Source organism: Acinonyx jubatus, chromosome B1 (assembly GCF_027475565.1).
Source record: "Acinonyx jubatus isolate Ajub_Pintada_27869175 chromosome B1, VMU_Ajub_asm_v1.0, whole genome shotgun sequence".
NCBI lineage: Eukaryota > Metazoa > Chordata > Mammalia > Carnivora > Felidae > Acinonyx > Acinonyx jubatus.
In genome coordinates, this window is record NC_069382.1 from 99688255 (window position 1) to 99976612 (window position 288358).

At 35.3% G+C, this 288358-nt stretch overlaps 1 protein-coding gene across 9 annotated transcripts; it reads right to left on the bottom strand.

Annotated features, from left to right (window-relative positions):
• Positions 1 to 10374: 10374 nt before the first annotated feature.
• Positions 10375 to 220560, bottom strand: BLTP1 (bridge-like lipid transfer protein family member 1). 9 transcript variants are annotated; one of them, XM_053216994.1, is made up of 89 exons: positions 220292 to 220560; positions 218756 to 218840; positions 218383 to 218441; positions 206184 to 206305; positions 203161 to 203277; positions 202058 to 202136; positions 200386 to 200450; positions 185932 to 186118; positions 182831 to 182912; positions 182264 to 182457; positions 180013 to 180092; positions 177998 to 178148; positions 173867 to 174023; positions 173383 to 173461; positions 171262 to 171353; positions 169819 to 169936; positions 162394 to 162549; positions 162048 to 162145; positions 159225 to 159403; positions 158972 to 159078; positions 156782 to 156990; positions 149899 to 150126; positions 148964 to 149101; positions 141339 to 141518; positions 139060 to 139188; positions 131832 to 131951; positions 130862 to 131142; positions 124430 to 124680; positions 121117 to 121375; positions 119243 to 120080; positions 116974 to 117044; positions 115177 to 115350; positions 114578 to 114698; positions 112603 to 112749; positions 112131 to 112258; positions 111602 to 111801; positions 108657 to 108854; positions 107765 to 107976; positions 105069 to 105220; positions 104473 to 104623; positions 104145 to 104297; positions 102257 to 102497; positions 98367 to 98509; positions 95701 to 95920; positions 95072 to 95230; positions 93091 to 93266; positions 89612 to 89787; positions 86765 to 87471; positions 86110 to 86355; positions 85178 to 85271; positions 83172 to 83222; positions 79650 to 79856; positions 77718 to 77956; positions 73056 to 73300; positions 70569 to 70674; positions 62771 to 62868; positions 61834 to 62019; positions 61066 to 61234; positions 59310 to 59521; positions 58027 to 58225; positions 54576 to 54635; positions 52567 to 52793; positions 51624 to 51824; positions 51299 to 51429; positions 49863 to 49986; positions 47394 to 47503; positions 46639 to 46729; positions 45985 to 46047; positions 42486 to 42739; positions 41705 to 41920; positions 40071 to 40251; positions 39254 to 39455; positions 37364 to 37525; positions 36721 to 36860; positions 34960 to 35161; positions 30936 to 31136; positions 29556 to 29735; positions 27220 to 27357; positions 26207 to 26464; positions 24924 to 25074; positions 24390 to 24547; positions 24097 to 24289; positions 23646 to 23863; positions 20118 to 20369; positions 19222 to 19425; positions 17281 to 17475; positions 16735 to 16869; positions 13432 to 13597; positions 10375 to 11113 (listed from the first exon to the last, which is right to left on the bottom strand). In XM_053216994.1, exons 4-89 carry the CDS (start codon positions 206278 to 206280, stop codon positions 10897 to 10899), a joined length of 15282 nt encoding a protein of 5093 aa, XP_053072969.1. In that variant the 5' UTR covers positions 206281 to 206305; positions 218383 to 218441; positions 218756 to 218840; positions 220292 to 220560; the 3' UTR covers positions 10375 to 10896. The 9 variants fall into 9 exon arrangements, with proteins under 9 accessions (XP_053072969.1, XP_026919668.1, XP_053072972.1 ...); XM_027063867.2 differs by lacking the exon at positions 218383 to 218441 and having other exon boundaries at positions 141339 to 141515; XM_053216997.1 differs by lacking the exon at positions 218383 to 218441 and having other exon boundaries at positions 39359 to 39455.
• Positions 220561 to 288358: the final 67798 nt, after the last annotated feature.

The following is a 288358-nucleotide window of genomic DNA, read 5'->3' on the forward strand; positions in this document are numbered from 1 at the left end:
AGTGCAACAGTGACTTCAGTAGATTCCTTAATGTCCCTTACCCAATTAGCCCATCCACCCTCCTACAACCCCTCCAGCAACCCCTCTGTTTGTTATCCATATTTAAGAGTCTCTTATGTTTTTGTCCACTTCCCTGTTTTTTATTATTTTTGCTTCCCTTATGTTCATCTGTTTTGTATCTTAAAGTCCTCCTATGAGTGAATCATATGAATTTGTCTTTCTCTGACTAATTTTGCTTAGCATAATACCCTCTGGTTCCATCCATGTAGTTGCGAATGACAAGGTTTCATTCTTTTTGATTGCCGGGTAATACTCCGTTGTGTGTGTGTGTGTGTGTGTGTGTGTGTGTGTGTGTGTGTGTATATGTATGTGTGTATGTATATATATGTATGTGTGTATGTATATATATATATACATATATGCATATATATGTATATATATGTATGTATGTATATATGTATATATACATATATACACACACACACACACACACACACACACACATATATATATATACACACATACACACATACATATATATATACCACATCTTCTTTATCCATTAATCCATCAGTGGACATTTGGGCTCTTTCCATACTTTGACTATTGTTGATAGTGCTATGAACATAGGGGTGCATGTGTCCCTTCGAAACAGTATACCTGTATCCCTTGGATAAATACCTAGTAGTGCAATTGTTGGGTTTTAGGGTAGTTCTATTTTTAATTTTTTGAGGAACCTCCATACAGTTTTCCAGAGTGGCTGCACCAGCTTGCATTCCCAGCAGCAATGCAAAAGAGATCCTCTTTCTCTGCATCCTAGCCAACATCTGTTTTTGCCTAAGTTGTTAATTTTAGCCATTCTGACAGGCATGAGGTGGTATCTCATCGTGGTTTTGATTTGTATTTCCCTGATGATGAGTGATGTGGAGCATTTTTTTATGTGTCAGTTGGCCATCTGGATGTCTTCTTTGGAGAAGTGTCTATTCATGTCTTTTCCCATTTATTCACTGGATTATTTGTTTTTTGGGTGTTGAGTTTGGTAAGTTCTTTATAGATTTTGGATACTAACCCTTTATCTGATATGTCATTTGAAGTATCTTCTCCCATTCCATTGGTTGCCTTTTAATTTTGCTGATTGTTTGCTTTGCTGTGCAGAAGCTTTTTATTTTGATGAGGTCCCAGTAGTTCATTTTGCTTTTGTTTCCCTTGCCTTCAGAGACGTGTTGAGTGAGAAGTTGCTTTGGCCAAGGTCAAAGAGGTTTTTGCCTGCTTTCTCCTCTAGGATTTTTATGGATTCCTGTCTTACATTTAGGTCTTTCATCCAGTTTGAGTTTATTTTTGTGTATCTTGTAAGAAAGTGGTCCAGGTTCATTTTTCTGCATGTTGCTGCCCAGTTTTCCCAGCACCACTTGCTGAAGAGACTGTCTTTAGTCCATTGGATATTCTTTCCTGCTTTGTCAGAGATTAGCTGGCCATGCATTTGTGGGTTCATTTCTGGGTTCTCTGTTCTGTTCCATTGATCTATGTGTCTGTTTTTGTGCCAGTACCATACTGTCTTGATGATTACAGCTTTGTAATTCAGCTTGAAGTCCGGAATTGTGATGCCTCCAGCTTTGGTTTTCTTTTTCAAGATTGCTTTGGCTATCCGGGGTTTCTTATGGTTCCATACAAATTTTAGGTTTGTTTCTTCTAGCTCTGTGAAGAATGCTGGTGTTATTTTGATAGGTATTGCATTGAATATGTAGATTGCTTTGGGTAGTATTGACATTTTAACAATATTTGTTCTTCCTATCCAGGAGCATGGAATATTTTTTCCATTTTTTGGTGTCTTCTTCAATTTCTTTCATAAGCTTTCTATAGTTTTTAGTGTATAGATTTTTCACCTCTTTGGTTAGATTTATTCCTAGGTATTTTATGGTTTTTTGTGCCATTGTAAATGGGATTGATTCCTTGATTTCTCTTTCTGTGGCTTCATTATTGACGTATAAGAATGCAATCGATTTCTGTGCATCGTTTTGTATCCTGCGACTTTGCTGAATTCATGGGTCAGTTCTAGCAGTTTTTTGGTGGAATCTTTTGGGTTTTCCATATAGAGTATCATGTCATTTGTGAAGAGTGAAAGTTTGACCTCCTCCTGGCCTATTTGGCAATCTGTCTGATTGTTGAAGCTAAGACTTCCAATACTATGTTGAATAACAGTGGTGAGAGTGGACATCCCTGTCTTGTTCCTGACATTAGAGGGAAAGCTCTCAGTTTTTCCCCATTGAGGATGATATTAGCATTGGGTATTTCATATATGGCTTTTATGATCTAGAGATATGATCCTCCATCCTTACTTTCTTGCGTTTTTTAAATCAAGAAAGTATGCTATATTTTGCCAAATGCTTTCTCTGCATCTATTGAGAGGATCATGTGGTTCTCGTCCTTTCTTTTATTGATGTGATGTATCACATTGTTTTATGGATATTGAACCAACCCTGAATCCTAGGTATAAATCACACTTGGTAGTGGTGCATAATTTTTTTAACGTATTGTTGGTTCCAGATGGCTAATATCTTATTGAGGATTTTCGCATCTATGTACATAAGAGAAATTGGTCTATAGTTCTCCTTTTAGTTCTTTGTCTGGTTTTGGAATCAAGGTAATGCTGACTTCATAGAAAGAGTTTGGAAGTTTTCCTCCCATTTCTATTTTTTGGAACAGCTTCAAGAGAATAGGTGTTAACTCTTCTTTAAATGTTTGGTAGAATTCCCTTGGAAAGCCATCTGGCCCTGGACTCTTGTTTTTTGGGAGATTTTTGATTACTAATTCACTTTCTTCAATTTCTTTATGGGTCTGTTCAAATTTTCTAATTCTTCCTGTCTCAGTTTTGTTAGTTTGTGTTTCTAGGAATTTGTCCATTTCTTCCAGATTGCCCATTTTTATGGCATATAATTGCTCATAATATTCTCTTATTATTGTTTGTATCTCTGTAGTATTGTTTGTGATATCTCCTCTTTCATTCTTGATTTTATTTGGGTCCTTTCCTTTTTCTTTTCGATCAAACTGGCTAGTGGTTTATCAATGTTGTTAAATCTTTCAAAGAGCCAGCATCTGGTTTCATTGATCTGTTCTGTTTTCTTGCTTTTGATAGCATTGATTTCTACTCCAATCTTTATTATTTCCTGTCTTCTGCTGTTTTGGGTTTTATTTACTGTTCTTTTTCCAGTTCTTTAAGGTGTAAGGTTAGGTTGTGTATCTGAGACCTTTCTTCTTTCTTTAGAAAGGCCTGGATTGCTATATACTTCCCTCTTATGACCGCCTTTGCTGCATCCCAGGGTTTTTGAACTGTGGTGTTATCATTTTCATTGGCTTCCATGTACTTTTAAATTTCCTTTTTAACTTCTTGCTTAGCTCATTCATTCTTTAGTAGGATGTTCTTTAGTCTCCAAGTATTTGTTACCTTTCCAAATTTTTTTCTTCTGGTTGATTTCAAGTTTCATAACATTGTGGTCTGAAAACATGCACAATATGATCTTGATCATTTTGTACTAGTTCAGGGCTGATTTGTGTCCCAGTATATGGTCTATTCTGGAGAACATTCCATGTTCACTGGAGAAGAATGTATATTCTGCTGCTTTAGGATGAAATGTTCTGAATATATCTATTAAGTCCATCTGGCCCAGTGTGTCATTCAAAGCCATTGTTTCCTTGCTGAGTTTTTGATTAGATGATCTGTCCATTGCTGTGAGTGGGGTGTTGAAGGCTCCTACTATTATGGTATTACTATCGATGAGTTTCTTTTTGTTTGTGATTGATTTATGTATTTGAGTGCTCCACATTTGGAGCATAAATGTTTACAGTTGTTAGGTATTCTTGGTGGATAGACCCCTTAATTATGATGTAATGCCATTCTTCATCTCTTGTTACAGTCTTTATTTTAAAGTCTAGATTGTCTGATATAAGTATGGTTACTGTGGCTTTCTTTTGTCGACCATTAGCATGATAGATGGTTCTCCATCTCCTTACTTTGAATCTGAAGGTGTCTTTAGGTCTAAAGTGGGTCTCTTGTAAACAGCATATAGATGGAACTTGTTTTCTTTGTCCATTCTGTTACCTATGTCTTTTGATTGGAGCATTTAGTCCATTGACGTTTAGAGTGAGTACTGAAAGATATGAACTTATTGCCATTGTGTTACCTGTAGAGTTGGAGTTTCTGTTGGTGTTCTCTGGTCCTTTCTTGGCTTCGTTGTTTGGTCTTTTTTTCTTTTTTTCATCTTTTTTCCCCTCAGAGAGTCCCCCTTAAAATTTCTAGCAGGGCTGGTTTAGTGATCACTAACTCCTTTGGTTTTTGTTTGTCTGGGAAACTTTTAATCTCTCCTTCCATTTTGAATGACAGCCTTGCTGGATAAAGAATTCTTCTTGGCTGCCTATTTTCCTGATTCAGCACATTGAATATATCTTGCCACTCCATTCTGACCTGCCACATTTCTGTGGATAGGTCTGCTGCAAACCGGATCTTTCCTTATAGGTTAAGGACTGTTTTTCCCTTGGTGCTTTCATGATTCTTTCCTTGCCTGAGTATTTTGTGAATTTGACTGTGATATGCCTGTTGACGGTCGGTTTTTATTGAATCTAATGGGAGTTCTCTGTGCTTCCTGGACTTTGATGTCTGTGTCTTTCCCCAGGTGAGGAAAGTTTTCGGCTATGATTTTCTCATATAACCCTTCTATCCCTTTTTCTCTCTGTTCATCTTATTCCCATAAGATGAATCCCCTATGATTCTGATGCTGTTCCTTTTTAATAAGTCACTGATTTCTCTAATTCTTAAATCATGCTCTTTGGCTTTAGCCTCCCTCTTTTTTTCTGCTTTGTTATTCTCCTAAAGTTTGTCCTCTATATGGCTGATTCGCTGCTCTGCATCATCCATCCTTGCCGCTGTGGCATCTATTCAAGATGCAGCTCAGTTATAGAATTTTTTATTTCATCTTGACTAGCTTTTACTTCTTTTATCTCCGCAGAAAGGGACTCTAATCTCTTTTTGACCCCAACTAGTATTCTTATTATCATGATTCTAAATTCTGGTTCAGACATCTTGCTTATATTTGTGTTAAGTCCCTGGCTGTCATTTCTTCCTGCTCTTTCTTTTGGGGTGAATTCCTTTGTGTTGTAATTTTGCAGTAAGAAAAGGAATTAATGAGGCAAAAAAAATTAAAATTAAAAAATTAAAACAATACACACATGCAAAAAGAAACAAATGATGCTATATCCTCAGTGTGTTTTGGTCTGGTTGTTGAAAGGAGCTTTATAGATTAGAGATAAAAGGGAAAGTTAAGAAAAGAATAAGAAGAAAAAGAAAAGAAAAAAAAGTAAATGTTTGAAAATTTGGAAAAATGAATACCCTGAAATAGAATAAAGTGATGATTGAAGTAAAATGGAAATTGAAAAATTCACAAAAAAGTAAGAAATATAGTAGAAAATTAAAGAGAAATATTAATAAAAATTGAAAATAAAAATAAATTTCTTCTCTTTCTGTATTCAAGAATAAGAAAAGAAAAAAAAATTGGATAGACCAGCAAACAGCCTGAAATATTGAAATTACATCGGTGTCCCCTAGAAGTCAAACTATGAAGCACTTAACAGTTTGTAAACCAAGCAGGCAGCGAAACTATTCCTGAAGAGCAAGGTTGGTGCAGTTGGGCAGGGCTTAGTGTAACGGCTCTGTTCTCCACTAGATGGCACTGCTTAGCTTACTGGGTTGGATTGTAGTGGTGTTGTGTTACCTATAGTTGTGTATGTGCATGCATGGGAGGGGTGAAAATGGTGTCACCCAGCTACCCAGTCTCTAGTATCAGAACTCTGTTCTCTTCAACCAGCTTTTGCACACCCCTCCTTTGTCCCCGGCTTCCGTCCACTTCCTGCTTTTACACTGTCCAAAACCAAGCCATCACGTTGCTAGGTGGCACCGCTCTCCTGAGTTTTATCTCAGATGCAGCTGTACTTTCCAACCCCTCACTTCTGTGGGACTGCAGCTTTGACTCACTCAGACCTCCTGGGGAGGGTCTCAGCAAGCAATGGCTGGGTGCCCGCACACCCCCAGGAATGTTCACAGGACCGTGCTACTACTGCTGATGCCCAGAGACTGCAGCTGGGTGCCAGCCCACCCCAGAAGAAGTTCACGTGGTTATGTAGCAGCAGCGTTTCGGGGATTATAGAAAATCACAACACACATCTGGTGCCAGGCTTCCCCCTTAAATATTTTGTTCCAGCACCAGCGAATGTGGTTGTTCTCTAAAGTTCACTGGGACCTTTGCCTGTGGAGTGGCCACATAGCCTCGACAAATGTCTCCCCAGCAGGGGAACCGCTCCTCCCCATTTGGCCTGAAGACCCCTTGGATCTCTCTGCTCCTGGGCTTTGCCCTTCCCACCAGAGCACCACCAGGTATCAAGCTGCGTTGTTTCAGACTGTGCTCCCCGTTTATCTTAATGGAATTTAAACCCTCTCCTTTCTCCATTCTCCCTTTTTTTTGTTCAGTCCCTGCAGCTGTTTCCACTTTTCCACTTTCTCTTCAGCTACTTTGGAGCACAGTGTGCTTTTCCCCTACTCTCCCCCTGTCTCTGCCCTCTCTTTGTAAAGAAAAAAACAGCTCCCTGCCCTCTGCAGCTTCTCTCTCTCCCAATTTACCTCTCTGTGCCATGTACCTGCTGAGTTCTGTGGTTCAGGTTGTTCAGATTGTTGTGTTAATCCTCGAATCAGTTTTCTAGGTGTGTAGGATGGTTTAGTGTTGATCTGGCTGCATTTCAGTGATGAGAGATGCAAAAAAGGCCTTTCCTGGCCTTGAGTTGCTTGACTCTGGTCTGCACAGGTAAAGCAGACAAAATTCACAAAACTTGAATTTGTTAGTTTTTTTCAATTGAGGACTATCTAGCCATCTAACACTTTTGGGTAAGAATACTATGTTCTTGAGGTCTGAATTGAAAAACAAAAGAGATTCTCAACAGACTTTAGAACATGTTCAAGTGACATGAGATGAATATCTAGCTCTCACTGTGCAGAGGGCACAAGCATTCTGGCAGTATCATTTGTCATAGAAAATGACCAGAATACTCAGGTAACCAGGTTTACTCCAGTTAACTTCAGAAGACACCATTCCATAACAAAGATGGAGAAATTTGTAAGGCAGTTCTATTTAGTATGGCCCGGGGACTGAGGCCACTCCATGAATTGTCAATGTTCTATTTCTGTTATTTTGAAATTCTTTAGGGATGAGTAGAACTCAACACTTCGGTGTAATAATAAAATTGATTCTAGTAATTAAAAATTTGAGCTTGTATTTTATATGTCCTTGAGCATTTTTTTAATTTTTTTTATTTTGAATAATTGATTCATACTGTATTTTATAAGTATTATGTTGGTAGTTTAGATTGGTACTTCATAGATTTGGTGTTTCACATGGTAATTTTAAAAAATTATTTTTTACTATAGCTTGTAATCACAGCTGTGAAGGTTTTGTTAAATGTTATTGGAATTTTACAGAAATGTAAAATTCCATGTATCATGTGATTGTATCATGTGATTTCCTGGAATAGAAGAAGATAATTTTGATAGACTGGAAACTTTGTAATCTACGTAGCTTGATGCATCTTGCTTCATTTAATATTAGACAAACATCATCCTTACTATTTTTTTTTTTACAGTTGCATATTCCACCAAAAGGGCCTGCCATATTTTATTTAACCTGTCTTTTGTTGAATGGATATTTGAATTGTTTTCAACGACTTATTACAAATAATGCAAAAAATATTCTTACATAGTTCACACACATGAAGGTACATCCTGCAGTGAGAAGGCAAAGATTATATGCCTTTGTAATTTTCATAGCTCTTGTCTAATTTTTCTCCATGGGGGTTGTTCCAATTTACATTCCTACCAGTAATACACAAATAGAGTTTTTTTTTATAGCTTTGTCCAGTGGAGCCACAGAAATTTTGAAGTTACAGATTTAAATTGCCCTCTTCTTTTTAAAAATTTTTTTTTAAATATTTGATTTAAATTCCAGTTATCATACAGTGTAATATTAGTTTCAGGTGTGCAATGTAGTGATTCAGCACATGCATACAACACCTGGTGCTCATCACAAGTGCACTCCTTAATCCCCATCACCTATTTCACCCACCCCCCACCCACCTCCCCTCTGGTCACCATGTTTGTTCTCTTTAGTTAAGAGTCATTCTCTTGGGGTGCTTAAGTAGCTCATTCAGTTAAGGCTCAGGTCATAGCTCACAATTCATGAGATCTAGCCCCACATCTGTTTCTATAATTGGACTAATAATTTATGGCTGTTTCCATAATTTGGCTCTTGTAGATAATATAAATATCAGGGTGCATGTATCCCTTTGAATTAGTATTTTTATATTCTTTGGATTAATACCTAGTAGTGAGATTGCTGGATCATAGGGTAGTTCTTTAACTTTTTGAGGAAACTCCATGCTGTTTTCTAGAGTGGCTGCACCAGTATGCATTCCACCAACAGTGCAAGAGGGTTCCCTTGTTTCCACATTCTCACCAACACCTGTTTTTTCTTGTGTTGATTTTAGCTGACAGGTGTGAGGTGATGTCTCATTGTAGTTTTATATTTCCCTGATGATGAGTGATGCTGAGCATCTTTTCGTGTGTGTGTTGGCCATCTGTGTATCTTCTCTGGAAAAATGTCTGTCTACCTATTTTTAATTGGATTGTTTTTTGGGTGTTGAGTTGTAGAAATTCCTTTATAGATTTTGGGTACTAACCCTTTATCAGATATGTCATTTGCAAATATCTTCTCCCATGTCCTAGGTTACCTTTTAATTTTGTTTCGCTGTGAAGAAACTTTTTATTGTAATGAAGTTTCAGTAGTTGTTTCCCTGGCCTTAAGAGGCATATCTAGAAAGAAGTTGCTACAGCCAATGTCAAATAGGTTACTGCCTGTGTTCTCCTCAAGAATTCTTATGGTTTCATGTTTTTATCACAGTAAAACATTATCACAGTGCTAGAAATCAAGTAAGTTTATACTTCATTTTTTTTTGTTAGCTCATACGTCAATAATATATAAAGCCATGGGAAATTTTTAACATTTATAACTAGCATACTGTTTCTTTAAAGCAGAGAATACATACCTGGAGTAGGACTCAAGGAACTAATTTAATTTTTAGTTGGTTTGTTTTATGAAGTAACTTTCTGGTAGTTTATCTTAGACACTAGATCCATAGTAGACATAGAATTTGCTTCTCTGGTAAACCTGACCAGTAGAAATTATGTACATGTAGCCCACAACTGTAATGGTGATGCAGAGAACTGGCAGATGATAGAAAAGATGGTCTAGCAGAAAGAATATAAAATTATGACTCTAGATACTAGGCTTTTAGTTGTTACTAAATTGCTGCGTGATAGTAGTTAATTCCCCTACCAACACTTATGTGTGTGTGTGTGTGCGCGTGCGCATATGCAAGAGGCTCTTCTGTAATTATTATTATTTTTAATCTGTCAGACACTTTGTTGTCTACCTAATGCAAGAGTCTGCATCATGGGCTTTTTTGAGGCATTTTCTAGCTCTAGGATTTTTCAGTTCTACTTTTTACCCAACCTTTAAACTGACTGTACAGCCTTGGCTAGATTTCAAACCTGAGTTGTGGGGGCGTGGGGGGAGGAATATAGTTGATTATAAGTACTTTTGAATATTTCTTTAGAGTTTGCTAGTCTTTTTAAAATCTTATTATCCTTCTGCATGTATACTATATATACATTTATATATATAAAGTTTTTAAAAAGGATACACATAAATTTACATACACAGTATAAGAACATACAGCTGTGTACTCACCACTAGTTTAAGAAATAGAGAAGTGCCTGGGTGGCTCAGTTAGTTAAGCATCCAACTCTTGATTTCAGTTCAGGTCATGATCTCAGGGGTTTGTGGGATTGAGCCCCAGGTCAGGCTCTGTGCTGACAGCATGGAGCATGCTTGGGATTCTCTCTCTCCCTCCCTCTGTCTCTTAAATAAACTTAAAAAAAAAAAAAAAAGAATAATGGCATGCCTGGGTTGCTCAGCTTGTTGAGCCTCTGACTCTTGATTTCAGTTCAGGTCAGGATCTCACAGTTTGTGGGATTGAGCCCCAAGTCAGGCTCTGTGCTGACACCATGGAGCATGTTTGGGATTCTCTCTCTGCCCCTCCCCTGCTCTCACATGTGTGCCTTGCTGTCTAAATAAATATATATATAGAACAATATCTAATATTTAAGCCTCTGCTGTGCCTCTTCCTGATTGCATCCTCCTTGAGCTAATCTTTAAAGGATTTCATTTTTGCAAGAATTATAAAAATAAGCTATCAAAAGAAGAAAAGACCCCAAAACTAGAGTGAAACGAATTATTGTGACTTTATTACAATAGTTACAAACAATATTTTAGTGGTATTCAATCATATCACAATTACTCAAACTATATACAAATAGGTATTTATACAAGGCTACCTTTTAAAAAAAGAAAAAACAATTAATGACCAAAAAAAATCACATTATCAGCAAGATTTTTCCTAAAAGTTATGGCCAATATCAAAGGAAATTCACAGTTACTCTGAAAATATTTTAAAGATGGAGGAATCATATTGCACATAATACAATTATAAACCCTACCAAGCAGATTTTTATATTTTAATCTAGTTTTTCACAAAATTTACATTACCATGCAATACTTTACTGTATACAGAATGGTGGAACTAGAATAAACAGATTAACTTACAAACTCTTAATGTAATGACCACAAAATTAGAATTATTTTAAGTTATATTGGAAATAAGTTTACTATACAAAAAGAAAAAACACTCCAGTGTAATAAAACTTAACGGACACAATCACAGTTTGTTCACAGATGAGTTACTTTTTTAGTGTTCTTCTTTGTCTTTTCCTTTCTTTTCCTTTTCATCCTGTAGTGCAGTACCAAGTTTTTTGATAAGAACTGAGAGAACCTTATCAAGTGGGTCCATGACTCCTCTTTGAAGCCATTTAGGAATTGTAGTCCTGGCATGATGGAAGCCCAATTTTTGAAGAATATAATCAACACCTACTGGATCAATTTTTCTTCCAGTCCAAGAAATTAATCTGTAAGTATAAAAGTTATTTGGGAGTACAGTGCCCTAACACAGTCCTAAAGGTAGATTCAAGAACATCACTAAACCTCCATAATATGCTTAGGACAAAATATTCTCAGTAGGTGCATTTGAGTAATCTAAGCTACAATTCCTGGGTTCACTATAATAGCATTCACTATTATAAGCATCCTTGACAGCAGTGGACTAAATGAATCTCATTTTGATTTAGGCTTAAGTTACAGGGTCATCTTAATATTTAAAGAACATCTGGTTCATTCTAAAAGACGTTAACTTGATGGGAGGAATCCTTTTACAAGGTTTACAGATATAAAATTTATGACCCTGTACACTTAAAATACCTTACGTGTTTTGTCAGTTTTATCTCAATAAAACTGAGAGTTCAACATATGTGGCATAATGGTGGGGGGAAAAAGGCTAAAATGTATTGTTTGCTATGGGCTAAACGTGTCTGAAGGACACAGTTTTTTCCCTATTCCTGGCATTTCCTTCCTTAGAGAGGAATAGCCATTTGTGAAACACTACTGACCTTTCTCTGCTCCCTTATTGATGATTTATCTGTTTGACAAGTTAACAGAGGAACCATATAGTGTAGTTTAGTGCCCTCTTCCCTACCTTCTCTTAAGAGCCACTCATTTTGATCCATCCCTTTATGCAATAGGTTTCTCAAGGACAGACTCCTAAATAGGTTAACCCAAGACTGTTCATGGCCGCCTGTAGCTAGGTGAGTTCACAGAGCTGTCAACTGCACAATTCTGGTGTACACCCGCCTCCACCCTGAGTTCTCCATCATGAAGGCCCTGTAGGTAAGTCCAAACTTGGACTTGGTAGTAGAAAGCCATTGTTTCCAGACATAGAAATCACATTCTCTGTTATGAGCCTTATCAGTATTAAAACTGCCATTTTGATTTGCAGCTGCCTCTCTCCCACTGTCTTAATTGCTTCTGAACTTGGGAAGGGAAAAAGAGGGTATTAAGCATTGATCTGCTAAAACTCTAATAGTTATAAGCATTTTGCATTAACTCATTTAACCATTGTAACAACCCTACGAGGTAGGTAATATTGTTTACCAATTGTTCATATAAAGCAACTGAGGCAGAACTAGGTTAGATCCTCTGGCCAAGATAATTTAGTTACCATGCTATCTATAAACCTGGACTTAGAGCCAGAGCTCTTCAACATGCTCTCCACCACTTTTTAACTTTTTAAGTTCAAATTAAAAGGTATTTAATTTCATCATAGATTTACAAATACAAAACAAATTTTCTAAGTAGTTTTCTGCATTAGAACTTCTGCAATATTTAATTCTGTTCCTGAGCACTGTTAATACTTTTCATGAGTATATGTACTATTAATTCATACCAAATTTTATTGAATACAAATTAACACAAAGTCACTACTTTGTTTTTACAAGAGTCTACTGTATAATGGATATTTTGTTAGTTTGGAATTATTTTGTGGCATAAATATGTCTCAATAACCTTATCTAAATGAAATCTGTATCATTATGCAGAAATATGCTAGAATTTTCTTATGATGACCTTTTTTTGATACCATTATTCCATGATTCAGACAGTTAAAATTTCATTAGCAAAGCAGATGAAAGGAAAGGGAAAAATGATAGGAAGGTCCTAAGTGGTAATCATAAACAAGGACACACACTGCAAGTATCACTAGTTATAGCAGCCATTATAAATGTAATTAAAACTAGAAAATACTACTGACATTTTAATATGAAAGTAAGTTGATGTAATTGGCATCATGATTGTATTAGAATATGACTCGGTAAATGAACCTGAATCTGACAGCATTAAAGTCAACATTTCAGGGATGGTTCTGTATTGCTTAGCATGCAGACGAACTGTGACATTGCAGGTTCTATTACATTGTCATGACATATGTGAGAAATTGTAATAATTCCTTAATGTGTGGCTGCTACTGTATCTACCCAAACTTAGTAACAAAAAAGTTAACTGTAGGTACTTCAAACACCTGAAATTAATATCCTGGTAAAAACATAGCAGCAATGGTGGAAGTAGAGTTACTCTCATATTTTAGTGATTAACTGGAAGAATGTTACACAGTGGAGGATGCTGAGCTATTTGCAGTGTTTGTGCTTCTTTTGCCCTGACTAGAAGAACTTAAAAAAGCAGAAAGGAGCAGAAAGCATAGCCAGAAGTTAGAGATGTTATAAGTAGCTAACTTCTAAAAAGTTTTTGGTAAATCATATTTAACTTACTACATCATTTATAACCTTTTTCTCATAGTAATCCTGTAGGATATAGGTAAATATATATACCTTCTACTTACCTAAGAGTGGGTTCTAGATGCCATGTGTTGCACATAAAATCTCTCCAGTCCACAGTAGTGTAAGTGATGCTGTCTTCTCTGTCTTTGTCAGAGGAATTGTCATCATGTATAATAATTGGACTTTTTTGTCCTGGTCGAGTAGATAAAATCCGAGGTGGAAAAATGGCTATGATGAATGAAAATCATAGATTAATATTGCAAGTATATAATAAATTTATCTTAAATCACCATATGAATAGTGTAATTAGTTCCATTTATCATTTTACTTATGAACTGGCCAAAGCCTCATTTAATGATATTTCTGAAAAACTAGTATTTAAAAATAAGCCATAAACAAGTGCCAGTTATTGGTATTTCTTAAAGAAAGACAGTATTAAAGTTAACATATTTTTGAGGAATAGCATATATTTTATATATATTTCTGTGCTTAACACTAATAGTAAAGAATGACAAGATTTGACAACAGGCATGGGGCACTAAAATTGACAGTTAAAAGTTTCCTAAAGAATGACTATAGGTGGACATTTTAAATAGCTTTAAATGAGTGAACTGTATTATATGTGAATTGTGCCTCAATAAAGTGTATTACTCAGTAGTTTTAGGATGTAAATGTCTATATATATTTGAACACTGGTTCTAAGCTTTTTACATAAGCAGCCTTTCATTCTTATAAGTGCATACTCAAATGTTTTATGAAAGACAAGTTCTTTTTAAATTGGTGATCATAATATATATAAAATCAAAATCAAATCTGAAATATAGTTTTCATGTAATGTACTTTTAATAAATTTGTGTAGCCTGTTTTTAACTTTATTGTAGATTAGCAGCAGGGTAACAAATGGACTGGGAATGAGCTTAGGAATAAAACTGTACTTATTGTCACACTATCACACCACATAAGAATATAGGCAGTTACTGCCTGCTCAGTTGCTCTGCTTTTATTATTGGTAATGGTTATGGTGTTATAATTGATCTGATGTTCTAGAAATATGTTGATTTGGTCTAGTCTTACATGCTGTTAATAATATTCTCTGGCATGTTTATACTTATTTTGGTCAAAACTAATTTCTTTTAGTTTTTAATAACAAAATATAACCGTTAAAATATTTTTATTTATAACTGAAATCCACATAGATAATAACACTTGGTTACTGTAAGTCTGATAATCAAATGCCCATTTCCTCTTTCCCATGAAATGATATTAAACAAGTTTGTGTTTTTACTCTTAATTGAAAAATAATTTACATATATATTAGGTTCGGGTATACAACATAGTGATTCAGCAATTATACACATTTTGAAATGCTCACCACAAGCAGTGTATTAAAATTTTATTGATTATATTCCCTATGCTTTACTTTTCATACCCATGACTTATTTTATAACTGGAAGTGTGTAGCTCTTAATCCTCTTCATCTGTTCCCCCTATCTTCCCATTCCTCTCCCCTTTGGGAGCCACCAGTTTGTTCTCAATGAGTCTGTTTCTCTTATGTGTGTGTGTGTGTGTGCAACAGTTTGTATTTAAAGATTTTTTAAAAAAATATGCACAGTTCATAGACCAAGACCAACACAGTATTTCGTGAAGTGACAAAGGTTTCTCACATAACTGTGAGAAAGAAATCTGGCAGGCTTTTATATACAGGTATACTAGAAAAGAATTCTGAACTTCACAGATTTACTTGGAATATTTTTTTTCCACATTAAGTTCAAATATTAAGGCAGAGAGAAAAACAGGAGGATTACAATAGTGCCTGTTATATGTTGGTGCTATAAGTGAAGACTAGATCTACTTATATAAAGTATTTCCTATTAAATGATTTCAGTCATTTAAGTTTCAATTCCTGTCTCATAGATTTCTTTCAGTCATCGTTACTGATTTTACTCTCACTGAATTGTTGACACATCTAGATTTAATAGTAATGGAACAGCAATTCAATCTGTGCTATGCTGCTTTTGCATTTTTTTTTTAATAATCTGTTTTGTTCACCCAAACATTTATCATGAGGCTATTTTGAAATACTGCTAGAAAAATTTTATATTTATTCATGAAGAAAATGAAGTATTACAGGGTGATCTAAACAAATAGCATGTTTTCTAAGCAATTAAAAAAAAAAAATCACATCCTGGGGCACCTGGGTGGCTCAGTCGGTTAAGCATCCCACTTTGGTTTAGTCATGATCTCATGGTTCATGAGTTTGAGCCTCACATCGGACTCTGTGCTCACAGCTTGGAGCCTGGAGCCTGCTTCAGATTTGTGTCTCCCTCTCCCCTGCTCACGTTCTGTCTTGCTCTCTCAAAAATAAACAAACATTAAAAAAAAATTCTTTTTAAGAAAATCATGTCTATTGTTTTACCACTATATATTCATAGGTTTGTGCAATAAATACTTACTGGGTGAATAAAGACTATATATTTGGAAGGCATTCCATATCATTACATTTCAGACTACCTCATTCTTTTCAACAGCTACAAAGGATGGAATGGATTCTATTGTATCCATTCTATTTGGATATTAGGGTCACCACATGTTCCTTTAAACTTAAAAAGAATTTTTTGTAATGTTTATTTTTCAGAGAGAGAGAGAGAGAGAGAGAGAGAGAGAGAGAGAGAGAAAGCGAGAGAGAGAGAGAGAGGCTCCAGGCTCTGAGCTATCAGCACAGAGCCCAACGCGGGACTCGAAATCATGAATTGTGAGATAATGACCTGAGCCAAAGTCGGATGCCTAACCGACTGAGCCATCCAGGCGCCCCGCCATATGTTTCTTAATGGACAAACATGTAAGTTTCCAGTGAGTAAACCAATGTTAGCTAGCTCATAAAAACAAAACCCCACCAATGAGGTCTAAATAATTTATTTCTAAAAAGATAATGTTCTCTGCATTCTAAACAGACTTATCTACTTGAGTTTTCCCAATTATGTTTATAACTCATGCTACTTTATTATGTAGTTGTTTCTTTAGCCATTTCACTTTGACTAGCAGTGTTTCCTCAAAGAAATGTTCTTTCTCTTCTTTCTTTCTTTGATTCTCCTACAAGTCCTGATAATGTACATAGCTTATATGGAAACATTTGGTAAAGTAATAAAACACCATTCAGTGTGAGCTATATTTTGACTGTCATGTACATAGTAGATAGTCTGTCACACAGTTTTACCAATATATTTCATTGATACATACAACTCATAAAGGACGGAGACACATTCCAGTCATTTTATCATTAGACCATAAAAATCCATATAAATGGCACTGACAACTGCCTTTCCCGAAGCTCAATTGAAAGAAAGAAAAAAGAATATGCTACCCACCTTTTTCTTTTTCTTTAAGGTAAGCTGACACTAAATCATGAAGGAACATGATGAGCTCAGCATCCATAGTCACACAAATATGATCAGTGAACTCTGTCACCACACTGCATTCTACCTTCGGCTTCAGGTTGGCATCTGCAATGGCAAAGTTCTATAGTAAAAGACTTAACGAAAGAAGTCCCTTTCTCTTAATAAGCGATTTTACATGGGTGCATATAAATGAATCCATTTAAATGCAACTACAGAGAAATGAGTAGTTTCTGTATGTGATTTACAAATGATGATAATTTACTAAGCACTTTCCAAATATGTACCATTTATTCCTCATAAAAACCGTATGAATGAGGTCCTGTTATTACTCATTTTCCCAAAGAGAAAGAGGTACAAATAGATTAAATCATTTGCCAGAAGTCATATAGCTGATAAGAAAATTTGACTAAGCAATTTCATTACACTATATTAATATTACACAACCTGTGTGAACACAGTAATCTGAAGTTCCTTTAGAATTTTCTTAGTAACTTTAGAAACTATTTTTCCACATACCCTGTAATGAAGGTTCTTGTGGCTCTTGAACATGAATGGATTTAAATTCAAGCTGCATCCTTGGTAAAGCAAAGATAGTCTCTGTTTCATGATTGTAGCTAGAACCTCCTCTGAATCCACTCAACAAACTAGAATTTTTCACTGTAGTACTATTCTCAGTATTATTAGCATCAACATTACGAAGCAAGTTTAGCTCTATGTGGATAATAAAGACAAAAGGAATCAAATTAAACCAGTAAACATTGATAAGCATATAATTTTCACAGAATTTTTATCATTTTAGAAGCTGGAAAATAATGATTCACATTTTTAAAAATAGAGCCATATAAAGCTTTGGTCTATTTAAATATATCTATTTAAGTATATTTATTATCTATTTGTTTATATTTACAAATATAGTAATATGTTTATATATGTACAGTTTTATTTATATATGTATATATATATACACATACACATATATATATAGTATATATATACTACATATATATATAGTGATTCTATCACTGTTCTCATGACTAAAGCTTTATAACATGACTTTGGATAAATCTAATATATTTTGTTTTTATTTCTCAAACTTAAAATGAATATTATTTTTAACTAAATTCATGTTTAAATTTAAGAGTTTAATTAAGCTCAGAATTCTCCATAGATTGAATACCTTACTCTTTTTTTTAAGAGTACATTATTTATTTAAATTCAAGTTAGTTAACATACAGTGTAGTACCGGTTTCAGGAGTAGAACCCAGTGATTCATCACTTACATAAAACACCCAGTGTGCATCCCAACAAGCGCCCTCCTTAATGCCCATCACCCACCCACCTCCCCTTCAGCAACACTCAGTTTGTTCTCTGTATTTAAGAATCTCTTATGGTTTGCCCCCCCCCCCCCGTTTTTCATCTTATTTTTCCTTCCCTTTCCCTATGTTCTTATGTTTTGTTTCTTAAATTCCAAACATGAGTTTCATTCATATTGTGAATACTTTACTCTTAAGAGAATTTGCAATTAAATATGTTCCTGACTTTGAAATCAGGTAGAAGTCCTGATTTTCTCCAGCATATGTGTTATGGTTTTCTTATAAAAGTTAATAATTTTTTAGGTATATAGGTAGCAGTGAAGTTTGCTAATAGCCCCAACATGGTATACCAGCCAAAAAGAACTCCCTTCTCCAAAAATTCTATTGGAAGATAGAATAGTCAATACAGAATAGTCAATGCATACATAATCTTCTAATTTACTTCCTTATCCTTTTCTTCTCAGATTATTTTCAACAGTCTCTAACCCCTGGGATGACCTATTCCATAGTAACTTTTTCAATGGGACTTAAGTCATCTTTACAGTTTTGAAAGATGGTTATTTCTGTACAACATTCAAGTCTTCACGGGTCTGAATCTAGTCACCTTTCCAGGACAGATGACATGATTGGTAAAAGCCAGTACTATAAACTTGAACACAAAAACAACCACAAAATAAGAATTTTCCTGACCACATTATCACAAGATTGGTGATTCTAATCAAATGGAAAAATTCACCAAACGTGCTCTTTTTAAACTTATTTCATAGGAATATTATTATTTAGCTTAATTTTATACCAACCATCCCAAACCTTAAGTTTGTGGCATTGTATTACTTAGTTGTGTAATAACTTTACCAAACCTCTGATATTTAGCATCACTACAAAAATATTTTAACTATAATAAAATTCATTTATTTAAACCAACTTTATTTTTGAATGTTTTCTTACATCTAAAATAGTGTCTAGTTTTTGAGATGTTGCACAACCAGGGTGGTGAATCATGTACATTAGTACTTATGTCATCAGGAATAAAATGAAACTGATTTAAAATAAATGCAAATTCTCCCTCTAATTAAATTCTAAACACAGGTTAACAGGGCTCCAAATAGAGAAAACAAATCTCTTAAAGAAATAAACTTTTAACCTTCATTTCTTGTGGCTGTAACATAATTGAACCATTCTTTCACACTTGCTACTCCATGGGGTGGATTCTCATGGCGACGCCTTGTTATCTTAGTTATTGTTGCCATAGGACTTTCCAAAGCACCACATGGTTTGGTAACCATGGTGTTATGGCCCAGATGAAAATCCAGCGTTTGTACAATATATGTAGAATGATCACTAGACCCTAGAAGAAAAACAAAGGTTTCTTAATGTTAACAAGCTATATTTAGATGCAAGAAAATAGTTGTGGCTTTAGAGCAATAGACTTAGCTAACTCATACATAAGTAAGAAAGAGTGTAAAACTGAAGAGTAAGTGAGAAAAAAAATCACAAATAGGTTTTCTTTCTTTTAGTTATAACTTGATTTGTCCCCAGTAAGATGATGAGCATCAACCATTTTTTCTTTATTATTAAGAAACCACAGATTAAGAAATTAAAGCTAAAAGGAAGGAGGTTTATCACTGTAAATAGAGGTAAAAGCATAGCCTTACCCATAAAAGTTTTGTAATAGTTTTGACTGACAGTTTCCTTAAACTACCACCATGTGTCTTTTATCATGTTTTTATAAGAAAAATTTACAATAACTTATTATGACTGTGGCCAGACACAGCGCAGAAACTTTAATTGCTTAAGAAACAGAATAAGATGGCAAGTTCAGAAGTAAGTGCTTAAGCATGTCCCAGACTATATTGACACATTGGCAATGAACTCCTTGACATGTCAAGTACATGAGAACAAACAGGGCTGGACTTCAGTAATATAAGAAAAACATACAAAAGATACAAGAAAGCAAAATTATTCTGTCGTTTATATTCATATCAGAAAGGTAAAAGTTAATCATAAGAAAAGGTAAAAGTTACAAATGTGTCCATTTACCATCTTCCCAGATTTTCTGAGCTTCAGTCCAAAAAGCAATATTTGGTTCTTCTAAGTGAAAAAGGGCCCAGGATTTTGAACGGAAATTTGGACCATGAAAACAAGCTAGTGTCATATGATTTCCATGTAAGCTCATTGATCCTCCAAACTGCATTCCATTTTCTGGTAATGGAATCTGAAATAAGGATATGTGGCATCCCGATACCACCTTCAATACTCCAGGCCAATGTCGATGATGAGCTGCATCAAGCACTGCAAGAAAACCAAAAACCACTTATCCTCAAGTGCCTCTCAAACATCCTGAATGGCAGGTGGAAAGGCAGCAGGTGGCTATTTTCTACAGCTGAAGTGATGCAGGTAAGGGATGAAAACAATCCAACACCTGGCTAACATTAAGCAGAAGCTGATAAAAATATAGTCTGGGAAAAGATGCTCATAAGGATGGATAGAATTAAGAAAAGTAGTAACTTGCTAATAATAATTACAACTAACATTTCTATAATGATTCATGATTTACAAAGTACTTGCATGAAATTTTATACAATTCTCACAATAATTCTGTAAATTAGGTATTTCATCTATATTCTTTTTTTTTTTTTTTAACGTTTTATTTATTTTTGAGACAGAGAGAGACAGAGCATGAACGGGGGAGGGGCAGAGAGAGAGGGAGACACAGAATCGGAAACAGGCTCCAGGCTCTGAGCCGTCCGCCCAGAGCCCAACGCGGGGCTCGAACTCACGGACCGTGAGATCGTGACCTGAGCCGAAGTCGGACGCTTAACCGACTGAGCCACCCAGGCGCCCCTCATCTATATTCTTTTCAATGAAGAAGAGAGGTTTAGTGAACCAGTGACTAGAAGACCTAGAAATCAAATGCAGATCTCCTGATTTTTTAAAATTCTCTTATACCCTTGCTACTCAAAAGTGGTCTCAGGACCAGCAGCATCAGCATCATGTGGCAGCTTATTAGAAACAGACTTTTTTTTTTTTTATTTAAAAAAAATTTTTTTTTACCGTTTATTTATTTTTGAGACAGAGAAAGACAGAGCATGAACGGGGGGAGGGTCAGAGAAAGAGGGAGACACAGAATCTGAAACAAGCTCCAGGCTCTGAGCTGTTAGCACAGAGCCCGAACTCACGGACCGCGAGATCATGACCTGAGCCTAAGTTGGACGCTTAACCGACTGAACCACCCAGGCGCCCCCTAGAAATGGAGACTCTTAAGTCCACCTTGTTCCTAATGTATCAGAATCTTCATTTTCATGAGATCTCCATGTATTTCAGATGCACATTAAAGTTTGAGAAGCACTAGTTATATTTCTGACTTATCCCAATAATGTCCTTTTTGATTGTTTTCCACAACTCTCATTCCAGATCCAACCAAGGATCATACATTGTATTTAGTTTTATGTGTCTTTAGTTTCCTTTAAAACAATTCCCTATGCCTGGGTTGTTTTCCATGACAAGGACTTTTTTGAAGAATCCAGGCCAGGCATTTTGGGGAACATCTCTCTAATTTGTAATGTGCCTGACACCAATTCTAGTTTAAAGGAAATACAGAAACGAGAGGAACAAGATAAATGAAACCACAAGGAAACAACTGAAAAAAAAATCTATAAGGATATTCTGTAGGAAAATTGGCCAAGTCTCTTCAACAAGTCAGGTCATAAAAAAAAGGACTATGCTGATTTAAAAGAGAGTAAAGGAACATAACCAGATTTAAATTGGGATCTTTAATTTTATATATATGTGTATGTATATATATACATACATACATACATACACACACACACACCGATATTACAACTGGTTTGTCCAAACCAGTATACATATATAGCCCTCAGAAGGCTAGAGAAGATAATTAGCAAAATGAAAACTGGATATTGTTCACTAGAAAAGGTTACGAAACAGTATGAACAATATTTTGGTAAAAAGCACATGTGTATATAGGTTCATAGAAAATTATCTGAAAGCATATAAACTGTTCAGAGTGTTGATTTCTGGATGGAATGTGAGGTTTCTATTTTTTGCTTGTATTTATTTTCTAGGCTTTTCCAGTGCATATGTACTGCTTCTGTGATTATAAAAAATTATATTTTAAGTTTATTTTGAGAGAGAGAAAAAGTGCACATGCTTGAGTGGGGGATAGGGAGAGAGAGAATCCCAAGCAGTTTCCATGCTCTCAGTGCAGAGCCTTACATAGGGTTTAATTTCACAAACGGTAAGATCATGCTCTGAGCCAAAACCAAGAGTCAGATGCTCAACCAAGTGAGCCACCCAGGCGCCCCTAAAATATTATTTAAAATTATCCTGATTCTGACTACTTTTCACCACTTTTACCTCTCTCCAATTAAAGCCACCATCATTTGTTGCCTGAACTCTTCCAATGGTCTCCTTACTGTTACTATGTGTCCAATAATGGTAATGGTAATTACTGCGATGGTCTCTACTTCCACTCTTAACCACCTATAGTCTATTCTCTACACAGCAGCCAGAATGATTCTCTAAAAAGGAGTATTTTAAGGGGTTAGTTGAGCATCCAACTCTTGGTTTCACCTTAGGTCATGATCTCACAGTTTGTGAGATCGAGCCCTTTATCGACAGCCCAGAGCCTACCTGGGAATCTCATTTTCTCACTCTTTCAAATAAATAAAATTATCCTTTTAAAAAAAGTTTAAGAAAAAGTAAATCAAATATCAAATCTGTTCAGAACTTTCCAATGGAGCTATCCATCATATTAAAAATCTTATGAATGTGGCCATTCATGTCCAACATTTTCCTGCTTGCTCACTTTGTTCCAACAAAGTAGCCACCTTAATCATCCTCAAATAAGCCAACTTTCTTCTGTAGGAGCTTTGCACTCTTCAGTAGGCCCCTATGCGTACAACTCTCTTTCCCAGAAGAGATCTTTCTAGTCTAGGTCTTTCACTTCAGAAAAGGCTTCTCTGAACCCCCTTTTTACACTAGCTAGCCTCACACACTAGAATTCTTTATCTCTTTTCCCTGCTTTTTCAGCACGTCTTTCTACCTGAAATTACCTAGTTAGTAAATTAACTATGGTCTATCTCTCCCATTAGAACAAAGTTTTATGTGGGTAGGAACTTTGTCTACTAGTAGATCTCCTATGCCTAAAACCATGCTTAAGAACATAGCTGATTTGCTGATTGAATTACTGAGTGAATATCTGCCTAATATGACACATCTAATAAATCCAAACTTAGACATTCTGATTACACAGCCCAACCAGAACATAGTATTGTCATAGTTAGTATTCAGGAGCATGGAGTGGGTATGGTTATGGGTGAGTTTGGCAGGGGGGAGGAGATAATAAATGATGGCTTCCCAAATGATGGCCTTTAATTCCATTGATGGGCAGGAAATCAGGTACTTTGCTGAGTGAATAGAATAAAAAGCATATGAACCACTTTGTAAGTATGATATATAGGTAGTATATATATTAAATTAAAATTGTGACACAACTTTTAGTGAAAGATAAAGCATATATAAAGGCTGAGTTCTAATTCTTACATTGTTCTTGTGAACTTTTCTCTAAGTTATTTGTCATTGTCTTAGGTGGAAGATATGGAACAGGTCCCCAGGTAGACAGAGCTCGTTTGCTGGTGTCAAACTGTTGTGTGAAAAATTCCTGGAGCTTCATTCCTATTTTTATCAGGTCCGGTGTAGTTGATCTTGATATCATTACTTGGAAAATATCCCACTTCAGATCTCCATGGACAAATATTTCACTAAAGCATAAAACAGAGTATCATATATCTTATACAAAACAGCTAAAAAAAACCAAACAAAACAAAAACCAAACTCCCTTCTTCACCCACCCAGCTTTTTCATTCATATTGTTGCATAATAGAAAATCATTTTACAAGAAAAGTGAATATGTTTGTGTTTTCTAACTGGATGAGAGAAAACATGTTAGGAGCAGTCCTATAAAGTGTTCAAAAAGTAACATTTTACTAAATACCTCTTATCAGTCATGCTTGAATCCAGTGTATTATACAGATTTACTTTCCATTCATCCTGAAGCTTGAGATCAGCATTACTGAAGATACCCATGAGGATACTTGAGCCCATGTAATCAACACGAGCTTCTGTAGAACCCATAGTAATCTGAATTTTGTGACTGGGTTGCTGATTTGGATGTTCAGAAATATGAGCTAAAATAGAAACAATAATTACTTTTCACAGAAATGCCTACTGGGAAACACCAAAATCAATTTTAAAAAACTTGTTTTCAGTTGTAAAATTTCAACATACCAACCATCTCCAAAGCATTGACATCTATGGTCCCTCCCACTACTCCTCCTTTAGAATCTAACTGTGATCTTCCCAGGCCAACAGACATGCTTATCTCTCGATCTCGATTACTTCCTACTGACAGACGGCCCTGACTCTTCAAACCACTAGTTGTCCACCTGAAAAAAAAGAAAAAGGGTTATTAAGCTTTCAGTGTCATGAATTAAAACAGGAGTTAGAGGATTTTAAAAAGTTTGACAAAACATTTCTTATAAAAATTGTGGTAAATGTCTGAATATTAATATTGATGATAAAGCTTTTTTACCTAGCAAATTACACTATTTATAATTTTCTCTTTTTAGAATACATACTCCATGTTGTTTTAGATTACGTATCTTTGATAAGGCCACTTTCAGGATAAAGCAATTTACATCTTTTTTCTACTGTCTTTACTGTCTCAAACATTTCAGTATTAAAAAGGTTTTAAATTGCTTTACTACAATATAAGAAAAATTACAACTAATGATTAATTTTCCTTTTATCTGAATAGCTTACGTTGTATTTCCCATTACATTACTCATATTCATTTGAACATTTAATTGCTTCAAGTTGATGGCAAACACGACCAATGTTTCCCATGGGGTCCCTTGTTGGCTTGCTGCTTTGTTTGATTTGTTAAAAGGAGTTGATGTTTTTGAAAGTGAATCTAAAAATAGAAAAATCAAAAGCATATTCATTCACATAGATGCATGGACAATTAAAAATTATCACTCTTATCACTATAATCCCCAAAATAAAAATATGGTATTCTGAATTAAAACCTAACATTTAATATCTGTCACATTGCCTCTAAACTACTAGCTACCATTTACTGAATGAGTGTTCAGTAAGGGCTGATAGTCTTACTTCTTGAAAGCTCATAAAGTTCCGTATGATTTCCATTTTCTATGAGGAAATTCTGATGTGCGTGGGATACAGCAACACAGATCATCACCCTCAGATTTGCTTAACAAAGGAGAAAATCAGAAGGTGCTGCTGCCAAATAGAGGACCTGAAGGCAGGGACTATTCTGAAATGCAGACACCTGCTGAGGCACCTGTCTTCTGGGTTCCTGTGGGCTCAGTGTGTATCTTGAATCCTTCATTTACTCATCATACTCTAAGCTTGTGACATGAACTACATCACTTTTATATGTTAAGACATAAACAGTGCTGAACATATAAAAGAGTTCAAGAAACAGTGGCTGAATCAAAAGAATGACTGAATGAATAAATACCAAAGATTAACATTTTCAATATCAGACATCTTTAACAACACTGTAGGTTGGTATTACTTTTTTTTTTTTTTTTTTTTTTTTTTTTAGTTTACTTATTTATTTAGAGAGAGAGTGTGCACATCCAAGTAGAGGAGGGGCAGAGAGAGAGGAAGAGTGAGAGTCTTAAGCAGGATCTGCGCTGTCAGTGCAGGGATCGAATTCACAAACTGCAAGATCAAGACTTGAGCCAAAGTTGGATGCTTAACAGACTGAGCCACCCAGGTGCTCCAGTTGGTTTTACTTCTAAGAATAAGGGTACGATGTGGAGCAAACTAACAATATGCTCATTCCTCTCTCAAAACTACTAGCCATCCACCTACCTCTTTTGCTGGCAAATACTTTGAAGTGTTTGTTGTTTTGTTTGGGTATTCCACCCCCCACCCCCCAACCATAATCATCTTCCATAAAAGTCTGCAAGAGTATATTTTTCTACAGTTGAGGCAAAAATCTGAGAGTAATGAATTACGATTTTTATATTGGGGGCATTGGGTGGGGATACTGACAACAAAGAGAGCAGTGTTACCTCTTCGGGGAACTGAAGAATCAGACACGCTCCTTGATCTTATGGAAGCTGGGGACTTTAGGCTCTGTGCTGCTGTCCCTGGTGACATGGTGCTGTTTGTCATATGTTCATTGAATACGTTAGGTGACTGAGGCATGTGGGTGAAGGAGGCTGACTGACTAGGCTGCTCCCAGGTCCTGCAGTAAGCTTTTCTTGATGATTCTGGAGAAAGATGTTGGCTTACCCCTTCAATGGAATCAGGTGTCCCTGGGCCAGATGCTATTAGGAAAGTGGAAAACAGAAACAGAATTAACCAGGGTAGAGTCTCCATCTTATAAAATAATAAATTTCACCACTCCACCATTTATAATTATATATGCCTTCTAGTTCTTTATTTGGTAACTGTACAGTAATTTATGGTTTGCAAAATACCTTCCAGCAAGTTATTATTTAATTCTTACAGAAACTCATGAAAAGGGCAAGACAGGTCCATTTTATAGATGAGGGAATAGACTCAGACCTGGATTTCTAATATTTTCTACTGTATCATGCCAACTCTTTCACTTACACACTATACTAGTACAACAATATGTAAGTCCTAGAGAAAAAATGCAGGCAATATGGTAACATGTCCCCAACATTTTGTTTTTCATGCTTAACTAACCAGATTAACTTGCCAACATTTTGTTTTTCATGCTTAACTAACCAGATTAACTTGGATGGTTAAATGTATTTCTGCATTTCAGATTTTACAAAGATTACAGAATAATTACAGAATATAAGTCAGCTGAATGTAATCTCTGAAAGGGCAAGCTTTTTGTGATCTCCAGTACTAATGTATCCCCAATGGTTAGTTAGCACATTAGAGGCACTCAATAGACATTTATTCAGTGGGTGAATGAATTGCATGGTGCAACTTAACAAGTTGTTGCACAACTTAACAAAACTTGTGTTATCAATCCGAGGTTCTTGTTATTATTGTAATCGTAATTAAAAGCAACCTAAGTATAATTACAGTTACATAACAAGCTTACTTGGCAAATTTATAGTTTGGTCTCCAAGGAATAAGCGTCTTGCAATACTTCTCCTATACCAGGCTCTTGGAAATGCCAGAATTTCACTGAGTCGACGCATATCATATTTAAAGGAGGCAGATCCTATATCGCAGACAGCTGATGAAGAAATAAATAAAATCTGTTAGAACAGATTTCCAAAACTTTAAATGTCTTTTCACATGGTAAGCATAACATGACATGTTACACAACTAATTAATGAAATATCAAAATAAGTTACATGGTATGATTAGTAAGTGATATTTGTTCTTGCACAAATGATTAAAATAGCACATTCTTACATTATTCCATTTCCTTTTTTGAGGTGAGGGCAACTTGAAATTCTTTCATCACTTTATCGTGAAATTCTGAGAGGTTCTAAAGATCAGACTTATTGACAGCTTTCAACTTTAACATAGAGCTCTTCTCAAATATGGAAATTGAATAATCAGGATGGGCAGGGGATACAAATTTCCTCAAAATTAGTTGCAAACTAAACAGTGTGTGGCAAGAACTACTATTTTCCTTTTAGACTTGTCAGTCTGAAAGCATTCTTCTGATGGCCACCTCTTGGGGTTCTGTTCTGAGCATTCTGTTGCTCCTGCTTTACGTGCTCTTCTGTTCCTCTGCATAGCTTCTGTAGGATTTACACACCAGTGTCTCCCAAATCTAACATTTCTGTCTCAGCCCAAGTCTGTATCCACACAGCCAATCAGCCAGTTGTCTACCAGACTCTCCCACCTAAATGTCCTATTAGGCACTTCTTTACTTTCTAAGTTGATGATGGTCCATTGCCCCTTCTGTCACCTAAGCTAAAAGCTTGAGGCATCCCTGTCTTCTCTATCGCTCCTTACACAGTTTGTCCTCAAGCTTGTAGATTCTCTTATAGTTCTCTTAAAATCATTCCCTCTTCTTTTTTTACTGTCACGGCTCAGAGCTTTATCCCCTATTGCTTGGTCTATTTCAACAGTCTTTGCAAGCATCTTTCCATTTTTCATGCTACTGTCAACTCTCTTTTTAAAACACCAATCTGAAGCATCTTCCCACTTTTTTTTTTTTAATGAAAACATGTTTATTTTATAATCCACATACAATTTTTTTGTGTAGTAAGAACACTTAAAATGAGATCTGTCTTCACAGATTTTTAAATGTATAATACAGTACTGTCATCTTTAAACACAATGCTGTCAACCTTTTTCTTAAAAACCTCTAATGGCTTCTCACTGCCCAAAGGATCAGAACCTTGTTCTTTTAGCCTGGCATCTGAGCCCCCTACAATCTAGTCCTGGTCTATTTTGCCAGCTTTACCTCTAGCCGATTCCTCTCTCCTCCTGGACATTCAACCATACAAACAGTTAAATGTTCAGTTACGCCTGTGTTTTGCTTCGGTGAACCAAAGTATGATCCAAAAGCATACTTTCTGATGCTTTTGTACCATTATATAACATGTTATTATAGCCAAGAATTTTCCTACATAATTTTGAAAATCTGGCCCAAATATCATTTCTTTTGTGAAGCATTGTCTGATCTCTTAAGTAAAACTATTTTTTCCTCCTTTTTATATAAACCTCCATTACAGCATTAATCCCATGACAGTGTCATTTATTTTTCTACTTATAAGACCTTGCCTATTCATGCCTGTACCGTGAATCATTGAGCAGAGTGCCTTGCACAAGTTCACTGTTAAATATAGGCTCAATGTATGTTTGTTGAATGAATATTGGGTTAAAGTATACTCACTATATTTCTGCAGTTAACTTTAAACATTTTCATTAATGTACTGCTCCAAATTCTTCAAAATATTCCATACGCATTTAATTTTAAATACTCAAATCACAATATAAAGAAAACGTGCAAGTGATTTGCCCACAGGTATATAGCTAGTGACAAAGCTAGCAATATACATGCATACAACTTAAGATCTTATGAAACCAAGTAAAAATTATTTACCCCTCATCCTTCATTAGTGTTTTAAGGATTTACAATCAGAAAATTAATTTAAACTAATAAGTCAGAAATTTTACCAATTCATGTTAGAGAAGCGAAGAAAAGAAGTGATTTTCAGTGATTTAATTAGGCATATATTGGCCTTTGGGTGGTATTTCTATGCATTTATCTAGAAAGCATATTCCTAACATTGATTACTTAGACTGAGATAGTACATTAGGCTGGACTGTTATTCCTCTTCTTTAAATCCTATATCACTAAAAGCTTAATATTATTAAATATATTTAATATTTAAACATTGTAAAAAAAAGGAGGCCCTTACTTAATTCTGAAAAACAGTATTTTAATTAAAAAACTATAAAGTTAGGTACCAGATATATTGATTAGTGTAGTGTCCATTTTGCTTGCAGACTTGCTTACAGACTGACTTTCAAAAAACGAGGCACCTCCTGAACGCCTTATCCGAGACAAACTCACTTTTACAAATTCAAGGTTTATACTGAGTGAGTCTTTTCGACCAGTGACTGAAGTGGGTTCTTCATCCACATTCCCTTTAAAAAATAAAAAAAACACAGCACACACACACAAATATACATGTACATATACATACATACATACAACTATCTAGTTATATGAAATTATCTAATATACTGGAATATACCGTCAATTGAAATCATTTGAAGTGAGGCAAAAGTTTAAGAATGATCTAATGAGCATTCTTGACAGTTGTTTAATAGTTTCAAGCCCATGAAAAATAGTGATGATTTTCACAATAAAAGCAAGACTTGACATGGAGAATATGTTTTTGTTATCTAAGTAAATCAAGAGAAATTCACTAATATCAATGTCTCTTACATTTTTAGTGATAAACCTTCATTTTAATTAAACAATTTTTTAAAATGTTTATTTATCTTAGAGACAGAGTGCGAGCAGGAGAGAGGCAGACAGAGATGGAGACAGAATGAGCTGTCACAGCACAGCACAGAGCCTGATGCAGGGCTTGAACCCATCAACTGTGAGATTATGACCTGAGGAAGTCAGAAGCTTAACCGACTGAGTCATCCAGGCATGCCAAATCTGCACTTTAAAATGACAGTGAAATTTAAGTTGGTTAAATAATGACCAGGAGGAGGAGGAGGAGGAGGAGGAGGAAGGGGAGGAGGAGAAGGGTTTCAGTTTAAATTGACAAATGTGATGCACACACTTAAAAAATTTACTATTTGTATAATACAATTTCTTATACGAATAATGATTTGGCAAAACACTTAACATAAATATCCTTTTAAATAAAAAGATTATTGTGCTGCATATAGCACTTATGAAATACTCAGAGTTTTAAAATTCTTGTATAATCATCTAAACTATTTATTTTATATTCTACTTATTATGTAGAGACAGAATAGATAGCAACAAGAAAAATAAACTTTCTGATCTTGTTTTATATGCATTATTAAAGGTGTTATGATTTCTGAAAAGATCCAAGCTTGAAAAGGTGCTATAGGTGCAGCTGGGTAGCTCAGTCTGTTGAGCGTCTGACTTCGGCTCAGGTCATGATCTTGTGGTTTGTGGGTTCGAGCCCAGTGTCAGGCTCTGTGCTGGCAGCTCAGAGCCTAGAGCCTGCTTCAGATTCTGTGTCTCCCTCTCTCTCTGCCCCTCCCCCACTCACTGTCTATCACTCTCTCAAAAATAAATAAACATTAAAAAAAAAAAGTTGCTTTAAATTAAAAAAGATGCAAACACTCTAAGTATACCTAGTCCTCCTGATCCAGGAGTCAGCCCAGAAACAGCAGTTTTTTGTTTCCCTGCTCCATATGGATGAAATACATAAAGGGAAAAATCAGACATGCATGCAGTGAAGCTCAAACCAGATGAACTACTGCTGGAACTGGTTAGATCTGACTGACTACTACTGTGTCGACTTCTGCCAAGAGGGCTGCCTAGTCCTGATGAACCTGTAGTGAACACAAGAAATGCAAAAATTACAAGCCACAGAAAAATTTAAAAGCCTGTCACTTAATACATTCTTATGAACCAAACAAGACTTGAAATTAAAATGGAAATACTCGGGGCGCCTGGGTGGCGCAGTCGGTTAAGCGTCCGACTTCAGCTCAGGTCACGATCTCGCGGTCCGTGAGTTCGAGCCCCGCGTCGGGCTCTGGGCTGATGGCTCAGAGCCTGGAGCCTGCTTCCGATTCTGTGTCTCCCTCTCTCTCTGCCCCTCCCCCATTCATGCTCTGTCTCTCTCTGTCTCAAAAATAAATAAAACGTTAAAAAAATTTTTTTTAAATGGAAATACTCAAACATTATTAACTGATCAATATATTTAAATCCTTGAAATGAAAATAAAGACTTAGATGTACTTTGCAATCAATTTATTCTATAAACCACGGTTGAATAGTCTGTTCATCTTTGAAACATTTATACATATGTTTTGGCCAACTCCATGGTTTCCTGTTACTTTTCTCCTTTGTTCCACTGGAAGCAGGCAGTGGAAGAGGTACAAAACAGTTGAGGCTAAACAAAGGGGGAGGAGAACTGTAAAAAGTCCAAATCATATAACTAGAGTCCACATTTCAGTAGCAAGCAGTGGAAATAGAGGAAGGTACACAAATGCAGAAAGTTAAAGGTCTCTTTTCCCTGAGAAAGCCTCACTGGCAACACTTACCATGGGTGGATACGCTAATTCAAAATACGCTTTAAATGTACAAAATATGAGTAAAGCATCTGAATAGAACATTATATGAGTTTGCTGATAATTCTGAAATGTGTTTCTCCAAAATATATAGACCTCCTTTGAATTCATATTGCAACTGGTTACTTGACATCCTACTAGAATGTGTCACAGGCATTTAAATCTTATCATGTCCGAAACTGAACTCTTGATCTTTATCTCCAATCTGTTTTTCTTCCAGGGTCTCCCATCTCCAGTAAGTGACATTTCCAAGCAAACAGCTCAACCAGAAACCTGGGGGTTATTTGTCATCCTTCCCACTTCTAACTCCCCCTCATGCAATTTATCACCATATCATTACTATGTCTGAGGGCATTTATCAAGACTGTCCATCTCCCTTATTTCACTATTACTCTAGGCTAAGCAATAATCAGTTCTGGACTGCTGAAATGGCCAACTGTTCTCCCTGCTTCCTTCTACTCTTGTTCTCCTCCAATCAGCTCTCACACTGTAGCCACTCTAGTGTTCTAAAGGGATAAATCAGAATCACATGTACTTTTCTGCTTAACTCTTCAATGGCTTCCCCACAAGATCTGGCTGTATCTTATCTCTTTAAAATCTTTTTCAAAAGCCAGTCCACCTTTTGTTTGCCACACTCTACTTACACTTGTATTTCTGTTTTCATTTTTTAAACTTGCCAAATTCTTTCTTGCCTCATGGATTTTGTATTCTCTACCTAAAGCGTTCATAACCCCAACTCTCTGCTTAGCTAATTGATACTCGCCGACTTCCCATTTCCACTTAAAATATGCTTGTCTGCTTATTAATCTGTTTCTCCAAATTCAAATTATGTTCCACATTAGCAGGGACATACCTGCTAGTGAGGTTCACTACCATATATCCAACCTAGCACTTAGCCAGACCCCAGTAAAGTTCAACAAAGACCCTCTGAAAGAATGGATACTGTCATAACCTATACTTCTCATACATTTATTCTCATCATCATTCCTTCCTGCATGTTTTATGATGATAAAATGAGGGATGCTACTTCATTTTTCTTTACTTTCTCAAGAATCAAAATGTGGGCATAACAAATAGTCACTCATTTCATATTCTTTTCACTACATATACCTAGCACAGCACATATATACTGTTATAATAATTTAAGTATCAATACTTTGTGACATTTTGTCATTATGAAAAAATGTGAATATCCCAACAGAGAAATGGACATAGGCATATTTATCCCCCTCCCTCATTAGCCAATAAAGTAATAAGACATAATAAAATCCCATTTTTAGTCCATCACATTAACCAGTGATTAAAAATAAATGTAAAGCATAATGTTGGGAAGAATACAGTGAACTTGGTGTCTACACACACTGTGGTGAGGATGCATAAATCTTATATTTAAGATATATTTAAATCTTTTATATTGAAGATATATTTAAATCTTATGTTTAAAATATAAATCTTGGGGCGCCTGGGTGGTTCAGTCAGTTAAGCGTCCGACTTCAGCTCAGGTCATGATCTCACGGTTTGTGAGTTTCAGCCCTGCATTGGGCTTGGTGCTGACAGCTCGGAGCCTGAAGCCTGCTTCCGATTCTGTGTCTCCCTCTCTCTGTTCCTCCCCCGCTCGCACTCTATCTCTCTCTCTCAAAAATAAAGATTAAAAAAAATTTTTTTTAATAAAATAAAATATAAATCTTTATATTTAAGAAGAGGAAAACATACCAAACGCTTTAAAAATGTCTACTCTCTCTGACTCAGGAGTTACACTTTTAAGAGTTTATCCTAAGGATGTTAATTTATATACAAAGATATTCATCTCAATATTACTTATAAAATAGAAAACAAAAAGCCCAGGGAGTCTCAAATATGTGATCAAAATGATGGAATATCATGCAATCATTAAAGTTATTTACATATGAATATTTAATAATTTGGGAAAATCTGTATTTTAAGTTTTTAAAAGATACATAGAAGAGTTCATATTTAAATTTTGCCTAGGAAGAAGACTATCTATAAAAATGCTGGAAAGTAAGTAGGAAGTGATAATACTGGTTATTTATTATAAAAGGATATTATTATTTTCATTTTTAGCACTCTTCTGTTTTCTGTATTCTTATAATGAACGAGTTAATTTTATAATCAAAAAATAGGTTTACAAAAATGGACACTACCAATCCAATATTTTGTTGACTGCAACACAATTCTAGCAGCAATATTTTGGAGCTAAGTATGACAGTGGGCAACCACATTAGCAAAAGTTATTTCTAAAATATTAACTTTTGTTTTCCTATTTTATGGTGAAACTTTCAAAGATTCACAAAGCAACCAAATGCTTTGCCATTTCTCCAGTGTCTTTTGACATTGTCAAATATCCTCTGGGGGCAAAATCACCCCTGGTTATGAACCATTGTTTTAATGATAGTTCTCTTATTCATAAGTATCCATTTCATCCATTGTAGTCTCTTAAGAATAAAATCTTTGTGATTTGCATATGTGATGTATGATTTTTAGGGCAGAAATGACAGCTTTAATATATTAGTGAACAGTAACTGTCTCACCAGGAAATCATAGGTTCTGTCTTAAAAACAAAACCTTTCATAAAGTGGACATTTGAGTCAGGCAACAAAATTTACCATTAAATGTGTGTGTGTGTGTGTGTGTGTGTGTACACACTACCTCATACAATTTTATTTCACTGTGATAAATTCTTGCAAGATAACTACATCTCTTACTTTCCATTTGCAACACTGATTACTCTTAAATGTAAAAACAGAGCATAACATAAAACATTCAGAAGTACTTAGATGTATAATAACATGACAGTTATTTCATAGTGCTTGTAGTGTATACCTCCAAGCCAATCAAAAATGTTACTCAATTGTCATTCACTTGTACCAAAATATACTAAATATATTAGTACAAAATAGACTAAAAAACTTTGATCTCTGTTATTTTTTCCGTATATACTCTAATTCTCAAATATTCCCCTTTTCCAAATTTATTTTTTAGAAATACATACTAATTAGTAGTAAAATGTTTGTTTAAAAAGTAGAATTTGCTTTACGCCAGTGTAATAAAGAGTGTTTCTATACCTGGTATTCCAGTTTTGCTTGAAGAGGTCTTTGTTCCACTCTGGGTAGTATTACCTCCAGGGGATAAAGTCTCTGTGGGATATGTGGTCCCTAAAGTCTCTAGTTCTCCTCGGTTGGAAGAAAACACCAAGTCCAGGGATGGCAGCTTCAGCATGCATTCTACTCTTGATACTGGTAAACAGCTAAACTTGATCTGTGAGGGCTAAAAAGCACAGAAAACCAAAAAAGTTTCTAGGTACTAGAAAAGTTAAAACATTTCATACTGGATTCCAAATTTATATTTAATTTCCATTTCATTCCACATATACCAAACACAAAAGGATTTTGTGTTTAATGTCCTAGCCTTTATCAAACAGATACATGATATATTAACCAAAATGTATTAATAAAATGGTATTTAAAAAAATCTAAATATTTGAGGAGGTACCTCTGAGTTAATACATATTTAGACATCTAGGTAATTCAAAACATTTAAAGGTGTCTGTGTTCATATTATACTTGTTCATAATTAAGTTTTTTAAAGGAAATAATTCCTCTTATACTAAAATTTTTAAAAAGCTGTTGTAGTAACAGAAGTTGTATAGGGGCGCCTGGGTGGCGCAGTCGGTTGGGCGTCCGACTTCAGCCAGGTCACGATCTCACGGTCCGTGAGTTCGAGCCCCGCGTCAGGCTCTGGGCTGATGGCTCAGAGCCTGGAGCCTGCTTCCGATTCTGTGTCTCCCTCTCTCTCTGCCCCTCCCCTGTTCATGCTCTGTCTCTCTCTGTCCCAAAAATAAATAAACGTTGGGAAAAAAAAAAAAAAAAGAAGTTGTATAAACTTTCTAGCTGTCACCCGTTACATGTTTTCATCATATTTTCAAAAGACTAATGCAAAACTCCAGAAGATCAGACTGAAGCCCGTTTGGCCAAATTGCTGTTGTAGAAAATAGTTTGAACAGATGACCATCAGTTTCTTTTATTCTTGAGATTATCAGGTTTTAATTGAAGGTTAACTAAATCCTGAAGTTTGGGGGTGCCTGGGTGAGTCAGTCGATTAAGCGTCCGTCTCTTTGTTTCGGCTCAGGTTGGGATCTCATGGGTTTGTGGGTTTGAGCCCCACACTGGACTCTGCACAGACAGTGCAGAATGTGCTTGGGATTCTCTCTCTCCTTCTCTCTGCCCCTCTCCCCATTTGCTTGCCCTCTCTCTCTCAAAATAAATAAACTAAAAAAAAAAAATCCTGAGGTTTGGTTACAAGTGGTTATCAAGTCCTCTTTAATAAATGGACTCAATCAGATACTAATATATACTCCCAAAGGCCTACTGATAAGACTGTATTTTATAATAAAATACTAAATAAAAATTTCATAACTTAGCAAAAATCTAACAAAGGTACTATTATGTGACTTATATCTCAATTACACTTTATATTTGCCCAAAAAGGACCATAATGGCAAGAAATACAGGTGTCCTAACAAAAAAAGGAATAAAATGCTGTAAAAAAGGAGGTTTAATGTAAACATTTTTATTTTTGCCATAACAGTGTGAAATCTAAGATTTGATAGCCCAAAGATCTATGCATCTCCCCAGCAGATAAGTTAATACACATATAAAATTGTATATAAACTTCCCATATGTCAATCTCTAGGCCCTGATAGATATACTAAAGGTCCATGAACCAAGATTAAGGAAACTTTAAGGAAAATAATATTGGAAATATTCAAATAAACTTAAGAAAAACATTTTTCTTTAAAACAAAAAGGAATAAATGAAGTATATCACCTGAACTCGTACATAAACCACAACATCTACAGGGAAGGAAGAGTAAGCAGATGTTGAAGATGATACTAATGATGTTGTTGATTCTTCCATAGGATCAGGTATTTCAAAATGTCCCATATCTTCATCTTGTGAACTGACAGCTGTTAAAATATTTAGTTTTATTATTAGGGCAAGGGCAAACTATTTACTAAAACATCTTTTCTCTTATGCTAGTACTGAGATAAGGGATATGAACACACAGAAACTTGCTTCTGTGGCCCATCATTCTACAAATCTTTCCCTATTCAAACCTCTTGCTTTTTTCTCCAAATTCCAGTTCCTGTTATAACACTGTACAGAGAAAATTAAGTATTTGCCCTCAAGAAGTTTCCAGTCCAAGAGAGAATCTAATGTAGGAATTAAGGATGTTAATTTTGTCATTAACTAGCTGTGGCCATGGGAAAATCATATAACCTCACCAAGACCTAATTTCTTTATTCGTAAATGAGGACTAGATGATTTCTCAAGTTCTTTTTCAGTTGTGTAATTCATGATCACTGAATATAGTATATAATAATATATAATAGCACTAAAAATTCTTCTAAGTAATAGAATTTTTAAAATATAAGTGACTGAGAAGTAAATGTATAAGGAGAATACTTACTTGTATAATTCCTTTCAATTGGTGTGATTGGGATAGTTTCTAGAGCTTTTTCCAGAAAATCTAATAGGCAGGGACTAATAACCATTTCTTCTGGCAATGACTGAAGTGCTACCCAAGCATACAATTTGGCTGTTTTGACTCCTCCACTTCCTTTTCCTTTGGCTAGAACATTTACAAATGTGAGGTGAATTTAATAGTCCCCATAAAACATACAATAATTCTATGAGAAATTAGAACTACAGGACAGTTTCATCAGGTGAAGCACCTTATACATAAACCATACAAGAATGCAATAAAAATAGCAGATTGATAGAAATGATATATTAATATTAGGATATAAAGATAATTAATGATGCACATAATACCACAGTTACTCCTGCTTGCTCTAGGTCACAAATTTTGGTTCAATTTTTCAAGTTTATGCTTTGCTTAGTATTTCATTTAGCATTATTTTGTCCACTTAAGAAGATATAGAGAGAGTTGATTAACAATATTTTGTGGTAAGTGAGGAAAAATGTTGTTTTCAGGCTTTCCTATGTTCTTCTGTTTTTAGCTTATAGATACTTATAATGCTCCCCTACATGGACTGCCATCTCTTTCCTCCTACATAACAAATATTCTGTGTCAGTAGATGAGTATAATAGCTAACTAAGACTTAGTTAACTTTGGCTTAGGTTTCTACCCCCAACATACATCAATTTTGTAAACCTAGCAAAGCAGTTCAACTTCTGTGAACCTGAGCTTTCCTCATTTATAAAACTGGAATAATATTATCTGTCCTGCACTTAAATGGGCATAGATGTTCCCTGTCAATTGAAAAGGGATATAAAAAATATGATTATCATGACTACTGGCTATTTTAAAGGATTTATGTATCAAGTTCCGTCTCTCAAACGAAACATCTTCAAATAATTCTTGTCTGATATTCCTTTTTTTTTATTTTTTAATTTTAATTTTTGTTTTGGAAATTCTAATGTATATTTGAGGTATTCATGTGGTGTGATAGCCAGATTCCAAAATAGCTGCCGGTGGTTCTTGCCTCCTGGCATTCATGCCCTTGTGTAGTTCTCTCCCACAGTGAATAGGGCTGACCTGTATGATCAACAAGATATTGTGGAAGTGATGGTTTGTGACTTCTGAGGCTAGGCCATAAAAGGTATTGCATCTTCAGTCACATTCTCTTCGAGATCACTCCTTTTGAAGGAAGTCGGCTCCCTTGTTATGAGAACACTGAAGCAGCCAAGTGGACAGGCCCAAGTGGGGAGGTACTAAAGCACCAGCTTGCCTGCCATGTGAATAGGAAGTGATGGAAGCAGATTTTCCAGACCTAGTCAAGCATTCTGACGACTGCAGACTTAGCCACACCTTGACTGCAATGTCACAAATGACTTTACCGGCCAAACTGCTGCTGAATTTCTGATCCACACAAACTGTGTTGGAGGTTAAAAGCCACCAGATTTGGGATCATTTATTATGCAAAAATAGATAATAAATGTGGTTAAGACCAATGTACTTTGTCTTAAATGTGTAAGTTTAATGTTTCCATCTAAATCATAAGCTCCCACATATTAACTGCAGAAAATTTTTTCTAAATACATTTGTGTGTGTGTGTGTGTGTGTATGTGTGTGCGTGTATAAAAGTTAAACTATTTAGTGTATTAAATTTTTTTTAACACTGATATTCTAAGGTAGTATCAATTTGAAAAATATCCAAAAGTAGTTGGGCCACATTTCCACATATGAATTTTATACAGTCGTTATTGGCAAATCTATGTCCTTTTTTCTTAAACATGTAAACTTGAAAGAAATTCTCAATAGAGCAAAGAGGTGATGACCAAAAAGTTACAAAAAAAAAAAAAACTAAAAATAAGGTATATTTTCCTGAAATACCTGAGGGAATAGGTGGGGGTTGGGGAGGAAGTAAGGTGTTAGTCTTGCTCTGGACAGTGCAGGGTAAAGGAGGAGAAGGAGGAGATGATGCACTATCTTTCATACCATACAGCTTGGACTCTTTAGAGAGCGTTCTTGGCAAGGAAGATCCTCTGGAGGCATTAGGTGAGTCAGTCTTTAGTGTCTTGGAATTGTAATGCAACTGTATGAAGACAGATAAACTTTCAAAATTAAAATAATCCAGATGAAGAAAACCAACAAATGTAGAAAAATGAGGAAGAACACCAATCCAGCAGTCAGAAGACCCATTTTACAAGTAAATGTTGTGATGCTAGTAAGATTCTTAACTTTTTTTCATTTAAAATTTAAAAAGTCATCCCAGATAATAAATTCTTTTCTAGCTTAATGTTACAGCATTCTATAATTCTAGAATCTAAAAAATAGATGTTTAATTAAGTTGGACTCGGAAAGGTTCAGCAAAGGTTTATACAATATTCATTGTATAAAAAAGTAACTTTTTACTGCCAAAATTTAATGGAAAAGCTATATAAAAGAAGTGGCAACCTATAATTTAGATGTTCTTATGTTCAGAATATAGCTGCATCAGAGAAAAATGAAAAGTTTCATGTTAATATACTCAGTAAAGGAAGAATGTGTATGATAGAAAATGAACACCACTAAGAATAAGCTAACCCTAGACGGATAGAAATTACATATTAATATTAATATAATTAACATTAATAAATGATATATTAATATTAGAATATAAAGATAATTAATGATGCATATAATACAACCTAGACTTTTAGGTTTTTACCTTTACATCAACTCCAGGAATGTAAAATACTGTTGTTTCTAAGTCACTAGGTTTTGTCTGTAGAGATGATGGCACTTTCTTGCCAGTCATTAAATGGGTAGTAGAAGCATAATTAGTTTGAAACTTCTTCTTTTTTGAAGGAGAATCTTGATCTAAGCTCCTGGAACTTCTATCATAACTCCTATAAACAGAAAAATGTTTTATCTTTTTTAAAAAGGACATTTATCTCCTTTTGTTTAAAATCAAACTTTTATTTATACAGTAAGTGGAATGTAATCCTTCATTAATAAAGTTGAAAAAGTAAAGCTTATTAGCGTCTCTAGCTAAACTGGTTAATGCCTTGCATGGATGATGTTTATGTTGTATTTTCCATAACTACATAGGGGAGTTATCTTTATTCTTTCCTGAGGCCGCAATTGTTTCACATGAACATAGCAGGCTGAGGCAAATGAAATTGCCCTTTACATAGGTAAAAACAGCTGAATATTGGCAATTTATTATAACAAATTAACATTCTTATCATTACTACTACATTTGTAGGAATTCAATTGTATAAGTGCCTTTTCATCTTCTCATTTTATTCATTTTATAAAACCCTCCTTAGACAAATAGACCATTAAAAAAAAATTTTTTTTTAACGTAATCTCTACACCCAATGTGGGGCTCAAATTCACAATGCCAAGATCAAGAGTTGCATGCCCTAATGACTGAGCCAGCCGGGTGCCCCTAAAAATCTTTTATTATGAAAAATTCAAAAAGTAAACAGAATGGTACAGTGAACCCCTAAGGCTCCAGCTTCAACAACTGTCAGCATTCTGCCCTTTTTTAAAAATCTACATTTCTACCTCCTCCCCATCCCTTCAATTGTTATTTTCTTCAGCTTTTATTTATTTATTTTTTAAGAAAGAGAGAGAGTGAGAGAGAGTACAAGCAGGGGAGAGGGGCAGAGGGCGAGAAAGAGAGAATGTTAAGCAGGCTCCATGTTCAGTGCAGAGCCCGACATGGGGCTTGATTTCACGACTCTTGAGATCATGACCTGAGCCAAAGTCAAGAGCTGGATGTTCAACTGACTGAGCCAGCCAGGTGCGTGCCTCTTTAGCTCTTTTTTAGATTAGGTCAAAGAAAAGCAAAGGAAAAAATTCAAGAGAAAATAATCTTATCTTAAGCCTATTTATACCACCATTTTTTTAATGATGGAAACAAATGGTAAAGCTGCAGTTATATCCTAAACGACAGTCCAGTATACTGAGGCCTCTGTGCCACTGTTTCCCAATCTTTATCTCTATTTGAATTCATCAAAATTCTGAATAACCAAGATATCTCAGTGTACTGCACTTGTCTTTATAATAGAAATGTGCACGATACAAGGAGAATTCCAAAGATACAATTCTTCTAGTTAAATTGCTAGGATCTAAATCTGACATCCATTTCCAGTTGCCAGAAAATTTTATACACTTCTTTAAAGAAATAGTATATTATACAAATAACCACTCAAACTTTGCAGGTGTGATTAAATCCACTCTTTAAATCTACATTTTGGGACATGGGTGGAAAGTTTGTTGTAATTCAGTGATATAGAAATAGTATTTCTAACAAATGAAATTACATGTACCCTTTTCTGACCAATTTCTTACCTTCTCAAACTTATATCGTCATGTTCTTGTAGAAGGGTAGTTGGGTGTAGCACACATTTTCCACTATCAATTTCAACACGTATATCAAGTTCAAAGTCAATATTTCTCTCTGTAGCTGTGCCACTAAGACTTCGGTTGACTGGAGCCGTGGGCCAGCGTTCTGTAAATAGTTGATGAACAGCAGCGAAACCTGTTGCTTTTTTACGAGATGTATGTCTAGAGAAAGAAAACTGATCATTACACTGTATTAAATCGAAAAAATTTTCAACAAACTATTTTCCAATATCTTACGTGAGCAACAGTCTGTAAATAAATTTTACTATTTTATAAATTCATACATACAACTCAACTAGTTCATACTATTGAAGATTTTCCTAAGTTTGATGGAGTCACATTTTATTCAGCAACCACGCACTCAGTAACTATCATGTGCTGAGCAACATGCTAGGTGCTGATGACACAGACAGCATCACTGCTATTAAGGTGTCTAAATATTGGTGTATGAAATATAGTCTACATTTTCAAGGAGATTTCGTATTTGCAAATTGTAAAATGTTACTTTCCTGATTTTATTAAAAGACTGAAGAATAGGGAAAGAAAAAATAATGCCATATGGAGCTAAATTACATTAGTAAGCCACAAATATGTCTCTTAGTCTCACTCTGGCTAGGCAAATTAAGATTTTTTTCTATAAAAGTTAATAGTTACACATAATGCTTTAAAGATCAGTTCTAAACTCTGAAATACTGCCTAAGCATCTCAAAACAAAAAGGCTACTTACGAGGGTTTCCTGTAAATATAAAACCTTTCCCTCTCATGATCTTCATCCTTTTCATCCTTCTCAGAATCTTCACTAGTGGAAGACAAACTGTCATCCCGTCGGCCCTCTTCAGGTTGGAAAGGAATGCCTGTTGAAAAGCCTCCTGGAGTTTTGGAAGAGCTGAACACAGAATATGATCCTTCACTGTTTGATGAGTAATGGGAGGGACCTTCAATGGTTACTGACAAAAGGTCCAGTTCTGTCTCCTCTGGAAACTGATTGTAAAAAGAGAAAACATGAAATCAGGTTCATTTTATATATCTTTTCTTAATTAAAAAAAGAGAAAGAGAAAGAACATGTTTAAACATTTAAAATTCCCTCAGACTTGAATTTCCTCACTCTGAACTGAAAGAAAGGTCAGATTTATGAACATGAAATAGCACACCAAGGAGGGAAGCAGGAAAGTCACATGACTGAAAGAGTGAAATTTACTTTACAGAAGCCTCTATCATCCTGTTAATTAGTACATGTTGTGTAATTGTTTAAGTTAAACATGCTATGGGGACAAAGCAAATAATGTGACCAACTGTAAATCAGAAGGGCAAGAGAGCAATTAGTGACAGAAGAGCATGCAGTGTCAGTACAGAAAGTACCTCATGCTTCTAAATGCTTTTTGTAGATATATACTTTTTTGCATTAAAGCAATTTTTGTTTTTTACTTTTTATTTTATTATTATTTTTATTCTCAAGTTAGTTAATATACAGTGTAATCTTGGCTTCAGGAGTAGAACCCCATGACTCATCTCTTGTATATGACACCCAGTGCTCATCCCAAAGAGTGCCCTTCCTTAATGCTCATCACCCATTTAACCCACCCCCATCAACCCTCAGTTTGTTCTTTGTATTTAAGAGTCTCTTACGTGGATATATTTTTTTAACGTTTATTTATTTTTGAGAGAGAGAGAAAAAGTGTGAGTTGGGGAGGGGCAGAAAGACAGGGGCACAGAGGATCTGAAGTGGGCTCTTTGGTGACAGCAGAGAGCCCAATGCAGGGCTTGAACCCATGAACCATGAGATCATGACCTGAGCTGAAGTTGGACACTTAACCAACTGAGCCACCCATGTGCCCCCGCTTTTTGTAGGTGTATTTTATTTATTTTTATTTACTTATTTTTTAATTTTTTTTTTTTTTTTTTTGAGAGATACAGAGACAGAGTGTGAGCAGGGAAGGGGCAGAGAGAGGGGGAGACACAGAATCCAAAGCAGGCTCCGGGCTCCAAGTTGTCAGCACAGAGCCAGATGTGGGGCTCGAACCCACAAACTTGTGAGATCATGACCTGAGCTGAAGAAACAAGTTCCTAATTGATTAAAGACAGATGTGCAAATAGTTATGTAATTAAAGATATCAAACTCAAGAATATTATTTTTTAAGATGAATAGTTTATTATAAACACTGTGTCACTGAGGATTGCACCAGGAGGCCACTGTCTTTAAGGTCAAAAAAAATAAAAACAAAAAAACAACAACAAAAAAACTTCCTATGATCTAATTTGTATTCCCTGTTTTGAGAGTTGCTTAAATATCCCTTGAAAATGTGAAAAGCCTTTGTAATGTGTAACGTGCAAAGGAATGAAATCTATTGATTCTACTATTAGATACAAAATTAGATACATAAAAATAGACTATTATAATCAAAATTTCATAAATGCAGAGTCCAGCTTTTCCTCACTTTTTATAATATACATGTTATTTAGTAAATATGTAAGACAGGTTTTATTTATCAGAACATATTCAATTTTTAAAAGTGTAGTATGAGTTTGTGTAAATATCCCTTTGTCTTTATTTTATATTTAGCCGTGCCTTAATCTATTTTGTAATTTATGATTTTTATATACTACTTTTTACAAATAGCATACATTACTATTTAAAAATAGGATTTGAACCAATTCAAATATTAATGCCCTTAAGAACCACTTAATCATTTCACAATATAAACATGTATCAAATCATTAGTTGTATGTCTGATACTAATGTTACATGTCAATTATATTTCAACTAAAAAAAGAAAGTTAGATGGGGAAAAATCAATTAGTAGAATCACTCAGTTCAATTCTTTAAATAACTTACTTCCAAGTTCATTTGTAGAAAAAAAATGTTTATCAAGCTCACTATAATCTAATAGTTCTAAAACAAAATTCAGTTTGACTAAATCAGTGTAACTATAGGATATATACTGAGACTATAGCTTAAAAGGGTGGGGAAAGGGAAACAAAATACATGTCAAATTAAGGTAACTTGACAGAAAATTCTTAGACAAGGATTTATATACCTAGTATACAGCTATATTTTTATAAATTATTTTTTTAATATTTATTATTTTTGAGAGAGAGAGCAGAAGCAGAGAAGGGGCAGAGAGAAGGGGGAACAGAGGATCTGAACTGGGCTCTGTGCTGACAGCAGAGAACCTGATGTGGGGCTTGAACCCATGAACTGTCAGATCACGACCTGAGCTGAAGTTGGACACTCAACTGAGTGAGCCACCCAGGCACCCCTACAGATATATTTTTAAAATTCAGTTTACTTTCATGACTTATATTTAGGGAAAATATATGGTTCATAAAAATGTTAATTCAACTTATGAATTATTGTGTAGCACATTTTCCACAGTTTTGTACATGAGACTAATTTTTATTTGTATTTTTAAATGTTTATTTTGAGAGAGAAGAGTGTGGAGGGGAGAGAGGGAGATGGAGAGGGAGAGAGGGAGAGAAGGAAAGAGGGGCAGAAGGACAGAGGAAAAGAAGGAGAGAGGGAGAGAGGGAGCGGGGGGGGGGGGGGAGAGAGAGAGAGAGAGAGAGACAGACAGACAGACAGACAGACAGACAGAAAGAGAATCCCAAGCAGGCTCCATGCTGTCAGTGTAGAGCCTGACACAGGGCTTGATCTCACAAGCCATGAGATCATGACCTGAGCCGAAATCAAGAGTTGGATGCTTAACCAATTGAGCCACCCAGGTGCCCCAAACATGAGAGTATTTTTTAAATGGATTGCTTTTATACATGTATGCTTTTTTATACCAGTGACTCCAAAGAAATAACATTCAAGGATTAATTTGTTGTTCTGAGAGAAGTTTAATTCTAGTTTCAATTAGTTAACAAAATTTCTTTAAAGAAAAAATTCATTTTGTAGTTGAATGCAGGGAAAAGAGATGCACTTAGGGATTAGCAAATAACTAATAAATAGCAGTTTTTGATTTATGATTTGGTCAATTTGGTAAGCTGATTTACTCTTTAATTTTGGAGATTTCAATAATACTGTATAAAGTATAGAAATAAAATGTATTTGTGCAAGAGCTTGTAAGACATACATGGTGAAAAAGAATTCAAACAATCTTAAAGCTTTATGTAAAGTATTTTTGAGGCCTGAGTTTAGTACAAAATGAGAGAAACACAATGTGAAAGCAGATTTGAGGGTGGTTAATTAGTTTTAAAGCAAAATTTATGTTGTTCTTAATAAGTACCTGAAAATACCCTTCCCCAGGAGAGCTGGATTGTGGTGTACTTCCCCATATTGTTTTTTTCAACTTAATTAAAATAATAAGAACATATATAAAAACTCGTGAAAAATAAACAATGGTTTAATAGTAAACAAATCTTCAAAAACAAACATAAAGTTAACATAAAGTTTAACATACATAAAATTAAATGTAACTTTTAAGCTGACCTTTTCTGACTTCTGGTTTCTGCCATTATCACTATATATTCTGAACCAAAATACATAATAAAATACATAAATACATAAAGTATAAACATTCTGCATTTACACTTGTGTAAAAGACCTAATGCGGATTCATACTTGAAAGGAAAATTACTCAACAAAATCTTTCTACCTAAGAACAAGCAGTAGAGTCTTTATTCTTGGTGCAAAATGCTAGTCTTGCACTAGGACATACAACTAATGATGTCAGACACACAACACTTGCAGCATGGCTCTCAAATGATGGCACAGAGGCAGTGTCCTGCTGTTTGGTAATTTTTAGATACTTCAATCATCACAATCCACACTTTCATTGTAGATAGGAATTAGTATTTTGAAATTGTGTAACTACTATAATTTTGTAATTAATAAAAATTATTTTGCACTGTGTATCTTGAACCAATAGTATCTCTCTTACTGTATCTTGGATATTGAAAGTTACTCTGGGTCCAGGAGATGCTGCATCTACACGGATTTCAGGGAGCTCCTCAGTTTCTCCTATTCGAGAACTGTAAGGAAAATATAAAGTTACAAAACATTAGTATTGTTTTAAAAAAGCCCCTGGGCTTTACAGAAGTCTCACAAATGACATTAACATTCTAAAGATTTCTAAATAATTACCTTATCCAAGGGTTAAATTTTTGGTATTTCATTTCTTAACATGTAGCATACTATTAAAAAAGCACTGAAGGTTTTGATTAACATGAGATTTTCTGAAACTAAACCATGTAAAAATTTATACTTCTTACTTCAAGTGCTCATTTATTAGTAAGACAGTATTTTTCTTTAATATGTAAAATTTCCATTTCTTCTTATGCTAAATGTGTATGTAATCACACCGTATCTAAAAGTGACAAACTTATAGCAGCAGCTAATAATATGCAAATACTCATTTCTTTGAGTAGTCTATAAGTTTACATATAAACTTGTCTACATAGCAATGTACTTCTTTACTGAAAAGCACACAATGATTGTGGTATAAATATGATAGAGGAATTCTTCAAACTGTTTAGTTTGACAGTATCCATTATTACCAGTATTTGACTAATGAGGTTTATTTCTGCTCCCTTAATTATGTAATTTCCCCAATTAGAACACAATAAATAAGTAGTGGACATTTGTAAAGGAGTCAGAAATTTTATTATTTGTTTCAATGGTTGAAATATATATTACCTTGCCCTTTCCATTCGTTTAAGAGGTGGTCTTCCAGAAGCAGAAATGCTTTTTGAACGGCTGTAACTTGGTTTGTAACCCAAACCCCATTTATCCTTTAGGGAAGCAGCCTAATGAAATGGGAGAAGAGTGACTTTAAACAATTGATGGTGTTGTAATATCTGACTACAGATAAAATATTATTCTATTCAACAAATTAGTCTGTTTTTCCCCCAGGTCAATAACATGTCACTTTATTTTTATTTTTTATTAGAGAGTGAGAGAGAGGTAGAGAGAGTACACATGCACATGAGCAGGGGAGGGGCCTAGGGAGAGGGAGAATCTTAAGCAGGGTCCGGATCCAGCACAGCCCATGTGAGGCTGGATGTGGGGTTTGATCTCCCAACAGTGAGATCATGACCTGGAGTCGGATGCTCAACCAACTTGAGCCACTGAGGCGCCCTGATAACGTGTTACTTTAAATTTGACTTTAAATGTCACTTAACAGTATAGGTGGATCAAAGTAGAGCAGGACCTAATGTCATTTAGAAGGAGTGTACAATGAAAATATGAGTCACCAGCTGGCCTGCAAGAGAAAAGAGAAAGATTGGGAGCAGGGGTGAGGGGTACAGAAATAAGGTGAGAAGAAAGGAAACGATTAAAAAGTAAAGAACAGCAAAAGAAAATGAGAATTAAAAAGACAGATTCTGGGAGAAAGCTAGGTTGGGGGTGGAAGAGAAAGAGAGATTAAGGGAAAGCAGGAGGGAGAGAGGGAGAGGCTGGGTTTGAGGGCCATCAATCATCTCAAGTACTACCCAAAGGCACTCCTGTGACAGAACTCCATTATAGGATAGGATAGGAAAGGAAAGGGGAGAAGGGAGAAGGGAGGGAGAAGGGAGGAAGAAGGGAAAGGGAAAGGGAAAGGGGAAAGGAAAGGGGAAGGGGAAAGGAAAGGGGAAGGGGAAGGGGAAGGGAGAGGGAGAGGGAGAGGGAGAGGGAGAGGGAGAGGGAAAGGGAAAGGGAAAGGGAAAGGGAAAGGGAAAGGAAAGGGAAAGGGAAGGGAAGGAAAAAGGAAAGGAAAGGGTGACTTCAACACTCTACTGGTTTCCAAATCCCTCTTCTCCAAATCTGTATCTAGTTGGGAACTAGATATTGAAAAGACTCAAATACAATGGAAATGTGGAATGCAAGAGGACTGAAGGGGAATTGAGGGGGAAATGACAAATGAGGTAAATGTTAAGAATGCTGATACAATTTTGGTAATTTCCCTAATCCTCTCTACCTAGTTTTATCAACAGTCAATTACCAAGTATAAACTACCTCATAAACAGTATGAAAACAATATTTTAATTCTATTATATGATTGTTAAGTATATGGTAGGAAAAATTTTAAACACAGATTTATGCATTAGAAGTCATAACTATCCATTTATTATTATCAGAAGCCAGTGATGAATAACTCAGATTGGATTTTATTTTCAGTTTAAATAAATAATTTATAACAGTATTCAAACTAGGGTGTCTGGGAGTTTGGGATGATCAAGGAAATAAAGTTCAAGTCAATGAACCCTGGATCTCTACAACCTTTCTCCACTTCCTCTGGCCCTAGCAACTCTGACTTAATGTTTTTTATGTACTGGGGTGTGACCCAAAAACCTTATGCTGGTAAAAAAAAAAAAAAAAAAAAAAAATAGAGGGTTCTGCTGATTATTAAAAAAAGAAAGGTTAAGAATCTATTTTTTTTTAAGTACTTTTTCCACTAACAAGACCACCTTAACCCAAAGCAACTTACCTCTATTTGAATACATTTTAGAATTATTTTCTACGTATGTTTATAGTATATCTATCTACATATTTATTTTACTTGTTCAGCAACTGGACTAAATCCCAAAAAATGTGGTGGGAAGTGGGGTCAAAGGTAAATAACTTGTTCTTTAAGAGACTCGGATTCTAGTACGGACAACTAAATGAACGAAGGGAAAAGAATGAAGTGCCGCGAGTATAGTGGCTTAGAGATAAAGTCAGCTGCAGAAAATGGGACAGGAATAAAATGGACATCTCAAAAGACTAACATTTGAGTTGAAGACTAAAAAGAAAGTATGATTTCATGAAAGGTGGACAAAACGTGGTGGCTAAGGACACAGAATGTAGAGTCCCACTATTTGGGTTTAAATCTTGGCTCCACTGAGATTAATGGCCGTATAACCTTGGTCAAATTACCTGACCTCTGTCTGTTTCCTCATTTTTAAAATGAGGAAAATAATACAGGCTACCTCATACAGCTGTTGTACAGATTTAGTGGGTTGTTAAATATAAAGTGCTTTAAATAGCGTCTAGTACATAGTAGATATGAGACATACAAATCAAATGGTATTATCACTAGCAATGGAGGAAGAAAGAGAACATAAGTATCCTCACAAAGTTTCATAAACTAAAAAATAAAAGAATGGTCTACTTTAATAATAAAATTCTTCTTAAATGTTTACTCACTCGCATACTAGACCTCCGTAATTTTTTACGAACGTCTCTTCGAATATCATTCACAGCAACAGATTCTAATTGTTGATAACGCTGAATTTCCTGGTTAATGGTTCCTTCACTTGCACCTAATTTTCTGGATGCAAAACAAATACTGCAATTAGTGTAAAGTAGTAACAAAGTAAGATTGATTTTTACTTGCTCCTTTTTAATTCTTTCACTTCTCAGAATATCGAAGATTATATATGGACAGACCAAAACCCTCCATAAAGTTAATAAAAAAAACTCTAACATTTTAGGAAATGGCTCTTTCCGACTTCTGCATTAAGAGAATCTTTGATAATCTCATGAAAGCTATGGACCCACTCTACAGAAGAATGTATGTAAAATTCTACATGTATTTAAGCCTCAAGTAAGATTTTAGGGAAGTATACTTTCCTTCAAGTCATTTTTAACCCCTAAGAGCAAAACTCAAACTGTAATGTAAGTCAACAGGAAAATGTGAATCATTATATCATAATTAATTCAATGAATAGTTTTTAGGTAATACCTAAACAATATGAGACAAATATATGCATTTTGTCTGATGCATTTATTTGTCTAAATGCATATATTTGTTTAAAGTCCTCAAATGCAAAAAACACAGGCATAGGTGTATGAAGATTAGAAAAGATAAAGCGTGAATATCACCTCCTGGGAAAACAAAAATGTCAGTTTGATAGGCAGGATATTTAGTCTTCTAGAGCAAGTTATTTACTCAGTACTATGTATCAGGCAACTAATAAAGAAAAAAAATTACCACCACCTACTCCTCTCTCTCTATTCACTCTATATCCACCCTAGTTCTAGAGAACCGCCAGTACAGGCAGGCAGGCAGGCAAAAAAAAAAAAAAAAAAAAAGCATGAACTTTGAATTCAGATACACCCAAGTTCAAATTTCAATTCTTTAAACTCTCTGAGCCAGTTTTCTCACCTATAAAGTTTGGTAATGCCATCTAGCCACACAGAAATCCTGTGAGGATTACATTGAAATAACATGTCAGATTCACAATAGGTACTTAATAAATGCTAAATTTGTTTCCTCCCTTAAAAATTTATATTCCAGAAATACCAACGTTAGCAAAAGACTAGTGCATATGTTAATATGCACATGTGAAAATATGTATAAGTGTGTATACACATGTAGAGATACATATATGGAATATAAAGTCAGTCATAAACTGCCCAGAAATGGGGAGTTGTGATGAGCGCCAGACTAGGACTTCACGCTTAACTTCATCACTAATGAATGTATGGTCTCATGCAAGTTACCAAACTCTTCTGGACCTTGGTGATCTCATTTATAAATTAAAGGGGTTGTACTGCCCCAAGTCCAGTTTTTTCCACACTGAAAATTCTATGATTCTACTATTAAAAATATTCTGTTACATTAAAAATCATACACATACTTAAGATCATCTATTACTTTGGCCTGTTCATTCAGTTCTCTGATATCCACTATACGCTTCATGATTTTTCTTCCTCTAAGTTCTCCTGGCTGGCTGCATGATGCTCCTGGTCTTCGATAATCTACAGCTTCCTGAAAAATCAAAAGCATGTCTGTCAATACCACCCTCAGGTCACATAGCTAATCTACAGTATCACAAAAATGACACCTTAAATCAAAGGAAGCATGCAAGAATCAAAGCCATCTATATCAAGTACGATGATTAGAATTCTCCAGTGATTCAAATCCCTTCATTTTCACAAGGAATCTATTTAGTAGCTACCTACGTTTCCCCATGAGTGAGCTCTGCATGCTTTCAAATGGGACTGGCTAGACTGAGGGGAGCCCCACATCTCTGGGTCACACAGATACTCTGCAGGAACAGAATAGCGCTGATTTGGGGGCGTCAGGCCTAGCAGGTGATTTACAAGTCGCTGCCCAAAGGTGAGCTTGTGGCCATCTCCACTTACTGAACTTCCATCTGAACTCTAAATGATAAACAGTAACATTAATTTTTAAAAAATTTCTTCCCAAGAACAAGACTATTTCAGGAAACAAGAGTTAAAGGATATTTTGTTTTAAAAAGTTTTAAGTCAGTACCAGAATGAAAGTAGTGAGTAACTTGATTTTTAACTACCAAATAATTTATACTATAAAATGTATAGACGGAAATACATCTTTTTAAATGTATAGTTCATTTTGTGTGCATGCACTTTGCTTTGAGATCCATTTTTTAGCATCTTTCTTGAGATATAATCCACATGCCATAAAATTTACCCACTTAAAATGTACAATTCAGTGGTTTTTAGTATATTCACAAAGTTGTACAACCATCATCATAATCTATTTAGAACATTTTCACTATCTCCCAAATGAAACCTCAAAAGTAACAGCAGTCTCTCTCCCCATCTAAACCTCCCCAACTCTCCCAGCCCTCAGCAGCCACTAATCTACTTTCTGTCTCTACAGGTTTGCTTGCACTTTGCTTTTAATGTTAGTACATTACCTTTAAGTTAAGGCACAAGTTTGTTGACAGTCATTATGAAAACTATCAATTAAAAGACAATATTATAAAAGCAAAAACCAGCATTACAAAATGCAGACACATGGAACCACCATTCTCTTCCTTTACACTTAGCAACTACAATATAATAAATAACATTGAGTTAATCAAATCCCTATTTCAGGATAAAGGCCAGTCTAGAAAAGTCTAACAGTAAGTTTACTTACAGTATGGATAGTGGGAGACATAGTATCAACTTCATCCTCATCGGACAGGTCAGCTATGTTCACTGAATTGAGATCAGCAATATCATCTATGTCCTCCTCTCCTGTCAGTGTCGTAAGGGTATTGCCCAGAGCATTAAGCCTTTTGCCAATGTTAGGATCCATGTGGACATCAATCCCACACATTTTCCATAATACATTGAGCGTCCATGTTCCAGCACTACTACTTTCTGTTTAAATGAAGAAGTGGCATTTTGTTAAGTCTTGAGTATAAACATTTAATAATCCTATATTTAAGGAATAAAATGGATGATAGCCTTGTGTAACAACTAACATCTCTCACAGCTAGGTCTCTCAGAAACATCAGACTGTGAGATTGACTTCCCTTTGCAAAGTGTGCATCTCTTGTTTCCTCTGTGCAGCACCCTTCTTTTTCCTGTGAACTATGGATTCCTTCTTCTCCCCACAATCCTCACTCATTAGCCAGAATTAGATAATTAGGCCAAGTAAGAGCCAAAGCTGGAAAACTAAAATCCCTTCCCTAGACTTCAAAACTAGTGGTCCCTTTCTAGTGATTGAGGTTGGAGAGATGAGGCTCATGAGCTGTTGGCAGCCGTGTTTCCTGCCATGTGTAAGGAGGAGGTCAGCAGTACGAAGAAAATGAAGCAGCCAGGGAGGAGCAAAGAAGAGTCCTAGTGGGAGTTGAAATCTTGGTTCCTGTAGTTCCTGAGGGCTCCTTGAATTGAGCTGGTTCCTTACCTTCACTGAGATAGCCATTCCTAAGTTTAATTGTGATCCGTATATATCCTTTTAATAAATCCCTTTTGGTTAAGCTAGTTTGAATGGGTTGCTGTCACTTATAAACCTGAGTTTTGAAAAAGACTTTTATGTGACCTTTCTCCAAATAAGTATGTTTACCTCAGTCATCACCCTTTCCTTCTAACATTACTCCTGGAAATTTCTTAACTTTTTCAGTTCTCTGTCAGTGGGACTAGTGGCCTTACTACTTTCTGAGACAATTTACTTAGGATGAGTACCAACGCTAGGCTTGGGGGAAGATAAGGGGAATAGTAAGGAGAGAAAGGAAATCTGCTAACTTTAATCAGCTTCTACTCCCACTGACATTTTAAGAGCCCTTAAATAAATATCTCCCTTTAGCTTACCGTAACTTAGTTATAAGTAAAATAAATAAAAATTTACGTTGTGAAATCATCTTAGTCAAGACAGGTTATAACTTTAGAGTTATCTCCTAACTTATTTCCTAAGATACTTTTTCTCTCTAATCCTTTAAAGGTTCTGCTTTCTTGCTCAAGGGAAAAAAAAAAATTCAATGGCTCTCCCTTTGTCCACCAAATTAAGTCCAGACTCCTTTAATTTTTTTCCAATATTATTTTTCATATAATTCTGTTCCACCCAGTTTGGACAATTCTAACTAGACACTGTTTTCACAGCATGACTAATATTCTGTCTGCCTGAATTTTCTAATCCATGCCTTCCAGTTATTGCTTAAGAAATAATTTTTATCTGTTAAGTCCCTTTTCATGTTTGTTAAAATGTTAAAAGAAGCTTTTTCTGATTCCAGTATCCTTACAAATTTGAAATTTTTCTCTCTTCAACAAATTTCAGTAGCAATTGGAATTTTATATTTTATTGAACTTATCACTTATCATGGCTTAATTATGCTGCAGAGCCTTAACTATATCAGAATTTATACAGAGTAGAAAGTATATCTTATCCATCTTTGTCTTTCCCAAAACTTTTTGCCATATATTTTATACACAGCAAGTGTCTAATAAATAATTGTTAAATAAATAAAAATATGCTAATATTACAAAAATAGTTTTAAAAAATCAGGGAACATCAGAATTAGTTTAGTTAAAAAATTCTTACTGTTAAACATAAAGGCTATAAATATACATATACAGATATGTATATATATGTATAAAAACGCAGAATTCTATCTCATATATGTAAGAAGAAAAAAGAAAAAGTTATACCAATTGTGAACCTACCAGCAGCTGCTTGTCCTGTAGTCCTAGAACATACTTCATAGGTGCCATCTGGAACTACACCTGCACAAAAAACCACCCCCCAAAATAGTTTTCAATAAAATTATGCTTGTGATTAAATATTATACTGCAGTGTTTTGCCCAAAGATTAATACCTAAATATAATAGAATAGAATCACTAGCCTCTTTAGCCTTCAGTTTCTTCGTTTTGTTATTTAAAAAAAAATTTTTTTAACATTTTTCATTTTTTGAGAGACAGTACCAGAGGGAGACACAATTCGAAGCAGGTTCCAGGCTCTGAGCTGTCAGCACTGTCAGCACAGAGCCCGATGCAAGGCTCTAACTCACAAACATTGAGATCATGACCTGAGTCGAAGTCAGGATGCTTAACCAACTGAGCTACCCAGGGGCCCCTTTAGGCTTCAGTTTCTAATCTGCAGAATGAAACGACTACCTTAGATGACTCATAATATTTCATAATTCAACATTTTTTATTTTATGCTTATGAGAACTTAACTGCAACTTTATCTTTACACTCTGCATGTGACAGTACCAGACTGACCCTGAAATTCTAATTTCTAGAGGCTTTGACAATTTGTGCCATCATTGGAATGGTACTTTGAGAGCTACTCAAATCTGAGTTGCAGAAATACTACAACATATTTGGGAGAAAGAGTTTATTAAGCGAAAATTTCTATTATGTGTTTTTTTTTTTTAACATAATGCCAATAACTAAAATCTATAGTTTGAGACGTATGTTACCTGTACCTCACATACAAATTATAGAATATGAGAGAACTAGATCTTGTCCTAGGGTAAAATATTGCCCAATTCACCTTTATAGTCATGGTTATAAAACAGAGCAAAAGAAACTTAGTAACTCTTTCAAATCTAAGAATGCTGGAATGAAAAGAAAACCCTCTGAAATTTGAGTAACATAATTTAGGCCAAATGAAAGCTAGTAAATAAAAAAAAGGATAGAAAACTTTTAGGATTTTTAATCCTAAGAAGTATCAGAGAATTTTTTTTTAATTCAGTTTTAAAAATTATATAAAATCATATATTACGAGCCATGATGAATTAAAAAGGAATATTAAGATTTTTAGGAGAAGATCCAAATGCTGAAAGTGAGGAGAAGGGAATCAACTAAATCACTCTAATCAAAGAGCTTGAAGTCTTTCAAACTTTTTTTTTCCATGCTACATTTTCAACTTCTAATGGTTTTTATAATTTCTATAAATACATGTTACTGAACAGAGTCTTATCTTTTCTATCTACTTACATGGTCCTTTGAACTCTTCCTATAGATTGTCCTTTCTAATTTTTACTGCAATTCCTAGAAAACATTATCACCCTACAGAGGCAATTCCACTGTGCCATCTTTTTTCTAGGGCCTGATTTTAAAATGATCTGTAAAAAAAAAAAAATCCTAAGGCATAACTCTACCTTTCCTTGTTTCTCTACCCTAATTCAACGCTTTTTTTGTCAAAAATATTAAACGTCGTTTATATTCTATTTATTATTACTAACAAAAACTAATCTGCCCCTTTTATAATTTAGAATTCTTAAATCAATGAAGCAACCACTCAACTCGTCTGCTTCCTTCCCAAGACACCAAACCAAAAACATGTTATAAACAAGTCATTTAATATCCTACAAAACCTAAAATAAACCATGATTATTATCACAATTATCAGCATGTTTGTATTCTACTTGGTATATATACGCTGAGGTGCTGAGTTATTATTTATGCATTTTTAATATATTTTTGATTTTGATTCAGAGGCACATTTCTCATGCATTTTCCTTTTATAATAAACTGTTTAAGAAAGGTGTTCTTCCTTTGCTTCCAAAATATTCTATCCATTTTAATGATTATAATAATGGCAGGGGCGCCTGGGTGGCTCAGTTGATTAAGCGTCTGACTTCAGCTCAGGTCACGATTTCACGGCTTGTGGGTTCGAGCCCTGAATCAGGCTCTGTACTGACAGCTCAGTCAGAGCCTGGAGCCTGCTTCAGATTCTGTGTCTCCCTCTCTCTCTGCCCCTCCCCGGCTCATGTTTGGTCTCTTTCTCTCTCTCAAAAATAAACATTAAAAAAAATTTTTTTTAAATAAAAAAAATAATAATGGCAAAGATGTCATCTTAATACAAACCAGTAGATTTAAATTTATTTTAAGAAAAAAATAGACAAGAATTATAGTGATTTTTAAAAGTTTTTAATATTTTTATTTTGAGAGAAAGAGGAACAGGGAGAGAATCCCAAGCAGGGTCCAGGCTGTCAGCTCAGAGCCCAACATGGGGCTCGATCTCATAAACTGTGAAATCATGATCAGAACCTAAATCAAGAGTCAGATACTCAGCTGACTGAGCCACCCAGGCGTCTGGAGTTACAGTGATTTTTAAAAATAAATATAACAACTGTGTAAAATATTATTTGTAAAGATTTCTGATCCAGGCTATTTTTGGTCTTTTGAATATTGGGCATAAGTACTTTGATATCAAGGCTTCTTAGTAACCTGAAGTATTTCAGAGAAATCGCAGTATTTTATATGAATTACCTAAATGAGAAGCATACAATACCGAGAATTTCACCTATAGTTTTATCTAAGTTTTAATCAACATGGAATGTCAAAACTTCAATTTTTGATATAAAAATAATGAAGAATATTCTTGTTCTTTAGAGAATACCCAGAACTGGAAAGATTTTCTTCCAGTGGAGAGGGCAAAAGAACTGCATAAACAACCACATGCTACCTTTGGTAGAGTAAGTATTAATTTTGGCTTAGAGACTGGCTGAGGAATTTTAGTTCACAACCTTTAATTCCTCAAATGCAGTTTTTTCTTTATTATAATATTAATGGTGATTTGTTAACTCTGCTATAATATTTAATATATTAAAATAAAAATAAACCCATATACTTTCAAAATTGTATATAAACACAGCTTTAGTTACTCCCAACCTCCAGTATTATGGAATTGGAAGAATTCACACAAGTTATACTCTGTAGCTTACAAATTTAGACACGTGGATTTATTAACGTCAATATTTTGTGGCTGGAGTTCCTGTTCCTGGTTATCTACAACCTGTTCTATGTTATATGATGAACTAGTTCTTACACATTTATCACTTTCTTTCAAGATCCCCACGGAACAAAGATGCTTTATCTGGTCATTCATGAATCAACTACAGGAAAAAATCAGGTAGTAAACAAATCTTCAACTGTTATACTATTAAGCAGAATGCCTAACTGGTTTACTTACCCAAACTACTGAAACCTGACATTTTTCACAAATATGAACATTTAACTAGAAATAGCTCTTATTTCACAAAGTCCAATAACATTCCTATAGCTGAGCATCCTTTGGTCTTACAAATAAAGACACTATTTGTTTTTTTTTTTTTTTTCAATTTAAACAAATTCTAAACATCATACAGAAAATAAGTCACTCACAGGCATTCATCACTAGATCGCCACGAATTTCTGGTTTCCAGTCATCCCACGACGTCTCAAAGCCATCAGCAAAACGAATACAAAAGTTTTTGAAATGCCCTTTACTAACCAGAGATTCTGAAGAACAAGCAGTGATGAGAGTACTTTCAATGGTCAATACTAAAGCAGAACCAATGTCAAGGTCTCCAGTGTGATTAGACTGCAAAATATATTGAAGAAAAAATAAGACAAAATACAACACTTTTTTAAATTTGGAAATTCTCACAGAATTCCTAGGAACAAAAGTCTGGAAAATGTCAAGCCTAGAAAGCTTAATTAGAAAGTACTGTAAAAAGATGCTTTTAAAAATTACTGAAGTGAAATACATTTGCCATGTGCATCTTTTTCTTTTTTAACTCGCAAAAGGTTAATTATCTAGTTTTCTATCTCAAGCTTCTGATTTAGTTGTGGGGAACATTCTCATTATGACAACCACCTTCGGTGTGTATGGCTTTCCTGAGTTCTGTCCATCATGCCATTAAAAAATACCATTTTTCAACTCCTGAGGCATAAATATATGTTGCCAATCCTCAACCCAGGACTTTTCTTCACAGTGTGTTGCCAAACAAAATACTAAAAGATAAATCCATTTGACAACAGGTTACAGGTTATTTACAGTAAATTTTAACAGTAAAATAGACCTCTGTATTTGTTCTAATTTTAACTTCTTAAGCCTGATAGGGGTTTATAGCCCTTTTTTGTCTCATACACATGTCCACGCAAATATGTACTCCTAAGAATTAGTCCTAAATTATGAAAACTCTTGCTTTATCCAACACACATACTTTGGAAGTTTCATTACCAACTATTTCAGCTTAAAAGCATTTTGAAATCCCCTACTCTAATTTAGATGAGGTTACTAAACCCTATTACACAGTATTCTTAAATGTTCTTTTACTTCTATTTTATTAACAAGTGCATGCCAAAGACTTACTTGCTAAAAAACAAAACAAAAAGATTCTGAACACTAAGCTGTTTATTTCCAATGTAAAAATTAAGGCTTATTAGATGGGTATCAATCTCATCATAATTCTGATGAAGAGCGCTTCAGAGCAAAGTCTCATGAGATACATATTTAATACACTATGGATGAATAATGGCTGAAGGAATTCAATTTTACTTGCTATTTACTAAACCCAAGTTATAAATTGTTAACCTGAAAAAATTGTTATACTCTATATACATAGAAATGGTTAGTAGAATGTTTCACTCTTAATCTTAGACTATGATTTGATTTTCTGTACCTGCGCAGTATTTGTGATGGGCAGACATATTCCCAGATCATTCACAGTAAGCTGGAGGAAGAGAGTCCCAAAGGCCTGGGCTGATGTTTGCTGGATACCTGGTAGCATATCTACTACTTCCTTTGTAGCCATATGGATATCTTTATGTAAAGCCATTCGTTGTTCATTCCAGTTGTCATAGGCAGCCTTATAATTCAGCCAAAACAGCACAGCTTTTTATAATTAAGGCAGGGAGGAAAGAAAATTTAAATGAAAGCTGTAAAGCTGTAAGGCAAGTAAACCTCAATAGCTACAAAATCTGGCTTATTACTAAAAATTATTCCCACCAAAAAATACAGCGTTAGAATTAGAAAGGATCTAAGATGATACAGTCAATTTGACAGAGGAAAAAAAAAAAAAAAGCAGAAAGTAGGCAAATGCATAATGGCAGAAAAAAGAAAATAATCCAGGTCCATTTGTTCATGTAATAAATTATTTGTGAAATGCCAATTAGATGCTATGCAACAGGATGCAATAACAAATGAAAACAAAACATGGTCCCCAACTTTGTAGACTTTACTGTTACAACTGTTAAAAATTCCTGAAGGAGAGGTACATAACAGTAGGAGTATACATTAAAAAGATGTGACCTACAAAAGTCAAGACATGTGAGTCTGAAATAAGAATGAAGCCTTAAGGAAAACCTCCATTTAATGCTGTGTATAGAGGGAGAAGCCTAAAGAGGAGGTAAACATGAAGGAGCCAGAGAAGTAGAAAGAAAAGCAAGTATCCTGGACACAAAGAATGCAAAGTACTTTAAGGAATTGTTGAAAGCTGATGAAAGGTAAGATGTGAAATGAAAAGTAAGTGCACAGAATTTAACAAAATAAAATGTTATCCGTAACACTGCCAAAAGAACAGTTTTCTAACAGACTTATCACCAGCCAATGCCTACACCAATTTAAATCTTAAATGGCATCATAAATGGTTCTTCATTACTTCTAAATTACAATTCCAACATATTTGCCCAATATACAGTAATGAGATTGTATCTATCTGTTCAGCCTTATTTCCTATTATTTTCTTTTATGAAAACTGCTATAGTTTTTAGACCTCTGTGTTCATATATATTCATTCATATTCTCTCTCATTTGGTAAACATTTATGTAGTTCTTACTATAAGCCAGGGACTGTTCTAAAACTTCAGATACAAAGATAAATAAGACAAGCTGTCATTTCGTTGTCTTCCTAGTGAACTCCTAACTCCAAGTCGAATCTGAAGAATTAGTTTCCCCTCTAAGAAGAACAGGCAAAGTTAGAGGCTCACTCAGATACTAGAACATGTATCTCTCTAACTCCTCTCTGTAGTGTACTTTGCTCTTTCCCACTGGACTGAGAGTTCCTTGAGGGCAAAGATCCTGTTTTCCTTATTTGTATTCCATGCCCAGACAGGAAATGTTTACAGACAGAATAAGTGAATAGACAGTGTCAAAACAAATGGGTACATTAGTTTTTGAAAGGAAACTTTATTAGCATTACAATCAGAATCCTGAGTCAGACATCCTATATATCCCATGTAGAAGGCAAATAACTTTAAAAAATAAAATAACTTTAAAAGCTGATATAAACAACAAACTTTTCTTGGATGCTCACATTTCAAATTTAGGAGACATTTAGCTGTCAAGTATTTACACCGGTAAACTACAAATGATTCTTATCCAACATTTCCAAAACGTTTCTAACTCCAACAAGACAGTGTTGATGGACTTTATCTTACCTCTGTCAAAGGCCACAGGCTGTGCATAAACAATTGGTCTATTCAAGGTAATAAGCACAGCTTCTCTATCTGAAGAACCACTGATTTCTTCTCGGAGGGCATTTCTTAATCCAATTCTGGTTTTAAAATACGCAACTTGATGAAAATCAGAACCGGCTTCCTCATAAACCTAAAATAAAATTAAAGGCTCAATAAAATCAAGTAGTGGAAAATGTTCCGACAAAAAAACCTAAACATTTTAATAATTTCTAGCAAAATAAAACAACAGTAACAAAAAAGCCCCCCATGAGCTGTGAAAGTTAAATTTTTATAAAATAAAATCTGATTTATTGCTGTGTGTGCACATATATTTAACTTTTTATTTTTAACATTATGGCAAGAAAAACTTACCAATATTAAATAGTAAGAAACTTAGTAACATTTTAAGAGTTGGCCAATGTTAGTACCGAGTGCTGAAATAAAAAAATAATGCTTAACAAAATAAAAAGAAATTATAAACAAATATTTATAAAGATGCTGAATTAAGCTTCACATGATTGCATTTGCACTAAACTATAAACTAATAATATAACACCCAAATACTAAGTAAAATGCCAAACTAAAACTGTAAAGGCCTTCTTAAATGAGGCTTCTTCACTCCAATTTACAATTAAAAATTTTAGGAACATTAAAAACATTTTTTTTAAAGTATAGTAATATTTAAAATAGTTCAAATTGATATACAAAATTAAAAGCCAAAATTCTAATGTCAGCAAATTCTGTACTCACCTGATGTTTGACAATTTGTCCTAATGCCAGATTTAAATCCACTTGGCATTTACCAAACAGTTTCAGATAGCTGCTACTTCCTGGTGAGGCTTTGGTTTGAAGTCGGTTTGAAAGTTCCAGCTCTATCAATCCAGTTTCAAATCTCACAGCTCTCATTGATGGAGTTGTGGCTGTTACTTGGATGCCCTAGGAGATTATGTTAGGAGGGAAAAAAAGAATCTTAAATCAACAATATACACTCACTTAAATGACACCTTTCAATATATGATAAAATAGCCATGTTTAAAATACATATGGGTTGTCTAAAGAGCTGATAAAGCTGTCAACATTCCTTAATTTCTCATATTAGTAGTGGATTTTTTAGCTATTCAATTTCATTTTAGTATTTTGTATTTAACATTTGAACTGTTCATGGGTTAAAAACAATTATAATTAAAGAACTATTTGGTAATAATGATATTTTTAACAATGCTGATATCTTAAATATTTGAAATATTAAGGTTTCTATTAAGGTATTATTGTTAATTGAACAAATGTACAAAATATATCTTACAGAGTAACTTATAGCTGTAATAATTAGAAAAAAATTAAAATATTTACCAGTAGGGAACAGTTAAATAAACTGTTACAACTATATAATAAATAGTAGAGCTGTTGAGGAAGATAAAGTTGATCTATATGTTCTGACATGGAAAGGTATCCAAAGTTTTTAAAATGCATAAATAATATGCATATGTAAAAATACAAGTAGAAAAAAGTATTTAAGAATATTCACTTGTTAAAGCATTTTCTCTTGAGTGGATGGGGTTATACTTCATTTTTATTTTCTACTTGGCACATTTATGTATAATATGAGTTTTCTATAGCTAAAAAGTTAGAAATTTAGAATTAAAAAATTAGGGAAATACTTTGAAAAGTATAATTATTTGTATGTTACCTTAAACTGCAAATTCAGGGAATAGAGTAGAATTTTAGGCTTATCTCCATCTGCCGTCCCATCATGTTCATTCCAAAGAGGAATAGGCTGCTCCCCACCTAAGTAAATGTGGGTGTGAGGAAATCACTTTAAAAGGAAAATGATGATTATTTTGTTCATTTAAAAAAATAAAGAACAGTTATTTTCTGTTTTCTGATTATTAATCCAATTGTTATTAGGGAACCTTAGCCATGTTACATTTCCTGCCATAGATATAAGATAGGGATAATACTGCACATGTAGGCATTTATTAAGAACATTTTATAAGGGCAAAATTAAAACATTATGTATATAATTAAACAAATGTAATTATATGTCTCATTTTTCCATTTATGGGAAAAAAGTAAATTGGATTAGTTTCTTCAATCAAAAATGCTATTTACATTTAGATGTGCTGCAAACAAAATAAAAAAAAATAAAGGTGGAGAAATTTTAAACATAAGCTAATATGTGCTAATAATAGAGTATGTCAACAAAGGTTGGTCCTATAAATTTAAAAAAAACATGGGGTAGGAGACCCTGGGATACAGTTCCTATTAATATCATTTGCTGTCCATCAATATGACATCCACAAAATAATGTTCTGATGTTTTAATGTATAACTTTTGTTTCCACTTTTCTTCCTCTTGATGAAAAAATTTTTCTGCATATATAATCTTTAAATTCTCCATCTTAAAGTGATTAATCTTTTTGTATGTATGCTGAGTTTAGCATCATCCCAGGGAGCATATTATACATATGGGATGAGAAGTTTTCTCCACTAGGAAATCAAATTAATGCAATCTATCACATCAATAGGCTAAAGAAGAAAAATCACATGGTCATATCAAGAGATGCAGAAAAAGGGGTGCCTGGCTGGCTCATTTGGAAGACTGTGCAACTCTTGATTTGGGATCATGAATTAGAGTCCCCGTTGGGTATAGAGATTATTTAAATGAAAAAAATAAATTTAAATAAAAGAGAGAGATGCAGAAAAAGCATTTCACAAAATCCAACACCCATTCATAATAAAAACTCTCAATAAAAAGGAATAGAGGAAATTTCCTCAATTAGATAATATCTATAAAAATCTAGAGTTAAGATCATGCTTAATGGTCAAAAGCTTGAAACTTTCCTACTTAGATAAGGTACAAGCAAGGATGACTCCTCTTACCAATCTTGTTCAACATTATACAAGAAGTCCTACCTAATGCAATAATACAAGAAAAGGAAATAAAAGGTATACAAATTGGGAAAGAGAAAATAAAATTGTCTTTGTTCACAAATGACAGGATTATATATATTATTTGTGTGGAAAATCTGCAAGAACTGGCAAAAAAACTCCTGGAACCAATAAGCAATTACTGCAAGGTTGCATACAAGGTTAATAATGCACAAAGCCCAATCACTTTCCAACAATGAACAGTGGAATTTAAAATGAAAAACACAATGCTAGGCTCAGTCGGTTAGGTGTCTGACTTCAGCTCAGGTCATGATCTCACAGTCTGTGAATTCAAGACCCACAACTGGCTATGTGCTGACAGCACGGAGCCTGCTTTGGATCCTCTGTCTCCCTCTCTCTCTGCTCTTTCCCCACACATGCGTGTGTGTGTGCATACTCTCTCTCTCTCAAAAAGAAAAACAAAAACCACAATGCCATTTACATTAGCACCACAAAAAATTAAATACTTAGGTATAAATTAATATACGTACAAGGTCTACATGAGGAAAACTACAAAATTCTGCGGAAAGATATCAAACAAGAGTATGGAATGAATGAATGAATGAATGAACAAATGAATGAATAAATAAAATAAATAAATGGAAAGATATTTCATGTCCATGGATAGGAAGACTGAATACTGTCAAGATGTCAGTTCTTCCCAATTTGATCTATAAATTCAATGCAATTCCAATCAAAATCATAGCAAGTTATTTTGTGGGAATCAACAAACTGATTCTAAGGTGTGTATAGACAAAAGACCCAGGATAGCCAATTAGGGAGAAGAAAAAAGCTAGAGGACTGACACTACCTGACTTCAAGACTACAAACTACAGTAATCACGGCAGTGTGGGACTGGTGAAAGATGAGACAATGTCACTGGAACAGAACAAAGAGCCCAGAAAGAGATCCATATAGTGAACTGATCTTTGACAAAGAAGCAAAGGCAATATAATGAAGCAAAGATAGTCTTTTTAATAGATGGTGCTGGAATAACTGGATATCCACATGCAAAAAAAAAATGAATCTAGACATAAGCTTTACAGGTTTCACAAAAATTAACTCAAAATGGATCACAGATCTAAATGTAAAACACAAAACTATAAAAGTTTTATAAAACGTCGTCAGAAAAAAACCTAAATAAACCTTCAGTACGGCGATGAGTTTTTAGATATAATACCAAAGTCATAATCCATGAAAGAAAGAACTGATAAACTGTACTCCACTAAAATTAAAAAATTTTTCTTTGCAAAAGACAGTGTCAAGAGAATGAGAAGACAAGCCAAAACTAGGAAAAAATATTTCTAAAAAGTATAATTGATAAAGGACTGTTTCTAATACATGCAAAAAGCTCTTAAAACTCAATAAGAAAACAAAAAACCTGATTAAAAAATGGGCCAAAGACTTTAACAGACATCTCACCAAAGAAGATACACAGGTGGCAAATACGCACAAGGGAAGATGCTTTATACATATCATCATATCATCAGGGAAATGCAAATCAAAACAATCTTAAGATACCACTACAAACCCATTAGAATAGCCAAAATTTGGAACCCTGACACCACCAAACGCTGTTAAGGATGTGTAGCAACAAGATCTCTCATGCATTCCTGGTGGGAATGCAAAACGGTATGGCCACTTGGGAAAGCAGTTTGATAGTTTCTCATAAAACTAAACACACTCTTACCATATGATCCAACAATCACGCTCCTTGGTTATTTCCCAAAGGAGCTAAAAACTTATGTCCACACAAAACCCTACACACAGATATTTATAGCTTTATTCATAATTGCCAAAATATGGAAGCAACCAAGGGAGGGATAAATAGGTGGAGCACCAAGGATTTTTAGGGCAGTGAAACTACCCTGTAGGACACTATAATGGCAAATAAATGTCAATATACATTTTTCTAAATCCACAGAGTGTACAACACCAAGAGTGAACCCTAATGTAAACTATGGACTTTGGGTGATAATGGTGTGCCAATGCAGATTCATCATTTGTAACAAATGTGCCACTCTGGTGGGGGATGCTGATAATGGGGGAGGCTATACATGACTGGAGACAAGGGGATATTTGGGAAATCTCAGTAACCTTCCCTCAGTTTGCTATGGACCTAAACATTCTCTAATAAGTAAAGTCCATTTTTTTAAAAGCCTATTTTTTTGTTGATCTATCACAGCCTTGAATATCTTTTAGTAGTTTCAGAAAAATTTACTTTTCTTAAAATGTAAAAGCAAGAGCTCCATCTCTTACAAATGTATTACACAATAATTTTAGCTTATAGAAATATCAGATATTGTTAGTCACATTAACTTCATTTTTTTTTACCTTATTATGAATTAAATATATGAAAGGCCCAATTCTCAGAAGGGAACCTCCTTATATGTTTCTAAGATGACTGTACATATTCAAAAATAAATCTTTTATGTTTACTAGGTCAGTGATTATCCATGTCTTTCTAAAATCAAGGGAGTCCGTGAGAGTAAGATTACAAGAATTGATTCCTCAAAAAAGAATTTCCTAACAAACTTAATGACTGATGTAAATGAGTATTCCTAGAGCTAAATGTAATATTGAGAAAATGTCCTAGAGCTAAATGTAATATTAAGGAAAAGCATGAGAAAAAGGTATAAGAAAAAAAGAAATAAGGACAAAAACTATGAAGATTTGGTAGATGAGGGAAGCAATACCGAGATTAGAATACTAAGAAACTTGGTTATAAGGGTTCAAAGCATTCCCTCTCAGTAAAGAGTAACTTCTCTGGTTTTGATAAGATCTCCACTCTATGAGGTTCTGGTGATAGCTAGATGATACACAACTTACTTTCAGCTATTTTCCTAGAATTCATGGCTGTCTCCAGTCAGGAATGACTCAAGGATCAGACCTAGCCATTAAATGACTTTAGAATCAGAATCTTATTTCTGAATTCTCCATAGTGATTGGTAAGTCTTCATGGTTAGAATATTAATTTTTAGTCTTCTTTTCCAGTTCATTCTTCATAAACTTAGGAATATACTTTAACTCCTCATTGATTGCAGTTCAAAGGTTAAGAAAAGCCTTTCTCGGTTGCTGGGTGGCTCAGGTCATGATCTCAAAGATCCTGAGTTTGAGGAGTAGTGGAGCCCTATTTCGATCCTCTGTCCTCCTCTCTGTCTCTCCCCGCTTGTGCATGCTCACTCACTCTCTCTCCCAAAAATAAATAAACATTAAAAGAAAAAGATTTTGGAGGAGCCAAGATGGTGGAATAGCATGGAAGTTTTGTTTTGTTTTTGTTTTTTGCGTCTCGCATCCATGAAATACAGCCAGATCAACACTAAACCATCCTGCACACCTAGAAAACTGATTTGAGGATTAACACAATAATCTGCACAACCTGAACCACAGAACTCAGCGGGAATTCACCTCAAAAGAAAGAGCAGGAAGAATGACAGTCAGGGACTTAACACAGATACAAGCAAGATGTCTGAACCAGAATTTAGGATCATGATAATAAGATACTAGCTGGGGTCGAAAATAGATTAGAGTCCCTTTCTGCAGAGATAAAAGTAAAAGCTAGTCAGGATGAAATAAAAAATGCTATAACTAAGCTGCAATCTTGAATGGTTGATGTGGTGGCAAGGATGCAGGAGGCAGAGCAGCAAATCAGCAATACAGAGGACAAACTTAAGGAGAATAATGAAGCAGAAAAAAAGAGGGAGACTAAGGCAAAAGAGCACAATTTAAGAATGAGAGATATCAGTGACTCATTAAAAAGGAACAACATCAGAATCATAGGGGTCCCAGAAGATGAAGAGAGAAAGGGGTAGAAGGGTTATGTGAGCAAATCATAGCAAAAACTTTCCAAACCTGGGGAAAGACACAGACATCAAAATCCAGAAAGCAGAGAGGACCCCCATTAGATTCAACAAAAACCGACCATCAACAAGGCATATCATAGTCAAATTCACAAAATACTCAGGCAAGGAGAGAATCATGAAAGCAGCAAGGGAAAAAAAAGTCCCTAACCTACAAGGGAAGACAGATCAGGTTTGCAGCAGACCTATCCACAGAAATTTGGCAGGCCAGAAAGGAGTGGTGGGATATATTCAATGTGCTGAATCAGAAAAATATGCAGCCAAGAATTCTTTATCCAGCGAGGCTATAAAAAAACTAAAGGAGTTCGTGACCACTAAACCAGCCCTGCTAGAAATTTTAAGGGGGACCCTCTCAGGGGAGAAAAGATGGGGGGGGGGGCGGGAAAGACCAAATGCAATGAAGACTAGAAAGGACCGGAGAACACCACCAGAAACTCCAACTCTACAAGAAACATAATGGCAATAAACTCGTATCTTTCAGCACTCACTCTAAACGTCAATGGACTAAATGCTCCAAACAAAAGACATATGGTAACAGAATGGATAAGAAAACAAGATCCATCTATATGCTGTTTACAAGAGACCCACTTTAGACTTAAAAACACCTTCAGATTCAAAGTAAGGAGATGGAGAACCATCTATCATGCTAATGGTCAATAAAAAAAAGCTGGAGTAGCCATACTTATATCAGACAATCTAGACTTTAAAAATAAAGACTGTAACAAGAGATGACGAATGGCATTACATCATAATTAAGGGGTCTATCCACCAAGAAGACCTAACAACTGTAAACATTTATGCTCCAAATGTGGAACACTCAAATATATAAACCAATCACAAACATAAAGAAACTCATTGATAATAATACCATAATAGTAGGGGACTTCAACACCCCACTTACAGCAATGGACAGATCGTGTAAACAGAAAATCAACAAGGAAACAATGGCTTTGAATGCCACACTGGACCAGGTGGACTTAATAGATACATTCAGAACATTTCATCCTAAAGCAGCAGAATATATATTCTTCTCCAGTGCACATGGAACATTCTCCAGAATAGATCACATACTGGGACACAAATCAGCCCTCAACTAGTACAAAATGATCAAGATCATACCGTGCATGTTTTCAGACCACAATTCTATGAAACTCGAAATCAACCACAAGAAAAAATTTGGAAAGGTAACAAATACTTGGAGACTAAAGAACATCCTACTAAAGAATGAATGGGCTAAGCAAGAAGTTAAAAAGGAAATTTAAAAGTATATGGAAACCAGTGAAAATGATAATACCACAGCCCCAAATCTCTGGGATGCAGCAAAGGTGGTCCTAAGAGGGAAATATATAGCAATCCAGGCCTTCCTAAAGAAGGAAGAAAGTCTCAGATACATAACCTAATCTTATACCTTAAAGAGCTGGAAAAAGAATAGCAAATAAAACCCCAAACCAGGAGAAGACAGGAAATAATAAAGATTAGAGCAGAAATCAATGCTTTTGAAACAAAAAACAAAAAACAAAACAAAAAAAAACCCCAGAACAGATCAATGAAACCAGAACCTGGTTCTATGAAAGATTTAACAACATTGATAAACAACTAGCCAGTTTGATCAAAAAGAAAAAGGAAAGGACCCAAATAAATAAAATCAAGAATGAAAGAGGAGAGATCACAACCAACACAGTAGAAATACAAACAATAATAAGAGAATATTATGAGCAATTATACGCCAATAAAATGGGCAATCTGGAAGAAATGGACAAATTCCTAGAAACCTATAAACTACGAAAACTGAAACAGGAAGAAATAGAAAATTAGAACAGACCCAAAACCAGTAAAGAAACTGAATGAATAATCAAAAATCTCCCCCAAAACCAGAGTCCAGGGCCAGATGGCTTTCCAGGGGAATTCTATCAAACATTTATTATTTAAAAAAAAAAATTTTTTTTTAACGTTTATTTATTTTTGAGACAGAGAGAGACAGAGCATGAACGGGGGAGGGTCAAAGAAAGGGAGACACAGAATCTGAAACAGACTCCAGGCTCTGAGCTGTCAGCACAGAGCCCGACGCGGGGCTCAAACTCACAGACCACGAGATCATGACCTGAGCCGAAATCAGACGCTCAACCGACTGAGCCACCCAGGCGCCCCTGGTTTCACTATTACTTTAACGTGATTATATCCATATTGGAAATATTTAGTCTCAAGGATGCTTACATAGTCAACTTATTTTCCATCCTAATACTTAATACCTCATCTTGTGAATTAAAGATCAGTTAAACATTTTTAAAATCAAACATACACTTCCTATAAAGACGTAAAACTATAATTAAGAAGCCCATTTGTAATCTACTCTTAAGGCATAACAAAAATATCATAAGGGTTGCTATAGAGCATGCAGAGTCACCATATGGTATAAAGTCAAAATCTTAATATTGATCTAAATCTTGTTTCCCAAATGCGTAAGATTAGTTTGGTTAATAGACATACACTACTCGCTCTTTTTGTGGTGGCAGGCAGAGAAAGTATAAAGGAGTTTTGTGAAGTTTATAAATCATAAATGTATGTATTACACATGACAAAAGTAAGTAATAAGCAAAAGAATCTGTAGGTGGAAAAGCCAGAAAAGGAATGCAGAGTTTAAATATATCTAAATGACAGGATGAACGCTCATACCATGGAAGGTATGAGATTATCTTACCAGAAACTTTCTGTATTACTTCATTAACTTCCTTCATGAACACTTTCTGCACAAATACCAAGTGGTTTAGCAGATCGGTTGTGAGATTATGTTCAAAAGAGCCAACCTGCCAAAACAAAATCAGAATACTAGATTAACACTACTGACTATATTTGTTTTAAATACATCTTTTGCTCACATAAGTCATCCAAACTCTGAAGAAAAACAATGAATTATCTACATACTATTTGAGAAAGGTTATAAAATATTCACATTGCCCAATACTTTACTGGTCTGACATTATTATAGGCCATTCCTTAAATGTATTTTTTAAATAACAGTGGCCAATAAGGTTTTTTGTTTTCTATCTTTTGAAAAAGAATGAAATTTATACTTTATGTTACCTGCTAATATCAAAATTGGAATTTTGTCCAGGGTAGTGTCTTTTTTCAATGACTACTGTTGTAGTGTTTAGAACCATGGACAAGTATCATTACATGTGAAAGTAAATTTATTTACTCATTCAAATATTTATTGACCATCTACTTTGTGTACCTCATTAGATGCTAAGGTGAATAAAAACAATAAAATTATGGCTCTCTCTCTCATGAGGCTTACATTTGCATGATTTAAGTAATCAGATATACTCAATCAGCTTTAATATATGCCCTATGATTAGTATAAGGCATAAAATTTCTGAGGAAAATAAACAGATTGAACAGAAAGCAGGTCCTAACTGAAGTTGAGTATTATAGTAAAGATAGTTTGAAACACCCTTATGAATAAAGGAAATGCTTCAAATTTGCTACTTTGACAGCATTCATATTTTTACCAAAAATTAAGAGTGCAAAATAGGTTCAGTAGTCTTTAATTAAATGAGAAGTCACATAAAGTATAAGTTGCCCTGGACACTTTATTTTTTATAGAATAGTCCAAAATGGGCTAAGGTGATTTTCATGTGTGTTTATTTCAGGCCATAGTAAACCAGGCAACTCTCTGAGGAATGCAATTTTAGATTCCTTCAAGTGTTTATAATTAACTGCATTCTTAGCAAATCTGGGATTGTGTTCTGCCTCAATTACAAACTTTATCCCTTTCTAATATTAGTAAGGAATTATGCAACATACTGCATTAGATTTATTTTCTGTCAAATGAAACATTTATAATAGTATTGCTAAACTAGAATTTGGAGTGCTTATTTTTCAGAATAGAAAGCACAAATGCAATATGCTTTATAATCTACCCATTAATTTACTTATTTAAGTTTTATTTATTTACTTTAGGGAAAGCAAGCTAGTGGGGGAGGGGAGGGCAAGAAAGAGAGAGAGGGAGACAGAGAGGGAGAGAGAGAATATATTAATCAGGCTCCATGCTCAGCGCAGAGTCCGACATGGGGCTTGATCCCATGACCCTGGGGTCATGACCTGAGCTGAAATCAAGGGTCAGACACTTAACCAACTGAGCCAATCAGGCACCTCTATAATCTACCTTTTAAATAAATATCTGACTTCTACAATCTTGTACACATTTTTTTTGTACATTTTCACACAAAGAAATCCCAACTATTAGAGAGATGCTAGGGTAAGCAGGGTCTAACGAAGGCAAACCAGACTTAAATATCTCCCATAGCTGTAATATTTCTAGCAAAGAGCTCAAGAGCATTCTCATAAATGCTTCACATTCTAAAGAATAAAACTCAGAAAACAAATAGTTATAAAATTGCCCTTTGATAAAGTTGAAATTGTTTCTGACAAACTGACAAAGGAAGCTGAGACAGCACTGTGCATGAATCCTACATCTCTCACTTGATAATGGGGAGATTTAGGGACAGTTATTTAATTTCTCTCAGCTTCAAATTTCTACTGTATCAAATTAGTATAATAACAGATGACCTACTGAACACAAATCAAACAAAAAATATATAGCCAAATGTTTTCTAAACTTGTGACAGTTGTGCCAATATAAAGTGAAAAAATGATAAAATCAGGTATGCTGGCTTTCAACTTCCCTTAGTAAAGAAATTAGTCTGTGAATCTGACTGTAATTATTTTATCTGTCTGTATCACCTTTATATTGTTAATAATTATGTATACCTGATGAATAGTGTAACCTCCTGAAGGCTCAGTTTCTTCACTTACAAAATGAGAATATACCTACCTCTTAAGATCGATTTAAGTATTGTACAAGTCAATGCATATAAATATTAGCTTTTTTATAATCAAATGAGCCATAAAAATATTACAGAGATGGATGTGAAATCTAATATAAGAAATATAAATTCAAAGATGACTAATACAAAAAAGAAATGTTTAAATGAAACTATAGAGAAAGAGGCAGATATATACACACATGTGCACATACACACACACCAGATTCAGTTCAGAATTCTATAAGAATAAACGATTTAATGATCCGTCTTAAAAGTTTGGATCACTACATATTTTGGTATGCCTAAACCTTAAAGACTCCTAAATGATAGAGTGTAAGAAAATTAAAAAGTAAACTTACTTCTGCCACACAACGTAGGTAATTTCCCTGTAAATAGTACCCTTGTTTAGAAGGTAGTTCATCTATACTCCACACCTGATCTGAATAACTATCATGCTCTTCCATTATATATTTTCCTGACATAGTAACAGGAGGAAGGTTGAGACTGGCAGAAGGAGGAATGGTTGACATATCCGTGGCAGAAACTTTTGAAGTAAAACGTAATCTGTGATTTGGCAGCTCAAATGTAAATCTGGTCTGTGCACCTGTAAAAAATAAGAAAAGTTATTGTTTGTTTGTTCAGGTGCTCATTCACTCCTTTGTTCAAAACATGGTTTCTAAAAAAATGTATACATATCCCAAATGAAATAAATCTTTAAATATATGTGTGGGTACTATAAAGAGTCAGTCAGTATTATTAAGCCAGCAAATATTTACTAAGCCTACCAGGTGCCAAGCACTGCGTTAGGTGTTAGAGAGACCCTTACAAATATTCTTTATTTCGTAGAAGGTAGAACAGAAAGAAACTGCCCTTACCACAGAAGAGTTTTAACGTGAGAAATTAAGTATTAAAAAATTCCAATCCACATTCACATTCATATTGCTTTATTAACAGAGAAGTTAGCAGTTAACAATTTGCCTCCTGATCCTGATTCAGTATGGAAGGAAATAGTGAAAATTGTCAAGTCATTAAATTGTACTCAGGTATAAAATTACAATACAAATTCATCAGGCATAAAATTATATAATCCCATGTAGTTGTGACCTTAACAATAATTATTAATGGTCCCGTATGCCAAATAAGGATACGGTATGAGTTTTAGTTTACTAAAACTACTTAAATCAACAATCTAGCATGCAGTTGTTCAATTATAATATGCAACCTACACTGTTATTCAAGCCATATCTCTCCAACTACTTCTGGAGGCATTAAAAAGTAGAAGAAGCCTTGTTAAAATCAAGATCTATTATTGCCCATTGCATACACTGTACTAGTATAGTACTGTATACTAATGTATACACGCGTGTGCCTTTCCAACAACAAAATCTTATATTGTTCTATACGTTACCAATTCTCTACACTCAAACATCACTATTTTGCCTACATACATATTAAAATGTAATAAAAATTCCTAGTGTTCTCAATTGTGCCAGAAATAAATCTTTTTCAAAATACTAGTAGGAGGTCACCTCCTTCCTATATGTTACATTCACTATATTCACTCACTATACAATAATATGAGTTAGCCATAAATAGAAAAATGCTCTTTCATCAACTGGTGCAATTGTGGATAGCCAGATAGGTCAAGACTGCTCTGATCTTCTCTTACTAACTCCAACAAGGCAGCCTCAGTGCCCATAACTTGCCAGCTGCAAAAGGTGAGGGCTATTTACCACAGTAACTACCACTTCCATTACTACCACCAGAATTATCAAATAAAAACATCAAGATTGAAGTAATCCTAGGCCTCAGGTCATCTCTTATCACTAGTACAGTCATTCTTTTACTACTTCTGTCCCGTTCCTTCATTTCAAGAGAATTATATGTTCTTATCAGTCTGGATATTTGATAATACACTTACTTTGCACCTAAATATCTTCCTAGTTCCAAACTGCCTATTGGCTTTTGACTTACTGCCCTCTGTCAACTCTCCTATTTCTTGGATGCCCTGAATAAATGGCCAAGGTGAGTTTACCCTGTTGTCAGGCCAATATCTGAAGGCCTGATCTTCTGACTCTGCTAATTCTGGAAACTCACTTCACAGTGTTTCTTTCTTCTAGTTAACAAAAGGATCTAGATGTTCAGAAAAATCCCTCTCAATAAAAAAAAATAAAACAAAACAAAACAAAAAAACCTAAAGTGTTTGGAGTTGGAATAAAAATATACACATATATATAAATAAATATGTGATGTATTTATATATGTGTATGTATGCAAAATTTTAAACTACTAATACAACATGTTAATGGCATAAAGGAGAAAAAAACATTTTAATTTCAACAGCTGTAGCAAAAAGCATCTGATAATATTCACCTACTTTTCTTCATAGAGACACTTAGCAAACTAGGAATAGCAGTAAATTTTTTTAACCTGATAAAGGGAACCTTGCAAAACCTTACAGCAAACATCATATTCATTGACGAAATATTGATTTCCCTTAAAAGAATGAGAGATTAGGATGCCCATAATACCCCCTTTTTCTCAACATTATAGCAGAAGCACAGTAAGAAAAAGAAAAATTCTTAAAGACTAGAAAGGAAGAAACAAAAGCCTCATTTGCACATGGTACAAGTATCTACTTAGGAAACTCCAAACTATCTTATTACCAATAAGAAAATAGTTTAATATGGTTGAGTATAAAACTGACATAAATTGATCAAGCACATTTGTACATACTACCACCAGTTTAGAAAATGCCATTTTACAAAATATCCCCTTTGTAGTAACTAAACAACAACAATAACACAAGGTAGGGGGTATCTACACAAATAAATATATCTTGTAACAGAGGCACAAAAACCTTAAGTTCAAAATTTTTAAACTTTGTAGAAAAGCATTGAAGAAAACCTAAAGAGACAAAGAAATACATATTCAAGAATAGAAGGGTAAATATTGCATCAATTCTTGGTATCAATCAATACTGTCAATCGTCTCCAAGTAAATCTACGGATTTAATTAGATTCCTATAAAAATGCAAATAGGTTTTTTCAGAGAATTTGACAAACTGATTATAAAATTTATGTGAAGGAACAAGTAACCAAAAATAACCAAGATAACTCCTAAAACAGGAAATGTCAGGTAGCAATATGATACTGAAAATAGCTGGTGCAAAGAGGTCACCAGTAATAGTGCAAATAGGCCAATGAAGCATAATAAATAACTCTGAAACAGACCCCACACATGTGGGGTCATTACATCAACATGTAATAGATGACCAAAATGGACTATGTTATCACCGAAAAAAAGAAAAGTCAATAAATGATGCTGAAATAATTGATTAAACTAATCTGCACCAAATTAAAAAAAAATCTATTCCATATAGATGAAGAACTTAAAAGGAAAAATTTAAAAACATTTAATAGAAAATATAATAAAATATCTTCATGATCCTGGGAAGAGAAGGATTTAAGATATAAAATTACACATCATATAAGAAAATACTGGTAAATTCAATTATTTGAAAATTAAGAATATCTACTGATAAAAGACAACAAAGTGAAATAAGTTTCTAATGGGGTGACAATATATGTTAAATTTATAACATCAAAAGCTTAACATACAAAACATAATTTCTGTGAACCAAAACAAAATACAAATGACTCAATGGTAAAACAGACAAACACACACACACACACACACACACACACACACACACACACACACACAGAACCATTAATAGGCACTTCATATAAAAAACATACAAAGATATCTTAATAACATAAAACAGTTCAGCTTCATTAATTATAGAAATAGAAATTAAGACCACAGTGAGATACAATTCCCCATTTACCAGACAAAGCAAAAATTTAAAAGCCAGATAATATTAAGTGTTAACAAGTATATGGTATAATGGGAACTCTCATCTAATACTGGCAGGGCAGTAAATACTGGTGAACACAAGTACTTTGGAAAACAGTTTTGTACTTCCTAATAAAACTCAAGATGCATTTACCCTACAGTCTAGGTGTATAATTCCTAAAGTAAATACCCTTGAGAAACTTGTGCACATGTGTACCAAGTGACATGCATGAGAATAATTATAATAGCAAAAAAGTAAAATGAGTCAAAGGTCCATCAATAGCAGAGTGGATAAACTGTAATATAATCACTTAACAGACTATTTCAGTGAAAAATGAATGAACTGTACACACATGAATGAACAGATGAATCTCAAACAAAATGTACAGAAAAAAAAATTCCCTTTAAAAAATACATTAGTGGGAGTCCATACAAATAAAGTTCAAAACATAAGCCATTTATGAGTATATACATATGTGGTAAAATTATAAAGAAAAGCAAAGGAATGGGTAACACAAAATTCATGTTAACAGTTATTCCATGAGCAGTCATTAAGAAAAGCTGGTAAGGATAATATTCATTGATGGAGCCTTCACAGCACTGGCAATATTTTCATTTAGTTTGTATAATGGGTTGGTAAGGTCACATTTTTTTTTTTATTATTCTTGAAACTGTGTGTATATAATTTACATACTTTTGTATATATGATAAACTTCAGAATAAAAATACAACAGCAAAGAATTTTGAAGAGTATATAAGGATCACAAAACCTTATAGAAGTAGCTATTTTGAAGAAACCAAATAACCTGTGATTTAAGCTAAATGCACCAAATTTGAAAATAAACCAAGTTATTCCAGCTATAAAGAAACTAATGGATATAGTAATTTATTCAACTTCTAAATTAGAAATGGCCTCAATAACTGAATAGCTTTGAAGACTTCAAATAAAAGCAGTGTCCCTGTTGGTCACTCAGGGAAGATGTAACTGATATTTTTCACTTGACTGAGGAACATCATTAATGAAATTTAAAAGTGTTCTGATTAAAATTATTTACATTTTCATATAATATCTACAAAACCAAATGTAACTTTTCATCAAAATATTACTAATTTTTCAAACCAATCTTAAATTTTAAGAGACTGAATTTAAAATTCAATGTTACCTGTCATTCCATGACTCCTCATTCTTCCCATTTTATATTCTGCTTTTAGAGATGGTAAAAGTGCTGCTCCTATGGCTATACCATCTAACATGGCACTGAACTTAAGAACAATAGGCTTCTTTTCTAAGCCTTCCGGTAGCTGAGGAAATTCATTCGTTTCAATAGGAGTTTGATTAACACTAGTTGGGGTTTTTTCAGAAGGTAGAGGCGTTGCAATATCTTCTTTCACAGGCTGTGGGCTATAAAGCAAAAAATAAATAAATGAATAAAAATAACCTCAAAAAGACACAATTAGGGGAGTCTGGGTGGCTCAGTCGGTTAAGCTTCCAATTCTTGGCTCGGGTCATGTTCTCACAGTTCATGAGCTCGAGTCCCACATCACGATGGCTCCACACTATCAGTTCTTGGGATTCTCTCTCTCCCCTGGCTCTCTCTGTCCCTCCCCTGCTTGTGTTCTCTCTCTCCTCTCTCTCAAAAATGAATAAACTTTAAAAATAAATAAATAAAAATAAAAAAGACAGAATTAGAAAATTTACCATTTTATTGTATAAAATTATTGGAATTCTCAATGAAAAATAGCAAGAAATAACTGTAAACAGATATGTTCTTTCTACCACCAGATCATATGAAGACTTCCTTAAAAAAGCCACTGAAAAATGATGATCTAGAAAAGTAAACAAGAATAGCAACACAAACCTGAATATTACTTGAATATTACACATTCATATCATTAATGTGAAACTAGAGTTAAAACTCATGTTTGTCTGATTCTAAATTCTATGACTTAGTGTTGATTGTAATATTACTATTATTGCCGCTACTATTACTACCACTATTAATAACAACAACCCCAACAATAACTATTTGAGTGCTTCTATGAGCCAGGTAATATTCTTAATGCTTTGTGTGTTTCATATCATTTATTCATTTATCTCTCAAAGACCTTGTGTAGATACTCTTATCTGCTTTCCAAAGAGGAAGTATAGCTAGAAAGTGGCAAAACCAGGATTTAAACTCAACTGTGACAAGAGACTTTTTTTTTTTTTTAACTACTATGCTCTACTGCCAGTACAGTATAATAAGGACAGATTCCTTAGTATATTTTTAACCTAAGGCTTGTGTACACATTTTGGATTCCATATTCCACTGACAGGAGAAACACATTTAAATTATTACTACTTTGTCAACCAGACATGAATATTAAATCAGAATTAAAGATCTAGATAGTACAACTAGAAATATCACTGTTTTAGGATTCTGTAAAAAGACACAGTGTTTTTTTTTAACTTATAGGTTAGGAAAAGGGAACTATAAGAAGACAATTTTTTTAACTTTTGCTTACCATATTCTTATTAATTATTCATTAGTTATATTGCTTTGAGGACTAGGAATAAAGCTTAGCAATGCAGACCCATGAATGAGGGCTACAGACACAGGCAATAGAAGTCAATGTACAAAGGTCCAGTTTTCTCTCCTTTAAAATACTTTTGTAGCATGATCACATCCTGCCTTGAACTATGTACAACAATTTCATATAGAGGACAACACAAAACCATTATGGGACATAAATGGCCACTGCAATTTTTAAACCTATGCAGTCATAAATTTTAGGGAGTTTAAAGTAAATAAGGATTGATACAGTCCTAGATTTTGTCAATATGCTTTTGTGGTGACTCTTATGTTGTCCACAATCTCCAGGATCTCTTAAGCTTTACTGGTGCAAGAGAGAACATTGACAATTACATCTGTGACCAAGTACCTTATACCCAATATGATTCTCCCACACACATTTGGCTACTTTCCACCTGCACCATAGTTCATAATGGTCAATACATAGATGAAACCCTCTGTCTTCCTTTAAACTATTATTAACACAGCAAAAACTGACTTAACACATTACACGGAACCATAGAACTTGAAGAAATAACTTACGCTGTAGAAGGCTGTCTGATGAGATCTGAGATCTGCTTAGACAGTTGGTGTGAACTTCGAACCATCATGCTATGTAAGGTGGCAGGGTGCTGGGGAATGTTGATGCTGATAGCCCCTACTTTGAACACAGCAGCATTGTTAGTCTTCAAACCTCTCTGGGCACTGTAGAGGGCTTGTGACTTGGCAATACTACACTTCACCACAGTTCTATTAATAAAGAAAGAAGACCATTAAAATATAGCCCAATAAAGAGAAATGTTGAAAAAGTATTTTAAAAGCAAGACAATACTTTTAAATCATTCAATGAACTAAATGACTTAAGATTTTTCATACATTTAAATAGTATATTGAGGAAATGTTTTCTAACAACACTGAAATACATTTATTTTATATTGTTTGCACTGAATATCATTATATATCTTTAACAGCATTTACTGAAGAAAATATGTATGTGTTCAAAGGTAAAAGAATGAATACTGACATATTACATGTTTACAACATACAAAATCCCATTTTTATTTTTCCTCCATTCAGAACTCCTCTCTTTGCCCCAATTTATTTTAGGGATATGTACAACCACTAAGGAAGCATAGATGCTGAATATATAATAAAATACTATACTTCTTAGAATCTAATCAAAGGAATTCATCCATTATCTAATATGTTGAAAAAAATTAATAGGAAGGAAGAAACTTAACTTGCATTTTCCATTTTTCAAATTTTCAATAAGTGGCAAAGAAATGATAGAATTCCAATTCATAATAAGTAACTACTACTTAGTTAAAAATTAATAAGCCTTACTGATACAGACATAAAGCAGAGATATTATCTTTCTTGATTTCTGGTTCTCCCTTCCAATGCCTACAACAGTGCCTTCAACATGGTATGCACTCACTGAATTTTGTAAAATGAAGGGGCAGAAAGAAGTACAGCACAGGAATGTCTAACATTATAGCTGTGGAATTCCACAGATAACATGTGTTAAGTCATGTATGTAGAAGCCATTATGAAGCAGTCTGATGTACACAATGGAAAGGCTCATGAACTGCACCATTAAAGGCCCAGTTAGTAAAATTATAGCTTTATATATAATTATATTTATAATATAAATATTATCTTTCACATGGGCAAAGGATTCTTGACAATAATTTAATAATTATTAAGTTATTTTTGATATTAAGTAATTACTTTAATTATAACCAATTATAAATAAATAATACATTAAATTATAAAATTATTGAATAACTTAATTTTTAATTTAGCGAAACAACACATAAAACAAATTTCATATTAACCACAGTTTAGTTCACATTCATTTATCTCTACTTAGGCTGTAGAGGATAAACTGAGAATTTATTTATAGTCTCAAGGATCTAACAAATCAATTAATCACATTTAACTTCTATTAAAATAAACCTCGAGAAGTATAACAATGGCTCTATCAGAGGTGTTGATTATTTACAGACAGTGAAATCCAAGTATTATATAAAATTCAAGAATGATTACTGGAGAACTATATTGCTTTCTTCTACAAAGGCAACTATTTCTCAGATACTCTCACTGACTAGAAAAAAAAAGTTATCTATAAAATTGGTCTAGCCAGCATGAGAGTAAACTCTGGGAAACTGACTAGTTACTGAATGGAATATTTTCTTAAATATTATAATAAATAAAGCTACTTTTATCATCAATGAGATTTTATTTTAAATTTAATTTCAACATAAGCCAGAACACTCAGATGGTGCTAAAATGCAAATGGCTTTCTACTTGTGAACAGCAACCATCTACTGAATTAAACTAAACATACAAAAAAATGTGTCTTGTTATCATGATAGTAAAATTCTACACCTATCTTACTTTCAATTATATAAGTACATATAACCATATATAAGCACATTTAGAACACTGGAATTTCACTTGTGCAGCAAAAGTAAGAGTGGAAACTTAATGGAGCTGAATGCTCTCCTATTGTGGATCCTACTATGATATTTCCAGTGAAAGTTCTGATGTTAAGGACTTCAGGTGTTCTGTGTTGTTCAATGCCAGAGGGCCCCGTTTACAATGTAGTCTATGTAAATGATGCCCCCCATTTACAGTGTGAGTGGTATTCTTCTAAGCTGGACAACATGATAGACCTATCCTGATCAAACTGAGCCAAAAAACTGTAGAGGATGTCTGATTAACTCCAGTCAAACTGCATGTTAAAGACATAAGGAGACCCAGAATGAAGACCTGAAATGAGCTGTCTATTCATAATTTTAATTCTTGAAGAGGGGTGTCACTTAAGCTAGGTCATATTATATAAAACTTTTAAACAAGAAAGAAGTGGTCAAAATCTCTCTAAAGAGAAGACTATAAAAACTTGTAGCACGCGAGGCATGCCTCATATACATAAAAAATTCATGGCAAGTGACCAAGGAATCTTGTTAAAGAATTCATTGGAAAAAAAAAAAAAGAATTAATTGACAATGGCAGTCTACCTTTACAAGGTTCTGATAGATCCACTGTGACAGCTACAACGACCACAGTGCCTAATGAGGCAAGGGCTTTTTTCCTCATCTTCCATTATTTCCTGAGTCCAGGCTATTGGGTCTTAAATACAGGCCCCATCCTTGTATTTCCAACAGGCTGAGTGAATAATTTGAGGATTTACTTTGGGGCTTCATTATCTCTACTCTATCTCCACCCCTATGTAAGACTCATGTAATAATTACTTAAAGCACCCAGGGGGCGCCTGGCTGGCTCAGTCGGTTAAGTATCTGACTTAGGTTCAGGTCACAAACTCACTTTCTAGAGTTTGAGCCCTGCTTCGTGCTCTGTGCTGACAGCTCAGAGCCTGGAGCCTGCTTCGGATTCTGCGTCTCCCTCTCTCTCTCTCTCTCTGTCCCTCCCCTGCTCACACTCTGTCTGTATCTCTCTCAAAAATAAAGATAAATAAATAAATAAATTAATTAATTAATTAAAAACACCAACTAGATATCAGATATACATGGGTCAAATCAAGCCACTCAAAATACAAAAGTACCTATACTGAAAACCATACATAAAATCTGTCAACAGAGTAGTAAATTCTCTTCACCTTAAAAGCAAAATTATAAAGTTGAGATGTGTAGATGTTTTCATACATTAATGTTTTAATAATTATTTTTGCAATTAGTGAAAACTCTTTTGCAAGTGAAATTTTTTAGTTTCTATTATCACATCAAACCTTAAAGATTTATGATAATATAAATTTTAACAATGAGGCATCTTAAAAAAGCACAATCAACACATAACTACAGTGTTAAAATCTTTCGCCAACAAAATAATGTGTGAATTACCAAAAGGTAGCTCTTACCTCTTTGTGTTTGTTCCTTGAATGTCAGTAAGCTTTAATCTATAAAAGGATCTACATTAAAGCTACAAAATAAAAACTAACTACATACATTCACAGCCATGCAGATAATCTAAGTATTTCTTTTAAACTATTCAATACTATGTTAATCAGAAAGCCCATGGGGGAGAAAAAATAATAGGACATACAGAAACTCTTGTTTGGCTGTGCTTGTAGGAGATGTAGGAAAATCCTCCAGTCTACAGATGAAGATTCAAGAGAAAGCAGGAAAACAAAAAGGAAGCAAATAAACATTCATACATAAATTAGTTACAGTATGACCAATCATCTGGACTTTACTTATTTCCCGCATTAAAATTTTTCCCTCACAGAAACTTTTCAACTTTTTAAGTTTCATTTCCCTTTAATTGAAATCAGAAATGAACAACGAAGAATAAATCGAGAAAGTCTTAAAACTACTATAGTTTGGCAGTGAACAGTAACATTTATTTTTCAAAAAAAAAAAAAAGTTGAGGCATCTTGCCTTTTTTTTCCTAAAGGCAAGAAATATAGCTATATAATAATTCTTTTAAAAATCTCTTTTATAAATACTATGTACTAGTAAAAATACTAAATACTTTTGTAAGTCTAGAGGCTATTTGAAGCCCTTAAGAGATAACAGAGATAAAAGGTTCAGGAAGCTAGAGTAAATAAAACACCTGAGACAACTGAAGAAATTTGTTTTATTTGCTGCACTGGTTAAAGTAAACCATGGTACTTTAAATTTAGAGCCAGCAAAGGAATCCTGGAACTGAAGGTCTGTAATGACATTTAGCAGCAGCACAGGTTCAGACAACTCTTCTTACGGACTATAGGATTTTAAGCATTTTAGGCAAACACTTTTATCTCTCTGAATCTCAATTTATTGTTCTGTAAACTGGGATAAAACCACCCGAGTTGACAGGACTGTGGCTAGGATTAAATAAAATAATCTATGTGAGGCTCCTGGTTCACAGTAGCTACTTGTTAAGATTGCAATTAGTACATCATAAGACCCCTTCTCCCACACTGAATGATCAGAAAAGATCTTGTCTGTCATAACTACTTGAATTTCCTGGTCTTTCTAGACTGCTTAGGAAATGCAATCTGGACCACTTAGGCAGCTATAATATAGAAATATACTCTTTGGTTCTTGATTTACAGATCCAAACTACTCCAGCAAGCCTTGTACATCCATTTCAAGGAAATGTTCTCCAAGACCGTTATCACATTACCCGTATGTAAAATATGAATAGAACTGTAACTCATCAATATATGATTAATATTTAATTTTCATAAAGCTGAACGAAATCCTCTACTTAGTCAGTATTTAGCACAACAGATTTACTATAAAATGATAGAACATTAAGTAGTTATAATATTTAGAAAGAACAAATTCTCAAAATCTGACTTAAATTATCAAAGCATATTTTGTTGTTACAGCATAAAGCTGCTCCACTGAGAAGTTAAGAATTAAGGTATACTCCCAAGTGTATGAACAAAGTCAACACTTAAATATACTGATAATAGATTAATGATCTGAATATATTGTATATAAAGGTAATCATTATCAGAAGAATTCTGAACAGACCCAAAAGCAGAACTTATAAAGAAAAAGGTTAAGAGCAAAGAATCAAAAGAAAAGTGATATGGTATGGTATACCCACTATGAAAAGTTTACCTATATTATTACAAGAGTCTCATAGGCTTTCTAGTGTTAAATTCTTTAAGTGAAAAAATGGCAAGACAGTTTTGAAACCCAGCACGAATTTGAGTGATAATTACTTAACATAAAATCAAGAGACAGTTTATATTCTTTGACTAAAATTTTGTTTTAACTATTTGAATCATGTGAGTTTTTGCAGGTTGTATGTCTAACTGAAATTTGTGTTGTAATCATTTTTTCTTGTTAGACATTCTTACAACGTACGAGGAGTCAGTTTTTTGGAGGGGTGGGGGCGAGGAGTAGCACACCAATTGTAAAATGGGAAAAAAGTATTTTTTTGAAAACATTTCATGCGGTGATATCCTTAATGACAAAATCACAGTATCTGGGAACATAATGCATATAAATCTCAAAACTCAGCAGGTATGGAATTCATCCAGTGAATTTTAAGTTTCCTATACTATAAAACTAAACAAGTTTAAGAAAAGAATGAAAAAATGACACACTTACTGTATATTTGGTGTAATCCCTTCAAGCAGCACAATATTAACCCCACCAATATGAGCAGTGGCACATGTCTCAGTCATCTTTTGATGTAAAACATCTTAAATGTAAGAAAAAAGAATTATATGATTTCTGGAAATAATTGTACTTTGTATTAAAATTGCATTTTATTCATAATATGCTCAATGATGAAAGATAATTTAAAAGTTTTATGTATAATAAAATTTAAATTACTTCAGAACTACTTTTAAAAACCTTTTAGTGAAGGTTTTTTATTTTTTTCCTTTGAGAGCAAGAGAGCGTGAGCAGGGGAGGGGCAGAGGGAGAGGGACAGAGATGATCTTAAACAGCCTCCATGCCCAGTGTGGAGCATGACATGGGGCTCAGTCTCATGACCATGAGATAATAATCTAGGCCGAAATGCTTAACTGACTGAGCCACCCAGGCACCTCAAAGTTTTTATTTCTATGTACTCATACATACATATTATATGTCAAAACTAGAAATAATGCTAAATACACAGTTCAATATGCCATTCGTGTATTAAAGAGCCTAATGGCTATTTATTTATTTATTTATAGATTTATTTTTTAAGCAGGCTCCAAGCCCAATGTGGGGCTTGAACTCACAATCCTGGGATCAAGAGTTGGATGCTCTATGGACTGAGCCAGCCAGGCGCCCCTAGCCTTATGACATTTTAAGTCTCAGAAGTAATACTTAGTGCAGAAAACTTGGAAAATTAAAAAAGAATAGGAACAGAAACTATATAAACTGGCACTCTTGATCCATATAAATGGGAAAGTTATTTTCTGAAAAAAAAAAAAAGAAAAAAAAAGAAAGAAAAGAAAAAAAAGAAAAGTTGCCAACTGGAAATTTCGGAGACATGGCATTGGCTTTTTTCAGAAGAGCAGGACTACAGTGTTAGGACATCGTCATACCTTTCATTTTTTCCTTAAGTGTAAAGCTGCCATGAATCCTCTTCAGCTCTGATTCCATTGTTAGCCCACCAATGTCTGCCTCCAGGTGTGTGCGGTTCACCATGCCAATCCCAAACACGATTAGAGTAACATGCTGAGGTTCAGAAGTTACCAAGCTACGTTTCCTCTGTGTCTTAGTCAAACTGTTATTGTCTTGTTCATTCTCAAACACAACTTTACATGTTGGCTCTGTAGGGCTCCGAACTCCTTTATAAATAAACAAAAACATACAGATTTAGCTATGAAAACTGTGACATGGAAGGACACTCCAAACATCATCTTACCTTTCTTCACATGCCAAACCAGCCCTCTTCTTCACCAAAATGATTTTTTAACGTTTTCAACAATTTCCAATCATCACATTGAAAATAAATAATAGAGTCAGATATTGGAAAGTAGGTATATCTGAATCTTTAAGACCATATTGTATCAGGGTAGAAAGGACGGGAAATGGGAAGGCAAATTATCTGACTGCCATTACTATTTTTTTTCCATGGGTGATTGTCAGGTCTTTGGCATTTCAATGATCTACTTATAACATTGAGAAAGCACCTATCTGTTTAAGTATTATTGCTACTCTAAAAAGAAATATTTTTAATATTAAAATATTCATTACCTGCTGGTCCAAATGTTTCTGAAGATTTTTCCAATATTCCTGTTGGATCAGAGATAAGTGAATAGAAGTTAAGTAATTTATACATATTCTGCCAGCACTCAGCCGAAGGCTCACTTTGTTCTGACACTGTGATTGAATCGGAGTCATCCATATGAATAGTCATATGGTCCACCACATCTTTTGAACCTTTCCTGGACACTTTTGAAGTTCTTCTTTCAGATCTTCCTAACGAATTTTTGTTTCGAGATTCCTTTTTGTTATTTTCATTGTTGGTCCGTTTGTTCTTTGCATTGTTTACTCTATTGCCACCATTCAGACTTCCTCTAGAACTGCGGCTGAAGTCAGATGAGCGAAAATCCCGATGTTTTCTGGTTTTGAAGGTGGGTGTTGGGGAAGCTGATCCAGCTGTGTATCTGCTAAGTTTAATGTCAGTCTGAGTCGCTTTGATGTCATCTATCATGGTGCTAAATTGATGAATAAGACGAACCAAAGCCATATCTACATGCTGGCTTATTGACTGACAAGAAATTGTAAAGTTACAGTGAAAGGTATTATAATAACGCTTGTTGAGATCATGAAAAGAAAGAGCACTGGTAGAGTTCTGAGGGGTGCAAACAGACTTTTCCATTACAACAGCACTGATGCTAAAGGTTTCCAACATTAATGCTGGTTTGAATTCAAGTGGAGGAAGATTCACATGACCTTGCCTAAAAATGGAGAAAAAAAGAAAAAAATGGCAAGGTTTTATTTCCTTTTTTCCAGAGCTGCACAATCTTTATTTATTAGCAAAAAATCTCCAAGGTAAAACACGTTATAAGCCATTTAGATAATTTTAAGCAAGAGCTCAAGTTATTATTCACTAGGCCAATTTTTTATAAGTTGGAAAATTCGTCTTCTCCCTTGATCTTATTCCACAACTGACTAGTTAAAATCAAATTTATGTTAATTATTTCAGTGAAGTAATAAAACATTTTTTCTTACCAATGTGATAATGCACCCCAATGGTATTGGAATTTAAAGTTAATTATAGGTCGATTAGGGTACCTCCCTTAGCCAACCTCTCCCCACCTCTGTCAAATATATTGTTTACATATTTAATCTCATTTCATTTAATTTTTTTTTTAATCTTTATTTTTGAGAGAGAGAGAGACAGAGCATGAGCAGGGGAGGGGCAGAGAGAGAGGGAGACACAGAATCAGAAGCAGGCTCCAGGCTATAAGCTGTCAGCACAGAGCCCGACGCAGGGCTCAAACCCACAGACCGTGAGATCATGACCAGAGCTGAAGTCAGACACTTAACCGACTGAGCCACTCAGGTGTCCCTCCCCACTAATCTTAATAATCATTAAGGTCACTTTGTGGTGCTTCAGCTTGCACAGTCATTGTTATGGTACCACTCTACTGTGAAAAGCAAGGACTGTCCTATATTTAATAGAAAAGACAATGCAATTTCCATATTCCTGTGTCATTAGAAAATCCTCAGATATCTAGACCTGAAACAAAACATAAGAAAGCTATATTTTTCTATTAATAAATTTCCATAGGGGTACCTGGGTGGCTCAGTTGGTTAAGCGTCCCACTTCAGCTCAGGTCATAATCTAGTGGTTTGTGAGTTCGAGCCCTGCATCAGGTTCAGTGCTGACAGCTTAGAGCCTGGAGCCTGCTTCAGATTCTGTGTCTCCGTCTCTCTCTGCCCTTCCCCCACTCACGCTTTCTCTTTCTCTCTCAAAAATAAACACTAAAAAAAAAATCTAAAAAAAAATTTCATAAAAATGTTTAAACTGATTTTGTCAAATTATTTAAAATTTTAAATAGAATATTTCATATGGAAAACATTTTTCATTTAGCCATATGTTGGATACATGGGCATTTTGCTTTTTTTAGTGCATTTTACTTTTAATTTACCACCCTGCAAAAACACAAATTGGATCAAACCAAGAATGTTGCAAAACTTGTCACAAATGCCATGTATGTCCATATTCTATGATTCCTATATCCATTAGTGAGACCTACTCAAAGTAAAATTCCAAGTTCACAAAAGATTAGTCAAATCTTATTAGTGAGCATAATATTTCCTATTCAAGCAGTAAAGAAATTGAAGAACTATCTCTGATAATATAAAGAATGAAAGTAAAAGGTAGTTCTTAACTTTCACCATGTTACATTCAGCATTCTTATGTATTTGTTTCCGATGGCTATACTTTAAATATAACTTCTACTCTGTATCTAATAGAAAATACTAAAAGTCTATGCAAAGTTAGTAATAATTGTAAGTAAGATATATAAAATTACAATGTATAAGACCATAAAAATCAACTACTGCAATAGTAAACACATTCTGAGTATATATACAGCAAATGTACTTTGGCTAACCCACATACATGTGCTAACATGGTACAAAACTACACCTAAAAATAGGCCTCCTGATCTATAAAATCAACAGGTTATTAAAATAAGTCTGTTTTTGGGGTGCCTGGGTGGCGCAGTCGGTTAAGCGTCCGACTTCAGCCAGGTCACGATCTCGCGGTCCGGGAGTTCGAGCCCCGCGTCAGGCTCTGGGCTGATGGCTCAGAGCCTGGAGCCTGTTTCCGATTCTGTGTCTCCCTCTCTCTCTGCCCCTCCCCCGTTCATGCTCTGTCTCTCTCTGTCCCAAAAATAAATAAACGTTGAAAAAAAAAAAAATTAAAAAAAAAAATAAAATAAGTCTGTTTTTGACAAGTGGAAATTACCTTCTCATTAAGATATTAAAAATAGTTTCTCATTAGCATAGAGGAAAACGAAATTAAAAAAAAAGGTATTATAACCTATATACAAAATTTTACACAAAAAGATCAATAACACAAGACACCTTCTTGCTCTTTTGCCTTTTCTCTCTTTGGCTGTGTCTGAATCCACAATATCTGCTCTAAGGCAGTCCAAAGTCCCTGAAAATGAAAGGTGTTCTCCAAAGTACATTCGGTAGCAGAGTGGCATCGCATCCTGTGACTGAATCCCTGTATGACTCAGAAGAGGTTTAAAAACAACCTGGAAGACATAACACATTCATTAATTAGCTTAATTTATAATCCATCATTTACTGTGGCTTTTTTCTTATCCTATCTGAATACATATATTATTACCACAGTGTGAAGCAAAAAAAGGCAGGGGGCGGGGAGGGGGGGGGGACTTGTACAAAAAATGTTAAGCTCTAATTTTACTTAAAACTTAACAGTATTTTTGAGCACCTCTTGTGTGCCACTCATTTTCAAGTTAATCACAAGGAAGAAGATTCCTCCAACCTGCCTGAGTGTCTGAAAGTACAAGGAAAATAAAATTGTGAACTAGTTTTTTGTTGTTTTTTTTTTTTAATTTTTTTTAACGTTTATTTATTTTTGAGACAGAGAGAGACAGAGCATGAACAAGGGAGGGGCAGAGAGAGAGGGAGACACAGAATCTGAAACAGGCTCCAGGCTCTGAGCTGTCAGCACAGAGCCCGACGCAGGGCTCGAACTCACGGACCGTGAGATCATGGCCTGAGCCGAAGTCGGACGCTTAACCGACTGAGCCACCCAGGCGCCCCTGAACTAGTTTAAATCATTCTACTTCCTGTTTTTAAAAAAGGCATGTATACTGTGTTTCCATAAAAATGTGGTATTAGAATAGCTTATCAACATCTTATGTTAATATAAAAATGTTTCATATGTTATGAATATCTGACCTATTTTTAAATGGTATCACTTGGTTATAACAGTCATTTAATATTTATTTCCTGACAAAAAACTTCCTTTATATTTTAAGTACTACACATGCTTATAGAAATACATCACTCTGATTAAATGTCTTGTTAACTGATGTTGTAGTCATGAAGAGCTAACTCAAACAGAAGCAACTAATTTGTTTAGTAGTTGATTACTATAATCAATTTACTTATTCTCTGGTGCATGGTTCCTTTCCCTCCTTCCACATCTAAAATATAGGTGCTATCTATGGGGCGCCTGGGTGGCTCAGTTGGTTAAGCATCTGACTTCAACTCATGGGTTCAAGCCCCATGAGTCCCTGAAAATGGGACTCAGTTCATGGTTTCAAGCCCCACATCGGGCTGATTGCTGACAGCTCAGAGCCTGGAGCTGGCTTCAGATTGTGACTCCCTTTCTTTCTGCCCCTCCCCCACCTCCGTTCATGTGTGCTCTCTCTCTCTCAAAAATAAACATTAATTTTTTTTTTAAGTATAATAAAATATAGGTGCTACCCAGTGCTTTCCATTGCCCTCCCCTAACCCTTTCAACTGTACATTCTCCTTTAGTGATCTTTTCCTGAAAGTTAAATATTATCATTAAAATGGACAAGTGCAATTTATGTATTAAGACTCAAGTCTACATGTTCAATTACCTCTAGGACATCTCATTTGTTTGTGCTTGGGAAGAAAGGCTACTCTTCTAAGGACTAAAGAACTAGAACAGAGAATTCAAACAGTTCTACTGTAGATTGGAACTTTGGGGATAAATTTCTTCTCCCTTTTATACTTGCTTGGGATATTCTTTCTTGCCTTTACTCTTGGATTTGCTCGTTCATTCTAATGGAAAAACTCTACCCTCTTTAAGGTTCAAACCACCCTCTTTCCTAATCTTTGTCATTTATTTATGGCTCCATACCTATCAGAAACTTTGATTCCAGAAACTTTGATTATTTTCTGTTTCTTTTCAATCCCAATTTATAATCCTGAATGACTTCTTTGACCATGAAGATAACCAACACTTCAGTCCAAAGTTATAGGACTTCCTTTTCCCCTATAATCTTGCTTAATTTCATTTCACCAACTTCCTAGATTGTTTATTATATCTTATCACCACATTTTTCTTGCTATATCTGCTTTGGATCAATCATCTTCTACTCCTATAGCTGAGCTGCTAGGAACAATTAGAGGAGATGATATAATTGCATTCATTGCTACCCTAACACTAACCTAAACTCTTAACCAGGCCCTCAGCACTATCTGACAATCTTTTTAGGGTGTCTGTTTGGTAAGCTCTCTTCCATATTCACTCCAACGTTTACACATATCTAAATTACCTTACAGAGTTTTTTACCGTATTATTTAATATTCATGTTTCTAGTAGATTTTAGAGTCTTTAAAACAATATAGTTATCTCTAAAAATATGCATTGAATACTAATAAATACAATTAATGTATTCTATAGGCCAAAACAATAACAAAATTATTTATTTTCCCACTCTCCATTAAAAAAGAAAATGAAGACCCTAAAAACTACTCTAATATACTGGAGAAGTAAATCTCAGGAAAATTTTAAAGTGCCTGACACATTTTTTAACATAAATTACCTTCTACTGTAAGAGAAAATTGAAGCTACCAATTTGCAAACTTACCTGTATAGCTGTGAACTGTCCTTACTGCCTTCTCAGTTTCCCAGAGGAAATTCTCAGAGGAAAAAAGTATTTTTTTATGTCTAAAACATCTCTCTCTATAAATGACTGTAAATTCCAACACTCCTCATCCCTCTCTGAATCTTGCTCTATCAGTTTACCCTTCTTTTTTCTTCTTCTGATCAGGACCTTCCTAATTCCTCCTAAGTATCTAACTATGCTTGAGTCTCTCTCATCCTGAAAAAATAACACCTCTTAGTAGCCACTCATCTAAGTGGCTGAGTAGATGAGTCCCACTCATCTACTTGCCTTGTGATCATTCAAACCAAAATAGTCAAAGGATTTTGCTGTCCACTCCTACCTTTAATCAATTAAATAAAGACCTCCAGAATATTTTACCATCACTTTATCAAAGTCACAACCATCTATGTTAAAAGCCTCATTTACCACTGCATGAACTATTTCAATAACTCATTTTTTTCACCTATAGTTCTCTACTTCAATCCATTAACACATTGCTACCATATAATATTTCTTCTAGATGTACAGTTCTAGTCACTTTATTCCTTGCTTTAAAATCTTCAGCGCCTCCCAACTGCTCACTCAATAAAGTCTTAACATAGCACTTAATATAGCCTTCTATATGACATGGTTAAATTTAGCTTTCTAGTCATGTGTTTTGGTCAATTTGTATCTCCAAATAACAAAGATGTTACTGTATGAGACTAATAACTATATACCACTCTTCTGTTTAATGAACATCTACAAGTGCTAAATTTGCATTTATAATTAACCCATGTACTTTTAAAAGGTTCCTCCTTTTTTTGCATGAAGGCTTTAGGCAAAGAAGCACAGAAAAAAAGATATGCCCTAGAATTTCCAAGGTGCACATGACTTGGTGGTTCCAGCTGCTAAGTACCACCTAATGAGGGATTACTATAATTATGGAAAAAGAGACTGGCTCACCTGTGCATCAGCAAGCTGCACAGCAGGAAACCCTTGGTTGGCTTCTTCTACACCTGCCACATCATCCTGACTAGTGCTATGCTGAGAATGCGTTCCATCCAAAGTATTCTGGTCGCTAGATAAGACAGTGTTGAAATCTGAGGCTGAGGGTATCGTAGGAAGATTGGGTGCAACACCTAACAGAGTAAATGTTCAAAAATAAAACTTAAGTTGTGAGGAAATAAAAACAACTTAAAGGGCACAGCAAAGTAAACTTATGAACTCTGTATTATAGTAGTATTACCAGACCATCTTAATTGAATGAAGAAAAAAAAAACAGCACTTTTAGGTTATTTTAGAGGCATGATTTACTAATAAAAATGAAATTAAACTATAATTTCAGAAAATATTAGTCTTCCTCATACATGAAGTCTGTATTAGAACCAGTCCAAAGTACAGAATTTTATGGCTAGAATATCTTTGAAAAGCATTTGATATTCCCTCAGCTTTGCACTGAGGAGCAGTCATAGATAGCAGTAGGATAAAAGCAATGGATGTCACAGAGTCCCACATATAAATTTCTTCCCAACTATGCTTTCCTGAGGCAAAAGAAAAATAAAATGACACTATTTCTTTTCCTATGTACTCCCTTTACCCTTTAGCTCCCCAGGCAAAAGACCCACGCATGATAAAGAGGAAATGTTCTTTTCTGGTTTTCTTAAAATTTAAACTGCACAGCAGTGAGACTAGTTTTAGAAAAGTACTGAGAGCTGGTGGAAGCATCATCCTTCTCTCTTCTTCAACCAAGAGCCAATGCTAAGAACTGGAATGTAGTCATAATTAGAATCAGTTCCAGGTTCAAAAGTACGCCACACACCAGCAAAAAAACAAAAAAAACAAAAAAAAAAACCCCAAAAAACTAAATAGTCATGTTTCAACCACATTTCATAATTTCCTATTTTCTATCTGAACAGAATTTGTTAGCAATGCAAATTGCTGTTACATGGATTAACTTCACCTGCCCTCAGTAACAAGGACCAAAGCCTATTTCACAGTCTTTAAAAAAATTTTTTTACAAGAAAATAATACATGCATCTAATAAATTTGGGAAAACACCCCCAAAAAAGAAAAAAAGTAGAAAACGAAGGGTGGCACCTCTTCTGTTTCTGGAGATAGCCACCAATATTTCTTTGTGAATTCCCTGCCAGTCTTCTTCCTATTTACACACACCCTTTTAAAATTAACAAACTGCCAGGGTGTCTGGGTGGCTCACTTAAGCATCTGACTTTTGATCTTGGTTCAGGTCATGATCTCATGGTTGACAGCATGGAGCCTGCTTGGGATTCTCTCTCTCTGCCTCTCTTCCTGCCCCCCCTCCCCAACTCATGCACATGCACACATGCTCTCTCTCTCTCACTCTCAGAATAAATAAAATTTAAAAATAAATAAATAAAAATAAAATAAAATAACATAACATAACATAAAATAAAATAAAATAAATTGCCCTCGTTTCCTCCTCAAGGGCAAGAATCTTATTTTAATTCCTCTTAGTACTTGTTTAGATTTTAATTAAATATTTTAATTAAATACTTAATTACTAAAAAGAGTAAAAGAATGCTAGTTATTATTTATCTGAGGAATGTGGAAAAACTAAAAATATTTTTCTGTATTGTAGGTACATTATGCCATATACTTTGCATGTTTTCATTTACCGCCTTTTGGTATTTAGAAAATTAAACCAGCCACATTAACTGGACATTTTAAACTCTTTAAATTATATACAATCTCACATTTGACATATTTGTCTTTCCACAAGAACACCAAGTGACTGCTTACTATTCTCTCAACTTGATATTAACAAAGATATTTCATAAATGGGAAAATTTAAACTAAACACTATTAAACATTTCAGATTTTTTGACTATTCCCTGAAAAACAGGATTTTGTTAAAATTTATGTATGCATCTTAGACAGTTAAGCAAAATAACACGTAGCTTAATACCTGTTGGAAGGCTGTTATGTGCAGACTTTGTAACAGGAGATTCCTGTACCACACTTCCACGATTACCAACAGCATTTGACATCCAATTATAGAAACTCACAGAAGATGGCTCAGATAGCAAGGGATGTTCGGATAACATATCAGTGGCCATTGTATTTCCTGAAAAAAAAGTTTTATTGTTTATTATTTATGTATTACTTACATACTAAGGAAGCATAAAATATGATTTATGTAATTAATTTTTAAAAGTCAGGTTAAATTGTCTTTTGCAGATGTTTTCAAACTCACTTCATGATGCTGGTATTTAGATATTAAGGCATTAATAAATAACTTATTTTTAATATAACAAGAAGAAATGCACTGCTAGCTGGTTTTGACACCATCCCATACCATGGCTAGGTTGACAGTAATGTCAAATGCTGCAATTTAGAAATACAAATTAAAGGCATGAAGACACCAAAAGTTACAAAGAGAAGAGTTTCCCAAAATATTTTTTCAAAGATTTCTATGTGTAATACATAGATAGATTAGTTATGCAACCAAAGTATAAATCAAAATAAACTTAAGTCTTGTTTGTTTTTAATTCTTGCATAGAAGTAAACTTATAATTGTCTAAACTAAGGATGTACCTGTTCTTGTTAAGGAGCTGCTTTTTACAGCTGCACTACTTCTTTGAGGGGTCCCTTCCAGGAGGTTGTGCAGGCTTGGGAAGCTTCCAGTCAGGTAGCTGAGTAGGCTCTCCTTCCTTGGACTCTCCTTAACTGGCATCCCAGCACGTCCAACATGTACCGGAGAATCTGTGGCAGTGTCTCCACTGGTATAGCTCAAAGAATGATATGGGTGAATGCCCTGCAAAAGGAACAACACAGGGCTCTTTCTTTCTTATGTATATAACAATGACTGCTAATAACTGCAACTACTACTACTGTTGCTATTACTGCTAGTTACTATTCACGTTAATACCAACACAGATTGTGCCTACTAGGACTACGGTGAATCTCAAGTGTATGTAAAAATGTTTTAAAACGTTATAGTACAATGCAAAGAACAGCCTTTATTATCACTCACTTATTTTAACAATTAATTATTAACTCCCTTTGAAATCTGAAGCGTGTGTCTTGTGGCAAGATTTCTATCCCGAAATTCTTAATACTGTAGTACTTTTCTTGGTACCCTGATAATGAAAATCTGTGAGAGATTCTCTGTAGAGTTCTAATATGTCAAAAACAATTTTCAGAAATTCTCTGAGGAAAATAAAAAGTTACAGAATTGCCCATCCCTATTTGCTCTGTCACATCTAAGATTAGAATTTCAGATCAGTACAAAATAGTACAAGAAAAGCCTATAAAAGAAGAGGTCTGAAACAAAGCACTGCAATTCAATTCTCTGGGGGATTTTTATGATCCATAAACAAAGGAACGTTTGTGGAGAAAGGAAAAATCATCAACCAAAAAAAAACCTGAAACTGACTAAGGAGTTGAGAGTTTAAAAGTATCCTCCTTCTAACTATGCTGTAGAAATAGAGTAAGCCTAATAGTCCAAACTTAACAAATGTATACCAATCATTGAATTGTTTAATTAAAAGAGCAATATGTACACAGAATGAAGACTTTAAAAGCACAAAAAGATTGTTCAATAAAAAGTATCCCCTCACTCCAGTCTACTATATCCCTTCCTCAAAAGGTACTGATCTTATCCTTCTTTAAATAATTTATGACTATACAAGCACATACACATATTTATCCTTTTTTTTTTTTTAACACACAGATACATATTATCCCATATTTTGTGTTTACTTTAATCCAGCACTCTGGTGACCATTCCATATCCACTTAGAGATCTCCTTTATCTTTTAAACACAATTTTTTAAGTCTTCATAGTCTACATCTGTATCAGGGTACACTAGTTTATTAGTCCTCTAATGATTAGTTATTTATGTTTCTTCTATTATTTTCCTATCATAAACAGTGTTGTAAAAACATTATTGGATGTGTCTTTGAATAATTAGAACATCCATTTCTTTAGAATGAATTCCTGGACATGAACATACTGGGTAAGAGAAGATCACATTTTAAGTTTTGATACAAATTGTCATATTATTCTTCCAAGAGGTTGTGCCAGTTTACACTCCCACCAGTAGTGTAGGAGAGTGTCTGTTTTCTCATCTTCACCAACAATATACACTATTCAAATGTTTTACTGTTTTCAGTCTGACAGGTGGAAATGGAAATCTCATTTTAATTTACATTTCTTGGGGCGCCTGGGTGGCGCAGTCGGTTAAGCGTCCGACTTCAGCCAGGTCACGATCTCGCGGTCCGTGAGTTCGAGCCCCGCGTCAGGCTCTGGGCTGATGGCTCAGAGCCTGGAGGCTGTTTCCGATTCTGTGTCTCCCTCTCTCTCTGCCCCTCCCCCGTTCATGCTCTGTCTCTCTCTGTCCCAAAAATAAATAAACGTTGAAAAAAAAAATTAAAAAAAAATAATTTACATTTCTTTATTTGTAAGAGGGTACATATTCACATATGTATATATATTTCTATGTGAACTGTCCATATACCATTTTTCCATTTGGTTTTGCTCTTTTTTCCTAATGATTAGAAAAAGATCTTTATATATATGAGGAAATTAGCCCTTTGTCATATGTCTATTTTGTTTATGATACATTATTTTTTTCTGTGTAGAAACTTTATATTTTAATATAAGCAAAATTATCACCTTTTACCTTATGGGTTCTGGGTATTAATATAAGTCTATACCCAGATTTTCAAAGAAAGTTAATATATTAACTGTTGTTTTCGTTGCTCAGAAAAGGAAACTAACAAAAAATACATAACCCATGACAACAACAAATAACTTACATTCTTACTATGTGCCAGGTATTATTCTAAGCATTCTCCATCTATTACAGCTATTTCTTACATTGACTTTCTGGAAAAAGTTATTACTGTAATCTCCATCAGACAGATAAGGAAACAGACACACAGTACAGGTAACTTGTTCAGTCACAAAGCAACTGAGTGGCAGAGGCAGAATTGAAACCAAGGCTGTCTGGCTCCCAAGGTGGTCCAGCTCAACAGTGTAAATAAATTCATAAAATAGCCTAACTCTAACTGTATATTAAATTACTAATCATGTTAATTTCACCATAAGGATATTTATTATTGAATTATTAATTACTGAATATAGAAATACTATTTGAAGATTTAAATTTAAATACCTAGTATTTGAATTTGAGATATCAAAAATTTAGATATTCTCTGGAAGACTACTCTAACTAAAAATAGTAATAATAATGTACCTTTATTTTTAATGCAGAGTCACTATGAGTATGAGTCTTAGAAAGTTTCCTCATTATTTCAGCTCCAGTTACAGGTCCAGAACTACCAGGTGGAGGCCGGTTGGCTGTTCCTTCTAGCAGCATTGTGTGTTCACTGACTGTGGCTGAAATAGTTCAAAAGAATACGTAGGCTATAGGTGATTAGACATTTTCTTGAAACAGCAACACCAGTGTTCCTAGTGGTGTAACTACACTCAACTTTACATATGCCTTGAATAAATAAATAAATTAAATTTCTTTGAAATTAATTGTGGAATAAACTATAATATTAATTCACATTTTTCTTTTATTCTCCCAACCCCAATCTTCTCATTTATCTTAAAAAAGGAACAAATAACTTCTATTCAGTGCCTCCACAGGCCACCCAAATGGTATAGAGATAAAAAAACAATTCAACTAAGCTGCAAATACATAATTTTCAGATTAACCTAGTCATTTGAAGATAACTAATTAGAAGAGATGTTTATTATAGTATTCTTCCAATTTTCAGGTAGACTTGAAATCCAGCCTATTATTCAGAGCATATTCACTTTTAAGTATAAAGTTTTTTTAAAAACAACAACAACAACAAAAAACCTGGGTAAAGATTTTTTTCCAAATTTTTATTTAAATTTTAGTTAACATACAGTGTACTATTGGTTTCAGGAGCATAATTTAGTGATTCATCACTTACATATAACATCCAGTGCTCATTGTAAAAAGTACCCTCCTTAATGCCCATCACCCATTTAGCCCATTCTCCCCACCCATTTCACTCCATTCACCCTCAGTTTGTTTACTATAGTTAAGAGTCTCTTAGGGTTTACTTCCCTCTTTATTTTTTCTTCCTCTATGTTCATCTGCTTTGTTTCTTAAATTCCACATATGAGTGAAATCATATGGTATTTGTCTTTCTCTGACTGGCTTATTTTGCTTAGCATAATAAACTCTACTTCCATACATGTTGTTGTAAATGGCAAGATTTCATTCTTCATGATGGTTGAGTAAAATTCCATTGTATATATATACCACATCTTTATCCATTCATCAGCTGATGGACATTCGGACTCTTTCAATAGTTTGGCTATTGTTGATAATGCTGCTATAAACATCAGGGCACATGTACCCCTTCGAATCTGTAGTGCTATTGCTTGGGTTGTAGGGTAGTTCTGTTTTTAACTTTTTGAGGAACCTCCATACTGTCTTCCACAGTGGTTGCACCAGTTTGCATTCCCACCAATAGTGCAAGAGGGTTTCCCTTTCTCCACATCCTCACCAACATCTGTTGTTTCTTCTGTTGTTAATTTTAGCCATTCTAACAGGTGAGAAGTGGTATGTCATCATGGTTTTGATTTGTATTTCCCTGATGATGAGTGATGTTGAGCAACTTTTCATGTGTCTGTTAGCCATCTGGATGTCTTCTTTGAAAAAATGTCTATTATCTGTTTTTTCAGTGTGAAGTTTGATCAGTTCTGTATAGATTTTGGATACTAACCTTTTATCAGATATGTCATTTGCAAATGTCTTCTCCCATTCTATAAGCTACCTTTTCATTTTGGTGATTGTTTCCTTTGTTGTGTAAAAGCTTTTCATTTTGATGAGATCCCAATAGTTCATTTTTGCTTTTGTTTCCCTTGTCTCTAGTGACATCTCTAGTAAGAAGTTGCTCCAGCCAACGTCAAAAAGATTGCTGCCTGTTCTCTTCTCTAGGATTTTGATGGTTTCCTGTCTCACCTTTAGGTCTTTCATGCATTTTGAATTTATTTTTGTGTATGGTGTAAGAAAGTGGTCCAGGTTCATTCTGCATGTTGCTGTCCAGGTTTCCTCACACCATTTGTTAAAGAGACTGTCTTTTCCCCATTGGATATTCTTTCCTGCTTTGTTGAAGATTAGTTGACCATATAGTTGTGGGTCCCTTTCTTGGTTTTCTATTCTGTTCCATTGATCTAAGTGTCTGCTTTTGTGCCAGTACCATACTGTCTTGATGATTATAGCTTTTTAATATAGCTTTAAGTCTGGAATTGTGATGCTTCCAGCTCTCCTTTTCTTTTTCAGGATTGCTTTGGCTGTTCAGGGTCTTTTGTGTTTCCATACAAATTTTAGGATTATTTATTCTAGTATTTTATTCTAGATGCTGGTGGTATTTTGATAGGGATTGCATTAAATGCACAGATTGCTTTGGGTAGTATTGCCATTTTAACAATACTTATTCTTCCAATTCATGAGCATGGGATGCTTTTCCATTTCTTTGTGTCCTCTTCAATTTCTTTCATATGTGTTCTACAGTTCTCAGAGTACAGATCTCTTGACTCTTTAGTTAGGTTTATTCATAGGTATCATACGGTTTCTGGAGCAACTTTGGAGACTGATCCCTTGATTTCTTTTTCTGCTGTGTTATTATTGGTGTATAGAAATGCAACCGATTTCTGTATATAAATTTTGTGTCCTGAACTTTGCTGAATTCATGTGTTCTAGCAATTTTTTTGGTGGAGTCTTTCAGATTTTCTACATAGCATATCAAGTTATCTGCAAATAGTGAAAGTTTGACTTCTTCATGGCTGATTTGGACGCTTTTTATTTCCTTTGGTTGTCTGATTGCTGAGGCTAAGATTTCCAGTACTATGTTAAATAGTAATGGTGAGAGTGGACACCTCTGTTTTGTTCCTGACCTTAGAGGAAAAGCTCTCAGTTTTCCTCATTAAGGATGGCATTAGTTGTGGGTCTTTGTATATGCCCTTTATGATGTTGAGGTATGTTCCATCTATACCTACTTTATTGAGGGTTTTTATCAGGAACAGATGCTATATTTTGTCAAATGCTTTTTCTGAATCCATTGAAAGGGTCATGGTTCTTACCCTTTCTTTTATTAATGTGGTGTATCACATTGATTGATTTGCAAATATTGAACCACCCCTGCAGCCTAGGATTAAATCCCACTTGATAATGGTAAATAATTCCTTTAATGTACTGCTGGATTTGATTTGCTAGCATCTTGTTGAGAATTTTTGCATCTGGGTTCATTAGGGATATGGACCTGTAATTCTCCTTTTTAGCGGGATCCTTGTCTGGTTTTGGATCAAGGTAATGCTTGGCCTGGCAGAATGAGTTTGGAAGTTTTCCTTCCATTCATATTTTCTGGAATAGTTTGAGAAGACTAGGTATTAAATCTTGTTTAAATGTCTGGTAGAATTTGAAAAGCCATCTGGCCCTGGACTTTTGTTTGTTGGGAGATTTTTGATATATCAATGTTCTGAAAGCTCTAATTTTAAGGCTACTGTCCTTTTCCATGGTACTTGTAATATTTTTTTCAAAATATTATATGATAATTCAGTATAATTCAAAATGACATGTCTTGATAACAAAAGAAAACCTCTGAAAAAGCATTAAAGTGTGCACATAGAATTTTGAAAAGCATATCTATTGTCTGTGTTCTGGCACAGTCATTATGCTGATAAAATTACAGGCTGAAAGCATGACTCTAAACATTACATAAATATATAATCAACCAGGCACCAGGTAAAATTCAAAGGCTTCTTTAAAAGACTATGTCATAGACAAGACAATGAACAAATACAAATGTGAATTTTAAAAGAAAGTTAATGTGCTTCACGCAAAACATTCTAGCTATGCAAAGATGTCTGTTATTATACTGGATAGATTAGGAGAAGTCTATCGTATTTTATGAAATTAAATATAAAACTCAAAAGTCAGTATAAAGATTCCAATATTATCATCATTTATTTGGACTAATACAAACCATACTTATGTAATTAAGCCATGACAATTTCAAATTTTGGCACACAAATGAATAAAATTATCACATATACCATGTTACCAAGGTGTAATATCTAACTAAAATATTTACAGATTACCTGCATCAAATTCAAATTCTGCTCCATCAGCACTAGTGTCACTTTGAAGACCACCTCCATTGTCCAGCCCAAGTCCATCTTCATGTTCATGATCCACAGCTGATTGAGGTTTGAGGGGCTGAGCTGGTCGATGTAAGCTAACTCCTTTAAAGGCTGGTGTCACCACAATAAACTTCATCCACTGCCTTGCCAGTGCAACTAAACCTTTCTTTAAAGTTACCAACGCAGGAAGTCCATCACTCTGTAACAATAATGATTTAATAGTAAGTTACTATTTAAGTGCTTTGCATACATTTATTCATTTAAACCCCATAACTCCCATTTAGAGATGAAGAAGCTAGAATTTGTGTGTTATAATTTGTTCAAGGTTACAAAAGAGATCATTTCAAGCTGACTATAGAACTCATTCTCTAAATATAACATTGCATCTTTCTGTCATAACACATTACCAGGTGAATAAGAAGCTAAATATGAGGCGCAAAATTGGGATTCTCGTTAAGAACCATTCAGTCCACTGTACCTTTTTTACTCAATTGAGGAAATCAAATGTATTCTGAGCTACCTGGAATATTCATTAAACAAACAGAATGAAATTATTCCCTTCAAAGATTAGGTAACCACCACTATTTTAACATTAAAAATAAATAAATTACTATGGTTAAATGCTGAACACAGTTGAATTTGTAACTGCTTTCAAAGTTAAAGGTATTATCATTAACAATTACATAATTTAGAATATACTTTATTCCACATGGTGATGATTTTAAGAAAGAAAATTTGGCTAATTCCTAATTTCCTAAGAGGAAAACATCCAACTCCTCTCCATCCCCTTTCTTGTAATTCCTTGTGTTGGGAGAAATGCTCTGCTTGAAGACAGACATTTATTAGACAGCAGAAATCACCTTACTTGCTTTCTGAGGAACATCAGATCTCTTAGCCTGTCCTTTAATTCTTAGACTCAAGTAAGGAGAGCCATCTTCTGCTTCTTCCTCTTACATATAAAGCATATCTTGGCAAAGCATCCATACATGAGAAATGCCTGGTGGCATTTCAGTTCCAGTGTCTCTGCCTATGAGTAGATGAGCAAGCTAGCCTTGCACTGTGGACCTCCAGCCTTCAATTTCCAGGGTAGGAGTAGAAAGCACTATACTAGTCTCAGGTCTAAGTACCTTTTTCAAATCCATCATTTACTAGAGATTCTCTCATTGGAGGTTATCATTAATAAATACTGATAGAATGATCCCTAATTTGGCTAAACTTCTCATGCATTTTCTATTGACCTAAAGCTTGGAGAGAAGAGAGATCCTCAAGTTCTAAACCTCTAATGATGACATGTTATCTTCTGTAGTGCTTTTCTAGAGGCAGACATATATTGTATTTATTTTGTATTATTATACATTCTCCCCTTAACCATTAATTAGCCCCTATTTTATTAAACATTTCTGTGAAATCTGATGCTGGTGATTACTTTTTGCTTGAAATTCTTTAAACCTTTGGCTTCTAAGGCATTTATTCCTCATTCTCCTACCTGTTACTTTCCCTCCTCAGCATTCTGTGTAGCTCTATCCACCCTCTCGCCACCCCACTTTAATTTTGGTATTCTTCAGGGATCCATTCTGGACCAGTTTCTCCCTCAACACGCCATCATCCCTAGAAGTTTCATCCATCTAGAAGTTTTCATCTACAGCTTCTAACACTTTCATGTTGGCAACTCCCAAATCATTCATCTGAGCCCACTGTTGTCTATAAGCCAGTATTTCTAATTGTATTTCTCCTCTAGACTTCTCATCCACATCTCAAACCCCATGGATCAATGAATGGCTCCTCTAAAGAATAGAGGCTTCTTTAAAACTAATCTATGGTTTCACATATGGTTTCCATAACTCACCATTGTAGCATCATCAATGATGGAGTAATTTGCCTGGTGCAGGTAGTGATGTAGTATATTGCACAGCAAACATGAAGGATTTTCTTGGAGAAAACGTGCAACTTTTGTAAGTCTGTTGTATTTACTTCTCAGCGGAAAATGTACACTTTTATTCTGAAACAAAGCAAAAACAACAGATTTAGAGTTATATAAATCAAAGACAGTGCAAATAGAAGATATCTAGTAATCAAGAACTTGCAGGTCTGATGTTTTCCAACAATGATGAACAATAAGGGATCATGTTCAATAATAAATTCTGTATGATACCTTGTATTGTTGAAAGACATACCTCTAATGCTTCTGTCATTATGCATCCCATAACAGCACAAATTCTCAAGGTGCCCTCAGTTTCTAATTTGTTTAAGGATGATTTGAGTTGATCAATGGGAACAAGCCATGCACCAACAGCTGGAGTTGCAGTGCTTAAAAGGTTCAGCTGCCTTTGAATATTAAAAAAAAAAATTACAAAAACAAGTGTCAAGATTTGTATTTCAAACAATAATCCATACTTACTATACTTAGTGGCTATTTTACTTAGGCAAAATTTCTTTTCCTTTTGGTTACCAGATACATTATGAACATATAAGTAGAAATGCCAAGAACAGATAATAGGAAAAAAAGAAAATTATTAAAACCTATTAGAGGTGAAAGTAAGAAGTTCATGGTGAGATGACATATAAAACTAAAGCCCTAGAAAAGAAAAAGAGTCAAACAAGAGAATAATAAGGTCTATAGAAAGCATGAAAGTAGGAAATATGGTAAGAAAGTGGCAACCCTAATGCTAGGTATATCAGAAAAATAATTTAAAAAACATTAGACAGAATTTTATGTTATTTAAAATAAAGTAACATCAAGGAATAGTACTACATTTTAAAAACTTTTTACCTAGAAAATGAATGTGTAGGAGATCTCACATTGGTGGGAGCTGCAAAACTAAACCATATTTCCTTGATGGTCAACTTCATGCTACATGAATCTGGAGGTGGAGGCATCAGAGGTAGATCTTTTTTCAAATCATCAGATTCAACTCCTTCATCCTACATAAATTCAAAAACCAAAAACTTAGCTCCTTAAAATCACTAGTGCAAAGGTTAATGTTTTAAGCACAAAATCTTCCCAACAAAGCAAGTTCTACAGATAACACCTTTATATAAAACAGGTAACATAAACCCTGCTCAGCCTGATTCTGAGAAATATCTAGAGACCCTTGAAGCTCCAAGGAGCATAGTCTGAGAAGCCACTGCACTGTAACAACAAACCATAAATCAAGAAATCTTGGAACTGAAGGGTTTCTCATGATCACTTCATTCAATCACATTTGTTTAGAGATGTTTAACTGTTATTTTTTCCACGTGAAGAAAGTGAGAGAAAGAGGTTTGGTGATTTGCCAAAAGGTCATACAATATTAAGTAGGAGAATGAGTGATAGAATTAAGGTCTTCTGCTTCCCACCACAATCTATTTTCCATTCCAGTTTAACAAAATACTTTAAACTTCCAAATAAAGTGCCATAAAAATACTAGTGTAGTCCATGTTCAAATAAACAACACTCTACAATCAAAAATTCTGAGTTATCTTATATGCTAGCAGTCTGAATCAGTATTAAGAAATAGAGGAGTATTTTTTAAATGTATAATCACCACTCTTTAGAATGCAAGGAGGTAAGAATAATATTAAGGAAACAAAAAAGTCTACGGCCTGTAATGTCTACTTATAGCTCTCTGATTCACTTGTGATCAAGATGAAGAAAAGACTGACATTTTCTTGTGGGATGATTAAGGAATCTAGAGTATCCACAAAATAGTTTGAATCCTAAGTGCTAAAAAACCAACTTGAACCATAGGCAACAGTAATTTTAAAGTTAGAAGGCACTAAATATAAGTCGACATTCCTTATCTGCAATTCTAAAATTACAATGTTCTGAAAAATCTAAATATTTCTGTGTAAATGTGGCAACAAAATTTGATCTGAACTGGTGACGGGCTATTTATCCCATTTGGCATTTTTATTAATGTTGTGCTACATAAGTATTTAAATACTTCAAGACACAGTGCTATCTCAGATTCCACTAGGTGTTTATGTAACATATAAACCACACACAGTTATTACCTTTCTCTTAAAGGAAAAAAAGTCTGAATTCTCAAATACACCTGACCTGTGGGTTTCAGACAAGGCTGTGAGAAGAAAGTCTTCAAGAACTCAAATTTTAAAAAGGGAAGGGAGCTTGTAGGTAATAAGCAACTAATTATAATAAAATGTGAAGCAAAGCAGTAATACACTTAGATTTAGGTTGACCGAATTTTGGGCACCTATGGTATGTGTAAATGATGACAGCTAAAGGCCAATGCATGTAATTCGGGGGGCTCAGGTGAAGGGTTAGTGCTAAAAGCATAACCAATGGGCAAGAGTAGTGTCACCAAATTATGGAGCAGGACTAGGAAATGAAATAAACCAGGGAGTGGACAAATAGCAAAAAAAGCAAGGTAGCCAAAAAGAGAACGTGGGGTGAACACCCACATTTAAGGACAAAGAACTGAATAAGGACATGGACCAGCAAAAGTCAGAGAAGCCAAAGTAAGCAATGTTACAAAATTTAGAGATACTCAGCAAGGAGGGTAGGATCAGAGAGATCAAGGAAGACACCTGAGTTTCTGTCAAGTATATTAGCAGGATAGAAGGACAGAGAGCACAGCTGGTTTTTCCCAGTTCTTTTGTCCAGTGAGAACCTATTGGATTTTTTAATTTCCTTAATTAAAGTGCTAATTCCCAACCACCATTCAAATACTTCCAAAGACCTCACAAGAAAACTGTGATTAAACTCTTGAACTATGCCTCAAATCAAAATAAATGTTTCAAAACTAAATTCCTAGAAACCTAGGGTTCAGAGCTCATTATGCCAATGGATACTGGATATCCATGACATTTCTTAAAAGGTGGTTTCTTTCCTCTTCAACTGGTCTAATTTTCAAATGATTAGAAGTATATGTATATATATGTTTAAAAACAACATCTATCAAGTTCTTACTATGCGCCAGACACTGAGTTAGACCTTTCATATGTATTATCTCCTTTAATCTTAACAAATTAGAAGGTCAATATCATTATAATACTATACAGATGAAGAAACTTCGGAGATGAAATAACTTGCCCCAATCACTGGTACAACTCTTCTATAATCTAGAATTTTGAATATTTTCATTATTGCTATTATTCATCATGACATTCTACCATTATAAAAACAATAAATGAATTGCATATAAAATCCTTGAAACAACATAAAAACAATGACTACTTTTCTGATATTCTATTAATTTAATAATTCAACAAATATTAAGTGCCTAATATGAGCAAGCTATAAAGCAAAGCACTACAGCAGATACAAATAGATCTATGGTATGGTACCTACATTTCAGAACTTACACTCTAGTAGTAGTATATAATCACCAAAATACTTTGATTACTATTTAAGCAAAATCTAAAATATGGAAAGACAAGCAAATATACTCCAGAAATTAACTGTGAATTGGGTGTGCAGTTTTCTGTTATTTTTCAAAGCGCTATTACTATTAAAAATTCACCAACTTGTTCATCTGAAACAGAATTTCCATTTAAGTCTGAAGAAGGACTTATTCGATCACAAGGAAGATTATCATCAGAAACATCAGTATTATAGCCACTGCCAGTTGGAGAATCAGAAGAATTATTGGATGTCAGCACTCCACCTCTTTCTGTGACACTAGCTTTACCCATAATTCCAAACGTATTATATAAAACAGCACCAGATTGTCTTCCTCCTTTAAAAATGAAAGAATATATTTATTAAAAATGGTAGGTGTATAAATGCTGTACTCTACAGTATCCATAAAGATAAAAACAAAAAATAAAAATTCATGAAGATATTCTTTCTCATCAAAACTTGTCCTTATCCATAAAAGTCACATAAGATTAGATTATCAGATAAAGAATTGTAGGCATATAAAATTACTATCATACATGACTAAACCTAAAGTCTTATATACAACTCAGCCTTCCCTTTTTTTGTATATTATTCAGTAATATAAAAGAAAACAAATGTAACTGTAAGTCAGTGTGTCTCACTGAATAAAGGATTTACTGTATTTTCATCCTGCAAATCTCTACTAATCAAAAATCCAGTTTCCAAAGACACAAACTTTCAAAAGCTGGGTGGCTTTATATTTTATTCAAAAATTTTTTCTGAACCACAGATTTTTCTGTTCAACCACTGATGCTTTGTATGTCTACATGCTCTGTTAGTTTTGAATCACACAACGAAGGGAAAGTTCCACTTATGCAATTGGGATGGAGCACCCACCCTGGTAAATAGTCCCACATACCACACTTTCTGCTTAAATATGCTGATTCAGGTTATTAAAAATCACAATCATTCAAAACATTTCAGCAACATGGGGTCAATTTGTCCCTCATTTAAGCAGAATTTTTTAAGAATGCTTACCTTTTATGGTTAAATTTTCAAGTCCACATTCAAACATTATCCAACCCCATTTTTCTTGGCTGGGACCTATGCGAGTCACATCTGGAACAGCTTGCTGATCAGTTTCATCCACAAAAGTAAACTCATCCAACTCTTCAAGAGTAAATAAAACTTTGGATTTCTCAAAAGGAATAGCAGTGATGGCACAGGTACCAATATCTATTATCAAAAGAGAACAAGATGACCATTTTCAAAGACAGAGAGGTTTGTATTTAAAAAAAAAAAAAAAAAAAGAAACATTTGGCATATCTTAAAAAGATATCTTAATACCCTGTCAAAAATAAAAATAAATGAACCAACCAACTTCTAAAATAATGCCTAATATCTTACTACTTAAAAAGTGCCAGAATCTCACTGAAGTAAAAGGGAGGAAAAGGGATTCCACAGTTAACAAATAATTGCTCAGAGGCAGAATGAATTCATTTCTGAAAGATTATAGGACACTCTAAAAATCTAAAGTTAAATAGCTCCTGAATAATTCAGTTTCATGGTAAACTATTTTTACATCATCATGTTACAAAAAAAAAATTATTTTAATTATGTTCTCATGTCACAAAAAGAATTTCTCATTGTGTTACAAAAAAAATTATTTTAATTAATTACCCAGCTTTAGGAAAAACATTAGAAAATAGGAAAATTACAGCTTTTACTAAAAGATTACTTTATGGTAACACATTTTATGTAATTACAATTCATAACAGACATTGCCATAATAATTCCACTGCTTACAATATGCAATATGGAAACTAACATCCTGCATGCCTGGCAAAGGCTTTTAGTTTACTTTTTTCATTTCTTTCTATGATTACAGCTAAGAGAGAAAAGGAAAAAAAAAAAAAGGTTTAAAAAAAAAACATGTAAATTTAGCACTCAGAGATAAACTTGTTTACATTTGAATTAAATTTCTTTCTAGCATTTTAGAGATTATTTTACAAACAAACCAGCTTTGGTTCCCACATTTCAAGTTAACAGCAAACCATGATAACTTCCTGAGGGCATTAAAAATTCTTCAAAGATACTATTTTAATTGTTACATAACATCCCATCATACGAAAACACTGTATTTTGCACTTATGATTAAAAAGTCTTCCCTTGTCAGAGACTAAATGTTCACTTACGTTTTTCTATGTTTTTCCATTATTTATTTTTTTCATACTTGCCTTTAATTCCATGAACTTATTCTGATGTATGATATAAGATGAGAATTTAACTTAAATTTTACTGAAATTTTTGGATTAGATAATTACTTGCATAAATCAAAGATCCAAAATGTGTGAAAGGGTATGCAATGAAAAGCTCCAATACCACACTCGGACATCCACCTCCCCTCCCTTTAGGTAACAAATGTCATTAGATTATTGAGAATCCTTTCACAGATATCTTATGCACATATAAAGACAATTACATTTTTTTTAACATTATGTTTTTTACATACGCTTTTTTACACTATGTTTTGTCTTTAATGACTTTTTTCAACATAGTGTGCCTTTTAAAATTCTATTTAATTACTTCTTACAGTCTCTACAACACCCAAGCGCAAACTGGTTACCAGTGCAAACTAAGCCTTTTTATATTTAAGCCACTATATTTTGTACCAGCTCTAGGACAATAGATTTCAGGCAGCCATGAAGTCTTTTTATTTGGAATCCTCAAAATGCTTTGCCCTCAAACACAAGGATGGTGAAATAAGCTTTGAGAAAGCCACAGCAGTTACACAGACCCAGGATATATACAAGAATCATGGAAACTTCAGAGCTCACAGAATACAATGAGCAAACTCAAGGTAGTCATTTGTTCATTCAGGATTGGTCACCTGTCCTATATATAGATTTTAACATAGCAATCATCTCAAGTAAGAGTGACACATTCCATTTTTTTCTAGATTGAATCTCTGACAATCTGAGATCACTGAAGCCTTTAAAATGAGCTATGTAGGGGCGCCTGGGTGGCTCAGTCGGTTAAGCGTCTGACTTCAGCTCAGGTCATGATCTCGCGGTCCCTGAGTTTGAGCCCCGCGTCGGGCTCTGTGCTGACCGCTCAGAGCCTGGAGCCTGTTTCGGATTCTGTGTCTCCCTCTCTCGCTGACCCTCCCCCATTCATGCTCTGTCTCTCTCTGTCTCAAAAATAAATAAACGTTAAAAAAAATTTAAAAAAATAAAATAAAATGAGCTATGCACTAAATTACATCAAAAATATTAAAAGGATATGTAACATCTCTAGCTTTTCACCTCAAGAGGGACTTTAAGAGACACAGCTATTGTTCTTATTGTTACTATATTTTATAGATTTGACTAACAGCTTTTTATATTGCAATTAATTCTTTTTTATATAGAAGATAATAATCTTTTACATTTACTTATTTACTTTTGAGAGAGAGACAGAGAGAAGTGAGCAGGGGAGGGGCAGAGAGAGAGGGAGATAGAGAATCCCAACAGGCTCTGCACTGTCAGCAAAGAGCCTGACGGGCTTAAACTCACAAACTGCAAGATCATGACCTGAGCCGAAATCAAGAATGGGACGCTTAACCAACTGAGCCACGAAGGTGCCCCTTGCAATTAATTCTTTTTAATGAAGTTGTGCCAACAGAATGATTAAAAAGTAAGAAAGATGATAAAGATCATACTCTCTGTTTTATAATGAGCCAGCAGATACTATGAAGAAAAAAGAGAGGAGACAGAAGCAGTTCCTAATTTGGGCCATACCACTCACTTTCCTACCACAGTTTACCTTCCACTGTCATAGAACACGAGTAACTAAACAAATACCATGTGTTCAATATATGCAGAAATACCTTTCTCTTATAAAATACTCAAATTGTAGCAATATTTTTAAAAATCATGTTTCCTTTTGCAAATTCTTCTTACATTTATACATGTCAAGGAAAAATATCTGTTGTAGAATCCTACCTGTTGTATCAAGACCCCTAAGTTGCCCATGAACTCGATGAATATTTAACTTGGCTGCAATTTCTTTGCCTTTTTCTGCTCCAGCATTTGATCTGAGAGATCCAGATGACTGAGGCTGCATCTTAGTGGCATGGACATACCTATCAAAATTTGATGTTCTACCAGGTTCTGCATTGTTTGAAGTCTCTTCAACCACACCTCTTTATGGAAAAAGAAAAAAAAAAAGAAGTATGACAGTTAACATGTAAACAATATAGTTCAGTAAAAACATTTAATAAATTTTTTTTAATTCCACTGTTTTAATTAAACCAATATTCATAACAAGTTTTTCAGTGTTTACTGAAAAATAGTATGTGTAAAAACAGTATGAACTTTTAAAAACCTACTTTGCATATCTATAAAGTGATATTTGAAATTCCAATACAAATTTTGAGTATTAGCACCAGTTTTCAGAAATATATTAAAATGATGACTGTTTCTTGCTTTTACATCCAACAAGAAAATTATGGCTCAAATTAATAAATCTTACCTGTTCATACGAACTTGTGTAGCAATTCTGTCAAAACACAATGCTACTAGAGAAACATGAGTCACGCTTTTATTAGCAGCTGTACTTGGAGATTCTTCCACGGAGGCTTGTAACAAACATAAGTTTACCTAACACAAAATGTCATAAATTTCAGAGTTAAAAACTTAAAAATTATCAGTTAAACATAAAATATACAAGAAACTGAAAAACTACTGTTAAGAATCATGTATGTATGTGTCTGATAGATTCTCATAATCATAATTCAATTCTTATTGGATGGATGTGGAATATTTTATAAATATTACCCCATATTCCAATTAAGTAAACTATATTAATTTTTCCATTAGATCATCAAAAAATAAAATATATATTTTTGATATAATCTATTCTACCACCATTCAGCTTAGTAAATACAAAGGATAAAACCCACCAAAATGTTTTCCTCTTTCTGGAAAATTTTTTAAATTGTTACCTTTGGTATGCTAACATTAGCCTGAAGACCTTTAATTGTTACATTATCTTGCTTCATTATAAGATTTGTCTGTGCTTGTCCTTGGTTAGTAGTTCCTATGGTAGTATGTTCAGTTTTTGTTCCTCTAACATCTTGTTTGGAAGATAGCTAGAGATTAAAGTAGAATTATTATTTCAGAGAACTTTCATAATTTCCACATCATCCACAATTGCAACTTGTTTATCCAATGTGCTCCTTTATGCCCATCTATATGCCAGCTGCCATCCACTTTAGCACCCACGCTCTTAAAGTCCAAACCTTAGAAAAGCTAGCAACACTACTAGCAGCTTCAGGGCTGAAGAGAAGTGATATAAAATAAAGTGAAAACACCCTACAGAGAAACACAAAAAAAAAAAATGGCAATAGGTGTTATTTTAGAATCAGTAAAATGTATTAATTTAAGAACAGATTTGGTTTTTGATAATTGGCTCCTTACTGGCTGAGGATATTTTCAAATTTCTTTTGATGTATTCATACCCTAACTACCTGTCACAGGAAATGCCAATATGTTTTGAATAACTGGATCATTAAAAATAACCAACCTCACTTTATCTTGCCTCTAGTCTCTAACCCAAATATGACCCAGATAAATTTGAAAGTCAAATGGAGAATCACCATGATATGACTGCTAAGAAACTGGCTCAGTGGCTAGAACTACAAGATAAGTAGAACATCACACACCAGGAGATGATGACTTAATTCACTGAAGTGAACAAAAATAATCTTGGGGCACCTGGATGGCTCAATCCATTAAGTGACCGACTCGTGATTTCAGCTCGGGTCATGATTTCATAGGTTTGTAAAATCAAGGCCCGTATTGGGCTCTGCACCAACAGTGCAGAAACTACTTGGGATTCTCTCTCTCCCTCTCTTTCCTTCTCCTGCTCATGCTCTCTCTTAAAATAAATAAAATTTACAGGAGCCTGGGTGGCTCAGTCGGTTAAGCGGCCGACTTAGGCTCAGGTCATGATCTCACAGTCCGTGAGTTTGAGCCCCGCATCAGGCTCTGTGCTGACAGCTCAGAGCCTGGAGCCTGTTTCAGATTCTGTGTCTCCCTCTCTCTGACCCTCCCCCGTTCATGCTCTGTCTCTCTCTGTCTCAAAAATAATAAATAAATAAATAAATAAATAAATAAATAAATAAATAAATAAATAAAATAATAAATAAAAATAATGATTTTTTTAAAAATAAATAAATAAATAAACTTTAAAGTATTTTTTAAAAAAAGATTCTCTCTTTCCCTCTGCCCCTCCCCCACTTGTGCATGTGTGCCCATGTATGCACGCTTTCTCGCTCTCTAAAAAAATAAAATAAAAATAATCTCAAAAATATTTAGACACAAGTTATCTAATCACAGAGAAGTCAATATGCAGCTTTGCATTCTTAGAAAATCAATGTACCAGCCTGACAATTGATTGCTCATTCACTTAGGACCAAAGTTCTTTAGGAAAGGCTTAGAATTAAGTTACTTCTGATATAAAAGAAAAAATAAAGCTAAACACTTTAATAAATATTTAATTGCTATTTATTCACAGTACAGTTATATATGGTATCTCCTAAGGAGCCAATAACATACAAAGACTATTCAGAAATGTCTATGGATTTGGAGTGCCTGGGTGGCTCAGTCGGTTGAGCTTCCAACTCTTGATTGCAGCTCGGGTCATGATCTCACAGTTCATGAGATTGAGCCCCGTGGCAGGCTCTGAACTGAAAGTACAGAACCTGCTTGAGATTTTCTCTCTCCCTCTCTGTCTGGGCCCCTCCCTCATGCTCTCTCTCTCAAAATAAATAAATGAACATTTAAAAAAAAATGTCTATGTATTCCAATTTAAAGGGCTAATAAAATTTTAATACATGTTTTTTTTTCAAGTTTAAATATCATGTACACATGAAGAGTATTCAATTGGCTACACTCACTGAATAAAAATGTTCTTACATTTTCTGAGAAGGTAGTCTTGCTATTTTGGACAGCTTCCCTGAGGACTTTGGCATGGAGATCATCTACAATTGCAGCTGGATGGCGGGTACTAGCACAATGAACCATTGCTTCAATATATCTGAGGGAAAAAAAAACAGTATATGAAAAACTTAAATATCACTTAATACTACAGTCTAGTTTAGCTAAATAGGCCCATTATGTTCCATTCTAGATTTTATTCGTGTTAGTTTTGTCTCCTTTGCTGGGCTATAAGCTCCTTGCAGGACACAGAAATCTATTATTTCCCCTTTTTCCTTTCATTAAGTAGATACTAGTAAGAATATCAAACATACTAATTAGTTCCTGGGTGTTACATTTTATGCTCATCATCCCAAAGTAAAAAAGAGAAAATATAATGTAATAAAATAATTACAATATTGCAATGTAATTATTTATGCTGAAAAAGTAACAAATGATAAACCTTTCTAAACATATTTTCATCTTTGTTCAATCAAAATAGCCATCATCAACAATCTTCGTTATTAACACATACACTAATCATATCACATACACTTATAATTTTATGAAATAGTTATATTTGTAAACAAAAGTAATACCTGTCCAAAGCTTCAGCCACCAGGGGAGTCAGAACAATATCAACAGTCCCTTTTACTTCAACTATGGCTGTGGTCCTGGTCTGAGAGACTGGTTGATCCAGGGTCCACTCTTCTGTTAATGTTTCATCATCTGTGTTATCAACAGTTTTCTTTTCCAGAGGAGTATATGGTGTACTATACAATTTAACAAGCAAAATACAGGTTTAAAAGATCACGAGAAAGAATAGAATTAAAGTTTCCTTATGATGAATGACCACTCAAATGTACGTTTATTTCAACTAAAAATTTCATGGAATTAAACTAGATATTTTATGTCCCAAATGTTTTCAGAGACAGGACAGGTGAGGTACAAAAATGAAAACTGATCAAAGCTGGTTAATACATCAAGTAAGAAAAAAAAATGTTGACATAGTTATTTGATGGGGCTTTCCCAAAATATGAAAACTACAATACTGAATTCTTGTTAGTTCCCAATTTTGATATGCCAAGTTATGGTATGTCTAACATAGTATGTCTAACAGAAATGCTACAGGCTGCTTATAAATGTTGGCAAAGCCATGACAGACAACAGAGTTGAATTATTTGTGCTAATTAATTCACAAATAAAATTTTTTAAAAAAAGTTCCAGAATTAATCTTCTTTTTCTTTCATTTTCCCAAGGCTTTGGACAATTCCTGAGACATGATGGCCAATGAAATATTATTTGTGAGAATGAATAAATCAGCTGGAAAAACAAATAATAAAGTAAGATGCAAGGCCAATTATTTTATTACTTACAAGAAATGCAACTGAAGTATAAATACTATAGACATGTGGAAGGTAAAAATAATAAGAATAATGGAAAAAGATACTCCATGAATATATTTGTATCACGGAAGCATAAGAAAGCTGAGGTGGCTGGATTAATATCAAAGTGGACTTAAAAAAAAGAATTACTACATGAGCCAAAGAGGATATTCTGTAATGATAAATCAATGTGAGCAGACAGAACAATGTGTAAAATCTACTAAGAGTTTCAAAAAAGTTAGAGAGGGAGAGAGCCAAACCATAAAAGACTCTTAAAAACTGAGAATAAACTGAGGGTTGATGGGGCGTGGGAGGGAGGGGAGAGTGGGTGATGGGTATTGAGGAGGGCACCTGTTGGGATGAGCACTGGGTGTTGTATGGAAACCAATTTGACAATAAATTTAATATTAAAAAAATAAAAGTAAATAAAAAAAAATAAAATCAGAAACAAAAAAAAATACATTTAAAAAACTGACAGAATTGAAGGAAGAAATAGATAAATTGACAACTTTAGTTAAGATTATACTACTTTCCCAGCAACTGATAGAAATGGTGAACAACAAACCAGTAAGCTTAGAGAAGATCAGACAACACCATCCACCAACTCTGCCATGTGCACAATATGACTCCATCCAACAACTGCAGAAAACACTTTCTTTTCCACTGCTTGTGGAACACTCACCAACACGGAATACTAGCTAGGGTACAAAACAAGTCTCAACAAATATAAAGACCAAAATAATAAGGAATATATTATGTGATTACAAAGGAAATTAGAAATTAAAAGCAAAATGCTATCTTTAAAATTCTCAAATATGTGGAAATCAAGCACTGCATTTCTGAACAAGCCAATGGGTCAAAGAATTAAATTATGAAGGAAAATTTTAAAATAAATAAATAAAAGATAAAGTTTACAGTCAAGTAAGTAAAGAATGGTTATTCCTCAGAATAAACTCCACATATCATTAAATTACATACTTTAAACTTCAAAAGTATGTAATTTCTACTTACTTCGAAGTTGTTCCTGAAAGTTGCATTCCTCTGTCTAGTAAAGAATTAGCGGTGAGCCCCTGTTTGATAACCTAAAATAATATAAAACATTATAGTCTAGAATTTTAATATTAATTGTTCTCTAATTTTATGTTATCAACTGGTATTTGTCAATATCCAGATTACCTTGTTAATATGCTTTTCATATGTACAATAAAAATATTTAACAAATTGAGAAAGTCATATAAAATATGGAATTGTCACTCATTTTCTGATTATTCAGACAAATGAGAGGGCAGGGCTGTGAGGATTCAATAATGATAGTAAAAGACTACACAACTAAAGCTTAAAAATAAGTGCTTCAAATGTCTTTACTCCAAAGTTCCTTTTCTGAGCTTTTCTTAAACTAATTTTAGAACCTTCTCCTAACACAATCAACTTTTAAGTGAGAAAGAATCCCAGAGAAACATTAAGTTATACGAAAAACTAGATTGTAGATAACAGATAACCATTAAAATTAATAATGCACTTGGTTACTCAAACCAAACTGAACTCTTTTAAATGCTAGCCAGTTATTCAGATTTAATAGAGAAAAATGACTTTCTTATTGCCTATATTCTATTTTGAAATTATCTAAAGATATGAATTACTTCCTTTACTCCAGAGAGTTGATTGCCTAACCAAACTAGAAAGATTTATGCAATTACTAAAATAATTCTAACCTCTCAGTTACTCTTCTGAATTGGAAGTACCATATGTTTTTTATACTGGAAAATTCATATACCAACATATTTTCACATGGAATAAAGAAAACATTTTGAAATCTTAACATGGGTCATTCATCTTGGGCAAGAAATGGCACAACCTTAAAACCAAAACTTTGTAATGGTCACTAATGCTTCTTCTTCCTTCAACAAATATTGCTCAAATGCATACATGTATTCCAACTCCATTTATCACATTTCCAGCATTATTTAAGTCCAGCCCTGTCACCTCTTGCACCGATTGCTGCAACAGCTTCCTAAGTGATTACCCCACTTGTTCTCCTGCTTAATGTCAATTCAATTCTACTTAGTAAAGTACGTAAGATCACATTTCCTTAAAGTTCTCGCAAGTTTCCTAATGAAATTTTAACTACTGAAACTGTGGTTTTTAAGTCCTTAATGATCTGTCTTTTGTTTAGGTCTCTAGCCTCAAAATGAGCAATCTCCCTGCTAACTGTTCAGTGTGCACTGACTTCTTTCCCACATTAGAATTTTAGCAAGGCTCATGCCTGTGCTAGGTCTTCCCATCATCAATTTCTTCTCATACTTTAAGTTTCAGTGCAAATATTACCTCCTCCAGTAATCTTTAATGTGAATGCAATATAGGTAGCCCCATCCCCCATTATTCTCTTTTTGATTATCTTCATAAGACTCTTCTCAATTTGTAATCATATACCTATCTGTTTTTCTATTAACTGTCTGGGTCCCACACCTCAACTATAAGTCCTATGTCTGTTTTCCTCATCACTGTACATCAAATGCCTGGCACACAGTAGTATATAATATCTGAATTAAGAATGAATAAATTAACATTTAGACACTTTAAATAAGTGTGTATGTTTATGTAAGTAAACATCACATAAAATTCCTAAACACTGTTAATCAGTTTCATAAGACTTTACATGCTTAATTTTGGTATTTAAAATCATTTTTTAAAAATCTCTTATAAATGTATAATTTTATAAAAGTTTTCATATTGGCTATTATCACTAAATTTATTTTGATGCATTTTTAGTGTTCCTTTAAAAAGCTATTTACAGAATACATTACAGAAATGGACAATAACCAATTCCTGCTAAATTAGAAGGTCTCAAATGTCAAGCACATGGAATTGGATTGGCATAGAAGCAACTAGAGTTTTTTTTTTTTTTTTTTTAGAAGCAGTTACAGATTGAGTAGAAAGAACACCAGTTATTAAAAACAATTACAAAATTTTATTTTCAAGACATGTGAAAATTTGAATCACAGAGACTTGATCTTAATCTTAGAGCATAATGTGTATAGAGACCATATATTAATTAACACTGTGACAATCAAGTCTGAAACTGTTCCTTAATTTGATATGCTTAAACTTATAATACTCATCGATAACCCTAAGATTTATTGTTACACATGAAGCCATGATTTCAGAAATTCTACCTTTCCGAGAGGTAGTTAAAATGACTGAGAGAGTAATTTTGGAAACATCTTAAAAACTGATTTATCTAACTAAATGTATCAGTAGAAACTAATGGCTTGGTTTATACCTTAAAAGTTGGAACAGAAAGCTGTTCAAATGATGATGAACTTTCTTCACTGGTTGGAGTGTCCAGATCGAGGGGACGATGCAATGAGGATTTTGAGGTTCTTTTGTTAGTAGGGTGCTTCACTGACCAATTAATTACCTGAAACTGAGTAAGGTAAGTCTGATAACAATTCATCACAGGTTGTTGAGAAGTAATCTGTTCACTCTCTACTGTTTTCTCAACTTCTACAACATACGGATGTTCTATAACATCATCTTCTCCACCTAACGCAGAAACAAATGAAGCCTGGGAAGGATGAGTTTTGAACGGCAGAGTTCGGGGATCCTGAATGCTTTCTCCATGGCCAGTAAGTGGCCCTTCCACACTGTGATATATGGAACCCCTACTGTAGTCAATCTGCTGTGTTTGCTTTTTCTTCTTTTTTCTACCTGGATAAGTTCCCGGGCCTTCATCACTGCTAATGGGCTCAAATTCTTCAGCTGCAGAAAAGTAGGCTTCACTATCAGCCATTGACATACTGGAATCCATTGATCGATATTGATGAAATGAATTGGAGTCTGCTGATGGTGTGTATGGAAATGAACCAAAACTCCTTCTCTGCTTTGGTGAGTCTAGCACGTTCTCATCACTTCGGGAGACATCACTACTAAACTGGACTCCAACTGTAACAGGCTGCTTGTCCCCATAAAAAGCAGCAGTAAGGCTCTTGGTACTTCCAAGTCGAGTGGAACACACAGAGGCTTGTCGTTTCAAGGGAGATCTCAGAGGAGACTGACCTACTGACTTTTCCTGAGTATTAGGAGACACGGGGCTATTTCCTGATATCTCTGTAGGAATACTAAAGCAGAAAGCAAAGCTATTACCATTTACTATACATCATATAAGTACAAAGAGAAGCACTTAGAAACTCTTTTAGTAATTTTAATCATTTCTTTTATGAATAAAGGAAAATCTAAAATTTTACAATAAAAAATACAAAGTAGCAAAACAGCACAATATGTGTTCATACCCCATGTGGTTCTGAAAAAATTGAGGCAGCTTACAGCAAAATACAAACTTGAAGAAACCCAAAGTATAATCTTCAATCCATATTTTGTGGACACTAATGCATTTATAACTTTTTTTTACATCCTTTAAAAGTCTGTCCAACAAAATATACCAAAGCCTTTGATTAAATGAGAGGCACTGAAGGAAAGGAAGAAGTTACAGATAACCCCGATATCACCAACTTCAGCAACTGATGCTAGTGCCATTTACTGAGGCAGAGCAAGTTGAGCATGAGAGGTACTAGTTCATTTTTTATAGGTTGAGTCTGAGGTCTCCATGAAACATCCAAGTAAAAATATATAAAAAAAAAAAGTAGCTGGGCCTATAGAAACAAAAGTTTTGGCTGGAGTTTCAGATTTAAAAGATCTTAATTAAAGCCAAACCATTATTGAGACCATCTAGGGAAACAGTACAGAGTGAGTAGAGATAAAGGTACAGAACAGAGTCCTGAGGGATAACATCCAACCAATGGCAGGTTGTAAGAGGAAGAGAAAGAAGAGATGAAGGGTGAAAAATGGAGGATATGGAAATAGGGAATAAGAAGGAATAGCCAAGGAGAGTGGAGGAAAATCTGAAATGTTCATATCTGTGAGATGACAAGAAATATTTATTTTCATTATACTTTTCTGTATTTTCCTATTTCTGCAGTGAATATGTATTAATTTTGTAACCAGACAACAGCAAACTAACATTTAAAAATATGTTCAGGAGCAGAAAATTTTCTATAGTAGATGAGTTGAGAGGAAAAAAAGATTTTCTTGCCAAATTTTTGGTAATAACTATCTTATTAGGATCAGGTTTCTAAATCTAATTGAATACTGACTGACCTTACTTGGCCATCATCTCTTTTCGCACTATGCAAGAATTCTTTTTGAACCAAATGGTCATCAGCAACAGAAGAGGGACTTTCTTTTTCTCCAGCCAATAAAGGCTGTGCAGCACTAGAACTACTATTTTCTTCTGAGGAAGAAGATGAGCTATGAGATCGTAACGGTACTTGAAGACTGAGGTGCTGAGTTTTTCTTTCTACTTCTATTCCCACTGATTTGTTTTCCCATTCTTTCCTCTTCATGCCATTCACATTACCTGAACAAACAAAAAAGTAGGTTATATGAACATAATTTCAAAAGCAATTTGTGAAAAATGTGAACACTTAATCCAATTTCTTATTTTTATAAACATAATCATTTTTTACAGCAAAAGTATTCAGTTTCACATAACAATATGCTAAACACTATAGAAAGATATCTACATTAGGTATGGATCCAGAGTCCATAGTCATTGAAATTTTTCTTCCTCTTTTTTTTAACCTTTATTTGAAAATGTTCCAACTTACAGAAAACTTTAAAGAATAACACAAAGCCACCATAAATTTTTTACTTGGAAGTACCTATTTTAAACATTTTGCCCCATTTTCTCTATTATGTATAATATATACATAGTGCTTTTTGAACTGAAAGTCATTTGCAGACATTGTAGCCTTTTACCCTAAATAAATGTTTATTTCCTAAGAATAAATAACCACTGATAATTGTCAATTTGATGAATTTAGTATTTATACAATACTGTTATCTAATCTTCCATGTGCTTCCCATTTTTTTCAATTGACCCAATAATGTCCTTTAAAGCACCTCTGCCCCTTCAATCTAAGATCATATATTACTGCATTCAGTTGTCATGTATTCTTTAATGTGGAACATTTCCTCAGCCTTTTATAAGAGCCCTGTGATGTGTTATGTAAATGGAGGAGGAGAGTTCTACAGCTGCTTAGATCCAAAAAATAAGTCTGGCCCAGTTTCTATTCTCCTCCAACCATCCCTGTGTTATCCAAGAAAGAGGAATCTGCTAGTAGGAGAAAACTTCTCTCCAAGAAGAATGCAGTCCTAGATGGAATTTAAGGAGTAAGAAGACTTAAGAATTTACAACGTAAGTAATATTATTTGCTTCTCTTACCACAAATGGAAAAATCAAAGCAGTAAAAGTCAAAATGGAGTTTCATTCACTTGTAAGTGGTAGGAAACTAGTGTTCACTGACCTTCCAAGGAAATCCTGAGTTCTACCATGTGCCCTCCTTGATTCTATCCTAACACTGCACATCTATACTTGGCTCCTGGAAACCACAACAATCAGAAAGTCACATACTTACATAGTGGTTAAATCCATAGCAAATTTATAGCAATTTGTGAATTATAGGTCACTCCTGAATCAACAGGAGATACAGAAAATCCTTATTATTATACATTATAAGAGTTATAATGAGCTTTGCTTTGTTCAGTTGGAGAATTTGTTCTCTTCCCTCTTTTCTACTATGTGTAAATTCCCTGTAGATTTTCTGTCTTCCATTTGTGATGGTTAAATTTTCATCCAGATTAGAAAATCAAGCAGTGCTGAAATTAGTGCCAGCTGTAGTACAGCAGAAATAACACTGAAGTGGCTTTGATGGCCCTGATTCTAGTTTCTGCTTAGCCATCTACTTGGCTATATGATTTCATGCAACTCAGTCTCAGTGATGAGCCTCACTTTCCTTACTGTAAACAAGGAAAATATAGAACTCACATGGTAGCTTGAAGATTAAATGAGAAAATGCCTGTGAAAACTTTTAAAAACAAACATTATTCAAATGTAAGAAAGTAATAAGAAAAATGATATATTTTATTTAGCATCTTTCCTATCTTTTAAATGTCAGGATGTTTTAATGTTTGCAGATTTTCTACAATAATGTACTGTTATTGGGGCGCCTAGGTGGCTCAGTGGGCTAAGCGCCTGACTTCAGCTCAGGTCTTGATCTCATGGTTTGTGAGTTTGAGCCCCACGTCAGGCTCTGTGCCGACAGCTCAGAGCCTGGGTCCTGCTCCGGATTCTATGTCTCCCTCTCTCTCTGCCCCTCCTAGCTTGTGCTCTGTGTGTCTCTCTCTCAAAAATAAACAAACATTTTAAAAAAATAATAATAATGTACTGTTATTCTAGCCAAAACTACAGAAGTCAACTTTAAATAAGATGTACATACTTATGTATTAATATTTAGTGAAATATCATTAAAACGAGAGTTTGACATATGTAGCTCAGCTCTTTCCTCTAAGAGCTCCTTATACATAGGAAATCAATACACTTTCTTCCCTCCCTTTGGGTCTACAGACAAAAGGCAGTGCTGTCAATGCTTCTGAATAGATCGAGAGGAAAAGGCTAATATTAGTAAAATACCAAGACTTCTCTAAATTTCACTTTTTTTTTTTTAATTTTTTTTTCAACGTTTTTATTTATTTTTGGGACAGAGAGAGACAGAGCATGAACGGGGGAGGGGCAGAGAGAGAGGGAGACACAGAATCGGAAACAGGCTCCAGGCTCTGAGCCATCAGCCCAGAGCCTGACGCGGGGCTCGAACTCACGGACCGCGAGATCGTGACCTGGCTGAAGTCGGACGCTTAACCGACTGAGCCACCCAGGCGCCCCTCTAAATTTCACTTCTTGACAGCATGGCAACTTAGGCAGTAAACACTGCACTTAATTGTAGGAACACACAATTAAAAAAAAAATCCAAAGGAAAATCCATTTCTGAAGTCTTTAGAGAAAAGATACTAGATAAATCTAAGTCTAATATACTTAAAACCACCATTTACTGCTTATACCAACCTTGTATATTTACAAAGTTATCCTACTGGATCTAAGGAAAGGTCACATTTCTCTTCTTGATATGTTCAATTTTTAGTGATAAGAGTATATTGCAAAAGTAGTTGGTAACATGAAGCCCAATAGTATAGATACTACTCTTGACAAGTTTTCCTATAAAAGTAACCTTGATAAAACAACTGTTACCTTGGAACACAGCTATTCTTAAGTGCACCTCTGGAAGCTGACTTCTAGGAAATGATATGTAATACTCAGAATACAGTTGGCTAGGAAGATCACCAATACCAACAATGGGAGATCCAAAGAGTAGGCCTACTTTTGCCTTGTATAACTATAAAAAACTCATTAGTCTTATCTGGCTTTAGTTAAATCATCTGCAAAACAAAGGCAGATTATAATGAATTCTACCTATAAGACTGCTCAAAAAATTGAGTTGAACAAAGTAACACAGCTCTCTCAGAAGGATGTAAAGATAAAGAAAATAAAAGATTAGCACAAGTGACAACACATTACCATCTACAACTTTGGGAATTTCTTTAGTAATAATCCATTCTCCAGGCTGTAGCAGAGACTGTCCATAATACATATCAGACTCTGCACTCGTGCTTGAAAACGCAGAACTACTGGAAGGTGTCAACTCTTCAAGTTTGAAGAAATCTAGGCCAGTTACTGTGCCACCAAAGAATCTGCAGCCACCAAGACAACCACATTTGTTCTTACACCTCTTATTCTTCAGGGTATCGTCTGGCCACAAAAACCACAACCTAAACAGAACCCAAAACAGAAACAAACAAAAACAACAACATAACAAAAACTGATTAAGAAATAAAAAACTTTTTGGCAAATAATTAAAAATAAGTTAATTGTTAATATTTTTAAAAGACAAGGTAAACACAAACATAAAAGTTTATTTTTATTGTGGAATGTCTTTTTAACCATTTTGTCTTTCTTAAAAAAAAAAAAAACAAAAAAAAACAGTCTGGGAGGCACCTGGGTAGCACAGTCAGTTAAGCATCTGACTTGATTTCAGCTAGGTCATGATCTCACAGTTCTTGAGATTGAGTCCCAATACCTGCTTCATATTCTCTCTTCTCTCTCTGCCCCTCCCCCCTCTGCTTTCTCTCTAAATAAACAAATAAACATTTAAAACAAAAACCCAATATCACCATGGTGAGATGAAAGTAAGCAGGAACAGGAAGAGAGATGTAGCATATGCTACAAACATATATATATATGCTAAGTATATATATATATGTTAAAAAAAGCAAATATTAAAGATCAGACATTTAAATCCAATTTTAAAATAGCAGTTTTAAATATTTTTATTTAAATTTTATTCGAGAATATTTAAATATTCTCAAAAGGACTAAAAATTTTAAACATTAATGTAAAAAGTGGACAAAACCATGGGTACAGATTATACTTAATAATTTATCACCGTTAGCAATTCACAGCCTATTTCACATGGTAAATACACCAAAATACTATAAATGTGGGACAAGTGGGAAATTATTTCTCAATAAGGCCAAAATGATGTATAAGGCCAAAATGATGCATTCTATCTTTTAGAGAAAAAAACTGTAATAATTTTGTAATAAGGACTTCAAATGAAGTATTAAGAATTAAGACAATGGGAGAAAATGTATGTAAAAGTCTTCAAGCTCTGAGTGGTCCATACATAAGCCTGTCAGTATATTAACTATCCTCTTTCTTAAAAAAATATAATACAAATATAGGAGATATATCTTTATTCCTCTTTTTTAAACTTTAAATGATAAAACCATCTCATATTAAGTCTGTTTTGCTAAACACATTTACACGCATTATCTCACTGTCTCCTCAGGGCCCTCAAGGGAAGACAGAATAGGTATTATTATTTTCATTTTACATTCCCTCATTTATATTTCTTGAACATATCTATATGTGCCTAGTATTGTGCTAGGTGAAAATGACAGTCTTATCCATGTGAAGTTTAGAGTACAGAGGCACAGACAAGCCATAAACAAAAATATCTAATCATAAATTATACTGAGTGCTATGAGGTAATTAAAAAAAAAGGGTATTGTGATAAGGAAAAAGAAGGAATCTTTCAAAAAGTAATATTTGATATGTGAAAGATGAGATGAAATATATCAAGTTAGAAGTGGAACATCAGTCTAGAGAAGACAGAAGGAAAAATACATGAGAAAGCCTTAGGATTAATGAAAATTTGAGGTATTACTGCAATTAAATGTTATCAAATGCAAATCACTTCTCCATTATAAAGTACTAAGATTCAGTCACTAAGCAAACTATTTTAAGCACTATCAAAATAAAAGATCTTACATATTCCACACACAGTTTTTACCTCATTTGTGTAGCAAAAAGCTTAGCAAAATGCATGGATTTGCAGTCATCTAGACATGGGTTCTAATTCCAGTGGTGCCACTTAATAACTCTAGGATCTTGGACATGTTAGTTAACAATTTCTGAGCCTCAGTTTCCTCAACTGTAAAATTATAGTCTGATTTACCTAATAAGACTGTTTTGAAGATTAAATGGTATAACATATGTAAAGCTCCTGATATAAACCCTGGAATACAGAAGTTGCATAACAAATGTAAGCTCCCTTTCCTTACCTTTATTATAGTTCAGTGCACTAGTTCTTAACCTTTAGCTTGCATTTGAATCACCTAAAGGACTTATCACAATATGGGGAGCAGGGCACCACCCCCAGAGTTTCTGAATGAAGTCTGGTAAGGTCTTATTATATAAATTTCTAACAAGTTCCAAGGACACACTGGTGGTGGTGGTTTAGGAAGTATACTTTTCAAAAACACTGACCTAAAGAAACTAATGACCTTTGTGTCCAGCAACTTCTCCAATTATATGAAAAAATAATATATCTAGGCCCCAAAACTCCTGGGAATCAAATATACACAAAGGCAGCCAGCCAAAGCTGAAGATCAGTGAGTTACCTCTGATACCTACATGCTAGGAGAGGCAATTACCAATATGCCTAAACATACCTACCTGTTCTTGCTGGGTATGCCAAGAATGTGAAGCTCTGACCAGGGCACTTCTCAGGGATGTACTAGCAGTAAACTACCTTAAAAGACGAGGTAATGTCTCATCCTGAAATAGAGCACGCTTGCTTCCACTTACTACAAAAGTGGTAAAGGGCCGCCTGGGTGAGCCAGTCAGTTAAGCGCTAGACTCTTGATTTCAGCTCAGTACGTGATCCCACGGTTGTGAGATTGAGCCCGCATCAGGCACAGAGCCTACTTGGGATTCTCTCTCTCCCTCTCTCTCTGCCCCTCCCCCACTCACACACACGCATGCGTGTGCGTGCTCTCTCTCTCAAAATAAATAAATAAACGTAAATAAGTTTTCCTTATGCAATGTATGGGGCAATATGACACACTGAGAAGTTATTTGTTGTTTATCATTTATCTGAAATTCAATTTAAAAAAAAATTTTTTTAACGTTTTTATTTATTTTGGGGACAGAGAGACAGAGCATGAACGGGGGAGGGTCAGAGAGAGAGGGAGACACAGAATCTGAAACAGGCTCCAGGCTCTGAGCTGTCAGCACAGAGCCCGACACGGGGCTCAAACTCACAGACCACAAGATCATGACCTTAGCTGAAGTCGGACGCTTAACCAACTGAGCCACCCAGGCGCCCCTGAAATTCAAATTTAACTAGGCTTCCTGTATTTCATCTGGAAACCCTACTTTGAGGGCACAGAGAACCAATGCAAGCACATAGGACTCTGGCTAGTGCTTTTGCTGTAAGTAATAAAGTCCTTTGTCTCTGGCCAGAGGTCTTGTGTTTTCTGCCAGCACCCATGAAACTGTGGTAGGCTAACTTGTTAGCTTGCAAGTAGAATAAAATCCCAGACTCTTCACAATTATTAACCAATCAGAGCACTGAAACCAATCTAAATGGTTGGATTTACTGGAACACCTGGAACCTGAATCACATGATGCCACCTCCTTAGCTTCATCAACACCTTGTTCTACCATCTCAGCTAATTAGACACAAGCACTTTGTTCACATTAACTGGCTTCCTGAGAAATAATTATCAAAGAAATCAAAGTTTTTAAAACAATATTCTCCACACATGAGCTTCCATACTCACTTTTATAAAACATCAGGATCTTAAAGTAACTTAAAAGATAAATGTAACCTCAATAAAAACCTCAAAAAGATTTTTTAACTAAAAAAAACAGTTCTTTGGGAAAATTAATAGATAAAAATACCTAAACATTGTGATGAAATGGAAAAATAAATGTGTATTAGGTATGAATTTTTCTGTATTTGAGAAGATATTTGCAGAAAAATCCAGATAGAGTTAAAAAAAAAGATGAGAAAAAAATAAGAAAATACAGGTGCCAAGGGATTACTAGCAAAAGAAATACTTCCTCAAATTAGTAAAAGAATTACAAAGGGGAAAACTGACATATTTTAATATACAAAAATTAAAATCTGTAAGATTAAAAAAATTAAAAATGAAACAAATTGCAAAATATTAGCAACAGGAACTATTAAAAGGATGGTAATCTATAAAGAGCTCTTAAAAATTTTTAAGAAATACAATATGCCAATAAATAAATAGACATAGAATAATAACGGGCAATTTACAAATGAGGAAATAAAAACAGCCAATAAATACATGAAAAAAAGTGTAAATCTCAGAAATAAAGAAATGCAAAATAAAACAAAGAGATACCACGTTTTAATTCTCATCAAACACTTAAAGGGCAGCAAAGATGCAGCGAGACAGAGATGCTCCTAAAAGCCACTGGGAATATAAACTGAAATAATCTTTCTGGGAAGTAATTTGGGAAGGCATATCAAAAGGCACCGTCACATCTCTTTCTAAAGAAACTATTTAAAGGGAATTTAGGGGTGCCTGGGTGGCTCTTGATCTGGGTTCAGGTCATGATCTCACAGTTTGTGAGATCGAGCCCCACATCATCTTAGCGCAGCTGTCAGCCCAGCGTTGGGATTCTGTCTCCCTTTCTCTCCGCCCATCCCCTGTGCACTCAGGCTGTCTCTCTCTAAAATAAACAAACATTAAAAAGATAGTTAAAAAAATAAAAGGAATTTAAAGACCACGTGAGAAAAGATTTTATGTGCAAAACGTTCCTCTATTAATTAAAATGATAAATTTAGAAACACTATCTACATATTTAATATAACAAGGGCAATGGCTAAATAAAGTACAATTTATCTTTCTAATTGTGTATTATCATTTATTTGAAAGGAACTTTATAAAATTTTCTATTATTTGGGCAGATTTGGGTGTAAGTTTAATACAACATGCTGAATTTTAAAATATAAATACAAGATGATCTCAAGTGTAAGAAAGATACACTAAAATTACGGGTAAGAAATATGACAAATTCAGTGTGATAAGGTTATGGAAATTATTTCCCTCTATTTCGGAATAGTTTCCCCTATTTTAAAAACAAGCTCGGGGTGCCTGGGTGGCTCAGTTAGGTAAGCGTCTGACTTCAGCTCAGGTCACGATCACACAGTTCGTGGACTGCAGCCCCACATTGGGCTCTGTGCTGACAGCACCAAGCCTGCTTGGATCCTGTGTCTCTCTCTCTCTCTTTGTTCCTCCCCTGCTTGCTCCCTCTCTCTCTCTCAAAAATAAACATTTTTAAAAAATTTTTAATAAAATAAAAATAAATAAAATAAAATAAGCTCGTATTAACTTTATAATGGCAGAGATAGGGATGGAAAAAGTTAACCTGGTATTTTATTTTTTATTTTTTTTAAATTTAATTTTATTTTTTTAAATTTACATCCAAATTAGTTAGCATATAGTGCAACAATGATTTCAGGACTAGATTCCTTAGTGCCCCTTACCCATTTAGCCCATTCCCCCTCCCACAACCCCTCCAGTAACCCTCAGTTTGTTCTCCACATTTGTGAGTCTCTTCTGTTTTGTCCCCCTCCCTGTTTTTATATTATTTTTGTTTCCCTTCCCTTATGTTCATCTGTTTTGTATCTTAAAGTCCTCATAGTGGTGAAGTCATATGATTTTTGTCTTTCTCTGACTAATTTCACTTAGCATAATACCCTCCAGTTCCATCCACCTAGTTGCAAATGGCAAGATTTCACTCTTTTTGATTGCCAAGTAATACTCCATTGTATATATATACCACATCATCTTTATCCATTCATCCATCGATGGACATTTGGGCTCTTTCCATACTTTGGCTATTGTTGATAGTGCTGCTATAAACATGGGGGTGCATGTGTCCCTTCAAAACAGCACACCTGTATCCCTTGGATAAATACTTAGTAGTGCAATTGCTGGGTTGTAGGGTAGTTCTATTTTTAATTTTTGAGGAACCTCCATACTGTTTTCCAGAGTGGCTGCACCAGCTTGCATTCCCATGTCCTGGTATTTTAAATGGACATTAGTCAGTAAGAGGCTCTGGCAACTTTTTGAATGGCAGATAAAATTATTTCTTAACAACCATTCCTTAGGAATTAGGTCCCATATTTTTTTTAGTCTCCCCTGCAGTCATGAGGGCCCATAAAAGGAATTTTGTAGAGTATACAGTGATAGCAATGATGTTTTCTAGAAATGATGAATTGGAAGTGGATGGCTGTCATGGGAAAGAAAGGAGGATAGTGCTCTATAAAATGTTATTTGGGAACCAATAGTTTAAACTCATTTCACTGCTAATACACATAGTATGAGCTTAGAAATACATTAAAAAACAATGTTATTTCCAGCAACCACACAATTACCACAGATGAGATATATAATGTATTTATTTAAGTATCAAATTCTTATATATTCACTGAGGTGTACCCGGCACAATCTTTTTGTCTTCATATAAAATATTCTTATTCCATTCCTAACAGTAGAATTTGCTCTATAATTATAGGCTAATTTTCATCTGAGCTTGGGACTATTACCATCCTTAAATTTAACTTACCTCTTAGTTCTGGCATCATGAGTTTCTAAGAAATGTCTTTGGGCCTCATGTTTAGAATGATGATCTGCAGCTAATGCAATATCAACAGTAATGAGTCCTAAATTGGCTGACCCAGCTTCAAGCCAATAGGCCCTCCGTAGCACTGCAGGCTGAAGTCCAACTCTGGAATTATTTAACTGTTCAATGTACTGTCTCACTTGAAAATCCTGAATTGCAGCACTTATTCCTTCCCCAACCGACTGATTGTGGAGATTACAGTTCGCAACTCGAATTGCACCCATCTAAATTGAATGAAGAGAATGAAATAAAACTGTGGTCTCCATATTCTTAATCAACTTAGAATAAACTATAGAATAGGCAATTATTTCAAACTGCATGAAAGACAGAAGAAGAAAAAGAAGGGAAACAGAAAAGATACATGCAACAGAATGAAAATAGACATTCAATTAAAAACAAAAAAGAGGATAAGAGGAAAAGAACATAAGTCCAAAGGAAAACAAAAGAGAGAAGGAGGAAAGAAAAGTTATAAGGGTAGGAAGTAATAAAAATTACAGACTCTTAATAAGGCTTAATTTTAAGCAGTAACCCATAAAGCAGAGGTGGCAAATAGATGTTTGCAAGAGCCAGGCAGGATATAAATATATAATACCTAAAGGCACTTAAAATCAAATCTTTTAAAAACACTGCCAATTTAATCTCTGCCATAAAAGCAAGCTACACGTTTACATCTCTGCCATAAAGCAAGGTCATGATAATTCAGTTAGAGTGAAATAGTAGTGAAAGAAAGTGCCTTAAGAAACACACCAGAAGAGAACACGGACAGGCAAAACACCAAGAGCTATCTCCTGGGATTCTGTAGTGTTTTGTGAGATGGCAAATTATAAATGTGTGTTCTATTTCAAGAAATGGAGGTATGGTTTGGTAAAAAGGAAAAAGAACTACACTAGCCAAGAAATAGACAAATGTGTACCTTTAGATTTGTAGCACAGCCATGCTCCACAATATAAATATCTGCTCCATCTACTGCTAAACGAGTCATAGTATATTTCAAATCATCTGAAGTTGGACAAGGCCCAGGAATACAGCTCAACTAAAATGGAAATGAAATGAGTATTAATTTTTCACCATTGATTCACCATTTAGATACTTATTAAATAAAATTCTGGCTACACATGTATTTTTAAAAAGTAGTCAATTAAATTTCATTTTTTATAATGATAAATGAAATCATCAGTGATTAAAGTCTTGCCAATTAGAAACTAATCATAAGTAAGCATGTACCATTTCCATTCAAATGGGCCAGTAGCTGGTCTAAATTGACAGAATACATATATAACTTATTATTGAAACTCACATAGCCAAAGTAAACTGATAAGTAATAAGTGTCACTGGATTATAAGAACTGTACAGCAGTTTAAAATTGTAAGATTTTCTTATGAGTACTCTATATTATACACACACACACACAATCTTCTTTTTAGAAATATGTCAACTGTAAATGTTATTATGACGTCTAGAATAATCCACAGAAATTTAACATTGCTTTACTCCTTTTTTATTTTTAATTTTTTTTTAATGTTTATTTATTTTTGAGACAGAGAGAGACAGAGCATGAACGGGGGAGGGTCAGAGAGAGAGGGAGACACAGAATCTGAAGCAGGCTCCAGGCTCTGAGCTGTCAGCACAGAGCCGGACATGGGGCTCGAACTCACGGACTGTGAGATCATGAACTGAGCCGAAGTCGGACGCTTAACCGACTGAGCCACCCAGGAGCCCCAACACTGCTTTACTCCTAAAACAGATTTGGTCATGGTTAGGTTGGAAGAAATCATACATATCACCTACTTCAATGAACTTCTTGAGGGAAATGGCAGCACTGAGTAAATTATTGGCTCAATAACATGCAATTGCTCATTAGAGGCAGTGCTAGGACTAGAACACAGGTGTCTTGTCTTATAATCAGTTTTCTATAATAATAAGGCATACCTTAGAGATATTGCGGGTTGGGATCCAGACCACCGCAATAAAGCAAATATCGCAATAAAGCAAGTCAAATAAATTTTTTGTGGCTAAAATCAAAAACACAAGAAACAGCAAGTATTGGCCAAGATGTGGAGAAAAAACACTGTTGGCAGGAATGCAAACTGGTACAGCCACTATGGAAGACAGTATAGAGGTTGCTGAAAAAATGAAAAATAGAGCTATCCTATGATCCAGTAATTGACTACTGGGTATTTACTCAAAGAATATGAAAACACTAATTCGAAAGGATATATGCACCACTATGTTTATTGCACCATTATTTATAATAGCCAAATTATGGAAGCAGCCTGAGTATCTACTAACAGATGAATGGATAAAGATGTAGTGTGTATACACACACACACACACACACACACACACACACACACACACACGTGTGTGTGTGTGTGTGTGTGTATACAATGGAATATTAGCATAAAAATAGAATGAAATCTTGCCATTTGCAACAACATGGATGGATCTAGAGAGTAAAATGCTAAGCAAAATAAGCCAGTTAGAGAAAGACAAATACTATATGATTTCACTTATATGTGGAATTTAAGAAACAAATGAACAAAAGGAAAAAGAGAGAAAACAAAAAAAGACTCAACTATAGAGAATAAAGAGATGGTTTCTAGAGAAGCAGTGGGGGGGGGGGGGCTGCTGAATAGGCAGAGGGGATTAAGGGTACTTGTGATAAGTATTGAGTAATATATGGAATTGCTGAATCACTACACTGTACACCTGAAATTAATATAATACTACATGTTTTTATAGTGGAATTAAAATAAAAATTAAAAATATTATTAAAGATAAAAAATAATTTTTTTGGTTTCCTAGTGCACATAAAAATTACATTTACACTATTTACTATAGTCTAAATGTGCCACAGCATATGAATAGGAAATACGTACATGACTTTATTGCTAAAAAATGCTAATCATCATCTGAGCTTTCAGCAAGTCATAATTACTGATCATAGATCACTATAACAAATATAGTAATGACAAAGTCTGAAATATTGCAAGAATTACCCAAATGTGACACAGATGGAATACACATTCTTCTTGAGTGCACATGGAACATTCTCCAGAATAGATCACATACTGGGACACAAATCAGCCCTCAACAAGTACAAAAAGATCGAGAGCATTCCATGCATATTTTCAGACCACACCGTGATGAAACTCGAAATGAACCATAAGAAAAAATCTGGAAAGACAACAAATAATTGGAGACTAAAGAACATCCTACTAAAGAATGAATGTGTTAACCAAGAAATTAAAGAGGAAATTAAAAAGTATATAGAAGCCAAAGAAAATAATAATACTAGAGCACAAAACCTCTGGGAAGCAGCAAAGGCAGTCATAAGAGGGAAGTATATAGCAATCCAGGCCTTCTTAGAGAAGGAAGAAAGGTCTCAGATACACAACCGAACCTTACACCTTAAAGAGCTGGAAAAAGAACAGCAAATAAAACCCATAACCAGCAGAAGATGGGAAATAATAAAGATTAGAGCAAAAATCAAAGCTATTGAAATAAAAAAAACAAAAACAAAAAAACAGTAGAACAAATAAATGAAACCACGAGCTGGTTCTTTAAAACAATTAACAAAACTAATAAGCCCCTAGCCAGTTTGATCAGAAAGAAGGAGGAGAGATCACAACCAAAACTGCAGAAATACAAACAATAATAAGAGAATACTATGAGCAATCATATGCCAATAAACTGAGTAATCTGGAAGAAATGGACTAATTCCTAGAAACATACAAACTACCAAAACTGAAACAGGAAGAAATGGAATATTTGAACAGACCCATAACCAGTAAAAACACTGGATTAGTAATCAAAAATCTCCCAAAAAAACAAGAGCCCAGGGCGCATGGCTTTCCTGGGGAATTCTACCAAATCTTTAAAGAAGCATTAACTCCTATTCTTTTGAAGCTGTTTCAAAAAATAGAAATGGAAGGAAAACTTCCAAACTCATTCTATGAGGTCAGCATTACATTCATTCCAAAACCAAAGACCCCGCTAAAAAGAAGAACTACAAACCAATTTCCCTGATGAACATGAATGCAAAAATTATCCACAAAATACTAGCAACCAGATCCAACAATCTACTGAAGGAATTATTCACCACAATCAAATGGGATTTATACCTGGGAAGCAGGGCTGGTTCAATATCCACAAACAATCAATGTGATACATCACATCATTAAAAGAAGGACGAGAACCACATGATCCTCTCAATAGATGCAGAGAAAGCATTTGACAAAATACAGCATCCTTTCTTGATAAAAACCCTCAAGAAAGTATGGATAAAAAGGTCATACCTCAAAATCATAAAAGCCATATATGAAAGACCCAACACTAATATCATCCTCAAAGGGGAAACACTGAGAGCTTTCCCCCTAAGGTCAGGAACATCACAGGGATGTCCACTCTCACCACTGTAATTCAACACAGTATTGGAAGTCCTAGCTTCAGCAATCAGACAACACAAAGGAAGAAATTAAAAGGCATCCAAATAGGCAAAGAGGAAGTCAAACTTTCACTCTTCATAGAGGACATGATACTCTATATGGGAAACCCAAAAGATTCCACCAAAAAACTGCTAGAACTGATCCGTGAATTCAGCAAAGTCACAGGATATAAAACAATGCACAGAAATTGGTTGCATTTCTATACACCAATAATGAAGCAACGGGAGAGAAATAAAAAATCGATCCCATTTACAATTGCATCAAAAACCATAAAATACCTGGGAATAAACCTAACAAAAGAGGTAAGAAACCTATACACTGAAAACTATAGAAAGCTTATGAAAGAAATTGAGGAAGACACAAAAAACAAAATGGAAAAATACTCCGTGCTCATGGATTGGAAGAACAAATATTGTGGAAATGTCATACTACCCAAAGCCATCTACACATTCAACACAATACCTACCAAAATAACACCAGCATTCTTCACAGAGCTAGAACAAACAATCCTAAAATTTGTATGGAACCAGAAAAGACCCCGAATAGCCAAAGCAATCCTGAAAAAGATAACCAAAGCTGGAGGCATCACAATCCTGGATTTCAAGATGTATTGCAAAGCTGTAATCATCAAGACAGTATGGTACTGTCACAAGAATAGACACTCAGATCAATGGAATAGAACAGAGAACCCAGAAGTGGACCCACAAATGTATGGCCAACTAATCTTTGACAATGCAGGAAAGAATATCCAATGGAATAAAGACAATCTCTCCAGCAAACGGTGTTCGGAAAATTGGACAGTGACATGCAGAAAAATGAACCTGGACCACTTTCTTACACCATACACAAAAATAAACTCAAAATGGATGAAAGGCCTAAATGTAAGACAGGAAGCCATCAAAATACTAGAGGAGAAAGCAGGCAAAAACCTCTCTGACCTTGGCTGAAGCAACTTCTTAATATGTCTCTGGAGCCAAGGGAAACAAAAGCAAAAATGAACTACTGGGACCTCAACAAAATAAAGAGCTTCTGCACAGCGAAGGAAACAATCAGAAAAACTAAAAGGCAACTGACAGAATGGGAGAAGACATTTGCAAACGACATATCAGATAAAGGGTTAGCAACCAGAATCTATGAAGAACTTATCAAACTCAACACCCAAAAAACAAATAACCCCGTGAAGAAATGGGCAAAAGACATGAATAAACACTTCTCCAAAGAAGACATCCAGATGGCCAACCGACACATGAAAAAATGTTCAACATCACTCATCATCAGGGAAATACAAAGCAAAACCACAATGAGATACCACCTTACACCTGTCAGAATGGCTAACATTAACAACGCAGGCAACAACAGATGTTGGTGAGGATGCAGAGAGAGGATCTCTTTTGTACTGCTGGTGGGAATGCAAACTGGTGCAGCTACTCTGGAAAACAGTATGGAGGTTCCTCAAAGAATTAAACACAGAACTATGTTCTATGTTCTATGACCCAGCAACTGCAGTACTAGGTATTTATCCAAGGGATACAGGTGTGCTGTTTCAAAGGGGCACATGCAATGCTTATAGCAGCACTATCAACAATAGCCAAAGTATGGAAAGAGCCCAAATGTCTATTGACAGATTAATGGATAAAGAAGATGTGGTGTGTGTGTGTGTGTGTGTGTGTGTGTGTGTGTGTGTATAGTGGTATACACACACACACACACACACAATGGAGTATTACTTGGCAATCAAAAAGAATGAAATCTTGCCATTTGCAACAACATGGATGGAACTAGAGGGTATTATGCTAAGTGAAATTAGTTAAGTCAGAGAAAGACAAATATCACAGGATTTCACTCATATGTGGAATTTAATTTTTTTTTCAATGTTTATTTATTTTTGGGACAGAGAGAGACAGAGCATGAACGGGGGAGGGGCAGAGAGAGGGAGACACAGAATCGGAAACAGGCTCCAGGCTCTGAGCCATCAGCCCAGAGCCTGACGCGGGGCTCGAACTCACGGACCGCGAGATTGTGACCTGGCTGAAGTCGGACGCTTAACCGACTGCGCCACCCAGGCGCCCCCATATGTGGAATTTAAGATACAGAACAGATGAACATAAGGGAAGGAAAGCAAGAGTAACACTAAAACAGGGACAGGGACAGGGACAAAACATAAGAGACTTAAATACAGAGAACTGAGGGTTGCTGGAGGGGTTGTGGGTGGAGCGATTGGCTAAATGGGTAAGGGGCATTAAGGAAGATACTTGTTGGGAGAAGCACTGGATGTTATACATAGGGAATAAATCACTGGATTCTACTCCTGAAATCATTATTGCACTATATGCTAACTAACTTGGATATAATTTTAAAAATTAAAAATACACTGCAAAATAAAATTTGTAACATTAAAAAGGAAAAAAAAATGTGACACAGAGACACAAAGTAAGCAAATGCTGCTGGAAAAATGGCATTGATAGATGTGCCTGACACAGGATTGTCACAAACCTTCAATGTGTAAAAACAAAACAAAACAAAACAAAAAACCCCATAGTATTCATGAAATGCAATAAAAGGTGTGTAAACACAAAACAGACCTAAAAATACCTGATCTGAAATGACAGAAAGCACACCGATGGTTGCATGGAATAATGAATAGCTGATGGCAAAGGGACCCAAAGTAATTTTCTAAGGTGATACAAATGTTCTAGGTCTTCACTGATGGTAATGGTTATACCCTTATAGATAAAATATGTATCAAAATTCCAACTGTACAACTAAAAAAGGGTTAATTTATTGTATGTAAATTATGCCTCATTAAAATTGATTCTTAAAGATTTTAATGCAGCATAAAAGCTCTGAGTCTTTAAAAAAACAAAAAACAAAAAAAAGGGAGGAGGAGAAGCCTGCAAGATGTGTGAATTATCCATAAGGTACTAATTTGTTGACACATAACTGAAGACTCCCTGAATCCTGGCAATGTGTTTTACAGCAAGAAAAAAATAATTTTATCGCCAGTTACAATGGTTTCCTTTATTGTTGGGAGTAAGCATAGGTTATAGATTTTTTGGAGGATGAATAAAAGCAGGATGAATTGTTTTCAATTCACACTAATGTAATGGCAAACAGTGTGTATAACAAAAGAAAAAAAAAGGAAAAAATACACAGAAGAAACTAGAAACAAAAACTAAACTGTTAACGACAGTTAGCTCTGTTATAAGATTAGGGTAAATTTTTTTTTTTTTTTAAACTGCCATGTTTTCTTGGCAAATGCCAGCACTGCTAGCCACCTTATAGAGGAACAGGTATAACAGGTATATTAACAGTCATATAAACAAGGTCATGCAAGGAATTTAACCTTCCTCTTGCTTCAGTTTCTTAATCTTCTACATAAATATATGGCCATAACTGAAAGAGTGTAATAATGCAAGAAAACAGGAGTTTATCGTAAAAATTTAAGAGGTTAGATATAATTTTTATATCACCATTTATTTGTGAATTTGTTTTAATAATTACCTCATATGTTAGATGCTTACAACTAAATAACAACTGGCTACAAATCTGCAAAATAATTTCATTAATTGAGAAAACTGAACTATGATGTTTACTTTATGGCCATGTGCACTTGATTTAAAGCTGATACGTCAATCTTTCATTTAAAAAAATCCATAAATGTTTACAATACTGCTAACATATTTGTTAACATACCTTGGATTCACAGAACCGACGGTCAATTCCATGCTGACATATTATTACTGATTTGGGTCTTTCCAGCTCATACTCCCGACATACCACATGAAAAACAAATGTCTGTCCCCACTCCAAGAGACAAGCCAGCTACAAAATAAGCAGTGACAGGTTGACAGCAGTGTTAGCAATCTAAACAAGTGTTCACAGTTCTAAAGCTTATCAAGAATAATCCAGCTTGAAAGAACCCAAATGCTATTTTATACTTGCTGCTACATAATCTATTTATTAGCCAGAATCATGATTTTTCTACCTTGACATCATTGTAAGTTTATGTGACTTTTCATTTGTGAATGACAGAATGCGTGAGAATGAAAAATTCAACTTGAACAACTCACAAAGTATGTACTTTTCTTCAAGGTTATATCTTCCTTCTTAAATGACTAGTATCCTCTGCACAGAAAAACAACTAAAATTTCTATCTAATAATAAACCTTTGATCTGAAATTTGAATCTAACTATCGTAGGGAGCTACAATTTCGTAAAATCAGGTATTTTGAAGATTAAGGCACTTTTGTTTATGTAAATAGAAACTGAAGAATATATCAATTCTTCATCAAATCTTCAGTTTACAAAAATACCTTCATTTTATAATTGATTTAAAGGTGTTAATAATAAACACACTGAAACATGGGTAGACAGATATTATTCCATAAAAAAAGTACGAATTTCTACTATTGGAAAACATGAATTTTACTTTTAAAATATACAAAGAATGGAATAAACATTAAAAGCACCTATGGATTCATGAAACACTCACTGAAACAGTGATGCCAAAATTCTAATGCAGAAGACAAATGTTTTGTGTTGTAATAAGAACAACTTATAAACATATGAGATTTTAACAATTGTTAGATTAAAGGAATTGTGCCCAGTTTAGCAGGATAAGCATGGTTTTATTCCATGTTTGTTAAAGAACAAGCTATTTTTATACATGTTTCGGTTTTACTTGTACATTAGAGAAAAGAGATAGCAGACAATAATAAAGGAAGACAGTCGTCATGGCAGTCAGCACTGAATATTTCTTTTCATCCGCTTTTATACATTGTTATATATTTTCTTTATCCACTTTTATATAAAATATCCCTTTCAATTCCATTTTCTTATTTCTAGAATCTTAATGTGTGCTGTCTTCCAAAAACTGGTTACAAATATACAAGGCACCTAGAGTCTTCATCCACCTTCTTGTTGCTACTACCTACCTCTAAATGATTCATACACATTCTGTTAGCTTTTATTAAAATTGAGTATGTACATTTAACACATTCAAGACCACATTCCAATCTTTTGAAATGCCACAAAAAGCATGCATATTATAAATATGTGGCTCATGGGCGCCTGGGTGGCTCGGTTGGCTAAGCATATGACTTTTGATTTTGGCTCAAGTCATGATCTCACGTTTCATGAGTTCAAGCCCCGCATTGGGCTCTGTGCTGGAAACACGGAGCCTACTTGGGATTCTCCCTCTCCCTCACTCTCTCTCTGCCCCTCCCCTGTGTGTGCTCTCTCTCTCAAAATAAATAAACATTTAAAAAAATAATTTAAAAAAATATGTGGCTCAACAGGTGAAATGTTACAGTAATATGGCTATTTGGCTATATTTCAGTGGTCCATTTCTAGAACTAAATAATCCTTATGACCTCTGAGTCATAAAGAATAAGGCGAACAATGAAGAGGAGGGGGATTTTATCCAGAAGGATCACAACCTACACTCTAGATCGGTTTACTAACTAGTAAATTTGTTTTTATTTTTTTAAAATCAATATCCACGTCATTAATAGCAGAAAACCAAGCTACCTAATCCTTAACACCATAAATAATATTTTCAAATCCTACTTAAGAAATAAACAAGAAAGAAAAATTCTTAACAAATTATTCCATATACTGGGAAAAGAAAATTTTAACAGTGAGCAAACTAATGTAATTTTAAAAATACATAAAATTTCCAGAACAGTCCTCATACTGAGATTTTCCCAAAGTCTCGATCTTGAAAGCATTATGAAGAACTATAAAACATTACACCCTTCAATATTATGTGACTCAAAAAGTGAAACTTGTCTCTGACTCATCCATTGCTAAGACAATTCTGAATGGCAAGAATGACTCCAATCCAAAAGGCAAAGAGTTGTCTGGCCATCAGAATGCCAATAGTGAAAATGCAATGAACGTTTAAACAGGTATACAACTTACTCTTGGTGAAGTGGGTGAGCAAAGGAAGAAAAGTAGTCAGAGAATCATACCTGTGGTGCTGTGACCTTAGCTGTAAGGCTTCCAGCCTGCACATCAATTAACCATGCGTATTCTAAAGAATCACTTCCCAAAGGAAGACCTTCTGCTGAGAACATAGCATGTGCTCTCAGCTGGAGACCCGACAAATTGATGTGACCTTCCCGGAGTACTTCATCCACAGGGGGTCGCTGCTGAAAACAATAGTAAGACTGTAAGAAGTACAAGAAAATCAGCATTATAATTTCTAGTTGTTTTTTTATTTATTTTTTTTTTCCCTCCAGAGTCCAAGTAAAATCATGCTATCCGGAAAATATGACTTAAGGATCCATAAGGAGTCTCATTTAAGCTCCTTCAGTGACAGTATCCATAAGAGCCCAACAGCAAAGCAAGATAGTAAAGTCCTAAAAAGAATGAGACCTCTCTGATAACTGCCTCAATGAATAAAAAGGAACTAGTACTCTGACGGACGGGGCATATAAGAGACCAGTCTTTGGTGGGAAGGCTGGAATAATAAGATTAAAATACGTATTAAAAAGAGAGGCACCTGGGTGGCTCAGTCAGTTGAGCATGCAACTCTTGATTTTGGCTCAGGTCATAATCCCAGCATCGTGGAATCAAGCCCTATGTTGGGCTCCGCACCAGGTGTGGAGCCTACTTGAGATTCTCCCTCTCCCTCTGCCCCTCCCCAACTTGTACTCTCTCTCTACAAAAACAAAAAGTAAATAAAAATAAATTGTAAAAATATTAAAAAGAAAAAAACAGAGAAGAAAAGAGACCAATAAATAAGATCAAGAAATGAATAACTAGGGAAGAAAGCTATCTTTCATATAGATTTTGATAACTATATATAAATATAAGAAGGATAGATTTACCTTATAGAAATTATATACTTACTACTAAAAAGCAGCAAATATTTCAAAGAGGAAAGTTCTGGGATTTATTCGGAAAGCTAAAAGATATGTCCTAAAATAGGGTATTCCATAGAACACTAGTTCACAAAATATTATTAGTGATAGAGAATCAAAACACGTTCGGCCATGCCCTACCCATCAGTCACCAATTTGTGTAAACTATACTCCCAATCTCTCAGAAATGCATTGATTTTCTTCCATCTTCACTGCTATCAACATGGTCCAAATAATATGACCTCTTGCTAGGGTTTTGCAAAGCCTACCAGCATTCACTTTTACATCTGTCTCCTACATATTCTACAAAACAACCACAGAAATCTAAGAAGGCCAATCTTATCATGTTCTTGTCTCAAGACCACTATTTATTAATTTCCTCAATATTTCTCTTCTTCACCAGGTTTATTAGGGTAAAGACCATTTCTGTCTTGTTTACCACTTATCCCACTGCACCTAACAGTGACCACAAAAGGTAGATACCACTAAGTGACTATATATTACAGCAAGTCTTTTCAGAGAATTCAGTATACTAATATATATTAAGACAGTTCACAGATAATTCCCAAGCTAATTTTACAACAGTAATCTTTTTGGTAGGTGTATGCAGGCCATCAGCATAAGGCATAGTGTTCCTTATTTCAACACATTTTAGGAAATGTATTCTTAAAAAAACAAAGAGGATATGAGCTAAATCAAATTCATAAGGAATTCTTAAAAGAAAATTTCAAATTATGACTATAATACCTCTAGCAGCTCTTTCAAAATATTTTTACTTTTATTTTCATCCAAGCTGTGTGACAGTATGTAAAATCACCTATGTTTCTCAGGCATCAGTTCCCTTCTATTTTACCTGAGGAAGTTAGAGAGGATGGTCAATAAAGATCACTTCTGGCACTAAGATTTGATAATTCTCAGTGTAAGATACTTCTGATCAATATTTTTTGAGCTCAAGAATACATATGGATCTTGGCTTGTCCTAAAGATAGATAGAGCCTACCTAGTACACCAACAAAGAGTATATTCTAGATTTTATGTGTGTTGCATCATATTGTGAGTTGAATTGTGTCCCCTAAAAAGACACATTTAAGTCCTAAGTTGAGGCTCCTGTGATTATCACCTTTCTGTATTTGAAAACAGGGTTTTATTAGCAGATGTAATCAAAATAAGGTTACATCAAATTAGGGTAGGCCTTAAACCAATGACTGATATCCTTGTAAGAGGAAAATTGGGACACAGACACACACATGGAGACAATGCTATGAGAAGACAAAGACACAGAGTTGAGCAATGAGTCTACAAGGCAAGGAATGCCAAGGATTGCTAGCAACCACTAAAAGCTTAGCAGAGACAAGGAGATCCTTTCCCACATCCTTCAGAGAAAACATGGCCCTGCCAGTACCTTGATTTCATAATTCTAAGCCCCAAAACTATAAGAGAACAAATATCTCATGTTTTAAGCTACCCAGTGTGAGGTACTTTGCTGTGGCAGCCCTAGGAAACCAATATACATCATAAAATGCTCATAAGTTAAAAGGGATGGTTCCATAAGTCGGACACAATAATCTATCCATCATCTCAGATCCTTAACCTTGAGGCCCTGCCTTGAGACTAATGCTATCAGGGGATGCCTGAGTGCCTCAGTTGGTTAAGCATCTGACTTTGGTTCAGGTCATAATCTCATGGTTAGTGAGTTCAAGCCCTGCATTGTGTGAGCTTGAGCCCCACTTCAGATGAACTCGAGTCCAGCTTTGGGTGAGCTCAAGCCACATTCCGGGCTCTGCACTCTCTTTCTCCCTCTCTATCTGCACCTTGTGGGATTCTTTCTCTCCCTCTCTCCCTCTCTCTCAAAAAAAAAAAAAAACAAAAAAAAAAAACAAGACTAATGCTATTGAGAATAAGCAGCTAAATCCTGGGTAACTCACCTGTACCACAAAAGAATTCTTAGGAATAGTCATGCCAGATATATAAAATGTAAGCAAGTCAGGTAGATAAGTAAATTCTAAGAGAATACATAGAAAGTATCCTTGCTTTCAGGGTAAATTATAAAGTGCTAACCATGTAGGAAACAAAATACCACCAGTACTTCTACTAGCATCTTGATATCTCCAATCCACGAACTTCTTTTCTAATCACCAAATAAATCATACATTATACTCCAGTCTCTGTACAAGTTTGCCAATAACTAATAATTACAATTATAATTAGCATTAATGTGAACTCTCATGAACTCAATAAAATGTTCTTTTTATATATAGTAAAGTCTTTTGAGAATGCAGTAATTAAAATAAAAGTTGAGGGCACCTGGGTGGCTCAGTCCATTAAGTGCCCGACTCCTAATTTCGGCTCCAGTCATGACCTCATGGTTTGTGGGATTCAGCCCTGCATCGGGCTCCACATTGACAGCATGGAGCCTACTTAGGATTCTCTCTCCCCTCCCGTGCTCATGCTCTCTCTCTCTCTCAAAATAAATAAACTTTAAAAAATAAATAAAAGTTGAAGTGTTAGCAAGTACACCTAAGAAAACATAGATACTCACCTAAGATTCTCAGAACTCAGACATAAGAAGACTTATTTCCCTTTTATTTTTATTAATTTCCTCAATAGATTAAAAAAGAGGGGCTTCTTCTCCACATACTCACCTCCCAGAATAAAAAACAACCAATTCTAATGACCTACTAAGACAGGAGGGTAAGAGTTATTTTTTTAGGTTTATCTATTTATTTTGAGAGAGAGTGACAGACAGTCAGACAGCATGAGCAGGAGGTAGGGGCAGAAAGAGAGGGAGAGCGAGCGAAACCCAAGCAGGCTCTGCACTGTCAGTGCAGAGCTCTATGTGGGGCTTGATCTCATGAACCATGAAATCATGACCCCACCAGAAATCAAGAGTCCAATGCTTACCTGACTGAGCTACCCAAGTGCTCTGAGAGTGATTTTTAAGGTTTCTATAGTAAGTTAAAATACTAGTGTTACGCAAGTGAGATCTTTGTGATGACAGAATAGTTCTATATCTTAATTTCAATGGCAGTTACATGAAACTACACATGTGATAAAGTGGCAAGAACTATGCACACACGTTGTACCAATATCAATCCTGGTTTTAATATTACACTTATTATGCAAAAGATCTACATGGGAGAAATTGGGTGAAGGGTACATAGGACCTCTCTGTACTATCTTTGCAACTCCTTATGAATCTATAATTATAGGCATACCTCAGAGATATTTCAGGTTCAGTTCTAGTCTGCCACTATAAAGCAATTATGACAATATAGCTCAAGTCAGATGAAATTTTTTTTGATTCTCAGTGCACATAAAAATTGTGTCTACCAAACTATAGTCTATTAAGGGTGCAACAGCATTATGTCTAAAAACAAACTATACACAAAGGTATCTTAATTAAAAAATACTTTTGCTAAAAACTGCTAACCATCATCTGAGCTTTCAGCAAGTCATAATCTTTTTGCTGGCGCAGAGCCTGGCCTCCAAGTTGATGGCTAATAACTGATCAGGATGGTGGCTGATGAAGGTTGGGGTGGCTATGGCAATTTCTTAAAATACGAAACTATAAATTGCTGCACTGACTCTTTCTTTTACAAATAATTTCTCTGTAGCATGCCATTCTGTTTAACAGCATTTTACCCACAGAAGAACTTCTTACAAGTTTGGAGTCAATCCTCTCAAACCCTGCTGCTTCTTTATCAACTCAGTTTATGTAATAATCTAAATCCTAGTTGTCACTTCAAAACTCTTCACAGCATCTTCACCAGAAATAGATTCCTTCTCAAGAATCCACTCTTTGCTCATCCCTAAGAAGCAACTCATCCATTAAAGTTTGATCATGAGATTGCAGCAATTCAGTCCCGTCTTCAGGCTCCATTTTTAATTCCAGTTCTCTTGCTATTTCCATTACACCTGCAGTTATTTCCTCCAGTGAAATCTTAAACTCCTCAAGTCATCCATGAGTTGGAAGCAACTCTTCCAAACTCCTCTTCATGTTGATATTTCAACCTCTTCCTGTCAATCATGAATATTCTTAATGGTATCTAGAACGGTGAATCCTTTTCAAAAGGTTTCCAATTTTCCCAGATCCACCAGAGGAATCACTACCTATGGCAGCTATTATAGTCTTACAACATGTATTTCTTAAATAATATGACTTGAAAGTCAAAAGGACTCTTTGATCCAAAGGCTGCAAATTTGAATATTGTGCTAATAGGCATGGAAATATGAAATTCACTGTACATCTCCATCAGAGCTCTTGGGTGACCAGGTGCATTGTCAATGAGCCCCCACATTTTGAAAGAACCCTCTTTTTCTTAGCAGTAGGTCTCAATAGTGAGCTTAAAATATTTAGTAAACCATGTTGTAACCAGATGCACTGTCATCCGGACTTTGTTGTGCCACTGATAGAGCACAGGCAAAGTAGATTTAGCATAGTTCTTAAGGGCCCTACAATTTTCAAAATGGTAAATGCGCATTGGCTTCAACTTAAAGTTACCAGTTGTAAATGGCCCTTAAGTAGAATATCAGCCTGTCCTTTTAAGTTTTGAAGCCAGGCATTGACTTCTCCTCTCCAGTTATGAAAGTCCTAGATGTCACCTTCTTTCAATAGAAGGCTGTTTGATCTACTTTGAAAATCTGTTCTTTAGCGTAGCCATCTTCATTACTTATCTTAGCTAGATCTTCTGCATAACTTGCTATAGCTTCTACATCAGCACCTGCTGCTTCACCTTGCACTTTTATGTTATGGAGATGGCTTCTTTTCTTAAACCTCATGAACCAACCTCTGTTAGCTTCAAACTTTTCTTCTGCAACTTCCTCTTCTCTTTCAGACTTCACAGAATTGAATAGCGTGAGGGCCTTGCTCTGGACTAGGTTTTGGCTTAAGGAGATATTGTGGCTGATTTAATCTCCTATCCAAACCACTGAAACGTTCTCTGTATCAAAAATAAGCTGTTGTGGGGGTGCCTAGGTGGGTCAGTCGGTTGAGCATCCGACTTTGGCTCAGGTCATGATCTCACAGCTTGTGAGTTCGAGCCCCGCATCCCGTGTCAGGCTCTGTGCTGACAGCTCGGAGCCTGAAGCCTGCTTCAGATTCTGTGCCTCCCTCTCCCTCTGCCCCAACCCACTCGCATTCTGTCTCTGTCTCAAAAAATAAACATTAAACATAATAATAATAAGCTGGTTTTTTTTTCTTATCATCAGTGTGTTCATGGTAACAGCACTTCTAATTTCCTTGAAGAATTTTTCCTTTGCATCACAACTTGGCTAACTGGTGCAGGAGGCCTAGCTTTCAGTCTACCTTGGGTTTCTACATGCGTTCCTCACTAAGCTGAATCATTTCTAACTTCTGACTTAAAGTGACAGACATACAGCTCTTCCTTCTTAATACTCAGAGGCCACTGCAGGGTTATTAATTGGCCTAATTTCAATACCTTTGTGTTTTAGAGAACAGGGAGGCCCAGGAAGAGGGGGAGTGACAGGAAAACAGCTGGTTGGTGAATACACACAACATTTATCAATCAAGTTTGCCATCTTATATGGGCAGTGTGTGGCACCCCAAAACAATTACAAAAGTAACATCACAGATCAGTGGTCACAAGTCACCATAACAAATACAATAATGAAAAAGTTGCAAATATTGTGAAAATTACCAAAATGTGACACAGAGACATGAAGTGAGCAAATGCTGCTGGAAAAACAGCCCTGACAGACTGGCCTGATGCAAAGTTGCCACAAACCTCAATTTGTAAAAAATGCAATATTTGCAAAGTGCAATAAAGCACATGCAATAAAATGAGGTATGCCTATTATTTAAAAATAAAAGTTGATAAAAGAAACACTCTCTGTGGCAAAAATAAACATATGTTAAGTCTGAGCCATTATGGGTTCAGCTATGTCAAAAATATATACATATGAAAAAATTAGATTCTATGTAGAAAAATATGGTCAGTTGTGGCAAAAGAGTTAAGAAGGGATAGGCTATTTTAAATAAAATGATCAGTTACTACATAGAAACCATGCAAGTTATCATCAGTTGATGATTTGAGGGTATCAGATTCATCCTTCCATATAATTTTACTTTGCCTTATATTAAAATCCATTTATTTTTCTAAAGCTCACAACTTGAATAAAGTAGGGAAGAGCCGTAAAGTACTAGTAAATGAAAAGTGAAGCCATTTGACATTAAAAAATAACAACAAAGTGATAATTTACCCAAGATTGTAAATTATTCCCTTTTGGTGAATATTATTGGTTCTCTTCCAAACAGCCCAGGGGATATCTTGAAGGGATTAACAAAGTGTCTTTTAAGTGTGTTACATGAATAGAATAAACTACTGGCCATGTGGATATGTATGTTTGGAGATTTATAGGACTAGATAAGATGAATATTCAGGTTGTCATTTTCAACAGAGTCCACCAAAATTTTATATATTTTTCCCTTCCATAAACATGAAAAATTTATAAAATATTTCTCTTCATCTCTAAAAACAATAAAGTACAATTGTATGGGATCACATAAATAGCAAAGAGCAGAAAAAAAAAAACAAGACTGAGATTCTTGGAAAAACTCACATACATATACAAAACCTCTTAATATGGTTAAATTAAAAGCTTCTAATTTAAAGAGCTACCTATACCATACACAGAAGCTAACACACTGTATCAACCCTATAAAGAGTAATAATTCATCTCTAAGCCCCTACCATGACTCACTTTCACATTACCTGATAATTGTCACTGACAAACACATTCAGGGGTGATAGGACAAGTTGCAGCATGGTCTCCCTAAATCCTTTTTTCATTTCAAAACACAGTCTTTCCAAGAATGCTGTAGGGCACTCAGGACCATCAGTGGTTCCATGCTAAAGTCAAACAAAATACCATAATCAAGATATGGAAAAAAGAAAGACCAAGGCAGTATAGGGAAATAAAAATCACACTTATATAATTAAGAAATTTTGATTCTTAAAAAGCAGAAGTTTACTGACAAAACTGTTCTGTACTCTACTAAGATCATTAGGTTCACTAAGCACCAGAGATGACTCCTCTGCTGTGCAACCGTAGGTACATGACATGGAGCCAGTAGGCAGCACAATTCTCTAGGGCCTCACCCTCCCTATCTGGCCTCACTCCAACAACCCTGGGTTCTCTGGGCAATATAATCCCATTGCAAGTCAGCCCCAAAAGTCCATGGGTCACCCTTAGACTGAACCAGGATTCTGTGCTGGATCCAAACCCCAGAAAACAATTCAATCTCCAGGGTCAATCTGCATCATGATTTTGTAGTAAGTTCACCATAAGGCACCCAATGGTCTAGAGTTGGAGATAAAGGATAAGACAACATAAATCCTAGAATATCCGTTGAGCTAACTATAAACCCAGCAACTCAACATTGTGACAAAATGTTCTAACGTGACACAGAACAGCAAAGAAGGAACTAAAGTGAAAGAAGAGAAACAGAAAATTATCAATGATTAAGTAATCACATTATGAAGAAAATAATAAACTAGCTTTATAAGGTAAAAGGATAAATTTTAAAGTTTTTGAATCTGAATTTTTTTATTAGTGTGTGCATGTGTGTACACACACATAGTTAGTTGTCTGAGTTGGGTGAATTTCATAATACACTCCAGATTATTTTGATTATATAAACACTTACAACAGGAAGACGCCCATGAACTTTGTACAAATTAACAAGTACAGTAATATCCCAAGGACGCAAGGTAAGCGGATGAATTGATTTGGCTGAACTTTCATTTTCCTTTCTGTCATTTTCCATTCCAACAGCAGTCCACCCAGAGCTGGATGATGTTGACAGTGACAGAACAGGACTTGAAATAACCTCTTCAAAATCCATATACATGTCATCTTCCCCAAAGTAGTTTTCCTATAAATATTAAGAACAAATTGCTATCAAAGAGATATGTAACAGTAACTTTTCAAATTAGAGCCTGAATTTTGTAAACTAAGCATCTCCCTATTTTCTTTGGTTAAAAGTATATGGTCTGTTTCCTTGAAAGGGGAAAAAAAAAAAAAAGAGAGAGATACATATGCTTATGACATACACCTACTTAGCTACTTAGCAAATAAACATTCTGTAACAACAAATAAATAAATAAATAAATAACCTAAGTTTATAGTAAAGCTTGAAGACAAACCACCTCCAATTATAGCAAAAACTCTAAGAAAACTTTGAAGATGTGTAAGGTTCAAAAGTTTTCAATCTTTCTCAGAGTTCTGAGACAACAATACCCAAAAGACATCCTTTGAAGGAAGATCAATTCACTGAAAATCAATCTAAATCCAATTAGCTAACTACCACAATTCATATATTCTGGGTGAAATAATATCAAAAGTGCTTTTAACAACCTGAATAGGAATGTCCAATTTTGGTTCCTGATGATAAAAACATGTTATTGATGGTTACCAAAACTTCCTTTCACATAGTTCATCCTGGTTCCTTATGCAAAGTATTTTAACTATTAATATCTTGGTTCATTTTATACCAGAATTTAAATTTATTATTATTATTTTCCTTTTTAAAAAAACATTTTATTTAGGAGTGCCTGGGTGGCTCAGTCTGTTGAGTGTCTGACTCCTGATTTCAGCTCAGTTCATAATCTCACAGTTTGTGGGATCAAGCTCCACATTGGGCTCCATGCTGACAGCTCAGAGCCTACTTGGGACTCTCTTCTCTCTCCCTCTCTCTCTCTCTTCCCTTCCCCCACTCACTCTGTTTTTTGTTTCTCTCAAAATAAATAAACTTAAAAATAAAAAACCTTTTTATTTAAATTCCAAATAACATACAGTGTCATATTAGTTTCAGATGTACAATATAGTGATTCAACACTTCCATACAACACCTAGTGTGCTTGTCACAAGTGCCCTCTTTAATCCCCTTCACTTATCTCACCCATATCCCTCCCACATGCATGCCTCCCCTCTGGTAACCATCAGTTTGTTCTCTGTAATTAAGAGTCTTTTTCTTGGTTTGACTCTCTCTCTTTTCCCTTTGCTTATTTGTTTCTTAAATTCCACATATGAGTGAAATCATATGGTATTTGTCTCTCTGACTTTAATTTTTTTTCAATGTTTTTATTTTTGAGAGAGAGAGAGAGCTAGAGAGAGAGAGAGAGAGAAGGGGGGGGCAGACATGGGGAGGCATAGAAATAGAGGGAGACACAGAATCTGAAGCAGACTCTAGGCTCTAAGCCACCAGCACAGAGCCTGATGCTGGGCCTGAACTCATGAACCGTGAGATTCATGACCTGAGCCAAAGTCAGAAGCTCAACTGACTGAGCCACCCAGGTGCCCCTCTACCTGATGTACTTTAAATGAAATTCTTTTATCTTACCATTATTCTGCATTTAAATTTGACCAATTTGATCTGTCAGTAGCAATCAAAAGTTGTTAAAATATTCCTGTTAGCACAGTTAACTATATTTCTTGAACATTAGAAATCAAGTCAGTATTTTGATAAATTCTGCATTTTACTTATTGACATTTATTTTCTGACTAGTCAATTAATCAGGCCAATTAAATAGCTTTTAATAGGAAAGAATGTTGCAGGGCATATAGTCATTTGGTTAATTAGTGGCAGGACTAATATTAAAATCCCAAAGCTACTGACTCACAAAGCTAATGTTTTTTTGCTGTATTCTCTATCGTTATCTGCCTCTAAATAATACAGGTCCTACTTAGAACCTGCTTGACATCTTGATACTTGCCTTTATTATGTAACTCTGAACCATGGACAAACTCAAGCACAAATATAAATGTAAATCAACATTGGTTTTTATCCTAAATTCCAACATTAAAATTTTTAAATGAAAAATAAATGTCTAATTGATTTTTTTTTAATGTTTTTATTTATTTTTGAGAGAGACAGAGCGCCAGCAGGGGAGGGGCAGAGAGAGAGAGTGATACAGGATTTGAAGCAGGCTCCAGGCTCTGAGCTGTTAGTCCAGAGCCTGACATGGAGCTTGAATTCATGAACTGTGAGATCATGACCTGAGCCCAAGTCAGATGCTTAACCGACTGAGTCACCCAGGCGCCCCTAATTGATTTCAATCAACATTAAAGATCTAGAGGTATTCAGAGCCACAGTCTTCCCTTAGATCATTTGAGAAGGCTTTTCAAAATATACATTCCATTCCAGTCCTGGAGATGGGTTCAGTAGGTTTGCAACAGGTATACATTCCAGAGACAGATGGAAAGAATGGTTTCTTCAGTGAATTTAACTATAAATGGCCACTAGACCCAATCACTTCTATTCCACCCTTCCTCCACACAACTTATCAATGGAGACAGTGTACAGTTGTTCACGTTTATTAGCTTTCAACATACTAAGAGTTACCAACAAATCAACAGAAATAAGTTATGCTCATTTTAGCCAATTTTTAATAATCCTACTCTATATGTCTTATTTTTAAAAGATTCCCTAGTAGTCTCTTACAGTCTCTTGTAATTTTTAACCTTAAAAAAAGAAAATTACTATAGATTATTAAAATTAAAAGAAAAATATTCTCTTGGGCCTAATGTTCAATTTGCTAACAAACCAATCTCCATTTAATTATCTAAAACAGAAATAACTCATAGCAAATTCTTTAGGGAATACTGAAATCCCTAACATGGTAGAGGACATTTGCTAATTTTTATTAAATATGCCAATGACTGTTTTGAGAGTTAAAACACTCTAGGAGTCTTTTATGAGTTATCATGTCTGAACCTATTGAATATTATCGACAAAATTACTGTTAAGGGGCACCTGCGTGGCTCAGTCTGTTGAGCATCTGACTCTTGATTTTGGCTCAGGTCATGATCTCATGATCTTCATGATTTATGGATCTCATGGTTCATGGGTTCGAGCCCTGCATAGGGCTCCACGCTGACAGTGCAGAGGCTGCTTGGGATTTCCTCTCTTTCCCTCTCTCCGTCCCTCCCACATTCGTTCTCTCCCTCTCTCTTTCTCTCTCTCTCAAAATAAATAATTTTTTTAAAAAATTTTAAAAATTAAAGATAGTGATAAAATTATAACTCCTTTAAAACATTAGCCTTGTGTTAAATGTTTAATGTTGAGTGTGTGATTGAAGTTTTATTTGTTTTCATTTTAGGTTTTTGTTTTGTTTTGTTTTTAGTATATGAACTCCATCTGTAAGGGTTAATTTCTTAAGGATTCACTAAAAAAAAAATTACCAAAAGGCTGACTGAAGTATAAGTAGTAATATATTATGGCAAACTTTTATAGTATTTTAAGATTAATAAATGTACACAAATATTTACAAAGACAAATAAAAATTCCATTTTGATGTTATGGTAAGTGGCATGCAAAACTGAACTATCTTTAAAACTATCTTTAAAACAACACTAGGAAAAAAAAAAAACAAAACAATGACTTACCTAACTGGGAAAATATATTACTTTGCCAAGTTTGTGGCATGAATGAATTTAAAAATGATAAAATAAGCTATATTTTCAAACTACTTAAGAATCCTGTGAAATTTTATTTTCCTAGAGATAGTTTATTATTAGTGTCAAGTAACTATTGCAAGTAACAGGACACTACCATTTTTTCCCCAGCCTAAACATTCATATTTATGTAATGATACTCATTTCTCAAAAAAGAAGAAAAAGAAGAATTATCCCAATAGTTAAAAGAAGACGGCTAATAAATTCAGAGATGCAGGGGGAGAAAAAAATCTACAGGTACTCAGTTTCCAGTATTCAAATTTTTTTCATGGAAATTTGATAGCCAGGCTTCTGTTTAAGACCACTAAAACTTTTTTTTCAGTAAGAAAAACATACATACTATACCCACCCTTAATCCACAGTTACTACTGACTACCACTGACATACTATCAGTATTTAGATTCAGATTTCCATTCTTCCATTAAGAAAAAATGTAAAAAGAGAAGTCAATTCAGAACATGTAGACATTCCCATAAAATATTCTCATTGATTTTAATGCATGTTAGTATATATTCTCCTCAGAGTTCCTAGTAATAATAATAGTAAGCCTAGTTTCTTTTATGGATTTTGGAAATCAGTTTTACAGTCGAACAAATATAAAATGATTCATTTTTTTCCTAACCTATCCTTTAAAATTTCTTGATGTTTAAATCTAGTAACTAAGGAAAATACAATCTCAGTTACATGAATTTTCACATTCTCTTTTCTTTCATTTATAGATACATACATTCTAACACTGACACTAAGTAGAACATAAGTTATATATTAAAACAAATGTTTAAAAAGTAATTTAAAGAGAGATATTTAAGATCAGATAATATCTCCATACCAGCATGACACCTAAGCTATATAGGAGGAAGGGAAAAAAAAGAAAGAAGGAAAAAAAAAAAAAAGACTTAAGGAGTTACTTGTATTCCTAATAAAGAGTTCATAGAGTTCACTGGCTTAAAAAACCTTTTGTTTGTCATATTTTAGATATATATATTTTTTAATATTTCAAAACCTTAAAAATTTTAATATGTTTTAGTAGACATTTCAAACAAGTTCTGAGTTAATTTGATGAATGTAAATACTAACACAAAGTTTAGTACAACAAACTTTTGACAATACCAGACAGTTGTTATATCTTAATGTATGAAAAGGACTGCATCAAAACAAACTATCAACAGAGGTTACGTTTATGGAATAGAATTTGTAAAGAAGTCCAAAGAAGGCATATACTCCTTTCTCTTTATTTTTCTTTGTTACAGTACTCTTATTTTTGATGAATATATATTACTATGGAATTTTTAGAAGAAAAAAATTGAGGCTCATATACATAGAGTAATGCAAAAAACAGTGTCAATATCTCTTTGCTGGTATTCAAAACTCGTATTATAATATAACCATCTTCACTTACTAAATCATTGCTTACATTTAAATTAAAATATAGTTCAGCCTCTTCAAGGAAACTTTAACATGAAAAATGCATTTTAAATCCTATAGTTATTCACCTGCAATCCAAGAAAATAAGATATTGGGAGAAATATGTGAAGAATATTTTAGGTCAAACAATGGTCACAAGGTAAAAAAAAAAATGTGTGTGTGGGGTGGGGGGTGGTATTTCTCCCCTTTGAATCTGAAGAACCACTCCTTCAGGAATCTCTCCTAAAACCAGACACCTTAGATTCCACAAATATTAAACACGTTGTCCCTTGCATCTTTTATCTTAAGTTATATCATCTGATGCTTTAGGGTAGTTTTTAGTAAATATAAGACATTATATCAAATATAAAAATTTTAGATACCTACAAAATCTGTTCAGCTAGTAAGTACTTCTTCCAGAGAGCCTTTATTAACAAACATTGATTGTCCTTTCCTGATAACCCTGATCATCCTAGACCCTTTCCAGAATTAATTACTCCTGTCACTGTACATCATCGGATTGCCTGTTACCTAAGCATTCAATATCCAAACCTCCAGTTATGAAATTACACAAGGAAGCAAATAAGTAAACAATGATAAATTTAGACTCACACAAAAATCTATCCCACAAGTAACTCTAACGCTCATGATTGATAATGTTTGGACAGTTAGTCTCACTTTGATTATCAGATGTGGTAGAACATTGAACAGTATAATGAAAATCTAAAGCAAAGTGAATTGGCAAAATCCCGGAAAAACGCAGAATTTTATGAAGTTGCTAAACGTGATGCTGGACAACCGCTCAAATCACAGGTAAAGCTATCAGTGCTAAAGTACGGATCTAGAAGGCTTAGAGCAGTTACCTATAAAAATGAGTAAATCAGTAAGAGTTATTGATGACTTGCTGGGGACTTTTGTAAAACATGATTTGAATATCAAAAGAAGAGTGATGTGTAGAAAATGACAAAGTGCTCACATATTTATCTTAATACAGCCTCTCTACTTGATCGACCTTGATCATACTTGATCAACCTTTAAGAGCTATCATACTATGCAAGCATACAACTTCAAGGGAAAAATTATACCAAAATGAACTGACATTTGATTCAGTCTTTATTCAAAGAAGGCATACTTCTTTAGAACCTAAATTTGTCATACTCTGAAAAAAACCTTATTTTCATACATTTGCTTCAATGTTAAGAAAGTGCTCCAAACATATCTTTGCTTATTGTTTAGCATGAAATAAAGTTGTTTGTTTTTAATTAATTCACTGATTTTATTATTTTCAGATAACAAGGTTCTCTTGTACTTCTCTTGCTCTTATATTACAACATGTTAAAAATTTGTCCCTATATATGTCTATCCTATTATATCCTCTAGCTTACCTCCTTGAGAAAAAATGCTGTATCATCTCTATCTCCTGCAACTAGTACAATTCCTAGAATACAGTCAATGCTAAAAAAACAAAACAAAAACTCAACTGAGAAGTACACCATTTTTAATAAATGAATTTGTAATTGAGTTAACACCACAAGTCTAATCAACATATATGACATATCCTCAACAACTTTAAACCATCTAACTGGCTATTTCAAATGGTCTCAATTTTAATTAGATATTAACCGTTTTACCTATGTTTAAAAATGTGTGACTTCTTTTGAAAATCATACCTTTATACATAAGAAGGCATTTAATAATGGTCCATATAGAGTTATTTGAGAATCTGGAGAAAGTTCCATTTCCACATGAAGTTTATCAGGTGGAAGTTCTGAGGGATCAATAGGTGGGCGTGACGAAGTAGAAGGAGAAGAAACAACTCTGTCTGATGTTTTCTGGGATGGCCTTAATACAGATAGCATTGTTTCTTCCATTTCTGACACTGGAAAAAATTAAGAAAAAAGAGAAGAATGCCTTGGGGAGGGGAAGTTCTTAGAAGTTCTTTAAGGAACTATTCACTAAGAGATTCTATTTTGCAATTTTTCATGAACAATCTTTGATATAGTACCTATAATATCTAATGAAAACAGACCTGCAAGACTAATAAGAATACACAATAGAAGACTGCACAGAAATATGTGTAGAAATACATAACCAGATGGCACAGAATGAATGAAAATTTCCTATTAACATCCTTGAGTCCCTACAATATAAATTCAGGTCACAATTAGGCTTTAACTATACTTGGGCACTAAAGTACTAAGTTGTTTTCACATAAACAGCTATTCAAATACAGCGTGACATTATCAGGGCACCTGGGTGGCTCAGTCAGTTAAGTGTCTGACTCTTGGTTTCAGCTCAGGTCATGATCTCACGGTTTCATGGGTTCAGGCCCTGCAACAGGCTCTGCGCTGTGCAGAGCCTGCTTGGGATTCTGTCTCTCCCTCTTTCTCTTTGCTCCTCCCCCACTCTCTCACAATAAATAAACTTAATTTTTTTTTTTTTAATTCAAATACAGTGTGACATTATCAAGCTCCAAACATAAGAACAATTATGAAAACTATTCTTTAACTCTTAACTCACTGGAAAAATACAAATTAAAAATCACTTGATTCTAATTCCAGTTTGGAATAATTATGAAATGATATAATTGTGAAAGTACATTTAAAAAAAAACTAACATTTCAAAAAAAAATAACATTTCATGAAACCAAGTGGTTTATGTATATACTCACATGCACCTTATTTGATATTACAGCTCTTCTGTTTCTAGTTGGTAGAACTTGAAAAAATTATTTACTTTCTCTAAGCATTATTTGTTCAACTCTACGATGACAATAATAACATTTATCTCACAGAGTTGTTATAAGGATTAAATGAGATAATGTAAACCAGGAAATAGCTTATCTAGTACAGTAAAACCTTGGATTGCAAATAACTTGCTCTGCCAGTATTCTGCAAGATGAGCAAACATTTCTAATAAATTTTAACTTGATAAATGAACGATGTCTTACAATATGAGTAGCATGTGATGCCAAATGTCACATGATCACAACTGAGTCAATGGTTCTTCTCTCTCTCTCCCTCTCTGCGGGATTGTGAGTGATCATCTCCCACGCTCGGATGCTTGGTGCTTGGTCTCAGGCCACGATGTTTGGCAGCAATCAGTGATTTTTCAGCAAGTTGGAAGGTACCCACAACTGGCACTAGTGTATTTTTTGTCACTTCAAAGCACCTGTGGACAGTCCTTTGCTTTTCCATTCAAGACTAAGCTTGGGAATGCTTTGCTTCATTCTAGATCAGGCTGCCTGCAGATATGAACCCTTCCCTCTGCTGCCCTATTGCCAGTTGCATTAAATACGATATATGACAAGAGTTTATTAATACTGTGCTATAGTCAACATCCATGCAAGTGTATACAATGACCCTTTTCAGAAAAATATTCCATTAAGCCAATAATAGTGATTCTGTTACTGATAGTGAAAGTCATCCTACACAATAACCCTCCTCTCTCTTGTCTCCCTCGACCAACCAAATTATTTCTCTTTAAATTTTGTATTTTCATTAATAGTTTGTATTACAAAATTACAATACTGCAATCATTTTTATATGAATATTTTTGGGTTGTGAAACGAATCATCTAAGTTTCCATTATTTCTTGTATTTCTTTGATATACAAGTGCTTTGGATTACAAGCATGAATTACACTCACAAACCAAGGTTTTACTGCAGTTGATACACAGTAAATGCTCAATGAAAGTTAGTTATAATTATGCCACAATTACTTAACAGATTTTTAAATGTATACAATTATGACAAAAGAACAGATGCATTTCCAAAATTAAAAACAATTTCTTATACCTTTAATAGTTATCAATCATAAAACCAAATGTTTCAAAGTACAAATTATACAAAAACACTTACACGATTGCTTTAGCTGCTCATCTGCTTTTTGCGGATAAATTGGATGCCATGTATAATCAATTGTGAGCATGACACTTGGGACAGTCCAGCATTCAACCCAACCAGCTCTGTGAAGAACAAAAAATTAAGTTCTAGTCAGGTACTTATTCCTTTAATTGTATCCAAATGCTAGTTACAGATAATCAACTTTTATCATTATTCTTTGAAAGAATCAGAAGAACAGTTTCTCCACATACAAACACAAAATACTCACTTTTCTTGTGTAATGTTCCGCCATTTTGGTTTAACAGTTTTCTGCCCACTTTGGCACTCAGCAGGAATACCGGTATCATGAGTCATTTTGTTTGGGTGGCAATTCTTCACCAGCATAAATAATGAATATTTACTAGGGTGGCAATCTGGTAGAAATAAATGAAGATCAACATCTTCTCCCTAAAAAAGAATTTATTATAAGCCAAAGTAATACAACAGGTACACAAAGATGTTAAATTTCTAATTATAGCTAAACGTATCTATAATAATCTTCAGAATACAAAAGAAATACAAAAGGCAGATTTTACAATGAACGGTCAATTAAATAACAGAGTTAAGATTTTATATGGACTATGAGTAAATTCTGATAAGTTAAGAAAATCAAGGAAATAAATAGCATGGTTTCCACAAAATAGTAAAAAAGATGATCTTTGATGGTATCCATGGGTATTTCACATGTAATTCAGTAAAAAAAAAATTTTTTAAACCAGCTAAATTCAGGTGGTATATGTTCTGCATTTTATTAATTTTTAAAATATGATTGTCTCTTGATTCTAGTTAAGTCTTGGTTCATCAATTGGCTTTTAAGAATTCTGAATTGAAGGGGTGCCTGGGTGGCTCAGTTGGCTGAGTGCCAGACTCTTGATTTCAACATAGGTCATGATCTTACGATTGTAAGTATAGAACCTGCTTGTGATTTCCTCTCTGCCCCTCCCCAATTTGTGCTCTCCTATGACTCAAAATAAATAAATAAACATTTTTTTTTTTAAAGGAGAAGAATTCTGAATTGATACCCCAAAGGATCTTCATTTGGCTTCACTTTTTTCCTTATAGGTCGGTGCCCTAATCTTGTTCAAGCAGTCAGCCTGACATGCTTGACTTTTCTTTTCTTTGCTTTTCTTTTCTTTTCTTTTCTTTGCTTTTCTTTCTTTTCTTTCTTTCTTTCTTTCTCTCTCTCTCTCTCCCTCTCCCTCTCTTTTTTTTCAGCTTTTATTATTAAAGAATTTTATTTTATTTTATTCAAGTTTTTATTTAAACTCCAGTTAGTTGGGGCGCCTAGGTGGCTCAGTCGGTTGAACGTCTGACTTCAGGTCAGGTCATGATCTTGTGGTCTGTAAGTTCAAGCCCTGGGTCGGGCTCTGTGCTGACAGCTCAGAGCTTGGAGCCTGTTTCAGATTCTGTGTCTCCCTCTCTCTCTGACCCTCCCCTGTCTGTCTGTCTCTCTGTCTCCCCAGGCTCTGTCTCTCTCTGTCTCAAAAATAAATAAACATTAAAAAAAAAAATTTAACTCCAGTTAGTTAACATATAGTGTAATATTAGTTTCAGGAGTAGAATTTAGTGATTCATCACTTACAGGTAATAATACCTAGTGCTCATCAGAAGTACCATCCTTAATTCCCATCACCAATTTGGCCCATTCTCCTGCCCACCTCCCCTCCAGCAACCCTCCCTTCTTTATTGTTAAGAGTCTGTTTTATGGTTTGCCTCTCCTTTTTTCCCCCTCTGTTCATATGTTTTGTTTCTTACATTCTACATGAGTGAAATCATATGGTATTTGTCTTCCTCTGACTTACTTTGCTTAGCATTAATACACTCTAGCTCCATCCATGTCATTGCAAATGGCAAGATTTCACTCATTTTTATAGTTGAGTAATATTCCACTGTAGATATATACCACAACTTCTTTATCCATTAATCAGTCAATGGACATGTAGGCTCTTTCCATAATTGATTATTGTAATAATGTTGCAATAAACATCAGGGTGCCATGATGCCTGATTTCCTTTTTTGTTTTTAATTTTTTTTTAAATATTTATTTAGTTTAATTTAGAGAGAGACAGACTATGAGTGGGGGAGGGACAAAGAGAGAGAGGGAGACACAGAATTTGAAGCAGGTTCCAGGCTCTGAGCTATCAGCACAGAGCCCGATATGGGGCTCGAACTCATGAACCCTGAGATCACGACCTAAGCCGAAGTCAGATGCTTAACCTACTGAGCCACCCAAATGCTCCTGATGCCTGATTTCTTAACAGGCAGCATAGTAGAGTGGTTAAAAGAATGGAGCCCTAACCTTTACCACTTGGATTCAAATTCCAACTCAGCCATTCACTAGTCACATGACAAGTTACATAAACTCAGCTTCTCAGTTGCCTATTTCATAAATGCAGGTAAAACAACTACCTCAAGTGGATTGTTCTGAGAATGAAATGAGTTAATACACATAAAGCACTTGGAATAGTGTCCAGAACACAGAAAATGTTTAATAGATGTTAGCAGTTCTTATTATTGTTGTTGCTATTTTTTTTACCACCACACCTCCATCAATACAACAACTTCTGATTGCCCATATGCTAAAATTAGGTGTTCCACAGAATTTTTAACATTAGAGCTGCCTTTCATATAAAAGGAAAAAAGGTATTTGTGGCTATTCCCTGAATTCATGTTTACAATTAGTAACGGAATACAGGGAAGTGTAAAATCTAGTTCATACACTGTAAACATTAGAGGGGGTTTTCAAAAGAACATGTAGGTTAGCCACAAGGGTTAGAAATGAACGGTAAGAAAACAATCAACTTGGAATTTTCTTTTTATTGCCCAACTCCTCAGGGGAAGTTGGGAAACTTAGGAGAATGACAGAACATCACAGTTGACTACAAAAGTGAAACAGCAGCATTTCTGTGACAATGAAGCTCATAAACAATGGTGGAAAGCTAAAATACTAGAGGATGGCAATGGGATAGGCAGGGAAAAGTAAAGGTAAGCTTTGGGAAATCAAACTTACTAATAAACCTGTGGAATAAGGAATGTATGCAATTATACGTACTCTTAAAGAGAACTTGGTGTTACACGTAGCTGGAACAAAGTCCGTAAAAGGCAAAGAGAAATCAATGTTTAATGTTTCCCCACAGGCTGCCAGATACACTAACAAAAAAAGAAAAAAAAATTAACTTCAATAAAACTTGAAATCAAAATTGCCTTAAATACATACCTAAAAAAATTAAAGACAATATGCTCAGTCTAATACAAACTCTGAAATAGTTCCCTGAAAGTATTATAAGACAATGGAAAAAAGATCAATTCTAGTTTCCATTAAAACTATAAATTCAACATCAATTTCCTTTTTTGGCATTTGTCTTAATGAACAGAATACTTAATTTTCATGTTCTTACCATTTTCTTGTTGTTTAGTGGAACAATCAATCCAATTGTGTTGATTAGCAGCCCAAATCATTTCAAATTGATGAAACATGATTTTAAAATTCCATGTATATGGCACAAATGAAAAAATGTCTGGAGCACTATCACTAGACCAGTCTTGAATTAAATCTAAAATTATGGGAGTGGGAGACAGAAAGCAAAATTAATTGAAATTCAGACAACAAAATATAAATATTCTAACACCAGACAAAAATAAATTTTCTTTTGTAAGAAGAAGTTTTATGCTGAAATATTAAAAGATGATTAAGATACAGCTAAATGATTAACAGTAAACCAATGTTTACCTACCAATTACAGTTCTAAATAAGAGAAATTTTATGCATTTCATATACCTATTATTTTTTAAAGAAACTTTAGAAGACAAAAGAAAAAAGAATCACTTGGTAATCCACACCCAAATATCCATCATTGTGCATGTTTCCTTCTAGTTCTTTTCTATGTACATTTTTATACTATCTTAGATGTCCATATTTTATATATTGCTTTTTCTCACTGAACTCAAAATTTTTCCATGTTATTTCATACACATTAACAAAATCTTTTTTATAATATAATGTCAATATATTTGTAATAGAATCCAAGTCAGTGACTCTTTGCTTATAACATTATAAAATATAATACATTTCTCAGAGAATGTCACAATTTGTGTATGTAGCTAAAACACACCAGAAACAGCATTTTGAAAACACCAATGACAACATTGTTAAAACACTCTGAGATTATGCTTTTTATATTCTCTATTAGAGCCTCTCAGCTCCCATAATTTCCCCCAAATAGCATTACAAAGTCATGTAAGGGTAGTCAGACAGAAACAAAATTATTGAAAATATCCTCCAAAAAAATGAAAAGATGCCAACAATCACACAAGGAGTTAATAACCATAGTATTTACAATGGAAAATAATGCTTCTGCCAGAAACAGTACTCTGCTTTTATTAGCCAGGCATTTTTTTCATGTTTAATTTTATATACAGGCTGTGTGTGTGTGTGTGTGTGTGGGTGTGTGTGTGTTTAGTATAATATTGTCAATTTGGCTAATATACAGTGTGTAAAGCGTGCTCTTGGTTTTTGGGGTAGATTCCCATGGTTCATCACTTACATACAAAACCCAGTGTTCATCCCAACAAATGCCCTCCTCAATGCCCATCACCCATTTTCCCATCTTCCCGACCTCCCCAGCATCAACCCTCAGTTCGTTCTCTGTATTTAAGAGTCTCTTGTAGTTTTCCTCCCTCTCTCTCTGTTTGTAACTATTTTTACAGCCTTCCCTTCCCCCATGGTCATCTGTTAAGTTTCTCATGATCCACATATAAGTAAAAACATGGTATCTGTCTTTCTCTGACTTATTTCACTCAGCATAATACCTTCCAGTTCCATTCACATTAACAAAAATTTTAATGAGAGTTCATTAAAGAGATTTACTAGGATTTACTCAACCATTTAATAATCTTGAATATTTAGATCCTTTCCAAATTTTTGTGTTTTATATAATTTTATTTCTATTCTCATGCAAGATATTTTACATATTCAGGATTACTTTGTTAGTATAGATTCCAGAAGTAGAATGACTAGGTCAAAAGTTTATAAGTTTTTTTTTAAAGTTCTTACAAATGCCAATGATTTAAATTAATAATATGCAGTTTTATTATATCATCAATAAAAGGCATATGGCAATTAATCTGTTCTATGAATAAAGGAAGATTCCACTTGACACTTTTACTTTAAATATATTTTTACTTCACTTAACAAGCAATCACAGTGGTTCATCATACTGCATTATCTATGCTTACTTCTAAACTTTTACTGCCATATGCCACCCTACCTAACATGACTCCATCCCAATTTTCTTACTTTATTCTTCAGCACAATGGTTAGCAATTGAGAGATACCCAAAAGTCATCAATGGAATTGACTCTACAATATAAACTTATCATTCATCAAGCTTATTTTCTCACTTTTCTTCTTCATAAATATTTTTAGTTCTGAACTTTTACTCAAGTTCATCGTATTCACCCTATCTAAAATAAGTATACTCTTTGGTATCCTCTCTGCTGAAAGAAAACTCTAGCCATCTTTAACAAGAGCATGATAATTGAGACCTTATCAAAATAAAAACCTTCTGCACAGTGGAGGAAACAATAAGCAAAACTAAAAGGCAACTGATGGAATGGGAGAAGGTTATTTGCCAATGACATATCAGATAAAGGGCTAGTATCCAAAATCTATAAAGAACTTATAAAACTTAACACCCAAAAAAACAAATAATCCAATAAAGAAATGTGCAAAAGACATGAATAGATACTTCTCTAAAGAAGACATCGAAATGGCTAACAGACACATGAAAACATGGTCAACATCACTCATCATCAGGGAAATACAAATCAAAACCACAATGAGATACCACCTCACACCTGTCAGAATGGTTAACATTAACAACTAAGGCAACAACAGATGTTGGCGAGGATGCGGACAAAGAGGATCTCTTTTGCATTGTTGGTGGGAATGCAAGCTGGTGCAGCCACTCTGGAAAACAGCATGGAGGTTCCTCAAAAAACTAAAAATACAACTACCCTACAACCCAGCAATTGCACTACTAGGGATTTATCCAAGGGATACAGGTATGCTGCTTCGAAGGGACACATGCACCCCCAGTGTTTATAGCAGCCCTATCAACAATAGCCAAAGTATGCAAAGAACCCAAATGTCCATTGATGGATGAATGGATAAAGAAAATGTGGTAAATATATACAATGGAGTATCACTCAGCAATCAAAAGGAATGAAATATTGCCATTTGCAACTACGTGGATGGAAGAACAGGGTGTTATGCTAAGCAATATTAGTCAGAGAAAGACAAATATATAACATCACTCATATGAGGACTTTAAGATACAAAACAGATGAACATAAGGGAAGCGAAGCAAAATAATACAAAAACAGGGAGGGGGACAAAACATAAGAGACTCTTAAATATGGAGAACAAACAGAGGGTTACTGGAAGGGTTGTGGGAGGGGGGGGATGGGCTAAATGGGTAAGGGGCATTAAGGAATCTACTCCTGAAATCAAGTTGCACTAGATGCTAACCTGGATGTAAATTTAAAAATAAATTAAATTTTAAAATAAAAAAAAAAAAAGAATGAGATATACTGATAGTCCAACAAACATAAACTCAGATAATCCAATAATCACCTCAGGAAACCAATGTAGTTTTATATAAAGTTATTAGCCAGTTTCTATCTTATCAAGTGTTATTAGTTTTTTCTTCAATATTTTATTTGAAATTTCAAGGTTTTCTTCAATATGGTTACCTTACCACCATATAAATACCTTTACTCATAAATATTAAGAACTATGGTAATAAAATATTTCTACTAGGAGCCTCTACTGCTATTTCTAATATGTATTTCTCTCTCTTTTTTTTTAAGTAGGCTTCACTCCAGCACAGAGCCCAGTGCAGGGCTTGAACTCAGGATACTGAAATCAAGAGCTGAGCTGAGATCAAGAGTTGGAGGCTTAACCACCTGAGCCACCCAGATGCCCCTATATATTTCTCTTTAAACCAAAAGCTGCTCTCATTAGCAGATGGATCTTATGAAATAATTTAATTTAAAAAAGGCAGAGGGGTGCCTGGGTGGCTCAGTTAAGCATCATACTTTGGCTCAGGTCATGATCTCATGGTTTGTGAGTTTGAGCCCCGTGTCAGGCTCTGTGCTGACAGCTCAGAGCCTGGAGCCTGCTTCAGATTCTGTGTCTCCCTCTCCCTCTGCCCCTCCCCCACTCACGTTCTATCTCTGTCTTAAAAATAAACATTAAAAAAAATAATAAAAATAAAAAAGGAAGCACTTTCATGAAGACTGCTTTACTTATTTAGACACCACATTTTTATAAGTTATTAAGTTTGTAATGAGCACCGGGTATTGTATGAAAGTGCTGAATCTCTATATTGTACACTTGAAACTAATATTACTCTGTATATTAACTGGAATTTAAATAAAAATTTAAAAAAATAAGTTATTAAGTTGGTAATCTAAATGTTCATGTGGAAAAACTCACTTTATAATTAGGTTGTTGGACAAACACCCTATGAAATGTCAGTCAATTGTATTGCAGCTTTGCAATAATTGTTAATATTGTTTTCTTCTCCCCCTTATCAGAGTAAATCTAAATCACTTTTGATGTTACCAGAAGAGAATTCACTTGTGCCTTTGTTTTATATCTTTTATTCCTGAGACTCTTTATTATACTTATCATGAAGCTATCTTTGTCCCATGCTGAAATCTCTTAAGAACAACTATGTCTCACTAATAATTGGCCTAAGAATGGTTATTGAGGAATATCAGGCATTCCCTCATTCCAAACTAGATAAGGTGCTTTCTACAGAATTCTGTCAATAGGGAAATATAAAACTGAGTGAAGAGAAAAGCAATTCAAACACTATGACTAAGTATGTTCACTCCCAGGCTAAACCTATACTACTCTACAATAGTCATCCTTATTAAAGAATGAATTAGTTTTTAAAGGATTCTAGAAAGCAATAGAAGAAATATGACTAAATGTTAGAGCTATAAACTCTGCGATATGAGAACTTACGTTTTGTACCTTTCTGTTTTCTTTAAATTTCTCCAAATAAATTGTAAAAAAAAAAAATGAATTGCAATAGGTATGAAGTTAAAGATTAGAGATAAAGAAAATAATTTAGGGAAAAGATGATTGTAATTTGTGAAATGTGTACTTGGCTGTTTAAAAGTGACTAATACAATGCTCCGTCTAAACGAAAGTGTTACTCCAAAATTAAAAATTTTGTATCTTGAGGAATAATCTAATCAAACTATTTTTAGTACTGCTAATGTCTAAGAATGTGAAATGTGAAGGATTAAATGCTTGAAAATAGGAATCTATTTTAAAAGGTTAACAAAGTGGCATGCCTGGGTGGCTCAGTCGGTTAAGCATCTGACTCTTGATTTCAACTCAAGGCATAATATCGCTATTCATGGAATGGAGCCCCACATTGGGCTATGTACTGACAGCATGGAGCCTGTGCAGGGTTCTCTCTCTTCATCTCTCTCTGCCCTTTCTCTTTTCTCTCTCTCTCTCTCAAAGTAAATAAACTTTTTTTTTTTTTTAAATAAAAGCTTAGCAAAGTTAAAAAATACAAAATCTTAAGTGAAAGGGAAATGGCTACAGCCGAAGAAGCTATATATATAACATATCCTTGAGCCAGACTACCTGGGTTGGAATACTAGCTTGACAGACTTACTAGTTGTATGACCCTGAACAAACTGTTTGACCACACTGTAACTTACTTTCCTCATCTGTAAAACAAGGATAACAATAATATCGATCTCAGGAATTATTATAAGGATTCAACAATACGCAAATTTCTTAGAACAGAGATATATAAGATGCACTATTAAGTTTTAACTATTTTTTTTTTTCATAAATCTGAATTGAGGAGTACTTAGTCAATGTTCAACTTCACTGACAAAAGTTTAACTTGCCAGGGATTTTGTTATAATTTCTACTATTGGCACTCTGACTTAAGCCTTGAAGAATTCTATAACTCCAGGAATGCAGAAGCATTCCATCAAGTCCTCATAATAAAGTTCTCAGTCAAACTAGAAAACGAATATAAAAGACTTATGATTGAACAAATTGTAAGAATGGCATTATAAAATTTCCAAACTCTAGCAATAGCAAAATTAGGGTAGAAATTATTATCTCTACTTCACAGATAAGGAAACAGAAGGTTAAATAATTAGATAATTTGGCCAATATTATATTGCTAGTAAATAAAGTCAGGGCCAGACTATCTATGAATACCTTAATACTAAATCCCTAATTATCTAATAGTACACAGAACAGATCAGATGCTTGTAATATAGATATTTAATCAGATGACTGAGAGGGAGTGATGGATGGATCGATAAATGCAGCAGTCGGTAAAGCAAATATTAGATGCTCTGGGGTAGCCACTGACCCTGGCAAATCACGCCAATTTTGTTTAGCTAAACTTTTTATGGGAAGGTTCTATAAATATAACTTATTTTTATGTAGTTATATTTCTATTAGAGACCAAGACAACATGTTCCTAAACCCATACCCATATAGGTATGTTCCCTACCCATATGAGTAGCTATTATTATAATATGCTTCAAGAAATAAAGGAATTTTTTCCAACTAACGATAACATTAACTCAATATCCATGCCAACAGAAAGGAGTAAGTAGCGGCTCCAGATACAAAATAACATACCCTTGGTGGTATGGGAATGTAAATTGGTACAGCCACTGTGGAAAACAGTATGGAGGTTCCTCAAAAACGTAAAAATAGAAATATCATATGATCCAGTAATTCCACTACTGGGTATTTACTCAAAGAAAATGAAAACATAACTCATAGCACCCCTATGTTTATTGCAGCTTTATTTTCAATATCCAAGAAATCAAAGCAAACCAAGTGCCCACAATAGATGAATAAAGATCTGGGGTGTACACACACACACACACACACACACACACACACACACACACACACAGGAATATTACACAGCCATAAAAAAGAATTAAATTTTGTCATTTGTAGCAACATAGGCAGACTTAGAGGGTATACACTAAGTGATATAAATCAGACAAAGAAAGACAAATACCATATGCATGTGGAATCTAACAAACAAACACAAAGAGCAGAGACAGATCCATAACTACAGAAAACAAATTGATGGCTGCCAGAGGGGAAGGAGGTAAAGAGATGAGGATAATAGTTGAAGGGAGTGAGAGTTATAGGCTTTTAATAATGGAATGAGCAAGTCATGAGAATGAAAGGCACAGCAAAGGTAATACAGTCAACGGCATTCTAATATCATTGGTGACAAAGTGTAGCTACACTTGCGGTGAGCACAGCATAATATATAGAGTTGTTGAATCACCATGTTGTATACCAAAACAAATGTAACGTGTCAACCATACTTAAAGAAAAATTAAAAAACAACATACTTGACTATTTGAATATACCTTTTGTAGATTACAATAATTGAAACAAAATAATGAAACCATGCTGATGCCTAATTCAGGTAAAGAAAGAAATTAATTCATCCTCCCCAAATTATTCCCCACTAGACTGACACAAAGCACCTAAGATGAGTTCTTTCATTTTTTTTCCTAAGCCCAATTTTGGGTTCATCTTTTCCTTGTTTGAGGTAAAAGAAAAAACAAAATATATTTAAATTTTCCCTTTTATATGCTTAGCTCAAAAAGAAGTGTAAAATAAACTATGAACTCTATCATCAAATCCCCATGTTGAATCTAAAAGCAAAACTTACTGAATATAAAAAAGTTCACTGTGATAAATTTCACTGTATTTACATTTATTAGAAAGTTACCAGTAAAGAAGTTCTTCTGTGCAAAGATGAAGTGGTAGGTGGCTTTATAAACTTCTAATTCACACTGCCATGTCTGTGGCATGTTCCATATTCGGGGGTAACTGGCATTGATGTGGAACTGCAAACAAAACGTTAAGTAAAAATGTTAGAGCTTACAATGTGATATTGTGTGAACAGCACTAGAAATAAACTCACACACACACTAGTGAGTAATTAAAACTTATTTTCCTGCTGAGATGAACAGAAGATCCCTCAAAGATTTTAATATTAATGTGACTAAACATCAGTATCCATGGTTACATCCAGCTCCTTGAAATACTAAGCCATGATGTGGCCAGAAAACTTTAAGAACAACAAATCAGGCTACAGTTTTGATACTGTACTCTAGCTAAACTAACAGAGTAATAGCCAATATCCTTCATTCCTCCTCAAATCTAATCGATTATATGAGTCTCAGGGTTGGGGATGTGGAGCACAATGCATATACTATCACACAGATGTGTGGTCACCAGTGCCTCCCAGGTTCCCATTTGGAAGTTTGGTAATTATTGATCTGACATGGTGCTTTGTTATGTATTACACCTATCAAAGTTGGGCAAGAGCTGCCCAGTAAGACCTGTAAATTCCTGTAAGACCAGGAAAAGCATTATTGCAGCACTATTTACCAGCAAGAGCTCAGGAATTCATTAAAATGCTGAATATGCCAGTTTAATATACATTTATGATATTCAATATATTCTTGGTAATTGTAAAATTTTCCTCTTACTTTACATATATATCATCTATAAATATAGATTTTTTTTTTTAAACAATTAAGGACCAATGATACCATCTTATAAAAGAATCCTCTCTTAATATCAGCCATTCTAGATAGTGGCTTTTGATATTAATTTTAGTGTCCCTGATAAAGAATCTGCCTGATTAATGAAACAAGTCTCCAATCTGTGATTCTAATCATAAACATTCATATATTCTTTATAATATGGAGCACTCTAGGGTATCAATAAAATTTTCTTCTTTTTACCTCATTCACCAAGTAAAAAGCAAAATGACGTATTAAGCCATAAGAAAGAATCCAATGGGGCCAGAAACATAGTGAAAGATTATCTTATTTACAACATAGGAATTAGTCTAGTCATAAAATGAATTTTAAAAATAATATTGTAACAACTTTTCATATTTCTAAAGACCAAAACCATGTTAGCACTGCGCCTTATATTCACTTAGCCCAAAAGCAGAAGCAGAGCAAAAGAGAGATGTCAAACACAGTCCACAGCACTGGAAATCTACTCCGCTTCACAAAATAGGGCCAAGAGCACTTGGTGGTTCTTGAATGAGGTGAACCATTTAATGACTTCCTGGTCATTAAAATTTTGTATTAAAAGTTAAAATCAAATTCATATTTTATATATGTATATATATCAATGTATACTCTAGACTTACTGCTAACATTTCTGCTTCTAAGAGGGTGCGGTATTGCATGCTGGTGGTGGCATCAACATGTAAGAGCTGTCCTTTAATGGCAGGAGTGTAACCTAGTTAGTGAAAACATAAAAATTAAGAACCTAAAAAAATATATATATCATTAAAAATTTGTACTGTAAACAACCTCCATCACCACCCAAAGAAGGAATCCCTAAAAAATGGTGACCAGACACTATATAAATACACCCCAATGAGGGGAGCTTGCTACCTAATAGGTGACCTTTCTCATTTTGGACAGCTCTAAAGGAGGCAAGTTCCATCTTCATAGAGTATCCATCCTGATTTTGCTTTCCAGTGCAAAACTATAAGTCTACTCTCTAAATGACAGTTTTTAAATATTAAAGATGATTCCCATGTCTTTTCTTCTCCCCCGGACTCAACGGTATCTATTTTCATCATTTTCAACTGTAACTTATATATGTGATGATAGTTTCTAAACAGATATTCCTTATGTAATGACAGTTAGCAAACAACACAGCCCCATTCTAAACAAAAACAGAAAAGCATAGATTATTTCACTTCTTTTCTTGAAGGGCTGCCCTTCTAAGCACACTAACACAATGGTCATTATTATATGGCTAGTTCAAAATTCATCCTGCTCTGGGCATGTCTTTTCAAACGCTTGAATCTCTGAAAAAAATTTTAAATATATTTGAATTATATTTTGCTAATGTCTAAGACTTAAGTCTATTTTTCCTCTCAGTCATTTTAAAAGAATTCACAGTAAGTATGCTTGAAATACTGACCCCCTCAGCCCTCAGAGGCTCCCTTACCCCTGTGCACACATAATTGTACAAAAAAATTGGCACAAATATTTCCTATGTGCAATATCAGTTTACAAGTTGTAGAAGCACTCCCTTAAGAGAACCATTCTCAACTTTGTGCAAATGCCAACTGTCTTTTTCCTCCTAATATGTATCTGTAATTAAGACTAGCCTAAAGATGTTTTTTCCAATGCACTACTCTCAATCAACCAGTCCTAGAGAATCTCAAGCATCTGACAAGAATCTCAAGACTCAGTATGATTACTCTTTTAAAAACTAGCAAATGTAAGGTTTAACTCTTCATTTAAATAGCCTCAAAGTTACAGGGAAAAGATACACTATGCCATTCTCAGTCACCGTTTCACAACTGATTATCTAAGCAGGCAGACGCAATTACTACCTGTATATGAAAGCTAATAAATGTAGTTAACTTCTACCAGCCTTTTTCTTACACCAGCAACAAAAAAAAGTTGACAGAAACAAGTAAAGAGAGCCAGGAATGATACAAAAATTACTCTAATTATACTTAGCCATAGTAACATTGTTGATTAGTGACTTCAAAATATGGGTAAGCTGCTATTCTCTATACTCTGAAGGAAGTGAATAAATAAAGCATAATTTCATTTTAATTACTCTCAACTACAAATACAACAAAAGGATAGGAAGAGGAAGAAAAAATGAAGAAGCCTTTATAATATTTTGATAAATTTAACAAAATGTATCTAATCACATTATTAACTTGTATCAGAGTCCAAATTTCAAATGCATAATGAATTTAGATTAGGTCAGCTAGAACTATATCAATCAGAGTATTATTTAGTGTTTTAAATATGAAATGTTCTGCTTTTTAAAGCTATATTGTTCAAAGTACCAGGTTTACTCTCTAACAAAATCTATGAACAGTGTAACCTAAAACAAAACCTATCAGTCATTCAATCAAGTACTGCCCACATACCATGTGTCAGGTACTGGGTTCAGCACCCAATTTGCATCAGTTTAAAAAAAAGACACAGCTCTCACAGAGCAACAGACTAATAGGGAAAACATATGTTAAACAAATTATGCCAAGTCTTACAAAATAGAAGTATAGGGTATAATGAAAGCATAAGACCTAACTTAATTAAAATTTTTTTCCCTTCTCTCTCGGTGCACAAATAATTTAATTATGTAATATGTACTGTTAAGTAAATGTAATAGAAAGCTGAAAAAGAAAACCCTATTAATGTTAGTCTAAATAGGCTAGCAAATTATTATTTATATATTAATTATTCCTCTATTAATCATTTAAAATAGAAAAGTAATCATTTCAGCTTACCGTTTTCCTCAACTGTCATTGGAATATTAATTTCTAAATACGACCCAGCTCCTACATTTACATGTACAGCATTTGTTTCCTACCAAAAGAAAAAAATTAATTCACATAAAACAATTATTTTCTCACTAATTATACTCCCATTTTTCCTTTTCAATTATTATCACAGACAAAATATAAACATCAATATTAAATAGGTATTAAAAGTTCCTAAGAACAAAAGTTCAAAGTTTTACCAAAAATACACTAAAGTAATTTGGCCAGGAGTAAAGGGAGAAAATGAACGAGACTACAGAAGGAAGGTCTATTACTAATTTTTTCTACTTTTGGCACTTAATGAAAGCAATACGTATAATTATTGCAGGGGGAAGGTGGTAGGAGCTCATAGAAATGAATCTAAGTATAGAACTAGTCACAAGAAAAAGACCCTAGGAAATAATGTTCAAATTTTAGACACTATTTTCTAGTATATTATTTCAATAATTACCCTATTTTTGGTAAATAGCAAATCAATTGTAGCATCTGCAATAATATTCATTCGCAGTTCAAAAGCAAGAATCTGTCGTGGTCTCCCAGGCTGTGCAATTTCAGAAACTTTCAGAACTTGATAATCAGGTGGGAAGAAAAACTTCCATAAACAATCTCTATATAAGGAGGTAGAAAGAATAACTTGTTATTCAAGCAAAATTACATTTATAAGGGTGCAATATCAGTATTTTAACTTTGTACTATCATTGCTATCTCATTTAACAATTGGACATGAAATAGAAAAAAAATTAAGTCACAAAAGAAACCTAATTTCTTTTCATTAAAAATCAAAAGACTGTTTTCTCCAATGTTTCATACTTCCAGAAAGCAACAAGCTTTGAGTACTTAATATACTATTGTCAAATGAATTTCTTTCTACAAGTATATCAATCATCCAAAAGGCAAAGAAAGAACTGAAGGAGGATGGTGTAATTGGAGTCATTATTCCACTCTGGTTGAGTTACTTCACCCTTCTGAGGACACTTGACCTGCTTTCTTGTCTGTAAAATAGGAATAACTGGCGTCACAGAATAGATCTGATGATTAAATGACAGCATACATGGAAAAGACTTGGCAGTACGTGCTGACGGAAAAAACGGCTATTATTTCTATTATTTTCATAATCATTTTTAAAAATTTTTTTTAATGTTTTTACTTATTTTTGAGAGAGAAGGTGCAAGCAGGAGAAGGTCAGAGAGAGAGGGGGACAGAGGATCCAAAGCAGGCTCCGACTGACAGCAGTGAGCTTGATGTGGGGCTTGGACTCACAAACCATGAGATCATGACCTGAGCCAAAGTCGATGCTCAACCGACTGAGCCACCCAGACGCCCCTCATAATCATTATTTTTTAATCAATATGCTATCAGTAAGAGTCTACAGAGCAATAGACCTCTAAAAAGTAAAGAAGCTAAGCTCTAATGCATTTGCCTCCCCTCATTATTTAACAAAGATGAAAGAACCCAAAGAATTTCCATTTCAGTCTCCTATGTCAGTCAAAATTATGCAATGTTATTCATAATTCAGAGAAGGTGCCAGTTTATGGATTTTAAACAGGAAGGGTTGAAAACAGAGTTGCCAGTAACAGAAAATGCTACTTGGAATAAATAAGATTGGGAAAAATTAGATGAACAGAACAAAATTTTCAAACTCACCCATCATAGACTATTAACTTGCCATGATTAAGTAAGTGTGTGTGAAAAGAAAATAAAGTCCTGCAAATGTTTTGGCTACAACACACAGATATATAAAACTAAGACTATTAAAGACAAAAAAGACAAAAAAAAAATTCAATATGATCATTAGATGAAAATGGACTATTTGGTGGGTAGCAGGATATAATGAAAAGAACAGTGGACTTAAAGGGTTGGTTTGAATCTCAGCTCTAGATGTTATAGCATCATCTTGCCCAAATCACTGAACCTCTCTGCATCTCCATTTTCTCAAAGGTATAATAAGTTTACCATACCCGTCCTGTGTACCTCACTCGGTTATGAGAATCAATTGTGAAAATATAATGAAAGTACTTACGTGAAAGCAGTAAGAAACTAGACAATGTCAGGAATGTTTGCATTATTGTAATTATCATCTAAGGATTAAGTACAAATCTCATAAAAACTCTGTCATGAAAACTCTAAGAAAATATCATGAAGGAAAAGCTGAATATCTTAGATTCAGAAAATCATGTAAAGGTGGTAGAAATGAAGTCAAAATCTACAAGCTAAAAAGTCATTCTACATCAGAATTCAAAAACTTCACAAAACTGAGGGAACCATCCAATAGCAAAGTAGGTAAGATTTCTTCCTAAATTTCTTACGTCTTAGCAGATGCTAAGAAAACTGACTTTACTATTCACTTCTGATTATAATTCATATTTATATAGAAACTCAAAATGGGGAAGAAGAAAAGGAAATGGCTACAACTGAGGAAATGCACCATTCGTACATGTAAGTGAGAAGCAAAGTATTACAATAACTTTTCTTTTTTCTTTTCTGTTTTTTTAAATAAACATGGATATTTTGCTAAGTCCAGATTAAAAAAGGTATTGCTGTTCTCTCCTAGCATGGCAAGATTGACTGAAAACAGTTCATAAAGCAAATTTTTCTTTTATATTAACTTCATTGTCATTTCTCTATGTAATACAAAGATCACCTCAGAAGTGAATACGGTTATACAGTAAAAGAATTTGTTTGGATTTTCATGTAAATATATTCTAATATTTTTAATGTAATAAAATTAATATAATTTAAAAATAATCACACTTTATTGAAGTCTTAGAAATGCAAAAATATTTTATGTATCTGCATTAAAAAACAGTGATTTTAATTTTTTCCTTTCAAATATAACATTTTGTAACTGTTACTTAATGGGATGTAAAAACCCTAATTTCCAACTATTCCACTATATATACAGCATGGCTGTATTTTTCCAGTAATACAGGAAAAACCTTATCATAAAAGGAAAATTTTAATCCAGTAATTTGAAAAGCATTTGTTTTCTAACCTGAAATTTTAAGTTGTTTACTTTCAAGTCTAACAAATAACCTAACCCAGAACTCAATGAAGTACTGTATTAGCATATTACCCATATTTAATGGGGCAGATATTCCTACATACTAGAGATACCAAGATTAACAGAACATTCCAGTTAACAAGTATATACTTCTTCTAACAGTGCTGGGTAGAAAGCATTTTTTAAAACAAGTATTAAAAGAGTCAGTATTATCAAGTCACTATCAGCACTCTTCATTAGTCCATCAATGGCCCAGTAATACCTGCTTCAGTGAACAATTTACCTTGTATTTCTCCATTCAAGCTAATTTATGAACAAAAAAACTAAACTAACTTTAGGCAATGTCTATTTATATAAAAATTTACATGTTCCTTCATAATTAGTGGTAAATGTCCCCTTCTTTGCTTAAAATTCTTCATTAAGTACAAAAAAAATCAAAATTAGAATTACTTCAAAATTAATAGAATGAATAAAACATAAAAAAAAATTTTCAGACACTGTCCATTACCTCTACTATAAAATTTCTATATCTTAACTATCTACAAATCTCCTAACAAACTATAGAAACTTTAAGACAAATCTCCACTGTCATCATGCATTTGCAGAACTCTTCTTTTGCCTCCATTATTTGTACTCCTCTTCCTTTCTTGGCTAACTCCTACTTAGGTTTCAAAATTCAACTTACACGTTACCTCTACTAAAAAGTCTTCCCCAATTCTTCTCTCCTCTGATGAATTATGTATCTGTTATGGGAAGAACTATGTCCCCCTAAAAATTCATATGTTGAAGTTCCAATCTTGAGGACTTGAGAATTTAATGTTTGGAGATAGGATCTTTAGAGAGTAATTAAGTTAAAATGAGGCCATCACGATGGGCCCTAATCCGATATGACTGGGGTTCTTCTAAGACAAGGAAATGTGGACAGGGAGGCCTACAAGACATACAAAAGGGAAGACCATGGGAAGGCCAGAGAGAAGATGGCCATCAACAAGCCAAGGAGAAAAGCCTTGAATGCACTCTTTCCTCACAGCCACCCTCAGAAGGAACCAAATCTACCAACACTTTGATCTAAGAGGTCTAACCTCCAAAACTGTGAATAATGTCTGTTGTTTAAACCACACAGTCTGTGGTACTTTGTCACGGCAGTCTTGGCAAACTAGTACAGTACCTTTCTAAGTTCTTCATTGAGGCTTTTCCTTTACCTCTCTTACAGCACTTAATAGAACACTTCCGTTTCTTTTTCCTCACTAAAACTGAATGATAGATGTCTTTTATCTCTGAATCTCCACAGCCCCAACAACTCCAGGCATATTCATTGATTATACACAAAAGACAAAACATAGGAATCAATAAATATGCTCTTCATTCACCATTTTTCTAATGAATTAGCCCCGCCTTTAGAATGAATTTGCTTATGCCAATTTCTCTACAAACAAGTTATAATTTGAATTAAAATGTTTAGTGATACCTTACCCTGCCATAATAAAATATCTTATAAAAATATTAAGCTACTTTTTATAAAAATTATAGTGTTGCCTTAATAACTTAAAGACTGACTATAAATATAATTTACTCAAGTACCTCTGCCTATCGGCCCATGGCCCATAGTTGAAATCTGTTCCTTTACCACAAACTATATCCAATCCCCAACATGGAGGCAAATCTTGTAATTTGCAATCCTCACTGCTCATTTCTCCTTCAGTATTTTCTTCTGTTTCTTCTGGAACAAGTCCTGTATTGCAGAATACACAATATAGAGGCAATTACTTAAAATTACTGTTGAAAGATTCCCTAGATCAAGAGTTCTAAAAATTTTTTGATCTCAGTAATTCTTTACAGTCATAAAATTACTGAAGATGCAAAGTGGGGTTTTTTGGTGTTATCTCTATCAAAATTTACTGCATTCAAAATTGAAATTGAGCAATTTTTATAAACTTTACTTTTAAAGTAACAAAGAACTCACTACATGTTGACATGTTTAATAAAACTAAACTAACTACATGTTAATAATGAAATGCTTAATAAAATTTAATGAGAATATGAAATTTTTTTTTAAAAATGAAATTTTAATTCCATTTTTAATGAAAATACTTTTTAATGAAAAATAACCATATTTTCAAAAACAAATTAATTTGGTAATAAGTGTTGGCATTGTTTTTATTTTGGCAAATCTCTTTAACGTCCAGCTTAATAGAAAATAAGTGAATTCGCATAGCTGCTTCTGTATTTAATCTGTTGTTCAAGGGTATAAAGAAAACCTAGCCTCAAACAAATAGGTATTTTAATAGCTTTTGCAGATAATTTTGGGTATTCTTCTCTGACACTACACCAAAACTCAGCATGTGGTAGTTTCTTACAAGTTAGTTGCAATGTGGAATCTGAAGCCTTATCACTGCATTTTTTGTACCCTGATACATTAAAATTTACTTATCTCTCTTATACTTTGAATAGATCTTTTAACCATGGCATGACTTTGTAATATCATGCATTTGGAAAATACTGGTTCACAGAGATATATGTTTCCCAAATATTGATAAACTTCATTATTAAACATTTTAAAAATCAATTTGTTAATATCACTGTTGGTCTCATCAGAAAAATCCTCCCACTCACAGTGGCAGGATTTTCTAAATTTTCTAAAATTTTCTAAATTTTCTAAAATTCTAATTTTTATATGAAAACTCAAAATCATAGTTTGTCCCTAGCTGCTCCTTCAAGTGAAACCAGTGCTCCATGAAAAGAGCAAATAGTGTGGGTTAGAACTCAACTATCCAAGTGCTTTTCCTCCAAACATCAGTATACTTTGGTATACTGTGCATTTGCATTATATGTACTTGCCATTTTATCACACCAAACATTGAAAAGATTACTCAAGGGTCAAGATTTGATAAAAATAATTATTACTGCTTAATCAAAGACATTTTAAAGTGATACTGGGATTTGTTGTTCTACTATAAATGTGTGGCAGTGAAAAAGACAGTGATTAACAGTACATGCTAAAGTACCATCAGCTTACCCATTATTGCTTTTGTACCAACAGTGTCAATATGGTGAAAAAGGCAAATAACATTCTAGTTTCATTCTGAAAATACCCTGACCTCACAAATCCCATGAAAGGCATAAAAAGGCCAGAAGTAGGTAAAAACAGGTAAAAATCTAATGTTTAGCTACTTTTATAAAACTCAAACCACCTGTGAAGTACTCTAACCAGCTAGATTTCAATCCTTAAACTTCAAGCCTCAAATCTAATATACTATGATTTTTTTTCTTAAGCAGTATAAACTACCTTAACTGTCACCACATTCTCTAAAGGTTTTCACCCAAGGTCATTTACATTCACAATTTTTGAGGTATACTTGTAAAACCAGAATTGAACTAAAGATTCTTAGATTGTTCTCCTTTGGTCTGAAATAAATATTCAATTTTTGACAAATGACACAGACATTCTTTAGGTAAGCATTCTTACATCCACATTTACCATCTATTGATATTTATTTTACCGTAACTAAGGAGACTTAAGACATCATTATTCAATATCAATATTTCATAGAAGAAAGAGAATTGTAGCTACGAAACACACTTTAGAAGAGTAATACCTGGTTCATCCATGTAGTAGTAGATGTCAACATCATTTGACTGCATCACCACAAAACCTTCTCCCATTAATCTTGGTGGCCTAGAAGAAGGAGGGGAGAAGGCAAACTAAGTACATCTCCAGAATATAAAATGTTCAGTATTCTAATTATGGTAGTAATAGGAGAAAACAGAGAAAAAAAATCTAAAAGTAATCAACTGTAGCATCTTGAAAAGGGTAAACATCTTTCACATGGACAATTAAGTATTCCATAGCTAGACTAAAGAATATTCCATGTTAGACTAAGTAATAAAGTGGTACTGAAAAATTTTTAGTCAATATATTAGTTTCAGAAAGAAAAAAAATTTTTTACATTTTTTAAGTTTTAAATGAGAGAAATCAATTTAAACAAAGTTTAATTAAATAGAAGAACAATCATGAGAATAATTATATTCTGCATTTGCAATAAAAATTTACAATTAAACTTAAAATTCAACCATTTTATATTAATAATACCTTACAACTGAATAAGAAATATTTTATATATTTGTAAAATAAACTTTAATCTTTCAGAAATATTAAATTAAAAAATGTCATTTTTATTTTTAACAACTTTATATGATCTATTTCCAAGAATATTTAGTTGATCAACTTGAAAACATTCTGGAATGAATGTCTCTCTACAATCACTTTCTCACAAACTACTAATTTTTATTTGCTTTGATTCAGCAATCCTTCTCTTTGTCATCCATACACCACCATATCTTCTTTCCATAGCAAAATTAACTTCTCAGTCATCAGATAATATACACAAATTCAACAATCTTCTTCTAAGTATGTATTAAATGGGGGCACCTGGGTAGCTCATCAGTTAAGGTCTGACTCTTGATTTCGGCTCTGGTCATGATCTCTCAGTTTGTGGCGGTTCGTGGGATACAGCCCCGTGTCAGGCTCCATGCTGACAGTGCAGAGCCTATTGGGATTCTCTCTCTCCCTCTCTTTCTGCTCCTCCCCCACTCATGTGCAGACTCACTGTCTCTCAAACTTTAAGAATATGTATTAAATGACAAAAGTTAATGTTTAATATCATCATTTAATCTCCACACTTACTTCTGAAGAGTGAAAACTACAATTTTAAATCTTTTTACAAAAATTAATAGCAAAACTTCTTTTATCTTACTCTTGTAATCTTCACAAAATTCTGATTTATTCAATATTATAATTTTTACCCATAAATATAGAAATGTGTACACAGCCCACATTCTACAAGATGTTTAGCAAAATCTGTGATTATGAAGAGTGAGATGAGCTAAACACAAAGCCTCCCTGGTACTAAAGTAAGGAAAACCTCTCCAGCATTCTACCCAATCCCCGGAAAATCTAATAGCAAGCTAGCCAAAAGTTAGAACTAAGAAGGAATAATCATGCAACCCAATTGATGATAATCTTTTCATAAACTTTATATTGCCTACACACAAAGATAAAAGCTGCGACATAGTGGAAACCCATTATATACACATATAAATTACACAAATGCAACCACGGAGCCTCCATCACAAAAAAGAACAGAGATTGATAATGACATAAAGACATGAGAGCTCTTATCCCCCCATGAGCCTGTGGCCTGGAGTTAGATGAGAGTAATGTGTCTGCTGTTTCTTCAGAGTTCCATTCCAATCATATGAAAGCATCCCACCACAATGAAGGTTGAGTCTAGCATGCATCCTTCACACAATGTGTCTAGTGGGTATCATTCATACAATGTGAAGCAACTATTTCACTGAAGACAAAACAAATATGAAAAGCTAGACAGAAAACTGACCAGAACTTACCTGTTAAGTGAGTTCTAAAACTGTCAGTTTTCCAAGAGTAATTTGGATTCAATTTTCAACTTTTCATTAACTCAAAATAGTACTCCACTATACTGCATTGGTTGAATATACTATTAATTCATCCCTTCTGGAAATACAGATATACCTGTAATGTATATTTTCTAACATACAAACATGTAGGCATAATTGCCCAAAATAAGTTTCCCAAATACAGTGAGAAGGAGAAAGGTACCATTATAGGTATTATCTTTTACCAAAATATTTAAAATTAGAGTTCATCAATGAAGAGTATATCCATTCATCTTATAAAGTAAAATTACACTGCTGATTTAACAGAGAATATACCCAATTACTGCCCAATTTGTACCAAAAAAACTTAAAAGGATGCTAAAGATTCTGATATCTACATTAGATATAAATAAGTTTTTATAACTTTCTTACTCATCATTTTGAAGACCAACATATCTTGGACTGGGAACAAGCATGACTCGAACATTTTCAAGCTTTCCTTTCACAATATGCATAAATTGGTCAAGATGACTGGAAGGTGGTTTTGTAGTATAAGTTAAGAAAGCATCATCAAAGTTGATACATAGAGTTTGAGGTTGGTAATGATTTCCAAAGGCCAAACGTCCCTAAAAAGTAGACAAGAGATATTATGACATAATATACAGGCCATATTTTTTCCTTCATTGACCTAATAACAGACATTTCAAACAAGAACTAAACGATCCACTTTAGCACTATATACTATTCAGACTACCCCACTGATCAATTTAGACTAGTGTTTAAAGAAATTTAAGTACTTTTGAATAAATAGCCCTTACAACCTAATAAATTTGTGCTATGATAGTACTGGTATTAAAATAATTCTTTCACACTTTAAGAACTTTGGAACCAAAACAACTCTAAAAATTACTTTATTTTCTTAAGTGAAAATTTTTTTTGCAAAAATAAGAGGCTCTGTTATTAACCCACCAAACATTCATTGCAGCAGAATTTACTTACTGTGCTCACATTGACTTTTATAACTGGAATGAGTGATCTCCATGAAGATGTGGGGTCTTGAGATTCTGTTTTTACTTTAACTCTGAGGAAAAAAAATAAATTGACACACATAAGAAAAACTTAAATAGCCAAGAATACACTTGGCTTCTTCACAATACACATTAGTACCAGCTGTAACTTTCCAAATACATCTAACGACTACTCCAGTAAACAAAATAATGACAGCATCTAACAATACCAATATCTTTAAATAGCTCTTGGAATGCACTCTATGATATACCAAGTTTTGATAATTTAAGTTGCCTTAAAAAATAATAATTCAGGTTGTCTTATGTCATGTTGTAATACAATGAGTATAATGATTAATGTAATGAGAGCATATCACAATTTATACTTCTGTCATTAAAACTTGTCACTCTAAAAACAGTTTTGTTATTATACCTTGCTATTATACCCTCCCATGCTCGTGCTCTCTTTCTCTCAAAAATAAATAAACATCAAATAATAAATAAATTAATTAATTAATTAATTAAATTAAATGAAAATGATAGGCCAACAATAAGGAAAAGAAAGTGGCCGCACACAAAGTACAAAAAGTTTAAGATACCAAATTTCACAACAAATCACTAAAGATTTCAGATGAGAACTCAAGGCGTATCTCTTCAATAACCCAGTAACTCCTAAATCACACTTCTGAAGCCATCTCCACTAAGGTAGTCCTCAGTACCTAAAACTAAATTTGAAACGGACCCCACCACCTTCCCCTCTAACTTCTTTCTCTAAGGTTCCCTGAGTATGACCACTGATTAAATTATAAGCTGGATTCATTACTGACTCCTCCTTCTTACTCATTCTACACATCTATCACTGTCTAACACATTCATTTAACTAAGTATATATGGAATCCATCCACCTTTCTCCCTTCTTGTTACCAACCCAATTGATGATAATCTTTTCCCTGAATTGTCACATCTTTCTTCCTTCTCAAAATGTCTAACTTTTATTTCATTTTCTTATTGCAATAGGTAGTACTTGGGAGTGGAAAAGAGTGGTGAGAGGGAACATCCTTGCTTTGTACCTGATGTTAGTGGGAAAGTTTCTAGTTTCTCACCATTAAGTCTATTGTTGATTGTAGGGTTTCCGTAGATATTCTTTATCAAGTCAAAGAAGTTCTCTATTCCTAGTTTACAGTGAGATTTTAATCATGAATGGGGGCTGGATTTTGTAACATACTTCTTCTGCATCTATTGATATGATCATTTGATTTTTCATTTTTAGCCTGTTGATTTTTGAATGCTGAGATAGCCTTGCATACGTAATAGTTTTTTAAGTAGATGAGGGCATTTATTCTCAATTATATATTTAATGGATATTCTGTCCCAGGCACTGAGCTGAGACTGGGGATATTGAGAATATGACAACTGTTCTATTTTGAGGGAATTTGTAGCCTAGAGTAGGAGTAAGAATAGTTAAGAGGCAATTTTAGTGCAAGAAGTGTTACCATAGGGAACAACAGAATTCGGTGGGCACACAAAGAAGGGTCAGAGGCAACTGGGATATGAAGGGTGAATGAGTTAGGCAAAGAATATCAAGAGTCTTCCACAGAGAAGAAACATATGCAACACAGAGGTTGTTTACTGAGGCTGGAGTAGATTGAGGTAGGAAAGGAAGAAATAAGACTTTCTATGTTTGCAGATGACACAATCTGACACAATCTGTATAGACTATCTGAAAGAACTGACAAAAAGACTCCTGGAAACAATAAGCAATTAATAGCAATGTTGTGGAATTCAAAGTTAATATTATACAAAAGTCCATCACTTTCCTATATACCAGCAATGAACAAGTGAAATTTGATATTTAAAAAAAATTTTTTTTAATGTTTATTTTTGAAAGAGAATGAGAGAGACAGAGCGTGAGTGTGGGAGGGGTAGAGAGAGGGAGACACAGAATCCAAAGCAGGCTCCGGGCTCTGAGCTGTCAGCACAGAGACCGATGTGGAGCTTGAACTCACAAGCTGTGAGATCATGACCTGAGCCAAAGTCAGCCGCCCAACCGACTGAGCCACCCAGGCGCCCGTGAAATTTGATATTTAAAACACAATACCATTTGCACTAGCACCCACAAAATGAGATACTTACATATAAATTTAACAATATATAGAGAAGATGTACATAAGGAAAACTATAAAACTCTGACGAAAGATATCAAAGAATCAAATAAATGGAGTGATATCCCATGTTAATCGATAGGAAGACTCAATATGATCAGGATGTTAGTCCTTCCCAACTTGATCTACAGATTCAATACAATCCCAACTGAAATCCCAGAAAGTTGCTTTATGGATATTAACAAATTGATCCTAAAGTTTACATAGAGAAGCAAAAGACCCAGAATAGCCAACACACCATTGAAGGAAAACAACAAAGTTGGAGGACTGACACTACCTGACTTCAAGACTTCGCTTAAAACTACAGTGATCAATGCCAACCTAATTTCCTAAGAAAAGAAGGATATCTGGGCTTATATTTTAGACCACTTCTCAAAGCTCTGTTAAGTTATAATTTGTATAAATGACATGCAAAAAAATGCACTTATCTAACAATTAACAAAGTTAACAATTTGGTAAACTTTCACACGTATATAAAGTAATGAAACAATTAAAAAAAAAAAAAAGAAACTACAGCAATCAAGACAGTGTGGTACTGGTGAAAAAATAGACACATAGGTCAATGTAACAGCTTAGGAAGCCCAGAAACAGATGAAACAAAATCATATATTTGTATATGCACCTTAAATGTATATACATGTGTATATATTCATGTGCATGCATTCAAAAGAAAAAAAACCAAATGGATAACAACAGTCATCAATGTGGAGAAAAATAGCACTAGTAAAGCAGAAAAGGACTGCTTTTTATATTATATAATTCTGTAATATTTGAACTTATAAAAGAATTGTAGAATTATTTGTAAATACAAGTCTTAGTCAAACTACAAAAAAAGATTAGGCTATGTTTAGGTGAGTAGCATCAGTGATATTCTAATAAAAGCAAATGATTAAATGTTGGAGATCAATAAAATTCAAGTGTGACAATGAACCTTTCAATTTTAGACTGGGCTCTTGTTCTTCCATTTTCCCGTGATTTATCATCCTCTTTCTTGGGTGGAATTATTGTTGGTTCCAAACCAAACAATTCTTGAAGACGTCCATAAAGATCCGAACGATTATAGACATGAAATTCAAAGTCATTGACTGTGATGTATAATCTGGTTTCTGCCTTTGGATCTAAAGATACCAATTACAAAAAAAAAGGTTTTTAGTCAACTTTTTAAAAGCTTTAGTCAAAGGTTTTATTAAAATCATTCACAGCTAAACTAACTCAATTTATTTTAAACAGAATTCTATGATAAAGAGAATCTTAAATTTTTAAAAATATATATTTAATTTATATAACACATAATTCATAAAAATATATAAACATATAAAAGTTTTTAAAGTATATAAAATAACAGAAAGAGAAAGAAAAAAATTGATGTTACTATAATACTTCAATTTAGCATTCTAAAACAACCTGAATTTCTAAATTCTGTGTAATGACAGAATTTAAAGACTTCATGCTAAGAATAATGGCAAAGTGCCATTTACAGACTAAAAGTAAAACTTTATCCTAACAATAAAATTACAGTAAAATATAAATAATAAAATGTTCAAAGCATGATGCATTTAAACATCACGTTAGTATTTAAATTTTTACCTCATAGAAACTAAGACTTTTCATAAAAACTAGTTTATTTTTAAAAACTACACAATACTAAAACCAAGATCTTATAAACTGGAAACTTCAAATAATAATCTTCTCAAATAAAAGATATAATTACCATAAACATAAGTAACAAGAGTAATTAATAAATCCAACTACAAAAGAGATTAATGAAGCACTTCTTTCTCCTGAAGAAATAATCTAAGACAGTGCATCACAGGTCAACCAAAGATGGTCAGGAAAAAGGTACCATAGTCAGTGTTTTCTTTTGTATGCTCTTTTCTTATGTTATACAAGTGGTTTTTAGGGTTTTGTTTGTTTTTTTGAGAGTGCTTTTCTTAACCTTTATCCATTTTTCTCCCTATCAAATTCAACTGAAGGACAATTAAATTAGATATGATCAGTTAGAAGAACTATGGAGAACTGTTATTAACTTTCATTATAGTAGCTTACACTGTGGTTTATTTTTATTTTTTCAAGTTTTTATTTAAATTCTAGTTGGTTAACATATACTGTAATACTGTTTTCAGGAGTACAATTCAGTGATTCATCACTTACATATAACACCCACTGCTCATCACAACCAGTGCCTTCCTTAATACCTATCACTCATTTAGCCCATCCCCAGTCCACCTCCCCTCCAGCATCCCTCAGTTTGTCCTCTATAGTTAAGAGTCTCTTATGGTTTGCCGCCCTCTCTTTTTTTTATATGAGATATACACGTTTAGTAATGTACCAAATTTCACCAAAATTAATTTCTTCTTCAGTTAGCTAGCAAACAAAAAAGCATACGAAATGTCAAATACCCTAAATAAATATAAATTTTATTTTAAATAAACAAATGAAAAAAAAAACTATTATTCATACCTCAAAAATAAACTATGGAAAATGAATCAAAAACTTCCATTTTTTTAAATTTATTTATTTATATTCTAGTTAGTTAACATAAAGTGTGGTATTGGTTTCAGGAGCAGAACCCAGTGATTCATCACTTAAATTTAACACCCAGTGCTCATCTCAACAAGTGCCTTCCTTAATGCCCATCACCCATGTAGCCCATCCCCTGACCCACTTCCCCTCCAGCAACCCTCAGTTTGTTCTCTGTATTTAAGACTCTCTTATGGTTTGCCCCCTTCTCTGTTTTTACCTTATTTCTCCTTTTCTTCATCAATGTTCATCTGTTGTGTTTCTTAAATTCCACATGAGTTAATTCATATATTTGTCTTTCTCTGAGTTATTTCACTTAGCATAATACACTCCAGTTCCATCCATGTTGCTGTAAATGGCAAGATGTCCTTCTTTTTTGATCACTGAGTAGTATTCCATTGTATGTATATGTGTGTGTGTATGTGTGTATATATATATCTTCTTTATCCATTTATCAGTCAATGGACATTGGGGTGCATTATCTTTACATAATTTGGCTAATGTTGATACAGCTGCTATAAACATTGGGGTACATGTGCCCTTCGAATCACCATTTTTGTATTCATCCTGAATGTCTAGTAGTGCAATTGCTGGGTCGTAGGGTAGCTCTATTTTTAATTTTTTCAGGAATCTCCATACTGTTTTCCAGAGTGGCTGCACCAGTATCAAAGGGTTCCCCTTTCTCTACCCTTGCCAACATCTGTTGTTTCCTGTGTTGTTAGTTTTAGCCATTCTGACAGGTGTGAGGTGGTATCTCATTACGGTTCTGATTTGTATTTCTCCGATGACGAGTGATGTTGAGCATCTTTTCACATGTCTGTTAGTCATATGGATTCTTCTTTGAATAAATGTCTATTCATGTCTTCTGCCCATCATTGGGCTATTTGTTTTTTGGGTGTTGAGTTTGATAAGGTCTTTATAGATTTTGGATACTAACCTTTTATCCAATATGTTGTTTGCAAGTATCTTCCCCCATTCTGTAAGCTGTCTTTCAGTTTTACTGATTGTTTCCTTTGCTGTGCAGAAGCTTTTTATCTTCATGCGATCCCAATAGTTCATTTTTGCTTTTATTACCCTTGTATCCAGAGACATAACTAGCAAGAAGTTACTGCAGCCGAGGTCAGAGAGGTTCTTGCCTGTTTTCTCCTCTAGGATTTTGATAGCTTCCTGTCTCACATTTAGGTCTTTCAGCCATTTTAAGTTTATTTTTGTGTATGGTGTAAGAAAGTGGTCCAGGTTCATTCTTGTACTTGTCACTGTCTAGTTTTCCCAGCACCATTTGCTGAAGAAACTATCTTTTTTCCATTGGATACACTTTCCTGCTTTGTCAAAGATTAGTTGGCCATACATTTGTGGGGTCCATTTCTGGATTCTCTACTCTGTTCTATTAATCTATGTATCTGATTTTGTACCAGTACTATACTGTCTTGATGATTACAGCTTTGTAATATAGCTTAAAGTCTGGAATTATGATGTTTCCTGCTTTGGTTTTCTTTTTAAAAACATTACTTTGGCTACTCAGGGTCTGTTCTGGTTCTGGTAAATTTTAGGATTGTGTGTTCAGCTCTGTGAAGAATGCTGGTGTTATACTGATAGGGATTGCACTGAATGTATAGATTGCTTTGGGTAGTATTGACATTTTAACAGTATTTGTCCTTTCAATCCATGAGCACAGAGTGTTTTTTCATTTCTTTGTGTCTTCTTCAATTTCTTTCATAAGCTCTCTAAAGTTTTCAGCATACAGATCTTTTATCTCTTTGGTTAGGTTTATTCCTAGGTATTTTATAGTTTTTGGTGCAATTATAAAGGGATCCATTCCTTGATTTCTCTTTCTGCTGCTACACTATTGGTGTATAGAAATGTAAACAATTTCTGTACATTGATTTTATATTCTGTGACTTTGCTGTATTCATTTTTCAGTTCTAGCAGTTTTCTGGTGGAGTCTTTTGGGTTTTCCATGTAGAGTATCATGTCATCTGTCAAGAGTGAATGTTTAACTTCTTCTTTGCCAATTTTTATGCTTTTATATCTTTCTGTTGTCTGATTGTTGAGGCTAGGACTTCCAACACTATGTTAAACAACAGTGGTGAGAATGGACATCCCTGTCTTGTTCCTGATCTCAGAGGAAAAGCTCTCAGTTTTTCCCCATTGAGGATGATATTAGCTGTGGGCCTTTTATATATGGCTTTTATGATGTTATGGTATGTTCCTTCTATACCTACTTTCTTGAGGGTTTTTATCAAGAAAGGATATGGTATTTTGTCAAATACTTTTTCTGCATCTATTGCAAGGATCATATGATTCTTTTCCTTTCTTTTATTAATATGATGTATCACACTGACTGATTTGCAAATAGTGAACCAGCCCTGCAGCCCAGGAATGAATCCCAATTGATCATGGTGAATAATTCTTTTAACGTTGAATTTGATTTACTAGTATCTTGTTAAGATTTTTTGCATCTGGGTACATCAGGGATACTGGCCTGTAATTCTTTTAGTGGGATCTGTGCCTGCTTTTGGAATCAAGATACTACTTGCCTCATAGAATGAGTCTGGAAGTTTTTCTTCCATTTCTATTTTTTGAAATAGTTTGAGAAGAATTGGTATTAACAACATTCATTTTTTACAGAGTTAATACTTTTAGTTCTATTCCAATCTAGATTTTTTCTTCATTATTTCCTAAGATAATTGAGGGGGGGAAAAGTTAAACCTAATCCTTAAAAAAACAAAAAACAATGTTTAGAAGCTGTAACTTTTCTGGTATTTTTAAAATAGCTCTTGACCTATGTTCCCTCCTATTTCTTCAGATTTATCACAGGATTAAAAACTAAGGCAACTCCCTAAACTATTACAGTCAAGTGTTTTGCCCCTTCTTCTTGCTGTAGGTCAAATTCTTAAAATAAAATAAAAAGAACAGGAAACACTGGATTTTAATACATTTGAAGTATTCTAAGACTTGATAGTAATAAACATCATTATCCATTTTTAAGTAAGTCATCAAACACTACCACTCATAAGGTTTAAACCTTTCCTTAGTAGTCATCCACAACCTCTTCCCAAAATGCCAGGGTCAAATATCCAGAAAAGTACCCAAATATCTCCAATTTGATAAGTTGACAGGTGACAGGTATCTCACACTTGGTATATCCAACCAAACATCTGATTTTCTCACCTGAACTTACTCGACAGTATTCCTCATCTTATCAATAATATGTCAATCTTTTCAATTGCTCGAGCCAAAAAAAACGCTCACTTTCTTTCATGTCCAGATAGTATCAGCAAATTCGGTCAGACTTCCTTTCAACATCCATCTAAAATCCAACCACTTCTCACCACTCTGGCCCAAGTTACCATCAACTTGCACCTGTTTTAATACAAAAGCCTCATAACTAGTCTCCCTGCTTTTGCCCTTATTCCCCTTATGCCAATGCCTTACACACTGGCCAGATCTTACAAAAACCTAACTGAAGTCATGTCACTCTTCCGTTCCCTCACTTTCTGATGGCTTCCCTTCCCACTTAGATTAATATCAAAGTCCTTTGAGTGACCTATAAAACCCATTCTCTTTGGAGTGCCTGGGTGGCTCAGTCGGGTAAGCATCCAACTTTGGCTCAGGTCATGATCTCACAGTTCATGAGTTCACGCCCGTGAGGCTCTATGCTGATAGCGCAGAGCATGGAGACTGCTTTGAGTTCTGTGTCTCCCGCTCTCTCTGCCCCTCCCCTGCTCACTCATTCTTTCTCTCTCTCAAAAATGAATAAACATTTTAAAAAAAACAAAAACAAAAAAACCGTTCTCTTCTCTCCTAATCTTCCCTTCAAATAAACTGGTCTCCATTTTGGTAATTAAATAGGAACAGAACAACCAGGAAATGTTCTTCCCCCAGATATTTACAACTCATTTCCTTACTTGTTTCAGGTTTCTGTTTAACTACTCCCAATCAATGAAGCATTCCCTGATTTCCCTATGTAAAACAGTGCCCTCCCTGCAAACCAGAACTCCTATTTTACTGAATCTGTTTTTATTTTCCTCAATGCCATATTTTCCTCACCCATTCCTCAATGCTATATATATTTACTTGCTAATTACCTGAATCCCTCCCAACTTGAATGGAGAAAGCTCTGTAAGAGAAGGGACTTGTTTTATTCACTGTTATATCCCCGGTACCTATGACAATTCTCAGCACATAAAAGAATTCATTTGTATGAAATAACAGAGCATCTTACTACAAATCATACTCCTAAGTAAAACAAAAATATCCACAAATACATCTGATAGTTTTTGAAAACCCCACATGTAGAAGCATAATAACTACAATATGGAATATTCTTCTAGCCCCACATTGATCTATGTAAGTAGGAATTAATTATTATACAATTCTTCAAGGTCATAAATTACTCCATCAAAATTTACCTCAAAACTCATTTAGATCATTTGTTTTCAAATTTACTTACAGAATAGTTTATCATGATTCCTGAATATAAATGCCCTGATCATTAGGACCATGCTATAAAAGCCACTGGATGAGCTGCAGAAGCAGCAATGGGGAAATTAAGAGTCTGGACTAGCTCCTAATTGGATCAGCGGTGATGAATAAACAAAGTGACCGTATAAAAATGGAAACAGGATTCCTCTCAATTCATAACTAACTTTCTGGATATGTACAAGCAATTCTCTTCCTTCAATATAACTGACATGATATGAATGTGACTACATTAACTTAATAAGGACACCAAGGCACAAAGCTAGAGAAGATATTAGTCTCTGAGGGTATTCTGACAACACTGACAAACACTAAACATTTGACACTAAAATACTGGAAGAGCCCCTCAACAATACCTATCCTATGTACCCAACTTTTTTTGTATTAATTATTATTTATTGTTAACTTCCCCCCATTAGAATGTAAACTCCACTAGAGAAGCATTTTTCCTATTGTGTTCACTATTACATCCCTGGTGCCTAAAATAATGTCTGATACATAAGAGGTGCTCAATAAATTAGTTAAATCATTAAATAGAAATAATGGGTTTTTTAAACTTTCAATTTATACTGAATTCTTTTTTTAAATAATCTTCCATTTCATCATGTAATACAATGTTCATAATAATAAAAGCAGCTCACCTCTATTGAAGACATGCTCTGTCCCAGCCACTGTTCTAGGCACTCTACTCACCCAATCTCATTTAATCCTCACAGCAACCCTGGTAGTCAGAGCCCAAGACTGCAAGACTAGAAAGTAGTAGAAGAACCCAAGATTCTAAATACTGGGTCTTCACCACAAAATAAAATTACTTATCAATTATATTAATAAATGTAATGATGGTTTCAAAAAAGTTATTAATCCCTGAAAACAAAAATGTGTCAAGAATCCAGTTATTTCTTTGTAATTTTATGAAAAATTGATCAACAGTCAAACCTTAAATGCAGTATTTAAAATGGTTAAATTCTGGTAACACTAGATCTCTGAATGATATTTATCTCTCCTGGGAATCTTAAAAGCAGATTTTAAGTTTCATTTATTCTGATGACACTGAAAGTCAAAGCAAAAAATGTAATTTATATATAATTTAAGAAAGGTATAATCAGTTGACTTTTTAAATCTCATCTCTATATTAACATTGCTCTATCCTTGAAGGCAGAGATCTTTTTCTCACACTCCTTATCATCTAATATTTACATAGTGGACTCCCTGAAAGTATATGTTAATAAAATACTCAATTTGATAGATGTAAACTATAAATATAAAAGGCTCTTCACTTAATAAGCAGTTAATTTATGGAGAAAAAGGGTAAATGAATGTTGGGAAACTGCTTAAGTCTCCTGAGCAAACAGTTAATTGAGTCTTCTTGTTTTCCAAAGGGAAATTAGGAAAAAGGCACTTATTTAATTATGTAATTGGGACACATGCTATTTGTAGTAAAAAGCTATAGTGTGAAGTGCTGCCAAGGCCTTGTAATACTTTGAATCAATACTTAGTACAAAGATAAAATAGTCTACTGGCCTTTTAAAAATTGTTCTATTTCCTTTATTTAACAAACAAATAAGATTTAGATGCTACAAATTTAGAATACTCGAGTGTATTAAGCTAAAACTTCTAAGTGACACAATGACAGAAAGGGACATACTTTACTGTCATCCTTTCACTTCTTAGCAATGTAAGAACTTCTCTGGATAAAAAAGATATATCCCTCATTATTCAGATCGGTATTGATTTAAACACTGTATCATCACATATCAAGAAGCAATGGATCCTGCTTATTTTCCAAAAGAATGGCTTGAAATCAATTGTCCTAAAAACCAAAATAAAGGTTTTTGATGGATATCCTCATCAATTGGTCTTTGGCCAACAACGAAATCACTAATTTCATGACCTAGGAAATATTTTACAACAAAAGCTATGGTAAACAAATCAGATCTGCTTTTCCTTTTTAAAAAAAAAAGATTAAACTGAACAACTGACAACTTTAAACCTGCTCCTGGATTAAATTATCCCAGCCAAGCTCAATGACACAGAATTTCTATACTTGAACACTCCTCTTTTCTCCTAATAAAACAGTTCTAAAACTTCCTCATGAAAATCTTAGCCTTACCCACAGACAGACCTTAGTCTATCTCCTTGGAAGGCTAGTGGCAATTATCTATTCAGGTACACACTCCAATTAGACTTTCAAATTTTTCACCAAGAAATGTCAACTATCTCTACTTCCTGCTTAACTGTCAGTCAAAGTACATGGATCTGCCTTTAACCAGTAGGAAATAATATCTAGAATTAAGGTCTCATTAGTGAACATAATCCACCATTTTAATAAATTCCATAATACTGCCCAACTTTTTATCAAAAGCTTAGTTTGCAATCTATTCAATCCTCTACATACTATATTCTAAATTCTATCTCTGAATCATGCTAGATTAATAATGTACCTAGACCAAACCGCTTATTCCTACGTTGCTATTTGGCATTGTGTCTTCATTTTTTTTAAGTTTTATTTATTTTGAGAGAGCAAGCATGAGTGGGTTAGATGTAGAGACAGAGAGAAAGAGAGAGAGAGATAGGGAGAGAGAGAGAATCCCAAGCAGGCTCTGCACTATCAGCACAGAGCCTGATGTGGGGCTTGAACTCACAAATGCAAGATGACGATCTGAGCCAAAACCAAGAGTTGGACGCTTAACCAACTGAGCCACCCAGGTGCCCCTTATAACTTTACTTTTGAAACGTGTGACTATGAGCATCTTGAGAATATCATCCTCTGTAACAGAGAATTTCTTTTAAAAGCACTTGGAGGAGAAACTTCGACCCTCACCAAAGCTGTGCTCCTCCTGATGAACAATACATAGATTTAAATGTTAAAATGTAGAGCAATCACTATCCAAATAACACCAGCATTCTTTACAGAGCTAGAACAAACAATCCTAAGATTTGTATGGAACCAGAAAAGACCTCAAATAGCCACAGCAATTTTCAAAAACAAAACCAAACCTGGAGGCATCACAATCCCGGACTTCAAGATGTATTACAAAGCTGTAATCAACACGATAGTATGGTACTGGCACATAAACAGACACTCAGATCAATGGAACACAATACAGAAGCCAGAAATGGACTCACAAACATATGGCCAACTAATCTTTGGCAAAGCAGGAAAGAATGTCCAATGGAATAAAGACAGTCTCTTCAGCAAATGGTGCTGGGGAAACTGGACAGGAACATGCAGAAAAATGCACCTGGACCACTTTCTTACACCATACAGAAAAATATACTCAAAATGGATGGAAGATGTAAGTAAGACAGGAAGCCATCAAAATCCTAGAGGAGGAAGCAGACAAAAACCTCTTTGACCTCAGCCACAGCATCTTCTTACTCAGCATGTCTCTGTGTTGAAACAAAAGCAAAATGAACTACTGGGACCTCATCAAAATAAAAAGCTTCTGTAGAGCAAAGGAAACAATCAGCAAAACTAAAAGGCAACTGATGAAATAGGAGAAGATATTTGCAAGCGACATATCAGATAAAGGGCTAGTATCCAAAATCTATAAAGAACTTACAAAACTCGACACCCAAAAAAACAAACAATCCAGTGAAGAAATGGGCAAAAGACATGAATAGACACTTCTCCAAAGAAGACATCCAGATGGTGAACAGACACATGAAAAAATGCTCAACATCACTCATCATCAGGGAAATACAAAGAAAAACCACAATGAGATACCACCTCACACCTGTCAAAATGGCTAACATTAACAACTCACGCAGCAACAGATGTTAGTGAGGATGTGGCAAGACAATCCCTTTTGCACTCCTGGTGGAAATGCAAACTGGTGTATCCACTCTGGAAAACAGTATGGAGGTTCCTCAAAAAATTAAAAATAGAACTACCCTACAACCCAGCAATTGCACTATTAGGTATTTACCCAAAGGATACAGATGTGCTGTTTCGAAGGGGCACATGCACCTCAATGTTTATAGCAGCACTATCAACACTAGTCAAAGTATGAATAGTTCAAATGTCCATCGACACATGAATGGATAAAGATGTGGTATATACATACAATGGAGTATTACTCGGCAATCAAAAAGAATGAAATCTTGCCATTTGCAACTACGTGGATGGAACTGGAGGGTATTATGCTGAGTGAAATTAGTCAGAAAAGGACAAAAATATATGACTCCACTCATATGAGGAATTTAAGATACTAAACAGATGAACATAAGGGAAGGGAAGCAAAAAGAATACAAAAACAGGGAGGGGGACAAAACATAAGAGACTCTTAAATATAGAGAATAGAGGGTTGCTGGAAGGGTTGTGGGAGGGGGAGATGGGCTAAACGGGTAAGGGGCATTAAGGAGTCTACACCTGAAATCATTGTTGCACTATATGCTAACTTGGATGTCAATTAAACAATAAATAAATTTAGAAAGAAAGAAAGGAAGGAAGGAAGGAAGGAAGGAAGGGAGGGAGGGAGGGAGGGAGGGAGGAAGGAAGGAAGAAAAAAGGTTAAAATATAGGAAAAACTATGAGCAAATAATTAGAATTTCAAATGCGATAACTAATAAAGTCTACCAACTTTTAACATCACTATAAGACGAGGTGTGTTATCTTTTCTATTGCAAGCACTAGCACACCAAAAATAAGAAAAAATAATTTAGATATTCTTTAACTTTTTTAACATTTATTCATTTTTGAGAAACAGAGCACAAGCGGGGGAGGGGCAGAGAGAATGGGACATAGAATCTTCAGAGACACAGAATCTGAAGCAGGCTCCAGGCTCTGAGCTGCCAGCACAGAGGCCAATATGGGGCTCGAACCCATGAACCGCGAGATCATGACCTGAGCCGAAGTTGGATGCTCAAATGACCAAGCCACCCAGGTGCCTCAATTTAGATATTCTTATATATTAAGATATAAAATATCCAAACATTTTATTTCTATTCTTTATCAAGGACAATTACAGAGAAAACTGAGACACAGAAATATGTTAACATTAAGACAAAAAGAATCCAAGACACAAAAAACAGCATAGGAGAGCCAGTCTAGGAAGGGCTACTGTATGAGCTATTTATATTAATCTGGGATGTATTCATCAGAAGTAGTAATTACATTTTGCTATATCCTTTGAAATGAGGTAAGTTCATATCACTCCCTTTCTCAAAAATCTTAAATGGCAGAGACTCCCGGGTGTTCAATATCCTTCACAATACAGTTTCATCCCCTATTACTCCTGTATCTTATATTTACCACCAAATTGACTTACTTTCTAATTTCTAAACACACCCCTGTTTTCCAACCTCAATACCATTGATTAAACCAGTTGTTTCGCCTGAGATACACTCTCTTCTATTCCACCTCTGCTTGACATAATCCTACCCACTGTCATCATGCATGCTACTTAAGAGATAGGACTTTCACAACATTCTGTATCCTAACATATGGGCATAACTTTAATCGTCATCACACCATGACCCTGCTGGGACCACATCAGGTGGGCCATACTAAAAATGATAACTTTGAGGACGGTATTTTTCCTCAACACACATTCACTGTTCCCTCTCTCCTTTAATGATAATTACTTATATGCATGTATATCCTGAAATAGATTTGAGTAACACCCAACTCCACCTTTTTAAATCCCCCCTTTCAGCTTAACACAAGGATCAGTAAAATGAATACACAATATCTGTTAAATAAGGTAAAGATTTTTATTAAAAGCTACCTCTTTTCATGAAGGACTTGGGTCAGCTACTCTTGACCACATCCATGTATTTTGATGTAAAGCAATCTACTTTAAGGAGATGAAATATTTCATGACAAAATTAAGCAATTATTTTCTTCAAAAAAAAGCTATTAACAATTTAAGATAGTATTTTGCATGTCTACGAAAATTCTAAAGTGGGCAATCTCATTAGGCTTAGCTTTAAGACTTGCAGTTGCCTCTGGATACTGCAAATTATCATATTCATTCCTCTCATAAGCTGCTATCAGTGTTTATATATAAGAATTTCCAAGAACCTACTTGGGCCATATTTGACAAGCATGTTTTATAATATAAGGAGCACTAGACTAGAAGTCAGCAGACTTCAGTTTTCATTCTGGTTTTATCAGTTATTAATCACAGGAATTTCTGTTTTTCCATTTGCAAAATGTGGATTGTTGAGAACATTAGTTGCTTCCAAATTGATAAAGGATTTTGAGAAAATCAGTTGTTCCCTAATTGTGTTCCTTAGAATCCTGGGGTAAAAAGCATGGGGTAGTGGGAGGGGTTTTATTCAAATGGGTCTACTGAACTCATATACCTATAATTTCATTGGTTCATAAGAACATCTTTAAAACACTGAAAAAAATTGAAGTCACTCAATCTCTGCTCAAAATTATCCAACAAACAACTCTAATTTTTAGAAAACTTTTTCCAGACACGAAATCTGCCCATTATTTTTTCTAGTCATTCTATTTCATTAATTCTATAGATACCAAATTCTTATCAATTTATGCCAGTCATTTCAAGTACATGATAGATTATGTTGAAGGGGGAAAAGCTTGTGGGAGCAAGGGAATGACAGTAAAAAAAAAAAAAAAAAAAGACTAAAAGTGAAGTAACAATGAATTCAAAAGTAATTTAGGCTACCTCAATCCTGTGCTAAGTTTAAAAACTTTTGGAACTTTAATTTCCCATAGAAATAAATTTATAAATAACAGCAAGGTTCCTAAGGTGAACCCACCAAAAAAAGGAAAAAATTAATTGCGAAGTTCCAAAGTTCTGTAGAACCTAACCACCATTTCAGAATTGCAATGTGGGGTGCCAGAAACACCGAATGTGCTAACAGCTAAGAAAAGGTGCAGGAGTGTCATCATCTTCTGACACTATTCTCCAAGTCCCCACCTAAAATCTTCTAAAACAGTAGTTATCAGAGTATGGTCTGCGGACATTTGCAGGGATCTCAAGATCTATTCCAGGGACCGTAAGGTCAAAACTATTTTAATAGTATTATACAAAGATGTTTAACTTTTTCTCAATTACTCTCCCATGAATGGACAGTGGAGTTATTTTTAAAGGCTGTATTACACATGGTACTTCAACAGACTGAATATAAAAACAGATGAGAATCCAATTATCTATTAAGCTAGACATTAAAGTGATTTGCAAAATATAAAACAATACCACTCTTCTCATTATTTATTTTTGGTTTTTGGGTTTTTTTTGTTTTTTTGTTTTTTTTGCTTTGGAAAAGTTATTTTTCATAAAGTATGTTGTTTATTTTAGTAGGTACAGGGTTTATTATATTTTTTGAGGATGGTGCCAAAAGGAACTTTATGACTTTTTTAAATTCAAGTAAGTTAACATATAGTATAGTATTGGTTTCAGTAGAACTCAGTGATTCATCACTTACATAGAACACCCAGCGCTCATCCCAACAAGCATCCTCCTTAATGCCCATCACTCATTTAGCTCATCCCCCACCCACCACCCCTCCAGCAACCCTCAATTTGTTCTCTGTATTTAAGAGTCTCTTATGGTTTGCCTCCCTCTCTGTTTTTATCTTATTTGAAACTTCCCTTCCCCTATGTTCATCTGTTTTGTTTCTTAATTTTTAATGAAATCAAAAATGTTTCTATAATTATCAGGTGTAATTTTGAATGCAATATGTATCTATATAAATTACAAAAATAAAAGCTCTTTGGGTTCCTCAGTAATATAGAAGAATGTACATATAGTTCCTGAGATCGAAAAGTTTAGGAACCACTATTCTAGGGAGTAAAGTCAAGGTCTACATTCCTTGAAGCTACTGGTATGGTTAACATCAAGTAGGAAGGTTAGGGGCACAGGAGCACTTATAGAGTTGTGAAATGAAGACCTAGGGAGAAAACTCTGAGATGATAAAACTTTGATGATTAAAGCAGAACCAGAAGATAGTCTAGAGCTTTCATGTCCTCTTTTCTCTTCACCCTTAGCATAGTAGATAAATGAAAATTAGTAACAGTGTAAGGCAGGAGTATGAATAAAGTCACAGAACCTGAAAAGTAGGAAACGCGATTTAGTAGAAGGATTAAAGAGTACTAGGAAGTCCATTTTAACCATAGTATGGGTTAGATCCACAGATGTAATAGGAGGTAAAGCTATGCATAGGGGTAAGGGTCATACTGAGGATAACCCTGAATAAATAATATGCTAAAGTAACTAAATATAACCAGGCAAGAGGAAAGCTGCTGAAAGATCTCCAGACAACTGGTGAGAAAATGAGAGTTTTTAAATGCCAAAACTTTAAAAAATATTTTTATCTATTATAAAATGTGAAATATTTCAATGTCCATAAGTAAAAACACTCATCATATAATTAAAGATTTCAAATACATAAAAACATGAAGACTCACCATGTTGCTTCTGCTTTGGATTATACATTTTCCACCACCGAAAAATTATAAATCCATCTTGAATTCTATGCAAGATAAATTACAAAATAAAAACTTCAGTAACAATTTACTTAATTCATTTAATTAGTTGTTATAAAAGGCAAGCAATTGGTAATGAATATGAAAATACAGAAAGTTCTCAGTGGATCTCTGGTATACATAAATGTTTCATAATATCCCAGTTAAAAATAAGGAAACAGAATTTGCATAGTCTAAATTACTCTATTTAGGTAAAATTTAATACTATATCACATGTAATAGGAAAATGATGTGCTAACAGAAAAAGTTTTTTTCTTCTATAAATGATATTTTTTTAATGGTGTAAAAACTATATAAATAAAAGGCCAAATCTTGAACGGGGAACACTACAATGCTAATAGAAGCTTTTCAAGATACTCGTTCATCTCTACAATTATAAAGCACCTCATGCCCCAAAATGATGAACATAATTATAGACTCTCACCTTTTTACTTTTCTTTAAAAAATAATGTTAGAGTCACAAAGAAATTGTCTCTACTATTTTAAGTGAGGTGTGAGGGTTGACAAACCTTAGCACCTCTCAACTAATTCAAAACTTTCAAGTTCTATCTAAGTTAAGAAATCAAATGTTAGGAAATCACAAAAATAGAGTAAGCTTTTCTTTTAAGGCCTACAGAAGAATGTATTTAATATACTATTTATCATTTTTTATTATATTCAGATTTGTGTATCCTTCTTAAAGTAAATTTAGAGGGGCACCTAGATGGCTCAGTTGGTTAAGCATCCAATTCTTGATTTCGGCCCAGGTCATGATCTCAGGGTCATGAGATCAAGTCCCGCATTGGGCTCCATTCTGAGCATGGAGTCTGCTTAAGATTCTCTCCCTCCTTCTCCCTCTGCGCCTCCCCTGCTCTCTCTCAAAACAAAAAAAATAAATAAATAAAATTAGAATAGCTAACAGACACTAAACAATTCTTAAAACGTATTACCTATAATACCTTAAAAATATTATCAGCATCCCTGATCCTTGTTTTATGTAACAAATGACCACCATGAATTCTCCAAGAAAAATGGTAAGGTAATTTAATGGCTCAAGTATTCATAATAGGAATGAAATGAGATTATTCATTCCTACAAGCTGCCTTTTGATAAACTTTTTGCCAGTCTGAACCTTAGCTAATTAATCTGATAAAAATATTTTTAAACATCAATTCACTGGATATGATTTACTGAAAAAATTATTTTTCTTCTTTTTTTATTTTATTTATTTTTTTATTATATGAAATTTATTGTCAAATTAGTTTCCATACAACACCCAGTGCTCATCCCAAAAGATGCCCTCTTCAATGCCCATCACCTACTCCCCCCACCCCCAACAACCCTCAGTTTATTTTCAGTTTTTAAGAGTCTCTTATGCTTTGGCTCTCTCTCCCACTCTAACCTCTTTTTTTTCTTCTTTTTTTTCCCTTCCCCTCCCCCATGGGCTTCTGTTAAGTTTCTCAGGATCCACATAAGAATGAAAACATATGGTATCTGTCTTTCTCTGAAAAAATTATTTTTGATTTATGGTTTTATCTGAAGAAGTCATATTAAATATAATCAGAAAAAAATTTACGATATTTCAAGTTTAAGATGAGTTTTTTTTGTTTTTTACCTAATAGACATGTCTTCTGTAATATAATAGATTTCACGAACCATGACTTTTCCAGAAAGAACAGAGAAAGAGAAGGAGCCTGTTGTAGGAAAAACAACAACAACAACAGCGATTAATGGAATTGTTTTGATACAGAGTAGAGTACTTGAAGCTTAAAATAATCTTAGCATTCAATTTATTCAATAATTAAATGTTCTCTCCTGGCTCCCTCCTGATGTCCTTACAGCCTTACTAATTTTCTATCCCTCTCTCCTCAAATATAACAAAAAGTACAATAAGTACCATCACTATGAACTGAAACTGCTAAATACGCATATGAAGACATTAAATAGTTGCTCCATATGAATAATTCCCTTAATTATGCACAACTATTAAATAAATCCCAAAGCAGTGATAATTCACCATCTTTCTCCATTAATTTCTTTGATTCCAGGAACCATTGTCTCAAATTAGTGGAAGATGACTTATGTTTGAGGGAAATGTTATTTATATCGACCACTAAGAAGTACTCTAAGGAAAGTTAGGATGGTTCTAGTCAGTGACCTCTCAACCCTTTTTCCCACTGGTTGAGGTCTTTCTAAAACATATTGGTTCCTGATAGACCCTTGAATCTGAAAACTTCCCACTTATAAGTAGTCATTACTAAGTTAATAATGTGGACCACAAAATGAAATGCACAAAATGATTCCAACTTATAGATTTTTTTAAGTAGAGGTTACTGAAAGAAAAAAAAAATAAAACGGCAAAAACTTCAGTGAGCATTAGAAACTTTCTTTGGATAGTAGTATCCTAAGAAATTTCTATTTCTATATTTTATATGTGCCTATATTTTTCCAATTATTTTAATAAGTATCTTTTACAAGCAAAAAAAAAAAAAAATCCAAAAGTTACTATAGAAACACTTTAAGAAACAAGAATGAGATAAAGAACCTAACCAAGTGATAGTTTATCTTCTGTCATACAGTGCTGTGTGAGAGAAATTCCAGTTAGGTTAACATTCATAAAACAAAGGTAATTTCTGATGATCACTTATAAAATATAAATTTATAATATAAATCTCAAGGTTATGCAGAATAAAAAAATTCAGTGTTACTCAAACTTACCAATATGGATATACCCATGTTTGTATAATCTATTAAGAACCAATGTTAAAATAAGACCAACATTTCGAGAATTGTAATACGTGAGATAAATAATCCATCCACAGGACAAAATGGTAGCTGTTGGGAGAAAAAAATGCAAAAGAATCTCACTATAAGTTTCCTTTACAATCACTTTAATATCTTAATAAAAACTTGTTAGTAAAAGATCATTACATTCAGAAATGATAGGACTTACTTCTATATAGTAATATGTCCTCTTAGAATTTAATACTTGGATTTTTAACACCAGATACTGATTCTACCTTATCCATCTTTTCTCATTTTTCCTTACGTATTAGCCAGAAAAGCACATATTCCAATCAGATTAACTAAAGAAATACTTCCTTTTTTTGTTTTCTTTCTCACTATTTTGTACTGTTTTAGTTATTAAACATATATAAAGATGTTCTGGAAAGAGAAAGCCCTTATTTCTAAATATTCCAAAAAATGTCCACCTTTATTAGGCTAAAAGCTCATTCCCAAGCTGTGTCCTAAAGGCTACAGTTATTTAAAAAGAATGAAAACCAATGATTTTTTTAAATCAGAGAAAAAGCAGTGTTTTTTTTTTTTAATCAATAGTTCCTGCTTTTTAATAAAAGGTAAAGAAGTGAGAGTTTTACTCTACATAAAGGCATAGCTACATTAAACAGGCCACCTTATGCTATTTTGCTCTAATAGATAAGACAATAACCTACTTTTAAAGAATGCCAGTGAATATGCTACAGTAAATGGTATTTCAAATTTGACAATTTTTCATGAAAAGTTTATAGTCACTTACAGGATTCAGAATATTCCCACAAAGAACCTAGTTCATTAATATACAAAAATTAAAATGTGAGAAAGCAGTTTTTGATAATAACTTTCCTTTTACTTATTCACTTTAGAAGTATAACTATTTTCCAAATTAGGACAAAATAATGTAAAGCAATTTAACATGTATCACCATTTAACAACAGCACATTAAGTTCCTAACTTTTTAAAAAAGTTATTTTAACATGGATAAAACCAAGCAGTCACGGAGAATCAAAATATATTTTCTCAGGGTAGCTTAGATTGACGGTAACAGCTCTGATGTAATAAGTGCTATGATTTGTCCGTAAATATTATTTCTAGAACAATTCTTTTGCAAAGTTATTTTGATGATATGTCATTGTATTTTTGTTTGTAAAAAGTGTTTTGGGGGGGCGGGGGGGGGGGTTGGCACCTGGGTGGCTCAGTTGGTTAAGCGTCCGACTTCAGCCCAGGTCATTATCTCATGGTTCATGGGTTCAAGCCACATATCAGGCTGTGTGCAGACAGCGTGGAGCCTGGAGCCTACTTTGGATTCTGTGTCTCTCTCTCTGTCCCTCCCCTGCTCACACTCTGTCTCTCTCTCTCTCTCAAAAATAAATAAACATTTTAAAAAAAGTGTTTTGGGTTTTTTTATTGAAGTATAGTTGACACATAATATAATATTAGTTTCAGGTATACAAAATAGTGATTTGAATATGTCATTATGTTTTAAGTTTAAAAACATTTTGTGCTAATTTTTACTGTAAATCACTGTGTTGACAGCAGGTTACTGTGGGTCATTCGGAAAAACAAGAGGTATCTGCTGAGAAAGTATGCTTCTAGTATTATACAACCTGAGACTTGTGGCCTTTTCGCTCTATCATGTCTCTCAAACCCCTTCAATATCATGAGGCCACTTAGTAAAACAGCAAGAGTAAATAGTCACTCAATGTCTTTCTGGATGTTGCTGTTGTTTTTTCCTTAAGAAGAGGAGTTGTACACAACAGAAAAAAGTCAGAGAAATTCTAGGTAATAAGAGAAGACAGTGATAGGAAATAAGGAAGAATTCTACCATAATTAACCTAAAAGGTAATTTTCAATGCTGCTTTTATGAAGTTCTATTTCATATTAATATTTTGCATTTCATTTTACTTTTTTGGCTTTAATGAATGATTTATAATAGGGCACTTCTGTCAATTAGAAAAAATCAGAACTAAAAGTTTAAATCATAATTCCTTCTATATACACTTCACCTCTACCCATTTCCTTACACGTCCTGTGGTGTCATGAAAGAAACATAAGCATGCACTCAGAAAAAAAGGAGCTATGTAACCTGTGTAAGTTATTTAATCCTTATGGGCCTCAATTCTCCAACATGTTAAAAGGAAAAGAATAATACCTACCTTAAGTCTTCTCCGAGCATTGAGACAACATATGCAAAATGCCAGTGGTATGTGGCACACAGAAGATATACAATAAACATCATTACCTCTTTTTCCCTTCTTACCCCATCTTAACCTTTCTATTTTTGCCTCTACCTTTCTAATTTTTATGCTAAAATTCAAATCCACAAAAACTTTCTGGGCAGTAACAGCCCACAATATTCTCTTCCTCTTGTTCATATTCATTCATTCATTCATTTTCCCTCCCTCTCTTTGCCATTGATTTATACACTGTTTTGTATTATTTCTATGTACCTAGAAAACTGCTGGAGTATTAGCCCCCCATTTTTTTTTTTTTTTTTTTTTACTGGCAGAGCCCACTGTTAAGTATAAAGAGTAATGAAAGAGATGAGATTAACTAGGCATATACACTCTTATTTTGCTATAAAAACATATTTACCATAGGGATTCATCATGATAAAACAAAAAAAAGTGTGTGTGTGTGCGCGCGCGCGCATGCACACACGTGCACGCACTGAGATGGGGTTTGGTGAAGGAGTGGACTTGCGACAGGAAAGATAAACTAATTGCAATGTCTTTCTTCTCCTCCCACCTCCCCTAACTCACACAAAAGGAGGCAACCTAAGAAAAAGAGCCCTCTAGAGCACTTGCCAGAGCAAAAATTCATAGAAATACAGATTGAAACCTTTTTTCCAAAAAATAAACGAATGGTAGTGTAAGCATTTCAACTTCAGCTAACTACTGCTTAAAATGTGACAGTTGTTAATCCGTACATAAAAAACAAAGTACAAGAAAATATATTCTACTTACCAACAAGGAGCCAAACAACATTGGAATTGTGTTCTGTAAGAAAATCTTCTAATTGAGTGATACTAGGAACAATACTCTCATTCTTCCTTTGATCCATTACTGAAGTTTTTCCAGAGCAGCATCTAAAGGCCGAAGATTCAAATATTAAATTTAGAATCAGAGATTTATTAAACTGCAAAGGAAATCATGTAAGAGAGGAAAAAAGGTAAATTTAATAAAAGTAAAAGTTCATAAAGTAGAAAATAAAAGAGAAGCTTAAGGGCCAGATAGGAAAATGGAAATAGTTTCATTACAAAAATCTTTTAGAATTTTACTTTGCTGGTGCTTTTTAGTGTTATGCCTTCTGGTGTATTTTTAATCTAAATGAAAGTTGATATACTGAATTCTTGATTAAAAGAATTAAAGGATGGGCACCTAGGTGGCTCAGTCAAGTTGAGCATCCTCCCAAAGACACATAACTTGAACTTAATCTATCTTGCTTCTCTCTCTCCCAATATATTATGATCAGTAAGGATTGTTTTATTTACTTTGTATCCATAATACCAGTGACAGTGCCTTGAACACAGCCACTGTTTTCAAGTATTACATCATTTTAAATGGTATTTTTATCTATTATGTAAGAAAATATCTGACCTACATGTTTTAAGACAAGCTCTCTCAATATTTTCTTTTTTTTAATTTTTTTTTTTAACGTTTATTTATTTTTGAGACAGAGAGAGACAGAGCATGAACAGGGGAGGGGCAGAGAGAGAGGGAGACACAGAATCGGAAGCAGGCTCCAGGCTCTGAGCCATCAGCCCAGAGCCCGACGCGGGGCTCGAACCCACGGACCGCGAGATCGTGACCTGAGCTGAAGTCAGAGGCTTAGCCGACTGAGCCACCCAGGCGCCCCAATATTTTCTTAAAAAAATTTTTTTTGATGCTTATTTATTTTTGAGAAAGAGACAGAGACACAACGCAAGCAGAAGAGGAAACACAGAATCCAAAGTAGGTTCCAGGCTCTGAGCTATCAGCACAGAGCCTGATGCAGGGATCAAACCCACGGGCTGTGATATCATGACCTAGAGCCGAAATCGGATGCTTAACTGACTGAGCCACTCAGACACCCCTCAATATTTTCATGACTCATCTATATTCTCTTCATTCTTCCTGAAATCCATGATATTCAAAACTGCTGTCTACATTAAAATAGAAATTGTGGCAATTATTATTTTTAGTGACAAAGAAAAACATGAAAATGTGAAATAGCTCAAGCAAACAGAGCATAAACTAGAGATTTATCAAAGTTTCTAATTTAACACCACCACTACTACCACCATTTTAGGAAATACCTTTCCAAAATGATTACTTTTCAAAGTGAATTACCTGTAAAATCTTTTCAAATACTACATTCAAACTATTTTATTTCTTTCTCACTGGCATAAAAAAATCAAATTATCAAACATCTAACACTTACATTAACACTTTTAGAGACAGAATTCAAAATCTTAATTTGGTCCTTCAGAAATGGAGGTCATCCCACAAATTAGTAGGAAAAAATATAAATAATATGATAGGCAAATGAACAAAATATATAAGTAGGCAATTTACAGAGAAAGATGGTATCACTAAACATTGGGACAATCACCCAATAGTGATATAAGTAAAAATTAGAAAGACTGTAAACAACTACTTCAGCAAAAGTATGGGAAAATGGGCACTCATACACAGCTGGGGAGTAAACTACATTTGGAAAGAACAATTTATTCAAATACTGTAAGAATGTGTATACTTTAACTCGGACAGCATTACACAGTGTACTGAAAAATTTAAAAAAACATATCAATTAATTGGAAAATAATTAAATAGTTAAATATAGTGTACTTTACTGGGAAATAATATGCAGCCTTTCTAAAAAAAATGAGATAGCTCTATATGGGCTGATACACAGAAAAGTCCAGGATATATGTAATGTTAGCAGGGAAAGAGCAAGTTGAGAAACAAAATGTATAGCATTCCACTTAATGTTTAAAAGAAAAAAGACCAGGGGTGCCTGGGTGGCTCAGTCGGTTGAGCATCCGACTTTGGCTCAGGTCATGATCTCACAGTTCATGGGTTCAAGCCTCACGTGGGCTCTGTGCTGAAAGCTCACAGCCTGGAGCCTGCTTCAGATTCTGTGTCTCCCTCTCTTTCTGCCCCTTCCCCACTCATGCTCTGTCTCTCTCTCAAAAAAAACTGAATAAACATAAAAAAAGACTATCCATTATGTATATTACATATAGACACCGTATATATACACACATATGTATATATGTGCACATATATGGAGTGTGTGTATATATACGCACTTTTTTAAATCAGCAAAAACAGTGAAGCCATATTATCGTTACCTCTAGAGAGAGCATTGGGAAAGACTTAGGAGGAAGGAAAAGAAACAGTGAAACAGGACTTCCACTTTTACTCTTGACACTTAGGTATTGTCTAATGTTTTACAATTGGCATATAATACTTCCATAATTTAAAAAGAAAAAGGTAGATTTGGTAACTAGAAGATAGGAAATGACAGGTGAGAGACTTTTCTTGCCCAAGCATACATGTATTGACCTCTTCTTATAACCAACCAAGAAATAGGTGTCTCCCAACCCCAAAATAACAACTCAGTCATCTGTCATTCTAGCATCATGTCTTTCTTCAGTGCTTAAATACTTAGCTTTTTAAAAAATTAAAGTGCAAATACTGAGCAAACTCAAACTTCATCACAACATCAGAAAGATCACCTTAGCATGAATTATTTGAATTGACGGCCTTGAATATAAGAATGGAAGAAATATATACTGTTCTAGAAAGGGGAGACAAGTAAGTTTCATCAAGAAAGGACATAAAGAACATTAAGAGAGATTGGGGAAGGGAGAAGGAGGAGGCAGTCATCAAAGAAAAAACAGTAGAATCCAAAGATCCTGCTTCAGACTATATTGTTCCAGAAACAGGACATTATGTGGATTGAGAGCATGGATTCTATACTAGACTAAGTTAGAACTACCAGATCGAATGTTATGCTGTGTGACCATGGGCAAGTTACCTAACCATTCTGTGCTCTATTCCCTCATCTGTAAAACAAGAACACTAATAATACCTACCTGACAGAGGTGAATAGTGAAAACTGATAAATTCATGTATGTAAACCATTTAGAATAGCACCCAGCACATAGTAAATAATACACCATATAAATGTTTGCTGATTGCAACCAATGCTTTTGGTGTCTTGCCCACATACTGTTAGCATTCATCTCTACACAAGATGACTGCTCATTTGGAACAACCGAATACTTTACTGAGGGCTGCTTTTGGACTGCAGAAACATGCTCAGCTTATACTCAGGGCAAGCCAGAAATGCCAAAGAGGTAACATCAATGACGGCTAGGAAAGTGGTGGATACACAACTGCAGCTTCTTTGTTCTTGATTTGGGATAACTCTGAGGCATAGTATTTTTTTAAGTTTACTTATTTATTTTTGAGAGAGAGCAGAGGAGGGGCAGAAGGGTGGGGGGGAGGGAGAGAGAGAGACTTCCAAGCAGGCCCCACGCTGTCAGCACAGAGCCCAATGCGGGGCTCAAACTCCCCAACCATGAGATCATGACCAGAGCTGAAACTAAGAGTCAGACGCTTAACCGACTGAGCCACCCAGGCGCCCCTGAGGCATATTCCATTTGGTTTCCCAAGAGTTCACCAATGGTAGTGAGCTCCAGATGCCCACAGTGGTAACTGCTAGGATAATGCCCTTTACTGACTTCAATCCCTTTCCTTTCTTACTTCCCCATTCTCCTACCAGTCTTTCCTACGATCACTTCTATACTTGAGTCCTTCCTTATCCAGGTATTGGTTCTAGGAAGACCTAAACTAAGGAACTATTTTTTTGTTTGTTTGTTTGTTACCAGTCCTATTAAATCTGAGGATAGCTTTCTTTTACATGAAAAATGATTCTGTACTTTAAAGACATCATAAAAAAATAAATAAATAAAATTAAAAAATAAAATAAAGAGATCATAAAACCATACCATTTAAAGGACACAGTGTTAAATATTTAATATCTTTTAAAAGTTTGGTTTAATTCAGGGTGTGTGTGTGTATATATATATATATATATATATATCATGTGTAATATATATATATATGTGTGTACAGAAAGAGAAACATTTCCTTCATCTGAACAGGAAGAAAGGAAAGGAAAGACCAAGATATGGGGAGATCTGGTGATAGAAAGATGAAAGAATCTGATGGCTTCCATAGATTTTTGAAAAATCAAATTCAGGGCGCCTGAGTGACTCAGTTGGTTGAGCATTTGACTTCGGCTCAGGTCATGATTTCATGGTTCATGAGTTTGAGTCCCTCATCAGGTGAGCTCGAGCCCCTCTTCAGGTGAGCTCCATCCACTTCTTTTTCTTTCTCTCTCTCTCTCTCCCCCTCCCTCATGGGATTCTCTCTCTCTCTCTCTCTCTCTCAATAAAAAAAAAAAAAGTCAAATTCATATTTATCTAAAATCTCTTCTATTTCATTTTTTTTTTTTTACTTATTACTCCAAGTTTTTTGGCACTAGTCCCATAACTTCTACAGTACCTGTTCCTTTTCTATTTTTCTTAGTTTTTAGCTTTTAATTTGTGTTTGTGACAACTGTAAGAAGAATGACCCTAAGTGGTTGGTGAAAGAAAATAATGAATAAGAGGGCCTTCATCACCACAGCTTACCCCAAGTCCCCCAATTCCACCCTACCTCAGCAATAATTATTTATCATCTCAGAAAAGGGGTGAGTGGGAGGAACTGGAGGATCTGTGCACCTGCCCACAGCTTGTCAAGAAAACTTCACTGCACTGGTTAGATTACCTTCTTCCAAAAGAAGAGATATCATCCCATAATTTGACACAGGATTTCAGGTATAAGGTTTTCCTATATCCGGTTTAAACTGGAACAAGTCTATATATAACATTATCTATGATGTGAAAAGATCTGGTTATGAAGAGACAGAGCTTTCTTGGGTACTGTCATGGGAAAGTAAATACTGATTTAGATTTTTTGGAACAACATAGTTAAGACAGTTGCTTGATAATGTTGAGCTACTTTTTTGTTTATTCATTCAATAAATATTTATTGAGCTTAAAAATTCTGTAATACAGCTAAGAATTCTGAGTATTAAGTACAAGATTTGGAATATTTACAATAACCTTTTTAGTACGATGTCTGGAAATATAGAAAATACTAGAAAAAAAAAGGCTGTTTGAATGAATACCTGTATCTTAGCAGTTATCGTACCATATTACAATCATTACTTTAGAAGTTTGTCTCCCCTGGTAGACAAATGTTCTTAAGGATGGGTTTGCCCTACCCATTTAAGCATAATATCTAACCAAGTTCTGTATACAGAAGTCTCTCAATAAATACTTGTTTCAGAAATGAATGAAATAAATACATCATCATGGAAGTACATAATTACGAGCTATCGCCAAAAGTGAGTATTAAAAAAAAAAAAAAAATGATAAGTGAGTATTCCAATGTACCCAGAGCCAAAGAGATTCCTAAGTGATCTTTTTCACTCTCAAGAAAATCTGGTTTTCATTTGCTTGAGTTTAAGAAGAGGATATTCAACTTTTTAACAACCCAATTATGTGAAAAAAGTTTAATCAAATCTCACGCAACAATGAAATCACAATTCTTTGTATAAAAAGACAAATCACAATTCTTTGTATCTTCAGACCATCATATTAAAATTCCCTGCATTTAATTATAGTTCCTTTTCTAAAATGTTTTTATTGTATTGTATTGTATCTTAATTGGAGAGAAAGAGAGAGAGAGAGAGAGAGCGCAAACACACAAATGCACGAGCAGGGGAGGGGCAGAGAGAGAAAAGGAGAGAATCCCAAGCAGGCTCTGAGCTGTTAGTGTAGAGCAGGGCTCGGAGACCGCGAGATCATAATCTGAGCCAGTATCAATAGTCAGACACCTAACCAACTGAGCCACCCAGGCGCCCTCAGTTCCTTTTCTATAAAAGAAACTGCATGAGTTTTAAAAGTTGGAAAATAAATGAACTTTACAGCTCTCCTCTGAACTTCATCAATATTCATATTCTACCATCAGGTAAAATTAAACACCTATTAGGACAAAGCACTTACCCTTGGCCAATTTTACTGATCTACAGTAACTGTTACAGAATATATACACTTACTTGAGAATTTTTCAGTTACTGTTTGATTTCTGCTCATATGTAACAAATTATCTGGAGATAACTTTTGTAAAAGTTCCCCATTTCAAAGTCATTTATGTCCACCTTAGAATTAAGAAGCCAGATAACTGACCCAAATATCTAAGTAAATACCAATAAAAATGAAATGTCTGAACAGACTGCTCATCTCTACTATGACATAATGACATCCCAAAACAAAAGTAAAACATAAATCATATCATGACAACATTTTTATCCAAAATGAAGTTTCAAGGATGATTAGAACATTTGAGCTATTCATTTAAACACTGACCATTCACCAATCTAAAGGTAAACGGCCTAAAACACATGACTTTCCAATTCCATGATGCTTCATAAATAAAGTATATAAAATAGGGAAGTACTTACAACTAATATCTCACATAAAATAAATATGTAAATCTTACATTACAAGATAGTAATGGAATATATTAACAAGGTTGTTATTACCCATTAAACATAGAGTGATTGGAAAAGCCCAATCTGACTAAAATATTTTACCTATCAGGATACAAGGCTTTAAATTCCACCATCCATCCCTTCAAGGGGAGTATTAACCAATATCATCTCTTAAAACTCAAAATAAAGCAAAAATTTATAATGTCCTATTCTGTTCATTTAAACAAACAAGATAGACAATTATCCTCTTAAGTTAGACCAGGTATATAATTATCTCTACCGAGAAAGTCATTCCAGGTTCCTTTCAGTCCCAGGATTCCAAGTGCAACAAACACAATTCACTATTAACTAACTCCAAAACCCAACAGAATTAAATGGTAAAATAACATTCTATCAGAAATAACAGAAATCATCTGGTATACTGGAACTAGGCTTTACAGTCAGATTTGAAATGGAAAGCTTGCTCTACCCCTTTAATACCTTCCTTAGCTGTGAGATAGCTTAAGCAAATTACTGAATCTCTTTGAGCCTGTCCAAATGGCCATCTCTTCTCTGAAGAGATGCTCAAGGCATTAAAAACATGAAGCAAACAAGCTAACATACAGTGCCTGACAAGAAACACATTACAGCAGTGGTGCTAAGCTACTATCATTAATGTTCTTTAAGAAAAAATCAGCTCAACAAAAAAGGTGAAAGCTAAAAAAAATAAATAAAATGCATAGCAGTAGACAATGATTGAAATGTATTTCATTCCTTACAATATATGAGAAAAATACATATATTTAACTAAATAACAGAATTTTATAACCAAAAAAATTAGTTGGCACAAATAACAATCAAGAAATTAAGTTAATATGAATAACGTAGTTCTACAAATAACAGTGAGTATGATATGATTCTTAGAAGCAGATCAAGTACCAAAATACACTAGTTACCAGGCAACTATTGCTAAAGAAATATTCAGATATGGTGAATGACAATTCAAACACTAAAAATCTGCAAACTAAACATACTTTTTAATAACATAATCTATGCTACAGAAACTGTTCTTTATGTTATATATGAAAGAATTTTTAACATCTCAGAAATCATATCATTCAACAAAAATGTTGCACTTTAGCACACCTCACTGCTATAGACAGAAATTTATGCTGGTTTACCTAAATACTTATTAAAAGCAAAACAATAAAAATCTGTAGAAAACATATCTATTAATAGGGTAAAAAGAACAGACTTCAAACTCTCCGAACCTAGAAGAAACCATGATTCTTAAATACAATCCACTTTTAATAATCCACCAGAACTAATTTCTACCTTCAACATATTCCTTGATATGGTCAGCAATGCAAAGAGCTCAACAGTAACTGCCAAGTGAAAGATGTAATCCTCCTACTTTTACTTCCCATTCACTGGTTGTGGGGTTTTGTCTTCATTTTGTACTGACTAGTGAACACATTCTGCAAGTTTCCTTTCTTTTTTTTTTTTTTAAGTGTTTGTTTATTTTTTGGGAGAAAGAGAAAGCACAAGCAGGAGGGGCAGAGAGAAAGACAGAAGGAAGACAGAGGGAAACAAAGAATCTAAAGCAGGCTCCAAGCTCTGAGCTGACAGCAGCAAGTCCGATGCAGGGCTTGAACTCATGAACCCTGAGATCATGACCTGAGGAGAAGTCGAACACTCCAACTGAGCCACCCTGGTGCCCCTCCTTCAATTCTTTTAATCAAGAATTCAATATATCAACTTTGATTTAGATTAAAAATACACCAGAAGGCATAACACTAAATAGCACCAGCAAAATAATTTTCTAGAAGATTTTTGTAATAAGTCTATTTCCATTTTCCTATCTGGCTCTTAAGGTTCTATCTTCTCCCTTATGTCACTTCAGTCAGAAACCCTCCCAAATACATGTTCAAACTATTCACCCAACCAAAAAGGGTCTCTGGATGTGGGGAGAGGGAGAAACTTGTCACATGTGTTTACCAACACTCTCCTCACATCAAGTTCAAAGAAAACGTTTTCTTATTAGTATGTTGCTACCCTAAGAGCCCACAAGATTCATTTAACAGCCAATTCCTGTGAGCTGACGATATTGCTACAACTGAAACTGAACTTTCATGTAAGTAAAACAACAACAAAGAAGTCTGCTTTGGGGAAGTTTTATGTGGATATGACCCATACAGTACTACTGGTGATACGAGACACAGCATTTTAAATGGATATGAATAGAAATATACTTTACGTATACATAAAAAGTGACCAAGTACAAACAGATCAATAATCTAAAATTCAGACTTTAAACATTTGGTCAATGTTCTCTTACCCTTTGAAACATTCATTCCATGGTATTAATGCACCATTAAAATGATAAAAATATAGCTATCATAACAATGGCTACAACACTTATTCAAGGTTTGCTGTGTGCTAGACACAGTGCTAAACACTTTATGTGCATTTACTCATCTAATTGTCACAAATAACTACTCATTAACAATTCCCCATTTTAAAGACGAGAAAACTATGGCACTGAGAAGCTAAGCACAGACACAGCTAAGGCCCCAGTAATTATCTCTTAGTTCTAAGTTTCGTTATGTGAAAAATGAGATCCTTCCTCCCAACTCTACATTTAGAAGCTAATATGAATGCTACCAAAATTCAAATTTTGGCATAAAAAATTCATATTTTGCCCACTATGGCATTTTTTTTTAACCTAAAATGATTCTCTATTAAGTCAAGGGTCAACAAGCACTTTTTTTTAAATAACCCTGAGTGGTAACACAAGTTGTACAGCCTGATTAGCAGCAAAAAAGGCCAAATTATAAAGCGAACCAAATCTAACTTAACCACCTCCCACTCCTCTAGAACCTCTCTCTCACCTGATCATAAAGGCTATTATTCACTGACTTTTAAAGAGCTTTTTTGCCCCTAAAGAACTTGACAATTGATAAAATGTATGGTAGTTTTAAAATGTCCAAAAACTCTTTAACATTCCTCCCTTCAAGAGGTAGAACTTAATTCTCCTCTCAGGTGTGGGCTGGACTTAGTGATACAGCTGTAAAAGAGTATGTCAGGAGCAATGGTGTGTAACTAAGTCAAAACTGGCATCACAGCTTCCTCCTTGTTCTCTCTTGGATCATCTGTTCCAGGGGAAGCCAGATGCCTTGTTAGGACATTTAAAAAGCCCTAGACAGATCGGCATGGTGAGGCTTTGAGGCCTCTAGCCAACAGACATGTATGTGTGCCATCATGGAAGCAAATCTTTCTGCCACAGTTGAGATGACTGAAGTTCCTGCCAAGATTTTGGCTGCAACCTCATGACAGACCCTAAACCAGAAGGACTGAGTTTAGGCGCTTCCAAATCCAGACTCACAGAAACTAAGATACTAAATATTTTAAACCACTAAGTTCAGGTATAATTTGTTACTCAGCAATAGATAACTAATACAAAGTATGTGAAAAGTAATTTTGCAAGATAACTACAAGTTATCTCTATTCTGATAGTTCATACCAGGCATGTTAAGCTAAACTAATGCACTCTACTCTCCTCCAATTTACCAAAAGATGAGGAATCAGCAATAACACACCAAGAAGATTACCAATCCCATGAATGAACCATTTCCTCTCTCTACTTTAAGTGAGAGTCTCCTGCATGGACTCTGTGGAGCAACCCCTACCTTGCCTCTACATATTCATCTGTATCCGTAATCATCACCATCTCCTTAACTCCTGTCTCAGAAGTCTATCTAAAGCACCCTTGACCTGCATCCTCATTTTCCATCCCTTCCAGCTTAGTCAGTGACCTTGCTTCACTAATTATTGTCCCTCTCTCCTCTATCTTCAAATTTTATTTTTGATGTTTTTTTATCCTCAGCAAATAAAGATTATAAATCATATCACTCATACCTTTAAAAAACAAAAACTCTCAAACTCATATATCTAGCGATCCCCTCTCTATTCAATTTAGAATCAAACTTTCTGAAATAGGTAAATGACAGTACCTATTTCAATTTCCTTATCTCTTACCAGTGTGAACTGGCTCCATCCATATAATCGCTCTTGCTCAGGTCAACAACTTTTTTAAATTTTTTTTTTTAACATTTATTTATTCTTGAAAGAGATTGAGAGAGAAAGAGAGAGAGAGAGAAAGAGAGAGAAAATATGAGCGGGGGAGGGGCAGAGGGAGAGAGGGACACATAATCTAAAGCAGGCTCCAGGCTCTGAGCTGTCAGCAGAGCCCGATGCAGAGATCATGACCTGAGCCAAAGTCAGATGCTTAACCAACTGAGCCACCCAGGTGCCCCAACAACTTCTTGACATGTCTGATAGATACTTTCTTTGTCCTCATTTTATCTGATATCTCAAAGGTGTTTAATACTCACTCCTTTTCTCCAAACTCAGTTCTTCCACTGACTTCTGTGATTCTCCTGCTTCCTTATCCATTCATTCATCTCCTTTGAGGTGTGTCTTCCTTCCAGGATAGGGATTTATTAGTCTTCCCTATCCGCATTTCTTTTCTTTTACTCTACATTTTTTCCCTGAGTGATCTCATCTAGTCACATTGCTTTTAACCATCATCTATAAGCTGAGACTCCAAATTTTATATCCCCAGCGGGGTCTTCTTAACTAAGATCTATATCCAGCTTCCTAATGACATTTCTTGGAAGTCACAGATGCCTCATAACAACAGCCCCACAACCATGTTCCCCAATCTATTGTTCTTCCTATACTGCCTCAGTAAATGGTCCCAGAATCCATTCAGTTTCTCAAGCCAGATATCAGATATCAGTTCCTTTATCCTTCAAATGTTTATTATACATTTATTATGTGCTTGCATATGACAGTAGCTAAAAATTACCCGGACTCGACTTTCTCTCAAGCCCAAAATCCTACTCAATACATCTCCTTTGCATCTGTCTAATCCATCTCCATCTTTAATTCCCATTTGCATCTCTGTACTTCTGGTTCTCATTTGCCACCTGAATTATTACAATGCCTCTTATGATCACCACTCTGCCAAACTCATCACCCTCCAACTCTTCACCAGACTGTTGCCTGACCATGTCACTTTTATTCGTTATATATAAATTGCCTGAAATTTTCTCATATTAAAGAGTTAATTTTCTTAACCTCTCAAGAAATTTTTGAAATTCTATCATTATCTTTAACATGAAAAAAAATATGATGAAATGAAGTCTAGAAGAATCCTAGTATCCCACTGTACCTTAGAGTAGCACTAGTAGAGTACCTTCCTTTATTAAAATTATGAAAGATTTATTACAAATACAAACATTTACCATATGGGCAGTGCTATTTTCTAGTCTTTTATATAAACCAAAAACATCTTTGCACATAGAAATAAAAAAATGTATGATATTTCACAAAAATATTACCTTCCAGGCAAAATTCACTACTCTAGTATTCTCAAGGGCCATGATGAACACTAATACTAAAAGCCTGAAATATGGTACTTAATAAATATTGATGAAATGAATTAAATATTTCTTCATCGTGTTTAACTGTGTCTTCTACTAATCTCCATAGAACTCATAATATAAAATATACTTGACTTCAACATACCTAGTATCCTGTGAAGAACAAACCAAAGTCAACTAATTTTCTTCATTTATTTTTAAAGCCTTTTATAACATGGGCATGAGCAAGAAAAAGAAAGAAAAAAATGTTAACACTTGATAGAGAATTAAGCCAAAGCTTCCCTTGGCTTTCTCCTCCCAATACACAAGCTAAGCACACAACTTAATTAATTGTCAATCAGATATCAACAATTCAAAAGTGAGGTAAGGTGAATGGCAGGTCATGTTATATACTGCCCCAACCTTCACTCTATGACCACTCAAGCAGCTTAAAACACAACTGAAGCAGAAAGTCAGATTTCGTCTATCTCAGCTTTAATTGGAAATTATTTTTTTAAAAACTTGACCAAAATATTTACTCAATTTTTTTCCAGAGTCTGCAGTGTTGTTTTTCTTTCTCCTTGTCTTCAGAAGGCCCACCTGCAGCGTTTCATCTTAACAAACCTGAAAAGAACATTTTAACCAATTACAGAAGATAGTTCGGCTTTATCAACATTTGCGCCATTTCAGAATAAATTATTTGATTGCATGAGTGTGAATGCACACACATAGAAAGTGTTTAATGTTACTCCAATATCACATTTCCTTCTTTAAAGTTTCCAGACAAGAAATACTTCCAAACTAGAATAAGACCACGGTTTCCAAATTACAGTGTTCTAAAGCTTTTAGAACAAGGTTCCAGAAGTCAAATCCTATGTTTAAAACATAAGTGTGGCCTTAAAAAAGTTGTCCTCTCAAACTGTTTGTTCTCTGCTGGCAGGAATGGTGCCTCAGTTTCCTTCCTATTCCAAGCACCTGGCACACTTTTTATCAAATGAAAATCACTTTGCAAACTGTTCAGATACTTGGGAGATGGTAAAGCATACTGATTATGGGACCTTAAACTGGCGTCAGATTACCTGGTTTAAATCACATCTCTACTTTGTACAAGCTGATTTTTAGGGCTGCACGGTTTAGTTCATCTATAAAATGAGAGTAATAACAGACCTAACGTGATAGGATCGTTATGATGATTAAATGAGATAACATGCACATAAAATATGTCTTTCTCAACAATTATGTAAAATGAATATTCTGGTTAATTCATCTATTTTCATATTAAATGTTTATGGTTAACTTAGAATAAATCAGCTTCAATGCCATACACAGGGTGAAAGCAGTAACATGAAACCAGTTGAAACGTACACGCTTGGGCAGTTACAAAAACATGATTTTCTTACAGAGGAAATTTACAAGAATTCTTTCCATTTAACAAGCGTCCCTGTCTACTGTCAAAACTAAGGTCAATGGGGGTGGGAGTTAGGTGTGGAGGAGGGGAGAAAACAATATACTCTGCAGAAGGAAAATCAACTTCCCTTCACCTTCCTTTGACCGTAAGATACTGTTTCCGCTGAAATGTACTCTTCAATAGTGTAGACTCAGCAAGCACCAACTCACAATACAACACACGTCCCGCCTGGATTGGGAAGGGGGAAGGTTCTAAGGCTCCACCGCCATCGGTCAGTAGACCCTACGTTAAGCAGTTCGGGGTCTGCCTGCAGCCAAGGGCTCCCAGCAAGGCTAAAGCCGGAGCCTGCAGGTGCGCTTGTCCTTCCCGCCCGCGGAGTCCACACACCAAGTGGGCGCCGCCCACCCGTCTTATCACCATCCACCGAGGCCGCTCCGGCGTCGGCGCCCCCAACCATCGACTGTAATGGCTCTTCCAGGCCTTCCCATTGACCTTCTACACCCGGTCTACAGGTCCCGGTGCTGCAGGTAAGAATAGCAAACTAGGAAACGAGTCGACGCCGCAACAGCGGCGAAGAAGCCAAACCTCCAGACTCTGACCTGGCTGAGTTCCAGAGATAATGGCAAACTGCTCACCCAACCCTGCCCAGTCCGACCCGTCCCCTCACCTGGGCGAGCGCCGGGGCGGCCTGGAACCGCACCGGCCTCTTCGAGGGACGCTAAAGGCCTCGGGCAGCGGCAGCAGCGCCGAGCCGGCGAAGCTCTGCCCGCGCCCACACCCTCTAGCCCCGCCACCCCGGCCAGCTGCTTTAGGTCCGGCCGGGGGCCCCTAGCCACTGCCACAGAGAGGGGCGGAGAAGGATGGGAGGGGTCCCAGCTAGAGCCAGGCGTCGCTGCGGCTGCGGCTGCGTCAACTGGTAGCGTCAGACGTCACGGCGCCGGCACGCCACCCAGGCCCCATCCAGGAATCTGCAGCGCCCCACCCCTTTTCTCTCCTCCTCTTCCCCGGTCCCCGCACTGTGGGTGGAGCCTGGGCCGCTTGGAGGAGGTCCGGGGCGGGTTTGGAAAAATCGCTTGCTACTTAGCCACGGGAGCGGTCAATGAATGGCCTTCCTGAGGCCAGGAGGCCGAGAAGCGCGGATAAGACCAGGACGTTAACAAAAAGGACAATCAAACCGGTGCTATGAAGTGAAATGAATCCTCTCGGAATAGAGAATAATATTTTTATGACCTTATCAATATAAGGTGCTTGATTGTATGAAATGAAACTACATTGACTCAATTGAGTCTGTTATTAATGAAAAGTGGTTTGATGCTCACCATTTTTAAACAGACTCTTAATATTATTTAGCGGGTGAACCAAGGCAAATGACTTTCTGGAGTTGGAGAATTATCTCAGATATATTGCACACTTCTTATGTACGAATTGTGATAAGAAGAGGAAAGTGGAAAGCTGTCTTAGCTCTATGGAAGCTTTCTGAGTGCTTGGGACAGATGTGGAATATGCACATAAGACAACTAGAAGTGCGCACAGTGATACACTAGCAATAGCAAACAATGCTAAGCATGGGCCAGGCGCTGTTCTAAGATTTTATATTTATTGATTCATTTAACCCTCCCCAAACCCTGCAAGGTAAATACTCATTATCCCTTCTATCCTCATTTCACAAATTAAAAACTAAGGTACAGAAAGGTTAAATAACTTGCCAAACTGTACCATAAATATGAAGGTATGAAGAGATTAAATAGCTTGGAAAGCGAGGTTTTCAACCCAAGCAGTGTGGCTCCAAAGTTCATGCTATTAAGCACTACTGTATACTTTATACTGCCTCAAGTTCTAAATGTCTAAAACTCTACTTCTGACTTCCTTCCTGAGCTGAAGTACCATATCTCCTAAGGTTTTCAAGTGGGAGTTTCACTCTTTCCTGAAAAGGAACAGATGTGAAACCAAATATAAAATAAAGCCAGAAAAGGTTAAACATGTGAGATACCATATTGCATATAAGATACTTTTATTGCGTGTAAGGAAATAGAGGCCCTGGCAGAAATGATTTAAAAGGCTGGATAGAAGCCAAGAAGAGAAAAACATATACCTATCTTAGTTGCTTCCACCTGCTACCACGACACTCCTACCACCCTTATTTGAATTACCTCTTTAGAGTTTATTTCTCCTCTTCTACAAAGACATTAATTTCAACAGTCTTTCAAAGTCTGTAAGAATCCCAATCATTCTCAAGCTTTGTTCTCTAATAAGGCACCAGGAACCCCCACATGAATTAAAATTTGTCACAGCCAAACTACTTACTTTGCCCAAGAGCGAAACTGTCCCAGTACAAATTCTCTGGACTAGAAATTACCTAGATGTGGTTCAGTTTCAAAAAGTGAACTAAATTGCCCTGAAGCTAAAAAGGAAGAGGGGAAAGAAATGGAGATTGAACGGAATAAATCTCTAATGGTGTAGTTTCAGGCACAATGGAAGGATTATTTAAGGATGAGAGGGATTACCTTCAAAACAATCCACAGGTGTAGCCAGCCACCAAATTATCCAAATTTAGTTGCTTTCTATTTACGTTGATATTTTCATCATGAAATGTTTTACAGTAGAGTAAAATAAAATGTGCTTCAAAAACTAAATATATGTTAAGAAAATTTTAAAAAATTAACAATATGCTAAGTGCCAGGCACTTGGCTAATAATGCCTTATATGCACTATTTCATTTGATTTGCACAAGCCCATAATGTAAATACCACTTGTGGATAAGGAAGTTTAGAAAACTTAAATAACTTGTCCAAGGTCACACAAACTAGAAAGTGGAACCAAAGCTTGAACTCAAGTGAGTCTAACTCAAACACCTATCATCTTTCACTACCCTATATTAGATCCAAGTTAAAAAAAACTTATGAATTGTAGAACATCAACATACAATAATGTAAAACCACAACTACTTTACAGATAATTTTAAAACGGTGTTAAAGCAGCATGTTATCTGTATTTTAACACATAAAGGAATTTACTGCCACCAAATTCAATATGTTAAAGTTGCTTGAATGTTTAATTCAGGTTTTTATTTCTCTATCATTTAAGAATTTCTTAAAACCACAATGTCTTCATGTATAAACTTGAGCTGTCCGTGCTCATATGTTTTAACCCAGCTGTTCCACTTCTAGAAATGAATCATACAGATATCTTCACACATGACCAAAATGTACAAGCTATCCATTGCTACATCATTCATAAAAATAAAAAATTAACAACCTAAAAATGTTCAATTCTAGAAGACTAGTTGAAAAATTATGGAACATCCATAGAGTTGCAAAAAGAAATGTGGTAGCTATAAATGCACTGGTAGGAGATGATCTGCTGTGTATATTATAAAAAAGATGAAGAGCATGGGGTGCCTGGGTGGCTCAGTCGGTTAAGCATCCAACTCTTGATTTCAGCTCAGGTCATGATCTCATGGTTCCTGCGTTACAGCCCCACGGGGGCTTTGAGCCTACAGCATAGATCCTGCTTAGAATTCTCTCTCTCCCTTTCTCTCTGTCCCTCCCCCTTCCTCCCTCCCTCTCTCTCTGAAAATAAATAAACTTAAAAAGGGTGAATAGCAAAAAATATATATGTACCTATGAAAAAGTAATAAGTAAACAGCCCCAAAGCTGTAAATTATCTTATAAACACACTGCTCAAAGACTAAATTGGACAAGAGTTAAAATTTCTAGTCAATGGCACATAGTGGGAAGTAACATTTATATGCACGTATGTATATGTATTTTATATATATATATGTTACTTTTAGTAACAGTTATATGCATGTATGTATATAACATATGCATATATGTGTGTATATATATGTTACTTGTAGGCATAGGTTATATATGGAAAAATGCTGAAGAAACTGGTATAGACTATAATTGGAAAAGGAAAGGATAATTAACTGGGTATCCTGGCCCAGGATGAGTCTGTAGAAAGATTTCTATTTTACTGTGTATTTTTTATAATATCTGAATTTTGTAATGTGTGCATGTGTTACCTACTCTAAAGTAAAATAAAATATTTTAGGGGTACCTGGGTGGCTCAATTGGGTAAGCATCTGACTCTTGACTTCGACTCAGGTCATGATCCCAGGGTCATGGGATTGAGCTCAGCACACTGAACATGCAATCCATTTAAAATTTTGTCTCGCCTTCTGCCCCCTCCCCTGCTTGCACATTCTCTCTCTAAAAATAAAAAAAAATCACTAAAATTTAAAAACTTAAAAAAAATTTAATGAAATATAACTACCATTTTCTTTGGCTTTCCTATCAATTTTTACTTTCTTCCTCTAAACCCAAGATGAATTTACATTTGTTATATTTATTAGTTTGCTAAGACTGCCATAACAAAATTTCCCAGACTGGTGGTTTAACCAACAGAAATTTGCCTTCTAACAATTCTGGAGACTGGAAGTCTGAGATCAAGGTATCAGCAGGGTTAGTGTCTTCTGAGACTTCTCCCCCTGGCTTACAGAGAGCTGCCTTCTTGCTGTGTCCTCACATGTTCCTTTCTCTGTGCAAGCATGTGCCTGATGGCTCTCAGAGTGTCAAGGACACCAGTCACATTGTATCAGGGCCCACCCTAAGCTCATTTTAACTTAATTACCTCTATAAAGTCTGTATCTCCAAATATAGTCACATTCTGAGGTACTGGGGGGGTAGGGGGTGGGGTAAGGCTTCAACATATGAATTTTGAGGGGACACACTTCAGCCCATAACATTTGAAAAACATGATCTTTTCCTAGAACTAGCCTCTTTTTCATTCTTCTACAGTTCTTTAAACTATACATTCCACATATCTTACTCTGGCTGCCCTTATTTTGTATTTCATTATCTTGTTCATTTATTCTTATTATTCTTTTTAAAACAGCATGAAGTTTCAAAATTTTGTTATCATTTGATCTTGTGTGTATTCCAGAAAAGTCTGAAAGGTGGAGATTTTTTCCCTCATCTCTTACTATTGATCATACCCTCTCTTGGCCTGTGCTAGCCTAAGTGACAGCATCTTATCTCTCTAATAAACTCTTATTGCCTTTGTAGCTACAGTCTTTCTGAAATTCATTAATCATTTATCACTGTATCTCAGTTCATCAGGTCATAATGTGGAAAAATTATTTCCAAGTCTTCTGTATTTTGATTTTTCATGTCTCTATTTCTTCCAATTCACTTAAGTCAAGAAATATTTAATATCTATACGCCAGACACTGGACTAAGCCCTGGATGTACATACATAATCAAGGCATACATGGCCCCTGCCCTTGAGGAACTTACAGTCAGTGATAACGATCAAGAATAAACCGAAAGCTAAATTCTAATGTATAATTGCCTTCTAAAAATTCCTGGTTATATTTTTCTTCCTCTAACCCATATTAAGTTCAAATTCTTTTCATTGTATGTGATAGAAAACTGACCTAAGTTGGCCTAAGTAAAGGTAATGTACTGGCCCTTAAGGCATCTGGGTGGTGTCCAGCTTCAGCTCAGGTCATGATCTCCCAGTTCATGAGTTCAAGCCCTGCATGGGGCTTGCTGCTGTCAGTGCAGAGCCCGCCTCAGATCATCTGTCGCCATCTCTCTCTGTCCCTCCTCCATTCCCGCTCTCTCTCTGTCTCTCAAAGATAAATAAAACATTAAAAAAAAAAAAAAGGTAATGTACTGGCCCTCATAAACTTTAAACACCAGAATTAAATGGCTTCAGGCCAGGCATGAAGGTCCAAGCGGTATGTATCTCCAGGACCAGTTTGGCTATATCTCTCAGAAAGGCCATTCACTATGTTAGCTTCAATCTCATGTTTCCGAGGGTAGTAAAACAATGGCAGAGCCCCTGGTCCTATACCCTCTCCATTTTTTTATCCTGCCAGAAAGAACAAGAGCTTTTTTCTCCAGAAATCTCAGCCAAAGTCTCCTTGTGTCTCATTTACTATACTTGCTGTTCTTGGGTCCCAAGAAGGCAATGGGGACTGCAGTGGTATTGACCAGCGTTGGCCATACACTCCACCCCAAAATCAGAGCTACTGAAGTAGCTACGTCAAGCTACTATTACCTCATCAATTAAGAGACATCACAAAACACAGCGAGAAGACAGCCAACCACGAACCATGAAGCAGACCCTCAACAGATACTGGAAATGCCAGTCTTGATCCTGGACTTGTCAGCTTCCAGAACTGTGAGAAATAAATGTTTGATGGTTAACCCACCCTTGAACTTACAAAAAAGACCTATCACAGTGTTCCCAGAGTTTTCTAGCTTCTCTGTTTCTAAATAACTTTTTGCCCTACTGCTAGATTGTGAATTTCCTCAGGAATGTCTTCCATCCCATTCAGGCCTAGCATTGTGTCGAGCATAAGGTAAACATTCAATAAATGGTTATTAAATAAACGAAGGAAGGAATAGTTTAAGATAACAGAATATCTGTATGAAAACAAACATATCAGAGTATTTAAAAATCAATAAATATTGCACCCTTCATTTAAATGTGAAATACTGCACACATGTATCAGAATTTCTACTTACTGAACAATACTTTAAAAATAAAATTACTGTTACCTAGCGCTTCTGGCTGCTGACTATACTTCTCAGTTTGAAATATGATGCAATAGGGGCACCAGGGTGGCTCAGTCCGTTGAGCGCTGACTTCAGCTCAGATCATGATCTCATGGCTCATGAGTTCAAGCCCCATGTTGGGCTCTGTGCTGACAGCTCAGAGCCTGGAGCCTGTTTCAGATTTTGTGTCTCCCTCTCTCTGCCCCTCCTATGCTCGTGCTCTGTCTCTCTCTCTCTCAAAAATAAATAAACATTAAAAAAAATTTTTAAATATAATGCAATAATCCAACAGCTTTTATGTTTGAAGGACTGTACATTCTCTACTAACACTACATGTTCAAATTTGCTGAGTGACATCATCATAATTGCTATAGTTAATACATATTGAGCACTTAGCATGTCCCAATATATTTTTCCTAATCTCTTTAGACATATTAATTCATTTGTTCCTTGCAAAAAAAATATGGCAGTCTAAAATCTGTATACAATAGAGATGAAAGCAGATGTCTTACAAACAAACATGTGACTAGGAGCTAGTGTTTCCTTTTAATATATATTAATTTGTTCCAAATTAAATCTTTCCCTTTTTAAAAATTTTTAATGCTTATTTTTGAGAGAGAGAGAGACAGACAGAGCGTGAATGGGGGAGGGACAAAGAGAAAAGAAGACACAGAATTCAAAGCAGGCTCCAGTCTCTGAACTGTCAGCAAAGAGCCCCAAGTGGGGCTCAAACTCACAAACTGTGAGACATGACCTGAGCTGAATTTAGACGCTTAACTGACTGAGCCACCCAGGTGCCCCAAAATTAAATCTTTCCTAATCTAAAAAGGTATAGTGTAAAAAGCAATGCAAATAAGGCAGCCAAGTTCAGTACCACATCAGTCATTTTTTGCTACATGTATAAAACACGTATACATTATTTACTAACTTCTAGAATACATGCAAATTTTATTGATGGACTCTGAAATACACATTTTAATTTGCTTGAATAAATTTATATATATTTCTGTAAACAATTTGAATTTTTTCCAGAAGTTTCTAATACCATAAATTTTGAAACCAGGTGATTAGAAATATTGCTCTAATATGGTTTTATGGCTATTTTTTCCACAAGTAATACCGTTTAAAAAAATACATGAGAAATGGACTTTATTGAAGAGTCTTTTTTTGCCTCTGATGGTAGGTCCAAATTCAAAGCCCAAATATATTTTAATCAGGTAAAAAATGGTATTATACTATACGTAAATAAATTTATTGAAAGAAACAAATCCTCCAGTAAAAAAAGTATCCTGTGTATTCTCCCAGAGGATATGTCTATAATACAGAAAAAGAGGGAAATGTAGAGAGAAAATATATTTAAAACATGGCTTGTCTAAAGAAAAAGAGAGAGTGAAGCAAACCTTAATAGACACTTAACTATAGAGAACAAACTGAGGATTGCTGGAGGGGTGGGGGTAGGAGGGGTGCGTGAAATGGGTGATGGGCATTAAACAGGGCACTTGTTGAGATGAGCACTGGGTGGTGTATGTAAGTGATGAATCACTAAATTCTACTCCTGAATCTAATATTACACGATATGTTAATTAACTAGAATTTAAATAAAACCTTGAAATATTAAAAAAAATTAAAAAATTAAAAAGCAAGGTAAAACTAACACCTAAATATGCCTTGGTTTTAGCTGTTGAAAACTGGTTGAGTCAAGGAGTTTTCATGTGAAGTCTTAAGTAGAAAATGTTGTACTGATACAGTCAGATTTATTAAGAAATCCAAAGTGCTGACATTGCATCAGCACTTATGAGAATAAAGATGGAAACAGAAGTGTCCATTTTTGCAGAGACATTCGAATCTACTGGTAGCAATAAAACTCAAAGGCAGAAAGAGACACTATTTTCAATGCAAACTGGAATAATTACCACTTTTATTTCCTTGAAATGCTTTTTCTTCCCTATCAGTGTTATTTCCTTCTTACCTGAACAAAGCAACTTTCAGACACAGTTTCAAAAAGTAGCCACCTGTATCCAATGAAAGAGAAGCAGAACTGAAAATTATCTGCCTGAAAACATTATTTTACAGAAATATGGTATATGCTATATTCATTCTAAAAACCATTTGAACATATCCAAATCAAATAGGCCAACAAAAAATAGTGCTATTGACTGAGGAAAAGAGTTCTGGAAGTATGAATTACTGTATTTCCTGAGTATCTTCTTGTAGACAAGGAAACAGAGGTTATATGTTTCCTGCCCACCATTTAACATATGACAGCAATATGTGGTCATCAGAACTATTGAATTCTACAATTGCTTTTTTGGGGGGTGTTGCATCCACACGACTCCTGAAACAGAATGCTACAGGCACCAGTGACAGTCACAACAAAGTTTATTGCAATGAGAGGCAAGGCCGACCAATCGGGACTGACACTCTTGACCAGAGTGCAGCCTCGAACAGCCAGGGTACAGAGTTTTTATAGCCGACCACATCATCTTATCATCACCTGGGAACAGAACAAGGAAATAGTTCCCAGATGGGGGTGGAAACAGTTCAGACCTTCTGTGGTTAAGCCGCAACCAGCAACCAGTTGACCTCCTTGACCCTGCCTCTGGCCCACTTTTTCAAAGTTCTCAGCATGCCCTTGCCCCAATCCAATCAAACACCAATCCAGTTGATTTCCCTTGAACTTTTGTTCCCTTGATTGACAGGACAAGGCTGTTATCTCTTAACCTACAGTGTCAAAACAAAGCTGTTATTTCCCAAGGCTACAGGTTAGCCCTACACTACAATTTAACCCTTACAGTGGGGAGGCATCTTCAATTGACACATAACATTCTGTACATTTAAGGAGTAAAAATTATAGATACATTTATATATTGCAACATGATTACCACCATAGCTTTAGCTAACATCTCTATCATGTCATACAACTTCTTTTTTGTAGTTAGAACTTTTAAGATCTATTTTGTAAGTATATAATACAATATAATTGACTATAATCACTATGCTGTACATTAGATCTCCAGAACTTATTTAACTATTGGCTGCACATGATTAATTGTTGCAACATGCTCCTCAACTACTAATATACAAATAACTGTGATATTTGGAATTGGATCTGTTACCTACATACATTTATTGAATCAATGTTTATTAAGCCATTACTGAAGTTTTGTTTAATAATTATAGCTCTATTATAAGTTCTGGTTATACAGTGCTGCACAAAATCATTTGCCTTCAGGGAAATTATATCCTAGAAGTGGAGACAGACGACATCCAAGTAAACAAATAAATTAGTTTCAGATAGTGTATGCAAGATGTGAGAACAAATAAGGAAATAATTAAGGGAATGTGGTAGAAAATGACTGGATTTAACTTCAAATGGGGTGATCACAGAGAACTAAGCAAACAAAAACTTACAGGTTACTGTATCAACGTCAGTTTTCTGGTTTTAATAGTGTAATATGGTTATGTCAGATGTTGTTAATGGGGAAGTTAGATAAGAGGTACACAGAACTCTCTGTACTGGTTGCAACTTCTTGCTAGTCAAATTATTTCAATATAAAAAGTTTAAAAGTAATAAATAACTTACACATTGTTCTAACATGGACTAAAGAAAGAAAGAGGGGACAAGTGAGAGTATTGGACACTTAAAGAGCTGATCATGAAAGATAGCTCTGAGGTGATTTTGAGCAGAAATCAGAAAGATGAGAACAATCTGTTGAGAAGGAGAGGCTAGCATTTCAGATGGAATTCCTACAGCTTCCAAAGAGGCCCCAAGGCAAGAGAAAGTTGGCATGCAAAAGGAATTGATAGAAGATACACTTGGCTGGAGGCACAGTAAACAGGGGAGAGAATGGGACCGGAGATTGAAGTTGTTGGAGTAGGAGAAACGCTTGGGTGTTTTGTACTAACTAGATTTCTTTTTTTTTTTTTTTTTTTTTTCAACGTTTATTTATTTTTGGGACAGAGAGAGACAGAGCATGAACGGGGGAGGGGCAGAGAGAGAGGGAGACACAGAATCGGAAACAGGCTCCAGGCTCTGAGCCATCAGCCCAGAGCCCGACACGGGGCTCGAACTCCCGGACTGCGAGATCGTGACCTGGCTGAAGTCGGACGCTTAACCGACTGCGCCACCCAGGCGCCCCTGTACCAACTAGATTTCATTCCTTCATTTTTAAACTTCAAATCTAGCATATGTTGGTTTTTTTTTTTTCAGCTAAAACAAATACCTTGACCAACACTACATTGTCTAAATTACTCATTTATGATCATGCATACCAGAGCTCCATATACTTTAACATACATACGAATTACCTGGGGATCTTTTTAAAGTACAGATTCTCATTCAAGGTATGAGGTGGGATCTGAGATTCTGCATACTCAACAAAATGCCAGATGATATTGCTGCTGCTGTTTCATGCAACAAACTTGAATATCCAGGTTGTAGTCTGTGATAGGAGTTTGGGATTTATGCTAAATTCAATGGGAAGCCATTAAAGAACTTTAAAAAGAGATAATCCAATTTGCTTCACACTGTACTTCAATCTCCATAAGGCTCATTATTTAATTGGTTCAGGCTATTTTCTCTCTTCTGGCAGTTATTTAGTAAGAGAGCTGTTTCAAAGGTTTAGGATTTCTTCTACGCATGCTCTTTGGGGCTTAACTCCAGTTAGTGAACTAGGTCAGGTCAGCTAGGTCCAGATCAGTGGCCTTCAAATGTTCTTGCTCATGTGTTCCTAAAAGATTTTATCAGCAATATACCCCAACATACATTAATATCTAAAATTTTCATATTAGCTTAGGATGCAATTATCTAGACTATTACAAATATTGATATTTGTAAAATAAAATTTTAATAACACTTTTTAAAATTTATTTAATGGGACCTAAATACTATAGGCATTTATATCCACTATCATTCACTTAAAAATGATAATAGACAAGTTTGTCTTTAATAATTGCAAATTGCATTGTAAATTTTTTTCTTTCTGAATTTGCAATTTCATCATATTTCCCCTGAAGACTGTTACCTAACATAATATATATTGAATATTTTAAACTTTTTTTTTCTAAATTTTTTTTAACGTTTTATTTATTTTTGAGACAGAGAGACAGAGCATGAACGGGGGAGGGGCAGAGAGAGAGGGAGACACAGAATCGGAAGCAGGCTGCAGGCTCTGAGCCACCAGCCTAGAGCCCGACGCGGGCTCAAACTCACGGACCGCGAGATCGTGACCTGAGCTGAAGTCGGACGCTTAACCGACTGCGCCACCCAGATGCCCCTAAACTTTTTTTTATGAAGCACTTCTCTTATCTGCAACAAAATATATAAATATAAATTTAATTTCTAAAATTTTATGTGGCCATAATGTTTTAACAGTTACTTTTCTCCCCTCTTAATTCTTCCCATTGAATTATAACTGCAAGTATTAGTGAAAGTCAATTAACCAAAATAGTTATTTTATAAACCTTGATAATGATTATTATATAATAAGTAAAATGTACTGGAAATGTATCTCTTTTGTGGCAAAAAAATGTGTTCTTTTTTCCCCAATTAGTTGATGTATGGATGAATCTTACTGATTGCTTGAAGGAGGCCTGACTATTCCTATTTGTTCATGTGTGTTGATGTAGGTTCTGAGAAACCTTGTTGATATAAACAGATAGGGATGAAAGGAATCTTATTACATCAATATCTCTTAATTCTTTTAATTCCCTTAGAGTTACATGCCAAAAGTCACGTTATGATCTAATGTCAAAAATTACTTATTTGATTAGGTCCTTATGATGAGGGACCAAGCACTAGCTAGCAGTCCCCCACCCCCCCCCCCCCCCACACACACACACAGCCTCGGGCACTCCTGGCTGCCCAAGAACAAAGGAAAGGACAGAAAACAAATGGTTAAACTGATAGAGTCTCCATCAGTTTACACATATCTTAGTAATATTACAAGAAAAAGGCAATCTTATCAATAGCCCAGTCTCCAGGAACTCCTTACTATCTTAATGATAATGCTTTGCTAGAGGGAAAAACAACTTTAGTTGGACAATAGAGGCATCAGTTAATATGTAAATCCTCTTTAGCATATGGAAATCCCTTTAAGAAACTTCCTCCTGACTTTACTTCCCCCAACTCCACAATATATAAGCAGTCACTTTTCACAACACCAGTGCAGCTCTTTCTGCCCATTGGCTCTGTCCCCATGCTTTAATAAAATCACCTTTTTGCATCAAAGATGTCTTCAAGAATTCTTTCTTGGCTGTTGGGTCTGAATCCCTACCACCATTCCAAAACCCCATCACTTATAATACTAAGAATTGGAAACCTGTCAGAAATCTCTTGTTGTAAAATGACTTATTACTTAATCATTAGTCATTTTTATTCCAAAAGAAATTTACCAAAACTAATCAAATGATATTAACTATATATTTTTTCACTTAAAACCACCCATTACAGTCATTAAGAAATTAAAATATTCCTAATTTCAGCATATTTTCCATACAGTATGTTTGATAAAATGTTTTATCATTTCATAGATATGCTTTATCAAAACGTTAGAGCTGCAGATTAAGCTTGTTTATAAAAAAAGGACTGACTTTATTTGGGACAGTGGAGAATTCTGTGCTTAAGGCTGTTATTGAAAACAACTGAGATCTTGGTGCAGAACAATTAAGAGAAGGCTGTTTGTTCTCATACAAAACTGCACAGCAGCCAGAAGTTCAATGGAAAGAACCAGGAAAAGAGGCAGTCAAGAAAGCCTTTTCGAGATCATAGCCATCTCTGGGGTCAGAAAGATGTGTACGGATGCTAGGCTGTACCTACTCAAGAGCAATCAAAGCAAAACATGGAACAGAAGTGAAATCATTCTCGAAGTTGCACACAGGCTTGTTAACACAGAACTGACACAGGCACTGGAATTATCAGACACTAGATTTTAAATAACTATGATTAATATCTCAAGGACTCTAATGGAAACAGTAGACAACATTAAAGAACACATGGGTAGTATAAGCAGAGAGGTGAGAACTTTAAGAAAGAATCAAAAGAACCCCAAGACACTGTAACAGAATGAAGAATGCCTTTCATAGATTCATCAGTAAAGTGCAGGTAACCAAAGAAAGAATCAATGAGTTTAGATATGTAAATACAGGGACTCCTGGGTGACTCAGTCAGTTAAGCATCAGACTCGATTTCGACTCAGGTCCTGATCTCTCCCTTATGAGATCTCTCCCTTATGAGATCAAGTCCCAAGTAGAGCCCTGCATCAGGCCCTGCATGAGGCTTCAGGCTGGGCATAGAGCAAGCTTAAGATTCTCTCTCTCCTTCTCCCTCTGCCCCTTTCCTGCTTGCACGTGTGTGTGTGTGTGTGTGCACATGTTCTCTCTCCCTCTCTCTCACACACACACAAAAAAGATATGTAAATGCAAATTTCCCAAACTGAATTGCAAAAAGAAAAAAGAATGAAAACAAATAGAAAAAACATCCAAGAACTGTGGAACAATTTCAAAAAGTATAATATATGTACATTTGGAATATAAGAAGAAAGAAGGGATAGAAATATTTGAAGTAATAATGGATGAGAATTTCTCAAAACTAATAACAGACACCAAAATACAGACACAGGAACTTCAGGCAACACCAAGCAGGACAAATACCAAAAAAAACCAAAAAAACAAAAAAACAAAACAACCAAACAAACAAAAAACAAAAACCATATGGTCATGCCATATTCAAACTACAGAAAACCAAACACGAAAAGAAAAGCTTGAGAAAGTGAGAGAGTTAAAAAAACACATTGTCTTCAGAGGGAAAAAAGGAAAGAATTACAACATACCTTTCATCAGAAATCACATAAATAAGAAAAGAGTGGAGTGAAATATTTAAAATGTTTAAAGAAAAACCCCACCAACCTGGGTTTCTATACACAAGAGAAATTAACTTTGGAAGTAAAAGAAAGACTGTTTCAAAAAAATAAAAATAGAGAATTCATTGCCAGCACACCTGCTTTATAAGAAATATTAAAAGAAGCTCTTCAGGGAAAAGGAAAATGATATAGGCTAGAAATAGTTACAGAAATAGATATAGAAACTTGGATTTAATTAAAGATAGAACATCAGAGAAGAAAGAAGTTAAATTATTATATTAATTTTATTCTTAATCTAAAAGATAACTTTGTTTAAATAAGAATAGCAACAATATGTTGGGTGATTATAGCACATGGATAAATAAGTGAAAACAATGACAGTAATATCATAAAGAATGGGAGGGAGACATTAGAAATACTGTTATAAGGTAACTGCACTATGTGTGAAGTGATACAGTGTTATTTGAAGATGGACTTAGAATAGTTTAAAATATGTATTGAAATTCTTGAGTAACCACTAAAATATTTCTAAGTATAATTGATATGATAAGAGAGGAGATAAAATGGAAGTATATAAAATGCTCAGTTGAAAACAGAGAAGACCAAAAATGACGAAGAAAAATAAAAAGAAAACAACAAATGCAATGAATATTAAGAAGTAGGAAGGAAATAATAAAGATTAGAGTGAAAAGAAATAAAATAGAGACCAAAAAAAAAGGAAAAGTCAATGAAACCAAGAACTGGTTCTATGAAAAGATAAATAAAATTAATAAACCTTTAGCCAGATACATGAAGAAAAAAGAGAGAGGACACAAGTAAATAAAATCAGAAATGAGAGAGAAATAACAATTGATACCACATAAATTTAAAAAAAAAGATTATGAGAATACTATGAAAAATTATATGCCAACAAATTGGGCAACCTAGAAGAAATGGATAAATTCCTAGAAACATATAATGTTCCAAAACCTAATCAGTAAGAAATGGAAAACTTGAAAAGACCTATCATTAGTAACAAAATTGAATCAGAAGTCATAAAACTCCCAACAAACAAAAGTCTAGCACCAGATGACTTCATACATGAATTCTACCAAACATTTAAAGAAGAGTTAATACCTATTCTTTTCAAACTATTCCAAGAAAAATAGAAAAGGAAGAAAAACTTCCAAATTCATTCTATGAGGCCAGCATTACCCTGTTATCAAAGCCAGAAAAAAAAAAAAAAAATACCAAAAAAAAAAAAAAAAGGACAAAACTGGAAAACCGTAGGCCACTATTCTCAATTAACATAGTTGCAAAAATCCTCAACAAATTATTAGCAAAATTATTAGCAACAATACATTAAAGGGATTATTCACCATAATCAAGTGGAATTTATTCCAGAGATGCAAGGGTGGTTCAATATTTGCAAATCAATGGATGTGATAAATTACATTAAGAAGAAGGATAAAAACCATATAATCATCCCAATAGATGCAGAAAAGACATTTGACAAAAACATTCTCTCATGATAAAAACTCACCAAAAAGTGGGATTAGAAAGAATATACCTCATCATACATAATAAGGGCCATATAGGAAAAATCCACAGTTAACATCATACTTAATGGTGAAAAACTAAAAGCTTTTCCTCTAAGATCAGGAACAATACATTCTCACCACTTTTAGTCAACATATTACTGGAAGTCCTAGCCACAGCAATCAGACAAGAAAAATAAATAAATGGCATACAGTCCAAGACTGCGACATAGGAAGACCTTGAACTCATCTCCTCCACAGAACACACTAAATTACAGCTATTTATAGAACAATTCCTCCTGAAGAAGAACAGAGGACTCACTGAACAGTTTCTGAGCAACCAAAGAAAGAGTGAACAGCAAAAGAGAACAGCAAGAGAGATAGAAACATGGTAAAAAGGAAGTCCCTAACCCTGACACTGTGAACAACAATGGAAGGGAGATAGTACTGAGGGACAGTACTAGGAACAGATTCTTCTGTCCTCAGGCACCGAAAAAAAATCCCTGCAATTTAAAAGAGCAACTAGTGGGGCACTTGGGTGCCCAGGTCAGTTAAGTGTCTGACTCTTGGTTTCAGCTCAAGTCATGATCTCATGGTTCCTGGGTTCAAGCTCCAGGTGCTGATAGTGTGGAGCCTGCTTGAGATCCTCTTTCTTTCCCTCTGTCTCTGCCCCTCCCCTGCTCACACACTCTCTCTCTAAAAATAAATAAACTTATTTTATAAATAAATAAATAAGCAAACAAACAAACAAACAAGCAAGCAAGCGAGCAACTAGCATATAAAAGAGAAAACATTAGGACTCTTCCAAATGGTAGAGGAGCTGCAGGAACACTCTCTAGGTCAGAAGGACTGGAGAAGCATGGTTTATGTTTCCACTCCACCTTAAATGCTTAGACCAGAGCAAGGTCCAGATACCATAACTGATGGATCTGGTCATCACAGCAAGCTTGCAACCTCAGCAAGCCCACAGTCTGCAAGGTCACACCAGGCCTAGTTGTGCTGCAACACAGGAAAAATAAAGTTGTGGTTTAAAAGAACTAAGGAACCAAGAGGACGATTTCTCCCCCTCCACCTTAAAAGCCCAGACTAGAAAAGGGTCCACAGTGAGCTTGTGATCTCAGAAAGCAGAAAGAGAAAACACCCCCATTTACAGTTGCACCAAACAAACAAACAAACAAATAAACAACAAATTATAACCTCAACCAAAGAGGTGAAAGACCTGTACTCCAAAACTATAAAACATTGATGAAAGAAATTGAAGATGACATAAACAAATGAAAAGATATTTCATGCTCACAGATTGGAAGAATTAATATTGTTAAAATATCCATATTACCTGAAGCAATCCACAGTTTCAATGCAATTTCTATCAAAATACCAACAGCAATTTCACAGAAGTAGAACAAATAATACTAAAATTTTGTAGGGAACCACAAAAGACCCCAAATAGCCAAAGCAATTTGAGAAAGGAAACAAAGTTGGAGGTACCACATCCTAGATTTTGAGATACACTACAAAGTTGTAGTAATCACAGCAGTATAGTACTGGCACAAAAATAGACACATAGATCAATGGAACAGAATAGAGAACCCAGAGATTTATGATTAATCAATTAATTATGTCAGTTAATCTATAACAAAGGAGGCAAGGATATACAATGGGGAAAAGACAGTCTCTTCAAGAAATGGTACTGGGAAAAAGTGGACAGCTACACGCAAAAGAATAAAACTGGACCACTTTCTAATACCAGACACAAAAATAAACTCAAAATAGATCACAGACCTAAATATAAGACGTAAAACCATAAAAATGCTAGAAGAGAACATAGGCAGTAATCTCCTGGACATTGGCCTTAGCAACATATTTATGGATATGTCTTCTCAGGCAAAGGAAACAAAAACAAATCTAAACTATTAGGACTACACCAAAATAAAAAGATTTTGCACAGCAAATGAAAACATCAACAAAATGAAAAAACAACCTACTGAATCAGAGAAGATATTTCAATATTAAATCAAATAAGGGATTAACATCCAAAACATATAAAGAATTTGTACAACTCAACACCAAAAAAAATAAATAATTTGATTAAAAAATGGGCAGAGGACCTGAATAGACATTTTTTTTCAAAGAAGACATACATATGTCCAACAGACACATTAAAAAAAGATGCTCAACATTACTAATTATCAGGAAAATGCAAATAAAAATCACAATGAGATATCACCTCACACCAGTCAGAATGGTTAGTATCAAATAGGCAAAAAAAATCAACGAAACCAAGAGTTGGTTTTTTGAAAAAATAAACAAATAGGCAAAAAATAACATGTGTTGATGAGAATGTAGAGGAAAGGACACCTCAAGCACTGCTAGTGGGAATGCAAATTGGTGCAGCCACTGTGGAAAACAGTATGGAGTTTCCTCAAAAAATTAATAATAAAAATACCATATAATTCAGCAATTCCACTACTGTGTATTTACCCCCAAAAAACTAAAATACTAATTCAAAAAGATATGTGTGCCGCTATGTTTATAGCAGCATTATTTACAATAGCTAAGATATGTAAGCAACCCAAGTGTTCATCAATAGACGAGTGGATATAGAAGACGTGAGATATGGGATGGATATATATTACTCAGCCATAAAAAAAGAATGAAATCTTGCCATTTGCAACAATATGGATGGACCTAGAGGGTATTATGCTAAGTGAAATAAATTAGAGAAAGATAAATACCATATGATTTCACTTATATATGGACTCTAAAAAACAAAACAAACAACGCCCCCACCAAAAAACAAACAAACAAACCAGAAACAGACTCATAAATGCAGGGAACAAACTGGTGGTTGTCAAAGGAGGGACAGGTTGGCAAAATAGGTGAAGGAGATTAAGAGGTACAAATCTCTAACTATAAAATAAGTCATGGAGATGAAAACTACAGCATACAGAATATAGTGAATAATATTATAATAATTTTGTAGGGTGACAGATGGTGACTACCATTTACCATAGCAAGCACCAAGTAATGTTTAGAATTGTTGAATCGCTATGTTGTAAATCTGAAACTAATATAACATTGTATGTCAACTACACTACAATAATATTAATAGAAGTTTACTAACATCATAGATATTAATCCAACTATACCAATCATCACTTTAAATATTTGTGACTGCAACACACCAGTGAAAATACAGAGATTGTCACAGTAGGTTTAAAAAAAGACCTAACTTCTTGCCTATAAGAAATTCACTTTAAATTTTTTTTTAATGTTTATTTATTTTTGAGAGAGGAAGAGACAGAGTGCAAGCTGGGGAGGGGCAGAGAGAGAGAGGGAGACACAGAATCTGAAGCAGGCTCCAGGCTCCGAGCTGTCTGCACAGAGCCCCACGTGGGGCTCAAACTCACAAACCGTGAGATCATGACCTGATCGGAAGTTGGACACTCAACCGACTGAGCCACCCAGGTGCCCCAGAAATTCACTTTAAATATGAATATTGGATAGGTTAAAAGTAAGAGGTGGAGAAAGATACACTATGCTAACACAAATCAAGAAAAAACTAGAATAACTACATTAATTTCGGAACAAACTTCAGAATCAGGAAAATTATTAAGGATAAAAGGGGCATTACACATTGATAAAGGGGTCAATTCTCTAAGAAGACAATCCTAAACCTGGATGAACCTAAAAAAAAAAAAAATCATGAGAATACATGAAGCAAAAACTGACACAACTGAAGGGAGACTTCAAGAACCCTCCTCCATTAATGGATAGATCAAGTAGACAGAAACTAGAAATCAAGAAGATAGCTGGAAAATCCCCTGGCTACTTAAAAATTAAACAACATACCTCTAAATAAGACATGGATCAAAGAAGAAACTTTAAGAAAAATTTAAAATATTTTGAAGTTAATAAAAATAAAAATACAATTTACCAAATTTGTGACATGCAGTGAAAGTAGTATTTAGAAGAAAATACCAGAAAAGAAGAAATATCTAGAATCAATAACATAAACTCCCACCTTATGATACTAGAGAAATAAGAGCAATGTGATCTGAAAGTAAGAAGCAAATAAATACTAAAAGTTAAAGCAGAATTCAAAAAATTAAACAGAAAAAAATTAGAGAAAATTAAGCAAAATGAAAAATTGTTTTTTTGACAAGATGAATAAGTTTAATAAACCTTTAACCAGGCTAACCAAAAAAGAAAAGATATAATTTACCAACATCAGAAATGAAAGAGGGGTCATCATTACTAATTCCATGGTCACTAAATGGATAATAAAAGAATATTACAAATAGTTCTATGCCCACAGATTTGATAACCTGTATGAAAAGGACCAAACTACTAAAACTCACATAAGGAAAAATAGAAATTTAATGAGGCCTAAATCTATTAAAGAAGTCGAATCAATAACTAATAAACTACCAAAAAAGGAAGTACCATGCTCAGATAGTTTTATTGGTGAATCTCACAAAAACTTAAGGAAGAAATGATATCAGTTATCCTTTAATAACTTTCAGAAAATAGAAGGAGCTTTCCTAACTCTTTTCATAAGGCCAACATTCCCCTAATACCAAAACCAGATAAAAAATATTACAAGAAAGGAAAACTACAGAGCAACATCTTTCATAAACATATATGCAAATTCCCCAACGAAATATTAGCAAATTATATCAAATGACATATGAAAAAAATTATATATGTGACCATGTGAAATTTATTTCAGGTATGCAAGGCTGTTTCTACATTAAGAAATCAAGCAATGTAGGGCATCTGGGTGGCTCAGTTGGTTGAGCATCCAACTCTTGATTTCAGCTCAGGTCATGATCCCAGAGTCATAGGATTAAGCCCATATTGGGCTCTGTGCTGTGTATTGAGCCTGCTTAAAATTTTCTTTCTTTCTCCCTCTGCCCCTCTCCCCCAAAAGATATACAAATGGCTAATAAGGCATATAAGATGCTCAACATCATTAGTTACTAGGAAAATGCAAGTCAAAACCACAACAAGATACCTTTTCACACCTATTAATAGAGCTATAGTCAAAACAACAGACACTGTGTTGAAGAGGATGCAGAAAAATTGGAACCCTCATATATTGCTGGTAGGAATGCAATGATGCAACCACTTTGGAAAACAGTCTGGTAGTTTCTCAAAAAATTAAACATAGAGTTACCACATGATTCAGCAATTCCATTTTTAGGTAGGTATCTGAGAAAATTCAAATTGTATGTTTATATAAAAATTTATACATTGATATTCATGATAGCATTATTCATAATAGTCAAAAAGGGGAAAACTAAAACGTCATCAACTGAGGAATAAACAAAATGGACCATATCAAGATAATGGAATATTATTAAGCAATAAAGAAAAAAGAAGGAAATGATGATACTTGCTACAGTGTGGAGTAACCCTGAAAACATTTTGCTAAGTGAAAGAATCCAGTCACAAAAGACCATATATTGTATGATCCATTTATATGAAGTATCCAGAGTACTCTAATTTATAGAGATAGAAAGTAGATTTGTGGTTAGTTATGCTGGAGGACAGGGATGAAGAATTACTGCTGATGTGTATGGGGTCTCTTTTGGGGGCAGGGGGGACAAACACGTTCTAAAGTTAGAACGTGATAATGATTGCACAATCCTTTGAGTATACTAAAAAACACTGAATTGTACATTTTGAATGGGAAAATAGTATGAATTATAGCTCATTAAAACAGTTTAAAAATAAAATTTAAAAATGGACTGGTTTCTCCTTATCTTAGCAAAGTTTTGGCTATGGAAGACTTAACTTCTCTATTCTCTTGTGCCTCGAGATTCAGCAAATGTCTCCAAGGATAGAAGCAGCCCAGATTTCTACTCCTTCATAAGGGCTTGTCCCTCTCTGAATTTATTTCATTCCTACTTCTTTGTGTTTTTAAATAAAAATATGATTTTTTAGTTTATCTGGTGTGTTTTCATTTTTAAGGGGACCTTCTATACCTAACCAGGCACATATATTTGGTATTTATATGCATATAGTTGGTAACAAAAGACAAGCACGTGCCTTGGATCACCCAGGAAAGAAGTGGGTCATGAGATAAAAGAATAGCTCAGGAGTGAGCTGTACTACCCTCTAGCATTTATCAGGGAGAAAAAGAAAGCTTTACTAGTAAAAACAGTATGATAGTGGAGTAGGAACAAATAAATAAGCCAGTAAAACAGAGCATTTAGTATGTGTGTGTGTGTGTAAATTGATATTTTAAATCCACACCCCAAAACAATGGAGAAATGACAGCGCTTATTAGAATTTTATTCTAATACAGGGGTATTAGAAAAATTGGTTCAGTAGATAAAAAAATATACAACTGTATCCCTACCTTATTCATGTAATAGATAGACTGCACCTAGTACCACATATTTTACCATGATAAATATATCGTTAGGAACATTTATCCTTGTATTTGTTTTTAATTAGAAATGGGAACCTAGGGTAAGAGAATATGAGTAAGGTTAGGGGTAGATACTGATAATGTACTAACTGATGAATAAGATTAACTCAACTCTTCCCTAGGCACCTGAAAAGGAAAGAAAATTAAGTAAATACTACAAATACACAAGGAGATATAGGAATATTTCATTCTTATGTATAGAATTGCATTACTCATCTAATAGAAATACTTTCAGGCTGTTCTGTGAGGTCGAGCAGACCTATCACACTAACCAAGCAAGAACATTACTTTGTTTTAAAAACAAAACTTGGCTTCCTAGTTCTGTTTTTGTAATACTATCCTAGGTGGTTCTTCTCACACTTAGTTGCATAATTTTCAAAAGAGAATCACATGGTTTTTCTCAAGATCTCTGAAAGACAAGTAGCTCCAGTACCAACTTTGCTGGAGGGATTTTAAATCCAGTTCTTGACCTAGTTGAGGATACTGTGTACGGGTTTCATGAACCAGAGGATTGCACCGAACGGCCTCCAAGGCTCCTTGTAACTCTAAACATCCTACAATTTTGCTTTTCCTACTGTGAGTTTCAGCCTGCACGTTATTGCTTTATGCTCCAGTGAGAAAAAGAATAGATTAAGAGAAACAACTCAATTGGATATTTTTTTCTGAATAGAACTAAAATGTATTTAAATCAGACATTCTTTAGACAGCAATGAAAGATTTTGCTAAAACAGTAATTAATATACATGAGTGTGAGACAAAAGTGGTGAATTTATTTTTCAATCCTGAGAACAACTGGACCCCTTATTTTCAAAATCTGTTCCTGCCTAAATGTGGCATATTCTTGTTGAAGAAAAAAATATGAGTTTGATCACTTCTGTTTTATTTTAATACCTTCACTAGCATTGCAAACTATAATTCCTTTTAGAACCATGCATTTAAAGAACAATTACACCTACAACTATAGTATACAGTTTGGAAACATTTGCTTCACAAAGCTCTGATCCTCTCTGATTAGAAATGAGATGCTGGAGGGGCATCTGGGTGGCTCAATAAGTTAAGCGTTTGACTTGATTTTAGCTCAGGTCCAGATCTCACAGTTCCCGAGATGGAGCCCCTTCAGGCTCTGTGCTGACAGTGCAAAGCCTGCTTGGGATATTCTCTCCTTCTCTCTCTCAAAATAAATAAATAAACATAAGAAAAAGAAAAAAGAAATGAGATGCTGGAGAGGTGAAAGGAGAGGAAGCAGAAACAGTAAAGCAGGAGAAAAAGAGGAAGAGCATATGATGTTGTAACCTTGCAACCCAGCACATTAAAGACCCATCAGCCTATTCTCATTTCAATGAGAAGTCCAGCATCATTTGTCATTCAAGGTATACATAGAAACATTAGGAAAAATATCTCAAGACATGGTCCTAGCTCATATTTGAGAGGAAATTCATCAAGGACAGGAACACTGAGCTATTGGTATTTGCCACGTGTATCCTAAAGACCTGATCTATAGATCTTTTTTTCCTCTGCAATGGTGTAGAAAGCTATTGTGCACAACACTAAAGGAATACAACTGGAATTACCAGAGCCCGTGTGTAAAAATGTAAAAATATTTCTTTCAAGAAAAGCACAGAAAACTAGTGAGATAGCTGCTGGGCTGAGTTTTTCATTTTTCTAAGAGTCAGCCTCTTCAGTATGGAATAGCAGTCGTGGAGTATATGGCTGTCCCCAGAACAGGCAAACACAGAGGTTTACACTGTTGACTCCACCTTGATTTGCTAAGCAATGATATTGAGGCAATGTTTATGGAACAGGAAGAAAGTAATAGAGATGCTAAATGTATCATACTTTCTTTCCGGTCTGGAGAAAGCTTTACATGTTTCCAAAACTTAATTCCATAGTTACAAGGGCTTAGGAAGTGTTGGCTTTTCAATAATTTATCTTCAATATCCAATTCATGCACTGCCCATATCTCAGAGCTTATTTTCAGGGCTCATGAAACAAAGACCTTGCTACAACTTTAAGAGAAAAGGATGACCCTAGATCTTTGGTGCCAATATGGTTGGAACCGTGATTTACTACTTAGAGAAAAGCCAAGAGACAAACTGAAGTCCAAAGGTAACCTCTGAATCAGGCCTCTTTCCCAGGGATGTATAGCAGGTTTATATGTTTGAAAGTGTCTGTGTATCATTTCCCTGCAATCACATAAACCAGTAGCAGAGCAGAGAATTCTGACAGTGATGGTGACATAAAACTTACTCTGTCTTTTCCTTCCCTCTGCCTTCCATTACACCTGTCCTTCCCTAAACTTCCCATTCTGCCTGAAAAGATGGTTTAAGTTTTAGGGAGATTCCGGTTAAAATCATTTGTGCACACACTTTCCTTTTAGCTGCAGAAAGGTCTATTGTACCACATATGAAGCTTCTTCCTATCTCTTTATCTCCCTGGGATTCCCTGGGATAGTCATGAGATTTTCCTCTAAGTCAATCATATATTTTTCACCTTGTCTATACCATGCACTGATTCCTAATTTATATTTTGTCTTTTAAAATTACTTCATTTTGTATTTTATGGCACAAAATCAGTTTTGCAACATGAATATGCCAAATTACCTTTGAAAACTTTGTGCCCCTCCAATGGCTAATTTTGAAAGAAAATCCAGAAAAATTGAATAGTAAAATTAACACCCATTTATCCTTCAACCTGATTTGCCCATCCTTAACATTTTGCCACATTCCCTTTACCTAACAGGACACTTCTTTCCTAAATACTTTGGTAAGTGTCTCCTATGAATAAGTACATTCTGCTAATAATCCATTATTATATCCAAGAGATTTAACACTAACATAATATTTTGTATCTAATATGCTGTCCAATACTCAGTTGTCTCCAATTGTCCCCAAAAATGTGTCTCCTACTTGTTTTTTGCTTTGTTTCGTTTTTGATCCAACATCCAACCAAAGGTCACATATTGCATTTGGTTAGCATAACTCTTTAACCATCTTTAATATGCAACAGTACTCCTACATTTTATTTTGCTTTTAGCAATGGGCATTTTGAAAAGCTTGTTTTATTGTAGTTTATCCCATAATCTGGATTTATCTGACGGTTTCCTTGTGTTCAGATTCAGGTTAAACATTCTGACAAGAGCATAGCATAGGTAATGTCATGTCTAAGTACATCACAACTAGAGGCAAAAAAATATCTTCTATTGCATTATTGACGAGGCAAAGTTTCATCGTTTGGTTGTAATGGTGTCTACCACATTTCTCCATTATAAAATTATATTTTCCCCTCCTTGTAATGAATAATTAATCTGTGGTGTGATATTTGAAAACTGGGTGAATATCCTGTTCTCTAAAAACTTTTTACCTATAGGTTTAAGCATTCACTAATGAACTCCACCTATGTCAATTGTTTGCAAATTGTGATTTTCCTACTTATTTCTACTGCATCTATTTGCTTGTATTCTCTTGCAAATAAGGGGTTTCTTTTTCTTCTCTCCATCCTACTTTTTAAAAAGAACACTATGGACTTATAACTGTCTTTTTATTCAATGAATTATAATTCATTCATATCATTTTTTAACATGATGCTCAGACAGTCCCAACTTTGGTGGGAACTCCTTTAAGCTGGATCCTGTGACCTGTTGAGCACTTTCTTGCTTTGTTAGTATGAAAGTATGTTCCAGGCTCACTTTGTACTTCTTTCTGTCCCAGATCTGGAATCCATTTCTCTAAAGAATCCTGCTCCCTTTTAATCAAGTTTGGTATTTTAAAAACAAAGATCTAGGAACTAGTTGTACTCATTACTACTGGAGTATTATTGGTGGTAGGCCATTTCAGTGGCTAGCGATAAGGAATGAACGTATCATCCTGACCCTTGTGCCTATCGTACCAGTACTTGGATGGGCACTGACAAAGGCTGGCTGACATTAACTGGCAAAATCATTTTGTCTACTTGGTTGTCTCCCACAGTGGATGCTTTTTGGTGAGTATAAAGATGTGATATAAAAATCTTCACACCTTGTGTGCACTTCCATATGTTCATCCATATGCTTCTATTCCAGACCTCCTTGTCACTGATCTTCTTGGCCAAGTCATTGCCGATGAGACCTCTACTCAATGAGATAAGCTTTTCCTCATCACTGTTGAAGCTATTCCTGAATGAGGCTATACTGCAGTTGCCTTCACATCAGCTTGTACCCACAATATAGAGCTGACCTATCTACAAACTAAGGTTATATTTTTTCCCTCCTCCTTCACCTAGGAGAGGGCACTAATGCTCTAGTGGTGTGTATCATGGGAGTCTGGGTTATCTGCACATGCAGCTTGCTTTGTGCCTTCTGGCCCTCATTGTGCTCAAAGTTGGATATACCACTTCTGCCTTCTGAGAGATTATTGCTGGCTATTCAATCTTATAAATTTATGAGTTATCATGAGAGACAATTCCAGATGCATGGTCACTTGGATTCTCATGGTTACGCATTCCATCTCGACAGGGTCCACGTGGCATGCCAGGTACATAATTCTCTTCTATTAATGGCATAGCCTTGCTCCAGAGCCTCAGGGGTCCTGCTCTGATTTTCTTGCTAGAACTTGCTAAAAACTCCACATAGCATCCTTTCCTACTACTGATATCCTTGCACTGTAGGTTCTGTGGATCATGTGGTCCCAGTGGCATAACTTCTTGCATAGCTTCTTGGACCTATTGCGGAGCTCTTTCTTACTCTGGGCTTCATTCAAAGCTGGCAGTCATTCATCACCCAGTATATGAACCAGAAAGTGTTGCTTTTAGGGACCAAAGCTTACCAGCTAATATACTTCCTTTTTCATGGTAGGCAGTATAACAGGCAGTAATTTGTCTTTTACTTTTGAGGAGATACCCCAACACAACCCTGACTACTGAAATTTTAAATATTTTACAGATGTGGCATGTTCCTGAAACTCTGCAAGGTTTATCTTCCACCCTCTGGAACATATGTGTCTTACTAAGGCCTCCAACACACCAACCACTTCTTGTTTATATGGCTTTATTAACATGAAGTCATCAATGTAACGAATTAATGTGATATTCTGTGGAATATCTGGATGGTCCAGATGGCTTCAGGCTATATAACAGTAGAGGATAAGGGAGCTAACAGATGTCTGGGACAAAACTGTTCCATGTCATCCTTTTTCCTGACTAGGATAGAACTCACTAAATCAATGGCTGCACAGCGCATTTATGAGGCCATATTAATCTTCTCTAGCAAAGATACCACAAGTGAAATGGTGGCTGTGATCAGGGTACTAACTGGTTGAACTTGTTTATGGTTATTCTCCAGTATTCAACCAGTTTTTTCAGGGGCCAGACTAGTGACTTAAATGGATGGAACCCACCACTGCTATATCCTTTAGAGTCTTAAGAGCAGCAGCACTAATTTCTGCTTCCCTGGGAAGCATTACTGTATTATATATCTATTATCTTGGGGGTGGGGTGATAGTTTAAAGGTTTCCACTTGGTCTTCTCTACTGTTGCTTTACAGACCAAGAAGCCAATGTAAAGTTGATACCAACTGCCAAGCATATGAATCTTAATTCAGGGACAAGAGAAGTAAACAGTGGGGATGGACATGTACTCAGAGAACCCAGCTACATTGGTCTTGACTTGACTGGCCTGGTCTTGACACACCTAGATCCTGGACCCATCCGTCCTTGCATGTCTGGATATTTCCTTTACCTTGGTGAATAGTTACCCATACAAATGGCTGGAAGTCTCTTTGGGGAAGAACTAGGGAAACCATCACCCATGTTTACTGGTCATGGTGTTGCAGAGTTCTTCCTTCCCAAGATCCTGCCACTTCTTCAGTCAGTAAGTTTTTCATTTGAAAGCTGGCTCAGGTATCAGACTGGACAAGGAATCATACCACTCACCCCTTGGTCATTTATCCTTCATTGCTTCTGCTGATATAAGCTAACTAGTTCCAATCCACTTTACCCCTGGGCAAGTTGTACATCATTAATAACCTAGGTGACTTTGTGTGGGTCAGACTCGACTCCCTTGGCTTATCCTCTGATCTTGCTGGCCATTACAATAATTGCTATTCCCTAGGGCCACCTCAGGCCTTCTATTATTCTTGGGATTCTATCATCCCCATTTCTATCAGTAAGCCAAGTTCTGTAATAGACTCTCCTCCCATCATCCCTGACCCTGTTAGAAATTTCTATTGATGCCAGTGTCTCTCACACAGTTTGTTCTCAGAGCCTTGGTAAATGGTATGTCTTCTGGTCCTCCCTATGGGACATAATCATCTGCAGAGTCTTCTCATCATAGTAGTATATCCATTTAAGTATACTCACTTTCCTAAGATTTTTAATCCCTTCCTCTACTGTTTACCACAGCAACACTGGCATTGCAGTTTTGCTCAGTGTGGGCCATGATGTAGCATCATGTGAGCAGGCCATTTCCATGCTTCAAAGAGCCATTCTAGGAACAAGGTCACACCCTCTTCCGGGGCCCATGCAAGGCTAATAAATACTGTATTTTTGTGAAGTGCTCCCAGGCCAATAAACTCTTCCCTGATCAGCACCTTCAGAATCCAGTCAGTACATATTCCCTCAGCTTCAAATATCTGCTAGCATAGTCTTGTTGTTACTTTAGGATATGATTTCTTTCCTCCCTTATCAGGCCCAGCTCATTCCTCACTGTGTTATTGTGCTATTTTGTGATTTAACCCTAATCATAGGACTATAGGTTAGAACTGGGGGTGGGGACAAATCTTGAGGTGGGAACTTGTTGCCTTGTAGGAAAGAGGCCTCTATGATTATCTTTCAGAATGGTTAGAGTACTCACTTTTCTTTTTTAATTTTTAATTTTTTTTATTTTTAGAGAGAGAGTGAGCATGTGCATAAGCAGGGGAGGGGCAGAGAGAGAGAGAGAAGGGGAGAGAGGGAGGGAGAGAGAGCAGGGGGAGGGACAGAGAGAGGGAGAGAGAGAGAAGCCCAAGCAGGCTCCACGCTGTCAGTGCAGGGCCCAATGCGGGGCTCAAATTCACGAACCATGAGATGATAACCTGAGCTGAAATCAAGAGTCGGATGCTTAACTGAGCCACACAGGTGCCCCAGGAATACTCACTTTTAATAGGGAGTAGTGGGACACTACTACAGGCTCAGAAGGTCCAGAGGAATCTGGGGAGTCAAAATCTTCAGAAGCATTGGCCTGGTATCTCCACCCCTGAGTCAGTGGCCCAGTTTTTCACCACCAGAGCATAACCTACCTGACATTGTTGCAACTTAACTTCATCCTCAACTTTCTCTGCTCTCCTAGCAATGAAGATGAGCTTATTTGTATGTAAACAAAAAGAGAGGCCTTTTGGCTTCCAGAGCCTTTTTTATTATCTGTTAACTGGCCCTCAGTTGTTCACTATCTTTTTGCAAGGCATCAATGGAGTTTGGCAATACTACCATTTCCTCTATATTTCTCAGATAGGAGATACAGTGCATTAGTGCATTTCCCTTCACTGGTCTATCCTTCCAATTCATCACCAGTGAACAACTGGATCACCACTTTGTGCCAGGGGCTGTTATGCTCCACCTGCCACTGTGAAGGGGTCCTTATTACCAGCCAGTTGATGAGTAATCCATTTCTTGGCTGCAACTATTATAGGCTGGGTTCTTCAGAAACATGCCGAGCTGGAGTTTAGGGTGCAAGGTGTTTATTACAGATCAGTATCTGTGAAGAGAAATGAAATAAGATTTAGGAGAAGGGAGAAGACAAACGGTGATGCAGCCCAAACAAAGCCTCAGCCAACCTGGCAGGAGCTCAGGACTACTATCCAGCATTGGGCCTTTATGTCCCTGCTTCACTCAGTTGCAGGATGTGGTTGCCCCAGGAAGGGTGTGACTTTGCATGAGGCAGTTCATCTGCAGCTGGCAAATCCTGAAGTAGCTGAGAGCTGCAGGCTGTCTGCTGTCTGCTGTCTGCCCTTCCCATGGCTGGGTAGCCCATGCTTCCTTAAAAGAGGATCTGGGTAGCACATATTAATATCTACCATATCATTTTAATTTTATGATTAGAATTATTTAAAATGTTCACGTAGTGTAAGTGTCAAAATCATGTGAAAAGCTATACCCAGGGAAGTCTCATTCCTATCTCTATCTCTTCCACTCTGTAGTAAATAGGAACATTTTTCTAGTTCCTGCTAATTTTTTTTTCCTGGATTTTTTTTTTTTTGCAAAAATAAGCAAATATGTGCATGGATGCATGTGCACACACACACAAACATACACTCTTATTTCCCGTTCCTTCTTAAAAGTTAGCAATCTATATTACTTCTCCTTTTGCTTTCTATTTAACAAAATATCCCCCAAATCATTCTTTGTCAGTATAAAGAAATCTTTTTTTTTTTTTTTGTAAAGCTGCTCAGAACTCTACTGTGTGTATGTACTAGAGTTTACTAACCAATCTCCTATGGCTAGGCATTTAGGTGGCTTCCAATATTTTGCTATTACAAATAATGCTATGAAGAAGAACTTTTTGTGTTTTTCATGTTTATGAAGGTACGTCTTCATTGTAAATTCCTTGAATCGGGACTGTTTGATCAAGTGGTAAATGTATATGTAATTTTGATAGATATTACCCAACTCCCCTCCATAGGGGTTAAGCCCTTTTACCTTCCCACCATAGATACTTGAGAGTGCTTGCTTTTGCACAGCCTTACCAACAAAGTGGTTGTTGAGTCTTGGGATATTTGCCAATCTGATAGTCAAGAAACCTAATTTAATTTTTAGATCTGTTTTTTAATGTTTATTTATTTTGAGAGAGAGAGAGAGAGAAAAAAAAAAAACAAGTGGGGGAGGGACAGAGAAAAAGGGAGACACAGAATCTGATGCAGGCTCCAGGCTCTGAGCTGTCAGCACAGAACTGCATGTGGGGCTCGAACTCATGAACTGTGAGATCATGACCTAAGCTGAAGTTGGACCCTTAACCCACTGAACCACCCAGGCATGCCTAGTTTTTAGATCTATTAACATTTGATGTCTTTCCTCACTTAACCTGTTGCTTTCATCTCTTCTGTGGATTCTTATTTTGTGGAATCTATAAGATCTAAGGTAATCTGGCCACTACCTACCTTTCTGGCCTCATTGTCTATCACTCTTCCACCAGCCCCTACTCCACTTTCACTGTGCTGCGTAACACTGGCTGCCTTTCTGTTCCTCAAACTCTCTGTATCAAGCAGCATTCTGCAGAGGAACAGAATCAATATGATATATTTCTTGGAAGCAACTATTGCAGGCGGGGTCCTTCAGAAGCAGATATTCAAATGGAGTGAGTGAGTGTATGTGTATGTGTGTATTTTAAGGAATTGGCTCATGCAGTTATGGAGCTGACAGGTCTGAAATCCACAGGGCAGCCTGAAAGCTTAAGCAGGAATTCGTACTGCAGTCTTGAGGCAGAATTTTTTCCTCTTCTCCAGGAAACCTGTCTTTGCTCTTAAGGCTTTCCAACTGATTGGATGAGGCCCACCCTCATTATCCAGGGTAAACTCCTTTAGTTAAAGTTAACTAATTGCAGATGTTAATTACATCTACCAAATACCTCCACAGGTACAGCTAGGCTAGTGGTTTTGTTTTGTTTTTTAATTTTTATTTATTTTTGAGAGAGAGAGAGAGAGAACAGGGGAGGGGCAGAGAGAGGTGGGGGACAGAGGATCTGAAGCATGCCCCACGCTGACAGCAGCAAGCCTGATGTGGGGCTCAAACCCATGAACCATGAGATCATGACCTGAACTGAAGTCAGATGCTTAACCAACTGAGTCACCCTAAGCTGGTATTTGATGAGTAGTTGGGCACTGCAGCCTTGCCAAGCTGCCACATAACTTACCCATCACACCCTCTTAATTTGTTCTTGTATTCCCTGTTTCTTCAGCCTAAAATCTCCACTATCTATTCCTAGAATGCACAGCTTCTTCTTTCAGGTCTATATTTTAAAAATATTTGTCATTGGGGCACCTGAGTGACTCGGTCGGTTAAGCACCCGACTCTTGATCTCAGCTCAGGTCTTGATCTATCTCAGGGTTGTGAGTTCAGGACCTGCATTGGACTCCACCCTGGGCATGGAGCCTACTTAAAAAAAAAAAAAAAAAATTCTCGTCAAATGAGTGTAGCAGCAAATTCCCCAACTCATGCATTTTTAGTGCTATGAAAATTGCAAACACTGGTGCTAGCTCTGGCCTTCGCAGACTCACCCTGGTGGGATATAGGAGTCCTCATGAGGACTTACTACACCTGCCTACTCAATCTTCCAGTCACGTTTTAAGAAAAAATCCATCCTTTATTCTATGCATTACTTCTGGGAGTCAGAGACCAGATTTGCAGTCTGACTGTGCCTCATCGTATCAGGATCTTTCCTGGAAAGCCATTTGTTCCATGAAGCTATTTCCCTTTCCATGTCTGCTTGCTGCTGGGTGAATTTTGAGTTGGTGTTAAATGACAGCAGGGCTTTTTTCATTGCTGTAGTCCCCCAGAACCTAGAATGGCAGCTGTCACATCATTGGAAATTAATATTTGCTGTCTGACTCCTAGACTAACTTTTTCATTCATTTCATTAGATATTAAAGGAAAGAGATTCTGTAATCCTACTTTGCTTTACCCTTATTCCCTATAGTGCCTCTGTAGCAGAAAATGTTATTTTTAAGTCTTAGTAATAACTAGAATCATTTTTGAGACAAAGGCCAAAAATATTTTTAAACTCATTTCACAGCAGAAATTAACCCTATTATAGTACGTAAGATAATAATTTGCATGCCATTCCCACAATGTGCTGTAGATGTGATTAAGGCACAGGCTTTGAAGTCAGACTGACTAATCCTGACTTTGCCATTTTTCAGCTTTGTGACTTTAGGCATTTTACTAACTTCTCTAAGGCTCGGTGTCATGATCTGTACCATGGTGAATGAGAATATCTAACTGAAAGGGTTACTGGAATGATAAAATAGATACATAAAGTGCTTTGCATAGAGCAGGGGATCCTTACCTTTTTGTGTGTGTGCCGTGGACCCTTTTGACAGCCTGAACTTATAAACTGCTTCTCAGAATATGCTTTGAAAAGCATAAAATAAAACACATAGAATTTCAAAGGAAATAAAACATGTTAAACATACTTATCAACATATATTGTGAAAGACAAATTTATAACATATGCTTCTTTTTTTTTAACTTTTTTTTTAATGTTTATCTGAGAGACAGTGAGCACGCATGTGTGGGGGAGGGGCAGAGAGAGAGGGAGACACAGAATCCAAAGCAGGTTCCAGGCTCTGAGCTGTTAGCACAGAGCCCAACACCAGGCTCGAACCCCTGTGAGATCATGACCTGAGCCTAAGTCGGACACTTAACCGACTGAGTCACCCAGGTACCCCACATACATGCTTCTTTATTAACACATCAAATAGCAAGATTTAGTGGAAAGGTCTAATAACTAATATAATTCTATTATACATTCTATTATAATTTTGAAGTAGTGATTAGTAAACATTATTCTGAGCTATCTACAGCAACTGTAATGTAATATAAAAGTATCTGTGATTTCTATTGGAGACAAATTCATATGTACAGCTGATGCTTTTCTGGTTTATTGCTTATATTATGGAAGAAATGAATAAATTTCAGTTAGCTATATTAAAAAAGATGTATTTTTTCCCCACTCACATTTATGAATACCAGATTAGGAATCCCAGTTTGTTTCACTTAGCATAATACTCTCCAGTTCCATCCACGTTGCTACAAAGGGCCATATTTCATTCTTTCTCATTGCCACGTAGTACTCCATTGTGTATATAAACCACAATTTCTTTATCCATTCATCAGTTGATGGACATTTAGGCTCTTTCCACAATTCGGCTATTGTTGAGAGTGCTGCTATAAACATTGGGGTACAAGTGCCCCTATGCATCAGTACTCCTATATCCCTTGGGTAAATCCCTAGCAGTGCCACTGCTGGGTCATAGGCTAAGTGAAATAAGCCATACAGAGAAAGACAGATACCATAAGTTTTCACTCTTATGTGGATCCTGAGAAACTTAACAGAAACCCACGGGGGAGGGGAAGGAAAAAAAAAGAGGTTAGAGTGGGAGAGAGCCAAAGCATAAGAGACTCTTAAAAACTGAGAACAAACTGAGGGTTGATGGAGGGGTGGGAGGGAGGGGAGGATAGGTGATGGATATTGAAGAGGGCATCTTTTAGGATGAGCACTGGGTGTTGTATGGAAACCAATTTGACAATAAATTTCATATATTAAAAATAATGAATAAATAAATAAATAAATACAAAACAAAACAAAGAATTCCAGTTTGTAGAAGTGATCATTATTATGAGCTTATGCTTCAGATTTTGGGGTCCCTCACCATCATTTTTTAAAAATCTACAAAGTGCATTATTGTATCTAGTGCTTTGCATGACTGTTTAAATGGGACAGTTAATTAGACTCACTCCTGGCTTTCCTGGAATTTAGAATCTATGACCATTGGAGAGGGACATAGAACAGAAGAAAAGCATTAAACTAATGCATGACTCAGTCGTCAATCCAAAAACAACTGCCTCTTAGGAGGTTGGAGTAAGAGGAGTGCATGTTAGGGTCATAGGGAAGAGGTTCTCATTCAGACTGGATAGAGTTAGGGAAGCAGTTGGGGATGAGAATAAGGCAGTTAGGCTTATCTACAAGCAGAGCAGTGTCTTTTCTTTATCAAAATGGACTGACTGTTGCTGGCAGATAGGACGGAGGAGAATGCAAAAGCCGTAATCACCCACTGCCCTTTTCTTAATACACCTAGCTATCGAAGTTTCTCTTGGATTTGCAGTCTTGCCATTTGAGAAAAGAATGGGATCCCGAGTGCTGTCATTGAGATAAAATTTCCATACATAGAGTGCCCTCTCTTAAGATAGTATCAGAATTCCAGGATCTCTCTTTAGATTTTCCTTCATATCTTTTCTCTGCACAAGATACCTTCACTCCTTCCTAGAAGCCATAGTGAATCATTCACCGAGTGCCTCCTGTGTGCCTGGGATTATTGTGTCTTTGAACAATCAAAGACGCTTTCGGTAATACATGGAAGGTAGGCATTAAGGGGATGGCAGAATGGTGAAAAATGGCAAACTAGTGAAAACAAAAAAGATATTGTGTCATTCAGCAGACTAGGGAACATCAGTAATACATTCTTAGGCAAAGAGTGTTCACGTCCTTATCTCCCAATGCTAAGTTCTGATAGAAGTGCTAAAATCTGTGGTGCTGGTCTCAAGCAGATCCAAACTGCAGGTTGGTTGAGACCTGACTAAATATGGCCATTCCATCTTGGCCTAGGTGCTAAGTGCTGAGAATCCTGATACAGAGCTGACACTGGTTGGTTTGTACTAGTGCAGTGAAGGATTGTTAAAAATGTTGAAAAGTATTGGTAAAAGTTCATAAATAGCTAGCTAATGTCCTGAGCCCCCTGTATGCCTTGTACCCTTGCTCTGGTAGCCTCTGGAATCCCCAGAATCTCCCCAGAGTCCAATGACCAAATGATTAGTGCTTGGTCTGGCAGACAGCCTAGAGGCCCCCACCTCTGCAGTAGGGCTAGGGTTCATGCATACTGATTAAGTTGTTATGGCATATCAATCATCAAACATATTTAATATCTCCTCAAACCAAAATTATCTGCCAAAGGGGGCCACAAGGAAAAGGATAGGCTATAAAGTCCAAAGATGTGTTGAAGGAATGTATTGAAGGAGAAAAAGCATTAAGAGAATTTCAGGAGGATTTAGTGTCTCTCATCTTTTAAAGTTAGAAATTTAGCTTGTAAGTAGCTGGCCAGTATGAGATAATTGGTATGCCAAGGACAGATTTGTAATTACCTAATTGCCTTTCTTGTTAACTTTATTATCTATCTATCTATCTATTTATGTATTTATTTATATTTGAGAGAGAGAGAGCGCGTGCGCGCGCATGGTGGGGAGAATGGGGGAGAGGGGCTGGGGAGGGGAGAAGGAGGGGGAGGAGGAGGAAGAGGAGGGGGAGAGAGAGAAAGAGGAAAAGAGAGAGAGAGAGAGAAAGAATGGGATAATCTTAAGCAGGCCCCATGCTCAGTGCGGAGCTTGACAGGGGGCACAATTCCACCACCCTGGGATCATGACATGCACCGAAATCAAGAGCCCCATGCTCAGCCGAATGAGCCATCCAGGCGCCCCTCTTGTTAACTTTAATGGACACTTTGGGTAGCCATTGGGAAACTCATCTGTGGGTGGAGTCTAGCTCATGCCTGATTAATCCTTGCCCTCTACCCCTACAGAAGACCTGGTTATTCAGCTCAGAGAGGATCCTCCGGTGGTACACAGCAAGTATGACCTTTTCAGACTAATCCCTCTACTTTATTTTTCTTTCTTTTAAGAGATTTTTTATTTGGATGTTAATAATTTAATTTTAATTTTAAAAGATTTAAAGATACATAGCTTTAGAAGTCAACTTGGTTTACGAGGCCAAACAGCAGCCTCAATCTCCTTATCCTTGATTCCTTCTCCTCAATGCACTTGATTTTGTCTCTTAGCTATAGTTTATGGTGTTTTATGTCCATATTTCTAGGTAATATGCTTTTTCAGCTACTATGTGAGTTTTAGTTTTAGACACTGTCTATGGGCTTCCTACTATAGAAGATGAAGATTAGTTCTCTTGTATCACTGCCCCCACCACTATCTTTCTAATATAGTTATATCATCATTTTAAAAAGCATTTTATTATGGAGAACTTTGAACATATCCGCAAAAAGTATATTATATAATGAACCCTGGTGTACCCAACACCCAGCCTCAACAACCATTAACCTGTGGCTAGTCCTGCCCCACCCACCCAGCACCCTCTTCCTCCACCATCTCATACTATTTTGAAGCAAATCCCAGAACCTGGTTTTATCATTATTTTTTTTTAAATCACTATTTCATATTAGAACAATATTCAGTGTTAACATTGTTTTAACCAAGTTATTTGCAATTGAACTATATAGTATAGTAGACTGGGGTTACATTTCTTATATAATTTTATATCTTACATAGTTAATAATGAAATCATTTTCCATCTGCTTTGTTTTTTATGTGTCTATCACCAACTTATCCCCCAAATATCTCCATACATATATCCATATGTATGGATATTTCCCACATTTTGGAGCCATCCTCTTGCTCCACTATGAGCTGGTGGCTGTCTAGGTCTGTTGCATAGCTCTCTCCTGGGATTTTTCACCCTCATGCTAGGAATTCCTTCCAGTGCTCTCCTATACTAGGTACATTGTTTCCTGTGTCCTATGCTTTTCACTGTCTTGGTTTATCTTCTTGTTTGGTGTAGTACACACCCTAGAGGCTTCCTGAAAAGGGTGTAAAAAGTGAAAACCTTTTGAGATCTCACACGTCTAAAAATTGTCGTATTTATTTCATAATTACTTTTTTCTATTAGTGAGTGTCCCTCAATTTAAAATTTCTTCTACTTCATCTTAACATACATAAGATTTTCAAATGTAATCCATGTTATATTCACATCGTTCACTTAACTGAGTGTTTGTTTCTAGTTTAAAGATAAAAAAAATTATTCCCCTTGAAATTCTGATAATCAGCATATATTCTAATACACTTACACATAAATTTCATTTTCCTTACCTCATGTTGGCTAATGATTCTCTACCCCTTCATCCCAATGTCCTGTTTAACTGAGTGAAATGACTCTATTCCTCTGTAGCACCCATAGCCTCTGTAGCTTTGTTGTTTTGGTTGACCAGCTTCCTAACATCATTCCTATTTAGAAAGAATCCAATGACAGGTGGGAAACAGCCTGATTTCTTTTTAAAAAAATTGATGGAAGGGTAGATATTTCTCTCTTCATTGTCCTGGCAACCAGAGCTTGGACAGCTGACTTAAAGGTGTTGAATTAGATGTACCTAGAACTTTAGATCTTAAAGAATTGATGAAAGCATGGGGTCAGTAAGAGAGTTCCAGGTGGCTGCTATGGAGTCTGGAAGCGAGAATCTGGTGGAAAGTGTCAGAGGTGAAGTCCCAAGTAGCCATGACGGGGGCTAATCTTGGCTTTGTCTTATTATATTCAGGACAGTCCTTGTTGTTCAGCTTTCTCATCAATACTATGAGCATCTCTTACCCCTTTAAATGATTCTTTTTTTATTGTTTAAGCTAGGAGTTGATTTCTGATGCAATGAAAAATCTTAAGTACTTTCTCTAAAATCAGGGCTTCTCTCAATCCCCACAGGCATATTGTGGTTCAAAAGCCTAGGAAGAATAATTGAACGCAAGAAGATATTCTGACAATATAATTCTTGACAAGATTTTATCACACTGGTGTGGAAATATTGTAACAAAACTCTTCTCTAGGATGGGCTACAAGTGACATCTGGGATATTCTGCAGTCCATCCAAGTGCAAACTTAGCTGAGTAGAAAGGGAATCTTTATTGTGCTTGGTTTAGTGTACAGCAGTTCATACCTCTGGAGAAAAAGGAAAATGGAAGTCATAAAATTAATGTGGATTTTTTTCTAATCATAGGGGTAATTTGTTAAAACAAAAAAAAACTTGGATTGAAATGATTTTTATATATTGTACACATGAGAGATTGTATCAGATACAGTTGGTTAGGCTATCTATATACAACCCCTTCCCCATCTTCTCTGATTGATATATTTTGGGTGTTGTGGATGATTGACATTTATCCTACAATAGTGCTTACTCTCCTTCTTCCAAATGAATAGAATTTATCATTGCCCTTAGCCATGCAGAATAAAGGCTGCATTTCCCAAACTTCCTTGTGTGGCCATGTGACTAAGTTTTGGCCAACTGGATATAAACAAAGAATCACTTAGAAGCGTCCAAGACTGTCCCTTAAAGGACAGCTAGCATGCTTTTCACCTCATCTTCTTTTTCTTTTAAGTTCATTTATTTATTTTGAGAGAGAGAGAGAGAGAATGTGAGTAGGGAAGGGGCAGAGAGAGAGGGAGAGAGAGAGATCACCTCATCTTCTTTATTCCTTTTTTCAAGCTGCAGCCTGGAATGTAAATGTGGTGGTTGACATCTTGGACCAAAAGGACAAGGATCACAGACTGATAGCATACTGGTGAGCTGAAAGAAGCAGAACCACTGCTGTGGTAGATTGGTTTGGAAAAGCGAACCCAACTATTCTCCCTGAATCCAGGATCCTTGCAATGTGACATTGCAGCTGTGCTCATCAAGAAGTAGAGTGTATTACCTGAAGGAGTTAGAAAAAGAACAACACAAAATATAAAACCAGCAAAGGAAGGGAATAATAAAGATTAAAACAGAAATAGATGATATATAAACTAACAAAACAAAACAAAAACCCAACCCCACCCCCCAAAAAAACCCCAGTAGAACAGATCAATTGCATTAGGAGCTGGTTCTTTGAAAAGATCAACAAAATTGATAAACCTCCAACCAGACTCATCAAAGAGAGAGAGAGAGAAAGAGAATACAACTCAAACAAAATCACCAATGAAAGAGAAGAAATAACAATCAACACCACAAAAATATAAATAACTATAAGAAAATATTATGAAAAACTATATGTCAACAAATTAGACAATCTAGAAGAAATGGATAAATTCCTAGAAATATATAACCCCGAAAAACTGAAACAGGAATAAATAGAAATTTTTAACAGACCAATTACCAGCAAGGATATTGAATCATAATAAAAAAACTCCCAACAAACAAAAGTTCAGGACGTGACAGCTTCACAGGTGAATTCTACCAAACACTTAAAACAGAGTTAATACCTATTCTACTAAAGTCACCCAAAAAATAGAAGAAGGAAAACTTCCAAATTCATTCTATCAGGCCAGCATTACTCTGATATCAAAACCAAATAAAGAGATACCACTAAAAAAGAGAACTATAAGCCAATATTTCTGATAAACGTAGATGCAAAAATCCTCAACAAAATACTAGCAAATAGAATCCAACAATACATTAAAAAATCATTCACCATAATCAAGTGGGATTTATTCCCAGGATGCAAAGCTGGTTCAATATTTGCAAATAAATCAACATGAAACATCACATCAATAAGAGAAAGGATAAAACCACATGATCATCTCAATAGATGCAGAAAAAGCATTTGACAAAGCATAACATCCATTCATGATTAAAAAAAACCTCAACAAAGTAGGTTTAAAGGGAATATACCTCACCATAATAAAGGCCATATATGAAAAAAAACAATAGTGAACCTCATAGTCAATGAGGAAAAACTGAGAGCTTTCCCCCTGAGGTCAGGAAGATGACAATGATGTCCGCTGTCACCACTTTTATTCAACATAGTACTGGAAGTCCTAGCCACAATAATCACACAACAAAACAAGATAAAAGGCATCCAAATTAGTAAGAAGTAAAACTTCCACTATTTGCAGATAACATGATACTCTGTATAGAAAACCTGAAAGACTCCACTTAAAAAACTCATAGAACTGATAAATGAATTTAATAAAGTCACAAGATACATATCAATGTGCAGAAATCCACTGCATCTCTATACACTAATAAAGATAAATTAAGGAAACGATCCTTTTTACAAAAGAATAAGATACCTAGGACTAAACTTAACCAAAAAGGTAAAAGATCTGTATCCCGAAAACCATAAAACATTCATGAAAGAAACTGAAGGTGACACAAGGAAATTCATGTTCATAGATTGGAAGAACAAATACTGTTAAATGTCTATACTACCCAAAGCAATCTACAGAATTAATGCAATCCTGTCGAAATACCACTGGCATTTTTCACTGAACTAGAACAAAAAATTCTAAAATTTATATGGAGTCATAAAAGATCCCGAATAACCAAAGCAATCTTGAAAAAGAATAACAAACCTGGAAGCATCACAATTCCAGACTTCAAGTTATATTAAAAAGCTGTAATGATCAAAACAGTATGGGACTAGCACAAAAATAGACACATAGATCAATAGAACAGAATAGAAAACCCAGAAATGAACCTGCAACTATATGATCAATTCGTCTTCAACAAAGCAGGAAAGACTATCCAATGGGAAGACTGCTCTGTAGCAAATGGTGTTGGGAAAAGTGGACAGCAATATGCAAAAGAATGAAACTGCACCACTTTCTTTCACCATACACAAAAATAAATTAAAAATGGATTAAAGACCTAAATGTGAGACCCAAAATCATAAAAATACCAGAAGATAAGAGAGCACAAGTAGTAATTTCTCTGGCAGTAGCCATAGCAACATTTTTCTAGATCTGTCTCCTGAGGCAAAGGGAATGAAAGCAAAAGCAAACTATTAAGACAACATCAAAATAAAAGCTTCTACACACTCAAGGAAACAATCAACAAAACTGAAAGACAACCTATGGAATGGGAGAAGATATCTGCAAATGACATAGCCAATAAAGGGTTAGTATCCAAAAAATATAAAGAACTTCTAAAACTCCACACCCCAAAAACAAATAATCCAATTAAAAAATGGGTAGAAGACATGAATAGACATTTCTTCAAAGAAGACATACAGATTGCCAACAGACACCAGAAAAGATGCTCAACATCACTTATCAGGGAAATGCAAATCAAAACTACAATGATACCACCTCACACCTGTCAGAATGGCTAAAATCAACAACACAAGAAACGACAAGTATTGGTGAAGATGTGGAGAAAAAACACTCATGAACTCTTGTGGTAATGCAAGCTAGTGAAGCCATGGGGTAAAATAGTGTGGGCTTTCCTCAAAAAGTTAAAAATAGGCGGCACCTGGGTGGCTCAGTCTGTTAAGTGTCCAACTCTTGGTTTCAGGTCAGGTCATGATCTCACAGTTTGTGAATGCAAGTCCCTTGTCAGGCTCTGCCCCAACAGCACAAAGCCTGTTTGAGATTCTCTGTCTCTCTCTCTGTCTCTCTCTCTCTCTCTCTCTCTCTCTCTCTCAAAATAAGTAATGAATAAACATTTTTTAAAGTTAAAAATAGACCTATCCTACAATCTAGTAATTGCACTACTGGGTATTTTCCAAAAAATACAAAAACATGAATTCAAATGGATACATATACCTCTACATTTATAGCAGCATTATTTACAATAGCCTAATTATGGAAGGAGCCCCAGTGTCCATCGATAGCTGAAGGGATAAAGATGTGGTATACCTATATATACAATGGAATATTACTTAGCCATTAAAAATAATGAAATCTTGCTACTTGCAATGGCATGGATGGAGTTAGAGAGTATAATGAATGCTAAACGAGATAAGCTAGTCAGAGAAAGACAAATACCTTATGATTTACTCATGTAGAATTTAAGAAACAAACGAAAAGACCAAAGGAAAAAAGGAGAGATGTAAACTAAGAAACAGACTCTTAACTATAGAGAAAAAAGAGATGGTTACCAGAAGTGCAGTGGGTATGAGGACGAGTAAAATAGGCAATGGGGATTAAGGAGTGCACTTGTAGTGATGAGCACTGGTTGATGTATAGAATTGTTGAATCACTGTATTGTGTACCTGAAACTAATATAGCACTGTATGTTAACTATACTGGAATTTAAAATTAAATTAAAAAACAAAACAAAAAAGAAGTGGAATATATTTTTAACACACCTTGTGTCTGGGCTGGCCTTGTGACTTGCTCTGGTCAATAGAATGCAGCAGAAGTGACCCTGTGCCAGTTTCTTGCCTAGATCTCAAATACCCTTGCATGCTTCTACTTTCTTCCTTGGACCCTTGCTTCTACCACGAGCACAAACTATGGCTAGCCTGCTGGAGGATGAGAGACCCCAGCTGAGGGGTCCCAGCTGACAGACTTGCAAAAGCAGAGCTATCTAGCCATAATACAGCTGATGTAAACAGATGAAGGAGTTCAGGTGAGACCAGCCTAAATTGCTGTTTGCAGGCTGTTAAACTAAGGAAGTGGCTATTTCAAACCATTACACTTTAGGGAGATTTGCTATGCTATAATGGGAAGATATGCATATTTCTGCTTCTCTCCTGGACCCTTGCCTATGCCATGGGAACAAGCCTAGACTAGTCTACTTCAGGTTGAGAGATAGTGTAGAACAGATCTGAGGCAGCTTACTTGTCACAGTTGAGGTCTCAGACATATGAAGAAACCCATCCACCAACAATAAATCCTGCTGTGGCTGACATATCCACCGACAGTAGATGCAGAAGTTCAGCTGAGACCAGAGAACATTCTCAGAGTCATAGTCAATTGTTTATTGTTTTAAAACATTGGGTGGCAATAGGTATCTTGTACATAGTCCAGGATTGTTTGCCCCTAAATTTTTTTTGTGGGTGATTTTCTTTCTTATTGAGGCCTCAATTATTTTGGATCTCTTAACCTATTCTTAACTGATATAGTTATCTATATTTCCAACATGAGCCAAAGCCTTAAATTAGGATTGGCGTAAATTAATCAACCATTGGGTTATATTTGTCTTGCCAGTGATTGGTTTAATAGTAGTCATGTGACCAAGTTCCTGAAGAAGGGAATGTAGGAGGCTTCTGGGAAATGTTTTCCTCCTTTTAGAGATACATGGGAAGAGATGGCCATATTATCCATCAGACTTTGATACATTTCCTCATGATGCTTGGAACATGGTAGCCATCTTACAACCAAGAGGGGAGCTGGCCTCTAAGCAAAAGCTGATATTCTGAATATAATGGAAAGCCTTTGGGTTTTTGATAATATGATTGAGCCACTTGATAACTCCCCTTAACTCTGGACTACTTGTTATATAAGATAATACATCTCTCTAATGCTTGAGTAGGTTGAAATGAGTTTTCTATTAATTCCAGCTGAAAGTATCCTAAGTGATACAAAAATGTTCTTCTTATTTAATACTATACCAGTTGGAGAAGGTCTTTAAATCACTGAACAAAGTGTGCAGTCATTGCCCTCTGGGACTTTACAATCTAGACATCATGATTATAGAACAGATTGAGTGTAATAAATTGCTCATTAGTTACCCAACTAGGAAAAGTTATTTTCTTCAATATCAAAAGGGAGTTCTGGGTCACTGTCAGATTTATTAAATATTATTAAAAAAAATTTCCCCTAGAAGAATGTGATCCTTAAGTAAAATAATCCCTTTGAGGCATACATAGTATTAAATGATAATCATAAGCTTATACTTTTATTTTCATTCTTTGTTCAATTCAGAGTAACTTGCCTTGAGATGCTAGGGTAGGTTTACATTTGAAAAATAATATGGTGATGATGTAATATGATTTATTAATCACCCATAGGCATAACAAGTCACAAATTACTCTGAGCTTAAAACACTAGTCTAGAAAGAAATGCCTTATTTATTTTTTTAAGTAGGCTTTATGCCCAGCAGGTAGTTCAATGCAGGGCTTGAACTCACAGCCCCAAGATCAAGACCTGAGCTGAGATCAAGGGTTGGATGCTCAACTGACTGGCCACCCAGGTGCCTCATAAATGCCTTGTTTTAGGTTGGGGACTGAATCAGGATTACCCACCTTCGTCATCCAGTTTTATGTACTTAAGTGATTTTGGAATGGACGTGTTAACCTTAACCATGTAGTTCTTGGGGACTGATAGAAGGAGGGGTACCTTTGGTTACACTAAGAGGGATTTGTGGGCACCAGGAGATGGGGCAAGTTGTGGCAAAACATACTTCAGGATTCAAACTTTAAACTTATTCCACAGATTCACTATTTCAACCCTACAGTTCTCTGACCATGAGACATTTGAATTCTCTGTGGTTTTTTAAAAGTTGTTTCTCATAGATATACTTTTTCTTCCAGTTTTTTTTTTAATAGCTCCCCACATGCTGTGTCCATTGTGTACATCACAACAGGAACTGTTGCTTTAATTCCTCACAGTTTGAAGTATTTTTATGTTGTTAGTTCCCTGCTGTGATTTGTTTCTAATTCTCATGAATATCCATTTTCAGGCCCATCTTTTGAAGCTCTTGTTGCATTCCAGCAAAAGCAGAGTGAGACATTGGGCCAAGTAAGGACTCAGACCTGTGTGCACATCACTCAGGAACAGCACTGCTGGCCAACATAGGCAATTTTCATCAAGGACACAGATTCATAGAATCAAGGAATGTCAGCGTGAGAGGGGGGTGTTGCAGTCTAAGTTTGGTTCTGTGCATACCACAAAGTGAGACCTAACTTCCAATGAGATCACAAAAAAGATCAGTAGCACATCACTATGACAACTTAATGTGGAGCACATGCTAAATGCTAGACCCTGGTAATGTAGCAGGACAGGATTTTCTTTTCTTTTCTCCTTGAGTCCCTTATTCCTTACTATCCACTCTTACATAGGGGGAGTGCTTAGGATAGACAAAATATAAAGAATCTCTATTAGCAAAATAGTGCACCAAAGTTATGTTATGAGAGTTATATCAATATTAGGAAGAGGAAGGTTTGTTTGTCTTGACATAGCTTTGCTTTCAAGAATTTACAGGATCTAAATGTCTCTGCAGTGATTCATTGTTGGAATTTCCTTGACCTTGTTGGGATGGGCCCACAAATGACTTCAAGGTGAAGATAGATTCCGGGGGAGGGGGGTGTGAACAGTAAGCGATATAACGCTACTATTAAATATGGAGATTGGTTCTAACACTCTGATTTCATCTGCCCATCAGATAGTCACATGTCACGTCTGTCTGGTACAGGATGTATCCTGAGGAGAGGGTAGGATTACTTGGGGAGGGGGGTGGAGTTAATTTGATGTTCACATACTTGCTTTCAGCATATGCAAAGTTCAGTTTGTATGTGCACAAATGAATGGCTTTATAGATTGTATCATCTAGCTTTAACTCATCTTCATAAAATGGACAGGGAGCCTCAAAAATATTCCTGCAAAGAAATCTCAGATCAAAGATAGAAACAATACAGCAAGCACAACTAAATGAAAGGGAAATGGCAGAGATAAGTCTTCTTTTATTCATAACTCAAGCTTTCTTGGGCCACTTTAAGAGGTTAAAATGATTCTATCTTATCATACCTGACTGTACCATTTGCCTAAAAAAATTTTTATTCATCTGTGCAAAAAGGTGATATTTGAAAAAAAATGAATGAGAAAATAACTTTTTGAATGAGAATTTTGAAAACAGATATGAAGAAATGTCATTGTTATATTATCTTTATAACTAAAAATGGTATGACTGTGTCTCCTATTAAAAAATCCTATAATTTCCCACTTAAAAAAACCTGAAAACAGAATCTTCTAAATGAAGATTAAATATTTTCCAAATGAAGAATTGTAAATTAGTTTTGTACCTACTTGTTAAAAATATAAAACCCCCAAACCTGGGAAAGATCAGAGGAAGATTATGAAGATTGAGCTTCCTTGGGGCTCCTGGCTGGCTCAGTCCACGGAGCATGCAACTCTTGATCTTGGGGTCCTGAGTTCAAGTATCACTTTGGGCGTAGAGCTTACTTAAAAAACAAAACAAAACTGAGCCTCTTTGAACCTGACCCTGAACAGAACATGGACAAGCTATAGGGTAGTAGTCTTATTGTTTCTACTTATTTTTTTACCTGAAAGCTGGTGAGCCCATAAACATTGCACAATAGAAGTGAGTTCAGAGCAGTTAAGTTTAAAAGTCTGACACTGAGTTAGAAAACTAATTGAATTTATTCTAAAATGCCATAACCTTTTAGCTAAAAATGAAAGTGCCCCCTTGCTCATACCTTGGAGGATGATTACACATAATCAGAACTGAGATTGTTCTCCTGACCCAGGAGATTGCTGCCTGTCACTGAACTCCTTATGTCTTTATGTCTTTTACATACATTAATGACACTTAGTATTAAAATGGAAAGTGCTCTCTTTTTCAAAGTCCTGCCTTTATTAATGGTCTCATTTAGGCAACCTTGTAATTCTGAAAACTTGGGAATTAGCCAAGTCTAATTTTTATTTCCATCTGTGTTAAATTCACCCAAGGAGAAGTTATCTTCATAGGAATAGTCTAAGGAAGTGTCATTTATTTACAGAACGTTGTTTTTAGATTTTCAATTAGCAACCATGATGATTAATTTTATGTCAACTAGAATGGGCTGTGGAGTGCCCAGATATTTGGTCAAACATTATTTCTGTGTGTGTCAGTGAGGGTGTTTCCGAATGAGATTAACATTTGAATCAGTAGACGTCATAAAGCAGATTGCCCTCTTTAATATGGGTAGGCTTCATCCAATCTGTAGAAGGCCTACACAGAATAAAAGTCTAAATGAGAAAGAATTTTTTCTTTCTACCTGTGTTTGAGCTGGGACATCCGTCTTCTTTTGCTTTTGGATTTGGACTGTTACTTTATACCATCAGCTCTCTTTTGTCTCCAGTTTGTTGACTGCAGATCTTAGATTTCTCAGTCACCATAATCATGTGAGTCAATTCCTTACAATAAATACATTTTCTTTCTTTCTTTCTTTCTTTCTTTCTTTCTTTCTTTCTTTCTTTCTTTTCTTATCTATCTATCTATCTATCTATCATCTATCATTTCTACGTACCTATCTACTTACTTCCTATTGGTCCTATTTCTTTGGAGAACCCAGACTAATATAGCAACTTTCAAAGTAGAAATATCTGTTTTTTTTAAGTTTGTTTATTTATTTTGAGGGAGGGAGGGAGGGAGGGAGGGAGGGAGAGAGAGAGAGAACCAGCAGGGGAGGGGCAGAGAGAGAGGGGGACAGAGGATCCAAAGCAGACTCTATGCTGACAGCAGAAAGCCAGATGTTGGGCTTGAACTCATGAACCTCGAGATCATGACCTGAGCTGAAGTCAGACACTTAACCGACTGAGCCACTCAGGCGCCCCTAGAGATATCTATTAAGTATTATCTATAATAGAAGCAACAGGATACTTAGAGGTAAAAAGATACATACTAGAGATGACAAATTAATGAAAATGAACTTTCTTTAGCTGGGATACCCAGGAGAAAAAAGTTCTGACTTCCTGGTTTTCTGGTTTGTCCTTCAGAATGACCTTTGATGTCTCACATAAAATCTCAGTGAACCTGCTTTCATTCATTCATCATAGCATGCCTATTATGTCCCAGGCAATGTTCTAGGCACTGGTATATATCTGGGTCAGAATTCTTCAGGAGCTTGTGAGAAATTATTTTTGACATCAATCCTAGGTTGAGGATAAGCAGGGGCTATACAGAACACAAAGGGGGATGGATGGACGGAGGTTATGACCAACATCTTTGATTATCACCCCCTTCAAACACTATATATTCTCTATATAGTGCTTGCTAATCTTTAACTTTCTGCCAAGACTCCTATAATTATGCTATTTAAGGTTATTAAAAATTCAATTTATCTGTTCTCAGCTGGTCCTGAATTATAGCTAATCTTTTTTGTTTGTTTGTTTTTAATTCACCTATCCGAAAATGGCTTTTCTCTAACATAGAGCACAAAGCCATCCAAAGTTTGATCGGGAAAGCAATAAAAATGAGATCCTTGTTTCTTCTTCCAAGTGTTTATATTCCCAATGGGGTTTTCTTCCTTAACACTGCCCTTACTCCTGTTAAATTAACACAGCTGTTCAGGCACCTTTGTATGATTTGCTTCCTTCCTGATTTCTTGTCTATCTACTCAAATTTGGTGATGCAAGTTCCTCAGAGCTACTAGAAGGTGATCTACCTAGCTTTTATCTAGGTTCTGCTTCTCTCACTTTGGATCCGGCAGTTCAAACCTTCCACGGGCCCCTGAATCCATTCACTTAGGGGTTCAGTTTCCAGCCCTATGTCACAGCAGATTAGAGGCAGACAAGTCCTTGCAGACTAAGGTTTTTATCTTGGCCCATCTTTGGGGCTTTTGCTAGGAACTCAATCAGGTGATTTTCTTTCCCTTAGAGAATTGATCTTAAGATACACACACACACACACACACACACACACACACACACATATTGTTACATGCCCACTGTGGCAGCCATGAGTATGCGGTCCTCAAATCCCCTATTGCAAAGAAAAATTGAGCTGCCTTCTCCCTGGAACCCAAGGCCCACTCCATGCTTTCTGCAAGCTGCTCCCAACCAGTGCCTGGCCACGGCATATTAAAGCCAGCCCAGGGGCACCTGGGTGGCTCAGTAGGTTAAGTGTTTGACTTTTGGTTTCAGCTCAGGTCATGATCTCAAGGTTTGTGGGTTCGAGCCTCTCACTGGGCTCTGAAGCTGGCAGTGCAGAACCTGCTTGGGATTCTTTCCTTTTCCCTCTCTTTCTGCCCCTCCCCCACTTGCGTGTGTGCGCGCACGTGCGCGCGCTCTCTCTCTCTTTCTCTCAAAATAAATAAATAAAATTTAAAGTCAGCCCATTCTTGCAAGATGGGAAACTCCTTAACAGAGGACTTTGCTTATGGATTTCCCATTGGCTTGGCCAAACTTCTGAGAACTGCACTGAAGTTTGAGATTCTTACTAGCTAATCCTCCTTCCTTCCCCTTCTCCATCACAGAGGTCAGACCTGCATCAGTCTGAAGGCTTTCCCCACCTTCTGTGACTTTCTTTTGTCTATCCTTCACAGGCATTTCCTCTGAATAAACCTCTTGCACATTTAATCCTGACTCGACATCTGCTTTCTGAAAAGCCTAACACACAACATACCCAACCATTTGGTTTTTTTTTCTGATCTGTGAAAGATTTGAGGTGTTAAGATGCTCAAACCATCATTAACATGGCATATGCACAATCAGATTCTCCTATATACAATAATGCTGCTACATTATCCTTGGACATATTTCACTCCTTATGGCCATTGTTCCAAATCATTTCCAATCCTCAAAAATCTCTGAATCCTTTTCTTTCCTCCACTCTGACTCCACTCTCCACTCTGAGAAAAGTAGGCTACTTATCTTGAACATCGGCTTCCCTCACCAGCCTTCCTCTTCACTTCAAGATTCCTCTGTAATTACATCCATTATTCTCCCCTCTGTCCCAGGTACAGTAAGACTTTCTCCTTTCCAAAGGTGGCCTCTTGCATTCTTGATCTTGTTCTGTTTTAGGTACTTTAGACCAACGTGCTAGTCAGGTCCTCCACCCTAAGAATATCCTCTTGCTCCCACTTCATTCAAGGCACTCGCTATCTTCCTTACATGCCTAGATGTTATAAGTGTAGACTACATTCACTGTGGTCTATTTCCCACCTCATCTTACTCACCTGTAAATTCATTCTTATCCGCACTGATCTCTTGAGATTTTTCTCTTAAAGATGACACTCACTTCCTAATTGTCAAGTTTATGGCCTCATCTCATCCTTCATTTTATTCAGTCTCCGAATTTTACTTATTTACTACTGTTTCCCTTTTGAAATGTCTTTTATCTAGGTTTTGATGACCAATCAAAAACTTGTCTCTGATATTCTTACTTTCTGTAGGGTCTTTCCCTTACTCTACCACTGACATTTTTTAAAATTTTATTTTTTTTAATGTTTATTCACTTTTGAGAGACAGACCATGAGAAGAGGAGGGGCAGAGAGAGGGGGACACAGAATCCAAAGCAGGCTCCAGGCTCTGAGCTGTCAGCACAGAGCCCAAAGTGGGGCTCGACTCACAAACCAGGAGATCATGACCTGAGCCAAAGTTGGATGATTAACCGACTACTCCTTTACCATTATTTCTTTTCTGAACTCTAGGTCTTGGTGTCTCTCTCTCTCTCTCTCTCTTGCTTTCCAGAGTGAAAATACACAACAAATTTCAGAGCGTATGGTTTTCAGGCCACTCCATTACCCCACTAACAATAAGAACATAGACCACTCAGTCACCACACATTTCCTACCAATGGGAAGAAGTTCATCAGCTAACATCTGGTCAGAATGCTGCTAGGGAAAGGGGCAGGATGAAGGAACGTATGGGAATTCTACCCTTTTACTTTTTCATTCCTTCCTTACCTGTTCTGGTAGAATCTGATTGTCCCAAAATGCAGAATTCCTGACTGGGGGGCAAAGAAATAGCAACAAAACTTCCACACAGATGTATCCTTGGAGACTTGAACTCAGCGAATCCAAACTTGTCTTCATTTGAAATCTCTGCTTCTACCTGTAGCACCACTACCTTCTCAATTACCCAGACCTAAACCTCTGTTCCTTTAACTCTACACCCAGTTTTGAAATCCTATTGATTCTGCTTCCCCAGGTATTAGGACCCATTCTTTCCTTCCCATACCCAATGCTCTCATTTCTCATCTCTTCTCCACCTCCTGTTTTGTATTTCTAAAATGCTCTTTACAGTGCTGCCAGAATAATCATAAACAGGTGAACTTACTGCTCACCCCAGAAATTTTCAGTGGGGGCTCCCACTAGCAAAACTGGAACAATTTATGCATCAAAATAAACCATGATATGTATGGCTTATAATTCACTGAATAAAATAAGAGTTCATGTTTATTCTAATATAAATAAATACATGTTCAAGGAGTGGAAAGCTCCTCCATACAGTCATAGATGTAGAAGGAAAGATGAAATTAGAAAATCACCATTTGGCAACTTGTATAGCAATAACTGTTTCAGGCAAGAAATTACTGGTTGAAAGTTTGATGAGAAAGAAGACATTACACAGTCTCTAGATATGATATTTACTAAAAAAGGGAAAATATGGAAAATTGACTGGAAAAACCCAGTAGACACTACCTTACTAAGTGTTCAACGTTAATATTACCTACAATTGAACAAGTAGACGTCATGTATCTCCTGATACAATGCACTAAGAGCCAAATGTCACTGTGATATTCCAGTCCCCAAAAGCATAGTGTGCATCTACTCATGAGAAAATATCAGAATCTACAAGCTGATGTTCTTCAAAATAAATGGCATGGACTCTTCCAAAGTGTCAAGATCATCAGACTGGAGATTCCAGATTAAAGTAGTAAACTAAAGAGAGAAAAGTAAACAACAATTTGTGCTCCTAGAGTGAATCTTAAATCAGAGTTATTCTTCTTTTCCTATAAAAGATACTTGTAGGACAACTGGCAAAATTTGAATGAGCTCCATACATCAAAGTTAATTTCCTGACTTAACTGTATCAAAGTTAATTTCCTGATTTTGATGACTGTGCTCTGGTTATGTGGAAAATCCCCTTGGTTTTAGAAAATACACACTGAAGTATTTGGTGATAAAGGAGCATCATATCTACAACTTACTGTCAAGTGGTGCAAAAACCACAATTATATCTATCTATATCAATTTATAAAAAAATGATAAAACAAATATAAAATGTTAATTTTTGAAGAATCTGGGTGAAGAGTTTAGGGAAATTTGTTTTTGCAGTATTTTCACAACTTTTCTGTAAGCCTTAAATCATTTCAAAGTGAAATCTTAAAACCTTCAGTGGCCAGATAAATTACACAATGCATTGTATAGTATTAGGAGGGATCCATGACCCGGTGCAAATTGTAACAAAGGCAAGGTATGCAATCTCTGTTGTACTCATTCTCTCTACTCTTAAGGAATTACTGCCTTGGAGGAGGTTTCCCTGACTGATAGCTTAGTAGAGAATCAGTCCTATTGTATTTCTGATAGGCCTTTATTAGTAATAATGATGGTGATGATGATAATGAAATAAACCACCTTATAGCTATATCTTAGAGACTTGCTACTATATATATTATATATACTATATATATAATATATATAGTATATATAATATATCTATAATAGTATGTGTGTTTTGCCTTTTCCCTTGACAAAAATATTAATAACTATAATATGCATGAGAAATCATAGCCCAATGGATAATTGGCCTTAGTACTATTAGATGTACTTAATGTAATATTTGGGAAAGAAGTTACATACCCTGTCTTCTACCACTGAAGTTCAATTCTTGGCTATCAGCATTAACACAAAGAAGGGAGAATGGGCTTTATACAAAAATTTAGGTGGTTTCAAAAGTTAACTGGGTTTTGGAATATGGTTATTTAGCTTGAATAGGGATATGATTAATATTCTGAGAACTCATACAAAAAGACAAAATAATGGGTACCATGGGCCAACCCAGAAATATTTGGGAAACTGTCAAAATTGGCCATCTTGCTCCTGATTAAATCTTCTGGGCAACTTACTTCCTGTTGAGAACAGATGACTGTCTTCCAGGTTATTGTAAGTTTACCTACCATCAACAAACCTCTTTTGAAGCAGAAGAAGTAAGCATATGAGTTTCTAAAGCTTTCTCTGTATAAATGTTAAACAGAGGAGATATTATCAGTAAACATTAAAAAATTGTTTTTTGGAGAAACCATTATTAAGGTATAATAGGAGGGTGGTATTTTCCTCCATCCGATAATATGTTATTTTGATTTTCCTTAATCACAAGATCACTGAGGGGTGTAATACTCTTGGTAAGTATTATAGCTGGGGTCAGGCTAAGAATAAGTCTCATCATGGTGCTGCTGGAAGAGACAAGTATCCTGCAGGTGACACACTTCAGCTTTGAGGAGAGCTTGAGACAGAGAAGTGGGACTGTCTGATTAGTGGGGAGTAGGTGGTACTTGTGGCAGCCGTCCTCGAGAGGCTGCATCTGCAGAGTTTGCACTTCCATAATTGAACTTTTTACAAGTGAAATTGAAGCTAAGAAGACTGGCAGTCCCCAAAAAATTCAACACACACACACACACACACACACACACACACACACACATTTTTGTCTAAAAAGTAAAGAGATATCTAGTCAGTGAGATTGTTTTTTGAGATAGTGAAAGGATCTGGATTCAAATTGCAAGATATTGGTGCTACAAGCTCTGTAATTTTGGGCAAGTCATTTAACCTCTTAAAGCTGAGATCAGGGGCACCTGGGTGGCTCAGTCAGTTGAGCGTCTGACTTTGTCTCAGGTCATGATCTCACAGTTCATGGGTTCGAGCCCCGCGTCATGCTCTGTGCTGACAGCTCAGAGCCTGGAGTTTGCTTCCTTTTCTGTGTCTCCCTCTCTCTCTGCTCCTCCCCCTCTTGTACTCTGTCTCAATCTCAAAAATAAATAAAAACATTACAAAAATTTTTTTAAAAAGCAGAGATCAATAGATGTTTCTTTAAAGGGCCAGTTGGTAAATGTTTTCAGCTTTGTAGGATTCAGTCTCCGATGCAACTACTTCACTGTATTATTGTGGTGTGAAAGCAGCCATAGGACAATATTTAGTAAATAAGTATGACTGCCTTCCAATAAAGCTTTAGTAATAAACACCAAAATTTGAATTTCATATATTTTTCACATGTCATACAGTATTTCACATGAAATATTTTCCCCTTGCCTCCTCCTTTTAAAGATCAAATTGGCTTTATTAAGCTATTCATGAATCAGGCAGCATCCTATTTAGCAAGTAGTGGGGAGCTCCCACCAACTTTCAAACTCTAAAGTAGTATCACCTATTAGAGGAGGAGGAAAGGAAGGAGGAGGAGAAGGAAGACAGCTCATATTAAGTACTAATTATATGCCAGGTTAAGTTCTTTGAAGGGCTGGTCCATTTAACACTCAACCCTATGAAATAGATACTATTTTCAGATGACAAAAGTGAAGCACAGAAATATTTCATAATTTTATCAAGGTCTTAAACTGGGAAATGGGAGACCCAGGATTAAAAACAGATTTACCCCTACAGAAGTTTCCCAGTTTAACCTGGACACTCTGCTACAGTATCCATATCACTGATCTGGACTCAGGTCAGTAGAGGCATGGAACTAGCCCAACTGCAGTCAACAGGGAGATCATGGTGTATGCGGGATGGTGTGTCCATATACATAAAGAGTGTGTGCCAGTATGCTTTCAACTTCCAGGCTGTGCTGTTCAATCAATATATTATATGGACTTCTCTAGGGTATAAGTCTATGTACGGATACACACTTCCCTTCTATAAAAACTTTAGGTGAAAGAAAAGGAGGCAACCTTAATTAACTAATTAGCTGGGTGCAAGTCATAACATCTCTGGGTCTCAGTTTGGGCATTTATTGAATGAATATGTAGAAAAAACGCTTTCTGTGCATACACACACTATGTGTGCATACACACTCACATATACATACATATGTATACACATACACAAAATACATATCATGCATACATATATATGTATATATGTATTTATGTGTGTGTGTGTATATATATATATATATATGCATGTGCATATCATGAGCCTTTACTTTAAGAAATCTAGCTAAGTGGTAAAACCCATATACAATTATCTATAAGTCAGTATACCAAAAGTACTATATGAATTCAGGGGAATAAAAGGAAATTAACTCATCTTTATTTACCAACTACTCTATGCCAGATGTTTTTGCATAAGCAATTATCTCATTTAATCTTAAAAAAAAAAACAAAACTATTAGGTAGGTGTTTCCCCATTAGATATATGACAAAACAGGGACTGAGGACAATTAAGCTTTTCAAGTCCACCAGTTAATAAGTAATGGAACAGAAGCTCAAGTCCTTGTTTATCGATGTTATTTCTATCTGAACTCTTATGTTTCATGGTGAAAATAGCATTTTGGCTGGCTTTGGAAGGATGGCTAGGACTCTGTAAAAAACAGAATGAAAAACAGAAGAGACAGGTATTTCCAGAGTAAAACAAAAGCAGAATAAAGGTAGAAAATCAAATAGTGTGACCACAAAAAATAGCAGTCACATTAGCTGAAATGTAAAATGCATATAAGCCGATAGTCAGGGGAAGGAGTATGGAGGGACTTGAATGCCAAACCAAGAAGTCTGTAGCTGGTACAAACTACAGTAGTGATAGCTAAGCATATATCCCTTCCTGAAGGAATCTGCAGATGGATAGCCCTTGTTGGGTAGACAACAGATAGAGTGATGATATCACGTGTCCTTACTGGAACCCAGTTTTAAGAAAGAGGGGGCTATATTAATAAGTCAGTACGGTCATGAGTTGTAAACTGGGGCTATCCCTGGCAAACCAGGAGGTAGGGTAACCTTGGGAATGAGACTACATGACCCAGCCCTTGTATACCTGACTCCCATCTCAAATAGAGGCAGGTCTGGGGGCTCTATTAGAGGCCAAGGGAGAAAAAAAAATATATATATATATATATATGTATACATGTGTATATATATATATATATATGTTAGATCCAAAATATATATTTAATATATATTAATATATATAAAAATATATGTTAAATATAATATATATTTTTGGATCTAACAAATTAAGAAGAGATAACAATGGAGATCAAGTTTTACTGTGGAGGTCCAGTAATTCTCAAAGTACGAGTCTCCCTGGTGACATTGGATTAGTGAACCCCTCAGATCTGAAGCTAAATTGGAGCTTTCCCTTAGACTGAAGATTATTAACTCCTTGAGAAGGATAAGTCTGGTTAACTCAGGTGCAGGCAGAAAACTGGAACTCAAAAGTGGAGGTCTAGCTACATGCATTGGTTTGCTTGTAACAGAGTTCAGAACACACTACCCTGAAACATGGCCCCTTGGCATACTGAATATTTTCTAAGTTGAAGGAATTTGCAGCACATATAGGAAAGACTTTCTGACCTTCCTCCGATATGGGTCATAAAAACTTTATGTAAGAGTGCCCTCCTATACCCAGAGGAAAAGAGGATCCTTATCTTTGAAGACACAGAAGGACACAGAGAGGAATCTAAACAAACAGGCCTTGTGGTTTAGATTCCCAGTTGACAACACTTAGTTCAAACCCTTGTCTTATAACATCTTTCTACAACTCTTCATTCTTCATCAAAGCCAGCACAAAAATGCTCAGATTTAACCACTTCCTGGGTCTTTATCTTCTTCTGAAGGCTCCTGTGTCAAATAAAACTTACATTAAACTTGTGTTTTTCTCTTGCAAATATGTCTTTTGTTACAGGGGTCCCAGCCAAGAACTTAGAAGGGCAAAGGAAAAAGGTATTTTCCTTCCCTACACCTACTTCATGGAGATTGTACATATAAGGCAAGCCTGGCTCTTTATGTGCAGCTGAGAGGGAGGGAGGGGAAGTGAGGCAAGAAGGAAGAGGAGGACAAAGGGAGAAGAGGAAAGAAGAGGCAGAAGAAGGGAGAGGAGGAGAAAAGAGAGTGTATGGGGGAGGGGGAGGAAGGAAGAGGGAAGGGAGAGAAAGAACCAAGGTGCAGGGTGTTTGAGGAGCAAATGATCCCTCCTACTGATAAGATAGCCCAAAGAAGCCAAGATCTTTATAGTCTCACTGTTGACATAAGACTTTGGACCCCCACCCAATGACAGTTAAAGAATAGAGAAAGACTTGAAGTATTGATTCCCATACTCTCCCACCTCAGGAGACAAATAGAGACGTATCCTAAAACAACATAAGAAGGGAAAATACAGGTTTCCTTCTAGAAGTGAATGATAAACAATAAACAAGTGAGTCATCTTGTTTTTCAGGGACTTTGAAATTGGGGAACTGAGACTATGTTGCAAGTGGTGGTGGCCCCTGAACCTGGGAGGTCAGGCAGAATTGGTCCTGGCATGGTACAGATTCAGGCTATGAATAAGCAAAGGAAATCAGGTGTTGGAGAGGGGGAACACTGTGGCTGATGCATGAAGAAAAGCAGAGAAATGAGGAAGGAGAGAAAGATAAGAGAGCAGCTCAATCTGAGAATTGCCTTGACTTGCTTCTAATGAGCCTTAGCTTATGCAGTCTTTTCCAGATTCCTATATGCACATTCCTTTCAGCCTTTATTACCAAAAGAGTACCTTCTAGAATTTTATTTAGCAGAGGAACAATTGAAGCTCCAATAGTTGTTTGGGAAAATTAATCTGAAGCCAACTGAATGAGTTGGATTACAGAGAAAGATTAGAAGCATAAATACCCTTTAAAAGGTTAGTTTAGGTGTGAAGAATAAGATGTGAACTAGGTCTTTATCTATTACAATTTAAAGAGGAAATGATTTGATATGCTAAAAAGAAATTTGATTTCACCTGTAATGGTATTTGGGATACAGTAGAAAGGAGTCAACAATTGGTTAGTAATTTGAACAGATTAACTACAGAATAATGGAACCAGAAACACCAAAAAGACAATTCATTATGAGGAGGTAGTGCAGGAATGCCGGTGAACATTATGAGTTTGAAATGCCAGTGAACATACATCCATCTTTGGTATTTTGTCTCTAGAGAGAAATAGAGTATGAAGGTTTGGTGTTTACCAAGGTGGGTAAACACCTTGTGGGGCAGAGACCACAAAATAGCCTGCCCCAGTAGTCCTAATTTAGAAGACAATGGTTTTGTTTGGCAAAAAAATTAAAAATTAAAAAATTAAAAAAGTGTTTTTAAATTTTGACTTTCAATGCTTTTTGTTGGGCATGACCTCTTTTTTTGGTCCCAGGCCACAAAATTTTCTATTATCTTATACCTGGTTCTATTAAAATGTTGGTTCCTGAAAGCAAGGCAGGAAGTATAATCAAGTGTAGTGTCAAAGAGAGTGGGCTATGCCCCAGGTTAGTGCACTGGAATCTCTGCCCAGTCACCAGGGCAGTGTGACCTCCAGTAAGTTAATGTAACTTCTAGGAACACTGTCTGGCTCATAGTAAGTGCTCAATGAGATGTTAGCTATTCTCACTGTTAGAGTTTGTTCCTCAAATGAGTTTGTTCCTCTTTTACTATATTCCCTATGTACCCTTTATCCCCCTGACTTACTCATTTCATAACTAGAAGACAGTATTTCTCACTTCCCTTTACCTACTTGGCTCATCCCCCACCCCACTTCTCTCTGTCAACCATCAGTTTATCTCTGTATTTATGTGTCTGTTTCTGCTTTTTGTTTATTTTTTTTTTTACTTTTTAGATTCTACACATAAGTGAAATCATATGGTATTTATCTTTCTCTGACCTACTTCACGTACGACTATATCCTCTAGGTCTATCCATGTTGTTGAAAATAGCAAGATCTCATTCCTTTTCTTTTTCTTTTTATCATTTTATCTTCATCATGGTAAGTGTACTCTTTAATCCCCATTCTCTATTTCTCCCATCTCCTGACCCACCCAGTCTCTGGTAACCATCAGTTTGTTCTCTATAGTTAAAGAGTCTGTTTGTTGGTTTCTCTCTCTCTCTCTCTCTCTCTCTCTCTTTCCCCTTTACTCTTTTGTGTGCTCTCTTTCATGGTTTGTTGGCTTTCTTTCATGATATACTTGGATCCCTTTCTCTTTATTCTTTACATATCTATTATCTATTTGTGGTTACCATTAGGTTTGTATATAACATCTTCTCCATATAGCAATATATAGTAAGTTGATGGTTTAAACTTAAACCCATTTTTTAAAGTTTATTGAGAGAGAGAGAGAGAGAGAGAGAGAGAAGGAGAGAGAATGAGTGGGGGAGGGGCAGAGAGATGCAGAGAGAGAGACTCCAAGCAGGCTCCACACTGTCAGTGTGGAGCCCAATGCGAGGCTTGAACTCACAAACTGTGAGATCACAACCTGAGCCAAAAGAATCAGATGGTTAACTGACTGAATCACCCAGGCGCTCCAGTTTAAACCCATTCTTTACTCCTCTCCCTCCCACGTTTTAGGTTTATGGTGTCATCTTACATCCTCTTATTTTATGAATGCTTTGACTGATTTTTACAGAAATATTTTTACTGTTTTTATGTTTTTTACTTTTTATACTCCCACTTATGGTACTTCCTTTCCACTCAAAGAGTCCCTTTTAATATTTCTTTTAGAGCTGGCTTAGTGGTCATGAACTCCTTCAGTTTTTGTTTGTCTGAGAAACTTTTTATCTCTGTTATTCTGAATGATAGCCTTGCTGGATAGAGTTTTCTTGGCTGCAGGTTTTTCCCTTTCAGCACTTTGAATATATCATGCCACTCCCTTCTGGCCTGTAAAGTTTCTGCTGGAAAATCTACTGGTAGCCCTATGAGGGTTCCCTTGTAAGTAACTGTCTTCTTTTCTCTTGGTGCTTTTAAATTTTTTTCTTTACCAGTACTTTTTGCCATTTTAATTACTGTGTGTTTTGGTGTGGATATCCATGAGTTGAACTTTTGGGGGGGATCTCTGTCTCCTGGATCTGGATATCTGTTTCCTTCCCCAGATTAGGGAAGTTTAAGTTATTATTTCTTCAAATAAATTTTCTTCCCTTCTATCTCTCTCTTCTTCATCTGAGATCCCTATAATGTGGATGTTATTATGCTTTATGGAAGGATCTCAATGTTTTTACAGCTGGATAATATCCCATTTCTCTCACACACACTAATTCTTTACCCATTCATTTATTCATGGACACATGGGTTGCTTCTGTATCTCAACTATTATAATGACACTACCATAAACATTGGGCACATATATCTTTTCAAATTAGTGTCTTCATTTTCTTTGGGTAATACTCAGTAATGGAATTATTGCATCAAATGGTATTTCTATTTTTAATTTGAAGAAACTCCATACAGTTTTCCAGAGTCCGTGCACCAAGTTACTTTCCCACCAACAGTGCACAAGGGTTACTTTTTTTCCCCCACGTCCTCACCAACACTTGTTATTTCTTGTCGTTTGACAAGGTATTTCTTAAATAGAGGTTGACAAGCAGACAGAGAGGCCCACCAGAAATGGCAAAGAGGAGAGCAAGGACCCCTGCAGAATGGAGGAGTGGGTGGGCAAACACACAAGTTTATCAGATTACAAATGGCAGTAGGACATTGAAAAGCTCATACTGAATGGCCTGTGTCAGGGAGGAAAAAATTTACCTTTACCCTCTTTGGTTTATATTGGGGACCTGTAAATTAAACTGACAAAAGACAGATTAGTGAAAGGCAAAGTTTAATCACCTAGAAGTTCACAGAAAAATGTATATCAAGGAGATGATTAGAATTTGGGGCTTATAGGTCATCTTAGCAGAGGAAAGAAAGGTGAGAAGAGAAAACAAATGGCCTTTAGGAGAATAGATAGGAGATAATCATAGTTTTAAGACAATGTCTATTTAGGTATGGTGTGTGATTTCCTCTAGTTGGAAGAGTCAATCTTGCCTTGTTCTGGGAAACTCCTAGGAAGGGGATTTAAGACAATGAAATTATTTTGGGAGGCTCTACTTTTAGGCAGATAAGGAAATTCAGAAAAAAAGCCTGTTTCAAATATCTTCTGCACAAAATAATTTTTATGTCACAGTGACATATTCTAGACTCCTTCACCTGCATTTTATTAAGAAAACATTTTTAAAAGAACCCGGATAATGATAAAAAGAGAAAATTGAGGGCCTTAGCATTTTCAACAGTTAATATGAAGAATTAACTAGTTGCTAGTGATCCCTCAATTGCATTCTAAAGCTATTGCAACATTAATAGTAGCCAAGTGAACATGTCATGCCATGATTCTGCCTTAATTCTATGTTAATTTCTATGGATGGGAAAATCACGCGATAGTAGGCAGCAGGCATCTGATCAAGAAGACAGGGAGATAGAAAATGAGATATTAGTGTTCAAGAGAAAGGGACATGGACCCCAGAGAGTAAAACAGTCTCAGTCACAAGCTGGAAAGCTATTAATAAGCAAAGCCAAACTCAGAAAGCAGTGTGTCACCAGGAGCAAGGAAACTGCAATGAACAACATAGGAAAGCTTTCTCAAGAGATGGAAAAAGATTCGAGAGTTTTCTTTTTGAGACAACATTTGAAGTATTCTTTTAAATCCCTCTTCCTTGCCACTAATTTTTTATTTCAAAGTTTGTGGCACCCAGAGTAAAATACAGTGTGAAGAAAAGTCTCATTTGAATTTTCCTTATCCTCCATAGATCCTGCCTTTCAGTCAGTTAACTTTCAGCTGGTTCCAGACCTTTTGGATGTGAGAGCTATTTTTACAAAATAATTAAACTAGATACCCTCCTCTTCCACTGTGCCTTGCTAGAGTTCTACATCTTGACTATTTTGGTTGTTGATTTCCTTTATGCATCTTGTGCCTTCCATGCTCTTGTGCTCTCTCATGACACTTCTCAAACACAGAGCTCTCCAGTTTCTTTTCCCCTCCCCCCAATATTTTCCTATTCTGCCCATTACACAGCAGAGCTGCTTACTCCTCTCATTCTCTTTGTGGATTCCCTATTCTCACAATGGCAGTTGTCCAAATAGTCCTTTACAGCCTGCCACTTTATTTATACATTTGACTGCAAGCAAGCTAAACAGAGAATTAACTCTATAAGAGCCAAGGCCACAGATGTAAACAAAGGCAGCTCAGAGAAGATAAGAAATGTAATCCAAATCTTTGATTAGATTTGAAGGCATCTAATAAATTATACTTAAAATATCAAATGTGTGCCCTGCCAAGGAGCTGACAGAGGTGGAAGGTTGAGTGCAACATTTCTGCCACCATCAACATCACTAAACATTTGAGAGGTCTATTAAGCTTAGTCCTTTCCCCCAACTCTGTTGACCTTGGACAGGAGGCTATTTCTCCATGGGCTTCAGGCTTGCCAATCCAGTGATGAGAAGTGGACTCTTGAGAAAAGTAACCAAACACGTTCACAACATCAATGATCTCAGTATGAGCCTTTTCCCTTGGGTGTAAGTTTCTAAGCAGTTCACATTTTTCTCATGGTTTTAGGAAACAAACAATTTCAATCATGTTTATTTCCTGGGTAATAGTCTAGCATCATGGGAAATGGGAAGGAGGAAATGTAGGACTTTGCTCTATGTGGCTGTAACTTTCAGAATAGGAAAAAAAAGAATAAGTTCTTCCAAAGACTGCATGCCAGTTTGGTAAGATAGTCAAGCGATCTTAAACTGGCCTAAGAAGTATTATTTTTATACTATATATTGTCAGGCATATTCTATGAATAATTTACATTCTGATTAAGAAATATTTTACACGGAAGTTTAAAATTCCTTAGTCTGTTGGGGAAAAAAATAAACACTCTAATAGCAAATATCTGAAAACCAGTTCTCTGCTTTCTTCTCTCATTATTATTTCTGATTATCTATCAAGGTCAACTTCTGACATAACATTAGTTTCACATGGTGGGGGAAAAATAAAATCAAATGAATTAATTAACTCATGCTTTGTGGAGTTAGTCAGTGCATTTTAGAGAGCCAATCTTAATTCATTCGAACAAAAGATCACTATGAAAAACTCATGACACAGGAGTCAATATCAAGAACGTGGATAATTGTATGAATAGAAGATTAAGTGGAAAATGAGTCAGTGAGAGAAGAGAGAGAATGCAAGAGTGAGGCGTGCAGATCATTTGAGTCAGTTTTTCTTGCTGTTACAACTCATTCTGTGGCAAAAAATCAATTTGTTTGGTTGATATTTTTTAATCCATATTATTTCTTAGAAATCTCAATGTATTTTAGATACAAGACTCTGAAGGAATATATGTTCTTTATACTTCATCTCATTAGTATGAGAAAGATGTGTTAAAGTCATATTTACGTTTTTCCAAAATAACTTGATCTTCTTTACATGATAGAAAAAGGACAGATGGGGGAATGCAAATCAGGTGTGTCCTGGGCCACAGGCAGCCACTGTATTTTCTCACTTCTCAGCTGGGTTACATAGACAGTGGGATAAATGGAGACAAGCAGCAAGAAGGCAGCATATTCATGCTTTCATGCATATTCACTCATTTTTTTCAATGAGCACAGTAGACGTGACATTGGGACATTTACAGATAGAGAATCACCTGAAGGGCCGTTAGAGACCAGTGCTCCATCTGCACGAAGACCTCCCACCCCAGTCACACAATCCCATCCTATTGAGCTTCAGTGTGGTTGTAGCTGAACCCCAAGCTTGAGGAATGAAAACCAAACTCAGGTGTTTTCTAATATAGAAAATACAGGCCTTTTAAACATAATGAAATAAAGCAGAATATCCAAAATCCTCACTCTTTATAACCAAACCACATACAGATTTTTAAATTGTGAGCCTTTTTAATACTTGAAGCCATGAAGTAGTTCTACACATGTAGTACCTGTTTGTATCTCATTGATGTAATTAGGGCATTTCTGAGATGGACTTGGTTTTCTTTTGAAATGAACCGATCTAATCTCCTCATTTACAAATGAAAAAGCCAGCGTTCAGACTTCAACTGCCAAACCAGCTCTACCCTTCCTTAGAATTGTCTGTTGAAAGAAGGACTGAAAGGAAAACCTGGCTAGTGTGACCTCAGGAAACCTATGCCCTTTGCCTCCCCTCCCTGTCTCCATCCCATCCCATGTCCCCTCCCCATCATCTTCCAATTCCCCTCCCCTCCCTCTCCCTCTCCTCAGCAGTGAGAATTTCCCAAGTAAGTCCTAGAAAAACGGGGATTCTGACTTTTCCATGATATCTTCCAGAAACCTACCGCATTACTTTCCTCCCGCAAACTTGCTGGCTTAAAACAACAGACATTTATTACCTTACAGTTCTGGAGGTCAGAAGTCTGAAGTACACCTCACTGGGCTAAAATGGAGGTGTCAGTAAGACTGTGCTCCTTCTGGAAGCTCTAGGGGAGAGTCCGTATCCCTGCCTTTTCCCACTTCTAGAGGCTACTTGCTTTCCTTGGCTTGAGGACCCTTTCTGTGTTCAAAGTCAGAAACCTCAGTCCAAGCGCCCATGCTGCCATGTCACTGGTTTTCGTTCTCTATCTCCCCTCCCCACCCCTACTTCCCCTTTTAAGGACACTTACGATTAATTGGGATCACTTGGATCATCTATGGCACTTTTCCTATTTTAAAGTCCATTTATTGGTAACTTTTGTCTTCATTTTTGTGCAACCTAACTTACTCACAGATTCTGGGGATTTGGAATGTGGACACCTTTGCCAGGGCGTTCTGCCTACCACACCTATGAACATTAATTTCGTGTTCAGGATAATTTTTATTACTACAAAATCGGGATTTTCATTTTGGAAAGTTTTCACTTCCTCTGGTTCCTCTAAGTTGATGTGGCATGCTTCCTTGGAATTTATACTACTGGATAAAAGGGCAGATACTGACATGAATACCAGTTCTTGATTATGATCCAAACGGTATAATGGTAGTTGTTTGCCTTTTAGTAGATCTTGGAGATTTAGATATCCATCCCTCTGAGGAAATATGATGTTATCCCTACACTTTGGTAAATGGCAGAATTGCAACACAAACATTTCTAAGGAGTGCTAAATAAATCTCTGTGAAGGAATTAAACACTTCTTTCAACCAGCTTCTATAAACATCAGTGTGTATGTGTGTGTATTGAAGTAGTAAGTTATCTATGATGTGCCATTTGTGCTAAATCCAAAAGCAATGTTAAAAAGTTAAGAATTCAGGCTCCTTGCATTTTTTTCCCCTTCTCAGAATCTGCTGTCAGAGGTAAAATGATAAGGGATTCTTCACCAAGGTAAGTGTGACTGAAGCATCAAGCACTGATGTCTTAATACAGCAGCCTCTTCACACTGGGCCATTAGTACTAATGTCTTGGCAGGGAGCTTCAGGTCAGCGCATTTAAACTCCAGGAGCTTTAAGAACTTTCTGGGATGAAAGAGAAAGTACATAGGAGAGGAGATACATAAGAGAAACTAAAAAGATGAGAAAAACATCTGGGTTAATTTGGGCCAAATCTGAAGACTTGGAGCCTTGCAAATATTTAATTTGTGGTCATGATTGTTGGTAAACTTGTATTTGTGCACTTTATTTTTATTTTTTTAATTTTATTTTATTATTTATGTATTTAATTTTGAGAGAGTGAGAGCACTTGAGCAGGGGAGGGGCAGAGAGAGAGGGAGAGAGAGAGAGAGAGAGAGAGAATTCCAAGCAAGCTCTGCACCATCAGCGTGGAGCCTGACATGGGGTTTGACCTCATGAACCATGAGATCATGACCTGAGCAGAAACCAGGAGTTGGATGTTTAACCCACTAAGCCACCAGGCACCACTATATCTTTACATTTTAAAATTTGTTACATTTCACAGACTTGAAAATATATTTTTAAAAATTCTTAAATTAACTTTGTTCCTTTTGCTCAGATCTGGAATAGGCAAGGAAAGGGGAGTTTTGTTACCTGGAGAAGTTCTATCCAAAGGCATCAACCCGCTTTACTCTTAGCCACTGTGGCCCTCCAATTGCTGCAGAGCCCCTTGGCTCTCTCCTGCAGGGCCACGGTGGTCTGGCCTGGCTGGAAAGCAGGGACAAGGGAGGGGAGAGAAGAAAGGGAGTTCAGTAACCCAGACATCACCGCGGAAGCTCAGCCTTGTTGCAGTTAATCAGTCCAGCGCTGAGGTGGGCCCCTGCTTGGCAACAGCAGACTTGCTATTTTCTTTGTCTCCATCCATGTTCCCTGCTAACAATGTTCTACCCTTATTGTCTTGGACCTGACACTTTGTCTTAGTTTACCTCCCTCACACCATTACTTTGTTATTTTTTTAAATAAATTTTTTGACCTCTCCGCAGAACTGCTCTCCACCAACACCCCTGCCAGGACTCCCCGATCACCTCTGTGCCATTTTAAAACAACATACAGACAAGTACAGAGAATACTCTAATTATAAAGATTGTCAAACTTTAGTGTGCATGAGGATCACCTGGAGGTCTTAAAGCATATACTGTTGACTTCCATTTCCAGAGTTTCTGATTCTGTACGTCTTGGGAGGAGCCTGAGAATTTGTGTTTCTAACAAGTTTCCAAATGATGTTGGTGCTGCTGGTCTGAGGACCCTACTTTGAGAACCACTGGTTTATTATATATACACATGAACCCACTACCCAGATTTAAAAAATATTCTCATTTTGCTGTGTTTGCATTAGATTTTTTTAAATGAGAAATGAAGTGTTCTAGATCCAGTTGATGGCCTCTCTCTTTCTCTCTTCCCCGTTTCTTCCTTTTCCTGATGATAACTAGTGCATGCCAGGCCTGTATTTTCTGGATACAGTGCACTGGCACTTGGCTAAATTTCCTGCCATTTGAAGTGATCTGCTTTCCTTTCTGCAGCTTGACTCCTTAATTTCCACCTCCCAGTGTCTCTCATTGGATCCCATATGCTACACTTACTTTTTCTGTCCCTGCTGGGTCACAGGATGTAACAGAATTTACATTAAACTTTCATTAGGAGAAATTGAATTAGGTTTTTTACTGTGAGGAAGACTGTTCTTACCAGGCACAAGGTGTTCTGTTTAAGTGAACTTTAATTAAGTTTTAGGTGGGGAGAACAAAGATCAGGAATGGGGCACCTGTGAAGACTCTCCCTAAGTAGACCAAATAGATGGAAACCAGGCATAGTAATCTAGAAGACTGAAAGCCTTGATACTTAAAGGCAGATTCACCCCAGGTTCTGCTCCCAAGAGATACTTTGCCTTGAGGAAATCAACTATCAAGCTTACTAATTAAGGGTTCTCAACTGGGCTAAGCTGGCACCATAAATATCAGGTTTTACATGGGCTAAACACAGGAATTTTCTAATACGATTCTCCTACAAATGTTTAAGTGACAACTTAAAATCATACAAAATTAAAATTATCTAAATGGCCGCAAGTGCTCATAACTTCCTAGGAATTTTTTTTTTCATTCTTTAATCACTTCTGCCTTATTTTATAGAGTGGACATGAAGTGATACATATATAACTTGACTTGCACTGGTGCAGTTAATGCATATTCCTTAAACATAAGTGGGAAGAACACCCTTCCCCAGGTCCTCTTCTCATTATCTGTTCTCTACCCATTCTCTCTCAACATTTTTGCTGAACTTTCTGGTAAACACTGCCCTCCCACCTTTGGTCTTTCCATCTCTATAGGCCATCTGGCTGGCCCTCTTATCTGGCATGGTCACTGTGAGGCACTCAGGCTGTGTGAGAATCTCTATCCACCATTTCTTCTCCTTTTCTTTATGAAGAAAACAGATTTTAACCTAGTTCTCATCAAACCTCCATCCAGCTTAGCTCTATCTGGCCTGAGTGGTTGTTCTGTTGGCTTACTTAGGAGCGAAGTTCCCCTCTTTCCCATGCCTCTCCAAATGACCAGGAAATGATGCAGTCTGTCATATATCCTGGATGGACACCTAAATGCCACAGGAATTTAAATGAGGGGAACGTTAATTTGGATATAACATTGAATTATTTTAATTAGTGTAAAATCTAACACAAGAACTGTGTTTATTTAGATATTCAAGTTATTCACATGTAACTATTCTTGTGAGATTAGCATGTTTATGGTCCAGTATTTAATTTTAATTTTTTTTAAGTTTATTCATTTTTGAGAGTCAGAGAGAGACAGAGCGTGAGTGGGGGAGGGGCAGAAGGAGGGGGAGACACAGAATCCGAAGCAGGCTCCAGGCTCTGAGCTGAGAGCACAGAGCCGACGCGGGGCTTGAACTCACAGACCGCGAGACCTGAGCCGAAGTAGGATGCCTAACTGACTGAGGTACCCAGGCGCCCCTATGGTCCAGTATTTAAACTGTGGCCATCAAAAAGTTCTATCACCACACCATCAGATAACACAAAGAAGTATCAAAGCTGCAGATTAAGCAACAACATCAAAA

Excerpts from the sequence above, each read along its gene's own strand:
- BLTP1 (XM_027063860.2), bottom strand. The coding sequence starts at position 206,280 with ATGGATCAAAGGAAGAATGAGAGTATTGTTCCTAGTATCACTCAATTA. Across the intron at positions 70,675-73,055 it reads ACCTACGTTGTGTGGCAGAA|GTTGGCTCTTTTGAACATAA; the intron begins GTAAGTTTACTT and ends TTGTTTTGGCAG. Across the intron at positions 39,456-40,070 it reads TTCCTGGAGTTGATGTAAAG|TTGCATTACAATTCCAAGAC; the intron begins GTAAAAACCTAA and ends GTCTTCATACAG.